Below are 280,667 nucleotides of genomic sequence, written 5' to 3' on the forward strand. Positions count from 1 at the left end.
TCTCACTTAGTAGATCTTGGGACTTGTCTCTGAAGCGTTCACATGGGTCTACTTTATCCTAACAACCACACGGCATTTCAGTGTCTTGGATGTGCTGTTATTCACTGGTCCCATTTATAGACATTTAGGTTTTTAATGTTTACAGAAAATTCTGTGATGACTATCTGTGTGTACTTAGATCTGTGTTTGTTTGGATGAATTCCAGAGAGAAATGTCTGTGTCAGAAGGTGGAGGCATTCCAGAAAAGACTTCACAATTTCAATCCCCACCAACAGTGTATTCCTTAACCCCCTCCTTGCCTGTCTGCAGTCTCTTCCATCTTAATCTGAAAGGTGAAAAGCCTATGGATTTTTGATTTGGTCTGAGTGAATTTATGTGAGATCAATCATGTGTTTCTTTCTGGGACAGGGCTGTAGTTCTGAGTCTTGGGTTAGGGACTTACGCCAAGGAGATCAAACCAGTCAATCCTAAAAGAAAGCAACCCTGAATATTCATTGAAAGGATTGATGCTGAAGCTGAAGCTCCAACAATTGGCCGCCTGATTGGAAGAGTCAGCTCATTAGAAAAGACCCTGATGCTGGGAAAGATTGAAGGCAGGAGGAAAAGGGGACAACAGAGGATGAGATGGTTGGATGGCATCACCAACTCAATGAACATAAGTTTGAGTAAACTCTGGGAGATGGTGAAGGACAGGGAAGCCTGTTATGCTGCAGTCCATGGCGTTGCAAAGAGTTGGACATGACTTAGATACTGAACATCAACATCAGATGAAAAATAAGGGGTGAGTTTTCTGGGAAATGTCCACCTTATACCACCCCTTAACCCCCTAAGTGTCCCATGGATTTAGCATTAAAAACCCCACATTGATACCATGTTACTAGAAGACAAGGGTTTGACATTGTTTACCAAAGGAAGGCAATGGATTAACAACAGGATGAGAGAAACTTTTGTTTCTCCTGCATGTGTCTGAGTGATACTGCCTTCTGGCTCCTCTTGTTGGGTCCAGGTCCCCTTGAAGACATGACTGTCTTTAAGACCTGTGGTTCAAGCAGTGTTGGGCAAGAGTTCATGGCTCTGTAGACCAACAAGTGTGAGACAGATAAAGTTCAAACTTCTGTGCCTTTTACATAGAACACAGGTTTGGCCTGAGTGGGTGGTGCCTCCACTGGCTACTCATCCCCAGTGAAAGGCTGTCCTGCAGGTGGACCAGACTGTAAGGGACCCGTTGGCAGCTGCCAAGATACCTAAAACATCTTCAGAATTCCACTAGAGAGTTCTGCCCTTTTTTTGCAGATGGAACCTCTGAGGCTTCCTTCGGAAGGGCCATATTGCTCTTGGTTCCCTAAGAAAGTGGACAGGCAGCTTGGCCATGGGAGGCAGAGCTACAGAAGAATATGCCTTCTCTGCTGCCACACTTCAGGGCTCTGACTGTCCTCAACACTGCTGGAGGCACCCTCTCCATAGTGAGCAAGACAGACTGGACAGAGAGAGTTTGGTGAGGGACCTCCCACTCAGCAGTGAGCCAGAATGTTGCAAGCCTGTGTTTCAGCCTGGCAGTTTTCATCTAGTAACTTGGAATGTGCCAGCCCCAACTAGGACTCCTGGTGGATCCTGCAGAAACCTTTCAGTTCACAAGGTGTCAGACAAATCACTGCCCATTCTGGGTTCCCCTTTCTTCTCCAAAAAGAGTTGGATGACAGTATGTTTTCTGACTTACCAAGCTGAATTCACCAGAAATTTATCCAGAGGCCCACAGAGGTGGCAAATAACTGGTCTCATAGCAAGGAGAGACAAGAAAGCCTCAAGTGAGAGGAAAACAACAGACTGGGAAAGACTATGGAGATCTCTTTTAAGAAAATTAGAGCTACCAAGGGAACATTTCATGCAAAGATGGGCACAATAAAGGACAGAAATGTCAAGGACCTAACAAAAGCAGAAGAAATTAAGAGGTGGCAAGAAATACACAGAACTGTACACAAAACATCTTAAGGACCCAGATAACCTAGAGCCAGACATCCTGGAGTGTGAAGTCAAGTGGGTCTTAGGAAGCATTACTACAAACAAAGCTGGAGGTGATGGAATTCCAGCTGAGCTATTTCAAATTCTAAAAGATGATGCTGTGAAAATGCTGCACTCAATATGACAGCAAATTTGGAAAACTCAGCAGTGGCCACAGTTTTCATTCCAATCCCAAAGAAGGGCAATGCCAAAGAACGTTCAAATTTCTGTACAATTGCACATTTCGTATGTTAGCAAGATTATGCTCAAAATCCTTCAAGCTAGGCTTCAGCAGTACGGTGAACCTAGAAATTCCAGACGTACAGCTGGATTTAGAAAACACAGTGGAACCAGAGATCAAATTGCCAACATCCACTGGGTCATTGAAAAAGCAAGGGAATTCCAAGAAAACATCTACTACTTCATTGACTAAGCTAAAACCTTTGACTGTGTTCATCACAACAAACTGGAAAATTCTTCAAGAGATGGGAATACCACACCACCTTAACTGTCTCCTGAGAAACCTGTATGCAGGACAAGAAGCAACAGTTAGAACCAGACATGGAACAACAGACTGGTTCAAAATTGGGAAAGGAGTACATCAAGACTATAATATTGTCACCCTGCTTATTTAACTTATATGCAGAGTACATCATCAGAAATGCTGGGCTGGAAGAATCACAAGCTGGAAGGAATCAAGACTGCCAGGAGAAGTATCAACAACCTCAGATATGCAGATGATACTATTTAATGGCAGAACACGAAGAGGAACTAAAGAGCCTCTTGATGAAAGTGAAAGAGGAGAGTGAAAAAGCTGGTTTAATATTCACTATTCAAAAAATGAAGGTCATGGCATCCAGTCCCATCACTTCATGGCAATTAGAAGGGGAAATAGTGGAAACAATGACAGATTTTATTTTCATGGGGTCCAGAATCACTGCAGACAGTGACTGCAGCCATGAAATTAAGACGCTTGTTCTTTGGAATAAAAGCTATGACAAACCTAGACAGCATATTAAAAGCAGAGACACCGCTGTGCTGACAAGGTTCATCTAGTCAAAGCAAATGGTTTTTTCCAGTAGTCACATAAGGATGTGGCAGTCAGACCATAAAAAAGACTAAACACCGAAGAATCGATGCTTTTGAATTGTGGTGCTGGAGAAGATTCTTCAGAGTCCGTTGGACAACAAGATCAAACCAGTCAATCCTAAAGGAAATCAACCCTGAATATTCATTGAAAGGACTGATGCTAAAGCTGAAGCTCCAATACTCTGGCCACCTGGTGTGAAGAGCGGACTCATAGGAAAAGACCCTGATGCTGGGAAAGATTGAGGGCAAGAGGAGAAGGGGACGACAGAGGATGAGATGGATGGCATCACCGACTCAATGGACAGTTTGAGCAAACTCAGGGAGATAGTCAAGGAGTTTCTCACGCAAAATCATCAACTACCACAACACAGCATGAGCCCTAGTACTGGCTGCAACTCACCCGGTCCCGGCCCTCGGCCATCACTCTCCAGTGGCTTTCGGGGTGTCCAACGCTCACACCCATCCTGGAGCCTGCCTTCTTCGAGGCCACCAACGGTTGCGGGAGAAGCCACCCCCAGCCCCCAACGGTACCCTCTCCCAGTCTCGAGGCAGATGCGCAACTGTCCGTGCGTGGCGCTGACGCCTGGCGCGTGCGTGGTGCTGACGTCAGCGATTGCTCCACGCCATGCGCCTGCGCCTTAGAAACATCAAGAGGCGCGGCCTTCCCCCCCCCCGCCCCCCACCCCCGCCGACTTGCCCAAGTCAGATGTGCTGGTGTCAGTGGCGAGGCGGTCAAACCCGGCTATGTGAGGCCCGCCCTGGGCCCACCCTGGGGACTGAGGCCTCGAGGGTCTCACACCCTAGGGCCCGTGGAAGGCATTGGGAATCCAAGCAGAGAAGCAGAGATTTTTTTTTTTTTTCCCCACCGGAGTCCGCATATTCAGCCTGGAGACAGGTGAAACTTTTCCCCTGGTTGTTTTCCAACTCTTGAGGCTTACAGAAAGCTTTTTTGTATGAATGTCCCTAATGGTGCGGTGCTTTTACATCTGCAAGACGGACGACCCACAAGGGAAGCTGCATGTTTTACGTATCTTCTCCAGATAGTTTCCCCGGAAGGCCCAGCCCTCTGTAGGCCTCTTAAAACTTGAGGCCTAAGCCTCTCACAACCTGAGGCCTCTTGTCTTTCACAGCTTCAGCTCGCAACTTCTATTTTTTCTGCTGGTTTATCTGTGCTCGCGGTTTAATCGTTCAGTCGTGTCCAAACCAACTCTTGAGACCCCCATGGACTGTAGCCTGCCAGGCTACCCTGTCCATGGGATTTATCTGTGCTAGGGTTGGTTGGTGTTTCTTGAAAGGTTTTGGGGTTTCCTCTCACGTTTAAGAGATCTCTTCCCCCTCTACCCAATTCTCTTGTATTTTGTCACACTGTTTTAAAGTTCTTTTCTGTGTCTCCCCTCCGTGTGGGAAATATTTTAGTATCAGCAGTAAGGCAGGAGTCAAATTTTGGTTTTGGTTTTTCCAGATGGAAATTCACTTATGCCAGCCCCATTTTTTTTTTTTTTTTTTGGCTGCTCTGAATCTTTGTTGAGGCCTCTTGGTTGGTGCATGCAAGCTTTCTTTAGTTCTGAGAGAGGGGACTACTCTGTATGGTAGCGGTGCGCCAGCCTCTCATTGTGGTGGCTTCTCTTGTTGCGCAGAATGGGTGCTGGGGCTTCGGTCGTTGCCCGCTGGTGGGCTCAGTGGTCGTGGTGCACTGGGCTTAGTTGCCCCGAGGCATGTGGAATCTTAGGTCCTGGACCAGGATTCGAACCTGTGTGCCCTACATTGTCAGGCAGATTCTTAAATTGCTGGATCACCAGGGAAGTCCCAGTCCCATTTATTAATGACCCATGTTGGCCCTTATTTATATTTCATTCTATTTAGTTTTCAACTTGTTAGGCTTGAGGTGATGCTTACATGTATCAGTGGAGACATTGTGTTACCTGCTGGACAGGTGATTCTGATGCGAAGGGTGAGGTTCTTGGTGAAACGAACATTGGAGGCAGTATCATCAGCATATAGATGGATCAATCTTCCTTGCTGTTTTTCTTATTAAAATATTTTTCCAGACTATTCTTAGAATTTCTTCTCACATGAAATTTAAAATCACGGTTGTCCAATTTTCTCCCATTCCTGCGCACCCCCAACCAAGTTCCCTTGGGATTTACATTACAAATTGTGCTAAATTTAGATGTAAGTTAAGGGGAGGGTTGATATTTTTATGATTTCAAATTTCCCTAGATGATATGAAATGGTTTTCCATTTGTTTGAATCCTTTACATGTTCTAATAAGATTTTACTATTTCTTCATACGGGTTCTGCAACTTTCTCATTTTATTCCTATGTAGTCACTATTGTGAATGCAATTTTCTTCCCCATTTCTATTCCTGGTTATTAATATGTAAAAATCAAATTGTTTAACATAATTTATTTTCTATCTTATGAACTCTGGTAGTTTTAAAAATAAAACCCGTATTTTATAAATCAAATGTGCAGATTTGCCGGTGTGCCGTTTCAATTGCTGAATCTCTGAAACAGTGTTCCATAACTAATTATTCAAATCTTTTTGTTGATGAGGATGGAAATTCATGTTGGATTTGAGCAGAATATTGTCTGTTGGTGACTGGTGTTTTAAAGTGTGGAGTTTCTGTTTTTGTTAAAAACCTTGGGATGAAGGTTTTTAAACTGGGCAGAAACCGGGGTTGCCAGTCTTGTCTGAGTTGAGCACCAGGGGGCGCCAGTTACACAGACTGAAATGTGGGCTGTGCGGCCTCCATCAGTGTCCCCAGTTGTCAGATGGCTTTTCAGCATCTTGATAAAATCGTGTGGAGTTTTTCACCTTTAATCTACTGTCTTAGAGATTATTTTTGTTAGACATTGAACACCTGGGTCAGGAAGATCCCCTGGAGGAGGAAATGGTAATCTGCTCCAGTATTCTTGCCTGGAAAATTCCACGGACAGGAGAGCTCGGCAGGCCACAGTTCATTAGGTCACAAAGAATTGGACACGACTGAGCACGCACACACACATATACCCACAAAAGGAAACTGTTTATAAAATATTTACAAGATAGGAAGAGTATGCAGTGTGTGTCCATCACCTGGTTTAAGAAAACACTTTATTATTACTTTATAATCCCTGTGTGTTCCTCCTTTCCTCTTTCCTCCTTGCTCAGCGGTAGCTGAGAGAGGAACTGGCAGAAGGCTAGGGGTCTCCAAACTGAGGAAATCGGTCGCAAGTGTCAGACGTTTTTTATCCCTGTCTTAAGCAGCAGGAGGAAACAAACTACAAATGTCAGATTTTTTCCCTTCTCTATACAAAATTAAAAGGAGGTTTCTTTTGAAATTCTGTGTTGCCATGATGACACCTGGTTCCACCTGAACTTAACTTTTCTCAAACCTTGAGCTAACCAACGCGGTTTTTCTTACGGAAATGTTTTTCTTAAGCTGTGTTAATGAACTATGTATTTACCTTAAACTCTTTCTTCAGGTCAGTTCTGCCTAAGACTCAGAACCGATAATGGCTCAACAAACCAGTATGTTTTACTCATAAAATTGTTCTCCTAACCTCTTTAATGAAGCTATGTATATTTTTTTAATTAATTGATCTTTTATTGAAGGATAATTGCTTTACAGAAATTGGCTTGTTTTCTGTCAGACCTCAACATGAATCAGCCATAGGTATATATGTGTCCCCCACCTTTTGAAACTCCCTCCCATCTCCCTCCCCACCCCACCCCTCTGACACAGAGGCCCTGTTTGAGTTTCCTGAGCCGTACAGCAAGTTCCCATTGGCTGTCTATTTTACATATGGTAATGCAAGTTTCCATGTTATCTTTCTGTACATCTCACCCTCTCCTCCCCTCTCCTCATGTTCATAAGTCTATTCTATGTTTCTCCATTGTTGCCCTGTAAATAAATTCTTCAGTACCATTTTTCTAGATTCCATATATATGCGTTAGAATACGGTATTTACTTTTCTCTTTCTGACTCACGTCACTCTGTATGATAGGTTCTAGGTTCATCCACCTCATTAGAACTGACTCAGATGCATTCCTTTTTATGGCTGAGTAATATTCCATTGTGTATATGTACCACCACTTCTTTATCCATTCATCTGTCGATGGACAACTAGGTTGCTTCCATGTTCTAGCTGTTGTAAATAGTGCTATATATATTTGCTTGGAAACCTGCCTTTCTTGAAGATTCATGTCAGTTGTTTTATGGCCCAGGATGACTACCTTGTGCCAATGTTATCTCAAAATGTATGTTGTGAGTGAGGGGCCTGGTGGCACTCTGAGTTTTGAGACATTTCCTTTCTCTAATTAGCAGCCTGCTGATAGGTATATAACATACTGCAGAAGACTAGCAGGGGGCACTCCGTCTGCCCGCTTCTGATGTCTGTGTCAGAAGCTTTCTCTGTCTTTTCAGTTCAGTCCAGTCTTGTCCGACTCTTTGCAACCCCTTGGACTGCAGCACACCAGGCTTCTCTGTCCATCACCAACTCCTGGAGCTTACTCAGACTCATCTCAGTGAGGCCATACAACCATCTCATCCTCTGTCGTCCCTTTCTCCTCCCACATTCAATCTTTGCCAGCATCAGGGTCTTTTCCAAGGAGTCAGCTCTTCACATCAGATGGCCAAAATATTGGAGTTTCAGCTTCAGCATCAGTCCTTCCAATGAACACTCAGGACTGATTTCCTTTAGGATGGACTGGTTGGATCTCCTTGCTGGCCAAGAGTCTTCTCCAACACCACAGTTCAAAACCATCAGTTCTTTGGCACTCAGCTTTCTTTATAGTCCAGATCTCACATCCATACATGACTACTGGAAAAACCAAAGCTCTGACTGGATGGATCTTTGTTGGCAAAGTAATGTCTCTGCTTTTTAATATGCTGTCTAGGTTGGTCATAACTTTTCTTCCAAGGAGCAAGTGTCTTTTAATTTCATGGCTGTGGTCACCATCTTCAGTGATTTTTGAGCCCCCCAAAATAAAGTCTGTCACTGTTTCCATTGTTTCCCCATCTATTTGCCATGAAGTGATGAGACCAGATGCATGATCTTTGTTTTCTGAATGTTGAGCTTTAAGCCAACTTTTTCAGTCTCCTCTTTCACTTTCATCAAGAGGCTCTTTAGTTTTTCTTCGCTTTCTACCTTAAGGGTGGTGTCATCTGCATATCTGAGGTTATTGATATTTCCCCCAGCAATCTTGATTCCAGCTTGTGCTTCATCCAGCTGGACATTTTGCATGATGTACTCTGCATATAAGTTAAATAAGCAGGGTGACAATATACAGCCTTGACGTACTCCTTTTCTTATTTGGAACCAGCCTGTTGTTCCATGTCCAGTTCTAACTGTTGCTTCCTGACCTGCATACAGATTCTCCTGAGGCAGGTCAGGTGGTCTGGTATTCCCATCTCTTGAAGAATTTTCCATAGTTTGTTGTGATCCACACAGTCAGAGGCTTTGGCATAGTCAATAAAGCAGAAGTAGGTATTTTTCTGGAACTCTCTTGCTTTTTCAGTGATCCAACGGATGTTGGCAATTTGATCTGTAGTTCCTCTGCCTTTTCTAAATACAGCTTGAACATCTGGAAGTTCACAGTTCATGTACTGTTGAAGCCTTGGAGAATCCAAGCCTTGGCTTGGAGAATTTTGAGCATTACTTTGCTAGCGTGTAAGATGAGTGCAGTTGTGTGGTAGTTTGAACATTCTTTGGCATTGCCCTTCTTTGTGATTGGAATGAAAACTGACCTTTTCCAGTCCTGTGGCCACTGCTGAGTTTTCCAGATTTGCTGGCATATTGAGTGCAGCACTTTCACAGCATCATCCTTTAGGATTTGAAATAGCTCCACTGGAATTACATCACCTTCACTAGCTTTGTTCATAGTGATGCTCCCTAAGGCCCACTTGATTTTGTATTCCAGGATGTCTGGCTCTAGGTGAGTGATCACACCATCATGGTTATCTGGGTCATGAAGATCTTTTTTATATAGTTTTTCTGTGTATTCTTGCCACCTCTTCTTAATATCTTCTGCTTCTGTTAGGTCCAAACCATTTCTGCCCTTTATTGTGCCCATCTTTGCATGAAATGTTCCTTTGGTATTATTGTGGAATCTGGAGTTGCAAAACACACCTCAAAGGACACTCAAAACAGTAGACTACAGTTTATTACGCCAGCGGGTCCAAGGGGTATCAGTTCCCAACAAGGACCCTGATGTTTTTGAGAGGTCCAGTTTTATACCCCCCCACTACATGATTGGTTACATGTTAATAATCTTTTTGTTGTTATGACTGAGTTTTACAACAAGTAGGTGCTAGGAGAACAAACAATTAAGTTTAAAGAGGGGGGGACAATGATTATACATCAAGGGGGGATGTTTCCATGGTTAATCTAACAGGGGCAGCCTGACCTCAACTACAGTCTCCATTTGCCAGCTGTAGGGAGGGAGGTCTCCAGGAGACCTGGTTTTCACTAGCAGCGGTTTCCTCACTCTTGGGCAGGGTTCAGGCCCAGTTCACATCCTGTCTTTAAGATGGATAAGAGGCTTCAGGATAGAGTATCGCCTGCTTTCCTCACACTGGCCCCAACAGTATCTCTGATTTTCTTGAAGAGAGCTCTAGTCTTTCCCATTCTGTTGTTTGCATTGATCTGTTTCTTTGCATTGATCACTGAGGAAGGCTTTCTTATCTCTCCTTGCTATTCTTTGGAACTCTGCATTCAAATAAATGGGTATGTCTTTCCTTTTCTCCTTTGCCTTTAGCTTCTTTTCTCTTCTCAGCTATTTGTAAGGGCTCTTTAGACAACCATTTTGCCTTTTTGCATTTCTTTTTCTTGGGATGGTCTTGATCACTGCCTCCTGTACAGTGTCACGAATCTCCATCCATAGTTCTTCAGGCACTCTGTCTCTTTTATACTTTAATAAACTTTATCACACAAAAGCTCTGAGCGATCAAGCCTTGTTAATGGCGCCCGATTGAATTCCGCTTCTCCGGAGGCCAAGAATCCCGGCATCTTTCACAGCTCAGCAACAACCTTTGGTAACCACAGTCCAAAAGTCTATGCTTTTCTTTGCTCTTTTTATACTTCCACCACATTGGTTTGTATTTCTAAATACTTGTTTTGTTTTGCCTGTTTTTGAACTTAAATGGATATAGTGTTCTATTTACTGTTCTGCAGTTTGCTTTCTTTTCAATACTATGTTCCAGAAATTCATCTATGTTGTTGAGTGTAGCTATAATTTATTAATCTTCACTACTATGTAGTAGTGCTGAACATAGCAATGAAAACAAATGACATCTCCCATGAAACATGAAAGTGCTAGTTGCTCAGTTGTGTCCGACCCTTTGCCACCCTCTGGACTGTAGTGCACCAGGCTCCTCTGTCCGGGAAATTGTCCAAGCAAGAATACTGGAGTGGATAGTCATTCCCTTCTCCAGGGGCTCTTCCCGACCCAGGGATGGAACCTGAGTATCCTGCATTGCAGGCGTACCACAGTTTTAAAAATCCATGTCTCTATGATTGACATTTGGGTTGTTTCTAGCTTTTTGCTATTACAGTACATTTGTGGACATTCGTGTTTATGTCTCCTGTTGCATGGATAATCCTTGGAGTACACTTGCTCCATCATGGGCCATGCCCAGATCAAATTTACTAGGTAATGCTGATTTTTTTCAAGAAGCGATTGTATCAATTTACATGCCCATTGGCACCAAGTGCTTCATTCCTGTACTTCCTCACCTACCGTTGATATTGCTTCACCTACCCTTGATATTGCTAAACTTGACTTGTTTTTTTGCAGTTTGATGGGTGTGTAGTGTTATCTCATTATGGCTTAACTTGCATTTACCTGATTTCTAATGTGGTTAAGCATCTTTTCGTGTCTGTTGACCATTTGGATTTCTTCTTTGGTAAACTGCTTAAGACTTTTGCTTATTTTTCTATTCTTTTGTCTTTTTATTGATTTATATTTTTGCATATTTTACATACAGGTTATTTATGTTATATGTGTTGCAGAAATCTTCCATTACTTAGCATACTTTTTTTCCTTTTTATAGTCTTTTGATGAAAACTCTTAAATTTAACATAGACTAATTTATCCATCTTTTCTCTTTTATTGTTTGCATTTCTCGTAACTTGTTTAAGAAATCCTTTTCTATCCTGAGGTCATGAAGATATTGTTTTGTATTGTCTTCTACAATGTTTATAATTTTGTCTTTCACATGTTTAATTCATCTGAAATTGACTTTTGTATATGGTGTAAGGTAGAGCTCCAGTTCTTTCCTTCTTCCTGATTGTCCTTACACTCCTTATTGAAAAGTCTTAGCTTTCTCTGTTAATTGACAGCACAGTCTCTCTTGTATATCAGATGTTCATGTATGAGTCTGTTTCTGGGTTTTTATTCACTTACATTTGTTTTATCTCTAGGCCAGTACCTCTTTGCCAGTATCTCCAGGCCAGTGACTTTATCATTATAGTAATAAGTTTTGATATCTAGTAGAGCTAGTTGTGCCGCTTTTTCTGCTTCAAGAGTGTCTTGACTCTTCTTAGTCTTTTATAGTTCTATATAAGTTTTAGAATCATTTTATCAAGGTTCATGAAAAAAGCTTATGGGGGTTTCATTGGAATTGATTGTATGTCATCAGTTTGAGAAAATTGATATCTTTGTAACTCTTTCAAACCAAGAAGATGGTATAACTCTCCATTAATTTAGATCTTTCTTTAGTGTCTTTCAAGAAAGTTTTGTAATTTTCCCTTTAAAAGTCTTATGTGTCTTTTGTTATTGTGTATGTACCTGTGTATCCTAGGCATCTGATGATTTTTGATGCTATTGTAAATACTTTAAAAACTTCATTTCCTGGTAGTTTGTTGCTAGTGAATAAAAATGTAATTGATATTTATATATTGATTATTCTAATTTATCTTTAGATTCTTGTGGGTTTTCTATGATACATTATTTGGGAGCAATGATAATTTTGCCAGTTCTCCTATGTTTTTATTTTTCTTGTCTTACTGTATTGACTAGGACTCCCAATACAGTGTTGAATGTAAAGGATAAAAATGGCTATCTTTTGTTTCCTGTCTCACAAAGAAAGCCTCTTCTCTTTTGGTAGTTTTGTCATTAATCAGATTAAGGAAGTTTCTTTTTATAACTATTTTTAAGTGTTTTTTTCCCCTTTTAAGGATCATGGATGCATGTTGAATTTTATCTCAAGTGTTCTCTGCATCTGTGGAGATGACCATTCAGTGTTCTTTAATTTGTTACTGTGGTTAATTTTTCACAGGTTAAACTAACTTTGCACTTCTGGAGTGATTGTAGGTTTTTTATATTGCTCAGTTCATTCAGTCACTCGGTCATGTACAACTCTTTGTAACCCCATGCTAGATTTGTTAATATGTTGCTTTGAATTGTACCAGCCTGTGAATGACACTAGTTTGTAATTTTCCTTTCCTAGTTGGGCTTTGGTGACCAGATTTTACTAGTCTCAAGAAATGAGTTGGGGAACATCTGTGTGGGGATAGTTTCTGTAAGGTTGGTTATTCCTTGGTCAGCTGTGTCTGGAGTTTTGTGTGTTTAATGTGTAAGGCAGTTTTTTTTAACAGATTGAATTTTTTTTTAATGGTTATACTACTATTCAGGTTTTTCTAATTTTTGAGTCAGTTTTTATTTTTCTAGAATTTTATCTCAATTTTCAAAGATACTGTTACAGAATTGTTCATAACACCCTTAAAATATCTGTAGCATCTCTCTGTCTTCTTTTCACTCCAAATGTTCTTTTTTGGGTTCATCCGTTACTGTCCTTGTCAGTAAACTTTGTCAGTTTTAGTTTTTCTAGGAATCAACTTCAACTTTCTTGGTCCTTTCTATTATGTTTCTTTTCTCTTTCATTAAGTTCTGATCTTTATTTCCTAACTTGCCCTTTGGATTTATCCGAATGTTCATTTTCCTACTCAAATTGGATGTTTAGTTCATTATATTTTAGCCTTTGTTCTTTTATAACCTGAGCTCTTAGGCTACAAATTTCCCTCTAAATACAGCTTTATCTGTGTCCTTTAAGTTTAGATATATAATATTTTATAATTTCTAATTGTATTTTCTGATTTTTGTTTTCTTCTTTGACCCATGAGTTATTTAAAAGTATATTACTTAATGTTCAAACATGGTTCTTTTTTCAAATTATCTTTTTGTTATTTATTTGAACTGTTTTCATTGTGATCTGAGAATGTGGTCTGTGTACCAGTCCTTTGAAACTTGCTGAGGCTTTACAACTGGTCCACGTGTGTGGCTAGTATTCATAAATGTTCTGTGTGCATTTCAGAAATAAGTATTTTACATTTATGTGTGATTCCCTGTATGTGCCCATTATACCAAGCTGTTAATTGTGTGTTTTGAACCAGTGCTGACATCTTTGTCTGAGACCTCATTACTGGGTGAGATGTGTTGAAGTCTTTGTGATTTGTCTAGTTCTCCTTTTTGATTGTGTCCATTTTACTTTATTTTGAGATAATTAGATGCCTATGAATTTTAGAACTTTGAATTTTACTTTTTATTATTATAAAGTGGGCATTTTGTTTTCTAAAAGTTTACATCTATTAATATTTTTTGCCTTAAGGTCTACCTTGTCATTATATTTTAGGTGTTTACTTGTAAATAGCATACAACTGAATTTTGTTTTTATTTTGATATTTTTTGTTCTTACCAGAGCACTTAAGTTACTTACATTTTGTGTAATTATTATGCATTTGTTATTCACTTATTTCCATCTTCTTATTTGTAATTATTTTTAAAATTTATTTTAATTGGAGGATAATTACAATATTGTGATGGTTTTTGCCATACATCAACATGAATCAGCCACAGGTATACATGTTTCCCCCCATACTGAATCCCCCCCACCAGCTTCCTCCCCACCCTATCCCCCCCAGACCGACCCAGAGCACTGGCTTTGGGTGCACTGCCTCATGCATCCAACTTGTATTGGTCATCTGTTTTACATATGGTAGTATAAATGTTTCAGTGCTATTCTCTCAAATTATCCCACCCTCACCTTCTCCCACTGTGTCCAAAAGTCTGTTCTTTATATCTGCGTCTCCTTTGCTGCCATGCATGTAGGATCATTGTTAGTCTTTCTAAAAATTCCATATATATGTGTTAATATACAGTGTTTGTCTTTCTCTTTCTGACTTACTTCACTCTGTATAATAGGCTCCAGTTTTATCCACCTCATTAGGACTGACTCAAGTGCATTCCTTTTTATAGCTGAGTAATATTCCGTTGTGTATATGTACCACAACTTCATTATCCATTCATCTTCTGACAGACATGTAGGTTGCTTCCACGTCCTAGGGCTGCAGTGAACATTGTAAATAGTGCTGCAGTGAACATTGAGGTACATGTGTATCTTTCATTTCTGGTTTCCTCGGGTAGGAAATACAGTGGGTTGTATGGCAGTTCTATTTCCAGGTTTTTAGGAATCTCCACACTGTTCTCCGTAATGGCCGTGCCAGTTTGCATGCCCACCAGTAGTGTAAGAGAGTTCCCTTTTCTCCACCCCCTCTCCAGCATTTATTGTTGGTAGACTTTTTGATGATGGGCATTCTAACCAGCATAAGATGGTATCTCATTGTGGTTTTGATTTGCATTTCTGTAATAATGAGTGATGTTGAGCATCTTTCCATGTGTTTATTAGCCATCTGAATGTCTTCTTTAGAGAAATGTCTGTCCACTTTTTGGTTGGGTTGTTTGTTTTTCTGGTATTGAGCTGCTTGTATATTTTGGAGATATTATTTTCTCCCATCCTGAAGGCTGTCTTTTTTTACCTTATAGTTTCCTTCATTGTACAAAAGCTTTTAAGTTTAATTAGGTCTCATTTGTTTATTTTTGTTTTTATTTCCACTACTTTGAGAAGTGGGTCATAGATGCTCTTGCTATGATTTATGTCGGAGAGTGTTCTATGTTTTCCTTTAAGAGCTTTATAGTTTCTGGGGTCTTGTATTTAGGTCTTTAATCCATTTTGAGTTTATTTTTGTGTATGGTGTTAAAAAGTATTCTAATTTCATTCTTTTGAGTGTAGTTGACCAGTTTTTCCAGCACCACTTGTTGAGGAGACTGTTTTCGCCATTGTATATTTTTGCCTCCTTTGTCAAAGATAAGGTGTCCATAGATGCATGGATTTATCTCTAGACGTTCTATTTTGTTCCATTGATCTATATTTCTGTCTTTATGCCAGTACCATACTGTCCTGGTGACTGTAGCTTTGTAGTATAGTCTGAAGTCAGGAAGGTTGATTCCTCCAGTTCCATTCTTCAAGATTACTTTGGCTATTTGAGATCTTTTGTGTTTCCATACAAATTGTGAAATTATTTCTTCTAGTTCTGTGAAAAATGCCATTGGTAGTTAGATAGGGATGCATTGAATGTATAGATTGCTTTAGCTAGTATACTCATTTTCACTATATTGATTCTTCCAATCCACAAACATGGTATATTTCTCCATATATTTGTGTCATCTTTGATTTCTTCCATCAGTGTTTTATAGTTTTCTACATACAGGTCTTTTGTTTCTTTAGGTAAATTTATCCCTGAGTATTTTTTTCTTTCCATTGCAATGGTGAATTGGATTGTTTCCTTAATTTCTCTTTCTTATTTTTCATTGTTCATGTATAGGAATGCAAGGAATTTCTGTGTATTAATTTTATATCCTGCAACTTTACCATATTCATGGTTTTTCCACCTTATCTACATTTCTTTTTCCTCTTCTTTCCTTTCGATTAACTGAAAATTTCTTCCCCACATACAGTGTTCTTCCTGTATTTTAGAAATGTAATATTCCTATTTTTCTATATGTTTTACATAGTACTTAACTCATCAAAGTCTAACTCTATAAGCCATTTTATATTGCTTTAATAAGACATTTTGTTAATGTCTTTATTTTGCTTTGGTTCCTGAAATATATTTTCACTGGGAATACTAACATTTTCTCCTCTACTTTGGAGCAGTCACTTCACTGTTTTCTGGCTTTCTTTGGTGGTCAGAAGAAGTAAACTCTCTGATCAGTGCTCGTTGAGAGTATCCCCCACCCAGATTTGGGTCCTTTTAAAATCTTGTTTTAAACATCTTGCAATTTCACTATATTTTATTTAGCTGTGGATGTCTTTTTATTTATTCTGACTGGGATTTGCTGGAATTGACTCTCTGTATTGTATATTGGTGTTTCTTGTTAAAAAGTTGATCTTTTTAGTCGTTAACAGAGTGCTTCTGTTCCATTTTGATTAGACATACATGGGACGTTTTCTCTTTATCCTCCATGTCTCATGTTTTTCACCTCTTTGTGCATCTGTGCTGTTTTCTGGATAGTTTCCACAGATTGCACTTCCATGTCATTAATATTCTCTTTGTGTGTAGTCTCCTATAAATTTATTTTCTTTAGTAATTTTAAAAAATTTTTGTAAGTTCTCTGTAAGTATTTTTGAATGCTTTTAACTTCATTTTCAAGCCACCTGTTACTAGAAATACATTAAACATGTTTATTTTATATTGTGTCTTGTTAATTTCACTATACTGAGGAGTTTTGTTATGTCTGATTCTGCTGTTATTTTTGTAGGCCACTGCTTATGCCTATTTGTGGTTGTATTTCCCTGTGTGTTTGGAGATGTTAATACTGTGAGCTGCTCATTTTCCTTGCAGTTTTACGTCTGGGGTTCCATAAGGCCTGTAATGAAGGAGAGAGCCTCTAGAGAGGATTTGCTTCTCTTGTGTGACTGAGGACATTGCCAGTTTGGGACCATGCTGTATTCTCTACTAGAAGTCTTCTTGGACCATCCTGATAACATTTGGGCTGTGAAGCCAAGTGAGAGTCTACTCCTGATTATACATCCTTAGATTCTTTTTCCTGCTTTGCTTATGACTGACCTTTAAGACAAGCAATTTTCCTTGCTTTCGTTGATCAGAAATTATTGATTCCCCATCATATTGAAAGTGTAGCCCTGTGGGGGCCCAGCTTGAGGAAGAGTATTCCCTACTGGATGCTCTATATCAGGCAGGTCCTTTGAGGCAGTGAAAACAGGCTCAGTGGCATCAGTAGCTGGCTGAGAAGCAGGCTTCAGAGCTCTGATCTCCCGATTTCCACACCCGCTTAATTCTTGGCCGGAGGATTCCTTATACTTCTTCCAGCTCATGGATGCATTTAAGATGTTTTAAAGTTTTACCTAGCATGTCTAGTTTTCCACAAAGGATTATCCAGGCACCTAGTCTACCATCCAGAAGGAGAAGTCCTTCTTGAACTGGTTGGTATAATGAATGACTTACAACTAAAAACTTTAACGATTTTGCCCCATTCCTGCCTTTCTGTGTAAAACCAGCTTGGGCATGTGCTTACGAATTTGGAGTATCAGTTTTTTGTATGTAGCTAGCTTTTACGTATGTTGGAGAAGGAGATGGCAGCCCATCCAGTATTCTTGCCTGGAGAATCCCGTGGACAGAGGAGCCTGGTGGGCTCCAGTCCATGGGGTCTCAAGAATCAGACACGACTGAGTGACTAAACCACCACCACCAGCTTTTATGTGCTGTTGACATTTGGACACATGAAGACCCTGTTCTTAAAGTCCATTCCCTCCCCTAGCAGATCCTCCTCCCCTGCCTCCTGGTCAGGCTATCCTGGGGTTGCCTCATCCCTGCCCTTCTCTCCAGTGAGAGCTGCCCCTCCAGCAGCTTGGCCAGGACTCACTGGTGCCTGCCTCCCCACAGATGGAAAGGAAGGTGCTGTGTGTGGTTGCCAGTCTTGGATCCCACAGCACTGGGGTGTTGTGACAGATGACTGGCACCTGGTTCTACCCTCGTGGCGCCCTGCCTGACTCCCTCCTCTCACCTGGAAATGCCAGCAGTGGGAGCACCACCCACTGGGCCAGACCAGCCACTCTTTGTTGGGTCCCAAGAGCTAGTGATCCAAGTTGCTTGGCAACCTGGGGCAACAAAGTGTCCCAGGTAATGGTTGTTGAGCAGCCCTAGAACTCACCAGGGCCAGCGTTCCTGTGGAGAGTGGTGAGGGCCTTGCCTTGGCCCTAGGCCAAACAGCGACTGTCTGCTGGGTGCCGCGTCAGTCCTCTGCAGCCTTCCTCCCCAGACCTTGTCCCACCAGGGCTTCTGCCCCCTTGCCCCGTCCAGGCCAACGCTCCTCCCCTGGGCCACCTGTGGGCTGTCCCCTGCTCTCCTGTGTCGGCCTTGTTTCACCCAGTCGTGGACAGATGCAGGGACAGGGCCATGGAAAACTCCAAATCCAAGGTTATTTTTATTACTGGTCAGAAGGTGCTCACTCACAAACAGTTCTGCAAAGAGGAACATTGAACAACTCTGCCACAGTCTGTGTGGGGCCACCTGCCCACCCTCCAGTGGGCACCCTAAGGCATTTCATATGTTGGTGTTCTCACTTTTGTATTTTTATAAAAACAGAACCAGTGCTGGAGTAGAAAGTAAAACCCTGTGATGAATTTTCAGGATCAAACCAAAGTGTGAAAGGTTGGAATAGGAGTTCTGAGGGGCTGGGACAGTGGCCACAGGGGTCCAGTCCCATCACCCCCCCTCGGTTGGCAGAAGCCACTTGGAGGGGGTTTGAGGAGAGGGTGGGGCATCGCTGAGAGGAAGGCCAAACTCAGACAGGAGCAGCCTGTCTTCATCATTTTTTCACTTCTATATACCATAGAAATTTAAGCAAAATAGCTATTTTATATATATTTATATCTCATATATATAAACCAGGCAAATAAAGAGTTCAGGGGTGCTGACATGGGGTACCCCAGAGGCGGGACGCTGGGTTCTCGGGTGCCCAGGCCACCAGCCCAGGCTGGGCCGAGGCTTGGTTCTTATTGCTGACTTGGGCGTGGTTCTGTGGCGGGAGCACCTGCAGGTCCGCCAGGCCCCTCGGGGCTGGGGAGCAGCCCAGGTGGCCGGGGTCCACAGGGGCGGTTGTCCTCAGACCCACATGGCGGCCCCTCAGGGCCCCTTCCCAACCGTGGGTGGGGCTGCAGCTCCAGAGACTTGTGCTCTCCTGGTTCCCTTCTCTGGGGGTCCTGGGCTTCTGGGGGGCCGGCAGCTCGGAGACAAAGGGCCTTGCTGTTTGAGCTGCACGGTGCTCCTGACTCTAAAGGGTCTGGCTTCCTGATGTCTTAGAGAGAAGGGGCTCTTGCCAGGACACTCGTGTGGCAAGAAAGCACACTTAACAAGTTGCCCACCAAGTGCTGTACTGAAAGTGTTCACTAAACATCTCGGCTGAAAAGAAATGGGAGGGAACTTTTTCTAAAAAACTCGGAAGTGGCTCCCTGGGAGGGGCCGGTTCCTCCCTGGGGGGCTGGTGACTGAGGCAGCCCAGGGCCTGGACCAGCCTGCCTGAGTTGTGGAAACGAGCTGGGGGCCCCAGGGGGGCCCCAGTCAGTGATGAAGGGGGGTGGGCGACCCGGGGCACCTGGGGGCTTGAGAGAACCCGGGTCAGCACTTCCTCCTTCCAAGGTGAGAGCCCCAAAAAAGTGTTATTAAAAAACAGAAGGGAAAGGTGGGGTGGGCGGGCCACTGAGTGCTGAATTGAGTGCATTAGACGGGAGGTGGAGCAGGCTCTGCAGGCGCCTGTATTTGCAGGAGGGCGTGGTGCTCAGAAGATGTTGGGGCACATGTGCCAGTCCTGCTTTTCCTTGGCCTCCCAGTAGCCTCCCTTGTACACGCAGGCCATCTCCCCGGTCAGCGGGTCCAGCTTCTTCTCGAACCACAGTGGCACATACACTTCGGCCTCCTTCTCTGCTGGGCGGCACGGCGGGGGGAGCGGGGGTGGGCGACGCGTGCACCCGGGAAAGCCACTCCCTGTCCCCCTCCCCGCTGCTGGGATGCCCCCGCCTCTCCCACACCCCTTCCTGCCCCCAGCTCCTCCCAGCCCCTGGGAGACCCCGTGGCCTCTCCCGCCGGCCGCTCTCCCCGCGGCTCACCTTCGTCCACCCCGCAGCCGCGGGAGCAGGCCTCCAGCCGCCGGCGCCGGTTGACGCGCTGCTTCTCCTCCAGCCGCTGCTTCTCCGTGTTGGCCTCGTCCCAGTGGCCCTTCTCCATGAGCCGCTGGTCCGGCCGCAGGCGGCTGTCTGTGGGCGCCACCCCCTCTTCGTGCTCGTTGAGAGTCAGGGCCAGTTCGGAGAAGTAGTACATGTTCTCCGCGTTGTCCCTGCGGGGTCCCGTGGGAGGAGCAGTCAGGACATACTCGGTCACCTCTGCTTCCCCTCCTGTGTGTCCACCCGCTGAACCCCCAGACGCAGCCTGGCGGCCACCTCACCCCTTCCTTCCTGCATCTTGCAGGCTCCACCGACCTGCATCTGTTCTGCTACCGTACACTTCTCTGGGAACTTGCCCCTTTCATCTAATTTTTCATGTTATCTGCCTGAAGTGTTTTATAATGTCACACCTCCTTTAATGTGTGTGTGAAAGCATGTCCTGTGCTGCTTTTTTGAAGCCTTAAAAGAAGCAGCACGTACTGCTGCGTTTTTGGACCTCAGGCGTTTTGGATTAGTCCTGATACTTGGCACATTGGTCCTTACATGGCCTGCTTGTATTAATGCAACCTTCCCACCTAACCAAAAAGTAGGATCCTACAAGATCTACATGTATCCGTAGGGAAGACTCACCAGTCCACTCCCTTCTCTGGTAGCCAGTGGCAGGTCTCCTGGGTTTATCAGTCCTTTGCTTTCCTTTTAGTACAATTTTATTGCATCTTTGTGTAGCCTTAAGTGTGTATGTATGTCTCTGTATGTATTTTAGTTACTTGTTTTTAAGTATAAAAAGAATGTCATGATATATATAACCTTCTGGGACTTGCTTTTTTAGACTTAATATTACTAAGATTTAACTATATCGTATGTTGCTGTTCATTTGTTTCATCTACTGTAAATACTGCACTATGTGAATATACTGGTTACTCATCCTGTAAATTTGGGTTGTTTCCAAGTTTTTGCTTTGGAGTAATCTTACGCATGTTTCTTGTTATACACTTACAGGAATTCTCTTGAGTACCTAAAAGTGGGATTTCTGGGCTGCAGAGTTTGTGATGTCCTTCTTTAGGAGGTAAGGTCACACTGCTTTCCATCATGGTCCTACCAGCTCACACTCCCACCAGTGATGTATAAGAGATACTGTGGATCCACATCTTCAACACTTGATATCACCAGACTTTTCATTTTTTTCAAATCAAACGATGGTAAAACTGCATATCTCATATGGTTTTGATTTGCATTTCCCTGATTACTAATGATGTTGCTAATATTCATATGATGACTGGCCATGTTTCTTTTTCTGCGAAATTCTTGTTAATGACCCTTGCACTTGCCTTGCACATTTTTTTGCTTTATTAGTTAGAAGTTTTTAAGCTTTTTATTATTTATTTTTGGCTGTGCTGGGTCTTGGTCGCTCTAGGTGCGGTAAGCAGGGGCCGCTCTCCAGGTGCGGGGCTTCTCACTGCCTTGGTTTCTCTGGCTGTGGAGCACAGCTGCTGGGCGCCGGAGCACAGGCTCAGGAGCTGTTGTGCACGGGCTTAGCTGCATGTCCGGCATCTTCCCAGACCAGGGATTGAACCCATGTCTCCTGCATTGGTGGGAGGATTCTTTACCACTGACTCACCAGGGAAGCCCTAGGTAGATCATCTTTATGTATTCTTTTTTAAATTATTAATTGGAGTAGAATACGTACATATTCTTAATACTAATTGTCAGGTGTATATACTGTGATTACTTTCTCCAAGTTTATTGTCTTTTCACTTTCTTTAAATCGTCTTTTAATGAGCAAATTTCTTTTAATGAACAAAAGTTTAATTGAATACATCAGTGTTATTGTCTTACTTAATATGTAGTTCCTTAAGTTTTAGAAGATATTCATCTATATTTTCTGAGAGTTTAACTGACTGTTAACAGTTAAATCAGACTTAATACTTATTCTAAGTCCTTTATTTGGAGCTGACTTTTGTTACAATGTGAGGGAGAGAGTCACTTAATCTTTTTCTGTACGGATAACCATTTTCTGTAGATCCTTTTAGTGGATGGTGCCATCTTCCCACGGACAGGATAATGCCACCTTTGTTATGGAGCCAAGATATATACATATCCAGGGTGCTGTTTCCAGGCTCACTATTCTGTTAAACTACAGCTTCAAAATAAGTCCTGGGGTCTAGTAGGGCAAGTCCTCTTTTTTCTGTTCTTCTTTAGAAATATCCTGGCCCTTTATTCTTTAATATAAATTTGAAAATCATAATATCAAGTTCCGTGAATAGTTCAGTATTGGGATTTCGCTTATTTGCTGACTCTGTGTGTGCTAAGTCACTTAAGTTGTATCCGACTCTGTGCTGGCGTGGACTGTAGCCCGCTAGGCCTCTCTGTCCGTGGGATTCTCCAGGCAAGGGTAGTGAGGTTGCCATGCCCTCCTCCAGGGTATCTTCCCAAGTCAGGGATTGAACCCATGTCTCTCATGTCTCCTGCATTGGCATGTGGGTTCTTTAGCGCTGAGCCACCGGGAAAATCACTATTGGGATTTTGTTTGATTTACTGACTCTTTAGATCATGATATTTTTATAAATATTAAGTCTTTCTACCCGTGAACATGGTATCTTTCTCCATTCATTAAACTCTTTCTTGATATCTCAGCAGAGTTTTATGCTTTTCTCTATAGAGGTCTTACAAATATTGTAAAATTTACCACAAGGTCCTTGATATTCTCTGATATGATAATTGGTGTCTTCTCTTAAATCATACTTCCAGGTTGTTTTCTTTTTAGTGTGTAGAAATGCAACTGACTTTTGCATGTTAATCTTATGTTGAGGCACAAAAGATGCTTTTTCTGTATCTGTTTAGATCAGTTAATGTAACAAATTTATTTATGGGTTTTCTAGTATAAAATCATCCTTGTGTACCCAGGATAAACTCAAAATATGATTGCAGAATGTTTTTGTTTTGTTTTTAATACTGTTGGATTTTCTGATGTGTCATTTTGGGATTATGCTTATCCACGAGTGAAAAAGGGTTTATTATTGTGTTCCTACTGCTCTTTTATCCTAATTTGGTACTTGCTATCTTATATTTGCCTCACAGTATAATAAAATATTTCTTCTTTTTTCTATGGTCTGGAAGATTTTGTGTAAAATTGGGATATTTATTTATTTCTTGAAAACTTGTGGTAGAATTCCCCAAGTGACTCGGGCTTTGTGTTTGTCCTGTAGGAATTTTTTAACCACAGCTTCAGTATCTTTAATTGTAGGACTGTTCATGCTTTTTTATTTCTAGACTCAGTTCTACAAGAAAAATTGTATTTAGAAAAAATATTTTCTAAAAATTTGTCTTTCCAGTCTGAATTTTAATGATCTCTCTATACTTTAAATATAATAAACATAATGAAACATTAATAATACATATTTCTATATTCTCTTGATCAGTCTTGCCAGTAGTTTTCTGTTTATTTTTTCCCTCAAAGATCTACTTTTTAAACTTTATTTTACTTCTACGATATTTTCTTTTTTCTTCCAGTGTGTATGTTGAACTTTCCCTAATTTCTTAGAATGAGAGAGACTTTATAAGCTTATATACCTATTTAAGGCAAAAATTTCCTTTGAAGCACTGCCTTTGGTACATCCAGCCAGTTTTGTTTTTTTTCTCAGACGCATTTAAAACTTCCCATTCTAATTTATTATTTTCCCCATGAGTTACTTAGCAACTTAAATTTTTTTCCCAAATATGTGGGGACTTTTTGACGTATTGTGTGTAGCTTTTTATTTGTCTTACCATAGACTGTGGTCTGTGTGCCACCCTCTGTACATTTGTTGAGGCTTTCTTTTTAGTGCACAATTGATTTTTGTGTAAATTCTGTGTATGTTTGAGAAAAAGCATGTTGTCTCTTGTAGCCATAACTATATCCTGTGGCTTTTTGCTCTCCATTTTGCTGGGTTTTGTTTCCCCACTTAACTCTCAACAAGTGAGAGGAGTGTATTGAAATCTCTGTCTCCACTGTGGTTTGATCCAAATGGATTGATCCATTTCCCCCTTTCCTGTCAGTATGTACTTTGTGTATTTTTGAGGCCCTTTCACTACATGCATACTGTCTGTATCATGCATACTGTTTATATCTTCTCAAAGAACTCAATCTTTTATCATGTAGCGACTCTTCCATTCCTGATAATGCTCTTGCCTGTTCTTACCTGATAATAACACAGCTGTTATAGTTTTTTTGGTTAGTGTTTATCTTTTACTTTCAGTCTTTGCCCATCTTCATACTTTGGACCTTTCTTAGAAGGTGCACGCATCTGGATTTTTAAAAATTCAGCCAGTATTTTGCTTTGTAACTAGTATTTCATCTATATATTATGCTTTCTGTGTTAACTGTTTTTATTTGCCTTTCTTTTTAAAAAAATATTTTAAGTGATTTAAAAATCTTCTGTCGGTCTCTGCCTTCACATCCCTTGGTGTCCTTTGTCTCCCCAAAGCCCATCGTGTTAACATCATCTACACTCTTTAATTCTGGATTATTGTAGGAATACTTTCTCTTTTTTTCTTTGGTCTTAGTAATTACTTCCACACACACAATCTTTTATTTCATGTAATGTACTATAGCACCTTCTGGATTTTTCCCTCCCCCTTTTAAAGTTAATGTCCAATACGGTTTTCTTTGTGGGTTTTTGTGTGCCAGAACTTTTGGGGCTGTTCACCTGAGAATTTTTTTTTTTTAATCACAGCCTCATATTTGAATGATAGCTCGACTGGACAAAAACTTTTACCTTCTAATTTCATTCCCATCATTACTTTGAAAATATTACTCCAGCATTGGCTGTTAAAAAAATCTGATGTCAATTTGATTTTTCATTCTCTACTGAAATCTTCTCTATTGGGAAGCTATTGGAATTTTCTCCTTGGTATTCTTAGTTTTCAGTATAGTGTGATCTAGGCAGAAGTTTTTCTTTATTTTTTGTTTCTGGAATGCTAATGGGCCCTTTAAACCCAAGGTCTTTCATGTCTTCATTTTTATATGGGGAAATTTATCTCCATTATTTCTTTCAACTATTTCTCTGTCCTTTCTACTTTTCTTTTTCTTCCTTTCCTTCTGGGATTCCAAGTAAGTATTAATTTCGTGGTTAATCTAGTTGACATAGTCAGAAGTTAGTGTGCATCTTGAACCTCTTCTTGGGTAGCAGAAGGGCCTTTGAAAATTTTCCTTCCCGTTAATCCTTTCCTGGGCTTCCCCGGTGGCTCAGAGGGTAAAGAATTTGCCTGCAATGAGAAAGACCTGGGTTTGATCGCTGGGTTGGGAAGATTCCACTGCAGAAGGGAACAGCTACCCACTCCAGTATTCTGACCTGGAGAATTTCATGGACTGAGGAGTGCAGTTGTATTTAATGTTTAGATTTTGAATTTCATAAGAGGTTCTTATTTCTTCACTGTTCACGTAGGTTTTGTTCCTCATTTCACACATCTTGGTTTTTCCATCTGGGAGTTCTGTCCTTTAGTACAGGTCTGCTGGTGGCAAAAGGAGTTGTTTGAAAATGCCTGTTTTGACTTCAGTCTGTAAAGATATTCTTGCCATGTGTGCAACTAATTCTAATCTGGCAGTGAGTCTTTCTGCACATGGAAGATTTCATTTGACTTTTTTCAAGTTTCTGTGACATTGCCAATGAGGAGATGTCTGTCTGTCTACTGTTCCTTGGAAAGTAAAGTCTTTCAAAAATCCAGCTACTTAATATTTTCTCTGATCTGGTTTCAACATTTCATTGTATAGATTTAGATGTGGAAGATTCTCTGCTGCTTTCTCCTCTGCTGGTCTCTTTCTTCTGGACTCTGACCTGCCTGCTGGACCCTGCTCTCAAACTCGACGTGCACTGCAGACTCCAGGCCCCAGGGGTGTCCGTGGGGCTGCTCCCGGGACTCACTCTGGGTCCCCAGGTGGCCAGCCTTCTCACTCTAGCTTCTTGTCTTTTTCAGGGTTTCTCTCTTTATCTGAAGATTTTGATTATTTCTTCTGACCTGTAGCCAGTCAGTGGGTTCACTCTATTAAACCTTTCTGTGGAGTTCTCAATTTCAGTTACTTTAATTTTCTTTTGTAGAATTTGTTTGCTCCTCTTTGGAATCAGCTGTGCCAGTTTTTATAGTTTCCTGCACTTCCTTTCATGTTTGTGCTCGTGCCTTGGACTGTGGGGACCTGTTGGATCAGACTGTTCAGAGTCTCCGTGTAGGACCGGCTGCTGCCTGTCACAGACTGTGTCACGCCTGACTCCAGTGGGGTGTCTGCCCCTCACACGGGGACAGAGCCCTCCCCCACGCTGCTGCTTGCTTCCAGTCCGGCCGGGCGGGTCGCCCCCCCACTGTCCGCGGCCCGCTCACCTCCTCGTGCTCCCCCCTCTCCTGCCCACTCTTCGCCCCACAGCCCCACTCACGGCAGCGGGTACTTCTTCCACAGCAGCTTGGCCGGCAGCGTCTGGTACACGGTTTTCTGCTTCCCGTCTGAGCTGGGGCTGCTGGGGCTGCTCTGCACGATCTTAGCGCACTCCATCTGTTCGTCCCAGGAGCCTGACAGCACATAGTGGGCCTTGCCCTGGCTGTCACTCACCACTCCTGTCACCTGTGGGCATTGGCAGGGCTGGTGTGGGCACGTGCCCCGCTCTGGGGTCCCCCCAGACTCGGAGAGGTGGCCGTGCTTACCTTCCGGGCCACCTCTTTGGAGAAATAGCTGTAGGGCAGAAACTTCAGCTGACACCGGTCTTTTGTCTTGTGGTTCACAATCTCAATGTCCCCTGTCTGGAGACGGAGGGCGTGGTCAGTGGCTGATACCTGCCTGGGCCAATGGTCCTCCCCTGGGGCACCCCCTGACCTGGTCAATCCAGAGCTTGCCCACGATGATGTTATGCACAGTCGAGGTGCTTTTCCTCCACACGTAGTGATTCCCACTGGCCTGAAATTCTAAGTGGATAGCACCTGGAACCCAGACACAGGGTCAGAGGTCATAGCCTGCCATGCTGGGTCCCAGCCAACCTGCCCCACCCACCCATGATCCTGGGGTCCTGAGGACCAGAAGCAGTATTTGTACAGGCTGGGGACAGGGCGCAGGCCAGGGGGGGATCCAGGAGGCCTGTGGGGGGGCTCGCGTTACCCTCAGAGGCCCCAGGCTCTGCCCACCCTCCCCCTCCCCCAGCACGTCTTCTGCCCCTGCTCACCTAGCGGCATGATGGAGAGGTATTTCCCCCGGAACTTGCTGGCGATGGTGATCTCCTGCCAGAGGCTCCAGCCGTGCCTGGAGAAGACGTAGTGCGCGGCGGACGGCGGGTGGTGGCTCACCTGAGACCAGGCCCACGGGTCGTGAGCGTCTGTGGACCCGGCCCAGGCCTCCCCAGCCAGCTGGGGGCAGTGCCCTGTGCCCAGTGTGAAGGGCCGTGTGGCCGTGGGAGTCACAGATGCACGGGGGGCCCTGGACCCCCAGAAAGGAGAGCCGCACAGCAAGAGTGGGGCAGCCTGGGTGGGTGGAGGCAGGGCGGGCGCCCCACCCCCATGGGCCTGAGCCAGGGGCCTGGGGGTCTCCACACCTTAACCTGACTTGGGCTGTGGGGCGGGGTGGCAACGGGGTGAATAAAGTGAGCGTGACGGGCTCTAGGGGGCCTGCGGGCCACTCTCTAGTCACGCTGCACCTTGCCTGCAGAGGCCTCGTCTGCTGCACCGCGCCGAGGCCGCCCCTAGCCAGCCCGGCTCCTGCCCAGCCCGATGGTGGTGCCACCTGCTCGGCCCGCCGGGCACCTCCGCCCCGTCCTCTCCCGCACTGGGCTGTCTTGCTGAGGACACCACATCCACCGCATCAGCGTTCCCGCACCCGGTCCGTCTCATCTCTGTGGCTCCTGGTCTCAGGGTTGGGGTGAAGCCCCTCCTTGCAGCCACCCGGAGTGGCAGCTGTGGGCTCAGCCCTCCCCCAGAAGCTCCTGACACTCCCCACAGCGGCACCCCCTTCCCTCCACAGCCCGGACCTGCCAGCCGCCCCTGGGTGATGAGTGAGCTGCCAGGGCCCCCTCTGGAGCCCACCCCCACAAACTCAGGACGTGACCCCGCGCCCTGGAGCTCTGCTCAGCCTCCTCCTCGGACAGACGGCCCCGTCCGTCCGGCGCTCACACCAAATGCCGGACCCCTCTTCTCACGCTCCTCCTCTGGTCCTTAGCAAATCCTGGCTGTTCTTTAAAACAGCATCCAGAGCCCCCCTGCCTCCAGCCCCCTGCTCCAGCCCACCCTGCCTCCAGCCCCCTGCTCCAGCCCGCCTGCCTCCAGCCCCCTGCTCCACTCTTACTGCTGCACTGTCGCCATGGCAGTGCAGGGGGGGGTTCCCCATAAAATGGCCTCCTCTTCCTCCAGTGATGCCTCCACAGAGAAAAGCCAGAGGCCTCCTGCCGCCCCGCTCCCCTCTCTCTGCCCTCAGCGGCTGTCTCTCCCCCAGTCTGTCAGCCAAGCTCCTCCCAGACCACCCCCTTCCTAAAAGAGCCAGAACCATCCACTCACAGAGTACCTATCCCCGCCCCGGCCCCTGAGACCCCTCAGCGTGAGCACCTCTTGGTTCATCGTGGGTTTGGATCAGCTCCGTTCAGCTCAGGAACCCTGGTCATCGCCGCCGCCTTCCCCAGCCCCCTCCTCACTCCACCCCTCCGGAAGGCGCGTCTGCCCGACCTCTGACCTCCCCTGGTCAGGCTTTCCACAGGCCGAGCTCGCCTTGGAAACCAGCCACCGGACTGCAGTGTCGGCGTCCTGAGCTCATTCCTGGGCCCGCGGCAGTGGCCCACACAGAGGAGACCTCAGCGGCAGCCCGACCCGGTCTGTTCTGACTGCCTTGTCCCCCGAGCATGCGGTGCGGCACCGCTGGAACCACCCTTCTGCAGACGAGGGTGCCAGGGTGTGGCCTGGGGCTCCTCACCCCCAGCCTCCGCCATCGCTGACCCCAGCCCACGGGGCGCAGGCCTGCAGCTCCGCGGAGACCCCAGCAGCTCTAGGCCCCCTGGCTCCCTGACGGCACCCTGCAGAGGCCCCTGCCCACTGCTCCTGGCCGCAAGGGGCATCCTCCCCCCAGCGCTCCTCCCACGCGGTCCCCCGTCCCTGGAAGCCTGCTCCATGGGTACCCCGGACCTGCCCCCGATGGGAGACCCAGCTGCCTGACCTGACCTCAGCCTGATGGCCCCCGGGGTCAGTCCGTGTCCCGTTGGTCTGACCCTGACCCCCCCGCCCAGCTGGAGCGGCGTGGGCCTCACCTGCTCGCAGAGGGAGCGCAGGCCCATGTCCTCGAGCCGGTCCAGCTCGAAGGTCTCGCCCAGCATGGGGTTGAAGGGCTTGGCGATGCGGTGCACGGTGGTGGAGTAGGAGGACACGGAGAAGGCGGCCACGAGGCACATCTGCTCCGCCGCGCTGCCGCAGCGCGCCGCCTTATCCAGCAGCTGGTGGTACTCCAGGTCCTCCGTCAGCCGCTGCAGCATGGACAGGGGCTCGTTGAAGTTCACCTGTGGCGGGCGCGGGGTCAGTCCGGGTCTGCACGGGCCATCCACTGCTCCCAGCACAGACCTGGGGTCGTCCCCGCAGCCTTACTCCGCTCCGGTCCAGGGACGTCACTGGGAGGCCCCCTGCCGCCCTGCCTCCCCACGCCCCGCCTCCGTTTTCTCCAAGTCCTCACCACGGTCCACCCTGCGGCCCTGGCAGACCTGTCAGGTTACCTTCAGTCTCCCCTCCCAGGATGGAGGCGCCGCGGCAGTGACTCCTAGGAGTCAGGGACCGAGCGAGTGAGTGGACGACGTGGGTCCACCTTGTGTTCTGAGCTGTCGTGCAGCTTTCTGCCCTGGGTCACAGAGCGATGCCAAGTCTGACCTGGAGCCCCGGCTCCCCTCTGTGGAGAGGCCGCTGGGGTTGGCAGCGCGGGGACCTCGCTGTGGTGGGGACCCGGAGCAGCTTGGCTCGGAGCGGGCAGGCCTACTCAGCGCACACCCAGCCCAGCCCTGCCGTTCCCCTCCCGCCGGGGCAGGCGGGGGCCTGTGAGCCCCACGTTTGATCAGCAGAGCCCTCCCAGGCTCCTTCCCGGAGTCTGAGACCTCTGCCCTGGGGGAACATCAGGAGTGCGGGTGGACACGACTCAATACTGCCTTACGTGCTCAAATGTGCCATTAAGAAAATGACCCCAGGGCTGCGTGCACTTCCCACGGGCCATCGCTTCCCCTCCAGGCGCAAGCACAGCCCCCCGGGGCCCCTGCCTGGCCCCTACCGGCATGGGGATCTTGGAGAGCTCCCGGCCAATGCAGTTCTTCATGATGCTCCAGAGATTAAGGCTGTAGTTGGGCTTGTCGGGGATGCGGACACGCCTCTTGACTTTGGGAGGCCCCTGGGGCACAAGTGAGGCATCATCTAGCATCTGCCAGAGAAGCAGAGTTTGCCTGTCAGCAGAGGCCAGCGCCAGCCCGTTGCTGGCAGAAGGGGCAGGCTCTGCCTGCCCTCAGATGAAGGCACCCAGGGTGCAGGACCCCCCCAGGGGCCTGAGGTCAAAGTGCTGCCTCCCCACTGCCCCCTGCCCAGGATCCCCTCACTCACATTGTCTGCAGTCCATTCCACGGAGCCTGTAGTCCCTGCCTCAGCTTTTCTGTGGGAAACACAACAGAGAAGGCAAGTTGTTTACAAATCCCAAGGCCTCCTGGGGACCCGACCCCCTTCTATCCAGCCCCCTGGGCAGTCAGAATTTTAAAAACTCTGTTTCAAATATTATTGGGAAACAGAAGATGAGTTGGAAATACACTGTTGAGCCACCAGAGATTCCCTCAGGGGTAAGAGGACGCCAAACCAGGCCTCTCCCTGGAAGAACCCAGGGCAGGGAGGCGGTGAGCCGCGCTGGTCCACGAAGGCAGAGGAGGAGCAGCCACAGGATTTCACCCCTCCTGGCCTTGCTGGGTTTTGAGGGGCCAGGGACGGCCGCCTGGGGTGGGGGCAGTGGCACAGGCGTGGGTCTGGGGCTGCCCGGACGCCTGATGCGCCTGGGGACAGGCAGGGAGCACGTGGTGGGCAGGGGGCCGCATGGCTGCTGCGGGCAGTTCTGTCGGCCTCCCTGGCAGTTGGAGAGGCAGCTCCTCCCCAGGTCGAGGTCGGGGCCCCCATGCCAGCCAACACAGCCCCCCGGCCCTCTGACCCCTTCGGTATCAGGACCTAAGGCACCCTGGGAGGCCTGCGCCCTAACCCTGTGGAGCCCGTGCTCCCGCCCCGCCGTGCTCCCTGCCCACAGCCCCGCCTCACTCTGCTCCCTCCACGCACGTCCTGCCAGCTCGGGCCGCACGCCTGGGCGCGTCCTGAGGGCCCCAGGGACTGGCAGCCTGGCCGTCAGCTGTCCCGGCTACTACTAACGTGTATTCAGAAAGATCCCGAAAGAGCTAGCTTTTACAAGAAATGAAACAAAAGCTTCGAGATGGAGAATGAGAGGCTTCCTGTCTCTGGTCTGCTCTGGAATGCTGACAGGGAGCCCGGGACCCTGCAGCTCTGCGGCAGGGCAGCGCCCTGCTCTCCGTTTAAAGTGAAATCCCCGTACAGACGTCGTCTGGGTATTTTTTATTTAAGGAGGCACAGAACCTAGCCTAAGCGAGACCAGCACCTGGAGCAAGACTGAAAAGAAACCCCGGGTGCAGAGAGCCGAAGCGCCCCGAGAAGGAGGCGCCGGCGGGGCGTGGCCCCGGCGCCGCGGCCCCGCCCACCTGCCCTCGCTGGGCTCGGTGATCACGGTGATGAAGGACGTGGAGTCTTCCATGGCGTCGAAGTACTCGGTGTCCTCATCCTCCTCGCTGTCCTCGCCTTTGCTGGCTAAGAGGCTTCCTAGGGACACACACCGTCGCCACCTCAGTCGGCAGTCTCGCCATCCCCCCCGGCCCCGGGGCAGCCCAGAGCCCCCATCACCCACCCGAGCTGCCCTGCTCCCTTCCCCGGAACGCGCTCTCCTCTCAGCCTTCTGCTCTGGGAGCCTCCCTCCTTCCGGAAGCTTCCCCCGCGCTCCGAATACTCTGGTCAGTGGCCCAGCTTCCCTTTCCCGGGGCGCCTGTGGCCTCCGAGCCCCAGGTTAGGTGAGCGGCACCTGGCACCCGGGAGGTGCAGCCACGGGGCTCATCTGGAGCCTGTGCCTGTCACGGGGGTGCCGGGGCACACGGGCGGGCAGCAGGGGTGCGTGTCCGCGGGGGCCGCGGAAGCTGAGCCAGCTGGCGGAGGGGACGCCGCGGGTGCTGGGCGGGTGGACGGGCGCCCGCTCACCCTCGCTGAAGCTCTTGCTGGGGTTGGCGGCCCGGCCCGGGGCGCTGCGGAAGGCGCGCTCGAGGCTGTTGTGCTGCTTGGCCAGCTGCTCGATGGTCTCCTCCAGGTGGGCGCGCTGCTCCTGCTCATATTGCAGCGCGCGCTGCCATTTCCGGCTGTGCGTCTCCGCTAGCTCCAGGAAGTCCCTGCAGGCCTGGGGGCGAGGGGGCGGCCGTGAGCAGAGAGGGGGGCCCCAGGGGAGCCATCCCCAGAGGGCCCAGAAACACCCGCGCTGCCCCCTGAGCCTGCCGTGGGGTCAGGAGACCCCGGCTTTCTCAGAGCCAGCCTGGCGTCCGCCCTGGTTGGCAGCCCACCCTCGAGACGCCCTTCGAGAGCAGCAAGCCCGGTGCTGCCAGCCGAAGCCAGCACACTGGGTGTTTCTCAGGGCGGGGCCCCAGCTTCGCTGTGTGCGGGGCCGAGGTTTGTCAAAGCCCGTCCCCGCTGGAAGCGGCGCACTCCAGGCAGCCCGGGCGGGACCCTGACTTGGGTGCAGAAGGAAGAAAGACTCCCAGAGCTAAAGGGTCTTGTCCAGCAAAGGAGACGTGAAGTTGCTCAGTCGTGTCCAAGTCTTTGCGACCCCATGGACTGTAGCCCGCCAGGCTCCTCTCTCTGTCCATGGGGTTTTCCAGGCAAGAATACTGGAGTGGGTTGCCATTTCCTTCTCCAGGGGATCTTCCCCACCCAGGGATCGAACCCGGGTCTCCTGTATGCAGGCAGACTCTTTTTTACTGTCTGAGCCTCCAGGGAAGCCCCCAGTTCCAGCAAAGGAACTAGGACTCAGAACTTTCTACCGAGTTACCACACAGTCTGTCACTCATCAGCTCTCCTGCGGTTCCCTTCAGACTTGTGGCCCACTATGACATCCAGATTCTGTTTAGCCTCCTAGGTCCACAGGTGGGGTGGTTCCAGCACCCGCTGAGGAAGCAGGGGCTGGTCATTCTGCCCCCATCACCACAGTGGAGAGGAGGGCCTGGGTCTCTGTTGTCCCTGGAGGGCAGAGAGCTCCGAGCCGGACACCTCTGGACTTGCCCTTTCTGGACCCCGCTAACGTGCTCAGAAGGGACACTGGCTCTCAGCCCAAGCGGCATGGGTGGTCTCAGGCCACCACCCCCACCAGCCACTGGGCTCCATTAACATCGCACGTGGCCCCTCCCCAAGGGTTAGAGATGAGCCTGCAGGGAGAAAGGCACGGGGCCCCTCACCGGCCACAGGGATCACGCAGCACGACCTGAAGGGCCGCTGGGGGGAGCCAGTGGGTGATGTGGAGCTCCGGGCTGGGGAGCACTTGACGGACACCCTCTTCATCAAGGCTGGCCCCGAGCACGTGCCTGCACCCTGCCTGGGCTCAGCTGGCTCTCCCGCCCCACAGGGAGCCGCGCCCCCAGCGGGGGCGGCCTGGCTGGTGGAACGGGCCCTGGCCTGGGGCTCCAGGGGGCCGGCTGCTCAGCTGGCTCTGCACGTCGCCCCTTAACAAGCCCTTCCCAGGCACCTTCCCTCCGTCACCCCATCTCTTCTCACCCCACCCCCCGCAGCATGCAGCGGGCAGGGCCCCCTTCAAGGAAGCCAGAAAAGGGTGAGCGATCAGAGTGGGGATGGCAGACTCCTGCCTGGGCCACTCAGCTGCTCTGGGTGCACGTCCTGTCCATGAACCACAACAGGAACGCCTGGCAGACCCTGCACTCGTGAGCCCCTGTCCCCACTCACCCCGCCGAGTCCTCAAGGTGGGAGGAGAGGGACCGTCCCTGTCTGACAAAAGAGCAAACAGGCTCAGTCCCCAGCAGCTGCCCTGCAAGGCTCTGGGGATGGGGTGTGTTCAGGGGCCCCTGCCCTCCCTGGCAGGTTGGATCCCTGCCCGGCCACACCTAAGCCACTGTAACACGCTTCTCAAGCGGGGCAGGGATTTGTGACAGGTGTCCCGACACGGGCTGGGGGAGGGAGAGACTCGTGGGGAAGGGAGGAAAGCTCCTTATGGGCTCAGCAGGCTCGAGGTGAGAGGCTGCATCCGGCCCTTGCAGGCCTGGGGCTAAGTGGGCTCTGTAAGTCTCACCACCCCCCTAGAGTGGAGCTGCCACCACAGACTGCCACACGACCCGGGGACACCGAGGTGGGTCTGGGGAGGCCCCGCTGCAGGCCCAGCTCTTCTGCTCCCGGGTTTGTGACCTGGAGCCCAGCCTTCCCACCCTGGGTCCCACAGGCCCCCAGCTCCACCCCTGCCCCGCCCCTCCTCACAGTAAACCTCAGGGCAGGGGCCCTGACAGCTGTCGCTGACAAACCCCTGCAGGGGCCAGAGCGGAAGGCACCTCGCTCCTGGGACTGCCCTGGCAGGTTAAGAGGTAGCAGAGGGGCGGGAGGGCCAAACACCCCTCAGGAACGTCCCACACGCTTACAGGAGCCCCAGGACCCCAGGTCCGTAACCCAGAGCTCAGCCCACCCCGGCTGAGCTGCCAGCCTTCCCCTGCTGACCCCAAGCGCAGCCCAGCACCCCGTCAGGTTCGTCTGGACTCCGGCCACCTGTTTGCCACCCGACGAGGAGCCCTGACCGCAGCGGTGCCGGTCCCCTCGGCTGCTGGTCTGGTCAGCTCTCGGGCCGCAGAGCTGGGTGTGTTGTGGTGTCAGAAACTCACCCCAGAGGCCTGGCATTGGCGGGAGGGGTGTGCCTTCGTCTCCTTGGGCCCACCGCTTTAGGGAGGACCCTTGCTGGGGGCTCCTGTGCCCCCGAAACTGAGGCCCAGGGGGAGGCGCTGCCTAGGCCAACAAGGGGCAAGCAGGGCAGGATGCCAGGGCCCCGGCCGACCCGTCTTGGGTGGGGCATGTAGGGACCAGGGCTGTGCCGAACGTGGGGCCCTGTCACGGGTGATACATGTGGTGGGTGATCACGGTTTTCTGGTTCCTGGGGTCTGGGGGGGCCCTGCCCGCTGGCACTTCGTCTGCCCCGTCGGACTGGTTTGGCAGCTCTACAAGGGCCTCTGGCCTCGCCTCCGCCTAATAAGCACTGCTCCAGGGGACCTGCTGCCGGCACTCCCCACCAACTCCGCACAGTTCCCGCAGGCACCCCTCGAGTTTTAACATAGGTGGATGCTTTGCTTTTATATAACTCAGAGCATTTAAAACAATCCTTGTGAAAGAGCCACAGACAACAGTATTAAACAGCCAAAGGTCAAACAATGTAGTTCACACAGGCTCAGAGAACTCCACATGGCCTCAGCTCCCTACCAGCAAAGGCAAAGAGGGGAAAATGGAAGGATGACTATACCGCACGGGGAACGCTCGTCAGTATCTTGTGATAACTTGTCAGGGAAAAGAATCGAAGAAAAATGAATAACTGAATCATTTTCCTATACACCTCAAGTTAACACAACAATGTAAATCAATTTTAAAAAAAGGGACTTCGCTGGTGGTCCAGGGGCTAAAATTTCATACTCCCAATGCAGGGGGCCCCAAGTTTGATCTCTGTTCAGGGAAACAGCCCCTTGCATGCTGCAACTAAAGATCCTTCGTGCTGCAGCTAAGACCCAGCACAGTCAAAATACTTTTTTAAAAAAGTGACAAAGCCAAGGAGGGAAAGATGATTGTGGTGTGAAAATGAATTAGGCTCCCTTCCATAGAAACGACCCCTTTCTTGCCCAGCTTCTCTCAGACCTGATCCCAGACCCCCTCCACACTCATCTCCGGGGCCCCGTCCTTCCCCACACACCGCCTCCCATGTGGCCCCCGTGTCTTCCTCCCCTTCTCCAGCCCCACCACCCTCTGATCCCCACCACAGGTTGGGGATAAGGGGTGTCGGGGGCATCCTCGCAAGCACTGAGGAACCATTACAAGTGTGGTGAGGAGGATGTGCAGCTCAGGGAGGCCAAGGGACCCGCTCAAGACCGCAGGCTGCGCTTGTAGGGCCAGGGTCTGAGTCTCCCTTGTCAAGCTGGATCCTTATGCCTGTCTGGGCGCCCCTTGGGCTGGTGTGGCCTCCAGGGCCTCCCTGCCATGGAGCCAGGTGGCTCGGGATGCTGCCCTGCCTGGGCCCTGCAGCTGCGGCTGTTGCCGACACAGCCAGGGCTGCCTGCTAAAAACCCGGGGGCCCCCACCTCACCGCCTCTGAAGGACAGACCAACATGGAGCCGCAGAGGGAGGGTGTCCAGGGCTGCCTCTGGACCGCATGTGGCCGGGCTGGGCCGTTCCCACCGACGCCAGGGCTCAGGGGTGGGGGTCGTCTACAGGCGATGGGAGCCCGCGCCTCCGCTGCCCCGAGCTGCCTACCTGTGTCTGTCCCCCGAGGCAGCGGTTTCCCCTGAGGCTGCCGCCCTTCCCCGGGCCCCATCCCGGCAGGCGCAGAGGAAGGCAGGGGCTGGCCTGGCCCCACCGCCCAGAATGCTGAGCTGCGCTCGCTAAGCTGGATTAGGCCTGGGGCCCAGTGATAGGCAGGCAGCCGGGGGTGGCTCCCAGCAGCCCCAGGAGGGCCTGGCTGACCCTGGCTGAGAGCACGGTCACATCTCATCTCCCTGAGGCCCTGTCCTGTCCTTCAGACCCCGTGCCCCGCCCTGTATAGAAGCAGCACTCCGGGCCGCCGCAGAGCCCCCGACACTGCACTGGGACCCCTCACAGCATTGCCGCCCACCCAGGGGCAGGCCTGTGAAGGCAGCTGAGGGCTGCCCACCTGGGGAGCCTGTTGGGACCCAAGGGAAGCAGCTGCCGATAACCCCAGCAGGTGTCCTGTGGGGCAGACGCCGAGGGTCTGGGCTGTGTCCCTGGCCCAGCTCCACCCAGGGGAAGGACGATGCGCATTAATTGCTTTTGTCCCCCCTAATCCTAATCCTCATTGCAGCCACAGCCTCCCTGCTCCCCACGTGTCGGCAGGCGAGCAGGGCATTGGGCCTCCGCCTGGGTCTCTGCGCCCTGTCTCCGTGTGGCCCAGGGAGCCTCCCAAAGTCTAGGAGGGTCTGCAGAGCTGGGAGCCCTGCTCGGGTCCGGCCTTCCCAGCGGCCGCTCAGAAACCATCGGTCTGCTGCCTGGTCACGGCCGCCCTGGCTGGGCCACGAGGAGGGTGCCAGGGAGTCTGTGGGTGTCGACTGGGTGGCCCTCGGAGCCACAGAGGAGGTGGGGCCAAGGGCCTGATGCCCAGGGCCGGGTGGGGCAGGGGCCCTGGGCCACAGGAACAGCTCAGAAATGGTCCAGCCCTCGACACCCAGCAGTTTCCGCTCGCCCGGCTCGCAAGGAGGATGCGGGGAAGGGCCATGCCTCCCCCTGCAGCAGCCAGGCCCTGCCTGGGGTGGATGGCCCTGTGGCTGGCTCACAGCCTTTGGGCTCCCAGGTTGGCGGGTGGCCGGGGCTGCTCCACCGGCTAACTTGCCACATCGACCCTCCCGTGGGCAGCATCGCTGTGGACCTGCCCCCACTGCTCTGTGGTACTAAAGGCGGCGAATAGGGGGAAATTCTGTGGAGTCAGGTTCCGTGGGCCCCTCTGCGTCGCCAGCAGCTCATGCCAGGTCCAGGGAGCCACCTTCCTCTCCCACCCAGAAGTGGCAGGCTGGCCTCCGCGCTTGCCTCCTGACGGTGGGAAGGTACTGTCCAGGTCATAGGTGGCCACCTGGGGAGAAGCATAGCCATCCTGGGCTCTGAGATGGAGAACAAGGGCCTCCCAGGAGCCACAGCGGTGCCGGGCTCTCCAGGGGGCCCCTGTGGCTCAGGACCAGCCACGTGGCCACACTGCGCGTCCACCAGCCTCGCTGCCCCTCCGGGCCGAGCCACTCCTGGGGCCAGGCCCCCTGCTCCTGTGGGCTTGGCTCAGCCTGGCCAGCCCTCCCTGGATATGCAGGGTACTTGCTCACGGCCCTGCGAGGGCGGCTTCTCACTTCCGTCCACACTTTAAAGTAGCTCCTTCCAGGCTCAAAATAGTTCACCCTGGTGGGCAGGAGCTGGCCCCATCTGGATGCCAGTTTGCCGACTGATTTTAGACCGTCCTGGAATCTATTTTTACTCCTCTCCCCAGGCCCCAAGCAAGCAAGCTGCTGGGAGCCAAGCAGTGGTGGGTCAAACGGGAGCCTGCCCATGGGCCCTGGAAGGACCCGGAGGGGGGCCCCCATGCTCTCCAGATGGGGCTCAGAGCAGCCCCAGAGGGTCTCCAGCAGAAAGGGGCCCCTTCTGACCCGGTCCACTCCTCTGATGCCCCGCATGTGAGGCCCCGGCCCCAGTACCCAGACTTGCTGCCTCTGCTCCCACCTACCTGTCCTCACCTGTGCCCACCTGCCTGTCCTGCCGCGGCAGTTTCCCACTCTTGCTGTCCGCCTCCCCCGCCCCCAGCACATCTGCTCACCCCGCCTTTGTTCTCACAGCACCCCCGGCTGGAGCTGGGCCCCCCTCAGCTCCAGCTCTGCTGGGTTCTAGCGCCCTGTGCCCCTGCCGTCAGGGTCTGCAACCCACCCTGTGGGCCAGCTCTGCTGCAGGCAGCAGGATGTGTCCCTTATGGGCTGCTCCCTCCCCTGGTAAATGAGGGACCCAGTGTGCAGGTTCCGTCCCTGTCAGGGGCCTTGGTGGCCAGCACCTGGCCCCCACCCCCCAGCTTCTTGCATCTCAACTATCTGGTCTTTTGTGGGGCGCACCCACCCCCCAGCTCTGCTCACCTGCCAGGTGCCCTCACCCTGTTCCTGCCCAGCTCGGAGGGGCCACATCAGGAGGGGCCCCGGGCTGTCAGCCCACCAGGGGGCCCAGCACCTCCACACTGAGGCTCCCCTCGCTCTGGGCCTCGGGATAGCGCCTGAGTGATACACGTGACAGTGACAAGGACGCTGTAAGGACACCAACCTCGTGTGGCCGTTGTGGGGAGCAAACAAGATGCCAGGAAGGAGCCAGGGCGTCCCGGGCGCCTGCTGTCACCGCCAGCCCCCAGAGGCCAGCCCCAAACCAGGGCATCTGCTCCACCACAAAGACATGCTCGGGGGAGGAGGAAAACGGGAGTGCGTTCTTTCACCCCGTGGAAACTGACACCCAAAGTATGCACTGGTGATGTGTTAATTCTGCCCTTTGCCTCCTCTGACGCTGTGATGCAGCCACTGCTGTAACATGGGGCGTGTCCTGGCTCTCCGGTGCGGCTTGCGGCCTCCACACCCAGGCCAGGGTTGGGGGTGCCCTGCACACTTTGAGGCTCAGCCTAGGAACCCCGGTCGCTCACGGCGCTGTGAGGCTCCTCCTAAATGGCAGCGATGCACAGTTACCCAGTCGGCGATGCCAGCATGGGCCCGCTGGGCTGCCTTTGATCAGTCTCACGGACTCGCTCGCTGGGGAGTTCTGCCAGACACTGAGCGGTTCACTCAGTCGCTCCTGCATTCTCTCCCAACCCTCTGCCCCACCCCGCTGTCTTTCTCTCGTTCACTGACGCTCCCACATGCCAGACTCTGTGCCACGCCTGGAAGTTACAGGGCTCCCAGAGCACGAGGGAGAACACGTCCAGTCCCTGCAGGCGCCCAGCTCAGCGGGGACGATGGGCACTATGCTGGGGTAGAAAAGCCCGTGAAACAACAAGGTCCTACTGCGTCAGCACCCTGGATAAGCCGCAGTGGAAGAGGACAAAGAAGGAACGTGAACATGTGCCTAACTACGGCACTGTGCTATAAGGGAGATATTAGTGCAACATCCTAAATCAACTGTACTTCAATTAAATGAACTTTAAAAAGCCCCGGAGATGCATGGACCTGCCAACAGGGCAGTGGGATAGGCGGGGATGTGGGGCTGGAGGTGGGGTGAGGGTGGGCAGACGAGGGCTTCCTGACCCTCCTGCCCCCTAGGAAGCCACGGGCTGGAGGGGCTCTGGAGCCGCAAGACCTGGGCTCTTATCCTTAGCAGCTGCCTCAGTCTCCCCACCATACGCTGCTGAGTGGGCCAGGGGAGGGGGTGCGTGCGGAATGCCTTGTCAGCAGTGTGACCCTGGGAAGTTGGTTCTCTTTCTCTCTGGCTCCCTGTGGGTCAGTGGTCCATCGCTGCCCCTGGCACCAGGGCTGAGCCAGCCAGGTGAACCATGAGACAGGCCTGTGGGTGGGCTCCGGGTGACCTCCCTGTGAGAAAAAAGCGTTTACGATCTGGCATAAAGCCCTGTTCCTATTTCACCGCAACCGGGCCGGGTCGCGTCTGCAAGGCCAGGTGACCAGGGGGACGGTGCTGCACTTTGCTCTGGGCCTGGCCTGGGGGCAGGGCCCACACTTTCTTCCTGACATGGCAGCTGAGGAAGTGGGCCTAGGATGACTTTGTAGTGGGTTAGTGAGATGTGGGCCACTTGGACCTTCTTTCCTGAGACATGAGGCCCAGTGCGGTCACCACATGGTGTCTCGGGCAGCCCCACTGGGCCACTGTTAGGGCCACAGGTAAGACCTGCGCTCGACCTGAGGGGTACGGCGTCTGGTGGGGGATCGGACGTGGAAATAGCGGGCTAAAGACTGGTCGGCGGGCTCAGTGGTGCCCCTGGGCCCTGCGGGATCTAAGAGGACCACCTCCTGGCCGTGGTGACGTCCGGGGGCCTCGGAAAGATGAGCAGGGATCGGCCCAGCATCGGTGGGCAGGGGCGTTCTAGGAGGTGCAGCAGAGCAGGGGCAACGCTGCAGTATCCACGATGCCGGACCCCCCGCGCCCCTGCCCTCGAACATGCACCAGAGGGGCCACCCTCCGGCTGAGGGCCGGGCGCCCTCGGGGAGCAGGGTGCCCTCGGGGAGCAGGGCCACGGGGGGGCCTGCCTCAGTCGCCACAGTCCCTGGGGCCTTGGAAACTGTCCAGCGCGCCTCCCTCCCTGTCCTGCTGGGAGCTTGGGATCTAAAGGCTGAGAACAGCGCTGCCTCCTCGCAGATCTGAAGGAGGTCCAGCAGCCTCCCCCTGCTTCTCTCCTGAAGGCTGCTCAGCCCCGGACTCCCGGGTAAAGTGAAGGTGCAGCAATCGCCTCCCCCGGGGGCGAGTGCCGCCTGCCTGGGGCCCTCCCGAGGAGGTGACCGCCTGACCAGCCGGCCCGTTCCCTGCTCCCCTGCCATGACCCAAGCTCAACTGGAGCCTGTGCGGTGGAGACCCCACAGCCGTTCACCATCCATGGGAGGTGGGAGGAGAGGTCCCCAGGTTCCCATGGAGGAGTCCCCCCCATTGGGGCAGGGTGGGAGCCAGGGGTGGGTAGGAGGAGAGGTCCCCCAGGTTCCTGTGGAGGGCTCCCCTCGGTCAGGGCAGGGAGCTGGGAGGGGGTGGTGGAGAGGCAGGGGCGCCCAGCAGTGGGAGGTCCGGCTTCCTCCTCCTCCCGTGAGACCTGGGGGACAGCTGGGGCAGCTCCCAGCTGGGGACCATGCTGGGTCCCCACCGCTGCAGGAAAGACCCCGTGCAGCTGCTGCCCAAAGGTAAGAGGCGCATCAGGGTCTCGGCGTCTGACACGGGGCTTGGCCTGGGCAGAGGCACCTTCCCTGTGTTGACCTCAGAGTAGCAGGGGCCTCTGTGGCCCTCAGGGGTCTCACCCCGATCATCACGAGGACTGTCACTCCCCCCACACGCTGCACAGACCTGGGCTTGTGTCCAGCTTAGACAAGCTGGACTTAGCGGCTGGAGGCCCCGGGCAGCTCTCCACATGGGTATCAACAGTGAGGCCGTGAGGAGGGTAAGGGGTCCCGGGCGGGACGGGCCTCGGTTACAACTCCTTGGTCCAACCCCTCCTAAAAGCCGGGGTGGAGGCCGAGGCCTGGCCGGGGGTGGGGCTGCTCCGCCTGTGCGGCCCGTCTGCACACGGTGGGGGTCTGGGCGCTTGCTGTCTGTCAGCCACGCAGACTGCCCGCCCAGAGCCACGCCAACTCCTGCCGGGCGAGGAGCAGCTGAAGGGAAGGGTCCCCGGAAGGAATGGGGCCTCTGCTCGAGCCTGGCCACCCAGCACCTCACTTCTCTGCCCCTCATGGGAGCCAGACATGGAGGGGCCCTCCTCGGGGTCACATTCGTGGCGGGCAGAGTGCAGGTTGCACCACGCGGCCCGCGTCTCCTGGTGCCAGCGCTGCCCACAGGCTTCCTGACCAACCCCGGGGCTTCAGCTTCCTTCCCGCCACACAATTCATTAGGCGCTCAGGTGGCAAGCCGTCTTTACGGCTTCGTAAACACAGACGAGCCTCTGATGCCTGATAAATTCTTTAGGCTAGAGATGCTAACCAAGCAGCTCATTATCTGGGAAAAACCAGAACGGCCTGTGAAGAAAACGTGGCTCTAGGCTTGGCAGGCGGGGAGGCTGGGTGCATTCTCAGCCCTCTGGCTTGTCACCGGGAGATGTGCGCTGACTCAGGCCCCTGGAGTCCGGGGACGGGGTGCAGGGGCTGGGCGTGCGGTGGGCTCCAGCCCCCGCCGTCCCACTGCCCTTGGCTCCCCTGCTGCTGGACGGATGGCCCAGCCTCCGCTCAGGCCTCTCGCTGCAGGGCCCGAGTCCCCAGCCGGGAACGGCCAGCTGCCGCTGTGGCCGGCCTGACACCTGCCTGGGCCTCGTCCTCTGGACCCGCCTCCACTCCCCACTCCTGGCCCCGGCTCCCAGCACCACCAGCCCGGCCGGGGTGTGCCCTCCTGGGGGCCTCCCCTGGAAGGGGGGCTGTGGCCGGCAGGCCTATGTCCAGAGGGGGCACTCATCAGGCCGAGAGAGGGTGGGCCCTACGGCCCGGCTCAGCCTTGTCCTCCGCCACCACAGAGAGGCCTTCCGGGTTCCCGGTGACATTCGCATGTGGCTCCCGGGACCCGTGCAGAGGGTGACCCCTGGGGCTGAACCCTCAGTCCACACACATGGCCCCTCGTTCAGCCCCTTACCCTCAGGTGGGCAAGACTGCAGCGGCCTCGGCTGGGAAGCTCTGCTGGCCCAGGGATCCCCCCAGTGCCTGCCCCCCACCCCACATGCATGAGCCCCCCTGGTCACGGGTCCTGGACACGCCGCGTCTGGGCTGGGCCCTCGAGAACGGGGAGGCGGGGGGCAGCAGCTGTGGCAGGGCAGTGTGGCAGCCGCGTCCCCGCTGTGGGCACGGAGCTCGCTGCCCCGCTTGCACGGCCTCCCATGCCCAGGAAGCCCCCGCCGGGCCCCACGCCCAGTGACAGTGAGGGCCAGCGACCTGGCCCAGCCCCAGGGGCGTGGATGGGGTGACGTGGGGGAGGTGGGGAGGGGGAGCCCTGACCACCCAGCAGGGAGTGAGCGGCCCCTCCCTGCGGGCCGGGCACTCACGTTGATCATAGCATTGGACGTGATGCGGAAGAGGGTGGCCCGCTCGTTGACCGCCTTCAGCTTCTCGCCGCTCTCGGCCGGGACGCGGAGGCCGTCCAGCTCGTTCAGGGAGCGCTGCAGCGCCACCCCGTGCTTGGCCACGAGCTCATTGCACGTGCCGAGGTCGTCCAGCTTCAGCGAGAGGCTCCTGATGGTGCCGTGGAGCTCACTCTTGTCGGCTGGGGAGGGAGTCCCGTCCTCGTCGTCCCCAGAGTCATCTGTGGAGAGACGCGGCATGGTTCTCAGGGCCCGGCGGGGGGGAGACCGGGACGGAGGGGCAGGTAGAGCTGCCGGGAGAGAGAGCTGCCTGGGTGAGGGCGGGGTGTCCGCCAGCCCCCCAGCAGGTGGGACGGAGAGGGGACCAGCTTGAATGACAGGGCCTGGCTAAGCTCTGCAGGGTGCAGGCAGGGGTGGGCAGCACCCATCCCAGACCCGCAGAGGCCGCCGGAAGAAGCAGAGTCCCCGAATCACAGGCTGGGCCCCACGGACCCCGCTTCCCCCCACTGTCCGCACCTCACCTCGCTATCTGCTCTCCGCCCACCCCCGGCGGCACCAGGCTGCCCACTCCCTGCAGAGAGTGCTACTGCTGCTTCGGGGCTTCCCCTGTGTCCCTGGCCCAACGCCGGCCCACCTTCCGCGCCCCCCAGAGACACCCAGGCCACCGTCACAGCCCCTCCCTGCTGCTGCAGGGCTCCCCCGAGGAGCAAGGCCACGCTCGGCTGTGGGGTCTTGCGCGTGGAGACACCGGCCGTGGCCCCTCAGCGGCCTTATCAGGCAGGGACTGTGCCTTCCCCGGGGGACAGACAGGTGATGGGGCTCGGGGAGGTGAAGTCCAGCCCCATGCTCCCCCCGCCCCCCCACCGCGGGCTAGTCTGTCTGCCTACAGAGCAGCCCCCTCACACCGGGCTGCGGGGGCCCGCGGCTCACTCCCCTCCCACCACCCCCTCTCCTGGGGCCCCAGGTGCCCTCGGCACCCCGTCCTACAGTCTGGGGTACCTTGGAGCCTGGCCCCTGGCCAGCCCAGCCTGTGTTCGAGCGGGGTTCCGTGGAGAGTGCAGCGGGGTAGACGGCTGGCCTGGGCTCTGCAGCCGCTTCAGTGCCAGCCTGTGAGGGCCAGAGCCTGTGAGTGTCCAGGGTTTCTAAGATGCCTTGTTTCAGAAATAATCAGCAGGAAACTTTTATATATATATATTTTTTGGTGACGAAAATCCGTAACGCAAGATACAAATTTTTGAGAAAAGTACACAGTGTGAGGGAACAGACTTCCTCCCATGGCAGGCAGGGTGTGTGGGGGCGGCGTGGCTGAGTCACTGCTGCGCACGCCCTGAGCTGGGGGCAGCACCTGGCCAGCCGCGGAGGGCCTGCCCCCCCCAGCAAGAAGGCGGTGGGGGGCAGCCGGGCCGGGGACAGGGCTCGCCCCACCCATCCAGCCCCACTGCAGCCCTGAAACAACCCGGCGTCCTGACCCCTTGCCTGACCAACGAGAACACTGAGCCGCAAGGTGGCCAGCAAACAGCGACTGTTCCCACTTGGCAGGCGTGAAAACTCAGCTCCTGACACCGAATCACAGGTTTAGGGCCCTGCCGGTACAGGGCCAGGTGGTCTGCATGGAGACGGTTCCTCCTCCTGGATCACCTACGGAAGGCTCACATGGCTGGGTGCCGGGCCCTGGGCAAGGCGCTGCCTTGGTGAGTGCATGCTGATGACCCGATAAGGTAGGTCTGGGGGCCAGGAGGTGCTCTGAGATCGCCCAGGGCCACGGTTGTGGGAATTCTGCAGCCTCCAGGCCTGTCCGGGGCTCTGAGTTACAATGGAACGTCCTCTCGCTTCCCGGGTTCAACATGTCTAACAACCAGAATAGCCACTGACTGGTCAGTGTGGCTGCTGCTGGGCACCGGGAAGGGCGTGGGGGGCATGCTGGCTGTGGTCAGCCTGAACGTGAGCCCCTGTACTCTGAGCAAGAACTGACCGCCCAAACTCTGAGCACCTTCCTGCGGGAGGGCCGGGAGTTGGGGTGTCGGGGGGAGGTCATTGCACCTCAGCAAGCGGCTCTGGGGTCCAGGTCAGGTCCAGCTGCCCGGGACACGGGGAACTGCTTCTCTGCTCCCAGGGCACTGGCTGGGTGTTTGGGGGTTGGGATGGGAAGGCACTGGGTCAGCAACTGCTGAGCAGCAGAGTCTGTCCCGTGGGAAGGGGCCGCCAGTGCCTCCCAGAGACACGGTGAGGTGACGAGGAGGGAGAGGGAGGGCAGTGAATGGACGACTAATCTTGGGTGCATCCCGGGAGGCCTGCACAGAGGCGGCAGTCACACACGAGGGCAGGGTGGGGAGAAGGGGCGCAGAGCCGCAAGCTGGAGTGGGGAAAGGGGCACAGCTGAGGAGCCTGGGCCTCCGTCCCATGGCCAAACGGACTGTGTGGGCATTTGAGCAGAGGTCCAGGTTAAAGAGGAGGCTCTGGGGGCGGAGTGCAGGGAGGGGATGAACAAGGGAGGGGACCTGGGGCCCCGATGGTGCACTCTGGCTGTGCCGAGCCCCAGGCCTCCGTTCAGGGGCCTCTGCAAGGAGCAGATCCATGTTGGACACACAGATAAAGCTAAAGCTCAACATCAGAGATGCAAACCAAACCACTCGATGTGGCAGTGCTCAAGCTGGCAGAAAGGATGGATGGCATTAACTCCACTTGTGCTTTCTGAAAGACCAGCAGATTCCCTCACGTGCATGAACAGGGTGTCCTGCTTCCCCCCACCACCCCAACTTAGAAGGGAGCTCCTCTGCTGGCGGGCATGTCGTATGAGGAAGGAAGACTCTCATGCGTGCAAAGTGGCTTAGGCTGCGGTTCTCGAGCGGGTGGCCTTGGAGGTTCTCAGGCTTTTCTGACCTCACATGTCCTCTGTGTCCCCACTTCCACTGGGACTGAAACTCAGGGACAGTGAGCTTGTGAGAGGAACAAAGTAACCGCCCACATCTCAACAACACGGCAGACAAGGAACTACCCATAGACTCAAAACCCTACAGAAATGCTGCAACTGCAAGGGCAGCAGCCCCCAAATCCCAGGGCCACGCCAAAGCCACGCTCCCGGCCACGAGGGCGCCCAGGCCGCTGGCAGAGCCCACGTGATGGCCAGGACTCGGCACAGCGCAGCCATGGGGAGGGCCTGCCAGGCTGCCCCGGGGCGGGAACATGATGGGGAGAGCAGAGGCTTGACCCGAGGGGGCTGAATGGAGTGTCTGTGGCGGGGGAAGGACAGGAGAGCTGGGGGCAGGGTGGGGGGCAAGGAGGAGGCCAGGGCAGGGGGAAGCAGCTCTGCCCGCCCATCCTCCTGCCTCCTTCCCCCGCTGGCCCGGCCGCCTCGGTGCCGAACCCCTGCTGCCTGCTTGCCTGCATGCTGCTGCTCCTGGAGCCGCTGACGTTCAGATCAAACCTGCACACAGGACTTCCCTGGTGGTCCAGTGGTTAAGAATCCACCTACCGATGCAGGGGACACGGGTTCGATCCCTGGTCCAGGAAGATTCCCCGTGCTGCGGGGCAGCTAAGCCCATGAGCCTGGGTGCCTGGAGCCCGTGATGCACAACAAGAGAAGCCACCACCACGAGACGGCTGAGTGTCGCAACCGGAGAGTAGCCCCCTCTCGCTGCAACTAGAGAAAGCCTGTGTGTAGCAACAAAGACCCAGCACGGCTAAAAATAAATTACAAATAAGTAAACAAGAGTGTTTTGTTGTTTCTTTTTTAAAAATAAAAAAACTTCACAGAAAAACAGCTAAGCAGGAGCCCAGCGAGCTGCTCCACCAGCCGCAAAGGCCACGACTCCTGAGAGCCGACGCTGCCTGCAGGTCGGGACACGGGTTCTGCCCTTCCTCCCCGGGGAACTCCGGGCCAACGCGCTGGCGCCTTCTCAGAACGATGTTCCTCAGCCAGGGGTGCCCGGAGCCTCCCGGCTCAAGTGACCACAGCAAACAGCAGCTCCAGGCTGAGGAGCGTGGGAAGAACCCCCGGTCTGGCCCACAAGCCGGGGAGTGGAGCGCGGTCAGGGTACAATGCTGGGGGCTCTGGGACGGTGGGACCACGTGCCGCAACAGCCCGTGGAACCAAGGGCCCCAGCCTGTTCTCCTGACACCACCGTTTCTAGAAAAGCACTGACTCCCAAAACACCCATTGGATTTCACTGGCTCTAAAGGCGAGAACAAATCCTTTTTTGCTAGAAGAGAATAAATCCATGACGTTCAGGTTACTGATGCATTCCCAAGGCAGCAGTCGCAACTTCTCCATCCACCCCGACCGGGCCAGCAAACGACAGCAGTCCACGGCCAGTGCAGGAGTTTCCAACCCTTGGGGGCTACCCTGGGTTGGCTGGTGTGTCCCTCCCTGCAAATTCGTCTCCTTCCTGGAACTTCAGAATGTGACCACAGGACGTCCCTGGTGGCACAGTTGATAGGAGTCCATCTGCCAATGCAGGGTACACAGGTTTGGTCCCTGGTCCGGGCAGGTGCAGGCAGACCCCTTATGCCGCAGAGCAACTAAGCCTGTGGGCCATAACCCACTGAGCCGAGAGCCTGTGCTTCTAACACGGGGAGCCACCGCGATGAGGAGCTGCAGCTGGAGAGCGGCCCGGCGCACCCCAACTAGAAGAAGCCTGCAGTGAAGACCCAGCACAGTCAAAAGTAAGTAAAAATTTAAAAAGAATGTGACCTTATTTGGGCTGCTGCAGGTGCCATTAGTTAGGATAATACTGGAGGAGGGCCGGTCCTTGATCTGCTATGACGGATCTTACAAGAAGAGAAGCAAAGACACAGCCTCCGGGCTGACAGAGACTGGAGCGAAGCATTTACAAGCCAAGGGTTGCCAGCAACACCAGCCGCGGAGACAGGCCTGGGACACGTTCTCCCTGGGCCGTCAGAGAGAAGAGTGCCCCCCGACACCTTAATTTTGGGCTTGTGGGCTCCGGAGCCGTGAGAAAGTAAAAATCACGTGGTGTGAAGCCATGGGCTTGTGGAGACTTGTTACCACAGCCCTGGGAAACGGTTCCTGCAGCTCCAAGTGGCACAGACTTAATTTCCTGCCGCCGTGGAGGGCAGAGGCCCTCGGCACGGGCATGTGGCGAGGCTGCGCCCCGCTGAAGGCTCCTGGGGAGAGCGTGGCCTCCTTTTTTCTGGCTTGTGGCCTCCATCCTCAGAGTCAGCAGACCGGCATCTTCCAATCAGCTGCCTCCGTCTCATAAGGACTCTGTGATTACCCCAGGTTATCCAGGTGGGCCCTGCATAACCTCCCGGCTCAAGGTCCTCAACTTAACCCCGTGGGCACAATCCCTCTGCCACGGAAGGTAACACGTTCGCAGGTTCTGGGAATTAGGACGCAGACACCTTGGGAGCCATCACCGAGGGGCGGTGGCTAAGCGGGACCCGAGGCTATGTTCTCATTTGTCATGGGTCAGTTCTTCCGACTTACTGCCTGAGGAAAGGGGGATGCTCTCCACTTAAGCGCTGAGACCCCCTATCCGGGCACAGAGACCTCACAGGTCCCTCTGAGCTCCCCGCCAGCCTGGCACACACGCCTCCCTGACCACGTGGGGGGGTCTCCTAAAGCCTCCACTGGCCGGCTGTGACCGAGCCCCTGGGCACTGCCCGGACCCAGGCCGCTGGGACGGACCCTCCTCCACCTGGAACTCCTGGGAAGGAGAGGGTTGCCACGGAAACAGCCAGCAGAGCAGAGCCAGGTGGGCTATTTTTAGAAGCAGAACTCTTCCCCCCCCCTCCTCCATCTTTGAGGAGAATGGATCAAGTTTCTGGGTGGGCAAGCCCTGTCAGGGGGCAGTGCAGACTGGCCTGGAAGGTGCGGGAGGTGAGATGGTGGGGACCTGGGGGTCGGGCGCCCCCGGGGCTGCCCCGATTTGCACTTGCTCGCTTGTTTCTCTGGGGAACCTGGCTTTGCCCTCACCTGCCCGCGAGCTCCTCCAAGTCCAGCACTAGGTGAAGAGGACCCTCTCCCCTCAGCCACTGTGGCTGGATATGAGTGAGAGTTACCCCGAACCCACCAGCTCCCTCCCCAGTGCTTGGCCGGGACCTGCCTCCACGATGGGAGGAACACCCGAAAATATGAAAAGAAGGTGGGGGCTTCTCGGAGGTCAAGGCTCAACACTTGCTAGGCAGGAACGAGGTCACAGACCAGGCAGGGGCCCAGAGCGGGCAGGGCCATAAGAGAAGCCATGTCCCGCTCCCCAAGGGGGTGACCACGCACGGCGACCCACAGCCACTCGGGGTGAGTGGCACAAGGCGGAAGGCAGCCAGCAGACAGTCAAGGAGAGCCGCTGGCTGGCGGGGGAAGGCCGGGGGACAGGACCCGGGCTGGGTGCACACCCCCGGCCAGCCCCCTGCCACTCCACAGGAGAGAGGGCGCGGAAGGGCCCCTGCTCCCCACTGCACCGCGGCAGGGAGAGCCTGCGGCCCAAGATCCAGCTCAGAGCAGCAGCTGTGGGTGCTACATCACAGCCTGGCCCAGAGGTGCTCCCGGACCCAGCAGCTCTTGTCGGCGGGTCAGTGCGGGCAGGCACCCTTCCCTCTCCACCCCCCAACCACAGGACGCGGAGAGGCCAGACCCCCAGCCCTGCAGCCTTCCAGCCGTGGCCTCAGTCCCTGAGTGGCCGCTCGTCCCCAGACCCCTCCTGGGCACCAAGAACTTGAAGCAGGGAGGGCCCCCTGCAGTCTGGCTGTGCAGAGACCCCCCCCGAAGGGCCTCTGAGGAGACAAACAGCGTCACAGGGCCCTGCAGTCTTGGCGGAAAACAGCCACTTCCAATCTGCAACGGGTAACACCTCAAAAATTCCATTACAGCAGGTTTGGCAATGGTTGTTTAGATTTCTGGAGCTGTGTTAAGCTGCCCAGATTCGATCACAGAATCAAATCAGCCAGATGCTGACAACAGAGGCCTTGAGGCGGGCCCACGATGTCACGTGACCTCGTGGCTCTGAGACCCCAGGGCCCTGCGCTTGCCCGCGCTGTGTCATCGCCTCGTGTGACACCGTTGGCTACAAGAGTCACGCGCACGAGACAGGAAAGGGCAGCGTGGAGAGCTAAGGATCGTGCCAAGACCCCAGGGCTCCTGGGTGGTGGGGCTGGAGCCGGCAGAGCCGTCTTTGCAGAGCCTGGTGGCTCCTGCCTCCCCCATGGCCCCGAGGCTGAGATATTGAAGCCGCTGGCCGGCACCAGCCAGGGCCCTCCACCTGGGGAGGAGGCGGAGAGCCCTGCTCAGGGGCAGCGCTGGCCCTCGGGGCCCCCACCCTGGAGGAGGCCCCTACCCGGGCACCAGGGAGAGGGAGGGTGGGGGTCTCCTGGTCTGCACAGAGAAGGGCTCAGACAGGAGCCCCAGGGTGGGGCCCCGAGAGGCCTTGGGAGGACGGGGCTGCCTCACAGGTGCGCCCTGTGGAGGAGGGGCCGCCCCAGGGAGGGGCAGCAGGCGTGCTGGGCCGCAGGTGGACGACCAGAGCCCGGAGGACGAGTGCCCCTGAGGTGCAGCCCCCGAGGCAGGTCAGGGGCCTCGGTGCTAGACAGTGAGGCTGGGGGACCAGGCCAGACGTGACCGGGAGCCACTGAGGGCCCCTGGGAACGGGACTGCCCCTCCACCAGGACACTGTCAGTCCTTCCTGACGGGAACCCAGAGGGAAAGCAGGGCTGTCTTCCCAAGGTAGAGTCTGTGGGTCACTAGTCCTGCAGGGGGCTCTGTAGAAAAAGGAACCAATGATCAAAGAAAAACCACTTTCAAAAACAGGATGAATGACGTCCCTTCCCCTGAAGCAGGGAGGTGACAGAAAGTTTCGAGAACCTTGAAGACCTTGGAGGGCATGTCGGGATCTGGTGGAAACATCAGATAACAATTAATAATAAATCGCCAAGCCCTGGCAGGCAGATGGAGGACAAGCCAGAGCGTCGGTATCGGGTAGACCCATCTCCCCTCCTCCCTCTGGTGGTTGGCACGGGGTGTGCGGAGGGCGGCTCCCTCTGCAGCAGGGTGCAGGGGTGGCCCCCAACCAGGACCGCTGTCAACGAGGCTGAGTGGGCCGCCAAGGATGGGCGCCCCGGGCTTCACTCCGCTTCCACCAGAGACATGGGGGCACAAACCGCACCCCACAAACATGAGTCTGGAGGCCGTTACCCGCCTGACTCTGCTCTTCTCATGGAAAAACACCCCTCGGGGAACCTGCGCCAGGTGGAGAGGCCAGCGAAAGGCTGGGCGGAAAGCTCAAGAAAGCAAAGAAACCCGCTCCCTTTCCTCTCCTTGGAGGGGCTGGGGTCAGAGTCACGAGGACGAGTGAAAGACGCCAGAGACGCCCACTGACCCAGCGCCTCCCTCCTCGGCAGAGCCTGGGACCTGGGACCACGCAGCATCCTCGGGGTGACGGATGGCTCTGGCCACAGGACCCCCCTCCAGGGAAGCGAACACTGGTGCAGAGATGGAGCATAAAAATAGAGGCGCAGTTCCAATTGTGGCATCTGCTGCGACGCTGAAGGCAACCTGCCACCCACAGCCCCTGCCTGCAGGCAGAGCGCCCCGCCCAGCCAGCGCTTCCACCCTAGCCAGGAGTCCACGGGTCTCCTGAAGGAACGGGGGGTCCACTGCCGGGGGCTGCTGTTCCATGCCCCCCCGCCCCCGCCTCTGGACTCACTCGTCTGCCTTATCCTGGTCCGCGGCTTGCCCAGGGTCCCAAGGGGCAGAGGTGGGCTGCCCCTCAGCCAAGCTGAGGCAGGGGCGTGAGGGCACGACCCCACGCTGCTGGGCGTGGGCGGAGACACTGCAGCCCGCCCCCAGCGTGTGAGCCCTTGTTAAGGAGCATGGATGCACCCCGCCCTCTGATCTGGTGATGTCCAGCTGCGAGCCCACCTGGTCTCGGCAGGTGGACCCTCCCCGCGGCGCCTGCCCCACCCAGGCAACAGTGAGCCTTCTGACAGGGGTGGGGGGAGCTGCCATGCTCCCCCGGCCTCCACCGCAGGCCCCCAGACTCCACCCCGCCGACCGCTGGCCCCTGGCTCACAGAAAGCCCTGCAGGCCCACCCTCCTTGGGAAGGGCCTCAGTATTGTTGGAAAAGTGTCTCCAGGAGGTTTTACACTGCGGCCGGGTGAGGACTGCGCGGCCTCCCCAGCTGTGTTGCCTCGATGCCCTCTGTCTGTCCCCTGCACCCCAGCTCGGGTGTTGGGCACCCCCCATCAGCTCTGCAGACAGCCAGCAGGGCTAAGGGTCTCCCGCAGACCCCAGGCGTCTGGCTCCGGGGGCTCCCTATCTCTGGGGTCCTATGCTGCCTTCTGAGTAGCCAGAGAAGATGAAAGAAAGTTCTATCGTCTTGGCAGCTCAGGAGGTCACACAGAATTTCCACCATACAACCTGAAGGCAGCTTGGGTGTTGGTGTCTCACCTCTGCTCCAGAGGCCTTTTCTCCACGGCGTCATCACCAGTTAGCAGCCGCCTGGGCCCCATCGCGCTGTGAGCTGCGGCCCCCATGGACCAGGGCTGTGGTGGGGACGCCAGGAGGGCTTCTTTCTGCCCCCATCGGCCCAACCTGCCTCGCGCTCCTCCCCGTCAGGCAAGGGCGCCCACCCCTCTGCTGCCTGCTGTGAGACCAGCGGCCTGGGAACAGTCAGAGCGTCCGGGGACGGATAACAAGGAGCCCCACCAGTGGGAGTGTTTGGTTTTAGCTCAGCACCCACACCGGTCTCGAGTTCCGAGGTCTGCAGCCTGCATGAGAAACCGCTGAGCCGGCAGTAGCAGCATGGCTGAGCCCATCACGGGAGCCTGCCGGCTTTCGTTTCCCTGGCCTGACGACAGCAACGGCTGCTTATCCTCGGAAAAAGTCAGACGGCCACAAGGCCACACGAAGAGAACTTTGCACGCAGGGCTGTCTCCAGGCCTCAGTGACAGAGGGTGACTGAGGCGGGGAGCCCCGGGCGGGCAGAGGCAGAGGCAGCCGCTGTCTCTGATGCCAATCCAGGGAGAGCAGACCTGGTAGAATGTGTTCAAAGTGGCGTGGCTCAGAGTGAGGCCGAGAGGCAGGGGTGGGGGTGTTTTTGGAGGCTGTTCAGCTCCTCCAAAGGCCCTTTTATTTCTCTCCTTGTTCTGGGTCCCCGTCCACGCAGCTGGGAGCCTGGCCAGGCCGTGTGTTCGCAGGCCTCTGAACATCTCTCCCAGAGGACACAAAGGACAGTGGACAGTCCTCATCGTGACCCATCGTCCTTGGGAGCCCCGACCCAAGGACCCAACTGACCGGGGAGGCTGGGGATGGGGGGGTCGGCGCGGCTGGGGAGGGCATTCCTGCGCCTGGACGACACCGAGACTTCCCAGCGCCCAGTCCAACTTCTGCTGTCTGTCTCCTATGTTCCCCGGTCACTAGGGGGACTGCCGGGCCGGCGGGGCTCAGCTCAGCTGTTGGTTTGGCCACTGGTAGGCTGTGTGACTTTGAGGAGGTCTCTCCCTTCTCTGGGCCCCAGAGTTTGCTCCTCAAAGGAGGGGTCTGCCGGGCAGACCCACACTGCTCCGGGGAAAGGTTCAGCAGCCAGGGTTGATACAGAAGCTCCCACAGACGTGCACTCGATCCTGGGGGGACCTCTGCTCCTCGTGCTCTGGGAGGGGGAAGGGAAGGCGGAGGGAACGACCCTGTGACCAAGCAAGCAACCCCGCCCCACCCCGGTTCGCTGGTTCAGCAGAACTGGTCGTTTCTGCAGAAGCCCTGGGAGCCGGGCCACTGTGAGACGGGGCAGAACGCCAACTGTGAGAGTAACCGCGCGTCCCAGCAAAGCAGGCAGAGCCCAGATCTGCCACCTGGGAGTCGGAACTGGGGGTCAGACCCAGAGCCGGGGGAAGGAGACGGGGCTGGGGGAGGGCCTGCCGGGGGAGAGGCTCAAGGGAACCGGCTGCCAGCCCCCGCCCTCTGCGCGGTTCCTTCCCAGCCCGTCTCCCCTGTACCCGCACCTGCTGGACTAGGGGGGCGGGCAGCCACCCCACAGCTCAGAGGGCCCTACCAGCAGGACCCCTGCAGACACCACCGCGGGCAGGGGCTTCCAAGGCTTGGCTGGGGAAAAAGCCACTCGAGCCGTGACGGCTAAGGAGGAAAATCAATCTGAAGACAGTGAGACCCCAGAGAAGTCCACATTCAGGAAGGAAGTTGCTTTCGAGGAGCTTGGCCAAAGATGAACGAGGCGGGACTTTGCTGGCCATTCGCTCCCGAGAACGGGGGATGAAGGCGTGTGACCCCAGAGGCCTGATGGCCCCTGCCTTCTGCCCTCCTGCTCGCCCAGCCTCGGTCAGAAAACTGTTCCTACAGGGCCAGGGAGCATCATTCTCAGGCTCTTGGCTGTTACACTTCTCACTGTAAATCAAGAGGCTGGTTTTCTGCTTTCTAGAAGAAATGGAAATTGGAAATTCCAACGTGTGATGGTATTGTGAAGACACTGAAAGTGACTGTCCTTTAAAACCGAAGAGGGTGGTTTGCAACTGCCAAGTCTTGGAGACCAGGAGCTGGTGCCCAGGGGGAGATATGGCCACAGGGAACCATGGGGAGGGGAACGTGGTGGAAGTGACAGCCTCCGTGAGGCCAGGGGAGGGGAAAGCAGCAGGGGAGGCCAGCAGAGAGAAGGGAAGAGGGGGCGGGAGCGGGGAGGGAAGAACCCCGTCTCGTAGAGGAGGGCCACCTGCCTGCCTGGGGCCGTGCCGGTGGGTTCCCTACCCCAGTCCTGGGGACCCCTCCTCAGAAGCTGCTCCCCGAGCCCCCAGAGAGGCGCCTCAGCCCGAGCTGAGGTCCTCTGAGCCTGTCTGGGAGCTTCCCCTCAACTGCAGAGGCCAGGGGTTGCTTAGTGAGGCGGCGGGGCTGAGGGAGAAACCTTGACGTACGGAAAGAAAGATACACACAGCACGTGCAGGCGTCAGAGGACAGGCCGGCACGGTCTGAAACCCCACGGCCAGGCGGGCTTGAATTACAACCCCTAGGTCTGCAGAGACCCAACATCTTTGGGCCAAGTTTCCACCCAAGACCCGTCTCCGATTGGCTCCACAGTGGCCCGGGGGGGGGGGTGGGGGGCTCCCCTTAAATAGGTCAACTTTCTGCGGTCCTGGTCCCAGGCCCACCCGGGCGGGAAGGGGAGGGACTGATGGAACAGGTGGTGGGGGGCCTCTGCAGGGCTGTGCTGATTTTTCAAGGCCATTTAGGACTGGATGGTCTCGGGGCCATGGGGTGGCTGTGTGCTACAAAAGGCCCCTTTCCTGGAGCTGGTGAGACCCAGGCAGCAATAGAGGGTCCCTGCCTGCTGACAGCACACAAGTCAGTCCGCAGTCCTCGAAGCACTCTGCCGCGCAGCCTCCCGGCCGGGTCTCACCACACCCCGGGGCTGTGGGCTCCACTTCCGGCCCCCTTCAGTGCTGGGGGTGCTGCAGAGGTCCTGCCCCGTCACCTGGTGGGCAGCTTAACTCCAGGATCTGGACGCTGGAGCCCTGAAAGCGGATGTGCCTGGGCGACGGGCATGTGAGCTAGAAGACAGGGAAGGGCCAGCGTCCTTACAGAGCGGGGAGAAAGGACCCTAGCACTTCATAATTCATAAAAATGTCCTTCAAAAGTAAAGGTGGAAGAAAGATATGTTCGGATAAATAAACCCTGAGAGAATCTGTGGCTCGCTGACCTGCAGTAAATGTGAAAGTGAGTTCGTCAAGCCGAGAGGAAGTGATACCAAATGGCAACTCAGATCCAGACAGAGGCGCCAAGAGGGATGGAAATGACGGCGGGCAGGACTCTGCAGGATCTCTCGGGTACAAACGCCCCTGAGTCTGGTTTGTAAGAAGGCTTTAGTCCCCCCTGGGTTCCAAAGAGCAGGCGCAAGCAGTTACTAGTCAGGGAGGAGGGGGAATGCAGGAACGAAGGGAAAGCGGTCAAGGGAGAAAAGCGATGACACGACTCAGCATAAAGCAGAGTCCCGGTTCCTCCGCAGGGCATTCACACGACAATCGGACACGTGTCTCTGGGCTCTGCAGGATGGTGACCCTCACCCAGGTCGGGGATGCAGACTGTACGCTGAGCACAGGCACAGAGACCCCAGACTGGTCGGAACCAGAAGGCTGACGATTCCGACTCCAGAAACGTCACCTGTTACCGCCCACCACTCAGAAGAAGGCCATGCACCCTGCAGACCTCACCCCAAATGTCGCCTTTACACTCAAACCTTCCCTGAAAGCCATCGGAGTTTGGGTCCTTTGAGCAGGAGACTTCTTCTTGCTTGGCGCCCTGCAAATAAGCACTGAACTTCCCTTCGCCACAGACTGGCGTCAGCAGGTCGGCTTTACTGAGAGGGCTGAGGGGACCCAAGTCCGGTTCGGTAACAGAAAAGATAAATGTGTGAGTGAACACAGAAGAGGCTGGTTTTTCTCCCTTTTAAATTTTGTTTAAAGATAACTTATAGAGCAAGTTTAAAAAGTGTGTTGTATCTTCAAAAGCAAAGCAGGACACCGCAGAAAGAGGGGGAGGGACCGTGGAAGTCTACTGCTGTTAAGGCGCTTGTAGCTGAACTGGTATATGATTTGAAGGAAGACTGTGATAAGTCAAAGATGCCTAATGGAGACCCTACAGCAACCACTGAGAAGAGAGATATATAGTAATGAGCCAATAAAGGGAAAAAAATGAATACTAAAAATATCACAGATGGCAGGAAAAGAGAAAAAATAGCAAAGAACAAAATAGTAGATAGAAACCCAAACAGATCAATCATTGTTGTTGTTTAGTTGCTAGGTCGTATCTGACTTTTGCGACTCCATGGACTGTAGCCTGTCAGACTCCTCTGTCCGTGGAATTCTCCAGACAAGAATACTGGAGCGGGTTGCCATTTCCTCCTCCATGGGATCGTCCCGACCCAGGGATGGAACCCGAGTCTCCTGCATCACAGGCAGATTCTTTGCCAAGGAGACACCTGGGCTTCCCATATCAATAACTACATTAAATTAAAATGCTCTCAACATTCTAAAAGTGAGAGCCTTTATCAGACTGGATTAAAAAGCAAGACCCATTATAGGCTATCTTCAATAAAACCCCTTTCAATATTAGTGCATAGTCAAAATAACTAACCATATGCTTTCTACAAGAAACACACTTTAAATATAGAGACATTGATGGGTTTTACTTTTAAGTAAAATACTAGGAAAGGAAACACCAGGCATATGGCAATTACAAGAAAGCTGAATGACCTTAATAACATCTCAAAAGAGGCTTTAGGACTGAGATAAAGAAGGAAGTTCATTAAAAAGACAAACTCCTGGTTGGGCATGCACTTCCTAAGAGAGTCTGAAAGTAGATGAAGCAAAACCAGAAGTGAAATCTACGGTTACAGTTAGAGATTTCAATACCACTCTCTCAGCAATTGCTAGAAGGTATTGACAGAAGAGAGATTTAGAAGACGTGAATCTTCAAGTATCCTCTATCCATTAACTTGAGTTAAGTGACGTTTATAGCACACCACACCCTGCAGTGGTAGAATACCCATTTTTTCCAACAATATGTGAGGTATTCACCAAGACACAGCAGTGCTAGCCCATATATCAAATCTCAAATTTAACGTGATAAGACGTATGTTCTGTGGCTACTACAGAATTAAATTAGAAAGCAATAACAAAAATAAACCTGGAAAATACCCTAATATATGAAAATTAAATTACACTCTTCTAAATGACTAATGGGTCAAATAAAAACCACAAGGAAAATTAGATAATATTTGTGATTAAATGATATAGAAAGTACAACATATCAAAATTTATGGGATGCAGCCAAAGCCGTGCTTGGATGAAAATGCATAGCTTGAATAGCTTCCTACCAAAAAGAAGAGAGGTTTAAAATGAGTGATCTAAGCTTCCACGTTAAGAAAACTAAAGAGCCTTCCCTGGTGGTCCAGCGGCTAAGACTCCATGCTCCCAATGCAGGGGGCCAGGGTTCGATCCCTGTTCAGAGAACTAGATCCCACACGCCACAGCTAAGAGTTGGCATGCCACGAGAACAATCCTGCATGCCGCAACAAAGACCGAAGATCCCCAGTGCTGCAATTAAGGCCCGGCCCAGTCAAATAAATAAACGTTTCTTAAAAATAAAATATGATACAAATGAACTTACTCACAAAGCAGAAATCGCCTCACAGACTCAGAAAATAAACTTAGGATTACCAAAACGGGAAGGGGGCGGGGAGGATACATCAGGAGTCTGAGGCAAGCAGATCCACAGTGCTATAGGTGAAACAAACAGCGAGGCCCTACTGTGTAGCACAGGGGACTGTATTCAATCTCCTGCAATAATCTTTGATGGAAAAGAATATTTATGTGCGTGTGCATGTGTATAACTGAATCCCCGTGCTGCACATGAGAACCTAACATAACGCTGTATTGATAAACGTACTTCAGTTTTCTTGTTTTTAAAAAGAAGCTCGGCTGACAGATTCGACCAAACATTTAAGGAAAAAACAATACAGGTTCTACACAAACTCTGTAAGAAAATTAGATGAGGGAACGCTTCCCAATTCACTTTATGATGCCAGTATTGCTTGATAACAGAACCAGACAAGGACATTACAAAAAAACAAACAAACAACAACAAAAACTACAGTCCAATGATATCCCTCATGAACAGAAACAAAAATCCTCAGAAAGATATTAACAAATGTAATCCACCAATACATAATAAGGGCAAATCATCTTGATTAAGTGAAGCTTGTCCCAGAAATGCAAGGTTGGTTCAACATTTAAATACCAATCAATGAAACACAACCCAATTAACAACGGAATTTGAATAAACATTCCTCCAAAGAGGATATACAGATGGTCCATACACACATGAAAAAATACGACACAGCTACTTTGGAAGACAGGCAGTAATAACCCAGCAATCCCATCCTGGGTATCCACCTAAGAAAAATGAAAACCATGTCCACATGAAAACTTACACATGAATATTCACAGCACAGCAGATGATTCCTAGTGGCCCCGACGTGAAAACAACCCAAATGTCCATCTGCTGATGAATGGGTAAAAGTGGTATATCCATGCAGTGGAATACTTATTTGACAACTTTTAAGGAATAAGGTGTCAATCCTAAAGGAAATCAACCCTGAATATTCATTGGAAGGACGGATGCTCAAGCTGAAGCTCACTACTATGGCCACCTGATGTGAAGAGCCGATTCATCGGAAAAGATCCTGATGCTGGGAAAGGTTGAAGGCAAAAGAAGAAGGGAGTGGCAGAGGATGAGATGGTCAGACAGCATCACCAACTCAATGGACATGAGTTTTAAGCAAACTCTGGGAGATAGTGAAGGACAGAGAAGTCTGGCGTGCTGCAGTCCGTGGGGTCACAAAGAGTCAGAACAATTGAACACACACACGTGCACACACACACACACATATGCTAAAAAATCGGAGAACTTGTTAGAAATGCAAATCTTCAGGCCCTATCCCGGACCTTCCAAATCAGAAGAATCTGGGGGTTGGGGGAAAGGCCAAAAAAGAAGAAGCCAATATAACTCATCATTTTTACAGACTGAAAAAAAAAATCCAAGAAAAGTATTCAACAAAATCCAACATCCATTCATTATAAAATCTCTCAGCAAACTAGGACTGAAAGGGAATTTCTGCAACATGATAAGAGATGGGCAGGGACTTCCCTGGTGGCCCAGCGGCTAAGACTCTGCACTCCCAAGGCAGGGGGCCCAGGTTTGACCCCTGGCCAGGGAACTAGATTGCACATGCCCCAACCAAAAGGAGAAAAAAAGATTTCGCACACCACAATGAAGACCAAACATCCCATGTGCCACAACTAAGACCCAGTGCAGCCAAATAAGTAAATAAATACATAAATATTAAATAATCTTTTAAAAGATCTGCAAAAAAACCTTATACTTAATGTACATCAAAATATTGGTATGTCTGTGGCTTTGTGCATTTTTATTTCATGTTTTGCTGTATTTTTCAGTTACTCTATAGATGTGAGTCAGGCCTGATTCTTACCCTTTACATGATCACACTCCCCGGGGAGCTCTAACACTGGGGCACACGTGGGAAGTGAGGCATGTTTCACCTCTCAGACTCCTTGTGCCTCAACCGTGGGCTGCGCTGAGTGCTTCGGTTCCACATGAGGCTGTTCCGGGGACCGTCTCAACTGGACGGCTTGGTGCCACGAGGGATGGTGATGACCTCCGGATTTACGGGGTGGGCTGTACCAGTCACTCCAACATGGCCCGGGAGGTCACCTCTCCAGTTTCAGCGTTCTCATGTGTAAAATGGGAATAACTCAACAGCACTCTGAGATAAGCTGGAGGACTTGAACTGCAAGATGTCAAAATGTCTTTATAAAGTACTTAAGGCAGGGTGATACTGGCATATGAGGGAAAAAAAAACAAAAACTGATCTGTGAAATATTCATGGCAGTTCAAGGTTATTATTCGTAATCGCCGACAAAGGAGAACCAACTCTGCTACAATAGCAAGTGTTGCAGAGGATGATAAAGGGAATTCATCTACTGCCAATGGAGGGTAAAAAAATACTGGGCTGGACAAAAAGTTTGTTTGTGTTTTTCATAAGATGATACAGAAAAACCCAAATGAATTTTGGGGGCCATCCCAATACAACCACTTTGGAAAATGACGTGGCATTATTTTTCTAAGCTCATCATTCACATATTACACAACCAGAAATGGCCCTTGTAGGTATACCCTTGACAAACTTCCGTACACATGTGCCTGGAGATGTGTACAATAATGTTGTCAGCTGCAGTGTTCATTTTGCTAAGCATCAGAAACATATCCCATGTCCATCAACAGAAGTAGCGTAAATGAACTGTGATGGAGTCAGCATTTCCCCTCCTGGGTATTTATCCAAGAGAAATGAAAGCAATTGTCAGCAAAAAGGCTTGCATGAAAGTGTCCATAGCAGCTTTGTCTGTTACAGCCTGAAAACTGAAAAGAGGGCAAGTGGCCATCAACAGGAGAATGGATCAACTATGCTACATTCATACAGTAAAATAAGCACTAAGCAATGAAAAAGCAAACTTATGATCGCGTGACAGCATGGATGAAGCTCAGAAACATTAAACTGAGGACCTGCCAGGTGGTCCAGTGGCTAAGACTGAGTTCCCCAAGCAGGGGGCATGGGTTCAATTCCTGGTTGGGGAACTAAGATCCCATATCCCACATGCCCCATGGCATGGCCAAGAGAAAGAATAATACATTTTAATTTTTTTTAAAAAGAATGAGATGCCATTCCTAACTCTCAGCAGGCTGTGTGTGTGTGTGTGTGTGTGTGTGTGTGTGTGTTGTGCTCAGTCCTGTCCAATTCTATCTGACCCCCTGGACTGTAGCCCGCCAGGCTCCTCTGTCCATGGCGTTCTCCAGGCAAGAAAACTGGAGTGGATCACCATTTCCTCCTCCAGGGAATCTCCCCAACCCAGGGATCGAACCCGCATCTCTTACATCTCCTGCACCGGCAGGTGGATTCTTTACCACCGGCGCCACCTGAGAAGCCCCAGCAGGTTTCAAAATGCTATTGATAGTGGATTCAAGTCAATGTATGGCAAAACCAATACAATATTGTAAAGTAAAATAAATAAATAAAAAATTTAAAAATGCTCTTGAATGCTGATGTGGGTGTGTGGTAAGATTAGCTCTGGGTTTGAGTATTTACCAAGGCTGCTGTTGTTCAATAATTGAGTCGTGTCCAGGTCTTTGCCACCCCATGGACTGTAGCATGCCAGGCTTCCCTGTCCTTCCCTATCTCCCAGACTTTGGTCAATTCATGTCCTGAGTCGGTGATGCTATCCAGCCATCTCATCCTCCGCTGCCCTCTTCTCCTTTTGCCGTCAATCTTTCCCAGCATCAGTGTCTTCTCCAATCAGTGGGCTCTCTGCGTCAGGTGGCCAGCGTATTGGGAACTTCAGCTTCAGCTACAGTCCTTCCAATGAATACTCAGGGTTGATTTCCTTTAGGATTGACTGATTTGATCTCCTTGCTGTCCAAGGGACTCTCAAGTGTCTTCTCCAGCACCACAGTTCAAAAGCATCAATTCTTTGGTGCTCAGCCTCCATTGTGGTCCAACTCTCACATCCATACATGACTTCTGGGAAAGCCATAGCTTTGATTAAGTGGACCTTTGTAGGCAAAGTGATGTCTCTGCTTTTTAACACACTATCTAGGCTTGTCATAACTTTCCTTCCAAGGAACAGGCGTCTTTTAATTTCATAGCTGCAGTTACCATCCACGGTGATTTTGGAGCCCAAGAAAATAAAACCTGTGACTGTTTCCACTTTCTCCCCTTCTGTTTGCCATGAAGTGATGGACCAGATGCCATGATCCTAAGTTTTTTGAATGCTGAACTTAGTTTTTTGAATGTTTAAACCAGCCTTTTCACTCTCCTCTTTCACCCTCATCAAGAGGCTCTTTAGCTCCTCTTCACTTTCTGCCATTAGAGTGGTATCATCTGCATATCTGAGGTTGTTGATATTTCTCCCTGTAATCTTGATTCCAGCTTGTGATTCATCCAGGCCAGCATTTCACATGATGTACTTCATATAGAAGTTAAATATGCAGGGTGAAAATATACAGCCTTGACATATTCCTTTCCCAATTTCGAACCAGTCTGTTGTTCCAGACTCCATGTCTGGTTCTAATTGCTGCTTCTTGACCTGCATACAGGTTTCTCAGGAGACAGGTAAGGTAGTCTGATATTCCCATCTCTAAGAATTTTCCATAGTTTTCTGTGATCCACACGAAGGCTTTTGTGTAGTCAATGAAGCAGATATTTTTCTGGAATTCTCCTGCTTTCTCTATGATCCAATGAGTGTTGACAATTTGATCTCTAGTTCCTCTGCCTTTTCTAAATCCAGCTTGAACATCTGGAAGTTCTCAGTTCATGTACTGTTGAAGCCTGGCTTGAAGGATTTTGAGCATTACCTTGCTAGGATGTGAAATGAGCACAACTGTACAGTAGTTTGAACATTCTCTGGCATTGCCAATTCTTTGAGACTAGAATGAAAACTGACCTTTTCCAGTCCTGTGGCCACTGCTGAGTTTTCCAAATTTGCTGGCATATTGAGTGCAGCACTTTAATAGCAACATCTTTTAGGATTTGAAATAGCTCAGCTGGAATTCCATCACCTCCACTAGCTTTGTTCATAGAAATGTTGTTGTGAAAGTGAAAGTTCCTCAGTCGTGTCCGACTCTTTATGACCCCATGGACTATACAGTCCATGGAATTCTCCAGGCCAGAATACTGGAGTGGGTAGCCTTTCCTTCCTCCGGGATCTTCCCAACACAGGGATCGAACCCAGGTCTCCCACATTGCAGGTGGATTCTTTACCAACTGAACCACCAGGGAAGCCCAAGAATATTGGAGTGGGCAGCCTATCCCTTCTCCAGGGGATCTTCCTGACCCAGGAATTGAACCGGGGTCTCCTGCATTGCAGGCAGATTCTTTGCCAACTGAGCTATCAGGGAAGCCCATTCAGGAAGTAATGCTGTTATTGGGGGGTTATTTCTGTGCAATGGAATTATAGGCACTTTAAATTTTCTTCTAAATTTCCTACAATGAAACTGAATTATCTTTGCAATCTGGAAAAAAATGTCAAAAATTATTTTAACCACCAAATGGCAATCATCCCACTCCACTCTGACAGTCAAGGATTCCGTGGCCACATGGTTTTCCTTTGTGTGGATAACTGAACACTTCTCAGCTCAGTGTGAGAACTCTCACATTGACACCTTCCTGATTCAATCTTTGAAAAATGTGGAAAACCCCCCACAAGTATGCGGTTGAATTTCCCATGAGAGTAAGAGCTAAACCAAGCCAGAGGCCATTTAAGAAAGCGTCAAACTCTATGCAGTTCATGGGGAGAAACTCCTGGAGTGGTGCTCTGGCTGCTGCAGTCAGCCTAGGTCCCGTCCCCCAAGGAATGCCACTTCCCAGATGACACACAGGGTCATTGCCCCACTTCTATGGAGGCCCAGAGTCCCCTGCAGAGTTAACACCTGCCGAGGAGGGAGCATGGGAACTGAGATCTGGGGGAGAGTCTGGCATCTCTGATTAACAGCAAGTGCGGCCAGACTCCCCAAGGATCCGCAGCCACTGGGATTACCAACTTCACACTATGTAAGTAGCAGCTCCTCCTAGCCCCGGGCTGGCAAGGAGAAGGCTCGGGAGGGGAGGGAAGGGAGAAGTGGGTGAGGCAAAAGTGAAAGCTCCAGCTGGAGAAACAGCACGACATGTTCAAATATCCCGGATGGTGAGCTGGCCAAAGCAGGCAAAGATGAGCCAAGGGCCAGCTCTCCACCAGAAAGCGCCGCCGGGGGTCAGGGTGAGGTGAAAGTGGGCACAGAATTGGCCACAGAGAAAAGGACAACTACCTCCAGGGCTGAGGAGATGGGGACGGGGGGTGGGGTGGGGGGTGCGTGGCTAGTGTCGCTCAGGAGCAGGGGCTGCAGGTGGCCACAAGTGGCCCCACGTCAGAAGCCCATCCGTGCCTGGATCTGTGTCTGAAGAGACCCTTGGGAAATCAGATGGCCTCGGCCCAGTCAAGCAAGCCACTTCCAGAGTCTGTCCACTTCCAACTACGTGACGCCACAGCACAGGGCAGGGTGGCCGTCACAGGCGTGTGACCTGTGCAGTCACAATAAGGCCCCCAACCAGAAGGCTCCCTCCCTCTGTTTAATGCTTAGATGCCTCTGTCTTGAAACAATGCTTCTTGAACAAGGGGCTCCATAGGTTACACAGCAGAGCCTGCTAGAGGAAGACGAGGTCCAGGGGCCACTCCTCTGAATCCCACCCACTGAACAGTCGAGCAGTGCCAGGGTCTCGAGAAGTCCTGCCTGGCTTGTCCGACGTAAACCAACAAGACTTTTGATGCTTCCCTGTGGGTTTCTACACAAGGCCAGGAAAAGATTCGGCTAAGGAGCCACACGAGGCAAACACAAGTCATAACCAAACTTGGGCGGGGGCGCTGAAATTCACCTTTCTTTGTTTAGTCAGTTGCAAGTTAAAAGCCTAACAGCACAATTTTACGCCTGGTCAAAACACACTCTCAGAAAATGATGAATGCAGGAGGAGAAGCAGACCGTCGCCACTCACAGCCCTGAGAGCCTCACGGACCAGAACCCTCTGGCCGAGGGCAACGGGGTGCCAGACGGAAGCTGTCACAGCCCTTGACTCAGTGACTGTACCCTTGGGAGTGTGTCCCAGGACGAGACAGCAGAGAGAAATTTCACATGCCGCAAAGACGCTCAGGTGGCAGTCTGGCTCTGGAGACGATCAGGGAAGAAGGGAAATGCCTAACAGAAGGCAAAGGCATTCCGCAGCCATTCAGTGGATGCATGTTATGCCTGTGACAACTTATGATGTACAGCCCTGTGACAATGGTGACGTTTTTGTATCTCAGAGATATAAACAGGACATTCACAGAAAAGAAAAACACTAATACAAAGACCTGAAAACAGTGGCATGAGGGGTAATGAAGATATGGAAATACCATGATCTTGAACGTCGGGAATTGCTGCCTTCACGGTAAATAACCCTTAGTGAGTGAGTGACAGTCGCTCAGTCGTGTCCGACTCTTTGCGACCCCATGGACTATACAGTCCATGGAATTCTCCAGGCCAGAATACTGGAGTGGGTAGCCTTTCCCTTCTCCAGGGGATCTTCCCAACCCAGGGATTGAACCCAGGTCTCCCGCATTGCAGGTGGATTCTTTACCAGCCGAGCCATCAAGGATGCCCACTAATCCTTAAAAATACTGAATGTACAGGGTGCAGAGGACTGGACCAGATGAAACTCAGAGTCTGACCATGAACAAAGCGTGTGTGTGGGGGGGGCGGACAGGGTTGGGGCGGGGATTTCATCACGTAGGTTAATAAGTTGCCAAATGGTTAATGAGCTGGTAAGAGTCAAGCTCCAGGGGCCCCATCCTGTACAAACTGCAACTGCACTGCTTCTAATGTAAAAATATCCCAGGCGGAGGGATGTACCCGTAGGCTTGGCCAGCTGTCATTTCTAGCCTCTCCGGAAAAACATGTTCTTTGACCAGCTCCCACAAGGACCACAAGGACGCGGCGCACGCCAGGCCAGCACGCGGAGAGCTGCCGGGGGTGGGGGTGGGTCCATCTCCAGCCTCGCCACACCACCCAGGCGGAGCAGCTACTATTCCTGAAGATGTGCGTCAGGCGTAACCACACACACGTCAGAGGGAAACGGGACATAAAAGGAAATTTATCTTTGGCAGCTCGAGGCCCCTAACTTCATCTTTATTCATATTGCTCATCTATTTGATCAGATGCTGCTGCCGGCCAGTCTGAGCTAACTGGTGTTTTACAGGAAGAATGGGTGTTGGGGTGGGGGGCACTGACTCATGTCTTCAGGGGTGAGTGCTGGGAGCTGTAGGACGCCCCGGATGAGGTCAGGGGGATGAACCCAGAGCTGACCTCTCAGTCCTAGGTGGGAGGGGCCTTGGGGCTCAAGCCTGACCGCGCGCAGCCAGTCTCAGGCTGCCCCTCTCTCCACAGTGGCTTGGAGGCCCCTCCCCACCCAGCTTCCCGTGACCACTCCAAGTCTGGCTCCCACTTTGACCTCCTCCAGATCCCATGCAGGGTCACCTGGCTTGGCCTGGCTCTTAGGGAGTCCACTCTCTCCTTGCCTGGAGGTGACAGAGGGCACTGTGTTATCCTCAGGACCAGCCAAACGCAGCTCCTCATCCACGTTTATACAAACAGAGCGGTTGCGAACGGTCGAGCAGGTTGTGCACTGCACAACTGCCTGAGGCACCGTTCACCACAGACGCTGGGAACTTGTTTCTATCATAACACACATCCAGCAAATGAGAAAAAGGGTGTTGCTCTGACAAACCAGAATATGACAACAGTCTCAGGACACGTGGAAGCAAGGAATCTCGAGGAAGGGGCGCCTTTTCCTAGAGATGGGCACCAAGTGGGTCACCGCAGCCCGGCACGTCCACCCGTGGACGTGAAATGAACCAGCTCCCCGGAAAGAGCGCATCACCCCCGTTTCCGTGAGGTCACTGATGACAACAGAACCGCAGCCGGGGCAGCCCGGGACCTGTCACGGTCTTGTCACCTCACACTGCCAGTCCCCTCCTCGCTGTCAGCCTGCTACCCGAGGGGACGGCCTGAGTGCCTGACCGGGTTCTGTTCTCTGCTGCCCCAGAGGCAGAGATCGTGACCCTCTTCCCTCCAGAGCCCTCACAATCCGGCACACCCTTGCCCACCCTTCCTCTCCTCCCCTCCCCCTGCCCTTAGCGCCCTGTCAGCCTGCCCCCCAACAAAGCGCCACCCGCAGGCTGTTCCCCAACCCGGGACAAGCCTGCACACAGCCCGCCCTTAGCTACCTGCCCACGGAGGGCCCTCCATGCTGGTGCCCTGCCCACCTCTCTGCCCCTTGGAGCCCAAGGACCCCTGTGCCCTCAGGCTGTGTGAACACGCACAGACCTCCTTTCCACGGCATCCGGGCACCTCCCGTGCCCTGAGTTTGGCCAGCCAGAGCTGTTCCCCATCACCTGTCTCTTCCCAGCGGGGACCCGGGTGTGGAGGGGAGAAGGACGCTGGCTGGCCCGGCACGCCCGGCCCCTCGGGGCTCAGCTCTGGTCACCCGGCTGTGGGTACCGCGGGTCCCACACAGCCGCCAGGCCACGTTCTCACACAGCGTGCAAGACTGACCAGATTTTCTGCTAAATGGAGAAGACAGGCTCTTCTGTTTTCTCCTACCATTCACTGCTCTTCGCTCGGACTCAAAAACAGCCACACATTTTGAGACTTCTCCTGGCATTCAGCCTCAAGTCACCGCATTCTACAATCGGCAGGTTCTGCCCCAGAAACTGGACCCCTGGCCCCTCTCATCGAGGCCCTGCTCAGGCCAGGCTCCCCTGGAGTCCAGCAGATTCTCGGTCTGTAGCTCCTGGCACTTAGCCCTGTCGCCTCTTGCTTCCCTGACACACCACCCAGTCTTTGCCAAGTCCAGTTCAACCCGCTGCAAAAAGTGCGGCCAGTCAGAAGGGGGAGGCTGGCTGGTGGGCACCTAGGGGGCCCTTTGAGGCCCCAGATGAGAAGGCGGCCCCCTCAGCAGTGGCACGCGCAGGGCCGCCCGGTCCTGACCCCGGGTAGGTCTGCCTCGCCAGGCTGAGGAGAATCTATATTGTGCATTGTCATGGCTTTCGTTCTGACCAGAAAAGATGCAGAAATCCTCCACACGCCTGTGCGCACACACAGAAAGCAAAGGCGTGAGCTGCCTGGGGCTGGATTCAGAGGTTACCAATGACCCTGAAAGGGCATTTCCCGCCTTTGAGGCACCTGTCTCTGAAGCACAGAGAAAGAGAGACACAGATAGACAGACTAACTGATTAGTAGGTATGGACACGGATTATCTCATTTCAACCTCCCGGCCACCTTGTTAGGAAGGTCGGTGCCATCCGACTTAAAGTCATCCTTTGGACGAGGAAATTAAAAACCAAAATGGCTCAGGGGGCTTCCTTGGCGGTCCAGGGGTTAAGAATTTGCCCTCCAATGCAGGAGGCAGGGCAAATGGATGCAGGGGACACAGGTTGGGTCCCTGATTAGGGACTCACAAAGAGTCGGACACGGCTGAGCGACTGAAATGCAACTGAAGGGAACTAGGATCCCATATGCGTCAGATTAACTAAGCCAGCACGCCACAACTGCTGAACGCACACGCCACAACTAGAGAAAGTCTGTGCACCACAGCGAAGACCCAGCACAGCGAAAATTAAAAAAAAAAAAAATCTTAAAAAATAAAAAGGCTCAGAAGCTAGTTGAAGGTCAGGCAAGTGGTGGGGTTTGAACACACCACTGCCCGCTGGTGAGCTGCCTCCTGTGCCCAGGTCCTTGCCAACCCACTCCTGCCCTCGCTGACAGGGGCCCACGAGGAGGCCCACCGAGGAGCAGACCCTGGCCCGCGGTCACAGAGCCCAGCAGAGTCAGGACGATGACCCAGGGCCCCTGGCCCCCCTGCCTACCCTGCAGGGACCCTAGAGCCCCAGCCCCTGTGAAGAGCCTCCACCAGCCCAGACGCTGTCCCGCCACTGAATCAGTCACGCTGGGAACTCAAGGCCTAGTCCCCCGGGGCAGGCGGCAAGCCCAGGTCCCCTCCAGCCTGCACAAAGCTGGGCAATTTCACTGGGACCCTGTTCTAAGGGGCAATTTGTCTGGAGCGACCTCTCCAGCCTGAAGGGAGACGTGAGACCAGTCTCACCCCGTCTGCAAGCTGTGTCTGGCACGCCCAGGGGTGAGGGGCCAGGAAGCACCCACCCCGCCCCCTCCCGGAGCTGACAGCTATCCAGGCCTCCCACAGCCCCCAGATCTGTCCCTCTCACGCCTCTCTCTTTCCAGCAATGTTCATCAGGCATTATCCTGCCCTCAGACATACTGTTTGACCTTGAAGAGGGTTGTCAAAATGTTTTTTTGGCCAACCTTTAAAAACAGAGATCTCCAGTTTCTCCTGAAAACTCCTCCGTTCTGGCCTTCCTAGGCCCACTTGACACCAGGTGCCCGAGGGAGACACTCTGCAGGCTGCCCCTGGGCCGTGGGGGCTCCCGGGCCGCCTCTGCCCAGCACGGCCAGCCCTGCTCCAAGCACCGTGCCAGACACACCCGTCCTGAGTGCCTCGTTCCCAGACCCACCGTGCACAGTGGATCCATGAGGGGCAGGAAGGAAGGCCTGGCCTGCAGGGCTCTGCCAACCAAAGGGGCTACCCTGTTACCACTCTCCAAGGACAGTGGCCCTGGTCACCTGAGCTTCAGACAAAGGTGAGCATCCCTCCCACAAAAGCACAACGCAAGCGCACACCAGGCCCAGCGCACCCGTTAGCAGTGAATCTTCTGGAGAATGGCAACCGAGAAAATCATCAGCCAGGCTGGTAGATGAAAAAGAATTTTAACACTTAACTGATATGAACTTTACCTTTTTTTTTTTCCAGGCTTTAAAATTCACCCTCAGAATAAATCCATCCAAATTGATAACAGGAACATCATTTAAACTTTGCAAAAAGAACAAAGCTGCATTAGAAATGACACTACATCCAGAATAAAAACTAGAAATTAAGACCAATCTTCTAAAAGCAGAAGGCAATATTTTGGACAAAAATCACTTGCAACTTTCTCTAAAGGATTCTCAAGACGGAGTTGTGGTTATTAATTCTCCGTGAAATAAATTTAAAATGCATACAATTACAAACATCCTAAGTCTTTAGATGGTGTTTTCAGATGAGTTTGCAAGATTAAATGTGGCTCCGGGAATGAGGCTTGGGAACTGGCTCCTGGAATGAGCTCTATGCTACGCCTGGGCCTTCGGAAGCCATGAGTGTGATCAGTCAAGCAGGCGAAGTTAATGAAAGGTCTATTACAGATCAGAGGGTGTTAATTCCTAAAAGGAGCCAGTTTCTAATAAATTGGTGTTAAGTGAAATTAACTCCCTCTGTCTTTCAGGTCTACATGGTCAAAAAAAAATCCCAATTTTCCCCCAGTTTCAAATGATAACATAAACATTAAGGAAACATTCATGAAAGAAAACAAAGCAAGTTTCACTCATGCAAAATCTCCAATAATGAAGGCTTCGAGCATCAGAAATGGCACTAAGGAACTTAAGAAGTTTGCAAGGCTTTAACCTTAAGACAACTGAGAAATTTTTACCCCCACTGCTGACAAAGTGCTCTCTGGCCACTATGCCTGCACTGTCATTCAGGACCACCGTGCCTGGGGGTTAGGGTTAGCATCCTCAGGGCTCACTCAATCCCAGGCGGCCACTTACAGTGACTCTCCTGGTCTGTAGCAGCTTGCACAGAGGGCAAACGTGGAGGGAGGGGGTCATGCACTGAGCAGAGCCAATGCAAGGTGGCCCTGGGAAGCCAAGAAGCCCTTCCGGGCAGAGTAGGAATTCTGCCCAGGCGCCACAGCACGCGGGGCCCCCCCAAGCAGACTCTGGAGCAGGAGAGCTAAGTGGGTGGATTGAACAAGGCCGCCACTTCCCCCTCTTTCCAGAAATCTCTGGACTGTATTTCAGTTCCTTTTTGCAGAGGTTAATCATGGACACATCTCTAGCCGCAGCCCCCTCTCCAAAATACCCGGTGAGGAAAGCGAGTTCGGAGCTCCCGCTGGCAGGGAACCGGGGCAGAGGTTCCCCGAGTCTCCCCGCGCTCCCCACGCCGCGAGGGAGTGACATCAGAGGCTCGCCGGGGACTGGTCATGCAGCAAGCCGGGCGACCCGGCGGGCGTGCGCGGGGAGCCGGGCCTCCGGGTGGAAGCCCGGCAGCACTGACCCTTCTTAAATTTATTCAGGCAGCCGGAGCTGCAGAAGGAGCGCACGGAGGCAGTCTCCCAGCAGCCGCGTCCCTTCATCCCCGCGGCGGGGCGGCCTCCGAGCGGCCGGGCGCTACATGGCGCCGCGCCCCGGGGGGCTCGCAGGGACGCGCGCGCAGCTCGGCGGGCCGCCCGGCGGAGGCGGCGGGCACTCGCGGGTCCCGGCGCCGCGTGACCACAATGCACCACTGCCGCCCGCCGGCCGCCCGCCGCCCGGTGCACGAGCCCGCTGAGCCCGTTAACCCCGTCGGCGCCGCGGGGGCCGGGCGCAGCGCGAGCAGTGCGGCTCCCCCCACCCCGGGAGCGCGGTCTTGGCCGGCACGCCGCCTGCCCGTGCGGCCGTCCCAGGGCAGCTGAGACCTAGGCGACCGGCAGGCCCCCCCATTTAAACGTCATATTCTAATATGAAAACCCGAGCGAAGGTGCTTCTCCCTGCAGCAGCCGCTAGGCGTTGCTTTATTTCAAAAGTAAAGATGCCCTTGAGAGACATGGGGCACGTGGGAAATGGGGATTTCCCCTCCCACCCCCACCTCCTGGCGGCGGCGGGGCGGGGGGGGGGGGGGGGGGCGGTGATGGTAATTCCAGGAAATTGGGGTCACTTCTGAGACTTGCTGGTGGCTCAGACAGTAAAGAATCTACTTGCAATTCAAGAGACCTGGGTTCGATCCCTGGGTGGGGAAGATCCCCTGGAGAAGGAAATGGCAACCCAGTCCAGTATTCTTGCCTGGAGAATGCCACGGACAGAGGAGCCTGGTGGGCTACAGTGCGTGGGGTCTGCAAAGAGTCCCACACGACTGAGAAACTAGCTAACACTCTGAGACTTGCTAGGGAGGCTGGTGCACCTGTGTCCCGCTGCCTGCAGCCACCTGGCTACTGTCCGGGAGGAAGGCACCAGGCGGGACCCCAGGGAGCCCGCCTGCCTTGGCGCTGCCACCACAGGGCTGCGGGCACTCAGACCCCTCTGGACACAACGCTCCCGTCCGGCTGCTGCAGGACCTCTCCGTGGGATGTCTGACCAGGCATCATAAACCCGCTATCCACATCTGAGCTCCCCATGGCACCCCTAGACCAGTGCCCCCACCCTTCCCAGGTCCCCACCTCAGCTACTGGTGGCGCCACCCTCCTAGCTGCTCACGCGTGGACGGATACCATGGAGTCGTCCTTGACCCTTCTGTCTCTTAGACCCACCTCCCCGTGGTCAGTGCATCCCCACAGCTGTGCCCTTGGCAGGCAGCTAGGATCCCGGCCCCTGGTCACCACCGCCGCTGCTGCCGCCTGGGCTGAAGTGCCCCTCGTCTTGCCTTTGGACTCTACCAGAGCCACCCAGCGTGTCTCCAGCTTCACAACACCCCAAGAGCACCTGTTCTGATATACTCCAGACTCCATCACTCTCCCCGCTCAGAGGTCTCCAAGTCTCTGAGCAGGCTCCTCCTGTCCCCACAGTGCCATCCCGGCGGGAATGCAGTCGTCCCAAAGCAGTCCGAGCTGGGGCCAGCCCCACTCGCCGGCCACAGCCCCCACCTCACCCCGCCCCACGTCTTATCGCTCCCACCGTCGAGCCCTGGGACTGAGTCCTGGCCTTTGCGCCCTCCGCAAACAAGCCCTCCTCAACACCATCACCTCAGGGGAGCTCTGTCCAATGCAATTTATTGAAGCTGAATCAATTTTCACCAATTTAAAGGTTTTCAAATAATTCCTGTTGCAACATGTAATAGACTCATGGAAGGTGATGCTGGGTCAACACTTCCCTTCTGGGCCTTTGAAGCAACTGCTCCTTCTCCTACCTAAAGAATGAATCCTTAGTTATCATGTCAGATTCACTGGTCTGGGGGGATAAGGCATTTAACCACGGTGGGCCTTGGTGTTGGGGTTAGAAAATGAAGAGCATAACAGTGATGCAAATGGCCACCAGGGATGGAGTGCTGACCCAGTGCTGAATGCTGGGCTGTGAGCTTTGCCTGCATTCCCTGAGTTTCTGCACTTAATCCCCAAGGATGGGTTCCTCAACACCTTCTTTACAGATGGGGGAACTAAGGCTCTGACGTATGGGATCAGCGTGCTTGGAGCTGGTCTGCTCTGGCTGACCTCGGAGTCCACACCCTGAACCGTGCTCTGCGGGGTCCTTTAAGCAGACTGCTGCTCCCTGGGCCCCCAGGCGCCTCACGAGGAAAGATGAGGTGAGACGGGAGCAGGGTGCTGGATGCCCTGGGACACGTTCATGAACATACAAGAGACTTTCACAGGATGTATGTACGCAGTGAACCCAGGGTATTGAACCAGACACTCCGAGGGTCATGGACTTGGAGCTGGAAGAATCTTCTGAATGCAGAGCCGTGCCCTCCGGCTCACAGCTGAGAAAGGGGAGGCAGAGGGGCTGAGGGCCTGGCGCTGTCGTCACAGCTGGTGAGCACTGGGGTCGCTGGCCGGTCCGTCCCCACCTGAAGTCACGTCTGGCCGACAGAAGACAGGGGACAGAGCGCAGCTGGGGAGGAAACTAAAATAATAAAGGTGAATACTGAAGACACTCATGCCGTCCTACTGAAGCAAACGCAGGCGCTGTTCTTCTATTAGTACATAGTTCTTCTGGGATTCCCTGGTGGCACAGCAGTAAAGAACCTGCCTGCCAATGCAGGAGACGTGGGTTCAGTCCCTGGGTAGGGAAGATCCCCCTGGAGGAGGAAATGGCAGCCCACTCCAGTATTCTTGCCTGGGAAATTCCATGGACAGAGGAGGCTGGTGGGCTACAGTCTAGGGGGTTGCAAAGAGTCGAGCATGACCGAGCATGCACACACACACACTTCTTTTACATTATAAATCATATCAACAATGATCAGATTCTGTTCATGTAAAATACTTAAAAATCTACGACCTAGCTTCTCCAGTACTCAGAAGAGTGCCAATTTGGCCTCAAAGTAGGAAATACAGGGATTTCCCTGGTGGTCCAGTGGCTAAGATTGTGTGCTAACAATGCAGGGGGCCCCAAGTTCCACCCCTGGTCAGGGAACTAGATCCTGCATGTCTTGACCAAGACCCAGCACAGCCAAATAAATAAATTTCTTCTTTAAAGAAAGAAGGAAATACATTAGCTAAAAAGTCTTAGTTGGCCCAACAGTGAGAAGGCCAAGAGACCAAGCAAATGATGACAGGTGGCTAATGCCATCCATTCTGCCGGCCACCCATCCAAGTTTGCCTCCTAACGTCGTGTGGGTGAGGCTGAACCCCAGCCCTGCTCCCGCCCCCGTCTGCATTCCCACATCAAGGGCATCTCCTGAACAGCTCCATGGAATGGCCCCCAACGCTCTAAATGTGACTTTCTAAGAACAAGGCACTAGCTCCATGCCCTTCCCGAGGGCCACTCACCCCCAAACATTCCGTGCTGGCAACCCTGGAGGCAGCTGCAACCTCCCCTCTAAGCTCTCTCCATTCTCTCCGACCTCCCATCAAGACCGGTTGACTTGCTCACCTCAGCATCTTTGGTTTGCTCTCACCTTGACGGTGACTGATCACCTTGTCGCGTCCCACTAGTATGGCAGTGGCTGCAAGTCTCCCTAGAGGCAGGCCTCCCCGCTTCCACTTGCTACCAGAACACTGTTCATCCGAGTCTAGTTCTGACATCTTCCCTGAAATTGCTCAATAATATGGCGCACACACCCACTCAACTAAAATCCTAACACACGTATCCGTGTGTCGGTGGGTGGGTGGATCTGTTGTTCATCCCAGTACCAGAGGCAACAGAGAAACAGGTGCCCAGAAACTGGTGTGAGGCGTTGCGGGGGCGGGCATGTGGTCGTGCTGTATAAAAACCATAACCGTGTCCACACCCTCCCACCCAGGGGAAAGGAGCGCGAGGCTCTGCAGCCAATGCCAAGTGTTGCAAAACCCTAGAAGCAGCCAAGGAGCCTGACAGCAGGTGAATGCTTACTTCATCAACTTCACGGAATATCATGGCACCATTCAGAAGTGTGTGTGTGTGTGTGATGACTCTGTAGAAATAAGAAGCTGCGCTGAAACACAAACGGCTGAGAGGAAAAAGGCAAATCGTGCAACATAGCTGTGACCATGTGAAAGCCATGTGTACAAGGAGATGTTAAAGATAACATGACCACAGGGAGTTTTCTCAAGTCTGGGCTCCCAGAACGCCCGGGGGCTTCTTTCCTTCCTGGGAGCTGGCGTGCCCTGCTGTGGGTTCCCGTTTGCTTGTCTGTCTCCCACACCAGACTGTGAGCTCCGGAGGGCAGAGACTCTGGTCTTTTCTCTTTGCGCTCAGCCTCCAGCCGGGCTCAGCACATGGCAGGTGTGCACCGGATAAGTGAGCCCGGGAACAAACACATCAGTCAGGCGATCAATGAGTCCATGGATCTCACGGGAGCCCTACTGGGCTCAGTCTCCACACCCACACCGCCTTCTGGCCTTGCCAAGTCTTCCACCGCTGACCCCATCGCTGATCCCGCTCCCCGACCCTGCACATGGCATTTCTAACGCACAGCACCATGCAGGCCCTGCCCCTCTGCCCTTGTCTGGACCTAGACTGGACCTCGCAGAGGGAAGTGCAGGCTTGGGAGTCCCACAGGGGCAAGATCTGACTCAAGTGGACCCAGCTTTCAACCACCATGGGGCTCAGGGACCACTGGATCCCCCTGGGGCCCCAGGCTCACCACTGCTGAGGGGCTCAGCCTGCAGAAGAGAAGTGCTGACCTTCTCTGTGTTGTCCGGAGGACCAAGTTCTCTGAGGGTCTGTCTAGCACACACACTCCTTGTGGGGATGTCGTAAGAATGGAGCCCTTTAAAACAGCAGTGTTCTTAGCAAATGAAGCAGCAGACAAACGATTAATCTCAAAAATATACAAGCAACTCCTGCAGCTCAATTCCAGAAAAATAAATGACCCAATCAAAAAATGGGCCAAAGAACTAAACAGACATTTCTCCAAAGAAGACATAGATGGCTAACAAACACATGAAAAGATGCTCAACATCACTCATTATCAGAGAAATGCAAATCAAAACCACAATGAGGTACCATTACACGCCAGTCAGGATGGCTGCTATCCAAAAGTCTACAAGCAATAAATGCTGGAGAGGGCGTGGAGAAAAGGGAACCCTCTTACACTGTTGGTGGGAATGCAAACTAGTACAGCCACTATGGAGAACAGTGTGGAGATTCCTTTAAAAACTGGAAATAGAACTGCCATATGACCCAGCAATCCCACTCCTGGGCATACACACCGAGGAAACCAGATCTGAAAGAGACATGTGCACCCCAATGTTCATCGCAGCACTGTTTATAATAGCCAGGACATGGAAGCAACCTAGATGCCCATCAGCAGACGAATGGATAAGAAAGCTGTGGTACATACACACAATGGGATATTACTCAGCCATTAAAAAGAATTCATTTGAATCAGTTCTAATGAGATGGATAAAACTGGAGTCCATTATACAGAGTGAAGTAAGCCAGAAAGATAAACACCAATACAGTATACTAATGCATATATATGGAATTTAAAAAGATGGTAATGTTAACCCTATATGCAAAACAGAAAAAGAGACACAGATGTACAGAACAGACTTTTAGACTCTGTGGGAGAAGGCGAGGGTGGGATGTTCTGAGAGAACAGCATTGAAACAAGTATACTATCAAGGGTGAAACAGATCACCAGCCCAGGTTGGATGCATGAGACAAGTGCTCGGGGCTGGTGCACTGGGAAGACCCAGAGGGATGGGATGGGGAGGGAGGCGGGAGAGGGGATCAGGATGGGGAACACATGTAAATCCATGGCTGATTCAAGTCAATGTATAGCAAAAACCACTACAATATTGTAAAGTAATTAGCCTCCAACTAATAAAAATAAATGAAAAAAAAAAAAAAAACACAGCAGTGTTCTAACAATAGCTGTGCATAGGTGCTGACTGCCACCATCATTAATAAAGGATTCCACACTGAAGCCAGAGAATTAATTTGAGAGCAATTTATGGCAATGTGTTGCTAGGCAATTAAAATAAACTTCCAAGGGGGAAAATTTTTTTCAATTTATCGTTGATTATTTTAGATCAGAAAAATGGAATGGGGGAAGAGCGCACCATTCATTTTTTTCTTTTTTTGTTTGACTTCTTTCTTTCTTTCTTTTTTTTTTTTTTGTTTGTTTGTTTGACAGAGCGCACCATTCAAATCAGTTTGAAAGAAGAGAGAATTGAGACAGATTCCACCAGGGACAGATTCCACCTGGGCCTGACTCCAATCTGCTTGGAGAGGCGGCCAAAGAGGTGGAGGCCAGAGGTAGGGAGCTGAGCCTGCCGGGTTTTGCCCTGGGGTGAGCAGGGGCTACGGGAAGGGGTGGGTGGCTTAAGGACGGGCTGGAGAATTAGGATCAGGTCCCACCAGGTCACTCTGAGGACGTGGCCTCTTCTCAGCCCCTTTTGCTCCCTGGAATGACCTGGCCCCTGTGTTCCTGGTCCACTGCCTGTGTTCGTTATTGACCAAGAGGCCTTTTCTCTCAAAATCAAAGTAATACTTTAGCAACAAATTCCTCAAGACAACCAAAGAAGAGCTAGGATTCCCAAGGGATTAATATCCATCTGTCTAGTCTCCAATTCTTTTTCTTTTTTTTTAAGAAAGTGACAACAGGAACTTCCCTGGTGATCCAGGGGCTAATACTCCACGCTTCCAATGCAGGGAGACCAGGTTCGATCCCTGGTCAGGGAACCAGATCCCACACGCTGCAGCTAAGAGTCTGCATGGCTCAAATAAAGATGCTGTGAGCTTCAACCAAGACCTGGCACAGCCAAATAAATAAATATAAATAAATATTTTAAAAAAGAAAGTGACAACAAAAAGAGTTGAAAATACGAATCTATCACAGAATGTTCCTTCTTCTTTGTTGCTTATTTAAGGGAATACAAATTAAAGCCACCTTGAGGCAGGTCCCCTTTTAAGTGTATTAAAATGGTCAGACACGTATTCAATTAACGCCTGATGCCAATGGGAGTACAGTGAAACGGGCGTGCTCACTCATCGCTGGTGGCGCAGAGCAGTGCAGGCTCCTTCCATAAAGAGACATCCTAGCTCATCAAGGCCTGTGATGATGCCGCTGTCCTTAATTCAGTAATCCGACTCCTGGGAATTTTCCCTCGGGAAATAATTCAAGAGAAGCAAAAAGCTTTCAGTACAAAGACATTCATTACGTGGCTGTCTATAAAAGCGCAAGTGGGAAACTCAAACGCTCAACAACTGGAAGAAGATTCAAACCATTAGAGTACACCCACTCAGTGGAATATTACACAGCCACTAAAGTCATCGCTATAAAGGGAAACTGATAGTGATCGTGTGGCGTGAGAAGGGCAGAGCATGACGGGCCCTGTTTAAGGTGATGCTGAAGCTGTGAAACACGACTGTCTGTGCTGAGGGGCGGCGGGAAGGGGATGTGCAAACATCAGGAACAGTTTTGTGAGGGTGTGAGGTCACCGGGGAGTTTCCTGTATTCCAGACGCTCTTTGTCTTACTGTGCCATCTTTCCCACAAGAACAAAAGTTGAACAAGATACGGTCAAAAAAGTGAATTCTTATATGAAATCCTTTCTTGCAGGGACAAAGGCAATGCAGAGTCAGCTGGGAGCAGCTATCCTGCTCAGGGAGTGTGAGTTATGAGGCTGCAGGATGGCAGACACAGAGGCCGGGGACCAGTGGGCAGGACGTCAGGGCAGAGGAGCCAAGACAGGCTCCACGGCAGTCAGGCTCCCCCAGGGAGGCGCGGGCCGCGGGGGTCAGATGCATGGTCTGAGTTGGGATCTGCAGCCCGCTCCCTGGGTGATGGAGCACCCCGGCTCCCCGATGCTCATCCAGACACAGGGCTGTCTTCCTGTGCCCCCAAGTTCACATGTTGAAATTCAAATCTGCCAGACCTCAGAATGTGAGTCTGTTTGGAGATGGGGCCTTTAAAGAGGTGATTAAGGTACAACAAGGTCATATACTGGGCCCTGATCCAACGTGACCAGTGTCCTTATAAAAAGAAGAGATTGGGACACAGATCAAGGGATGACGGTGTGAGGAAACAAGGAGAAGGCGGCCACCGACAAGCCAAGGAGAGAGGCCCGAGGATGAAGCCAGTCCTTGCCGACACCCTGACCTTGGACGCTGGCTTCCCGAATGGTGAGAAAATTCATCTCTGTGGTTTAAGGCCCCCGGTCTGCGGTATCTGGTTATGGCAGCCTGAGCAAACGAACACACTTCCTTTGCAGAGCCATGAGGTGACATCACCAGTGTCGGGCAGGCACTCAAGAAACACCTGGTAACGGACTTCCCTGCTGGCCCGGTGGCTAAGACTCTGTGTTCCCAGGGCACGGGGCTCAGGTTCCAGCCCTGGTCCGGGAGCTAGATCCCACGTGCCCCAGCTAAGATTCTACACGTTGCAGCTGAAAGATCCCGCATGCCACAACGAAGACCCAGTGCATCTAAATAAATAATAAGTATTGAACAACAACACCCCCACCACCTGGGAAAAGTCAGAGGCAGGGTCCTGGCACCCTGAAAACCACTGACGCAGATGAGGCCTGTATCAGAAGACTGGCTGTCAATGCCCATTGACGCATCGTTTTAACCAAAGTTCAGAATGGCCGCGAAGCCCGGGAGACAGCTTCTCCCGTGACCCTCATGGCAGGGGGCAGGGCGGGGGAGGCCGGGAAGGATAGACAGCTCTGTGACACAGCCGGCAGAATGGAAGTTTAGTGATGTTGGGGGTTTTGTTCAAAGTTGAAGAGCAAGCACAGGCCAGAGAAGGGTGGAGAATGCGACATTTTAAACCTCCAAACTCCTTTTTTGCCCCATCCGGTACTAAAAACAAGACTCTGATTGATAGATCGTACAATATAAACGTTTAGAAATTCCATAGCATCACAGCTGCCATAAATAGATAAGCAAGGAAAAGAAAACACTTGCAGAAATATATATCCAACAAAGGAGAAATAACCATGACTTAAAACAAGCTCCTAGATTTCAGCATCAAAAAAAAAAAAAAAACGCATCGAAATAGTAAAATGGCAATGAACATGAATATACAAGTCACAAAATGCATATGATTGGTCAATAAACAGAAAAAAAAGGTGACGTCAGTCTCATTGGTAATAACAGAAATGCAAAACAGAGCAAGGAAATGCCTTTTCATTTGCCCACTAGAGTAACAAAGAGTAAAAAGAACGGTGGGGTAGATTTTGTGGACAACTCACACTGTTGGGAGATATAAATCTATGCATTTTGGGGGGGGCTGACGATTTAATAGTGTCTATTGGTATTTATCATGGCCATGCCCTTGCAACCTAGCGATTCCACTCCTAGGAATCTATGCTTCGGAAAAACTGGCACGCATGCACAAAGATGATGGACAAGCAGAAGGCTCTCTAGAGGACTCCCTGCAATAGTAGCAAAAGATAAAGAAAACAACTGTCTGAGAGGAGGAAAATGACCGAACACATTATGATACATGACAGAGGATGAGATGGTTGGGTGGTATCACCGACTCAACGGATGTGAATTTGAGCAAACTCCAAGAGATATGATGAAGGACAGGGAAGCCTGGCGTGCTGCAGTTCACGGGGTCACAAAGGGTTGGGTGTGACTTAGTGACTGAACAACAACAACAACAACAGAATCCCATGCTGTTACTGTTTTATTTTTTAGCTAGAAATTATAGTTACATTTTTTTTATTTTTAAAGATAACAAAAGCAAAAATAAAACAAAAAACAACCACATATATCAATACTTGTGACATATGTGACATAAAAAGTATATACACATATATATACACTCATATGTGTATTATGAAATTTCATGAAGAAAAAGCTTAGTAAGATGTTTGAAACCAAGGATGATGATGCTGTTTAGTTGTTCGGTCATGTCCGACTCTTTGCGACCCTGTGGACTGTAGCCCGCCAGGCTCCTCTGTCCATGGGATTTCCCAGACAAGAATACTGGAGTGGGTTGCCATCTCCTCCTCCCGTGCTGTTATTTTAAAAATGAGATACACCTGGTACTTCCCTGGTGGTCTAACGGTTAAGACTTCACCAGGGGTGCAGGTCTGATCCTTGGTTGGGGAGCTACGATCCCATGCTCCTCAGAGCCAAAAAAAACAGAACATAAAAACAGAAAGTACTGTAACAAATTCAATAAAGATTTCAAAAATGGTCCACCAAAAAAAAAAAATCTTTAAAAAAAGTGAGATATGCCTATTTGTATTGACATGTAAAGATCTTCAAAACATACTGGTAAGGTAAAAAGCAAGCTACTTGTCAATATGCAGATATGACCTCACATATGTACATGCAAGCATGTGTGCGTGGGTGCCTGTGGACTCATGGCTTTGTGAATGCATGGGGACAGCTGAGAAAGGACCACTGCTTAAAAAAAAAAGTGGGTGTGTGTATCACTTTAGCAGGTCGTGAGGCGTAGGGAGGTAATGATGGATGCCTAAATTTTGTTAAGTTGGGTTAGCCAAAAAGTTCATTCAGGTTTGCCATACGGGGAAAACCCGAACAAACTTTTTGGCCAAGACAATATATTCTGGAATCATTTAAATATTTTACAGTCTTGCATTTCCTAACCTAAAGCAATCTCTCAGCCAGGCATCGCTGCAAAGAGTGCACCAGAACCGACTCCTGCTCTTGTTGAAACTGGAGCCTCTCTCATGGTGGAAGGGCAAGCCCAGGAGGAGTGAGCGGGTTCGGGAGCAGGAGGGCCCGGGAGTCGCATCAGCAAAGGCACCACACCAGCGCACACGGACCAACCTGGCAGGCAGCAGTCAGAGAGGGGCTGGAGCATCTGCCGCACCCGTGGCACAATCCCCATGAGGCGGAGCGGCAGAGCCGCCCATGGCGAGGGGCCCTGCAAAGAACGGACACGGCTGCAGCCGGGCGTGGGGGGCAGTGGGCTCAGGCACCTGTCAGCCGGGCAGGCGGCAGGCCTCGCCCCCAGCACCGGCTCAGGGAAGAGGTGCCAGAGGAGGAGGGAGGGTGTGGTCGGCAGTGCAGACAGAGATGCAGGGAAGGGAAGGAGTGACGGACACACTGCTGCTCAGAAGAGCCGCCCCCGGGGCACAGCCCTCCTGATGCCCACTGTGATGCCCTCCTGGGGCTCTTCCCGTGGCCAGCCCAGGTCACACCAGCCACCCCCTGCTTCCTGGCCCATTGCCACGCACCCGTTGTCCTCCAGCCTCCTCTGCCCCAGCTCCCAGGCAGGAGTCGGTCCCCGCCCTGTCCTCTTCCTGCTCCAGGCTGGGCCCAAGGGGTGGTGTCCATGGCCAGGGCGCCAAGTCCCATCTCCCTGTTCACGCTTCCCCATCTGGACCTTCAGAAGAGTCCTCCCCTCCAAGTTCCAGGCCTCCACAGCCACTCGAGTGTCCCCCAGCTGAGCCCAGCACCTCTCCTCCGTTCCTTCAATGCAAGCTTTCCCTCTCCAGACAATTCTCTCTCTGTCCTCGGGCACCAAGCTGGAAACCTGAGAGTCAGCTCCCGGGGTCTCTCCCTCTCCCTGAACCCCACCATTTGAAGGGCTGCCGGGTCCTGACAGTATTAAATCCAGAGCAGTTTGCAAATCTATACGCCCTTTCTCCAGCCCCTGGCTAACCTCCAAGGTCTCAGCTTCTTTTACCCCTTCTGATCCATCCTTCCTGCCGCCACGAAATCATTTACTGAAAATACCATCTGCTCCCCATCACCTCCTTTCCGTGGTTCCCTGACACCCACAGCAGCAAGTTTTAAGTTCCAACCCCTTAGCCAACCACAGCCCACCAGGATCGAAGCCCTGTGGGCCTCAGCGGCCCCCAGCTCCCCACTCCCCGGCTCGCCCGGCTGCCCTTCCCTCTCAAGCCTCTGCCTGCCTGGCCTGGGATGCCCTCCCTTTCCCCTGCTTGGCTGGCTCCTGTCACCTCTGGACACTGGGGTGTGGGCCTCCCTGAGGGAGCCTTACTGACCGCTCTCCACCCGGAGAGGGGATGGGACGCTGCTCAGAGGAGGGCCCTTCCTCAGGGTTCCCATCACAACAGCGTCTCTCTGCGCGCCCATCACACGGACTCAAAAGGATGCTTCTGTCCCCCTGCAAACAGTCAGCACCTCTCGGGCCAGGAAGGGCTGGGACTCACTGTATTTGTTTTCTACTGGGTGGCTTCAAAGAATGGAAATGTATTCTCCCACAATTCTGGAGTCTAGAAGCCCACAGCCATGCTGTTGGTAGGGCCCCACCCCGCCGAGGGCTGCAGGGAAGGTTCCCCCCCTTGGCTCTTCCGGCCTCTGGGAGCCCCTGCCCTGCCGCAGCATAACTCCAGTCTCTGCCTCCATCTTCACATGGCATTCCCCTGTGTGTGTGTGTGAGTCCAAATTTCCCTTTCTGTAAGGACACCAGTCATATTGCATTAGGGACCACCCTCTTGACCTCATGTTGATTATATCTGCTAAGATCCAATTTCCAAATAAAGCCACATCCACAGGTACTGGGGGTCAGGACTTCAACATATCTTTTGGTCATGGGGGGAGGGGTGTGGTGCACAATATAACCCACGGCCCACTCGCTTTGGCAACCCTGGTGCCCAGCACTGAATCTGACCCGAAGCGAAGTGAAGCTGATCCCTGTGATTGAATGGATGACAGAGCCGGTGTGCTCTGGGTCCAGGCAGGGGAGGGAATCTCAGAGAGGGAGGGCAGCTGAGAGCAGGAAGCTCTGAGGCTGGGCCTGGAGGCAGCGGGGGCGAGAAGGGACCACTGCCCGGGAGAGGAGGAGGGCCGGGCTGCACGAGAGGCCTGGGCTCTGCCCTGGGCAGTGCAGGGAGCTGGGCTGGCTGGAGGTATCGGCCCTCATGCTGGAGGCAGGACGGGGCCAGGGAACGTCTGTCGGGAGAGCGGTGACAAAAGCAGAACCGGTGTTCCTGAAAGATGAGTCTGCCGGAAGCACACTGGGGCGCGTCTACGGAGGGGGCGGGGCGGGGGGGGGTGGGGAGCTGCCCGAGGCGGGGAGGCAGCTGGTCAAAGGCTCCGGCAGAAAGTCAGCGGATAATGAGGAGCTGAATCAGAGCAGCGGCAGCGTGGCTGGAGGGGATGGACTGAAGCCAGAGGAAGTGCGGTAGGAAAGTGGATAGAGCCTGGCCCGGGGAGGTAAGAGAGGAGGAGTCGAGGCTCACGGGGGCTGAGGTTCAAGGTGGGAGACTTAAGAGGTCAGGAGCCAGCGACTGCCAATAATGACAGGCCAGGAAGAGCAGTGGGCTCGCACGAGCAGCCATGAGTTTAGCCTCATTAAATGCCATTCGATTAAAAAAGCAACCTCATGAGTACACTCATTAAGGCACTGTTGAGACGGGGCATGTATGCAAAGCAGCTCTGAGAGACCCACACACTTCGTCAATAATTTGAGTTTATGGGCAACAAGGATGTCTTTCTATATCAACGCCTGGTGCCCAGGATGTTAGGAGCAGGTGTTTTCAGAGGAAGGCCTCAAGCCAGGGGAACTAACTCAACTGAATAACCTTTAAATTACCTCATCACCCAGAAAACGGAAATCAGTGCAGTCTGCAAATGCACCCACGTGCCAGCAGAGGCCAGATGGAGCGGCTTCCCAGGACGGGCAGCCAGGCCCGAGGGAGTTGCCCACTCGGGTCATCTCTGGGATCGTAGAGGCCCCTGGGCCTTAGGGAGCCCTTTCTGACAGAGCCACCAGCAAGCCCCAGGCTCCCCAGAGAGGTCAGTTAAGAGGGGCTTTTACCCTGGGAAATGGAATAAAGACCCTCCTCCCAAGGATGAGTCATTCCCTCTCAGCGCCTCAGGCTCTTTGTATCCGGGGAGGTCAGTGTTGCTGATTTCCAAGGACCCTTCCTGGCCCAACTCTGCTCATGGCTTTGGCCACTGCTGTCCCGGCCCCGCCCCAGCATGAGGATGAGCCGATCCGGTGGGCTGGGAAGGGAAGGTCTCAGACGCTGACCCCTCCCCTGCTGGGATTCTATCCGGCCCACCCTGACCCCTGCTCATCCCTCCTCCTCCTGCCAGCACAGTGCTGCCAGCACAGCGTGAGGAGGGGGCACTGGACTGTGAGCCTGGTGATGACGGCCCCCTCCCACGCCATCAGCTTGCTGGGGGCCCTCTCCTTGTGCCGGAGAGGCGGGGACCGCGGTCAGACCTCGGGCGCCTGTGATGGAACCTCTCTGGGCCTCAGTTTCCTCACTTGTATCCCAGGTGTGGTAATGGTTCTCATCTCACGGGGCTGTCATGAGGGTGGAGGGCGGGCAGGAAAGCCTGGCCTGCAGTGAGCTCCTACCCAGGGTCGGCTGCTGTGACCACGGGGCGCGTGGGACAGACGTGGGAGGAGAAGACACACCCTTGTTGGAAGAAAACCCTGTCTCAGAGAGAGGAGAACCTCTGGGAACAGCTACACACCTTCTCCTAGAAAGGGTTTCTCTGAACAGAGAGCCCCTCGTGGCCTTTGCCATTTGGGGAGAACAGTCCTTTTATCTGAGCTCCACCACTGGCCAGCCAGTGTCCCCAGACCTAGGGACAGTCCTCACCTTGAACACCACCTCCAGGGTGGGACCAGGTTACCCGAAGGCAGACTGCTGAGTCCAGTCATGGCCTGCATGGTCAGAGACTGAACACCGCCGCGTGGAGATTTTTGTCTCAACACACTCACATTCTCCTATTAACCGGTGGCAGGGACTTCTCTGGCAGCCCAGTGGTTAAGACTCCCTGCTTCCAAAGCAGAGTGCGTGGGTTCGATCCCTGGTCGGGGGACTAAGGTCCTATGTGGCGTGTGGCGCAGTCAAGACATAAAAACAAACAAACAAACAAAAACGGTGGTGGTAGACTATGGCAAGAAATATTCAGGATAACACGGAGCACATACAGTCCTAGGCTAAGTTTACATACCAGGCAGCTGTAACTTTCTCTATTTGACAGATGGTGAAACTGGGGCTGAGAGAAGCTACGCCACGGCATACCGTAAATAAGAGGTACAAATGGGAACTTGAACCCTGGTCTCTCAATCTACAAAGCTGGGCCTGTTTTCATTACCTTATATGACACAGCTGTTATGCCATCCCTGACGCCATTCCACCAGGAAACCAAGGTCAACTGTTTGCGTCAAAATAAAATTTCATCATCGTATCTTTACTTCCTGCCTTGGCCTTGAGAAATCCACTCAGAAAGGTTCCTTTCCTACTTTTCATACCTGTTTGACAAATGTGCATAGATGCAGGCTTGCACCTGATACAACCAAGTGCAGGGCTTCTGAGCGGAGACTGAGAGCTGGGTCTAAGACTGAGCACCATCCAGTCAACCCTCAAGTGGGATCTTCTTCAGTTACAGGGAACTCAAGCCCACCTTAATTATGGAGGAGGTTTTAAATTGCTCAGCCTGTGAATAAAAATAGGTAGCCTGATTGCATTACAGGTGTGGAGCACGCTAAAAATATACACATACCTCAATTTGATCTAGATATGGAAAACTTTGGGGCTATAAATGTTCTTTCAAAACAAACAACACGTGAAGCTCAAATAACCCTGTTTCCCCAAAGCAGAAGCAATGGCCTGCTGCTTAGCTGACCTGCCATTATATACTTTCAACTTCGTATTTTAGTGAAACAAGGATGTCAACGAGGATGTCAAAGTACAGTTATGTGTCAGTCATCCTTCCAGACAATTATGCTAGATCTAAAGAGGTTTATTCATCTGGACAAAATACAAAGTGTTTACGTGATAGGAAAAAAACCTTACCTACCCAAAACAAAAATGCTTTGGGGTGGAAAAAAACAATGAAGAATAATGTAAACTGAGTATATGCCAGAGGTGCAGTTACCACACTTTCCCCCGGTGACCTGTCCCCTTACAGAACGTTGATCAGAGATAAGTGGTACCTGGCTACCAGTGGTCTGCTTTATGCAAGTAATGCGAGCACATCCTTGGCATGAATTTCTGTCCACACCGCAGCTCTACTGCAGCTCACACTGACCCTAAAATCAGCGCATCACTTCACACACCTTCTCCACCTCTCTTTCATCAGCACTGTCACACACCCCATGATCCAAGAAAGCTGCCCACCAGAGTAATTTCTGGTGTCCACAGCCTAGGCTAGACAGACGGAATGAAACACAGACCTCAGTCCTCCAGCGCGAGCCTGTTCAGATTACATCCATCAGGGTAGGACGAGCACCTCACACAGCTTGGAATCCTGCATAACCAGACTTCTCCCCATGGTCCCTTCCCTTCCAGCCCCTCACCTCCCCAGTACACCCAAGTCCTCTCTTGAGGCAGGAAAGCACCCCCCCCCCCACCACCACCACAACAGCCCGCCCAGCAGGAATAAAGAGGTCTGTCTGTCTGACCTTGCCAGGTGATGGAGATGGGAACCGAATGCTGGTGGGATCGAAGGCAGAGGTGACCCATCAAGTTTAAACACATCTCCCCCTCCAGCGGGTGGCGAAGGCAGGAGGGGGGCAGCTTTAGGAACGGAGGAAACCCAGGGCTCCTCTGACTGGGTAGCTGACCAGCGTGACCTCACACTGCTTACTCAGAGGCACAGGCTGGCTGGAGAAGGGCTTTCCCTGTGACAGGCACCACCGGAGTTTAAAATCCCCTTTGCGTGCTGGGAAAACAGACACACACACACACACTAGCAGGGAGTGCCTGCCCAGTGTCCACTCCAGAGCTCCTCTGCCTGAGTCCAGCCCACTGGCAACAGCCAGGTGCACTGTGACCCTTGGCCCCGAAGCCCTGGTCATAGCAGCTCAGGTGTCTGAGAAGACTGGGGGGAGGCAGGGCCAGGTCTTGACCTCTCGCTTGCAGCCCCAGTGAAGGCTCAAGCCTGTTTACCCTGCTAAAAGATGGCTGGCCTCTGTCTGGGCTGAATTCCAGTGGCCAGGCTGCCCAGAGCCGTCCCCCCGGGGACAGAGAGGGGAAGATGCTGCCCTTCTGACAACAGCCTGGACAAACAGTCCTTCCCAGTGCCGTGCAGTGAGCTGCCCCCAGGGTTGGGAGGAGGACATGCCTTGTGACCATCCTTAGACTTCTGGCTGAACCCTTTGTCCCCTGCTTGTGAGGGCAGAGGGGCCTGCCCTCTACCCCAGAGCTAGGGAAGTACCAGGGCAGAGATCTGCGCCCTTAGCCCTGTAGGCTACTCAAGATCAGGGCTGGAAGAAATTTACAATGGGGAAGCGAAATTTTAAAGCCCCAGAGAGCCCCCACGCTCCAGTACTCGTCCGCCCCAACCCGGCTGCGCCTGCCCCTTACTCACCCCAGGGAGGGTCTCCTGGGTGTGGAAGCGGGTCTGGCCCCGAGGCTGCGGGGGCTCCTGCAGCTGCCGCCGCCGCCTTTCCGTCGCCGCGCGCTCAGTCCATCTCGGTGCAGTGCCGGCTTCCACCGCCGCGCCGAGCACGGGAGAAGGAGGGCGGTCCCTGGATTGGGTGTGTGCTGCCCGGCGGCCCCGCGCCAGCCTCTCCGCCGCGGCCGCCCCTTCAGCACCGCGGACAGCGGCGCGCTCCGAGCGCCACCGAGCCGAGAGGAGCGGCGCGCCCCGCTCCGCCCGCCGGTCGGTCAGCCTGAGCGCGGCAGGGGCCCGGCGCGGCGCGTCCTCATTCCTCCTGCCTCCTCCCCAGCAGCCTTATGAGGCCACCTCTGCCCCCCAGGGTCCCGCTCTCCAAGAGCGAAGGGCTCCCCGCGAGGCCACTCGCCAGTCCCCGGAGGACTGGACACGCCGCTTCCAGCCCGGTCCCAAGCAGGGACTAGCTCTCCCCCAGCCCAGCAGGCTAGACAAAAGCTAGCTCTCTTCGTGGAGGAACGAGGACGGCGGCGGACAGCGCAGCTCAGCCTCTTAAAATGCGCGAGCATGGCCCGGAACCTGACCCGGCATAAGGGTGCTACCCAGCCCCATGGAGGCCAAAGAAGGCTGGCCCTTCACCAGAAACCCAGAGAGGGAGGGGCCCCTGGGTGGCCCTTGGCTCAAGCCCTCGTTTTCCCCACTGTCATACACCCTGGGGATGCGAGGAGTTAATCAATTAAGAGTCCCTTTCAGAACCCAGGGAGGGAGGGCCCCCTCCTCACCTGGAATCCAATTCCCTCCCTCATATCCTTGGAGCCAGCGTATCAATCAACCAACAGATGGGGCTGCTCGGGGCCTGGTGACGTCACACGGAACTGCTTCCACATTTCTTCATTTCTGCTCAAATCCCTCCCACTGCTCACTGCTCCTCACCCCTGGCCAGGAAAATCCCAGACTTCGATGGGGGAGCCCTGGCTCTGCCACAGACCAGAAACACGGCCACCATTGGCCACCCTCACGTCCGTGCTCAGCGAGGCTCAGCTTCCCTATGGGACATGCAGACGGTGGGCAGGGTGTGGGGGGCTCCCTCTGGTTGCAAGTCTGAGAAAACCGAGCCTGTCTGGCCAAGCAGAGGGGACTCCACAGACTGGACAGTCACCCAGACCCCGCCTGCTTCATGACCTCCCTCAAGCCTTTCTGGAGTCCAGAGGAGGAGACCCTTCCCTTCACTGGCCTAAACTGGCCACTCCTGCCTTAACTCTCTTTAGAACAACTTTTATGCCTCATTAATTCAGGTCCAAAGAAAACTTCATTTTTACCATTTGGTAGAGGCTCCAGTTTGAAGGGGGAAAACCAAATGGAATGAGTTCAAGTCAAGGTTAATAAATGCTGTCCAAGCAGACATGAGGGACTCTGCTCAAGCATTCATGGACTGTGGCAGCTACGCCAAGAGCACAGAGCTGACCACTCACAAACGGCGCAGGAGTGGGCATGGGCCATGCGGGAAAGAGGCAGGAAGAAAAGGGTAGGGGGAGAGGGGCTCCTTCCATTTTCACACCACGCAAGAAGAATCACAAGCCACACGTGGTACCTTAAAGATAAGCAAAACCACGACCTCAACAATCTTTTAACTTATCTTCTTTTTCTCCTTTGAAAACTACTTCCAAGAGCATTTTTCCCCTTTAAGGTAGCATAGCATCAAAATCCAAAGATAAGAAACAAGTCAGGGGACTCTCCTGGTGGTCAAGGGGTTAAGAATCCACCTCCCAACACTGGGGATGCGGGTATGATCCCTGGTGGGGGAACCAAGATCCCACAGTGCCTCAGAGACCCTGCATGCCACAACGAAGACCCAGTCAAATAAATAAATAAGTATTAATAAATAAATAAATGCACTGTCTTACAGAAAAAGACACAAGTCAGGCTCCAGGAGCACGGCGTTGTGTGGGCTTCCTGCTTCAGTGGTCACAGGCATCAGATGAGGGGGGTGGGGTACCTCCCAGCTGCCTTCCAAACACCCAACAACTGCCAAGTGGACATATTGACACTTCTGAGGAGAGTCTCAAATCTTGGTGCATTTCCTCACTTGGAATGGACTTTCCTGAGCATTTTGTAACAAATGATTCCTTCAGTTTAATTCCTTTGTCTAATGTATGGCATATCCAGCAATCACCAGCATGTCTGCATCCTCACCATACCAGAAGCCAATGAGAGACCGAGGGAAGTCCATTTACACACACACACACACACACACACACACCCCGCTAGCACAAAGCCCAGAATTTCTACTGACATGACAGGCCACATTTATACTGAAGACCCCCAAATATTCACAATTTGGAACTAATAGAAACAATTCAAGTCATACAGCAAGATTTTAAATTTCTATTCAGTTATTTTCTAGGTTCTGGAAAAGCCTAAAAAACTGGGACACAGGCCACGGATTCTCGTCCACAAAAGCAGGAAGACACTTCTGCCCCCAGGATGTCTTCCCCGCTCTGCCCCGAGGCTCAGGCCTCGCGTGGTGACCTTCTCACTACACACTCTCGTCCTGGTGGGGACACTGACTGCCACTGCTGCTGACGACCAGTAACCCCCTCCTGACCCGCCGGGAAGGCCACCCTTAGCGCTGCTGTGGCTGTTAAACCCCAGCCAGGCCCGCCCTCTGCCCTCCCAGCCAGCGGTGCCCTGCTGGGCCCTGAGAGCCCAAGCACTGGCATGGGGCAGCCCCTCCTCCCCGCCCAGCAGCAGCCTGCCTCGGCTCCTCCAGCCCTCGGCCGGTCCTTTCCTCCTGACCCTGCGGGGGGCCTGGACCTGGCCCTCCTCCTCTCTGCTGGCCCGCCACGGCAGCCTGCCGCCTGCGCTCTGCCTCCCCTCTGGACACTTGACTCTTCCTAAGACATTGGCAAAGACTCTCACTGCCCCCGTTATGAGCCTGAAATGCCATCACCCTGCTTCCGACCAAGTAGGGTTCAACTTCCCAGCCAAGGGGTTCTCAGTTCGATGGCTCTGAACCAAGAGATCTGAAGCAGATACGCTCCATAACTCTGTAGGCGCATATCCCCACAACTCCTCGGAAGTCCTCAGAAAGTTAGTGTTCTCCCTGCACGGGGCGCCTGGGCAGTTAGGGAAACCAAAGATGAGACATGTAGACTTTCAGAAATACAGATGGCTGAAATGTCAGGAGCCAGTGAGAAGAGCCACTTGGCTCGTCGAGTGTGTCCTAAGCAGCTTGACTGGCAAGAAGTTAACTTCAAAATAACGATGATTAATAAGTCAAATAAAAAAGAGGAAAGGACAAGATGAGTACATAGATGGAGCATTTCAGTGGAACTGGAAGTCTATAAGAATAATCAAGTGGATATTCTAGGATTTAAAAATACAATATCTGAAATGAAGAGTTCATTAACATGAGCTTCCTGGTGGCTCAGCTGGTAAAGAATCTAGATGTCTGCAATGCAAGAAACCCGGGTTCGATCCTTGGGTTGGGACGATCTCCTAGAGTAGGAAATGGGAACCCAGTATTCTTGTTTGGAGAATCCCAGGGACAGAGGAGCCTGGTGGGCTACAGTCCATGGGGTCGCAAAAGGTTGGACATAACTAAGCAACTAACACTTTCACTTCTTCAACTTCAAAATAACAACGGTTAGTAAGTCAAATAAAAAAGGAAAAGACAAGATGGGAACATAGATGGAGCATTTCAATAGAACTGGAAATTTATAAAAATAGTCAAATGGATATTCTGGGATTTAAAAATACAGTATCTGAAATTAAGAGCTCACGGACTGAGCTCCATAGCAGAAGGGGTAAGCAGAAATTAAGATGAATGAACTCAAAGCTTGGCTAATCAAACACATCCAGAGAATAAAGAGGGAAAAGACAGAACAGAGCACAAAAGACATGCAGCAGATGGTCAAAGGGTCTAAAATGTGTGTATCTTGCGTCCCACAAAAGGAAGAGGTGGGAGGACAGGTCAGAAGCAGTCAGAGAAGAAATAATGGCCATGAATTTTCCCAAATTGGGTGAAAGATTTTTAATCACTTTTTCCACATCGTCGTTTTAGTTGAAATGCAACCTCAATCACTCTCACCTTTGGCTTTCAGGTAACGTGGTACACTGAATGGAGCCGAGAACTTGCCGACAGCCAGACCTGGGTCCAAAGGCCAGGCTCGGCCACTTACTAGCTTGGTGACTGTGGGCAGGGCACTTGAAGGATGATGCATAGAGCATGTAGAAATGCCAGGCATGTGGCAGTGATCATTAACGTTACTCTCACGAGCTCCAGGCACCTCTCTGATGTCAGGTGGGCTGGGGAGTGTTAGAGACTCTGGGTTCTCAACGTGCCATGAGGAACATAATTGAGAGGACTTCCCTGGCAGTCCAGGAGCTAAGACTTCTTGTTCCCAATGCCGGGGGCCTGGGTTCAATCCCTGGTCAGGAAACTAGATCCCACGTGTGGCAACAGAGATCGAAGATCCCGAGTGCCACAATGAAGACCCAGTGCAGCCAAAATCAACAAACTTTTGTAAAAAGAAAAACAAGATACTTGAGGCTTGTGTGTTGTTTTTCTCCCCGACAGACAAGAACCCAAACCAAAACTTGTAACAGCTGCCAATAATCAACTTTTATCTCTATAAGACATGTTGTCAACCAATGATAATTGGCCAAAGAGCATTTTACATTCTGCTGGAAAATACTGTTTCTATTCATCTGAGTTTAACTGCCATGCACTAGTGGCAAACCCAGATTATGAATGATTCATGCATAGCCACAATGACTAATTAAACCCTGGAGAGACGATTCATTAAAAAATACAAATGCAAACTTTTGTCCGTGGGCTTGCAAGTGGATGTCTGCAGGAAGCAACTGCAGGAAGGTTTATAATCTCAGTTTCTTCAGTAAACGAGACTGCAGATGGTGGATGAAAAAATACTTGTATTCATAAATGATTTCTTATCATGCAAACCCTGGTGATTGAAGCTTCTGTACATGGTTCTTAAATACTGAGTTTCTTGCTGCTCTGATAAATGCTTACAGATTTTTAAAAAAAAATCATCAGCCCTCTGACTCTATTGCTGACTTTGGTGATATATACCCACTAGGGACAGAGAGGGAGGCTAGCTGGGTTCTGAACCAAGCCATTCACTGCAAAGGCTTCTATAACCCCCACTGGCCTGTGCCCAGCCCTCGGAGACGATCGTGACCATCTCTGTCTTGCCAATCCAAGCTAGCTAAGGCACTCTGCCGTTCCATACACTTTTCTCTATCCACAAAGTAGAATTAAGATCGACAAATATTTCACAGGACAGGACTGTGGCACAGATATCATAAAGAGGCAGGATTGACTGTATCTAGGATCCCACAGTATGTGTAAGGTCTGTCAACCGGATAAGGGCAGTGTTTGGATCAGGGATCATATTGGCCCTGACTGTCAAAGTCCTTCCAAGCAATGGCCTTTAAAAACCAATTATCAGGCACTTCCCTGTGGTCCCTTGGCTGAGGCTCCACACTCCCACTAAAGGGAGCCCAGGCTGGATCCCTGGTCAGGGAACTAAATCCCACATGCCGCAACTAAGACTCGGCACAGCCAAATCAATTAATTTAAAATATATATATTTGCATAATAGGAAAATGATTGAAGAGGGCTATTTCTCTGATATGAGCTGAGTCTCTCAAGCATGTGTAGAGAAAAGAAAACAATCAATTTTAATGAACAGTTCATTTACCAGCAAAGATCAAAGTCCTGCGTGCCACACTAGGGCCTGCCGCAGCCAAATAATTAATTTTAAAACTCCGATTACCAGCTCTCAGTTCCCTTAGTTTCAGGGCAGCCATTTTGTGCAGCGGGGCAAGCCCAGAGATAGCAGAAGAAAAACCCATTAACTGATTTTTAAATGGCTTATTCCAAAGCTTGCTGGTCTTGAAAAGACCCTTGACCTCATTTGCCAGTGGAGTCTCAGAAAGTTACATCTCAAACCGAAAAACAAGCAAATAACCAATAACCTATCAAGTCTTCCCCCAATTCTCTCCCTCTCTCTTTAGTAAAATGCACTTAGCCGCATTCCTGTAGGGTTGGGTTTTGCGTTTTGCTGACAGTCTTGCTATTTCATATGACCTGAAAGCTACCAGCACCCAAGCCATAAGAGCAAGCAGCTGTGGAAATGGGAGGGAACACACACACACAAACACACACGCTCCAAATCCAGCTCCCACAGGCAGACCCCAAAGCCTCGGGACTAACAAGGGCACTCTGGCTTTGCTCCTTCCTGCCTCCCCCCGGGTCCACCAGAGAGCACGTATGTGTACAAGTTAGACAGGCAGCTAAAACTTCTACAGAACGGGTGATGCCATTTCAGGCTGTCCAGTCTTTGGCCATCCTTTCTTTCTCTCTCTCCCTAAAAACCGGGGCTCAAAAGCAGCGTCATGTGGGGCTCCATATCCAGAGTCTTTCCTGCCCTGGGAATGCCTGCAGGCTGAGGCTCAAACCTGACAATAAGCCCTGCATGTCATCCAGCCAGCTCCGCCTCCAGCCCACAGAGCCAACCACCCATGGACACCTACAACGGAACGTTTTGCGTCTGCCAACCCTAGGAGCCCACATCGTCTTCCCACAGCCCAACTGCCTTGGACCAGCAGGGACGGAGTCACCCCCACCACCTCTGTTTCTTTTGGACAACTCCCAGTGTTGCGTGTATGGAGAAGGGCACAAGATTCACATCCCTCCCACCCTCAAACAACATGCACAAAATCAAATTAAACTACACTCTAAAACGGGAACAGAGTTTCCACTTGGAGGAGGAGGCAAAGCTGTTACAGAGAAAGAATCTCAAGGAAAGGAAATCTTGCTGTGTGCTGTGTTCTCGGGGTTAGTCCTGAGGTCTGTCCATCAGAATTCCAGTCTGTGGGGCTGCCTTCCGGAAGGGCTGCACCCAAACCACCTCCAGTCAAACATTTCTCTCCCCTTAGGGCTCTCCGGGGGACTGGGGAGCCCAATCAAATGCCTGTTCTACGTGTTGAACCCCTCAGAGCAGCACCAGGCTGTCCCAGGGGCTCTTCTATGCTCTGTGTTTTTTTCCTGATATTTGTGTGCTCTGTAGGTTGATCTTTTCTCTCGGCATCACCTGCCCTGAGCTGGTGGGGTCAGTGGAAAGGAAACCTCGCCCATGTGTGTTGGCTACCGGCCCCTGGAAAGAGCGGAAGACGTGCAGTCTGGAAAGAAGATGGGCTAGATCATTTCTAAGAAAGGGCTGATCTCACAGCCCAGAAATCCTGGCTTTTGCATGTGCTGAGGACACGGTCCCCACGTGCTTGCCAGGCTCAGGGCCTCTCCTCTGGTCAGCGCTGGGTTTCCTTTCAGAACCTCTCCCTGAGGCCTCCAGGGTGCACCTCAGAGATGGTGCAGTGAACCCTCCAGGAGCCTCCCTTCAGGCTGTGGCTCGCTTGAGAGGCTTCTGCAGTCCGAAGCTGATGCATCAGCCCCAGGAGCACACCTTCACGTTCACTCTTCCGGCATGGTGCGGACTCTGAGGCGACCAGCAGAGTTCAATACCCATCAACGAGCTGATGTCGAGGCTTTTTTTTTTTTTCCCACCCTTTTATATTTCATGTAAATTTGTTCAAAGCTATTAAAATTAATTACTCACCCCCCTCCCCAAGAAGCCTTGAATCAAAAGTCAACGTTTACAACGCGTTAATTACCACGGTCCCCGGCATTAGAGACTCATTATGCTGGAGTCACGGGGCTAATCTAATTTTACATGAAAGGGAACGTGTCATTGCGGGAGCTCTGCAAGCCTGAGCTTGCAGACTCATTTTATGCTCCTCTTGGAGTCTGTCAGAGTCAATCACACCAAAGGCCTTGGCTGGTCTGTCAGCCACCCGAGAGCGCATTCGGCCTTTGGAAAGAGGACGCTGAGCGCCCACAGCCCGGGGCCCGCTCTGAGCGCACCGGCCACCACTTGCTCGCCACGCGACAGAGGCCCGGGGGCTCCCTGCTGAAGGTTATCCTTGCAGGACGAGGCTCCCTGGGAACCTGGTGGGACTCTGCACCCTGTGCCCCGGTAGTGGTTCCAGAGGGACTGATGGGACACCAGGGAAACGGGAGACCCCAGGGGCCGGCAGGACGCCTTCCCCTCCCCTTTCCTAACCCACAGGGCACTCTGCAGACGATCAAACTGTCCCCACCCTCACCACCATCACCACTGCCGCCTGGACTGGTGCCACATGGCCAAGCAGTGCTGACACTTCACACTCCTCACAGGAGCCCGATTCTTCTAAATAAAGGCAGAGGCTGAGCGGGGACGGAGTTCTGCTGCGCAGCCTCTCCGTCGTGTCCGCCTCTCTGTGGCCTCACAGACTACAGCCTGCCAGGTCCTCTGTCCCTGCAATTTTCCAAGCAGGAATGCTGCAGTGGGCTGCCATCTCCTACTCTGGGAGGGGGTTGGGTTATGACACAGCCAGGATCCCAGTTCAGTTGGGTTCTGGCACTTGAGACGCCACGAGGAGCAGACAGGACCCAGAGCCCGGCTCTGCCCCGAGGCCCACTCAGATCCCGGCACTCTTCTCCTTCCCCACGGCTGCCACCCCCGGCTGGCATCACCTGCCGCCTGGACCCACCGGCCCCCACCTGGACCCACCGTCCAGCCGCACTCTGACACATTCTCCACCTCCCGCCAGAGGAGCAGAGCTGAGCGCACCAGGCTCCCGCCGGCAGCCCTTGGGGTCCAGAGGGGAATCTGGCTGGGGAGGCCTTTCACAGCCCAGGATCTGGCCCGGGCTGGTCTCTCCAGCATCATCTTGGGACATCCTCACCTCCCCACTCCTCCCTGCTCCTGTCCCCACCCCGCCACCGAGAACTGTCTTCAGCTGAGGACGGCCATGCTCTCTGCCACCTCTGAGTCTCACTCTCCCTGCACTCTACTCACCATCAGCCCTCTGGGTCTTGGCTTATGCATCACCTCCTCCAGGGAGCCTTCCCTGACTATCCAGACTGGGTTAGGTGCCTTTCCCTGTGCTTGCTTTGCCCGGGTCAACTTGTTAGACACAATCCACCGTGACTGTGGCTCTGTCTGCCTTCTCCCAGCAGGCAATGAGGTCCCTGGCTGCACAGACTGGTTTTGTTTTCTACTCAATCTTTATCTCCTAACACTGTCTGGCACAGAGAGATGTGCGGTACGCATTTGTTGTGTAATAACTTAAAATATACTGATCTCCATAAAATTTAGCAAGAAAGCAAGTTTTCTAACTCAGAAGGCACCGCCTGCTCCAGATCTATGATTAAAACTCGTCAAAGGACAAACATGGTCTGCAAAAACTGCTGTTTCTGAGGCCTCTTCGTGGGAGGAAGCAGTCATTCTGCAGGTCTCACGTCCTGGGGATCACTTTCCCTTAGTGCAGTCCTGAGTGACCAGGCTCATTTCTCAGACAGGGCGGTCCACTCCAGCACTGCCTGGCTGACCTAAGTCGCAGAGCTCTGGGAAGCTTCTGGGTCCCAGGGTCAGGGTTGGCAAGGAACACCAGGTTGAGAAAAGGCATGTTTTCCATCAAGGTGTCATGGTTTATCTATTTCCAAAAAATAATGAATCTCCATGAATTGCATTCTTGCTCAAACATTCCCTAAGGCAAAGATTTTACATGATCGGTCATATTTTGGGAGCGACAGTATTAGCGGTATTGCAGAGCCATTTGTTTACTTTAAGATGTGGTGTTTCAGGCCCCAGGGGAAAGGAAAGAGGCACAGTCTGTATCTACAGTGACCCTCCTGATCCCCCTCCACACCAGGGGTCCTGATGAATGTGACCTGTGCACAGGCCCCTTGTTCTTTGAAGCAAAGAGGACATCTAAAATGCTGTAATGCCTGAGAGAAATGTCCAGTCATTTTTAAAAAGCAAAATGAAGGCTTCCCTGGTGGTCCAATGGTTAAGAATCCACCTACCAATGAAGGGGACGTGGGTTTGATCCCTGATGCAGGAAGAGTCCACCACTTGCCGCAGAGCAGCTAAGCTCTTGGGCCACAATTACTGAGCCCGAACACCTAGATCTCCTGCTCCACAACCAGAGAAGCCTCCGCAATGAGAAGCCCCTGCACTGCAGTGAAGAGTTGCCCCCATTCACTACACTAGAGAGAGACTGTGCGTAGCAACGAAGACCCAGTGCAGCCAAAAATAAATACGTAAATAAATACAGTGAAATGAGTGTGTTTATCAAGAAAACCTGACTTCACCACCTCCTCAGGTTTTCCTGGGTAGGCTGACTCGGTCTCCCCGAGCCTGGACTCCCCCAAAAGGCTGGTGCAGGTATAAAATCGTAGAACCACTTTGGAAGACAATTTGGCAACTGCTTAGAGAGTTAAACATCTATCTACCCTCTGACCCAGGCATGCCACCCCTGGGTATTTACCCAAGAGAAAGGAAGGCACCTGTCCACACAAATGCTTGGACATGAATGTTCATAGTGGCTCTACCTGCAACAGCCAAAACCTGGCAACACCCTGAGGCAGGAGGCAGTGGATAAGCCGCGGCACATCCCCAGCAGAATCCACGATAAGGAAAACCAGTGATGTGTGCACAGCCTGAGTGGATTTCAAACAGTTGCGCTGGGTGAAAGAGGCCAAACGGAAAGGAAGAGGAGACTCACTGTAAAGTCCACTTGTGCACCATCCAGAAAACGTAAATGCTGCTGAGCCTGGAAGCAGGTCAGTGTGGCCTGGGGAGGTGGAGGGGGGCTGGACACAGGGCGATTTGGGGTGGCGGATATGTCCCTAATCTTGACTGTGGTGGTGGTTTCATAGATATGTACATACATCAAACTTAGCAAATTGTGTAGTTTAAATACAGGGAGTTGTGCTCAGACCCTCAGCTATGTCTGACTCTCTTCGACCCTGTGGACTGTGGCCTGCCAGGCTCCTCTGTCCATGGAATTTTCCAGGCAAGAATACTGGAGTGGGTTGCCATTTTCCTTCATCAGGGGACCAGGAATTGAACCTGGATCTCTTATGTTTCCTGCATTGAGAGGCAGATTCTTTACCACTAGCGTGACCTGGGAAACCCAAAGGCAATTATGGCATGCCTATTTTTCCAGTAGTCATATACGGATGTGAGAGTTGAACTATAAAGAAAGCTGAGTGCCGAAGAATTGATGCTTTTGAACTGTGGTGTTGGAGAAGACTCTTTGAGAGTCCCTTGGACTGCAAGGAGATCCAACCAGTCAATTGTAACGGAAATCAGTCCTGAATATTCATTGGAAGGACTGATGCTGAAGCTGAAACTCTAATACTTTGGCCACCTGATGAGAAGAACTGACTCGTTTGCAAAGACACTGATGCTGGGAAAGATTGAAGGCAAGAGGAGAAGGGGACGACAGAGGATGAGATGGTTGGATGGCATCACTGACTCAGTGGACATGAGTTTGAGCAAGCTCCAGGAGTTGGTGATGGACAGGGAAGGCTGGCGTGCTGAGTCCATGGGGTTGCAAAGAGTCTGACACGAATGAGCAACTGAACTGAACTGAACTGATTACGCTCAGTAACAGCATTAAAACAAACACGTATTGAAGACCAAAGAGAATGGTTGCCCATCAAATCGCGATGCTGTACGCCTTAAATTTACACAGTGCTCTATGTCCAAGAGATCAATAAAACTGGAAGAAGAAAATAAAATACATAAGTGTGTCAAATCAACACACTCTACAGCTTAAACTTGACATTGTACATCAATTATACCTCAATTCTGAGGACTTCCCTGGTGCTCCAGCGGTTGAGAATTGGCGGGACTTGGGTTCAATCCCTGGTTGGAGAACTGGGATCCCACATGCTGGCCCATGCGCCCAACCCATCGAGCCTGCACGCCACAACTAGAGTCCGTGCGCCTCAACAAAGGATCCTGCGTGCGGCAACTGAGAGCAGACCCAGCCACACGAAAATAAACAAATGTTTCTGAAAAAATGATACCTCAGTTTTTTAAAAAGGAAAGCTAACTTTAAAAAGAGAGAGAGAGACAGAGAAAGGCTGTCTACCGAGAAACCCTGTGCTCCACACCCCGCAGCTGGGGCAGCCGCTGCAAGCCACAGAAGCCACGAGGCCCAGCACCTTTGTGGGGTCAGACCTCCCACCTCCTACGTGCCCCTGCTGAAGGCCCAGCTGTCCCCTGCGAAGGCCCCACTTTCCTTCACTGAGAAGACCCTACCCGTCCCCCCACCCCATCAGCCCACATGAGGCCACTGTACCGGCCATGACGCTCGGGACCACCATTCAGGTTCCCCGGGGCATCGCCACCCTAACCGGCCAGGACTGACTGCAGCGTGAGGCAGAGGTGTTCTCCAGACAGAATTCAATTTGTGATTGCAGATTATCTTTTTTAGCTGCTTTTAGGCAAAAGGACACGAGCACGATGGCCAATGAAAATCCCACTCACATGGCCCGTTTCCCTTTCCACAAGGCTCAATGCAATAGAACAGAGGCGATCCCAAGAAGGCGGGAGCGTGACTGGGCTCTGGTGAAGCCGCAGCGACTCTTTCAAGCATTAGGGCCAGCGTCTAAGCAGATCTCCCTGTTCCTGGGTTCCCCCACCAGGTAGCAAGCAAAACGACGCTTTCTGCTCCTGCTCTTCCCTGGGTCCTCATCCAGGGAATGCAGCAAAGCACAGCTCTGAGGCTGCAAAACTCTACATCGGGACTTCAGCACCACTGCTCACATGGTCATTCAAATCCTGGGCACCGACCATGTGGCAGGCCCTGCACTCTGCACGCTCCTGGGAGCCAGCAGTCTAGCTGACAGGACAGATGTTGATCAAAGCACCCCCACTTCCTAACAGAGATCTTGGGCAAGGCGCTGAGGTCGCCTCTGTGAACGGGATGAAGCACCTTCCTCTCAGCAGACCGTTCATGACTCACTGAGCCGCCGCCCTAGCCGTGCCTGCAGCAGACCCAGCACCGCCGGGGGTCAGCCTCGGCGGCGGGGTGCTGGGAGAAGAAACGGGTGTGCTCCTTAACGGGTCTCTCTCCCTCCGATCGGCCCCAGGGCAGGACGCTCCGGCCCACCTGCAGTCACCTTACACAGAGACACCAAGAGGCACCGTGTGTCTGAGGAGCGCAGGCTCCAGTGGAGAGGTGGACAGTGTGTACCTTGGCCAGGAGACCCCCAAGAACGGCCTCTCCACGCCCACAGCCCAGGCTGGGGTCTGAGCCCAAGGACAAATGATTCGGTGTGTCGCGGGGACCACAACGCAGGAAGGATGGAAGGCTGGGGGCAAGGGCCGCTGCTTTCCACTGTGAGCACGGCTTTCACTACTCCCTTCCCGTGGTGTGTATTAGTGGGACAGGAAAAATCCATTAATATTACAATAAAATTGGCACACGGCATTTACTTTTGGGTTGCTCGAAACGCAGTGGTGTGACAGAAGTCAGATCCACAAATGCCAAGGGGATTAAATCAAAAGGGTTTAACGGCGTTTCAGTGGCCTGAGCGCACTGCGGCGGGCTGTGGGGAACGGCGGGGTCTCAGCCTTGTGGCGTTTGTCCCCATCTCACAAGTGACGAGTCGTCTCACAAGTTCGTCTCACAAGTGACGAGTCGCGACTCTGTAGGCACTGAGCCAAGGCCAACACACCGCTCAGAGTTTTAGCAGCCCCGCCACTCACTGGTGACCAAATGTGCCCCACTCTGGACAATCGCCTGGCCATTTTCCAAGAGGAGACGGATCACTGTGCCCACTTACTGCAAAAAGCCTGGCGCTGGAAACGCCACTGGATGACACTGGACGACGCGCAGTTTTTAAAATAACACTGGTGACCATGCCTTTCCGCTGGCTGGGGCCTGTAAGCCCCATGAGGCCTGAGCGCCCAGCCTGAGCGATCGTGCAGTTCCGGCACCTTCAGTTGGTTTTAAATAGACTACGGACAGATTAAGGGTTTTCGCTTCCTATTAAATGAGAATCTGACGGGCACGCATGAAATACATGTGTAAGAGGGAAGATAATAAGCCGAGGAACACTGAAGAGCCAGAAGTGCGTCTGAAGCAAGGGCAACGGGCTGGTTTCTGGGTAACAGGAGCTGGACGGGGCGTGAGGGGAGGAGAAGCAAAGGGCGGGGCTGGGCAGGGGGCATCGGGCAGGGCACCTGTCACCAAAGGCGCCCCATCACCCGAGCTCGAGGCTGACCCTGCTCTGTCCCTTTGGCGCTATTGCTACCTCATTCTGGAAAGAAACTGGACATGCTTTTTTTAAAAAAAAGAAAAAGTGCTTCCTGGGACTTCGGAGGTGATCCAGTGGTTAAGACTTCGCCTTCCAATGCAGGGATTACAGGTTTGATCATGGATCAAGGAGGTAAGATCCTACATGCCTCACGGCCAAGAAGCCAAAAAACAAAAAGTATTGTAACAAATTCAACAAAGACTTTTAAAATGGTCCATCTTAAAAAAAAAAAAAAAAGTTTAAAAAGTGCATCCCTGGTGGTCCAGTGGATAAGAATCTGTCTGCCAATACATGGGACACGGATTCAAACCCTGGTCCAGGAAGATTCCACATGCCTTGGGGCAACTAAGCCTGTGCAACACAACGATTGAGCCTGTGTGCTTTAGAGCCTGGAAGCCACAGGAGAAGCCACTGCAGTGAGAAGCCCGAGCACCGCAGAGACAGAAAGGCCACTCGCAGTAACAAAGGCCCAGCGCAGCCAAAGATAATTAACTGATTATATTATTTTTCAAAGTGCTTCCTGTGTTTTCTGGAGCTCCTTCAGGGAGGGCAGGTGTGGATCCCTGTTACTCAGAGTCTCGTCTGTGCAGCTCCCGCAGCCGCAAGCACAGCCCTGGAGGTGCAGGCAGGCCCGGACGGCAGAGGCTGGAAGGGGGCAGGGCTGCCTGGGGCCACCTTCAGAAGCACCTGTGAAACGTCTGTGGGATGTGCTGACCGCAGGCACAGACAGGGGTAGGAGGCCGTGTGTGCCCCGTCCCTTCAGCCGTGTCCGACTCTTTGCCACCCCAAGAACTGTAGCCCGCCAGGCTCCTCTGTCCATGGGACTCTCCAGGCAAGAATACTGGAGTGGGTAGCCATTCCCTCCTCCAGGGGACCTTCCTGACCCAGGAAGTGAGCCACATCTCCTGCGTCTCCTGCATTGCAGGCAGGTTGTTTACCCGCCGAGCCACCTGGGAAGCCCCGCAGAAGGTCATACTGGTCCTCAAAGAACCCACAGGCCACACCACCAAGGGTGGGGGGGGGAGCTGGGAGGGAGTAGCGATGGCCAGATCATGGCAGTGTTTTCATTGCTTCTTGCAAACTGCCTCTCCTGTCGTATTTTAATGGCACAGAGAGTCAAGTTGAAGCAAGAGCGGAGGATGATTTTTCCTGCCGGATCCCCCTTCCTTCCTCTTCTCCACAGGAGAGTGTGGATTTTCTCTCCCACGGTGCCCCAGGCTTCCAGACTGACAGGTGTGTTTGCGAACCAGCCTGTCTCTGCCCTCGGGGCCTCCTGAACTCGTCCCTCTCGGGGACAGCTCCAGCCTCCCTCCGAGGACGGGCTGCCTGGGCCATCGCTGCAGGCGCGCTGTGGCCTTTTCCCCCTGAGTGTGGTTGTCAGTCGATGGCCCTGAGCTGTGATCGCATCTGGGAGGCCCTGAGCCCGGCGCAGAGGGGGCGTTTCCATGCAAATGGATGAGCATGGGCACTTCTGGATAAGCTATGATGGCCAAGGCTCACTGGAGGGTGTATGTGGGTTTACCTTCCCTTAGTCATGCCGCGCACTTTCTGCTGAGGCAGTGTTCGCTGGAACAACCTTTATAACTCACCAAGTATCAAAGTGGAAAGTGTGCACTCAACCCAGTAATCCTTTCTCTAAAAATTTACCCTTAGGAAATAATCACACCAGAGCCAAAGGAAAGAGAAAGTGAGCACAGAAATGCTTTTTTGGATAATAAGGAAACACAGCAAGCAACCTGAATGGCTAAGGAAATGTTTGATTAAACTGTGCTATATCCACCCAGTGGATAACATGCACTGCTAAAAATGACATTACAGGGGCTTCCCTGGTGGTCCAGTGGTTACGACTCCACCTTCCAATGCAGGGGGTGCAGGTTTGATCCCTGATCAGGGAACTAAGATCCCACATGTCACAGGGTGCAGCCAAAGAAAGAAAAAAGACATTATAATTAGATACCCAAACAAGTGATAAGATTAAAGAATTGTTGTTTCAGGTGTGACAGTGGTCTCGAATGGATGCTTTTAAGAGTCCTTGTATTTTTATTATTCATTTACTTGTTGGCCACACTGTGAAGCATGTGGGATCTTGGTTCCCTGACCAGGGATTGAAACTTCATCCCCTGCAGTGGAAGTTCGGAGTCTTAACCACTGGATAGCCAGGGAAGCCCTGAGTCCTTGGATTTTAGAGATACATGTGAAATATTTGCAGATGGGGTTTGGTTTAAAATAACAGTGGGAAAGCAGATTAGTGGTTCCCAGGAGCAGAGGGAGGCGGGGAACAGGAAGTAAATGCTAATGGGCATGGGGCTTCCTCTTGGGGATGATGAAAGTGTTCTGGAATTAGAGGTGACGGCTGCACGATCCTGTGAGTGTGCTAAATGTCACTAATGGTGAATTTTATGTCATGTGTATCTATCACAATAAAAAATAATAATAATGGAGGGTGACCAGAAGATGGGATGAACTGATCATTGTTCGAAGGTGCGTGATAAGAACACGGGACTGTGTATGGTATAAGTGTTAGATATACTGCATGGAACATACTGGAAAGCTTCCATAATAAAAAGTGATGCATATTTTTTTTGGCCCAGAACGTCTGCAACATGTTGAATTTAATGAGCCAGTTACAATATTGAATATTGTGAATTTTCCCAGTGGTGTGAAATTATATATAAAAAAAGCATCTGTATGCATAAATTAATGTTTGCAATGCTATTCAGTAAAGATTTTACTGTGATCATTTCTAGGTTAGTAGATTCGAGATTTTTCTCCCTTTTGTTCATTTCCCAGTATGGTTTGCACTTTTCTTTTTTCCATTCAATCTTTTTACAAAACAATAAAGGTTTTTATCTTAAAAAGCAGAAATGTTTAGGAACACCCTTTTTAACCTCAGGCAGTCTCACAGAATGGTCCTGGGAAGATGGCAGATTCCCAACAAGAGCCACCTGGCGAGCTCGACACCTGGGCGCTTGGCAGCACCGCCCTCCACAGTGGCCATTCCCGCTGCTGGACGCCCTGCCAATGATCACTACTTACCCTCACAACCACCTGATGACACAGGCAATGGTCCTGCCTTTGAGGAGCAAAGAAATGAAGGTTAAGGGCCTCGTCAAAAGTGACACATCGGAAGGGACTTCCCCGGTGGTCCACTGGTTTAGAATTAGCCTTGCAGTGCAAGGGACACAGGTTCAAACCCTGGTCAGGGAACTGAAATCCCATAGGCCGCAGAGCCCGAGGGCCACAACTTGGAAGTCTGTGCACCTCAACAAAAGATAGCTTGAGAGTCTATGCACCTCAATAAAAGATCACACAAAGTGGGAGTCTGTGCGCCTCAACAAAAGATCATACATGATGCAGTGAAGATCCCATGGGCGGCAACTAAGACCCTGTACAGTCAAGTAAATTTTTAAAAAATGTTACACAATGGAAAAGACGAAAACTCTAATTCACAAAGGTATGCACACCCCAATGTTCACAGCAGCACAAGTCACAACAGCCAAGACAGAGAAGCAACCTAAGTGTCCGCCGACAGAGGAAAGGGTAAAGAAGATAAGGAATATGTATATGTACACAATGGAGTATTACTCAGCCACACGAAAGAGTGGATGAAGCCATGTGCAACACATGCGCGGACCTAGAGATTATCATACTAAGTAAAGTAAGACAGAGAAAGACAAATAAAAAGTGACATCACTTATTTGCAGAATCTTAAAAAAATGAACTTATTTACAAAACAGAAACAGACTCACAACCAATATAGAAAATAGTATTATGGTTACCAAAGGGGAGAGTGTGTGTGGGGGCAACAGGGATGAATTAGGAGTCTAGGATTAGCAAATACACACTATTATTACTAGATAAGTAATAAGTTCCCTGTGCAGGACAGGGAACTACATTCAATATCTTGTAATATCTATAATGCAAAGGAATCTGAAAAAGAAAATACATACATGCTGCTGCTGCTAAGACGCTTCAGTCATGTCCAACTCTGTGTGACCCCACAGACGGCAGCCCACCAGGCTCCCCCGACCCTGGGATTCTCCAGGCAAGAACACTGGAGTGGGTTGCCATTTCCTTCTCCAATGCATCAAAGTGAAAAATGAAAGTGAAGTCGCTCAGTTGTATCCAACTCTTAGCGACCCCATGGACTGCAGCCTACCAGGCTCCTCCATCCATGGGATTTTCCAGGCAAGAGTACTGGAGTGGGGTAAATACATACATACATATACATATATATATATATACATATATAACTAAATTACTTTGCTGTTCTCCTGAAACTAACATAATTCAAAATTTATTTTTAAGTCACTCAATGACTCAAGGCCAAACCAGGATCCCAAATCTTGTGCCCCCTTTACTAAGCCACACCCCTGCACACCATTATGCAAGTGAGACTCAGCTATGCCCCCTGGCGGGGTGAGGAAGACCCCCGCCTGCTGGTTCCACAGCCCCGAATACCTAGCGTTGAACTTTGTAAGTTTCTCTCCAAATCAAAGCTCAAGCTGGCAAAGTTGAGTGCAGAAGGAACCCAGGAAGATGTCCCATCCCAGCTCGCCTTGGGTTCAGGTCACGTATTTTTGCCACTAGCGATGAAATGAGCTGCTAACCCCACCCACGTCAGAGACTGCAGCTCATGCCCACAGATCCACCAGCAGGTTAACATCTAAACGGCAACAAAGCACAAGCCTTCTCAATCTGATAATTACAAAGGTAAGCGCTATTATACCCTTTAGTTACAAAGGAAGCAATTAGTATCAGGATAATTGCCCTGGTGGGAAAATGACACTTAAAGCATCTTAATGGTAAGAATAGACCCAATGCAGACAAGCGACTCTTTAGTTTACCTTTCTGGTCAAACGACTCTGACCTACTAATCCTCTTATGAAGTCCACCTCCAATACAAACATTTCAGAATGCTTATTTTTTCTACTGGAATAAGGGGGCCACCTCTGGGCCATGGGCTCTGCCAGCTGGCAGAGGGTCTGTGGGAAGAGTCGGAACAAACACCGCCCTCGCTTTGAAAACCCAGCTCAGCCTCCCTGAGAACTGAGCTGTCAAGCTGCTTGCATTCAGCCTGTACATTCCAGCTCGCTGGTGAGTGACCCAGTTACCCTGAGCCTCTTCCGCCAGCACCGACTTACATGAGTCCCTCGGGGGGTAAGCCGCTGCCATCTGTATGGGCACAGGGTCACATCCGAACCCAAACTGTCAACACCTCTTACACAACAGAACGCTGTCGCTCTGCTAAGTTCCCTTCTGGTGGCGCTCGCCTTTGCTGATGAGGATACTTGAGAACTGACCCCAACTCACGTCCCTTCCCCACCCTGCAGGGCCCCTGGCGAGGCTGAGCCCTCAGAGGTCTCTGTCCTTCCAGGAAGCCCTGCCCTGTGCCAAGTCCTGTTTCTTCCGGAAAAGCCAGAATTCTCTCCCAGAGACACTAACTTTCCCCTTGGTTTCTTCAGACTCTGAAGAAAGCCCAGCCTTCTCTGCTGGAAGCACATGTGTGTCCCCCTTTCTCAGGCCCTGACCCCCTTTTCTGGTTCCCCTTTATCCTCTGAATCACCAGGGAGAGTGCAAGTTCCTTTGAAAAAAGCCTCAGTGCACTGCTTTGTTAATTTTTCAGATATGACAACGGTACCTTGAATATATTAAACTTTTTAAAAAGGCATCCTTATCTTTTAGAGACACACCCTGAAGTATTGACAAATGTTCAGAATGATGCAGGATTAAGGAAGAAGGCAGAGGCACAGGAACCAGATTGAGTTGATAACTGGTGACAAGTATGGGCTGGTTCCTGAGACTTCTGTCTGCTTCTGTTTTGTCGTAAGTTTTCCATAACAACAACAAGATTTTTGAGAAGTCCCAGTGCCCGGGTTCTGCAGCATCCTTGAGTCCACCTGCGCCCTCCTGAGGCTTTTATGCCTCTTTCGGCTGAGATGTTTCCTGAGCAACAACTCCATGCAAGATGCTGCTGCAGCTGCAACGTGAGAGTGACTGGCCCGCCTGCAACGAGCCCTCAGGATGAGGAGGCTGGTCCTCGATCTTGACAACCCCCCTACACACAGGGCCTCATTTCTCAAACTGGGCACAGACTTTTCTCTCCCCAGACACCAGGGGTGGGCCCGTGAAGTACAGTGGAGTGAGCTCGGCTTCCTGTCCTGGCATCGCTGAGGGGAAATCTTAACTGCCTCCCTTGGTCTTACTGGATGAAGTGGCCCAGATGTGAGTCAGGGCAGAGAAGAATTTGAGGGAGACAGAGTCTGACTCATCCACGTTTCAGAGGCTTTGGGTGAGCTCAGCCCCTCTGTCCTGCAACCTGTGAGCCAAGGACTACAGGCCAGAACACGGCCTGCCTCTCACCTGGGCTGGAAGCTTGGAGGGAAGTGCTGAGACCACAAGGGGCTTCGAGGCCTGAACACCTAAACGCTGGACACCTCCTGATCCAAAGGGCTAGAAACCCGAAACAGACTTCACCCTCCCCAAACTAGGCACAGATCTGTTTATCTGTACAGAGGGCCATGTGGCATTCTGGGGGCCCCGGACCCACAGCCAAAGCAAGCAGAGAATTCCCACCTCGAGCTGCCCACCGCCCTGACCCCGGTACCACTGAAAGTTCATCCTGGGGCCACCAGGGAAACAGAAGCCAAACCCTCTGGTCAGCAACACCTTTTTTGCTGCTGTCAGCTTCAGTGACCAACAGTTCACACCCACAGTCCCACTCTCTCAGTCCAGGTGGGGGGCCGAGAGTCTTCGTGGCGAAGGGTGCGGCATTCCCAGTACAGACACAGTCCCTCTTCTCAGGTGGAGAGAAGGCTGCACCTACATCTGGAAGACAGCGGCCAAGGATACAAATACAAGCGCACCGGGTGGACTCCCCACAGCACCCCTGTCGTCTCTCTGGATCCCGTTCATTTAAAAAAAAAAAAAAAAAAAACACATGTAGTAAAACAGAATTCAACCCTCGTTCCACGGAAAACGTGCAATTTGGAAATGGGAGAAGCAAGACGGCTGCAGCAAGCCATCCAGGAAGTCTGAGTAGACCGTGTTTCTCAAAAGGAGATCCATGGGGAGCTGACAGGAGCACTGCCTGGAATGTATATTAAAAATGGGGGTTTCTGGGGCTTCTCTGATGGTCCAGAGGTTAAGACTTCAAATTCCCAGTGTGGGGGACTGCGGTTCAATTCCCTGGTTGGGGAACTAGATCCCACATGCCACAACTAAGAGTTCATACGCTGCAGACGTCCCCAACAGTAGAGTGGATAAGAATCCACCCGCCAATGCAGGGTTCAATTCCCAGTCCAGGAAGATTCTACGTGTGGCGTAACTGCTGAGCCCGTGCGCTGCATGTCCACGTGTCACAGCTGCTGAAGCCCCTGTGACTGGAGCCCGTGCTCCCTGAGAGTGCTAAGCCGCCTCAGTCGTGTCCGACTCTTATCGACCCTGTAGATTGTAGCCCACCAGGCTCCTTTGTCCATGGGATTTTCCAGGCAAGAATACTGGAGTGGGTTGCCATTTCCTCCTCAACGGGGTCCTGACCCAGGGATCGAACCTGAGTCTCTTACATCTCCCGCTTTGGCAGGCGGGCCTTTTACCACTAGCTCCACCTGGGAAGCCATTGCAATGAGGAGCCCGAGTGCGGCAATGAAAATGACGACTCAGGGCAACCAAAAATTTAGGGGCGGAAAAAAAAAAAAAAGAAGAGTTCACATGTTGAAACTAAAGACCCCATATGCCCCCAACGAAGCTTGAAGACCCCGGGCACCAAAACTAAGGCCTGGAGCAGCCGAGATAAACACAAAAATATTTTTAAAAAACAGAAATATATACATTTAAAATGGGAGCTCCTGGGCACCACCTTATCAGCTCGTCAGAATCTCGGTGGTCCTCCGCTAAGAACTGTCACATGTTTGCCCCAGTGGCCTTTGCGCCTACCTAAGTTACAGAGAAGTTTTTCAGGGTGTGTGCATGTGTGTTGGTGTGTGTTGTTGCTATTGTTTAATCCATGTCAGTCAATATTTTACTACCTTAATGAGCTCGTGAAAGACTTCACTAAACCTTCTGCCCACCTCAGCGGGTGAGGCTTCTCTTTCTCGGGACCAAGGAATCTGAGGGTGAACAGCTTGAATGTGGCCGTGTTTTCCGTTTGTCCTGAGACAAACGCACCCCATCCCCACTCAGCCTCTGGGGAATGGGCACGGTTGAAGCCATGGCTCGTTACTTGCAGGCATTCTCCGAGCTCCTCTCCCCCACCCAACAAGTCAGAAACCCCGCATTTCAGGAAGCCACTCCTCCTCCTAATGGGAAGAGTGCCCAGGGGACCAAGGCGAGACCACCATCTCTCCAGGCCGCGTGTGAGCCGAGGCACAAAGGCAGCAGGCTTTCCAGGGGCTCTTTCCAGAGCCTGAACAGCCCCCTCCCCACTCCCCAGGGATTTATTTTCACCTCGAGGGATCATGGCCAACAGGGACAGCAGGAAAGCCTTCCAGGTCCTACCTGTTTTTTTGTTTTTTGTTTTTTTCAGGTCCTACCTTTACAAGATTTTCATCTTGAAGCTCTAGGATGGAAGGCTGCCCAGATGTTCTTTAGGCTCAGCCCCCCGGGCCACCGGCCAGCCCCTGCAGCCCCTGCTCAAACGCCCACCTTGGTTGCTCTAAGGGCAGAATCTGGGCTGCCCGGGGTAATTCCAAGTGCTGGGCTGTGATATCAGAATAGGGCTATGACATCAATGTGGGGGCAGGTCAGCCTGGGGGAGCAGGGCAGGAGAGAGGGATCCCCCAAGGGGCTGGATTAGCCACCCCCTGCCCCGTGGTGGGAGCAAGGTGAGAGAGAGGTGTCCGGGTGGTGGCATCACTGCTCACAGCCTCCTGGGGCACGCGCTGGGAGGGCGGGCCTGAAGATCTGAAAATGATTCACAAGTCCTGAAAGGTAGGTGGCAAGCCAGCCAACCGGCTGGCGCTTCTGGAACTAATTCAGGTACTGATTCAGGGACAAGGAAAGCTAATGAACCGTCTTCTAGCGCCCCCCTGTGTCAAGTGAAAGGACACGCTCTGGTTTCTGACAGAAGCTCCCAGGTGGGCTGAGCGTCACGGTCCCCCCAAGATGCAGCTAAATGCAGGCAGATGAAAGGTGAAAGACACTTTACATCTGAATGACAATAAACAAACTGTAATATAAGTATGTCCCAACCATTGCATGGGACACATTTACACTAAAACATTATTTCGGTGGCCTGTATTTGTATTTACGAAAATCTGCCAATCTTATCCAGGGAGATTTTTTTTCAGTGCAGGTGCCCTCCGCCCACCCCATTCCCAACACTGCTCCCATCCATTCAGATTTATCACTGCCCAGTGACCTGGGAATCTGTGTTATTTTAAAGCCGCCAAGGTGGCTATTATCAGCAACTACAGCTGACTTCCCTTGAGGATTTGCCAAGCCAGGTGCCAGGTTCATTTCACGCACTATGTCACCGCACCTCCAAGGGGTGGTTCTGTGATTAAGCCCACTTCACAGAGGAGGGAATGAGGCGACAGAAGGCAGCACCTTGACCAAGGCCACACAGCCACGAAGGGAGCCCCGGTTTGAACCCAGGCGGACTGGATCCCTTTGGCTTAGAAATCTTTGAACTGGAAGGACGCTGGGAGGCACACAGTCGGCTGATGGGGGATCCCCTTGCCAAGTTCCGCATCACCGCTGACGCACTCAAACACCAGAGTGTGGACTCCAAGGAAGAGTCATCATGGGGGCGGGGGCCCCACGTTCCAACTAGTGGAGACTAAAACAGAAGGTCAGACTAATAGTCAGTGACCTTCCACACGCACTGAGGCGAGTGCTGGGGAGACCCCAGTGCAGGGAGACCGCACTGCTCTAAAAACAAGCAGGAAGCTTTTTCTATGTACTCACAGGAAAAGATTCCAAGATCTACTGTCGCTAAATAGAAAAAAACAGCAAAGTGGGGACTGCACTTTTTTAAAATAAGTACTTATTTGCAGGACTTCCCCTGTAGTCCAGTGGTTAAGACTGCCTTCCAGTGCAGGAGGTGCGGGTTCAATCTCTACTCAGAGAATTAAGATGCCCCAGGTTGCACAGTATGGCCAAAAAAAAAAAAAAAATGTACTTATTTGAATATACACATGTAAAGACATAAGATCCCGGAAGCTCAGTGGCCCCTGCGTGGGAGAACAGGGTGGGCAGCCTGGCAGAAGAGTCAAGGGCAGACTTCATGGCATGCAACTTTGAAACCGTCGGTTTATGAATCTTATAAAGACGTTACATGTTTAAAAAAATATAAATGCATGAAAGTAAAAAATAAAATGTCTTGCTTAGGACTTCTGAGCCGACCTTCCACCTTGGCGAAGGCAGCAGCTCTGGCTAAATGGTTTTCAGTCTCCGAAGCGGACCTCGGAGAAAGTCTGGCCTGAGGCACAAACCCATCATCCTGGTCTCCCGCCCTGCCTTCTGCCTCCGGAGCTGACCCAGCGCGGCATCCCAGGGTTCTGCCGAAGCCCAGGGACCAGGCACACCGAGCCCCGCCCACCACGAACATCCCGACCCCGAGAACTGCGGGCTGCCCCTGCCACCTAACGTCCAGCTGCTGAGGACGCGGGGAGCTGAGCCGGCAGGGCGAGGTGGGTCTGCCGGTCACCACCGCCCCCCAAACGCTCTCAGCTCCCTCGGTCTCCAGACCCGCCACACTGCACGCGCTCCCGCCGCGCCGAGCGCTGGCTACCTGACTGGTTGCTCATCATGCGGACAGCCTTGGCCTTGGCCAGCTCCAGGGCGGTGATCCACTGCTGCCGCTCCACCTCCGAGCCGGCCTTGAGGTGGTAGGTCCTGCCCCCACTGGTCAGCACGATACCGCAAGAGTCCTCCGTGTCGAAGTGCGCGGTGAACAGGTTGATGGTGCCACGGCAGGTGTGGGCCATTTCCCCCTGATTTCTGTGGGATGCAAGAGGAGGGATGGGGTGAGGCTCCCAGACTCCGTGGTTCTAGACCAAGGGTCCCCAACCTCCGGGATCTAATGCCTGATGATCCGAGGTGGAGGGGATGTAATAATAATACCAATAAAGTGCACATAAATGTAATGCAGTTGAATCATTCCAAAAACATCCCCCACCTCCAGGTCTATGGAAAAGCTGTCTTCCACGAAACCGGTCCCTGGTGCTGAAGAGGTTGGGGACTGCTGTTCTAGACTGACAGAGAGACCTTAAGGCCCATCCCTGGAATCTCAGACCCTTGGAGCTGGCAGAGGCCCTGATGTCAGTGCTAGGAGATAACGGCTCTCAGGACTGGCAGAGGCTCGGCCTTGCAGGGGTTGGGGGGGCTCTCAGTGGGGACAGGGGCCAAGGGAGGAGGGCCCACAGCAGGGCCACGTGCAGGGCATGTTAGCTGGGCTCTGAGCCCTTGCAGACACCAGAAAATGGAGAGGGGAGACGGCCAGGACCCTGCCAGGCAGCATAGACTTCTGACTCCACCCCAGGCTCTTCCCACCGAGTCTCAGAACCACAGAGTTGGAGCAGGGTGGGAACCCGCTGCTAAAACTGCGATTAGGGACCCAGAACCCCAGGGGGTGGACTTGGAGGCCCCCCCTTGCCAGGAATGACCTGGGAACTGAGATCTGAAGAGCAAGGAAACCACCGTTCTCTTCTAGCCCCAGGAGATGAGGGTGATGGCTGGGCTGACCCAGTACCCCTGGCAACAAGGGGCTGACTCTGTGCTGGTTACAAGATCATAGAGCTGACGGTACCAAAGTAAGGGGAACATGTATATGTATGACTGAGTCCCTTTGCTGTCCACCTGAACTATCACAGCATTGTTAATTGGCTACCCTCCAATATAAAATAAAAAGCTTAAAAAAAAAAAAAAAGGAGAAGCAGAGGTAACTAAAGCCTGGGCCACTTCCAACTGTGACCAATGTCTGAAAACAGATCCGACGACCATGACTGGATCTACTTAACTCACTCCTTCAGACACTCACTGGAAATTCAGACACCCGTCCTCCTCCCCAAGACAAACCAAAGCTCTGTCCACAGAGGCGATGGGGAAAAGGAAGAGCAATTGGTCAGCCCGTAGCCCTGCGGGTGCCGGAGTCCCTGTGGCCATTCCGCTGCTCTTCAGCGCTCACTCACTTTCCTTGGCTGTTCACCGCCTGTTACTTTCTCGACTCTTCTACGAGTTCTAGAGTCAAACGACAACGAGACGTTCATCTTTCACTGGAACAGCTGCTGCCGTTTCTGATTCTCTCCTGCTTCGGTTACATTCCTTAGAGAGGATGATGTGTGGTTGACCTTGAATGACACTGGGCTGAGAAGCACGCAACCCCCTGCGCAGCTGAAATCCGCCGGGTGCTGGCGGAGGGCGCAGAGGACCCAGAATGGCTGGCGGGGGAGGGAGATGACCACCAACAACAGCCTCGGGACCGGCCACAGCAGCACCAGAGGAGCCTGCTCCACAGCCTTCTCGCGTCAGTCTCCCAGGCGACCCCAGCAGGCCACCGGGATGAGGACCCTGTCACCGCTATGTCCCCTCCCGGGGAACGGGTCGAGGTGTCTTTGGAGGATGGTGGACCCTCCATCGAAGTGGGAGGGCTCACACCGTTGGAGGCACAACTGGACCAGAGTAGCAAAAGGTGTGGAGCGTCCTGGACACAAACCTTGTGCATTTTCTCCAGTTCCCCCGACTGCCTCCCCCTCTGTCTCTGGGTCAGCGCTTCCTCCTTGTCCAGCTGTCCCTCTGCTTATGGACTTTCGTAAAATGACAACAGGAACCGGGAAATGGGGGCGAACGGGGCAGATACAGCCTCCCTCCCCTTGTGCCTCTGCCGACTGCTTGGCAGCACGTTTTCTCCTCACATATACTCTGGAGGAGTCCGTGCACCAGGCCCACTGTGTCTCTGACGCTCAAGGTGAGGCGACATCCAGCAAAGGAAGCGCACTGCATCATGGCCTCTGTCCTTCCACTGCCCGATTCCGCCTCACGGCCCTGTGATCGCACCTCTCAAAGTGTTCACTCTTCACTCTTTCTTTCTCGGACTATGCTTTCTGGGGGATTTTCACAAAAAATGTCCACGGGCAAGAAAAAAAAAAGGACAGGCAGCAAGTTTCAAGCCAGACATATACAAAGACAAAAGCTGGGACGGCTCTGGTGGTCCGGTGGTGAAGAATCCACCGTGCAATGCATGGGACATGGGTTCCATGTCTGGTCAGGAAACTAAGATCCCACGAGTCTCAGAGCAACTAAGCCTGGGTGCCACAACTATTGGGCCCACGTGCCACAGCTAGAGATCCGAGTGCCACTAGGAAAGACCCCCCACGAAGCAATAAAGATTCCCAGGTGCTGTAACTAAGACCCAATGCAGCCAAATAAATAAGTACATATTTTTAAAAGTAAATAAATAAAAAATAGGTAAGATAAAAAGATTCCTCTTACCCAAAGCCAGGACAACTTGAGCATCAAAATAAATGATAATGATAGATATTAACCCACTGGATAAGCTAGAAATCCATGAGTTCACTCTGATGTAAATAAGTGAATAGGTAAATGTTCTTTTTAAAGAGCAACCATCAAAGTTATAACTGATTCAAGCAAGAATCGCCAAAGGGTATTAAACACCAGTGGGGAGGCTGGGTGAGGGACAGTTTTACAGAGCCTCAAGGTGTATCCCCCCAAAATATTTTCTAATTAGTCATTAATTAATATTATAAAAGTAACGTTACAGTGGGAAAAACCTGGCAAATACCATCTTAACGAAAAGATGGAAGCCACGTTTGTTAGCAGCAGGACAAATCAACATGCTGTGCCTCCTGGGACTTCCCTGGTGATTCAATGGTTAAGATTCTGAGCTTCCCATGCAGGGGGTCTGGGTTTGATTCCTTGTTGAGGAACCAAGATCCCACATGCCAGAAACAAACCAAAAAAAACATCGTGTGCCTCCTGGTACGGAGCACTGTGAAGGACACAGTATGCATCCTATGGTGTTCCTGCCACAAATACAGGACCTGCATCGAAACATAAGGGAATTCCAAGCAATCCTATACTGAGGCATGTTCTACAAAGCAACTGGCCTGAATTTATCAAAAACACTCAGGCCACGAAAGACGAGGAAAAATGGAAAACTGTTCCAGACTGAAACTAAAGTGACAAGACAGGACAACCAAATGCAATCTATGGTCCTGGAGTGGATCGTCTTCCCTGAAAGGACATGACTGGAACGACTGGCAAAATACAAAGGTGGTCCACGGGTTGGATGGTAGCACTGTATCAGTGTTTACACTGGGCAAACGTCAGAGAATGTTCTGGTTAAGGAATGCACACTGATGTATTATGTGATCACAGGCATCGTGTCTGATACTTGTTCTTAAAGAGTTAAAAAAAATACAATTATATTGTCGTGCTGAGTTGCTTCAGTTCAGTTCAGTTCAGCTGCTCACTTGTGTCCGACTCTTTGCAACCCCATGAATCACAGCATGCCAGGCCTCCCTGTCCATCACCAACTCCCGGAGTCCACCCAAACCCATGTTCATCGAGTCGGTGATACCATCCAACCATCTCATCCTCTGTCGTCCCCTTCTCCTCCCACCTTCAATCTTTCCCAGCATCAGGGTCTTTTCCAAGGAGTCAGTTCTTCGCATCAGGTGGCCAAAGTATTGGAGTTTCAGCTTCAACATCAGTCCTTCCAATGAGCACCCAGGGCTTGATCTCCTTTAGGATGGACTGGTTGGATCTCCTTGCAGTCCAAGGGACTCTCAAGAGTCTTCTCCAACACCACAGTTCAAAACCATCCATTCTTCGGTGTTCAGCTTTCTTTATAATCCAACTCTCACATCCATACATGACCACTGGAAAAACCATAGCCTTGACTAGACGGACCTTTGATGGCAAAGTAATGTCTCTGCTTTTTAACATGCTATCTAGGTTGGTCATAACTTTCCTTCCAAGGAGCAAGTGTCTTTTAATTTCATGACTGCAATCACCATCTGCAGTGATTTTGGAGCCCCCAAAACTAAAGTCAGCCACCGTTTCCACTGTTTCCCCATCTATTTCCCATGAAGTGATGGGACCAGATGCCATGATCTTAGTTTTCTGAATGTTGAGCTTTAAGCCAACTTTTTCACTATCCTCTTTAACTGCTTCAGTCATGTCCAATTCTGTGACCCTATGGATTATATAGCCCACCAGGCTCCTCTGTCCATGGGCATTTCCAGGCAAGAACACTGGTGTGGGTTGCCATTTCCTTCTAGAGAGTGATAAAGTAAATGTAGTATATTAACAATTTGGGGAGGGACTTCCCTGATTGTCCAGTGGCTTGGATGCTGTGCTCCCAATGCAGGGGGCCCGGGTGTGATCCCTGGTCAGGGAACTGGAGCCTTCATGCCGTAACTAAGATCAAAGATCCTGTGTGCTGCCACTGGGACTGAAAGTGAAAGTGTTAGCTGCTCCATCATGCCCGACTCTGCGACCCCATGGACTGTAGCCCACCAGGCTCCTCTGTCCATGGGACTCTCCAGGCAAGAATACTGCAGTGGGTTGCCATTCCTTTCTCCAGGGGATCTTCCCAACCCAGGGACCCAACCTGAGTCTCCCACGGTGCAGGCGAATTCTTTACCATCCGAGGCATGTTTGCTGCTGGGCCTAGAAGCAGCCAAATAAATGAATACAAATATTAAGAAAAATAACTGAGGAATCTGAGGGGTGGGTACTATTTTTGTAATTTTAAGTTTGAAATTATTTCAAAACAAAAAGTTTATTTTAAAAAATCTGAGAAGTAGCAACAATTATATTGAATGGACTCTATTTGGATCCTGAATTCTGAAAACTGTTAAAAAAAAATTTTGTAATCAATGGGGGAAATTTATTATAGGATTATATGAAATAATGTGTGTGAACCTTGTGAAAATTGTAAAGAACCACAGAATTTAAAGAAACTTTCATTCAATAAATATCCATTGAGTGCCTACAACATTTTTAATTTTTAAAAAATCAAAGGGGAAATTTTAATATTTACTGGATATCTGATAATATTAAGGAGTTATTGTTAAATTTTTAGGCATTTTAGTGCCATTTAGATGAATTTTTAAGAAACCTTCACCTCTAAAGAGATACACAATATTTATAAATATTCACTATTATTAAAATTATTTTTTAACTTAATTCTTGGAGTTAAGTAAAAGATGTCTTGGACTTACTTCAAATTAAAAAAAATTTTTTTTTATGTGGACCATTTTTAAAAGTCTTTATCGGATTTGTTACAATACTGCTTCTGTTCTTTATGTTCTGGTTTTGGGACAGTGAGGCAAGGGAGGTCTTAGCTCCCCCACCAGGGACCAAACCTGCAGTCCCTGTGCTGGAAGGTGAAGCCCCACCCACTGGACTCCCAGGGAAGTCTCCATGGGACTTCACTTCAAATGAAGTGAGCGTGGGGAGGCCTTATGGTAAGACTCGCTGACACTAGGTGATGGGGTATCATCTCCTTTTATGTGTTTGAAAATTTCCATCGTAAATAAAATCCATTTAAAATCTATCAAATTTTAAGTTCGTCCCTCCTGGGTATGCTGATGGCTAACAGCAGCGCTGAAGGACTTTGCGGACGGGTCCCTGTGGGCCAGCCCAGGAACGGGGCTGCGTGCGCGAGTGTCTCCGGAGCGAGATGATGGGCCCCTAGAGCGCAGGACAGGATCTATTTTAAGCTCAGTCATGAGCCTACACAGAACAATTCAGGGTACTTGAACAGATTTAATTTTTTAAATCATCACGTAATCCAAGTAGCTGCAGTCACGATCTACAGGATGTCCCAGCAACCTAGATTCTTCCTTTAACAAGCTATCTCTGAGCTTAAAAATTCAGCACCCCTCCCCCCAAACACCACATCAAGCAAGTGAAAGTCAAAGTCGTGTCCAACTCTTTGCAACCCCAGGGACTATACAGTCCAGGGAATTCTCCAGGCCAGAATACTGGAGTGGGTAGCCGTTCCCTTCTCCAGGGGTTCTTCCCAACCCAGGGGTCAAACCCAGGTCTCCAACATTGCAGGCAGATTCTTTACCAATTGAGCCACAAGGAAAGCCCACATCAAGCAAAGGAAGCTCTAAAAAAGAAAATCAGTTACCAAGACAAGAGGAAGACGAAAATGTCACATAAGAAGAAATTGGAATTTAACACACTATGACAAATCTTGACAGCGTATTAAAAAGCAGAGCTACCATTTTGCCAACAAAGGTCCATATAGTCAAAGCTATGACTTTTCCAGGAGTCATGTACGGATATGAGAGTTGGACCTTAAAGAGGGCTAAGCGCCGAAGAATTGATGCTTTTGAATGTGATGTTGAAGAAGATTCTTGAGAATCTCGGACAGCACAGAGATCAAACCAGTCCATCCTAAAGGAAATCAGTCCTAAATATTCACTGGAAGGACAGAAGATGAAGCTGAAGCACCAATCTTTGGCCACCTTATGCAAAGAGTGGACTCACTGGAAATGACCCTGGTGCTGGGAAAGATTGAGGGCAGGAGAAGGGGGTGAAAGCATGAGTTGGTTGAATGGCATCACCGACTCAATGGTCATAAGTCTGCGCAAACTCCAGGAGATAGTGAAGGACAGGGAAGCCTGGCACGCTGCAGTCTGTGGGGTCACAAGTCGGACGTGACTTCGCAACTGAACAACAACAAAGGACAATTACAAATTTAAATGTAGGTTATGAGTTTACTGATGGTGAGACATGTAATTTATTCAAGAATTCTACTTCTTCCCTTCATGGCCTCTGGTATTATAGGCGCTGACATTAATATTACATGAAATAATCTTACATAAAAGTTGACTCCCACCCAGCTTCAATGGAGGCAGAAACAGCAGCTCAATTCCTGTCAAACCATGACAGCAGCCTGCAAAATCAAAGTTCCCACACCATCGTCATGGACTCCCAGAGGCTGAGTTCAAAACAACCATCACCCCTGTGCACGTTCATTCTTTCCTTCAGTCAACATAGCAGGCCAGGCCTCGGGGTCCGGTCGGTGAGTAAGACAGATGCAGTTAGGGTCTCTATGGGACAGTCTCTCTCTCTCCCGGACCCCCTCAGCATCCAGCAAGAGTGTGTGGCCTTCTGGGACTTCCTGGGTGGTCCAGTAGCTAAGACCTCACACTCCCAATGCAGAGGGCCTGGGTTTGATCCTTGGTCAGGGAACTAGATCCTTCCCATAGGCCACAACTAAGAGTTCAAATGTCGCAGCTAAAGACCCCACATGCCGCAATGAAGATAAAAGATCCCATGTGCCACAACTAAGACCCGGAATGGCTAAATCAATAGATTCAAAGAAAAAAAAAGAAAAGAGCACGTGGCCTTCTGTCTCTCCCCCAGCATCTGGACTGAGCGAGGGAAGGGTCCTGTCAGCAGAGAGGGTTGTCCACACAACACAGTCCTTCGGCTCCAGAAGGACAGTCCACAGCGTGGCTACCCCCAAGAGAGACCTCTGGTGTCTTCTCCATCCTCTGGCAAATCCAGCCCGCTCTCCTTGACCGGACCAGTTAAACAGGAGTGTGGGGTTACACAGGAGGCTCTCACTCCTTAAGCATTCACTGCCCGCAAAACTCTTCCATTCAGAACGTCCCCGTCACTTATGAAAGAGCTTACCAGGTACTTCTTCCCGCGTGCTCACTCCGGGATCGCTCCCCCTGGGGAAAGCCAGCAGCCATACTGAGGACACTCTGGACGGGCCCACGGAGCTGGGAGCGGAGGCCTCCCGTCCACAGCCAGCACCACTTGGCCTGGGCGGGAGGAGGGAGTGGCCTTGGAAGTGCATCCTCCTGCCCTGGTCAAGCCTTCAGGTAAGCGTCGCCCTCATGAGACCATCCCCGGCCAGAGCTCCTCCAGTTAGCCACCTGCTTATGAACTCCTGACCCACGGACACACCGAGGTGCTTACCACTGTTTTACGCCACTGAATGTTGTGCAACTGTCATGGAACCATAGAGAGGACACAGGATGCTAAGTCAGTCTCTCTGAAGATGAACAGTGGGGCCACGTGGACGGGGGACGTCCAGCCATTTGCAGGGCAGAGAAACACTCCCAGCGAGGAGAGGTGCTGTCTGGAAACCCATCTCAGATCAGTGGAGGAAGGATGCTCCAACAGAGTTATCTAAGGAAGCCCAGCTTATCTTGGGAGGTGAAGGTTTATTCTCTGCCACCTGAGAGATTTGCTCAAGGCTGGTGCTGAGGGGGCAGAAACGATACCGGAAGAAATCAGTGTATACACGCTACCAAGTGTAAAACAGACAGCTAGCGGGAAGTCCTGTATAGCACAGGGACCTCAACTCGGTGCTGGGTGATGCCCGAGGGTGGGACAGGGGCTGGAGTCCAGGAGGGAGGCGATATATGCCTACTGGAGAGCTGATTCACTTCGTCATACAGCGGAAACTAACACAACGTTGGAAAGCAACTATACGCCAACAAAAATGATAAATGAAAAATAAAGAAGTCAACGAACAGACAGATGGTTGGACGAGATGACCTTTACCTTCCTTTTCTACCTGGACACTCCCCCCACACCAGCTTCCCAGGCCCCGATGGCAGGTCTGTGCAGTGCATGGCCAGCTAAGTTACTGAACGCTGATCTAATGGGTGATGGGCCTTCTGGGAGGAAAGAGATGAAATATGATCTACAGTCCTGGCCTCGAGCAGCTGCACATACACACAGATGACACGTCACCATCACGTACAAACGAGGACTGAAGTGCGAGGGGGAGCGGGTGGGCTGCAGGCTTGCTGGGCTAGAAGGCCCCCACAGCAGGTCGTGAAGCTGACTCAGGCGGGAGAGGAGGCACCACGGGAGTCTGCTCAGAGGCCGAGAATGTTGTAATCCCACGTCCAGGAGGCACGGACTCGGTGAACTGACAGGCAAAATAAAGTCAAGTTTAGGACAACTGTGGGACTCAGATGAGGAAAATCACTCTGTTCCTGCATCTGGCAAAATAATTTAATTTTCTAAAAGTGGAAAATTCAGGGGCAGTGCCTTCCTTGTCCCCACCCAGCCTGCTCACTAGTCTCCCCAGACTGGGACCTGGAAACGCCATTAGCCCTATTCCCACGCTCCCCTGGGCTCAGGGCAGGGCCTCTGCAACCCTAGACCAAATCCAGTATCAACAGTAGGAATAAAGCAAGACGAGCACCTGGATGCCGCTGCTGCAGCCCCAGAGAGCTCCCACGGGTCTGTGCAGGAGCAGGGAGGCCAGAGAACCCGGGACGCCCAGCAGAAGCATCCCTCGGCTCCTCTGCCAGCTCAGCCACCAGCTCCCGGCTGCCTGGACTCTGACCTCCAAGCCACTGAGTCGACAGACCTGCGCCCCTCGATGTGCCAAGCTCAGTTCCAGGCATACATCATTTCTGATAGCTCATCTCCCTTTCTTCCAGTTGGTCGACCCATCAAATTATCAGGAGGCTGGGGCTGGAAGGACCCTGGAGTTCACCTTACAAATGAAGAGTGTGATAGCTGAAAGGGAGGTTGGAGGTTGGGATAAACGGAAGCTTCCCCCCCCCCCCCCCAATTCTTAAAGTCCTCCTTGAATTACACTTACATGCCCACGTCCTTTGCCATGGGGCTTTGCAAGATCACCCACTGGAGTGGGAAATGGGCGAGTTCCCACCCCACCGACACTGAGTGGGGTTACGTGCTTGGACGCAGCCAGTGAAGTGTGGACAGGAATGAGGGTGCATGGCTCCCTCAGCCCACAGGGCAGAGGAGGGAGCAGGGTGTCATTGGCTGAGGCACAGCTGGAGCAGATACACAAACAAAAATAACTGCCCCCCTTGCTTTATTTTTTTTAATATTTTTAAAAATAATTTTTATTTATTTGGCTGCACCAGGTCTTAGTTGTAGCATGTGGGAGCTAGTTCCCTGACCAGGGATGGAACCCAGGCCCCTTGTATTGGGAGTGCCGAGTCTTAGCCACTGGACCACCAGGGAAGCCCCGACCCCCTGCTTGCTTTAAACCTCTGGGTTTGGGGGTGGTCTGCTCTGGGGCTGCCTGATCCAGGAGGAAAGTGAAGTGAGGACCCAGCTCTAACTCCCTCTCCTGACAGGATGGTCAGACCCGGTTGTTACTAGCGTGTGACCATGGAAGACGAGGTCAGAGGACCCTGGAGAGACACAGCTGAGGCTGGTCCTGCAGGTGAATGGACTACACGGGTACGGGAGGAGGGGAAGGTGGAGAAGGAGACTCCAGTGTGGAGAAGCAGGCGCCTGTCAGCAGCCCCTGCGGGCAACCTCAGGGTCCGCTCCTGATCTCCGCCCGCCTCCTCTTCGGCTACCGCAAACACTGTGTGAGAGGAAGGCTCTGCAGCTCGTCACAGCGGTCTTGAGAAGAGAGACGCGACCGCAGAGGTCCATCTTCTTGGACTTCACTTCCCACGGGCCCTGGGGACAGAGCCGCAGCCGGACCTTGAGGATGACAGGTTGTCCTGTTCAGTGAGTGTCTGCGTTTTCCAAAAGGGTTTGGTTTCCACCTTCACATATGTGGTCAAATGATCTTTGACAGGGGTGCCGAGACCACTCAATGGGAAAAGGACAGTTCTCGTCAACAAATTTGTTGTTGTTGTGTGCATGCTTAGTCATGTCCAACTCTTTGTGTGACCCTGTGGACTGTAGCCCACCAGCCTCCTCTGTCCGTGGGATTCTCCAGGCTAGAATACTATAGTGGGTTGCCATTTCCTCCTCTAGGAGATCTTCCCAACCTAGGGATCGAACCTGCATCTCCTGTGTCTCCTGCCTTGCAGGGTGTATTCAATACCACTGCGCCACCTGGGAAGCCCGCTTCAACTAATGGTGCTGGAAAAAAACTGGATACTGTATCCACATGCAAATAAATGAAATTGGACCCTTAACTTACACCATATACAAAAATGAACTCAAACTGGATTAAGGACTGAAGACAACTCTGGGTCCTGTTATCAAAGCAGTACTGCTGAAAATGTAGTCTCCGCATCAGGCCTGGTCTGTGCCTGTCTGCCCTGCTCTCTTGGGATGCTCCCTCTGAGGGGAGGCAGCCCTGAGGGAAGTAGCCTGTCTGCCCTGAAGCCGCTGTGCAGTAAGGACGTCCAAACCAGCCGTGTGGACAGAGCCAAGGAGAAGCTCTGAGACCCTGTGGATTGAGAAAGATGCCCAGCCAGCCTCCAGATGCTCCGGAATCTGCCATCCCAACCCCAGCCACCAGCTGACTGCAGCCCCACTTGAGGGCCTGTGCCAGAACTGTCCAACCAAGCCCTTTCTGGATTCCCACCCAACAGAAAACTGTGGGCAATAATAAAACCATTGTTGTTCTTTTAAGCCTCAGAGTTCTGTGGCAGTGGATAATGGGTAAGCCCAATGCATGTAGCATGTAGGCAGCTGACCTTGCCAATGGTTTCAATGTTTAGCAAAGACCTGATGACAAAAGGTCCTGCTAAAAAAAAAAAAGTGAGGGGGCCCTGCTGTGGGGTCTCATGCAGGGACTGACCCTGAAGACGGGCAAGCCAGGGTATCTTCTGAATGAAGGGAACTGGTGGGAACTGAGAGGAGACAAACAACCCCGACCATCTCTTCATGGGGGAGGCTGCCCACTTGCAGGTCTCCCAAGTGGGACCCGGAAGTATCCACACCAGGGAGATCTGGAGGGACGGCTTGTTTGGGTGGGAAGACAGAACTTCTAACACTAAGAGGACAGGCTCCAGTGGTGGAATTCCAGAAAGTGCTGGGTTCAGATCTTAGCTCTGCCACCCACTAAGCAACACCAATGCAGTGGGACAAACCCTGGCTTTCTCAGTTGTTACCAGGACATAATGACAACCTTTCTCCCTGGGTTTGTCATCAGATGGGATGACATATGGATAAACACCTTATACACCACTAGTGACAGTTGCTCAGGTGTGTCCGACTCTTTGAGACCCCATGGACTATATAGTCCAGGGACTTCTCCAGGCCAGAATACTGGAGTGGGTAGCCATTTCCTTCTCCAGGGGATCTTCCCAATACAGGGATCAAACCCAGGTCTCACGCGTTGCAGGCAGATTCTTTACCAGCTGAGCCACCATGGAAGCCCTATACACCACTAATCACTGTTCAAACACAGTCATTAGTGGAATCTAAGATAGAACAGGGTAAAAATACAGGGTACTGTCTCCATCACAATTTTTGTGCCATGCGTTGAAGTTTTCTCTGATGACTCAAAAACCTTAAGTACAGCTAGAACAGCCTCTGCCCAGCTCATGAAGACATCAGGCAAACAGAACACTGAGGTTTGTACCTCCGCTTCCCTTCCTTTTAAAGATTCCTGCAAGTCAAAGCAGGCTGGTGTCAAGGCCGTTTCCTGTTTTCACATGACTCATCCTGGCACCTGCCAGCCTCCCAGCTGGAGTACAGTCAGAAACGGCTGACGCCAGGGCTGGGCCAAGACAAGTACAAAGAGAGCCTGGAACATCTTTTCAAGCCGGACATGGGATGCTATCAACAGCATCAGGGTCCTTTCCAGAGGACTCCAGAAACAACCGAAGAGGCTGCACTAGGCAAAGAGAAGGCCGGATGACGTGAGTATCAGTAAGGACTATGCAGCAGTGGGTTGACACAGCATTTATTCTGCCTTTCCTGGGTGAACCGTATCCTTGAGTAACCCAAGCAGATGAGGGTAAATTTCTCTTTATAGAAGTATTCCTGCTAATAAGTGAGGAAGAATGATAGAATTAGGTTAATCTAAGACTGACTGCTACCACCTGCTAACGTCAAACACCGAGGAGTCACCGGACATCATGAGCTCCTGAGGGAAGAACACGTCACCACCTGATAAGTTTCTAGCTCCATCTACCAAGTTAGGGAACTACAGAGGACACGGGAATGTGTTAACCTACACAAAGAGGAAGCAACCAGCAAAACTAGAGGGACATTGTTTTAACTTTTAAGAAATTAATTAATATATTTGGCTGTGTCGAGTCTTAGTTACAGCACTCTGGATAGTCACTGCAGCATGCAGGCTTCTCTCTAGTTGTGGTGAGTGGGCTTTAGAGCACACAGACTCAGTTTCCCTGTGGCGTGTGGGATCTTAGTTCCCTGAACAGGGATCAAACTCACATCCCCTGCATTGGAAGGAAGATTCTTAACCACTGGACCACAGGGGAAGTCCCACAGACTGTGGGACATTCTATAGGCAGACCTTATTTAGGTCCTGATACAAACAAATGTATCAAAAAACCATTTATGAAAAAAAAATTTATGGCACTTGAGCCGACTGAAACTTTGAACACTGACTTGATATTTGATGATAATAAGGAATTATTATTGCTAATTTTAGTTGTAACAATGGTGCTGTGGATATGTTTTTTAACAGCCCTTACCCTTTAAAGAGACTTACTGAAGTATTTACAGATGATGTATGATAGTTGAAATTCACTTCAAAATGGTGTGGGGTTAAGGGTGCTGAGATGAAATGAGATTGGCCGGGAAGTTAGTAATTGTTGAAACTGGAGAAATGGGTGAACACGGGTCCATTATCCTACTCTCTACTCTTATAGATGTTTTAAACTCTTTATAACAAAGAGTTTTAAATGTAAATGAATACAGTGAGCTCTCAATATCATTACATATCCTTGTCTTAGGCTAAGCCTTCAAACTGAGAAGCTGGGCCATGTGCAGCTTCTGTGGAAAAAAAAAAAATTCACTGGCATTTGGGAATCTACAAGTACAAGGCACTATGCCCAGCACCCCAGGGGACACCACAGAAAGAAGACAGCCCCATGCTCTGCGGGGAGGAGACGGACCGACAGCCAGCTAACAGGAGTACACGGCCAGTGACACAACCCACAAGGGCCATCAGAGGAAGGATGGCTCTGCCAGCCCAACTCATTTCAGGGGGACCAGGCAGGTTCAGACTGAGATGACCTGGAATTCGACTGCCTGGCTAGGCTGCCTGCAGCAGTGGGGAGGGACGTGCTTGCTGGGAGGTGGTAGGTGCAGAGATCTGAAGGGAAGGTGAAAGGCATGTGGCTGGCATAAGGATAATAAGGTGAGCTGGGCAGAAGCAGAGTTGATGACAGAGGAAGGCGGCTGGAGGGAACTGACTGGGAAGGGCAGTGAGAGGTGAGTCCAGGGAAGCCACAAACTCTGAGTTATATTTAGGAAGACAGCGCGTACTGCCGCTTCAGAGGACAACACAGTCTGGTTCCCAGCAAGCTCAGCGAGGCCATCTGCCCTCTTCTTGGTTTAGGCAATGGCCCAGCAACGCAGATCAAAAGGTGTGAGTCAAGATCGTTAAACCAGCATTGGAGGCATAGAGCTGTGGCTGAGCATGTGACGAGGGGCCAAGAGGAGTGAAGCTAAGTGATCAGAACTCTGAGAACCTTTAAAAGCGGGAACACGCAGGATAGAGCCGCTCGTAAAAGAAGAAAAGCACACGGTACCCAACGTGACCCTAAAACTCGCTGACAGTTTGCTTCATGTGTGCAATTACAAAGGGAACCTCTTCAAGCCACATCTGTGTGGTGACACCTGGCATGTGACTCAACACACATTAAGCTGCCAATATCAATTTAATTTAGGGGCATCTCTCATTATCTCCTCTCCGCATGTCAGCATCCAGAATAGTTGTCCAGGAAACAGGCCCATTTCCTCCATATTTTGTTCCCTCCTGGGATAAACAGACATTGATCTTGGTTTAAGGAACCTCACGTCCTTTTCACAAGCCTGTCTTTCTTTATTGACATCTTTTGCCAACTGCATCCCAGAAGACTACAGGAGGTGTGAAAGCCATAGGCTTGAATATCCAGCCCCCTGGGAAGCCCCACAGCCCTTTGCCTGAAGCCGCTGGCCTCTTACTGACTGGCCAGGATGGATGCGGAGACTGGCCAGGAAGTGAATTACTGCTGAAACTGGAGAGTGGGTCCCTCCTCCTCCACCCTGTGGTTTCACGATGTACACGTGCCTGTCTCCCGCGCTGCCTTGTACACTGTTGGCCCTCAATAAGTGACACAACCAAAGCTGCTGTGTGTTCGCCGTCACCAAGCTGCAGACTGTGTGCTGGCTCTGATCCTGGATTAACAGACCCTCCCCGAAGAAGGTACAGGGGTGTGCAGCAGCGGAAGAACTCACACCAGACATCTCACCACAGGTGCAAAAGGGAAGGTCCTGTGGAGGAAGGAGGTCCATGTGGCGAGTATACCCTCGTCCTGGGTAAACCCAAGTCACCGAAGGGACTCGGGGAAGGTCTAGGTCAGAAAAGTGCCTGAGATGAGATATCCCTGGTGGTCCACTGGCTAGGACTCTGCACTCTCAACGCAGGGAGCCCGGGTTCGATCCCTGGTTGGGGAACTAAGATCCCACAAGACACATGCACCCTCCCTGCCACCAAAATTTTTTTAATTAAAAAAAACAAGGAAGATGCCAAACTTGACCACAGTGTCCCTTTGGCACAAAGCTGTCTGCAGAGGTGCCCACACAGCAACCCTATAAACTCCCAAAGGAGAAAGATGTGGTCCTTAGGTCGGTCTGGGGCCATTATGGATATTTCAAATGCGAGAAACCCACAGTAGGCAGCTGCTAACACAGGGGATGGAACTGTTGAAAGAGATTCCTGGTGAGGACAGGAAAATATAAGGCCCTTGGGGTGGGCAGGTGGCACCACACCAGGGCCCCCGTCCAGGGCAGAAGCTGGGGCTGGGACACCAGGTCAGCAGAAGGCAGACCTGAGCCATGATGTGGCACCAGCAGTGGGGAGGAGGGGTGGACGAGGGGAAGAAGACAGGCAGGGCTTGGCAGTTCCATCTGATGTAGGGTGAGGGCGGCAGGAGGCAGCAAGTGTGACTCAGGTTTTCAGCTATTCATAGAAAGAGGGTCAGGAAAAGGAGCGGGTTATGTGGGGGAATTATAATTTGTGTCACTACACTTCGCTAAAAGATGCATTCTCCTTGGAAGGAAAGCTATGACAAACCTAGACAACATATTAAAAAGCAGAGACATCACTTTGCCCACAAAGGTCTGTACGGTCAAAGCTACGGTTTTTGCAGTAGTCATGTATGGATATGAGTGTCAGACCATGAAGAAGGCTGAGTGCCGAAGAACTGATGCTTTCAAATTGTGATGCTGGAGAAGACTCTTGAGAGTCCCACGGACTGCAAGGAGATCAAACCAGTCAATCCTAAAGGAAATCAACCCTGAATATTCATTGGAAGTACTGTAACTGAAGCTGAAAATCCAATACTTTACCTGATGTGAAGATCTGACTCGCTAGAAAAGATCCTGGTGCTGGGAAAGGTTGAAGGCAACAGGGAAAGGGAGCAGGAGAGAATGAGATGGTTAGATAGCATCACCAACTCAATGGACGTGAATTTGAGCAAACTCCAGGAGCCAGTGGAGGACAGAGGAGCCTGGTGTGCTGAAGTCCATGGGGTCCCGAAGTGTAGGACATGACTTAGCAACTGAACAACAAGAAGACCTTGCTAAGAACACTGACATGCACTGTCTCCTCCAAAACATACTGCCAGTCCTCTTATAGGCTCTTTGCAACACCTTTTTGCTAAACATTAAAGAAATGTGTACACATTTTCAACCTGTGCATTCCTTCCCAGCTTCTTTATGGTCTCATAATATAAAACACTGGATGATATTTCAAATTAAAGCCGAATCCAATATAATAAGGCCACCTTCAGAGGTGGATAACCTAGTGGCTTAACCTGAAGACTTGCACTTCCAACTTCATGTTTTCAGGGACATTTTGCAACTAGATGGTCTTTTCTAGCTCCATCCTTTAAGCATCACCTAAACAGACATCATGGAACAGGAAATGGCAACCCACTCCAGTATTCTTGCCTGGAGAATCCCATGGACAGAGGAGCCTAGCAGGCTACAGTCCATGGGGTCGTCAAGAATTGGACACGACTTGGGTGACTAAACCACCACCAAACTGACATAAAAAAGACTGTCTCAGGGGATTAAGATAAGACTGCGCTTTCACTGTGCAGTCACATATAAGACTCTGCTTTCACTGATGAGGACAAGAGTTCAATCCCTGGTCGGGGAACTAAGAGCCTACAAAACCTGCAGTGCTGCAAAAAAAAAAAAAAAAAACCAAAGTAGCCATAACCAAAATGAATGGGCACGACTGTGTCCCAGTAAAACTTTATTTAAAAAAATACTAGGCTTCCCTGATGGCTCAGTGGTAAAGATTCTCCCTGCCAAATCAAGAGACTCGGGTTAGATCCCTGATGCCAGAAGATCCCACACATTGATGAGCAACTAAGCCCGTGCACCACAACTATATAAAAAATACTGTCTCCAGGAGAGTTTGAGACTTGGCCTCACTGGAGTAGCACTCAATCCAACCTACAGGCAAAAATGTCTTGGCCACCACCCTAAAGTGGGCCCGGTTCACCATGTGTTCAGTGGGCTTCCTCGGCTGGAGGACTTTCAAAACTTGCTTTCAATTGACTGGAGCCTTCTTTCTTATAGATTCAGACTAACTTCCTTGGTCCTTTAATCAATAACTGGCTTCACCATTCCTACCCACAGATTAGTCTGAACAATAATAAATTAAAACACTTTGTGGGGGACTTCCCTTGTGGTCCAGTGGTTAAGAACTGGCCTTGCAATGAAGGGAATGTGGGTTCAATCCCTGGTTGAGCAACTAAGCCCACTCGCCACAGCGACTGAGTCCATGCGCTCTGGAGACCATGTGCTACAACTCGGAAGTCTGTGCACCAGCGAAAAATCCTACACGATGTGACAAAGATCCTGAGTGCCACAACCAAGACCCAATGCAGCCAAACAAATATTTCAAAAAAGTTTTTGTTTCATGATTTGCTTGAAATCATTTCCCGGGAAGCAAATGTCATTTCTAATGTTGCCGAGCAGGCAACTTGTACAGAACAAAACAGACTTTTGTTTAATAAAATCAACTGTGTCATTAATGTGGATAAAGATTATGTTTGAAACACCCTCACCATAAGGACTTGTTGGAGCTAATACCTTTGAAGAGTCAAAGTCGCTCAGTCATGTCCAACTCTTTACAACTCAACTCTATGCAGTCCAAGGAATTCTCCAGACCAGAATACTGGAGTGGAGAGCAGTTCCCTTCTCCAAGGGATCTTCCCAACCCAGGGATCGAACCCAGGTCTCCCGCATTGCATGCAGATTCTTTACCAGCTGAGCCACCAGGGAAGCCTATACCTTTGAAAATTCTGCATTATTTATGAATTCTTCCCTAATTTCAGGTAGTTACACGTTCCCTGTGAGATGAGAACTGGGGATGAAATTGTTTAAATGGGAACTAACAACCAAAAAAAGAGCACAAAACCACATTTCCTTTATTGGTATTCAAATATTCAAACAGATACATGATTAAGTGTGTCGGGCAATAGAATAACCTTGCCTCCTGTATTTATATTCCTAGCACATTGTTGGAAAGAAGTAAAAACCTGCCAACAATTACCCAGACCTCCCAGAAATGTTTTCAGTATGTGACAATATTTACAAAGAGCGTCTTGTTAGTCCTGATAATATGAATGTTACTAAGCCCAGTTGTTGGCACTGTGTACTTTCTCCCTTGGAACAAACTTGACACTGAATGAGCTTTTCCAGCAAAATCTAGGACAGTAGCACTCGAGGAAGCCAGACTTAATGGAGAAATTCTAATCCAAACCCCCACTGATTTTCTATCAAAGTGAAAATAACGGGGACTGAAATGCAGGTCAAGATGACGATGCAATACTAATTTAATTGGCAAAATCAGCACTGACAATACCAAGAGCTGCAAAAGACAGAGATCCACAAAAAGCTCTTATTTGTTCCCAGTGGGACTATAAACCGGCATAACTGCTCTGTAAAAGAGCTTGGCGTTCACATTCTCCACAACCCAGTGATTTCACCTGCGAGGACTCCCGCACGCATTCAAGTGTTTCTGTAGTCACCCATCAAGAGGAGAGGGCTTCCCAGGTGACTCAGTGGTAAAGAATCCACCTGCAATGCAGGAGACACAAGAGACGCAGGAACCCACTCAGTATTCTTGCCTGGGAAATTTCACAGACAGAGGAGCCTGGCAGGCTGCAGTCCATGGGGTTGCAGAGAGTCAGATACTACTAACTGACTACTACTAACTAACTGACTACTAACTAACTACTAACGTACGCACTAACAAGAGGGGCACACACAGGTAAAAGGTGCACTTTCAACCCGGCTGTCACAACGCACCCAAAATCAGTCCCCCCAAATCATATGTCGGACAAGATCCCTTTTCACAAAGTTAAAGATGGTTGAGGGACTTCCCCGCTGGTCCAGTGGCTAAGACTCCATGCTCCCAATTGCAGTGGTCCTGGATTCGATCCCTGGTCAAGGAGCTAGATCCCACATGTCAAAATTAATAGCTGGTGCAACCAAATAAATATTTTAAAATGAAATAAAACAAGATTTTTAAAAATAAAATAAAAATGGTTGAAATGAAAAACTTTTTTTTTTAATTGTATATAGATGTGCGAGTCCTTAGTCGCTCAGTCGTGTCCGACTCTTTGTGACCCCACGGACTGCAGCCCACCAGGCTCCTCTGGGATTTTCCGAGGCAAGAATACTGGAGTGGGTTGCCATTTCCTTCTCCAGCATACAGATGAGATAAAACTAAATTTAAAAAAAGAAAGTGGATGTTGATCAGGATTTGGAATGATAGTTATCCTGGAGAGAGGCAGGCTGGAGCACAGGATCAGGCAAGGAACACAGGAAATGTCCAAACCAGGTTTTGCTCAGTTTCAAAACAAACAAACAAAATTTACAGTTTTTCCAAAAGGGAAACTACCAAGAGAAGTGGCTCTGGTTCCTTCCTCAGCAGCCACATCACCCAGCTGACTCTACCAGGCCCCTAAGGAAAGATCATGAAAGAAATGGTAACTTTGGGGATTTCCCTGGTGGTCCAGTGTCTAAGACTCCATGCTCCCAAGGCAGGGGGCCTGGGTTCAAACCCTGGTCAGGGAACTTAGATCCCACACGCTGCAACTAAGAGTTTGCATGCTGCAACTAAAGATTCTGCATGCCACAACTAAAAAGAAAGAAAGGAGATCATGAAAAAGGAGTTCTCTCAATCTGTTTGCAACTCACAAGCACCAGAATTTGCCTCTATTCCAGCCACACACACTTAGAGAGCCAAGGACCTAGGTGCAGATGGAGGCCCAGATAACCCACCCTGAGCTGTCAAGACTGAGCGGCAGGCCTGGAGGGTGCTCAGCCTTGAGCCCAGCAGGCAGAACGGCCAGGCCTGGTCTGGAAGGCAGGATTCAGACCACAAGCAGGGACAGCAGAGTGCTGTCAAAACCTGAGGCACTGGGAGGCCTGAGGAGAAGCAAAGTGTCTTCCAGAAGGCAGAACTGGAGCGCAGGGGAGAAGTGAGGCGTGATTCCACTGCAGAAGGGCCTTTTCTGCACTTGGAGACTAACTCGGCTTCTATGGCACTGGAGACACTGCCTTCAGGCTGGGCACCTCGGGATACACCACCCCTGAAGCTCACTATTCAGCCTCAATTTCCCTTCCTATAAAATGGGACTGAGAACATCTGCATGGCGGGCTCATATGGGGCTAAAGGAGGGAGAAAGCTGTATAAACATCAAGGATCGTTCATCCCACCCAAGCAACTGGAGCAACAACTTGGCCCACCTTGAAATCTAGAAACATCCACGAATCAAACTACAGAGCTGGACTGTGCAAACACACACACAAGGAAACTTGTTCCCGCCCCTTCCTCTCCCCTAAACCAGTATTTGTCCCCTCAACCTAATCAGCAAACAAGAAGAATTTTTCTTCACTACCCAGAGAATCTAGACATTTCAAGTTACCTTGAAAGGCCAACTGTCTATACAGAGTTATTAATATCCTAAAAGAAAGGGGGGGGGGGAACATTTTTGTTCTACTGATTAAAACAAAACAAAAACACATGAGGTCAGGTTTTCCACTACAACTAGGCCTTCCTGCCATGGTGGGACCCTAGACTCATAAACATTACCTTGACCCCGACTATTGACCCTCAGTAGTACCTGGGAAGACACAGATAACTCAGAAATGCTGAACTCAAGTTTGAACTGGCGTCAGTCCTCACATCTGGGACAGGCACAGACTTTGGAGCGCAAAGGGCCCAGGTCAGACTCTCTCTCCACTGCCTACCTGGTCCAGTGGCTCTGGACAAGACACGGCCCTCTGGTAAACCTCAGGACTCCTCATTTGACAAGAAGACAATCCCAGAACCCACCTCACAGTGTGATTTCGGGGATGAAATAAATGAACATAAGACAGAGTGTGGTCCACAGTCGACATGCCCTATGTGTTACATCCTTTACCTGTAAGAAGACAGGGTGACACTTCTTTATAGCAAATCATCGATGATCTCTATCACTGCGTGAATGCATACCCTACACACCAGACAGGGTAGGGAAGTGGGATAAAAACATCATTTGGAAAAGGATCTCGTTTTGCCCAGTGGCCTAACTCTGAGAACACTCTGTCTTGTGATGTGTATGGTGCAGCGAGTGGGCCGAGGGGCACCACACCACGACAGGAGACGGTCCCGTGAGGAACACAAGTCAGCTTTCCCCCCTGCCAGGAATTAAAGACAGCGATCCCCACTTTGAGCGGGAACCACCGCTTAAGGTCAGCGGAGGTCCCAAATAATCTAGGGCATTACAGATTCAACTATCCTCTAGAAGCCGTGTTCCAAAAAGGCTAGGAAGGGCCACATGAATGCTCCAGTGGGTAACTGGAAGAGACTGCCCAGCTGAGTAAAGTGAGCAAAGTGACCTGAGTTTCAGAAAGGCAGGGCCCTCCTGTTTGCAGTGACAATGAAACCGTGCTTCTCAGACTGTGGTCCTGAGCAACATCACCTGGGAACTTGTTAGAAAAGCGACTCTCAGGCCCTCCTAGACCCCCTGCCGCAGAACCTCAGCAGGATGGCTGAGCAATGTTTCAACAAGCCCTTCAGCAACTTCCAATGCGTGCTCAGCTTGGAGAATCTATTACGGTAGAGAGTGACCTAAGATCTCAAAGTTTAAACCATCCGTCCCCAGGAAACATACCAAGGCAGCCTTCAGGATATTTCCCCCTTTCAATCCGTTTCAGTGGAATACAGTGTTAGCTATCTCACCACTAGACTTCAATTTTGAACCCCATGCTGCTTCAAGAATAAGAAGGCCACAGTGGGACAGCTTCCTTTTTCTCTGTTGAATGTCAAGATGGGCTCCTGAAGGGTCTGACTACACTGAGTCTGCTGTGCCCCCAGGCCAAGGCCAGCAAACAGCAGACACTAGTGAAAGTGGGCAACAGTCTGACTCACTGAGGAGGGAGCAGGAGCTTTTCCCACATGTGAATCCTAAGGGCTGAACAAGGTTACTGTCCCCCTCAGCCCCTAATACAGTGATTTTAGCTCCTCAACTAAAAAGCTCTTGTTTCAAGGATGTTGCGGTTTCCGACTCTGGATAGCTGCCCCAGGTCCCACAACCACCAGGGCCAGAGGGGTCCCCAGGCCCCAAATCACTCCCTCACTCCAACCTTCCTGCTCATTCCCCAGACCCAAGCTTGCCAGAGATCCTGTCCACAGGGGACTCCCCCGCCAGAGTTGAAGGTTGGCCAGAGGCATTATTTCTCCTGCTGGAGTGCCTGTTCCCAAACATCCTGGGCCAGTGGTCACACCCTCCAACCCTGGATGCTCTCTGTCACCACGACGGCAGCATCACCACCCTTCAAACTCAGCCCTCACCCTGACACCTCCATACCTGTAGTAAGACAGGAGGCCATTGCTGAGCACGAACCAGCGGCGCTGGTAGCCCTTCAGGTAGTTGGTCCACTTGAGAAGCCAGCCCTTGAAGCTGTCCAGAGGAAGTGAGACCACGGGGACAACGCACGGAGAGCTGCTCCCGGGCACTACCATCCCCAGGTGTGTCTTCACCTGCCCCGGGCGCGGGGTCTTTGATGCCGGCAACAACCCTGACTCCGGTTTGATCAGGGGCACGCTCCCCACTGCTGGCCCCAGCGCCGGCACCTGCTCAAAGGGGGCCTTGGTGGGGGGCCCAGGCCCCGGGTTTGAGCCCCACTCTTCCCGGGGCCCCAACCCGGTCCCCAGCGCCGGCAGCAGTTCCAGTTCCTGTCTGAACCCTGGCCTGGGCTCAGACATCTTCTTGAGCTCAGGCTCCGATCCTGGCGCCCGCTCAGAAACTGGCTCCGACACCTGTTCTGACACCAACTCCCGATGAGGCTGGGGCACCGGCTGCGGCTGAGGCTTGGGCTCCGGTCCGGAGCCGGGCGTGGGAGCGTTCATGCTCGGCGCCGCCGCGTGGCAGGACAGGCAGGGGACAACCGTGAAGAGCGACGACAGCCCGCGGGAGCGGCCGCCGCAGCCGCCTCCTCGGCACAGAGCGGCCGCTTTCCCCATGGAGCCGGCCGACCCGAGCGCGGCCGAGCCGGGGGGAGGGGGGACGCGGGAGGCGGAGGCCCGGGGCGGGGCCGGGGGCGCCGTCACGAGCGCGCGGCGGGGGCGCGCGCGGGTCCCTCCGCGGCCCGTGCGGCCCGTGCGCCCCGCGCCGCCCGCACCGGCTCTCCGTGGTCCTCGCGGCGCGCCGCCGGCTGGACTTGAACCCCCGTCCTTTCCTTGAGTCGCCAGCTCCCGGCTCCCGAACTGGCCCTCGGAAGGCGCTCAGGAAATACTTGTGGGGCGAGAGCTCGGCGAACCGGCGACACAGAAGGGCCGGCGCGCTTCGGTCACCAACCCTGCTTGCGCCCCAACCCGTGCCAGGCGCTAGGGGAACAATGATGAATGCGGAGCCCGCGGGCTCCCAGCGCAGCTCTGGCCGCGGCCCCGCGCCGGCTCTCCCCGCCTACGACCCGGGGTGGGGTCGGGGGCGGGGCGGGGGTTCGCTCCACAAAACCCAGAAAATGCGCCCACAGCACAGGGGCCCAGCCGGATGACGCTAAAAGCTGAGGAGGACGCCCACCGCGCCCCCCGCCACCCCATGGCAGCTGTTACCTGTCTAGGGGTCCCTCTCCCTGCAACCAGGCTTGGAGCCAGAGCCACCGCGCACCCACCTACTGGGCCAGCTAGCGTCTACTTCATCCAGGGCAGTTCGCTGCAAATGGCAACAAAGTTCAGACTCTCTAAAGGAACAGAGAGAGTTTAATGAGCCGAGCGGTGTAGTACAACAAAGACCACCTCCAAAAGATAAGTTCCGGACTCGGAGCTCCTGGACACCCCTGGGGAATCTTGGCTGGCCTCTGTGAAGCTTAGCCTGTGGAATTTAACGTGTCTGTGCATTTTTCTAGAGAAAAGGTCCCTAGTTTTCATGGGCTTCCCAAAGGAGTCTGTGATCCCAGAAAGGTTAAGCACAACTGATTTTAAAGAATCTGTCCCAAAGGGAAGGTCATGGTTGCCACAAACAAGCGGAAATACAGCTTGATAGGTTGGGTATTGGGCTTCCGCCCATACTCCTCCAGACCAGACCTCTGTGCAGGCTCCCTTCTGCTGGTCCTTACACGCCCCTCACTCACTGTCCATTTCTGATCTTCTGACAAAACCACCTGTGCAGGGACCAGCCCCCTACTCAAAGTGATGGCGGAGGCTGAGCAGACTGGAAGGTCCTAGAAACAGAGGATGAAGACATGCACCCGAGCGTAAGTCCTACCATCTGTGCTGGTGACTCTGAGAGCCCTTCCTGGGGCACCTGCCCCTGAAGGACTGATGGCCTTGCTGCAGGTTTTTGTGAGCTCTAGGGTGCAGAAGCCTACCCATCTTGGTATATCCCACAAACACTAAGATGGGCCTCAAACTTCAATGTGCTGAGTCAAAGAAAAGTGATTGCCTCTTGGGGACCGTGGGTAGAGGAGTGTGCAGGCAGGGAAGGCAGTGGGGGGCTCTCTGCATTTACACCATTTTTTTTTTCATTTATACCATTTTGAATATTGAATATTTCAAATAATTCAAGATATATGAATATTTTAACCAAGTGTCTGTTTCACCTGTTCAAAAATGATGTTGCAAATCTCTCCAGGGAAGCTTACTATAAATCCGATTTTCCATCCCCATCTCCCTGGGACTCTGAGTCGGTAGGTCTGAGGTAGAATCAGAAGCCTAAATTTAATTTTTAGTTATTTATTTTTGAACTCACCATGCAGTATGCAGGATCTTAGGACCCCAACCAGGGATTGAACGCATGCCCCTGGCAGTGGACGTGGGAGTCTCAACCACTGGGCCACCAGGGAAGTGCCAGGGAGCACACATTTTAATGAGTTCCCCAGGGGTTTCTGAGTGGGTGAATCTTGGACCACATTTGTTTTAAACGTTTTGGTTTTTTTTTTAATGTGGCCTATTTTTAAAGTCTTTATTGAATTTGTTACAATATTGCTTCTGTTTCATGTTTTGTTTTTTTTGACCACCAGGCATGTGGGCTCTTAGCTGCCAGACCAGGAACCAAATCCACAGCTCCTGCATTAGAAGGTGAACGCTTAACCACTGGGCCACCAGGGAAGCTCCCATCATGGACCACATCTTGATGGGCAGTGATGTGGAGGGAAAATCTTGAGTTTTGGGAGTCAGAGCCACTGAAGAAATCCCAGCCCAACCACTCTCATAGCTGTGGGACCTTCAACCACTTCACCGAGCTTCCTCTTACTCATCGGTGAAATGAAAATGAGGAAAATAATCCCTGCCTCACAGGTTGACAGTAATAGAACCATGTATGTAAAGCTCATTTAACACAGTAGTTCAGTTCAGTCGCTCAGTCATGTCCAACTCTTTTCGTCCCCATGGACTGCAGCACGCCAGGCCTCCCTGTCTATCACCAGCTCCCAGAGTTTACTCACACTCATGTCCATTGAGTTGGTGATGCCATCCAACCAACTCATCCTCTGTCATCCCCTTCTCCTCCCACCTTCAATCTTTCCCAGCATCAGGGTCTTTTCAAATGAGTCAGCTCTTTGCATCAGGTGGCCAAAGTATTGGAGTTTCAGCTTCAGCATCAGTCCTTCCAATGAATATTCAGGACTGATTTCCTTCAGGATGGACTGGTTGGATATCCTTGCTGTCCAAGGGACTCTCAAGGATTTTCCCCAACACCACATGCTCAGTAAATATTCTCTATTTAACTAAAGAGGGTTCTGTGAAATGTTTGGCCGGTGAAGTTTGATGAACACCATGCTTTTCGAGCCACAAAATTGAAGCATCTTGGGGTGGGGTGTGCAAGCTCCGTGTCTCCACAGTTTCCACCACTGCCTGTGGTCCTAAAGCCATGTGCACTGACCGCCCTGGCCCCTAAGGATGTGCGAGTTTGTGATCGCCCCAAGGGATTAGAGCATGCGTTCCTGTAAAATACTTAACTAATTTCTTCAACTTTGAGATCATCATGCTTACACTGTACAGAACTGAAGTAAACACATTATACTGTGAAAGAACTCCCCTCTTCCTCTCCTCTGGGGCTACCATATTGATAGTTTCTTTTTTTAAAATATTTATGTTTAGTCATCTGCACTTTTATTTGTTTGGCTACATCCTTCACCTAGTCTTTGATTGAGGTGTTTCTCTTTTTCTTTTTTCGGCTGTGCCACATGGCCTGTGGGATCTTTAGTTCCCAGACCAGGGATAGAACTCATACCCCCTGCAGTGGAAGTGTGGAGTCTTAACCCCTGAACCTCAGGAAGTTCCAAGTGTTGATAGTTCCTACATCTCTCTCCAGAAGAGAACAGGTTCTTAAAATGAAATGTATAGTTTTCATAAATTACATGTAAATTTTAAATGTAAGTTCCAATTTGTGGTAGGTTTCATTATAATCTTAAAGGGTCCATGATCCCTTCACATGGAGAACCACTGATGCTGAGACTTTTAGCTCAGGGTATTTAGTAAGAACCCATGTTTGCCTCCCGTCTTTATCGAGACCCAGAGACCCCACTGAAACAAAAGTGGGAAAGACTGCCAAAGTACTAAGTGTTTACCAACAAACAGAACTAGAAAGAAGACTTTATTTAACAAACATTCATTGAATTCATATCATACGCCAAGTCTTCTAGGCCCTGATGATGGAGCATTGCAAGAAACTTGACAGGGACTTCCCTGGTGGTCTAGTGGTTAAGAGTCTGACCTTCCAATGCAGGGGCACTGGTTCGATCCCTGGTCAGGGAACCAAGACCCTACATGCATGCGGGAGGGCCAAAAAACAAAAATAAATAAAATAAGAGTAATAAGATATATTTTAAAAAAAGAACTCTGACAAAACTCTTGTCATTCTGGAGCTTACATTCTAATAAAAGGAGACAGAAATATGCCAATTAGATCATTTAGAAGGTGACAAATGCCATGTGGCAAAAGAGAACAGTTAAGAAGGCTTGGTAAGGCCATGTTACAATTTTAAAGATGGATCACTAAGGAAATGCCCTGGGGGTCCAGTAGTTAGAACTCAGCGTTTCCACTGCAGGGGGCCATGAGTTCGATTCCTGGTCAGGGAATGAAGATCTCATGTTGCATGACCAGAAAGAAAGAAATGTCACTGATGAATGAGAGATTTCAACAAATGCTTGGAACATGGAAAGAGGATTCGAGCTCTTATGAGGGCAACAGGTGGAAGCAGCAGCTGAGAGCTTTCTCTCAGCCAGCTAAAAGGGAGGTGGGAGCCAGCTGACTTGAGAGAACCCAGGGAGGCTTCGGGCTCAAAGTCAACAGGTTATGGTGGAGGGTAGGAGCGCGATCAGTGAAGTGAAATGGGGGATTTTATTCCCGACTCAGTGAATATGAGTTTGAGCAAACTCCGGGAGACAGTGAAGAACAGGGAAGCCTGGCATGCTACAGACCATGGGGTCACAAAGAGCTGGACACAACTGAGTGACTGAACAACAAATTCCTCAAACTAGTTTGTGAGCTCACAGGCGTTTTGTGTTGATATTATTTGTATGCCGTACACATATTTTCCAGTATCCTTTTGTATCTGCTCAGTTTATAATAAACATAGACTCACATACGACCTTGAGCAGGGGTTGGGGAATAACTGCTCCAACCCACTGCCCTACCCCACTCTACAGTGAAGATTGCAAAGTGAAGGCAATACTTCTCCCAGGCAGAAAACAATGTCTCTTCTCTAAAGAAACTGAATGAAACATCAGAGGTCAGCAAGGGCTGGAGGAGTGGATGTCGGCATCACAGAACAGAGCCCTCCTGACTCTGCTATTTCTGATTCTGCCCCATGCAAAGCTACCAGTCAGATATTCTCATTCGGCAAAGCGACCGGAGGTAAGCTAGACCTAACTGCATAATGGCAGAGGAAACATACACTGGCTTGATTATACAGGGCACTTGCTAAGGGACATAAAGCTGGGAAAGCAGCTGACTTGGGATTTGAACTGAGGCCTTCCTTCCAAATCTGTGCTCTTAGCTACATGCTGTCCTGCCTCCCTCTTAGCTTGTACATCTCTTTTCCTGGGTAAATGGGACACAAACCAGCATATATACCTTTGTGTCTGTAGCCATAAGCTGACCTGGATTTTTCTGGCTCTGCTCAGGGCAGGAGTTGCTTAGCAGATATTTATGGAGCATCATGTGTGCAAAGCTCTGTGCCACATCTCGGGCTTGAGAACGGACGTGAAGAGATCAGCCACCTGCACCACCCCCCTCGGAACAGCTGCAGGCGAGAGAGCCGAAGCCCAGATAAAGGTTACTGGTGACACAGGGGGTCCCAGCCAAGGCCCGCTCCGGGCTTGGCCCCTCAGCCCTCAGAGCCCTGCAGAGTCAGCAGCTGGGCCAGGCTCTGAATTGTAATACCCAAGTAATACTTCCCGCTTCAACAGTGGGCTGGGCTGGATGCGTCCATCTTCTTGCTTGTGCTAGGGGTCCCCAGGAATGAAATGACCCAGACCCTGGCTCACAGGTTAAGTGCCTTCCAGCAGATCCCAGCTGAGTGCACAAGCGTCTGCTGACCCCTTGTGGTCACCATGGGATCTGCACTGGCCCGGCAGCAGGGTCCTTGGTTGCACCTCTGGGACTTTCTGCCCTGGTGTCCTCATTTCTCACATCACTTTCCTACCACTTATCTCATGGGGTCCTCCCAACAATCCCAGGAGGTGAGGGGAGCCAGAATTCCCATTCCCACTTTATAAACAAGTGGCAGCCCCTTGGGATCTAGTCCCAGATCCACCAGTAATTCCTTATCTGACCTTGGCAAGTCAATTCCCCACTCTGCCTCAGTTACCTGTTGATGAAATAAGAGAAGCGGCCTGTTTGAGGCAGCTCTGAGGTTCTTCCAGTTCCCCAGACTCTCGGCACAGAGAAGTGACTTGCTTGAGGTCAGAGTGAAGCAGGGCAGAGGCACTCCCAGCGTCGGGTCACCCCCAATTCCCCCACAGCAGTGGGGAGCAGTGAGGGTGTCACGGCAAACAAGAAAATCAGCTTCTCCACATTTGTGTTCTGACTGTGGGCTGAAGCGCCACATGGACAGATGGATAAGTGAGTGATGGGTGGATGGATGGGAGGATAGACGGATATGTAAGAACTGTGGGATTACTCTTAGCTGGGACTGCCTCCCCTGCTCCCCAACTAGCTGCCCCTACAGTTATCTGCTGAGGCCCTGGCAGGCTGCCCCACACCCACTTGCTGGGATCTGATGCCACTGCTGTTGCCTGACACCTTGGAGCTGGGACCTGCCATGACGTCCCAGCATCCTCACCCAAGACCTCCTCCCTGCCGTGTCCCTGACCATATGGTCAACGGTGGTAGCCTAGGAGGAAAGTCTAGGGCCAGAGCTATGTACGGGCATCCATCACAGAGCAGTTCCTGCACCAACAATGGCTGAAATTGAGGGTGGTGCTGGAAATGAAGCTGAGCATCACTGGGGCAGCTGGATGGCAAGGGAAGAGCACGCCTTATGCATCTCACAGCCTAGTTCAAACAGAGATTCTGAGCAAGTTTCTTAGCTTCTCTGTGCCTCAGTTTCCTCATCTTAAAAGTGGACTTGGGTCTTCCCAGGTGGTCTGGTGGTTAAGAATCCACTTTGTAATGTACGGGGGACCAGTCTGATCCCTCATCTGGGAGTATCCTACATGTCTTGGGACAGCTAAAGCTCACGTGCCCACAACTACTGAAGCCTGTGTGCCCTAGAGCCCATGCTCCACAGCAGAAGCCACCACAAGAAGCCCGTGCACTGCAACTAGAGAGGAGCCCCCACTCTCTGCAACTAGAGAAAGCCCGTGCCCAGCAATGAAGACCCAGAGCAGCCAAAAGTGAATTTTTTTTTTGAAGTGGGCATGATATCTGAAGAGTACTCTTGTGAATACTGAGTGAGGTAGGATATAAGATGTCTTGCGTGTAACAGGTGCTTGGTAAACAGAAGTTCCCTCCTTTTGTCACAGGTCATGGAGAAAATCTAAAGGAACCCACTGTGCACCCAGCAAGATTTTTGAACTGGGAAGGTTTTTCCAAGTGCCCTAAAGGAGTGACGTGTATCTGGTGAAAGGGGAGGAGGGAAGGAAATGCCCTCAGCGAGAATTACAGAGTACACCCAAAACACTCGATCCCACTAAAAGAGTATCATTCATCTGTCCCCTGCCATCAGCGTGGTTCTTCAGACACAAAGGATGTTCCACAAAGGTTTCCTGAGGACCAAACTGAAGACATCTTTTCATAGCTAATGGGCAACGGTCAGGACTCCTGTGTCCTGTTCTTCCACTTCCTGGGTGAGCATGTGCCTCATCCATGTCTCCATAACTCTCCCTCACAGCCTGTCCAGCCCAGAATGGGTGACCAGTTCCCCTTAGCCACCTGGTAGAAGGCAGACCTAGAGTTCAGTCCAGTTCTGTGTGAAACAGCTGGTCTCAGGTAACTGACGTCACAGCTGAGGTTCCACATCATCTGTGAACTCACGCTCCTGAAGGGCCCCGCCTCCATTTCTGACTACAGTATGAAGACTGGGGGCTTATCACATGCCATTTAGGTCTTCACATCAAACAGGCTGAAGGCAGACTTTGTCACTTACTAGCTGCCCAACCTTAGGCAGGATTCTGGCTCTCTGAGCCTCAACATCTCATCTATAAAGCGGGCTAATAAAATTACCTCCTTTGTTGTTGGGAGGATTCAATGACTCATCTTTGAAAAGAGCTGAGCTCTATGCCTGAAATATGAATGCTCAATAAACGTGAATATGTCAATGATTTTAGTTACTGGAATGGGATGTCAAGGGAGACTTCATTTAACCTAGGAGTTCCACTTGTGTGTGTGTGTATGTTTGTGTGTCCACTGGACTAAAGAATCCCTAAGGCCCTCCTTAGCTTCCGGATTCTATTTCTCAAATATCTTCCTATCCAATACTCCTTCATTTCCCTCATTGATTTTCCTTCCCTTTTCTCTTTTCCTCTCTCTACAACTAGGCTGCCTCATACCCACTGGTTCGGCTGGTTTTCTGGGTGACCCCACCGACCCTCTGCACCCACCAGGCTTGGGGATGCCATCTTGTTCTTGCTTTAAGTCAGGAGTCACAAATGACACTTTTTAATTAAGGGGGAAAAAAAAAAAACCACAGCCCCACCCTCACACCCACCAGGAGCATCTGCATTGCTGTTCCCTTCTCTCCTTCACTGCTGCTAATGACAATATGATGACTTTCTCTACTACTTGAAAACTATTTTTATGTAATTAATGCATGCTTGCTTGCTTATAAATGCCTAATTTAAAAAGAAAAAAGATCTTGGCATATTTCTCTCATTAAAAAAAAAATTAGGGGCCTCTGCAGAATTTCATTACTTCTTGTTCCTTACTTAAATGCAAACTCCTCTGGTTTTTAATGCAAATATGGGAAGACTAAGTCCACCCATGAGTTAGTGGTTTATGAAGTGACTTACTAGGTAGACATCCCAACTCTCCCAGCCATCCCACTGCCAGGGTTCCCCCAGTCTGCTGGGCCACAGCATAAGACTGCAAAGACCCCCTGCCCAGACCAGCCATCCAGAGAGAACGGTGGGTGTGGCTGAAGGCTAGACAGGGGTGAGGCTTAGAGAGGCTGTGTTAGGGAAGATTTAGGGGGGGCAGGGTTCTCTGGAGAAAAGAGGAGCTTGGGTGGCTTGGTGGGCACCCTGAAGACACCAGGATCCCCGAAGCCTTTCTTTCCCCTTTCTAGGTACAGTGCCAGGGAAAAGGACTGTTCCTGAAATGAAACGAATACTCAAAATATAAGAAACACATCAAAATGCTAGCAGTGGTTGATCTAATGGAAGAGTTTTTGTTTTTGGCAGATGTGGTCATATTGCTTGTATAATAAAACTTAAGGTTTTAAAGTCAATTATTCCAATCAGTTGTGCTTAGCCAAGAAAACAGACAAAAACCTAGAAAAATAAGGTTTTGGCTCCCACTGAAAAGCAGCATATTCTCAAAGGAAGACCATTAAAGGGAAAACAGAAGCATCGTGGACATCTGGCTCTCCATCCCTGGATGAGGACACATGAAGAGGACTTCCGAAAGGCTCCATGAGGACTGAGGTCCTTACCTAGCAGCTGCGGTGATGCAGGACGACCACTCCCTGGCAGTCAGGAAACCTGCTTCTAGTTCTCTGCCACTAACTTGCTGTGTGACCTTGGGCAAGTCAAGCCACCTCTCTGGGCCTGTTTCCTCATCTGTAAAGTGAGGGAATCTGGTTAACTTTAAAAAATATGTACCGTGACCTTACTCTGGGCACTGTGCTGAAGCTGTAATTAAACAAAGGAATAATCACTTAGAAAACAGACTGACTGCTCAGTGTTATTGGGCATTGTGGTTACAGAGATGAACGAGTGAGTAACCCAGCCATCGACATATTCACATGGTCAGCAAGACAGAGTGAACAAGAGACGGCCAACCGCATGCTCAGTGCAGACAGACAAGTCAGCACACAAAGGTGAGGCCTTTTCTGGTGGGGTGGAGTAGCACAGAAGACGCCTGAACTGAATCTTGGGGATCCCTGGCTCCTACTCTCAAAGGCTGTATAGTCTGATCTAAGGCTGGGACAAATATCCAAACATCTACCACGAAAGCCAGAGTGAAACCACCACAGCTAAGCCAAGTTCAGAGAGGGGAACCCACGTGGCTTGGGCTGGGTTGTAGAGGAGCAGGCAGGAGGCAGAAGACCAGAGAAGCTTGTGAGGGGTCAGTGGGGAAATGGCATTGAGATAAGCTTTGGAGGGTGAACAGCCCTGAAGAATCATTCTAGACGAAGAGCCTGCAGGTGTGGTTGGGGCAGCGGGCAGGCCAGGGCAGCAGAACTGGCAAGGCTGGAAGCTAACTGAATGCACTGTGGTGAGAGCCCATGCAAATGATGGGCCCTGGGCCAAGTGTTCCACATCCTCATGCCAGTTCTTGGAGGTAGGTTCCCTCACTGCTACCTCCTTTTTTCACCAAAGGAAACAGGCTCAGAGAGGTTAGAGAGTCTCACAGCTGAGGGATGGCAGAAACAGCCCTTAACCCAGGTCTGCCTGATGCCCCACCTTGACTCACCACTGGAATGCCAGGCAGTGGCATTACCAAGCCCTTCCCATGCAAGGTACCACTGTCCCAGCACACCTGGCCTGGCATTGCACCAGACACGTGGGTACCAGAGGTAAATCTCTGCCTTAACCTTGGAAGCCGGCTTGATTCAGTCCTTTCCACTTGGGCAGCTACAGGACTATCAGGATTGCCTTCACCAGAAAAGGGGGGATGGGACTGGGCAAGAAACAGTACCAAGGGGCTTTGTGCTCCACCGTCCACGAGTCTCATTTATTGCTGTTCTACAATGGTGTAGACTGGCTCACTTCCAGCTTGTCTCCAGTCAGCCTAGTGTCATCACGGCCCCAGGGTGGACCACTCTGCCTTGACTAGGGTGGCCGATCTTTCCTGTGAGGCTGAGCTTTTAATGGGACCTTGCTCCCTCGGATGCTATCCAGGTACTCCCGGATGTTCGTGGATCCCCGTCGCCAGCGCCCCAACTTTCTGAGCTGGTCTGTCATGAATTTCTTTTTCAGGTGGTCATACAAGTGGCTCATCTTTTTCTTGGTCTTGTCTGCAGCTCTTATCTTACAAAAAAAGCAGAGGTGAGGTTACTTCACAGTAAGAGAGGCATCTGTGCTGCTGCTACGAGGTGGAAAAGGAGCCAGATGAACTCAATATTCCATCAGTAACCTGGCTCACAGGGAGCTCCATTTCCCTGTTTGTAAAGTGAGGGCATTGAGCTAGGTCACTCCTGTGGAACCTTCTGACAGTCTGCAGCCTCAGAGCCTAACATCTCTGTTTGGAGAGTGGTCAGGAGGAAGGAGGGAAAGGGTGCATCTCGTAACCCCCCGTCCTTACCTCTTATCACTCAGTCCCGATTACTCACTTGGTGCCCCCCGCATATTGTCAGTGACACCCCCTATGTCACTGAACTGGACTTCTTTTTGGCCACACCACACAGCTTGTGGCATTCTGGATATGCATTGAACATGCACCCTCAACAGTGAAAGCACAGAGACCTAACCACTGGACCACCAGGGAATTCCCTACTTATTTCTTCTATTACGATATATCGCCAAAGTCCCCACAGGGAATAGCCATCCCAGTTGAGAACCACAGCCACACATGCAGGGATACCAGCCATTATCCACTGTTCTCAGAGCATTGTTCAGAGAGTTCCCAACTAGATATTCGCTGCCCTCCTGGAGGCCCTGAGAAATCAATGGCTGGCCAAAGCCGTCTCCTCCCCTAATGGGAGAACTTTGTGGGGGAGAAACACTGCTCTAATTCCACTACACCATGCCACTGGAAGTTTAGCAGAGAGAGAAACACTCACACCTCTACTCTTCTTTTGGTCTCAGTGACACTTAAGATCTCCCACCATTTCTTAAACCTTTCCCACTGTTTTCAATGTCAGAATCTCATGGGTCCTTCCAGATTTGGTCCGAGAACATGGAGAGCAGCTCAAAAAAGTCAAGAAGGGTACAGCAGCTTAACTCTGGCCTGCCTGCTCTAGTGGAAGAAACGAGCACGTTCTGAGAGTCCATCGTGTTCACTAGTCTCTTCCTCATGCCCAAAACACTGCCTGTCCCAAGTGAGCCCAGAAGATGCATTTAATGAATTAATCAGTCAGGGTTTGTGGGATGATGACACTGTGGTTTCCCTCTTCTAATCTGAGGGTTTTTGGGTAAGCAGGTCAAACCTTTCTTGTCCATAAGCAAAAAGTAGAAAAGTCTCAGTTCTCCTGTGGAAAAACGGGAGATAATCCCTGAAGTGAAAAAAAATGACCAAATGGTGTCAATTCCACTTCAAGCTCTAGAAGCAAGACTTATTTTTACAGGAGACTGTAGGAATCCACTCAGGGGCTCCCTAAATAGAAAGGTAATGTGTTTTGAGGGGAAAAAATGCCACAGGAACCAAGAGATGTGGAATTTTCTTTGGTTCCTTCAAACAAGGAATAGCTATGACACTCTGGGTGAATCAGTAACCCAGAGTCTCAACTGTCTCCTCTGTAAAAGAGGCTTGTATTAGAGCACCTTGACAGCCTCCTACCACCTCTAAGATCTCCAAGGTTTCCCCGAAACCCCAAGGTTTCCCCAAGTGGAATGAACATCGATCAAGCCACTAACGCCCTCTAATGGAAAGGCTTGTGATGACTTTACCTCCATCTCATAGATTCGCTGCGCACTGAGGTTGTCACGTATTATCACCCGAGATAAGTGGCTCTTGGGTAAAAATTTTTTCACTGCTGTTTCACTGGAATTCATTAAGCTGGAGAGGGAGAAGGTGGTACAGGCTTGATGGCTGGGGTCAGGACTAGAACACAACCTGATCTGATGGGATCCTGCAGTAGTGGCTAGGCCTTCCTGAAGTTTCTTGGGAGAGGCACTGCCCTGTCATAACTGTCAGAGGAACAAGGGAGTAGGCTTAGGTTTCTTTCTGTGGAATATGTGTGCCTAAGGGGTGTTTCTTGGATGTTGAGAGGAAAAAAAAAATCCTGAGAAGGATGTAGAAAGATCAGAGTAATCCACAAGAGAAGTGTCCAAAGGAGCAGTCATCTGAAGAAAATGCAGGATGAAATAGGAGGCGAAGGTCTTAGAGGAAAGAAGCAAAGTCAGAGGGATAAATTTGAGGGGGGTTGAGGGGGGGGCATTGCTCGAGCCTAGGTCTAAGGGAGATCTGGGTGGGGAAGGTCAAAGGAATCAGGAAAAAAGAGAAAAAAATGCTTATACACAGGTTATGTTTGCTAATTGGGAAATTTTAAGGGAAAAGGGTTTGGGAAAAGTCTAGAAAGGTAAAGAAAGTCTGAAGTGGACAAACACTTGAGGAGACTCTGCAGGGTGAGAAGCAGAAGTTGGGATGGGATGGGGTGTGGTAGAACAAAGCCAGGTGCTCCAGGCCAAACTAGAGATTAACAATTTGGTTAAAATGAGGAATTGGTCAAAAATGGATAATACCAGGCATTGAGTTTTCACTTTTGATAATTTGGTGACACCATGAAGTGGTTTTGCAACTATTATATATATATATATATATATATATATATATATATATATATATATATATTTATAAAAATATATATATATATATTTATAAAAATATATATATATATAGCCTACTTAAAAATAATTATTCGTAATATTTTCTAAAATTTGGAAACTAAATATACAATAAGGAAGCAACTGAATAAATTGTGATTAGGCCATACAATAAAATAGTAAGCAGCTATGGATAAAACAGACATCCACAGTGTATGGGGGGGCAAGTTTACAAAATAGTAAAATTTTTTGTGACATATTCCCTCCTTACCACTAAAAAAAAAAAATGCATAGGCATTTTGCAGTACATATTTATGAATAGATCTGAAACAATATACACCAAAATGGTAACAGTGTTTGTCTCTAGCCATTCATTATGCTTGTCTGATTTTTCTATAAGTGTATATATTATTTTAATAGGACAATAGGACAAACTTTGAAGGACTAAAAAACTTTTTATCGTAATTCATTGTCAGCCTGTTTGGAACAGTGATTGTCTCCAGACATTCATCCTGCTTGTCCATCTTATTTTTCTATGAGTGCATACTATTTTGACAGGACAAAAAAAAAATAGGGCAAATTTTAAAGGATAAAACATTTTGAAGGATTAAAAAAATTTTCCCCTAATTCATTTTCAGCCAGTTCGGAACTGTGCTTTTCTGAATGTTTTTACATCTACAAACAAGTAGAAACAAACACCCTTTATCTCCCATTTACAATTTTTTTCTGACAGAAAAGACATGAGGGGATAGAAAAGACTCCTTTAGAGATCAAGATGCTCACAATCAAAAGTCCCCCGAATTCTGCTGGGGGGAAAAAAAGCGTAAAATACCTAGATACACTAAACAGTTAACCCACTCAGTGGTGCACCAAATTACCAATACTTTCTGGGAAGGGCGGGGTGGGGGGGAGGCCATGACTGGAAATACTCCCTTTCAAGTAATAATGATCATTTTGAACCATAATGCTGCCAGAACAAGGCAGGGGTGGAGGGTGCGGGGAGGGGGGTACTCTGAGGGAGTGTGAAATGGAGGAGGTGAGGCGAAGCTGAGGTCTGTGGGGACGGAGCCACGGATGAGGGAACTAAGGGCTTTCCCTGGCTCGCTGCGGAAAGCAAACTGAGGGAAGCGTCAGGCCTGAGGGAACCTGGGCCTCACCCAGGTAAGGAAGTTCGACTCGGCCCAGGGGGCGCCAGGAACCTTCTGGACAGATGACGTCAAGCCTGGGAGACTAGAGGCCCGGCCCGGGCGTTCGGAGGATATATGGGTTGAGGTGGGACTCTCAGCCTCCTTCAGAGTCCGCGCTGAGGGTGTTCGGGCTCCGGAGAGGGTGAAGACCTAGACTGGGGCATTTAGACTCTCCTGGGGTCTAAAAAAAGTCCGGGCTCTGAGGCGCCCAAGGTTCTGGAGAGCCAGGACCAAGATCCCCGCAGCTGCCTGAGGGAGCATAAGTCTGAGGGAGTTCGGCTTCCCCGGGGGTCCGGGCTCTGAAGAATGCTCTGGGTACTCGGGCCGCACCTGAAGAGAACCAGCGGCTGCGCGGTCCGCGGCCGCAGGAAGCAAATCTTCGGCTGGCTCCTTACGTGACCGTCCCGGCGGTTACTGAGCCTACTGTGCCGGAAGAAGGCCGACGCCGGGTAGGTGCCAGAACTGGTGGTCGCCTGAGGGGCGACCCTACCGGCAGTGGGCGAACACACTAGGTTCCACGTGACCGAGGGCCGAAGCTGCTGGCCAACCGCTGAGTTCTCGTCTTCCGCTTTAGCGAGCAACTCCGGAATGGGAGCCGGCTTGGGATCCATGCTCTTATGAGCGCGCGCAGACGCGGAGTGAGCGCCTGCGCAGACGCGGTGAGCGGAGCTCGGCGCGTTGCCCGGGAGACGCGCAAGGAAGGCGGGACCAGGGGGTGGGGCGGGCCTTGTGGGCGAAGCCCGGAAGCCTGCGGATGCAGCGGGATTGTCCCTTGGCGACTGCCGTGGCGCTGCCCTCCGCGTTGCCATGGAGACGGGCTGGGCGAGAACTAGGCTGCGGCGCGCAGAGCCCGGACCCTACTTCTCGACTAGGACCGTTGGGGTTCCCGCGTGATCGCAGGGCGGTGGCCGGTGAGTCCGGGCCCGACAGCTCCAGGACGGGGAAAACGAGGCCGGGGTTTCTCCGGAGACCCGGCACGGCCCATCCTTTTCCGCAACAAGGGACCATTGCTATGGAAACCGGAGCCCCGGGCCGGCGGGGACGGTGGCTCCTGGGTCGTGACCGATCTTCTCTCACCGGGAGACGCTCGCCCAAGGTTGCTTCGTGAATGCACTTGCCCTCCCGCCCGCGAGAGAGAGGTAAGACCCCAAGGTCTTGACACAGCGGGTGAATAAGCCCATTCCAACGCCAACTCCCCGGGAAATCTACCTGACTCACCGCTGGAAGTGGCGCCTTTCTCCCGTCAACCCTTGGACTGTGTTCCAAGTTTTATAACCCAATATTAACGAAAGCCTCATGGTGATTGCCCACTTTTCCCTCTAGAAAGATCGGCTGTTTTGAGCCTTGCTTTGTGACCCTAGACAGGTCCTTTTCCCCACTCTGCCTCACTTTCTCCGTGTGTAAAATGGAGATACTAACTCCAGACACCGGCTTGCTATGCTGTTTTGGAGATCGAACCAGAGGCTTTGTAGGCAGTAAAATGGTGACACTGAAATGCCGCCGAGTCGCTCTTTCTCCCGCTCTCTCCCCTCAAGTTAAAAGTTCTTCAGATCTTCGGTTCATTTCTTCAGGCGATCTTTGCAACTCTGTAGCCCCAGCCTGAAGTAACTCCGTTTACTCTTCATTCTCATAATGCCCCAGATTTTAACTTCCCTAACAACGGCAACAGTAGTTAACTATGTGCTAGGCCCTGTGTTAAACACTTTACATGGATTACCTCATTTAATCCTCACACGATTCTCTTTTTTTTTTTTCTTTTTGAAAGGTCACATTTAATGTTTTCACCACTGTACTTCAGATCTACATTGTACAAAGTGACCAGTATGCCACAGTAATTGACCAACCTCTGAGACTGTACTTTCACACTAGTGTCTTGGGCTCTTTTGATACTAAACACGTTTCTCATTCAGCTGAATTGAGATGCTGCCGTTGGGTTCTCAGGAGCCTTGTGAAAAAAAACAAAACAAGCATACCACACCATCTTTGTTTAGTAAGTCAGTATTTGTTTCTTCCAAAACAACCATTCACTTCATTGAAGTTAAACTTCCAAACATAACTTATTAATAGTCCTCAGGTTCAGCTCAGATCACTCAAGATGCAAATTCTCTGCTAAGTCCAGATAACTTAACAATAATTTTAGCGCTTAATTGTCCATAACACACACCAAGGTTTTTCCTAGACCAGTTTTAGGTATTCCTTGTACAGGTGAAAAATGATCTTCAATTTTCTTCTCTTTTTAATCTAAAAGTTGGAAGGTAAAAGATTTTTCAGCGTAGGCACTATTATCCCTATTTCTCAACTTGGTTGCACCCTTAATTGCCTATTTAATGTCTGTCTTTCCCGTGAGACTTTGAGTTCTGTGAGAGAGGGGGCCATGGCTGTCTTGTACTTTTCAGTATCCCCAGCACCTACCACAGTGCCTGATAAGTATTTCTTGATTAGCATGAAAATGACTTTCCTCTCATCACTACCCTCACCTTCCAGAGCAGTGTCTTCTCACCACACTTTCTGACCCTGTAATGAATGACAGTCTCCCCTCATTCCTATTGCCCACTGGGCACTAGTTTTGGGGACCCTCTGTCCACTTCTCTCTGGGTTTTCAGGTGATGAGGATCCAGAACATCCCTTAGCATTTGGGCTTCCAGCTGGTTGAGGGCGGGGCTTTTTCCCTGCCCCTGGTAGTTCAGACAGTAAAGAATCTGCTTTTAATGCAGGAGATCCAGTTCGATCCCAGGGCAGATCCCCTGGAGAAGGGAATGGCTACCCACTCCAGTAATCTTGCCTGAAAAACATAAACAGAGGAACCTGGTGGGCTACAGTCCATGGGGTCTCAAAGACTGAGTGACTTTCACTTTCACTTCACATAAGACTTTTAGAACAAACCAGTCCCATCTGCCCTACCTACCTGGGGTGAGCCTATTGCACTGGACTCTGGGGGTACTGGTAGGTAGGATTTGTCTAGGCAGCCTTTGACCTTCCTCTCCAGCCGCCTAAGAACCACCCTCACCTCCAGCCAGCTCCTCCCCCAAATTCTAGAGAAACATGGCCAGAGATCCCATCTTTTCCAGAAAACCTCTTGGGAGGCAGAGTCCTGGTTGTTGGGGTCATTTCTTCATTCAGCAAATTTTTTAAAGCACCTGCTTATGGGAACATGCAGCTTGGCACTGGCAGTATAGTAGGAACAAAGGCAGAAACAGTGATAAACCATGAGAACTCACAGACAGGGAGTGGCAAAAGCACATCTTCAGGAAATGTTAGGAAGGAGGGCACCCGGGACCTGCCTGGAGCTGGTACTCAATCACGTGTAGGGTAGGGGTATAGTCCCAGAAAGTTTCCCTCAGGAAGTCGCTCTTGGCCAAGATCCCAATGCTCAACAGTTCTCTGCTGAATGGGACAGACTAGGACTTGACAGGCTTGTAAGGAAAGGGGGTTCTGGACTGAGAGCAGGAAGGGCCCTGGGCCAGAGAGGACCAGTGTCCACGCGGAACAGAACATGACTTAGCCCAGCCGAGGCCCTTCAGGACCTGAGAAAGGTTAAAAGTGGGGAGGAGAGATGGGCAGGGGGCCAGGCCACAAGTGACCTTGACAGCCAAGCTGAGGGGCCCCACTGAGTCATATGAAGCAGGGGGCCCTGAACTGGGGCTCCTCACCTGTCTCCTCTGCCTCCTTGCAGTCTTCCATGGACACAGCCTAGCAGGAAGAGGCCGCCTATATGTCTCACAGGCTGCTGACCCACCGGCCCGATGACAGCGACCCCGGGTGCCTTCCCGGTTCAGTTCCGGCAGCCCTCGGTCAGCGGCCTCTCGCAGATCACCAGCAGCCTGTATATCAGCGGCGGGGCGGCCGCCAACAACAGGCTCATGCTCTCGAGCAACCGCATCAGCACGGTCATCAACGTCTCGGTGGAGGTGGTGAACACCTTGTACGAGGACATCCACTACGTGCAGGTGCCCGTGGCCGACACGCCCACCTCGCGGCTCTGTGACTTCTTCGACCCCATCGCAGACCACATCCACGGCGTGGACATGAAGCAGGGCCGCACGCTGCTGCACTGCGCCGCCGGCGTGAGCCGCTCAGCCGCCCTCTGCCTCGCCTATCTCATGAAGTACCACGCCATGTCGCTGCTGGACGCCCACACGTGGACCAAGTCCTGCCGGCCCATCATCCGGCCCAACAACGGCTTTTGGGAGCAGCTCATCCACTATGAGTTCCAGCTATTTGGCAGGAACACTGTGCGCATGGTCACCTCCCCCTTGGGCATGATCCCTGACATCTACGAGAAGGAGGTCCATCTAATGATTCCACTCTGAGCCATTCCGCCAGCACGTGCCCCAGGGTCACTGGTCTTCCACCAAGATCTGTGCTCAGACACCCTTCTTTCGTCAATACAGTAAAACCAGGTGACGCCTTTTGTAAGGGCAAGGAAAAAGGAAGGGTGCTGTAAGCTCTTAATCTTATCATTCATATCTTTAAAGAGTCAGCTTACTACATGTAAGATGGTGAAGATAAATTTTCTCCCCAGTGAGTGACAAGTCATGGCTGCTGACCAGAGGGGCGGGTGAACCAGGTGGTGCCCGGGTCAAGTGGACCAGCGCCCAATGCACGTGGCAAGGCTGGAATCCGGCAGTCTTCCCCATGACCGACTAACCCAGGAATGAGTCTTTCACAATCCCACCTCATTCTTTCAAACCCAAAGCCAGCCTTAAGCATCAGGCACCTCCTGTGCTTCTCACAGTTTAAGTGCCAACCTATGGGATGAGTAGCCTTCAAGCAGTGTTCCAGAAACTCTGGGAGCCCCAAGGCAACCCTGCTTTCACCTTTAGCCACCATTGCCCAACTCTGGTTTTCTGGATTGATTGGACTTACATATAAGATAGTTTTCAAACGAAGCATTCTGTTGTGTAAAATTTTTTTTAAACATTTTTTTTTGAGCACTGCTCTAATGGCAAGCTCTTCTCCAGCTTTTGATGAAAGGTGGCATTGGTCTCTATCTTGGAGCACGTATGGAGAGCTGGCCTGACATCGGGCCTCAGCCCAGAAGGCTGGAGCTGTGAACAGAAATACAGCCCTGTCACCTCCTGTTCATGTGGCCTGTGGCCTCTTGGAGCCTGAGTTTCCTCTCCCAGTGATGACAGCCCTTTCCTCCTAGGGGCATCGTGAGGATCCGTGCTGCTTTAGCGCAGTGCCCCAGCGCGTGGTAGATGCTTGGTGTGACCAGCCGCTGTCCGCATGAATGATGCCCTGGCCCCGCTGGCCCGGGTCTGAGAGTCATCCTCACAACAGCGGCTCCCCGCCTCTGTGCACAGCCCCTTATTACTCAGAAAGTGCTCTTCCCAAAAGTCGTCCTGCACGGGGCGGGGAAGAAACGGTTTCAGTCTTCACGCACTCCTGCCTTGCAGGAGGCCTAGATCTCAGAGTCTTTTCAGGCTTCCCACTGTGTTTAACCCGTGTCACCTGGGAGTCCTAGAACAAGGAGCACACATCCAGCTTCCCCCAAAGGGCCTTGTTTAGATCACTGACCATGAGAGCCAGCCCTGGCCTAGCTGGCCGCTGGGGTCCACGGGGCGTGTGCCAAAGGGATGAATGAGCAAGCTCCACTGAAGGTCCTGAAATCCAGGGTGGTTCCAAGGTATGCAAGGATCTGGGTCAAGACCAGCTATTCTAACCCAGAGGTTCTCAGACCAAAGGAGATCTGCTCCATGTGGGTCCAGAGCCCGGTGGAGGCCAAACACGCCTTCTCCCCACACCCACCCCTCCCCTGCTTTCACAGAGAGCCTGTCCACAGGTATCATTGTAGGATCAGGGGAGACTGGTCTCATTTTCTTGATGAATAAACAGACCCACAAATGCCAGGGCTAGTGTGGCAAGGCCCCCCGCCCCCCCGCCCCAAGCAGAAGAAACCCATCTGAAAGAAACCCAGGTGGAAAATTTCTTTGAAAGCATTTTTTTTTTTCTTTTTTAAGAGAAGTTTATTTGGGTATATTTTGTTTCAGGTTCTAAAATGTTTGAATTCACATGTAACTGTCTCCTATGTAAGGTTCTATGTGTCTTAACACATCTGTGTCACTACCTCCACAGTCAGGACACAGAGCAGCTCCATCACCTCAGAATTCCCTTATGCTGCCCCTTTGCCCCACCCCAGCCTCTGGCAAACACGTCTCTGTTCTCCACCTGTATAGATTTGCCTTTTCCAGAAGGTCCCATTCATAGGTCATAGCGGGTGTAGCCTCTGGAGACTGGCTGCTTTCAGTATGCCTGAGGTTCACACGTGTTGCTGTTCATGGCTGTGTGCTATTCCGTTGTATGGATGTGCAGTTTGTTTTACTTTCTCCCACTGAAGGATATTTGGGTTGTTTCCAGGTTTTGGCAATTTTGAATAAAACTGCTACAAATATTTGTGTTTAGGTTTCTATATGAACAGAAAATTATCTAAGGTGTGTACCTAGGAGTGAGATTGCTCAGTCATGTAGTAAAGGTTTAACTTTAAAAAAAAAAACAACACCAAATTTCCAGAGTATCTCTACTTGTTTGCCTTCCACTATGAGAGATCTGGTTTTCCTCCAGTATTTGGAACTGCCAAGATTTTTTATTTTAGCCGTTCTGATAGGTGTGTGGTGTTAACTCCTCGTGACTTTGATTTGCACTTCCCATGTGGTTAATGATATTAAGCCTGTTTTTGTGTGTTTAATTGCCTTCCATGTTCCCTCTTTGGTGAAGTGTCTGTTCAATGCTTTTACCCATTTTTAAATTGAGTTGTTTTCTCACCATTGAATGTTGAGAAATTCTTTGTATATTCTGGATTGTTGTTGTTCAGTCACTAAGTCGAGTCTGACTCTTTATGACCCCATGGACTGCAGCACACCAGGCTTCTCTCCTGAAGTTTGCTCAAATACATGTCCATTGAGTTGGTAGTGCCATCCAGCCATCTCATCCTCTGTCACCCGCTTCTCCTCCTGCCCTCAATCTTTCCCAGCATCGGGGTCTTTTCCAAGAGAGTCGTCTCTTCACATCAGGTGGCCAAAGTATTGAAGCTTCAGCTTCGCATCAGCCCCTCCAACGAATATTCAGAGTTGATTTCCTTTAGGATTGACTGGTTTGATCTTGCAGTCCAAAGGACTCTCAAGAGTCTTCTGGATACAAGCCCTTTCTCAGACATGGATCTGTGAGTATTTCCCCCCCCCCCCCCCCCCCATCTAGCGTCTTTTCATGCTCTTTAAAGTGTCTCCTGCAGAGCAGAAGTGTTATATTTGGATGACGTGCTACTTTGCAGATTTTCCTTTTATGGATTGTTGTTTTGGTGCCACATCTAAGAACTCTGCCTAACCTCCTATCACAAAGATTCTCTCTGGTGTTGGAGAGTTTAAATTTTCTCCTTATCTCTGTGATCCTTTTGTATAAGGTGTGAGGTTTAGTTTGAGGTTCATATTTTTTCATATGGGTGTTTGATGGTTTCAGCTCTGTTTGTTGAAGGCTGTCCTTTCTCCACTGAGCTGCCTTTACGCCTTTGCACGGGTCTGTTTTTATGCTCTTCATTCAGTCTGATATATGTCTCACTCTCTCTCTTTACCGATACCACATTATCTTGATGATTGTAACTTTTAGAGTAAGTCCTATGGTATTCCTACTCTTAAGAGAAGTGTTCATTCTTTTACCATTAACTATGATGTTAGCTATAGGCATTTTTGTAGATGCCCTTTATTAGATTAGGGAAGAATTGGAAAGTATTCTCTTCTGTTTTCTGGAAGGGATATATGGATTGGTGTTTCTTCTTTAAATGTTTGATGGGCTTCTGCAGTGAAACTGTTTGGGCCTGTAGATTTTTTTTTTCAAAAGGATTAACAGTGAAATAAATTCCATTAATAGTTAAAGGATTAATCAAATTGTCTGTTTCATCTTTGGTGCGTTTTGGTAGTTTGTGATTTTCAAGGAATAGATCCATTTCATCTAATGGATCCAGTTTATGCACATGGAGTTGTTTATAGTATTCTCTTAATATCCTTAGTGTCTGCAGGGTGACATCACATTTTCATTCTCCAAACTGATAATTTGTCTTCTCTATTTCTTTGTTAGTCTAGCTAGATGTTTATCAATTTAAAGAATCTTTTTAAAGAATAACCTACCTTGTGTCTTTAATTTTCTCTGTTCTTCCCTTTTCTATTTGACTGATTTCTGTTGTTATTTTTATAGTTCTTTCTAACGTTGAATTTATTTTTCTCTTTTTTTTCTAATTTCCTAAGGTGGAAACTTAGATTATGGATTTGAGAGCTGCATCCCACAAAGTTTTATATGCTGCATTTTCATTTTTGTTCATTTCAAAACATTTTTTAGTTTTCCTTGCAATGTCCTCCTTAACCCAGGTATTATTTAGAAGTGTGTAGTTTAACTTGTAAGTATTTGGAAATTTTAGCACCATCTCTTTGTTGTTGGTTTCTAATTTTAAATCCCATCTAGGTCAGAGAACATAATATTGTATGATTTCATTCCTTCTAAATTTGTTAATGTTTACTTAACAATGTAGGATATGGTCTGTCTTGGTAAATATTTCTTATGCACTTGGAGAGGGGGAGATGGTTATTTGGGATAGAGTGTTCAGTAAGTGTCAGTTAGGACCAGTTGATGGATGGTGGTTTTCTGTTTACTTGTTGTATTGATTACTGAGAAAGGAATGTTGAAGTATCCAACTAAGATTGTGGATTTGTGTACATCTTTCAATTCTATTAATTTTTGTTTCATGTATTTGAAGTTTTGTTGTCAGGTGCCAACATACTTAGGTTTGTTACATCTTCATGGTGAACTGACCCTTGTATCAACATGCATTGTCTCTTTTCCTTCTTAATTTTCTGAAGTCTATTGTCTGACATTAATATAACCACTCCAGCTTTAAGTGGTATTTGCATTACATACCTTTTTACGTCATTTTACTTTTAACCAGAAGTATGTTTCCTGTAGACAGCCTTTGGTTGGGTCTTTTTTAAAATTTATATCTTCAATTTGTTTCTTAATTGGTGTGTTTAGGCCCAAATTATTGATATTTAGGTTTAGGTCTACCATTTTATTGTTTTCTGTTTATCCTTTCTGTTTTTTTATTCCTCTATTTCCCTTTTCATGCCTTCTTTTGGATTACTAGTATTTTTAAATTATTCCACTTTGATTTTGTATAGTTTTTTCAAGAGATTGCACTAGAGATTTTAACATACATACTTAAGTTTTTGTAATCTCCTTAAATTAGTATTTTACTGCTTCTCACTGGTATTCATATTGGATAGTGTATTAGTTTTCTCTTGCCACCATAACAAATCACCACAAACTTAGTGGCTAAAAACAATACCTATTTATTACTTCACAATCTATGTGGGTCACGAGTCTGGTTGGGCCTAACCGAGTCTTCTGCCTGCCTGTGTGGTCAGTCGTGCCAACTCTTTGCCACCCCATGGTCTGTGGCCCTCCAGGCTCCTCTGTCCATGGGACTTCGAAGGCAAGAATACTGAAAGGTTGTTGCTAAAACACAAAACATGCTGGGATTCTTGACCTCTGGGGGAGAAGAATTCAATCTGGGGCCAGAGACGAGGCTTGACCGCTCAGAGCTTTTGTGTAATGAAGTTTTATTAAAGTATAAAAGAGATAGAGAAAGCTTCTGACATAGACATCAGAAGGGGACAGAAAGAGTACCCCCCTGCTAGTCGTTAGCTGGATGTTATATAGCTACTAGCAGTCTGCTAATTAAAAAAAAAAAAAAAAAAGGAAATGTCTCAAAACCCAGAGAGTGGCACCAGGCCCCTCCTGCACAAGATGCAGTCTGAGATAATCTTGGCACCAGGTGAGTCATCCCGGGCCATAAAATGATTGACATGATTCTCGAAGAAAGGCAGATTCCCATACAAATATATACTTTCATTAACAAATTAGGAGAACAGTGTATGGGTATAACATACTGGTTTGTCAACATACTGGTTCTGAGCCTTTAGGTTTGAGAAAAATTAAGTTCAGGTGGAGACATAATCTCATTATGACAACACAGAATTTTAATTGAAACCTCTTTTTAAATTTGTATAGAGAAGGGGGGAAATATAACACTAGTTTGTTTCCTCCTGCCTCTTGAAAGATATATGTCTGACACTTGCAGCCTGTTTCCTCCTTTGGAGACTCCTGGCCTTCCTGCCTGTTACCCTCTCAACACCAGAGTGGGTTGCCGTTTCCTCCTCCAGATCTTCCCGACCCAGGGATTGAGTCTGCGCCTCTGGCGCTCCAGGTCGGCTCTTTACCCTGCGCCACCGGGGAAGCCTGCTTCGGGACTCACAAGGCCAAAATCAAAGGGTTTTGTCAGGCTGAAACCACAGGTGTTTCGTGTGTTTTTTTAACTGGAGGCTCTAGGGAAAGATTCGGCTTCCAAGCTTATTAAGATTGTTGCCTGAATTCAGTTCCTTGAAGTTGAAAACGACCCCATTTCCTTCCTTTCAGCTGGGGGCTGCCCTGTGCTCCTAGAAGCTGCCCGCATTCCTGTCTGTGCTTTCCACGCGGCCTCCTCCAACAGGAGGAGGTTTGAATCCCCCTCAGGCTTTGAACACCTCTGACTTTTCCTCCTGCCGCATCTCCGAATCCAGTCAGACAAAAATCTCTGCCTTTAAGGATTCATGTGATTAGACTAGGCCAGCTCAATAACCCAGACAGTCCGGATTTTAAAGTCTATAACCTCAATTACATCTGAAGAATGTCTCCTGTCATGTTCACATTTCCCAGGCAACTGGGCATTTGGTAGAGGTGGATATCCTGCTGATTGTAGCTAATTTTCTACTGATCTATCTTCAAGTTCACAGATTTTGCTCTGTTCTGCTACTAGGACCATCCAGTATATTTTCAAATTTTGATTGATAGTCTTAGTTGAAAACTTTTTAATTGGTGATTTTCTGTAGCTCCTTTTTCTCTGCTGAGACTGTCTGTCTTTTTATTTCTAAGGTCCTTTTCTGATAAGTCCAACAATGGGGTCATCTCAGTGTTTAGACTCTCTTGGTTCTTTGTATGTAGAGTAGCTTTGGATTGTGTCCTGGGCATTTTGAATATTACGGATTTTGAGACTCTAGGTCTTGGTTAAATCCTACGGAAAATGTTGAGTCTTTGTTTTAGGAGGCAGTTGATCCATTTAGGATTAGTTCCAGTATGCCTCGTGTGGGCCATTAAAAACAAGAGAACAGCATTAAGTGGAGTCACTTAATGCTAAAACCCACGTCACCAAACCGAGACTTAGCTACAGTTTCAGCTCTTCCAGAAATGGAATATTAAACCAGTCAATCAGGAATCACCTGATCAGCACGAGTTAGGTAATCAGCCTGATAGACTCTGGCCATCCCCTAAGGAAAGTAGACTTGCAATAACCAAAGCCATTTTCTGCCTGGAATAGCTTCCTTGTGCCTACTCCCTCCTGCTACTAAAAGTCCCTCAGAAGGGGCCTGGGGCCCCTTCTGTTTGCTAGATGGATGCTTCTCAATTCATGAATCACTGAACAAAGCCAACAAGATTTTAAAAACTTACTCAGCTGAATTTTTTTTTTTTAAACAGTGCCAGAGTTCGATGGTTTTCTGAACTTTTGCAATGTTAGGTCAAGTCTGCCCTAAGCTAGTGCCACCCAGGGGCCAGTCTGAAATCTGAGTGGTCTTCCCAGTAGTGTCGAAGTCACTGGAATACTGTTTGGGGTCAGATCCACACACGTGAGCCTGTGGGATCCGTTTCTCAAGCCTCCCGCTCTGTGTGATTTCTCCCATGCTCTCCAGTGTCCAAGGCCGCCCTTTCCCTGGTCCTCCAGCTGGAAACTGGTGCTCTTGGTCTCCCTGCCCTGCCGCATGCACCCTGCGACCGAGTCTGCTCTGGGGCCAGGCGACGGTGAAGAGAGGAAAAAGGCAAGCGGACTCCTCCCCACCGCACGTGCCTTTCAAACCACAGTTCTCTGGGTCAGGAGTTCCTCTGAGCTTTAAGTGTTTTCCTGGCTTCCACTGCTACTGCTGCCGCTGGGTTTCCACTTCATACGAGGCCTGACCAGGGACAAGACTATATAAGGGAAAAAAAAAAGGACAAAAAAGGGATTTCTGTCCTGAAGAGTCCTTCCTCCCTACTCCTCAGACCAAGAAGACAAGGCTGCTTTTGGAGGCCTTTCTTTCCATGTCCACTGCACAGCCCCAGGATTCACGCCGCCTCGGAGACCAGGCCAGCAGATACCAGGGCAAAAAGCAAAACAGGAGGCTTGTCATCAGATTTTTATATCCCAAATTCTGGTTTCCTCTCCCAGTCCACCTGCTACCACTTCTTTTTGAGAGTCCTCAGAGAGCTGCTTCCTGCATTCCATCCTGGGTTGTTAGTTGCATTCAGGGGAAGGACAGACTATACTTACTCAGTCTTAGAACTGGAATCCTCAGAAATGGTGTTTTTAAAAATAAAGGCTCATTTGTGGAGAACGGAAAATAAATATAGTGCATCTACAAGACGATCCTCAAGTCAGCACTTGGGTACTGTGGCGTCTTTCCTTCTTTCCAAATAATTTTTGTTCATCATTGAGAAGATACGATTTTGGAACCTCCTTTTTAAGTTATTTTAATATTCTGGATGGGATATGGCAAGACCAGGATTTCACATCCCAAGTGGGAGACGTTGGAGTTGAGAGGTCCCGAGAGGGTCCAAGCCCACAAATCTTTCTAGACCCTTTGGCAAAATATCGGTAATGCCTTTTCCCTGAAGAAAAATATGTCTTGCTGACGGAGTTGGGGAACACCCAGCAGACACCCTGTGTGAATCGGGCAGACCCCACGCACCCCTATAACCTCACACCCTGGCTCTGTGGTTCACAGCAGAGTGGGGAGCCAGGAGTGGCAGAACCCCAAGAATTAGGAGGTGAGAACTTGTCCTGCTGTCCCATCTTTGTGCAAGATGTTTGCTGTAACCTGAATGTGTCTTCCTAAAATTCATGTGTTGACGATGGGAGGTGGGGCCTTTGGGGGGTAATTAGGCAATGAGGTCACGAGAGTGGAGCCCTCGTGAATGGGATAATTCCATTTATAAATGAAGCCTGTGACCCAGAAGCAGGCCCTCACCCAATCATGCTGACACCCTGGCCTCAGACTTCCAGCCTCCAGAACTGGGAGCAATACCTTTCTGTGGTTCATAAGCCACCTGTCTGTGGCCTTTCATTACAGCAGCTGGCCAGCTACGGCCATCTCTTTGGGCTCCCGTTTTCTGTATGTATGAGGGTTGCACTAGATCACCTGGGAGACTTGGCAGAGGTGTGAAGGGTTCCTGGTTCATCTACTGGCAAGGTTGCTTCGGCTGATTTGATGTTGGGCTACAGCGTAAGAAGCATGGGCAAGGGTCCTTCTGCCAAAGAAAGTTTCAAGATGTAAAGAGAAGTGCCCAGCCCAGGCAACAAAAACTCCCTGGTGGTGTTCAGAGGAGGCAGGAGGCACATGGTGGCCATGGCAGTCAGGAGGACGCAGATGGAAGCTGAGATACCGGGAGGCCATTATCAGAAGTGTTTACTGTACCGTCGTGGTCCTTGCCCGACCTAAACCTGCCATGGTGTGCCACGGTGTTCTGTGTCATTTCCCGCAAGTATTTACCACTGAAGAGGAACAGTGTGATGATGGTCGGTTCCTGGCATCCCTGAGCTGATTCGGGAGCAACAGTCCTCGTTTGCCCTGGCCCCCCTGGAATGAGAATCCAAGGCCCCCCTGGGGAGGGTGGGCGGGGGCCCCCTGGCAGCTGGGGCTGAGACAAGGCAGCCGCTTTGTTCTGAATCCACAATGGCAGGATGCCCAGCAAAGGGCCAGCTTCCTCCGAGGCAGGGCAAGGGGGTGGGAGCCGGGCCGAGGGCATGCCCTGGGGCCCTGGGTTAGCAGGGGAAGCCTGCAGGGCGGGAGCGCACAGCACGAGAAGCCTTGGGAGAGGAACTGGGAGGCACCTGGAGTGAGCCAGTCTGCTCACATGGCTCAAGGACCTAGTAGGTTTGTGAAATAAAATTCATGCCTTATGGCAAGACAGGACCAAGCTAAACATGGTAAACTCTTCTCTGCCTTTCTGACCCCTCTCCCCGAACTGTGCATTCTGCATCTGCACGTACGCATCGACCAGAACACTCCATCGGCAGGAATACCTTCTCAACCACAAAGAGCAGCATTTCTCCCAGCATCAAGACAACTCCTCAAAAGATAACGCTCCTTCTTGAAACTTATAAGGGGTCACATGATCCACCACGGCGACGCTTAGACCCAGATTACGTGAACTGTCAATAATATGTCATTTGATGTACAGCCCTCTGTCTCAAAAATACTTACATAACTGTTCCCTGACGCCTAACAGGCAGAACAATTCTCAGAGCTTTCTGAGATGCTCTTCCCGGGTTACAGTCTTCAAACTCAGTGCAAATAAAAATTTTCATTTCTTTCTTAGATCGATTGGTTCATTTTTCTTCCAGTCTCAGGCACTGTTGCTAAGCACTTGCCCCATATTAGCCGCTGCAGCCTCCCAGAGCTAGACAGGCTGGTGAGACTCTGCCCCCGCCCGCCCCTTAACACACAAGAGGCACAGGAGGGGAAAACCCCTGCCCAGGATGCCACAGCTCAGACATGCCAGGGCTGGGGTTCGAACCCAGGTCCGACCCCTGCTTTTGACTGGCGTTATCTCCCGCCCACTCCATCCACACCAGGTTCTGCGCTGGTGCGGGGGAGATGGTGCTGAGCAGACAGCTCAGTGACAAACCAGTTCTGAGAGCGGGCCGTGCCGGCGGCCCTGCCTGGAGAGGTGCAGGGAGCTGGGGTGAGCTTCGACTGTGGCTGTCAACCCAGACGGGTGTGGGGTGGGGAAGGGTGGGGTAGGGAACCGCCCCCAAGGAAGGTCACATCTGTCATCCCGAGAAGGCCTCCCAGTCGGGACTCCCTCCCCAGAGGGAGGCTGGGGAGGCCAAGTGACTCCCCAGGAGGCAACAGGACAAGTTGGAAGCAGAGCCCAGAGGGCTGTCCATGGGAATCACCTCCTAGGCCCCTCACTGTGAGGTTCTCTGTGAAGCCAGGGGAAACCAGACAGGCCAGACGGCGAGAAAGGGGATCAGGACACCCCCAGGCTTTCTGACCCCCAGGCCAGTGTCCTCCGCGCCCACTGCAGCAGGCAGTGATTAGGAGGGGGGTACCTCCGACTCTGAGGGAAACACCTCAGTGTTGGGCAGTCCCCAGTTCAAGCACTGCTCCAACTCACCCTGCCCCCCCACCCCCACCAGGGACGGGCTTTGATCAGACAGGAGGCTCACTCTGAAGCCAAGCATTCCCCGGGGCCCAGGGCGCTGCAGGAGGCGCCTTGAAAGGGGAAGAGTCCTGAGGACCAGGGGAGCACCGCCCGCCGGAAACCATCGGTCCTCTGTCCCGTCTGGCGGAGCCTCAGGGTGGAGCCCGGGGGTATCCAGGCTGCCCCAGGACAGGGCTGGGCTGGTGGCTTCTCTGACTCACACGGAGGGTGGGTGTCCAGTGACTCAGCCAAGGCCCACTTCCCCTCCGCTAGACCCGCCTGCACAGAGGCCAGGGCAGGCAACCCCGCACCAGTCCTGCCTGTGCCTGGTACTCCCCAGGCCCTCGCTGCCCCTGCCCCATCCTGGGGCCGACCCTCCGTGTAGCCCTGACCACGAATTCCGGCTACATGAAGGAATGAATGAGTCTTCATTGAGTCCCGGCCTGGCCAAACTCCCATCCTCCCATTTTGCAGATGGGCCTAGAGCCTCAGAGAGAGTGGGTGACTAGCTCACGCTAGGGACCAAGCCCACTGGCTCCATCGTCCCCTCTCCACCCCTGGCCCTGCCCACCAGGTCCTCACTGGAAATCCTCTCCCCGGGGATCATCAGCCCATTTTGCAGATCTGGAAACCGAGGCTCAGAGAGGGGAGGTACCTGCACCAGGCACAGTGAGGCGGGCAGAGCGGGATTAGGTCCCCAGTCTCTCTAACCCAGGCAAAAAAAAAAAACCTTGCGGTTTTTAACAGGTGGCCTGCCGTACAGACAGGTGGGTGGCTGGAGTTAAATGCCTACAGCCAAGGGAAGGATGGCAAGTGAGGCGGCTGGGCCAGGCCAGCTCCCCGACGCTCCACCCCACCCGCCCCCCAGGGCTCCTCCTTCCATGGAACCACCCCATTCCTTGCCCTCTGTCCCTGGGCACAGCCTCTCACCCAGGCCTTTCCTTCCTCAGGCTTCTTTTCTGGTTTTTATTTTAGAAGAAAGTTGTGCAGTTTGGGTTTTCACCCCCAGGCAAAGGTTTAGCCATGAGAAGGGAGAAGCTGATGTAGCAGGAGGACCACAGACTGGGGACCAGCATGTGCGGAGACTCCAGTGGGCGGCCGGGGGGGGGGGGGGGGCCAAGGGGGACCTGATGGAAGCAGGTGTGGATTGAAGGAGGCGCTGGTGCTGGGAAAGACTGAGGGCAGGAGGAGAAGGGGTCGACAGAGAATGAGATGGTTGGATGGCATCACCGACACAATGGGCATTAAGTTTGAGCCAGCTCCGGGAGAGAGTGGAGGACAGAGGAGCCTGGCTTGCTGCAGTCCATGGCGGGGTTGCAAAGAGTCGGACACGACTTAGCAACTGAACAATGACAGTGAAGGAGGGGAGAGGGGAGAGGCCACGGGGCTAGGCCTGACCTTGTCCCACGAGCAGCGTGGAGCCACAGAGACCATGTGTTTTAAGAGATTCCCCTCGAGGCTGTGGGAAGATGGTGGGAGGAGTCAGAGCAGCGGGCTGGGGGGATGGCGGGGCTGGCCAGGCCCCAGTGAGGAGGGAGGAGGTCCTTGTTTCTGGGTGGGCGGCTGCTGTGCCTGTTTCCTTGGCCGCTACCCCGCGGGATGACACAGATGTACAAGCAAAAATAGTTTATTTGAGGACGGAAGACCCAATGTTGGGGGCCCCAGGGCTGAGGCCACAGCAGCTGCCTGGAGTTGGCACAGACAACCCTAGCTCCCTAGGGAAGCCCAGTAGCAAAGATGCCCTTCCCTGGGCCCCCTAGCTGCCTCCCCCACTTCCTGGAGGAAGGATTGTGCGACTGCCAAGAATCATCGCCATCATCACCACCATCACCGTCAAAACGTTGGTGAGGTTTTCCGAGCTTAGCCAGCAATTTTCAGCGCAGTACTTGACCCTAATCGTCCTAAGTTACTCTGACAACCACAGCGACTGTGCCTGGACCCACCATCCAGTGGTGAGTGGGGTCTGTGATGAGGCGAGGCAGGCGGGGAGAGGAGCCGGGGCTCTCTAGGAGACCCCATCGCAGCCTCCACAGCGACCCCGCAGGAAGACCCGTCTCCCCCGACGGCCCCAGCGGCTGCCCGCTCTGCCGTGGCCACGGGCCAAGGCTGGATTCGGGCAGGGGCGGTCCCGGGTGGCCCCTGTGTTCCATCAGGTCTCAGAGACCCTTGCCAGGCTGTTCCCTCCGCCGGAAGCCCCGGCGGGTAGCCCAGGAGGCCACGAACTCGCAGTTGTGGTAAAGGAACATTCCAGAAAGCGTGAGCGCCACGCCCAGGTAGCTGAGGGCGCTGAGGCGGCTGCCGAAGAGCAGCCGGGACAGGACGAGGTTGCCCACGACGGTGAGGTTGCCCAGGACGTGGACCGTGAGGGCCGAGGTGAGGGCCAGCAGGGAGAAGCTGGCCAGGTTGTAGAGCACGGACAGGAGGCAGCTGAGCAGGACGCAGGCCCAGAGGCGGGAGTCGGCGGGCGCGGGCGGCGGCGCCACGCCGGCCTCCAGCACCAGGGCGGCGCCGGCCAGCAGGCAGAAGCTGGGCAGCGAGGTGGCGTAGAGCAGGGTCACCGCGTCCAGCCGCTCTTCCTGCAGCAGGGCACCTGCAACCAGGGCAACAGGCGTCAGCACCCGGCGCCAGACGACCCCCCGCGAGGCCGGCCTGCCAGACCGCCAGGGAGCCTGCCCCCGCCCCGCCGGCAGAACCGGGGCCCCCGCTCTGTAAGGGGAAGCTCAGGCCGCCGGGGTGGTGACCCGGTCCGCTCCTGGCCCGCTGTGACCTGGTCCTTAACCTCTGGAGGCCTAGGATTCCTCACCTGCAGAGTCAGAGGATAAGAAAACCTCGTGCATGCTATGTCGCTTCAGTCGTGTCCGACTCTTTGCGACCCCATGGACTGTAGCCCGCCAGGCTCTTCTGTCCCTGGGATTCTCCAGGCAAGAAGACTGGAGTGGGTCGCCATGCCCTTCTCCAGGGGATCTTCCCAACCCAGGGATCGAACCCAAGTCTCCCGTGTCCCCTGTATTGGCAGTCGGGTTCTTTACCGCCAGCGCAAACCTAGGAAGCCCCCACAAAACCTTAAATATGCAGATTAAAATAATGTACATAAAGCCCTTATCAGGTAAGCTGCAGTCAGTAAATGTAAAAAGAGGAGAGAAATAAGCCTGTTACCACTGACTCCTCCCACAAGCTGAAACAATAATCTGTGATATCAATAAACGTGAAAAAAAAAAAATCTTAAGGGGCTCCCCAGGCCCTGGAGAAAAACATCCTGGACTCGTAACCAGCTTTAAAGGTGTTGAGCCAAGGGGCCCCAAGTCTGCTTTCTTGGCTTCGGCCGTTCTGGCACCCCCAGCCCCACAGTGTGGCTCCCACCTTGCTCCCTCCAGCACTCCCAGCTCTGCTGCGTACTAGCTATGTGGGCCTTTACGTTACAAGAGAAAGAGTTTGAAAATACTCAGAACCATCTGAGTCACGTGTTGAATCACTTGTGACGCCCGGGATGACAGACACAACAACGAGGTCATTGTTGTGCCCAGCTGTCACTCACTGTGTGTGTGTTTTGTGAAGATTTTTTTTTTTAATGTGGACCATTTTTAAAGTCCTTATTGAATTTGTTACAATATTGCTTCTGTTTTATGTTTTGATCTCTTGGCCAAGAGAAACCTGGGATCTTAGTTCCCCGACAAGGGATTGAACCTGCACTCCCTGCCTTGGGAGGTGAAGTCTTAACCAGTGGACCACCCGGGAAAGTCCCTGTCAGTCACGGTTTACCGCAGATAGTGAGCACCTTGAGCTAAGGACGCTGGAGCTTGTCAAGACAAATCCAGGACACAGAGGAAACCGTGGGCTTTGCAAGGAAAGAGGGCATCCTAGCATCTTGCACATGTGCGCCTGTGTGTGTGTGTGTGTGTGCACAGGCTACCACCCAGCTGGTTCACAAGGAAGCAGGGCCCATCATAAAATCTCACATGGCTGAACTGAAATGACAGTACTTGCAAAGAGGCAACGGCGGTTTTGTGCCTTCTCCAAGTTTTCGGGGAGAGAGATGAGTAAGGTCTCCCCACCCCCCTCCCAGGGCTCTCTCGGCCTCTGTGTTTTCTGACACACACTTTCCAGAGAACCACAGAGGCGCTTACTCATAGGCTATGCTTAGAATAGGAAATCTTATTTCTCTCTCGATTTCATTTTGATGTTTTGGCTTTGTTCTCTAGGCAACAGTCCTTCTGTCAAGCATTTCTAGAAATGAACAGATAACTGGAATGCCTCCTGTTTGGCTACTCCAAATTTAGCACCATTACGAGCTGCCTGTGGCCCACGTGTTCACAGTGCAATCACTGGAAGGTGGTTAGGATTGCAGGTGAACTTCACCTTTGGCGAATTTCACTCTCTGAGAGGCAGGCAGGCAGGTCCTAACTTCCCTGCTCGGCCCCATGCACCTGTTCTGTAATCCGTCCAGCCCTCCGCCTCCCCCTGTCCCCGACACTGTCCCCTCCAGCCCAGGAAAAGAGCCAGTTACCCCACCAGCCTGTCATCCGGCCTCCTCAGCGATCCCTCCCCTGACTGCTTACCCCAAACCTTGAATTTCAACCTCTCCTCCTCCAAAGGTATTTCCGTTTCATCATCTGAACACGCCACACTTCAGCCACATGCAGACTAACACCCTCTGGACACCATTCTGCTGGCTTCAGGCTTATCCCACCTCTGCTCCATCACGAGCTGTGTGATATCACACAGGTCACCCTCTCTCTACGCCTATCCCCTCGCGGGAGCATGGGCAAAGTGACAACATGCCCTCGCCGGGGCGTGTGAGGTGCTGAGCACAGGACCTGTGCCCAGGGGCAACTGCTGCCCATGACGGCTGTCATGACCCGCTACGTGCAACCCCGCTGGCTGACACCCGCACCCTGGCAGGGCTTGCGTCCCGCTCCCAGAATGCCCTTTCCTGCTCTGGCCGTGTGAAGAACTGGGCACAGCATGGGCCTATACTCAGGGCTCGGCTGTCACCATCACTGCCTGCCTCCTCCCCCAGGCAGCCTTCTCTGGTCTCCCCAAGAAGTAGCCATCCCAATCACAGCTGTGCCCACCTTGGCTCTAGCACTTTCTTCCCTGCTTTGTGATCGCTCCTTCTGAGGGTGTCTCCCCACCAGCCTGAGAGCTCAGCAAATGGGAATGGGGTCAACCTGATGCAGGTGGGTGTAGCTGAGGACAAGTCTCAGCACGCTGGCACCCCATCTCCCAGCCTTTCTATGAGTGGAGAGGTAGATTACTCCTCTCCACGTGTGGTCCCCCCAGGCCTGCAACTGGCCCAGGCAGGAGGGAAGCTGCTGGGCACTCCTCTTCCTGGACTGTCATCCTCTGCTCCCTTGGAGTCTGCCACCAGGAAAGGAGCTGGTGTCAGTCACTCACATTCTAGTCTAAATTTGGCCCTGGTGACTTTCCTGGAAAGTCTGAGAGTAGTAAGCTTCTCTTGTCCAAAACCCATCTCATCCCTTGACTCCAGTCTGTTCTGACCCACCTCTGCGCTGGGCTCCCATCTCTGTTAGTGGGGCCTCCAGCCTCCTAAGCTCTCCCCTGAGCATCCTGAGTCAAGTAGCTTAAGTAGCCTACCAATTCTTCATCAGACCATTAATAAATTCACCACTTACATGGTACCTTACCTGCGCCAGGCCCCAAGTCAAGTGCTGGGGACGTGGAGCTGCCCCAAAGCTAGGCCATGCCCCCTCGGAGCTCCTGCCTGGTGGGAGGCAGACAGGTAACCAAGTGGCTATAATATCAATACAAGGCACGTGGAGACCTGATGGGGGATGCAGAGGGCCCTGTGGGAGCCCGGAGCAAGCATCCAATCTGCCTCAGGTGCAGGCAGGTGACAAGGAGGGAGCTGGCAGAGCCGAGGAGCAGCCTGGTGCCAGGCACTTGCCAGCCCCTGTCCGTGTGCCTGAGGCCTGGCTGGCCACAGCCTGTCCTGCTGGCTGGGGTTCCTCTGGGGTGAGGAGGCTGGGCCTCAGCGGGTGCAGTGTGGGCCTTAGGTTGAGGCCTTCCCAGCCTTCTGGCCCTGCTCAGGGTGGGGCACAAGGTCAAGTTTCCCACTGACTCATGCCCAGAGCTCAGGCCCCAGCTCTCAAGTAACCTGAAGGCAAAAATAGAACTGGGCTCTGGCCCTGCCTCAGGGCCCTGGAAGATGGGGACAGGGCCTCTGGGTCCTGATTCCAGGGCAGGTCTGAGCTCTGACTTCAACCTTTCCTGGCTGCAGGCTGCCCTAACCCCAGCCCAATGACCTTGGAGCAACCCTTTCCCTCTTCCAGGCCTGGATCATAGGATCTCAGAGCCGAAAGGGAGGGAGAGCAAGAAAGCCCTTTGACTCTATCAACTCTGACCTCTTCTACCAAACAGATAGGGAGATTGAGGCCCAGACAAGATCCAGATCTGCTCCAGGTCGCCCAGGAAGTATGAGCCCACACGTGGCTGGAACGCAGGCCTCCCTACTGAGTGGGCGCAGAGACAGGGTAGGGGCTGTGACTCAAAGAACCCTCAGTAGGACAGGCAGGAAAGTGATCTCCACCCTCCAGCAGGGTGATTTCGCAGGGTCTGGGTTTGGAGTCTCTGCCCTACCCTCTGCCCAGAGCCCCCAACCCCCTTCCATCAGACCTGAGGTCCAGAGTCACATGGACCAGGATTCCAGTCCTTTGGAGCTGTGTGACTCTGGACAAATCATGAATTTCTCTGGGTCTCAGTTCCATCATCTGTAAAATGGGGATGAAAGTAGTGGTTGCCGTGACAACTCAAAGTCAACACCTAGCATAGGGCCTGTTACACTGCAGCTCCCAGAAGACACCACCCCTTCCCAGATTTAGCAAGCCCCACTTCCAAATCCTGGTTTACCATCTTGCTCTCTTTCTCTCCCACCAGTTCCCACTGTCAAGCTTCCCTCTGGGTCCACAGTCCTAGGCCACATCTCTAGGACAGCATGGACTCTGCCTGAGTGAAGTGAAAGTCTCTCAGTTGAGCCTGACTCTTTGGAACCCCCATGGACTGTAGCCCGCCAGGCTCTTCCGTCCATGGGATTCCCCAAGCAAGAATACTGGAGTGGGTTGCCATGCCCTTCTCCAGGGGATCTTCCCCACCCAGGGATTGGACATGGGTCTCTTGCATTGGAGGCAGATTCTTTACAGTCTGACTGGGTTCAAATCTTGCCTCCGCTGCCCCTCTACGTGTCAAATGGGGACAAAGCTGGTTGGGCCTCTAAAGCCCAAGTTTGGGGCCTGGAAATCACTGAGCTGTTGGACCTTTCTGAGCCTCAGTTCCTGGCTCTTCCAAAGCCACGTGCCTCAGTTTGGGCATCTGTAAAATGGGATAGCAGCCATACCCCCTCACAGGGTTCCCCAGGCCACATTCCCACACTCCCACCCGGGTCCCCACCGCCTCAACCAGTGACTTAGGTTACTCACTCTGCTGAATGGACTTGAGGCCACGGAGGCAGGTGGCCGCCAGCAGGAAACCGCAGCCAGCCGGGGGCGTCCGGAGTTCTCCGGCCAGGCTGCAGGCGGCCCCCAGGCAGAGCGGGCCCATGGCCGCAAACTGCAGCGGGTGGTGGCGCCGGCCGAGCAGCAGCGCGGACAGGGCCAGCGTGATGAGCGGCGTGGTGGTGGTGGCCAGCTGTGCCAGGTCCAGGGGCACGGCGCTCAGGCCCACGTTGCCGCAAGCCATTGAGACTCCGAAGGTGAGGCTGAGCAGCAACACCTGGCGGCGGGTCTGCCCGGGCAAGGGGCGCCGCGCCCCCCGGTGGCAGGCCAGTGCGGCCGCCAGCATGTGCAGTGCCGACAGCAGCAGGGGCCGCCCGAAGCCGTGCACCGTGAAAATCCACTTGTTGAGGCTCGACATGCTGGCTCCCGCCAGCAGCCACACCAACGCAGCCACGGCCACCCGGGCCCGGCCAGGCCGCCGAAGGGCCTGCGGGGTGTCAGGGGGCCACTCGGCGGACCCGGCCCACCGAGCGCCGCCAGCCACCACCACTGCCTCGGCAGAGGTCATCCTGCCGTCATGGTGCTCCGGCGGGCAGCGGCACATGGGTACCAGTGGGGCCGCGGCAGGAGGCCGGCTCCCCAGTGACCAGCTCTGGGCCACCAGAAAGCCCCACCTTGGACCCGCCCCGTTTCAGGCAGGTGCGGGCACAGCCTCTGGCGCCCAGGCTGCGGTAGCGGAGGTCCAGTAGCTATGCGGTGTCCTCGGCTCAGGGAGGCCAGAGCCCAGGTCGCTTCAGCTGGGATGCCAGGCTCTCTGGTGCTCGAGCCTGGCCTAGTAAGCGCTGGGCACGTCTGCCCGTGCCAGGCGAAGTCTCCACTCTCCTCCCGCCCGAGTGACCACGCTACGCTTAGACGGAATCCTCCATCCCGTTTCTCTTCGGTCCAGTCCCTGCCTGGGTCCTCCGGCTTGTTCACGTCAGGCCTGGTGGGGGGCGACCCGGGCTCCCGCGCCGGGTTGGTGCCCGTGGGTCCGGCTCGCTGCGTCCGACACTGCCCAGGCCCAGCAGCGGGCAGATGCGCCGGCCCCGGGTTCCGGCCGGTGTCAGGCGGCGAGTTCGGCTCAGCTCGGCTCCGGCAGGGCCTCCGCTGTGGCTCCGGCTCCCGGCGGCTCCGGCAGCGGCGGCAGCTCCCGCCAGGCTCGGGCGGAGAGCGAGGCTCCGCACTCTAGGCCCCGCCTCCGCGGCCGCCCCACGCGCCCCACCCGGAAAACTGGGCCGAGCCCGGGGGCGCCACCTCGGGTCAGGCCCCGCCCCCGGAGCCGGGAGGGCCGTCTCGCCCCGCCCCCACGCCGCCAGCTCGGGGCTCTTCCTCTGTCCGCAGACCACCCCCCTCTACCCCCAGCCGGAGTGGTCAGCCTGTCCGTCCTCTTCCCCGCATCAGTGGGAGATCAGGCCCCGCCCCACCCAGCGCCAAGGCAAGCCCCCCATAGAGAAGAACACAGAGCGCGAAGACCCTGGGGTATCTTTCTGATGAAAAACTCCTAACCTCTCAGGAGATTCCATCTTCAAGGACATCCCCCTCCCCAGGAGACTTCAGCCTAGGGCCAGTCTCGGGACCACCTAATCTCTGGCCACAGTTATCCCGTGGGACCTCAGCATCCAGAAGAATTGGCCCACCGGGCCCTTAATGCCCCTCCCTCGCCCCTCCCTAACCCCAACCCCTCCTCCGTCTCCCAGCCCAGGGCGGGCCCCGCTCCAGACAGGCAGAGGGGAGCTGAATCACCGCGGCCACCCGCAGCTGCGGAAGCAGGGTCCCGCCGTCCGCTCTATCCCTGGCCAGCAGCCCCTGACCCATCCCCTGGGTACTCAGAGCTGACTCATAGCTGAACTTTCCTGGGGTCCACCCTCTGCCCCTGCTGGCAGGACAGAGAGCTCTAGGTGGGCCAGGAGCCAGAGCAGCTGCCACTAAGCTTTTGCCCCTGCCTGGGTCTTGGCTTTCCCATCGGAACAGACGGGCTGCTCTCTGAGCTCAGGGCTGGGTAAACAGCACACCCCAGAAGCAGGACAGACTGATCGGAATTCCAAGCTGGGAACGCCTCTCAGAGCTCTGGAGTCCCAGTGTGCAAGGATCACAGGTGCCCACGGCCCGCTGTGAGTGAGCCCCTTTGCTGACAGCTTCCTCCTCTGTGGAAGCTCCTGTCCCCGGGGCACGGTTCACCCTCCCCGCCGCCCCCCCCCCCCCCCCCCCGCCCCCAGCCTTGTTGTCTGACCGGCAAGCCCTTGAGGACAGCAACCTGTCTGGAGGAACGAAACCGCAAAGTGGGAGCGCTTAGCTCGGTCCATGGCGCCCTCTGGTGGTCAGAGTGCAGAATGGCTGCAGATGTCCCCTAATCCCCATCCCATCGCAATCCTTGGACTGAAATGAAAAACCCCCAGCCCGGCTGTTGATTCATACCAGCTGAATCAGATACCCTCTGGTGTGTTCAGGACTGTGTTTTTTTCATTTGCCTTTGGTGATTCTGAGACCCGCAAGAGCCTGCAAATAGTCCAAATTGTAGGTCAGGAGATTTCCAGATAAAGGACCAAAATATGCAGAAATTAATATTTAGACAGGGTTTCTCCAGGAGGGGTTATGGGAGGGAAACTGAGCCAGCCAAGGGGCAGCTCCCCTCCCCCGACATTTTCTGAATAGGAGGAATCAGGGCCCCTATGAGTTAGATTATTTTTGAGATTTTTGTCAGTTTTCCATTAAGCTTCCTTTAATTTAAAAACAAACAAAACAGCAATGAATTAAATGCAGGAGACACGGTTTTGGTCCCTGGGTCGGGAAGATCCCTTGGAGAAGGACATGACTGAGCAACTTTCACTTTGAAGTGAAGTGAAGTCGCTCAGTCGTGTCTGATTCTTTGCGACCCCGTGGACTGTAACCTATCAGGCTCCTCCATCTGTGGGATTCTCCAGGCAAGAATACTGGAGTGGGTTGCCATTTCCTTCTCCACGGGATCTTCCCAACTCAGGGATCGAACCGAGGTCTCCCACATTGCGGGCAGATGCTTAACCCTCTGAGCCACCAGTGAAGCTTTCACTTCAGTACTTTTTAATTCATTCCATCCATTCATCCAATTGCTCAGTTGTGTCTGACTCTTTGCGACCCCATGGACTGTAGCCCGCCAGGCTCCTCTGTCCATGGGGATTCTCCAGGAAAGAATACTGGAGTGGGTAGCCTTTCCCTTCTCCAGGGGATCTTCCCAACCCAGGGATGGAACCCAGATCTCCCGCATTGCAGGTGGATTCTTTACCAGCTGAGCCACAAGGGAAGCCCAAGAATGCTGGAGTGGGGAGCCTATCCCTTCTCCAGCAGATCTTCCTGACCCAGGAATCAAACTGGGGCCTCCCGAATTGCAGGTGGATTCTTTACCAACTGAGCTATCAGGGAAGCCCTTGAAAATAATTACCCCCACCCCCCATCTTCTCAGAGCTGAGGCAGTGGGGAGTGGTAGGCAGTGTCAACACTCTCCAAGACTTCCACAAAGCCTTTGACCTGCCCTGCCTGGTGAGAGGTGAGCTATGAGGAAAGAGGATTGGCCAAGACGAGGCCTGGGTAGGCCTTGGTGGGAGGGAGAGAGCGGTACACCCCGGGGTGGGAGTGGGGGCAAGGGGGAGGGGCTCGTGCTGCTGGGGTGGTGGGGGGTGGGTTCAGACCAGGTCTGTCCAGCTCCTGAGCCCTAGTTTTCAACCTGCCTTGACCTTCAGGCAGCAAGGCTCTCTGCAGGATATTCCTCTTGTGGAAGAATAAGGGGGTGCGCCTAGCTTCACAGAGCGCAGCAGGGGCTCCTTCACACTCCTTGGCCCCCCCAAAACCCAGACCAGCCTTGAGGAGCCTGCCCCGCCCACAGGCTCCCAGATCCCTCAGGTCTGAGTACTACCCTTAGGGCACCCACCCCCTAACCCCTCACCCCCTACCCCTCACCCCCTAGCCCCCCACCCCCTAACCCCCCACCCCAGCTGCTGCAGAAAGCAGGTGATTTGGCGAGGGACCGTGGGGGCACAGGAGGGAAGAAGCACCCATTTCCAGCAACTGGGCTGCAGAGGCTGTGGGACAGGTCTCTGCACGTCCCCAGCCCAGCCATTCGCTGCGGGGCCTCAGCCTTCCTGTCTGTGATCTGCCGTGGGCTCACAGGCTTGACCCGAGGCGCCTGCCCACAGCTGTGGCCTGGGGAACAGGTGGCTCGAGGGGACGTGGCTTGTCTGCAGTCTCTAAACGTGGGGCAGACACAAACCTGGGCCCCATTCCCAGGGAGGGCACCTGCTTACGACAGTTCTTTTCCTTTTTTTCACTTTTTGGCCTCGACCAGGGATCCGAACCCACGCCCCACACAGTGCAAGTGCAGAGTCTGAACCACTGGACGGCCAGGGAAGTCCCCATCGGATCCTTACTGTGGACGTGACTGTCCTCATCCACCCCCTCTCAGGGTCCCTGCGGATGGAGCCAGACTGGACACCTGACCCAGTGCCCAGGGGTTGGCTGTGTCGGTCGGACCCTTCCCCAAGCTTTGGGACACAGGCTGAGAAAATAAAAGGGGGCTGGCAAACTGACCACACTCAGAGGAAGCTGACTGAGGGGGCGGCCGAGGAGACGGCCTGAGTGGGTGTGGGGCAAGGACCGAGCTTCCCAACGTCCACTGCCCTGCCCCCACCTCTGTGGCCCTTACTTGGTGGGCTGAGCCTTTTCAGCAAACGTCCTTTGATTGGAGCGGGATTCAGGAGCTTCCTGCTTCTTAGAGCCAAACACACCCCACTAAGACAGTCCCTCGGTAGGGAGGACCACACCCAGACCGTGGACCACCGAGGGTCCTTTACATCAACCCCCCAGCCCATAGCCTGGCCTGGGACCCGCCCCAGCCAGCACCCCCCCATGGGAGGGGCCTGGCTTCCTGGGGGTTGGGGGGGCAGCAAGGCGGTGCAGGGGCAAAGGCTGGGGTCAGTGGGTGAGGGTCTTGGCACTGACACCCCTGTGTGACCTGAAGCAAGCCGCAGACGTCTCTGAGCCTTCACCTTTCTGTGAAGGGGTCACAGGGCTGGTCCCGAATCCCGCTCTGGAGCACCCTTGGCCTCGATCAAGGCGGGACAGGGGAGCCAGCACTCTGCGGGGCTGGGCGTGGACACTTCACCTTAAACACGGACGTCCTGTTTTCATTTGGCTTTCAAATCCTTCGATGTTTGTCTCAATATCAAGGCAGTTTCTATTTTTAAAGGCTTTTTTCTGATATGGAATACTTTAAAGTCTTTATTGCATCTGTTAAAATGTTGCTTCTGTTTTATGATTTGGTTTTTTGACTACAAGGCACATGGGATCAAACCTGCACCCCCTGCATTGGAAGGCGAAGTCCTAACCGTTGGACCACCAGGGAAGTCCCTTCAAAGCATTTCTTAAATTGCCTGCTTCCCTCACCTGCCCAGACCCTAAATACTGGAGGAAGAAGCACGTGTTTAATCTATGGTGTTGCCAACTCCATGAGAGTCACGGTAAAACCTGACGTGCTGTCAGAGGGCCCCTCCCAGGGCAGCCCTCTTCCTAACCTTGGTGAGAGGGGGCTGACGGGGTGCCTCCCTGGCCTGAACCCCACTTTCCAGAGGGGAACCTAGAACCCAGCCCTTCCCGCTGACAGGCAGAGTCACCACCCCACTGGCAGCTGAGGCCCTGACCGTCCTCTGAGGAAAAGCTCGGGGGTCCCCGGCCTCCGGTTGAATTTGGACTCTGCCATGTAATCCCTGCCATTGCCAACTGAAAAGTGTCACTTGCCTTCTGCCTCTACAGGGATTAAGTCACTAGCCACTGCAGGCGCTGACCTTCAACACACCCTGAAAGGACTTCAAGGCGGAGATCGAGAATGAGGTACTCTGTGCTCTGGGAAAAACTGGAAGAACAGGCCACCAGGTAGATACTTTCAGGAGATTTTACGAGCCTCATTCTTGCATCTTCTCGTATCTAGAAAAGCACTAAGATCATTAATGGAGCCATCTGCTCCTCGTGGCTAGCGGTAACCTTCACGAGATGAGCAGGAAGCTTCTCCTAAAGTGTGTTCTTGACTGCACATACCTCCTTCACTAAAATCATATATATATAGGGGCGGTTTTTCAGAGCTATCTAAAATTCTGCCTCCCAGGCCATAGTCTTCATTTTGCCCCAAATAAAATTTAACTCCCTACTCTCATGTTACACCTTTTTTTTTTTTAAGTCAACACAATCTTTGAGGACCCTGGTTTTTGGTGTTTGTGTGGAAGAGCCTGGAGGCCTCCCCAGGTCTGTCTGTCTCCTAAATGGACACCCCACACCCTAACTCCAGGCCACTTTGGGCAAGTCACTCTCCCTCTCTGAGCACCGATTTCCTCATCTGAAAGCAGAGAGGAAAAGAGAAACATCCAACCTCAGAGCTGTGCAAGAAAGCATCTAGCAGGTCCACACCCATAAACAGTCATTGGCATCACCACCGCCAGCCTCAGTCCCCCAGGACCCAGAAGGACGCTCACTCACCCTCCTCTGCTCCCGGCACCTGCACTGATTCCGAGCTCAAGGCATCAGGACGCTGGGCCACGTGCACAATCAGCTCTTTAATCATTTTGGAGGTGGGCTGAGAGCTCTGCAGAGACCCTCACCAGCCGCTACAAGGCAGCCGGCTCTGGGGCGCAGCCTCAATGACAGAGTGGAGAGCTGGGGTCAGGGCTGCAAGGCTGTCCTCGAGGCACCCCCATTCCAGAGCGAGCGGTACTCACCAGGCCAACGGCCAGGGAGGAGTCCAAGACGTTTACGCCCTCCAGCCTGTGAGTAACCTTCACGGGACCCCCGCGGGGCCAGGTGGGACCAGACCCAGGCAGACAGACCTCCTGGGGGAGGTGCCGAGCTCGCTGCTCCAGATAGGCGGTGGTTTAGGACCCCCGCGGGGCTGGTGGCTGTGGGATCCAGGGACGAGTGTGCAAGAGAAGGCAGCAGGAGCAGGCGTGTGCCCATCACCGCGGTGTCTGGAGGGAGGGCGGGGGACCAGGAAGTGTGGGGGGCAGCGGGGTGGGTGAGTCCGGGGGGCTACCAGCCAACCAGCCTCAGCTCAATGGTCTCTCCATCCTTGGGTCTGTAGTCAGCAATACCTGCAGAGATAGGTTGGGGGAGGTGGTGGTTAACAGGGCAGAGTGTACCCCGTCCCGACCTCACCTTCTAGACCCCTGCCCTGTAAAATGGGCTCAGGGCTCAGTGGTGGGAAACCCAGGTTCTGAGCAGAGCCAGTCTGGAGACTCCGAACTCAGTGTGACCTCAGGGTCGCTGAGACCCACAGGCTCACTCTGCAATGGGGAACCCCCAGGGGGGTGAGGGCATGGGATGGCACCCTAATAACCACCATGGGCCCAAAGGAACCAGAGACCCTGACAATGATGGGCAGGGTCACTGCCTTCACGGTCCCCCCAAGGGGCCATCCGGAAGAGGCACCTGCTTGGGGAGGTCTGGGGAGAAGCAGGGCCACGAGTGAAGTCAGCCTTCACTCACGAGGCACCGTCCAGGCTCCAGCACGACTCCTGGATTCAAGCCCCAGCTCTGCACTCACAACGGTGTGATTCTGGGCAGGTTATGTAACCTCTCAGAGGACTGGTGCTCCCATTTCTAAAACGAGGGTAGTAATGATATCAACAACCCGGCCCTCCTTTTTTCCCCAGGGGAGTGGGCTTCTTGCTGGATGGGGGGGGGGGGGGGGGCGGGGTGGGGGAGGTAGAGGACACCACCACCCACGTCTGCCTCGTGGCTGAGTCCATCAGGCTCTCCCCCTCGGCTACCTCCTTCGTCCAGCCTTTATCGGTGATAGAGGCCAGATCTGGTCTCTCCATCTGTAGCCTCTTGGTTTTATTTCTCAATTTGTCCAGAAGCCAGGCAGGGAGAAAGATGGTTTTTTACTGGGCTCCCTCAGGAAGTCCCACCTTCTGTAAAGCACTTGGTCCAATCCCCTGGCACATGGCAAGTGCCCACTGGAAGTCCCAGATAGCAGGAGCGGGGACAGATGATCCTTAACAGTTTGTCCAATGACGGGGCTGATGCTCAGGAATGCTATGACAGTGTCGGGCATAAGAGTTAAAACTGGAGACCCGCTAAAGGCCCAGTGGGAGTTGATGAGCTGCGGTCCACCCATCCCACTCCAAACTGGGGCTGGGCCCTGACTGGCCGAAGCCAGGCTTGCGATGGTCCCTTCTCTCTAGCCAGTGATGGGCGCAGAGGGGCGTCTCCTAGCAACAGGGGTGGGTCCAGGAACGCGCCTGTATCCCAAGTTCGCCTTCAAGATGCCAGGAGACGTGTGCTGGGCAATTCACAGACCAGTTTCCGACTCATTAAAGGGAGCAGCCCCGGAAGACACAGAGCAGCTTCTCTGAGGAGGAAGCCAGCAGAGAGGAGGAAGGTCATGGGGAGGTGGGGCTGGGGCTGAAATCCTTACTCCCACTGCAATCTGGTCACAGGAGCCAAGGGACGAGCCAGTGAAAGTTGCATCGTGGAAGCTAGTTTGTGTTACATTAGTGTTACTTACAGCCCAAACCACCCTGCTGGATGATATATTCTATGTGACTATTACAAAGAAAGGCGAAGATCTACTTATACCCACGTAGAAAGATGGCTACCATATGTTAAGGATGAAAAAGATAAACTGCAGAACCGTACATAGAGTTGTGCCATCCAATATGCCAGCCATTAGCCACATGTATCTGTTGAACACTTGAAAGGTACCAAAAAAAGATGCAAAATATGTCATCAATAATTTTGCATTGATTACATCTTGGAATGGTATTTTGGATGTATTGGATTAAACGTTAGTTTCATCAACTGCAGAATTTAGGATTACACGTGACGAGGCTCACATTTTATTTCTATGGGACAGCACTGCTATAGAGTATGGCTTCATTTTTACGAAAAAACAAATGTACATATTTTTTAAATTACCTGAAAGAAAATACACCAGAAGTTGAAAAAAAAGTTAATCTCTGGGTAGTGGATGGTGGGAAATTTTAAGTTTCTTCTTTTTTGCCTGTCTGCTTTCCCAGAATTGCCACAGTGACATACACAAAAATTCTTAAGAATATAGTTAAATGTATTATATGCAAACTTGAGTGACAGTGGTGACCTGAGGCTGAGCCCCAGGAAGGTTCTGGGGGAAAGCTGGGGTGAGCTGACGAAGCCTGGGTTCTGGGACAGGGCTGGGCTGGGGGACACGTCTGCAGGGGGCTGGCCACCAGACTCACCTTGCTGCAAGGGGGTGTCAGGAGCTTGGAGAACCTGCCAGAACTCACGTTCCCCAGCCTTTTTCCCCAGCACGGAGGTCAGGAAGGGGCCTGACAGGGAGGCCTGTGTTCTATACCTACCAAAGGGACAGACGAAGAGGAAGAAAAGGTGACTTTTGCTCCCGTCGACCCAAGGGCAGAAGTAGAACCACTCACACAAAGCGAACCCTGCCCTCACTTTCGGGGCAACGCTAGCCAAGCCCTTCCTGGGCAGCCTCACCAGGGGTCCTTCCTCCATGCCGCCTCTCCAGCCCCCCAGACGCCTCCCACTCTCGGGGCTGACCTTGCAGCGGGGGAGAATCAGAAGCTGCCAACGCCCAGAGTGAGGCCGGCGGGAGGAAGAAGAACAGGTGAGACAGAGGCAGGGACACTAGTGGCACTTTCTGTGGCTCAGTTGTTAGGTCGCTAAGTCGTGTCCGGCTCTTTTGGGATTCCACGGACTGTAACTGAAAAGGCTCCTCTGTCCATGGCATTTCCCAGGCAAGAATACCGAAGTGGGTTGCCATTTCCTCCTCCAGGGGATCTTCCCAACCCAGAGATCAAACGCGAGTCTCCTGCACTGGCAGGTGGGTTCTTTACCCCTGAGCCACCAGAGAAGCCCCTCTGTGGCTCGGGGACACCCCCACTCTCTCGGCTGGGCTGCTCAGTCTTCGCTCCGAGTCTACACACCCCCACGCTGCCCGCCACCAGAGAGGCTTGGATTAGATTCCTGGCCTTTGCAACCGAGACTCTCCACACCATGTGTCTCTGAGCGCTGGACACGGCGGCCGAAATGACTCTTAAAATGCCGTGGCCGTCCTCTCTGCTTATCAGTGGCACTGGTCTTGGAGAGGGAGGGTTTTCATAGTTTTAAGAAACAGAGATGCCCTCAGGGCGACCTGGTCAAAGGGAAGGTTTGAGGGAGCAGCCTGTCCCCAGTTCTCGGGGGCCACGTGGCTGCCCGGAGCATTGTGGGCCTGTCTCTCTCCATTGCTCTCTCCCCTCTTTCTGTCTCTTTCTCGCCGTCTGTCTCTCTTCCTCTCTCTCCCTCCAGAGTCCAGCTTTCTCCGCCGTGCACGCACGTGCCTCAGACATGCCTTCCTCCTGGCCCCTGAACCCAGCTCAGGCAACTCGTCCACCACCAAGAGAATCATTTCTCAGATTGGTATCCCTGACATTTTCTCAGAGGTCCTGGAGTTCTGAATAAAATGACCAAGTTGGGATTTCCCTGGTGGTCCGTGGTTGAGACTCTGCGCTTACACTGCAAGGGAGTGTGGGTTCGACTCTGCTATGGAAACTAAGATCCCACATGCCGTGGTGTGGCCAAAAAAAAAAGTTCAATTTTTTTTTCCATTTTGATGACAATGTCCAAACACAACCTTGGTAACCCCAGATGGCTCAGTGATAAGGAATCTGCCTGCCTGCAGGAGATGTAAGAGATGCGGGTTTGATCTCTGCATTAGGACGATCCCCTGGAGAAGGAAATGGCAACCCACTCCAGTATTCTTGCCTGAGAAATCCCACGGACAGAGGAGTCTGGCGGGCTACCGTCCATGGGGTTGCAAAAGAGTCGGACACAACTGAGCAACTGAGTATGCACGTCTGCTAGGTGATCCCAGTGCCTGCCAAGGGCACCCAGTGTGTGGGGGCCCAGCGGTGCTGTCATCGGCACACTGCAGGCCGTGGGGTCCGCTGGGAGGACTCGTCCTCTGGGCCGGATCCCCGCCAGGGACCCCTCCCAGCTTATTCAGGTGCGGACATGGTGGGGCCCAGAGCAGTGCTCTGGAAATGCTCATCCTCAGATCCATCCCATCTCAGGGTGAGAAGAAAGCGGAAGGTCATTGTCCCACCGCGCCCTGCAGAAGGCTTGGCCAGGTGACTCCTTCATCAAAGGGATCAGACCAGGATCATTAGAGACTAGAAATTCTCATTCTTCTGAAAGCTAACCTGTATTGAGCGCTTACTAAGTGCGTGACCCTGTGCACAAAAAGCACGTATTAATACCACATTCTGTCTGTGCCCTCACGCCCTAGCTCCTGACGGGGCCCTGGCGGGTGGGGATGGTGAGAGGCACAAGGCCGTCCTCAGGAGCTGCAGGGAAGGCATCTGGCCTGGTCCCCAGCTGGAGAGCGTGGAGCTGGGATTCCAGGGTCTGCCTTGGGAGCCTGCTCTCCCAACCCTGATGCCTGTTTCCATCACACCATGGGGGAGTCGGGAGCGGAGCAGGTGGAAGAAAGCCTGGGCCTCTCCTGAGGGAGCCCTCTCTCCATCCCCTGCCTGTTTCGGGGGATGCCGGTTTGGGTCAGGTGAGGGCTGGGAGGTGGGGAGGTCTCACCTGAATCTTCCATGCTCCTGGGCGTTCTTCAGGACGTCTTCCAGGGAGGAGCCGGCAGGGACAGAGACAGAGTGTCTGTAAGAAGGGGTGATGCCAGAGACCTCCAGCGTGACGTCAATGAACTCCGGGACGTGGGTCTGTGGCAGGATCTCTGTAGCCGGTTCCAACAGGGCTATACCGGGGAGAGGGGAAGGCGCAGCCGCTCTGAGGATACGGGGCCAGGCCCTAGTCCTCCTTTCTTCCCAGGAAGACTGCGGCCCATTGGGACCTCCTCCTTCCGCTGGGTCCCCTCCCGCTCAATACCACCACCACCCAGCTGCTTTCCTGGCCCCCCCAGCCCCTCAGCTCCCACATCCCCCAACACCAAAGCTCAGGCCCCTCACTGGTTTCTCTGCTCCAGTGTCCCCCTCCCACCTACCTGCTCCCCCAGTAGCCCAGGGGCTTCTTAACTAGAACATACATCTGTTCACGTCGTCCTCCGTTACCTCTGAGGGATCCCCTCCTTTTAATCCTCCTGCCTTCCTGCCACTCCAGCTCATCCTACCAGACCCCACGCTGCAGTGAGACCCTCCCCACAGTTCCAGACTGTACGCCTCTGAGCCTTTGCCCTTGACTCCCCCTCCCCACTCTGCCTTGCCCTTCTCTTCTCCACTGGCAAAACCCACCTACTGACCCCAGTCCCACCCCCAGATGAAGCCCTGATTCAGGCCCCTAACTTCCTAATTCAGGGAGTCATTATGAGGTATGGAAGCTAACCAAAAAGTGTCTCTCCCCATCCATCCATCCATCCATCTATTCATCCATCCATCCATTCTTCCATCCATCCATTCATTCAAACATTTCTGTACTGGGGATCACACAAGGGGCTGGAGAGTCACAGCAGGCCCAGAGCTCACCATTTGGGGTCTCCCTCCCCATACTGAGCTTCTAGAATCTGTGACTACATCTTAGCTGCTGGTGTGTCCCACACACGCCTGCAAACCCTCACTGACTCAGCAAATCATGATGGAGCAAGTCCCTCCCACCACCACTGGGACAGGGCAACTTCATTGCAGATTGAAAAGAGCAGGGCTTCTGTGAAAAGCCTAGCTACCTCTTGGAGCCTGGCAGTCTGGGGAGATGAGATCCACATAGCTCTTCTGGTTCAGGACGGGCAGCAGCTGAGAGATCATGAGAGGGTTCTGGAAGGTCTTGTGCTGTAGGCTGGCCTGCAGGGCCGCCTTGGCCTTGAGGCAGGCCGTGCCCAGCTCCACCGTGGGCCTGAGGGAGCCCATCAGCAACTGGGGACGGAATGGGGAAGAGGAGGAGGAGGCAGGTCAGCCAGCAGGGAGGGGGCGGGTCTTCCAGCCCCTGGCTGGTCCACTTCCCTCCAGCCACTAGGGTAGGGCATGGCCCCAGAGGCTCTTCCCCACCTGCAAAGCCAGAGGGGTGCTGTAGACATTCCCGAAGTAGCCCTCTGGGGTCTGGGCCTTCAGGATCTTCTCTTGCACTCTCCTGAGGGCCAGGTTGATCCGGTTTCTCTGATTGGGGTTGAGGTTGGACAGTTCCAGACAGGAGAAGGCCATGCCTGCCATGGCCATGGTGTCTACAGGAGACAAAGTAATGTCTTTGCTTTTTCATACACTGCCTAGGTTAGTCATAGCTTTTCTTCCAAGGAGCAAGCATCTTTTAATTTTGTGGTTGGGGGAACTAAGATTCCAAAAGCTGTGCGGTATGGCTCCCCCCCACCCCCAAAAAACAAAAAACCCACAAATGAACAAATAAAAAAAACTCCCCTGGTGATTCTAAAGTGCAGGCAGGTTTGCAAACGAGTGGGGTACAATAAAGTCCTCTTGACCCTCCCTCCAATCTCTCTCATTAACCTCTGTCCGGTGACTGACCATCCCAGTTTGCCATCCTGCAGACTGGGCAGACTGGGCTGAGTTGCCCCCCCCTAGCTGGCGGAAGCTTTCTAAGATGCTGCTCGGACCTGATGGCTCCCCTTGCCCCAGCCCTCCAGCCGCCCCGAGGTCCTTCCCCGGGCTGACCCTGCTTAGCTCTGTTGCCTGTTAGCGGGAGAGGCACCTGGACAAGAGAGGGCCCTGGAGACCCAGGTCACACAGGAAGGAAGCAGATCCAGAATCCAGGTCTCAGGCCTCCTGGTTCATTTTTGGGTTTGCTTGTTGTTGTTTTTTTTTTTGGCCCCAGCCTCAGGGCATGTGGGAGCTTACTTGCCTGGCCAGGGATCAAAGCTCTGCATTGGAAGCACTGAGTCTTAACCACTGGACGGCCAGGGAAGTCCCCGCCCAGCTTATTCGATGAGAACATCACAGCTGTGTGTCCAGCACTTGCTCCAAGCCGGGCGCCATGCTGTGTCCTTTACTTATAAGACATCTTGCATGAGACGGGGCGCTCGGGGCTGGTGCACTGGGACAACCCTGAGGGATGGGATGGGGGGAGGTGGGAGGGGGGTTCAGGACGGGGGACACATGAACACCTGTGGCTGATTCACGTCAATGTGTGACAAAACCCACTACAATATTGTAAAGGAATTAGCCTCCAATTAAAATAAATAAATTAATTTTTAAAAAACAGACATCTCTTACTGAGATGTTGCTGGGGGCGGTTATTTTAGCAGAGACGCTGAGCTAGAAAGGCCAGCGGACCTGTCCGGGGTGACCTACGGTAAGAGCGTGGAGGAGGACGGGGGGAGGAACTCTGACTCACAGCCCCTGCACCAGGATGAGCCCTCACCGTTCCGCCTCCTAGTGGACCCGAGAGGAGGGGTCCCAAGGAGAGGCGAGCCTGGGGCCGGGGGCTGCAGGGCCGCCAGCCTGGCCTTCAGGGTGCGGCCCACTCACCCACGGAGACGCGGTCCTGCAGCAGATGCCGCTCGTGTTCCACGGCGTACAGGAGCTTGCCCACCACGCTGTCATGGACTCGCTTCTGGTGGACACACAGGGCCAGGATGCCCAGGCCGTATTGGTAGTAGCTGGTGCGGGGGTGGCCCTGGTGGTTGTGCCCTGGGAGGGAGAAAACCACGGGGTGGGAGCGTCACGCTTGCCCCCTCCCAGCAACCAAACCCCCGCCAGCACCAGACCCATTGCCTGCCCTTCCCGACACCCTCCTTTGGGTGGTGAAAGTGAAAGTCACTCAGTCGTGTCTGACTCTTTGCGACCCCATAGACTATACTGCCCATGGAATTCTCCAGGTCAGAATACTACAGTGGGTAGCCTTTCCCTCCTCCAACGGATCTTCCCACCCCAGGAATCAAACTGGGGTCTCCTGCATTGCAAGCGGATTCTTTATCAACTGAGCTATCAGGGACCCTTCTTTTCTCCACCCCCTTGACTCATACTTGCTGAGACCCCGCCGAGTGTCAGGCGCTGCGCCCGGAGGTATGAACAGCAATGACAGGCCACGCACAGCGCAGCCAGAGATAGCTGAGGACTCGCTCAAACCCAGCCCGGGCAGCGACATGTTGGTATGTGGCTGGCTGTTCTTGTTTTCTGAACAAAAGTTTGCCTTCTCCCTGGGCCCCCAGAGGCACGGGAATAACAAGTCTGGGTGAGATCGACTGCTGCTTCTTTAGGGAAGAAACCAGTCTGTGTTTATCAAGCCACTTTAGCCTTTTTGAGTGTCCAAGTAGAAATCTGGTGTGGCAGTTTTTCTTAGGAGCCATAAGAAAGCAGATTTCCCTGGGGGTTGTGGTGGTGTCTATCAAGAAAGCTGAGCGCTGAAGAATTAATGCTTTTGAACTGTGGTGTTGGCGAAGACCTTTGGACTGCAAGGAGATCCAACCCGTCCATCCTAAAGGAAATCCATCCTGAATATTCATTGGAAGGACCGATGCTGAAGCTGAAACTCCAATACTTTGGCCACCTGACCCGAAGAACTGACATTTGAAGACCCTGATGCTGGGAAAGATTGAAGGCAGGAGGAGAAGGGGAGGACAGAGGATGAGATGGTTGGATGGCATCATCGACTCAATGGACATGAGTTTGAGTAAACTCCGGGAGTTGGCGATGGACAGGGAGGCCTGGAGTGCTGCAGTCCATGGGGTCGCAGAGAGTCGGAACGGACTGAGCAACTGGACTGGACTGGACTGAACGGCGGTGGGGTGGGGTCTGCGGGGGAGGGGGAAAATGCTGAGTGCTGCCCTCTGCTGGTGGCGTGTGGGCACAACCTCGCCTCTGCCTCAGGGCCGGGTAGTTGCTCTCCCACCTGAATTCTGTGAATTCTGAGCTGCTGAGAGGGTTGGCTGCCACGCTCACGAGACCACGATCATAACTGAATTGTGGACCGAGGTCCAAGGGGCCAAGTAACAGAGGTCTCTGAATAGCTGGGGAGTTGGGGCAGGATTCTCTGAGGCAGTGACCCAGGGGAGGGAGAGAGGGAGGCGGAGACATATAGGAATAAGCTAGAAGCGGAAGGAAATCTTCCAGATAGGGGGTTTCCTGGATCTGTCAAGACCCTGGTTTGTGAGGTGAGCTGAGAGATATGCCAGGGGTAACCGGAGCCCACAGAGGGGCGGACGAGTGGGTGGGCAGGGTCTGCAGAGAAGAAACGGGCAGACAGATTGGGCCTGAGGGCTGTGAGCACAGCAGTGAGCAGCCCCTGCAGGGTTTACACAGCGCTAACAGGATCAAATGTATATTTATTTTATTAAAAAAAATTTTTTTTTTTTTTTGGCTGCACCTCGTGGTATGTGAGACCTTAGTTCCTCATCCAGGGATCAAATCCGCGCCTCCTCTATTGGAAAGTGGAGTTTTAACCGTCGGGCTGCTGGGGCAGTCCCTAGGTTTATACTTTAAATGCTCACTCTGTGTGGGCCAGGTTGAGTCAGGAGGCAGGAGAGGAAGCAGAGGGAGGCCAAGGAGTAAGGAGGCTGGGCAGTTGTCCAGAGGAGGATAGTCAGACCAAACTTGGTGGCTGAGCAGCAGGACTTGCAAACAGAATGCATGAGGGATGCAAGAAAGGCTTGATTCAGGATGCCTCCTGGAGCAGGCCCAAGCCCTCTTGATGAATATCAAGACAGGCAGAGTGGAGGGCAGGAAAGAGGCCTGAGGAGAAAACCCAAAGCTCTGATGTGGACGTTCCAGGATGCTGTCCGATGTGCCCTCCCCGCCCCGGGCAGCCCGCGCCTCCTCACCGATGGCCCCCTTCTCGTCCTCCAGGAACCGCTTCAGCTGGGAGACCAGCCTGTCCCCCTTGTGGCCTCCGACGAACTCGCAGTTGGCCCGGAGAGCCAGCAGGTAGAGGGCCAGCTGGCCCATGGAGGGCTTGGCCTCAGAGTCACTGCCGTCCTTGCTGGAGGCGGGCCTAGGACAAAGCCAGGTAGCAATACTTTCGTGAGAAAGGGCCTTCCTGGTAAGCCTGCCTTGGGGTACTCTCCCTGCCAATATGACAAACTGGAAAAAAATATCCTAGCGGTTGGAAAGTTTCTGAGACCTGCCAGGAGCAGATGTAGTCAGCGATGTAAGTTGTGAGGTGTACGTCACACAGATTTCATAAAGATGACAAGTTGAACTCAAGGACAAACTCTGAGAGTTCTTGAGCCCAAGTGACCTGTTTGCCCCACCCTTCTGGTCACGCTTCACCCCTACATCCTCCCCCTTTCCTTCCTCTCCCCGCCCTGCATCCACTTCCCAAGAGGGAGTCCAAGCAGGAGATGGTCTCTGACGGTCCTGACCCTTCGCCCCTCATTCAGACCCCCATGCTGGACCTAGGACAAGCCCCCCGACTCAATAACCTCTGGAAGGGGAGCACAGGTAGTCCGATGCTGCCGCAGTGCACAGTGTGAGTGTGGCCATGGATTAGTGATGTCTGCCTTAGTCAGGCAGAGGGCGGTACAGAGGCCGCAAAAGGGCCCTGGATTAGCATCTCCAATCTTGTCAGAACAACCCCACTCCACAGATGGAGACAGGCCCGGAGGAGGTGAAACTTGCCCTAAGGTCTACCCAACAAAGCAGCGACAGGCCCAAACCGGAGCACGGATCTCCTGCCTCCTAGGATGAGGGATAGCCCCGGAGAAAGGAGGAGAGAGCATGCCCGGACCTCAGGAGGCTCTGCTGGTAGCTAAGCTTGAGGCTGTGCAGGTAGTGGGCCTCCTTGGCCCCAGCCTGCAGGCTCGAGAGGCGCAGGCCCACGTAGATACTGGGGTTCAGCTGCTCCGGGGAGAGCCGGTCCATCCAGGGCAAGAGGCGCTGGCCCAGCCTCTCCACCAGCGTGCTGTCCACCTCGGTTATCTCTTAGGGAAGAGAAAAGGCCAAGTGAGGGGGCAGAGACAAGCCACCAGCGGCATCTTATCAAGGTCTTTTCCAGGCAATAAACATCCCCACCCTTATGGCCACCAGCCACACACCCGACTCGTATGGGGGAATCTGGTTGTGACGAGAGGCAGCCGGTATCCCGAAAGAGTGGCTGGAGTGGGCCAGGGAAGAGGTGGTGGGCCCAGGGCAGACGAAGCGGGTACCAGGCAGCCACTCTGCCCATCAGAGGCTGGCCAAGCAACGGGTGGTTCCCCAGGCACCGAGCCCCACCCGCCTTGGTCCTCACGCCAGCCCTGCCTGCGATGTAGGTGCTGGGAACATGGCTTTGCACAAAAGAGGAAACAGAAGTTCAAAGCTGTGGGCGTGTTCCACCCATTTACAAAAACTTCAGCCCACATGGGAACAGGTTACAGATCCAGTTTTAAAACATAAATAGACTCACGGATGTAGAAAACACAACTACGGTTACCGTGGGGAAAGGGGAGAGGGATAAACTGGGAGATCGGGACTGACATGTACACACTGAAAAAGTGAAAATGTTAGTCGCTCAGTCGTGTCCGACTCTCTGCGACCCCATGGACTGCAGCCCGCCAGGCTCCTCTGTCCCTGGGATTCTCCAGGCAAGAGGACTGCAGTGGGTCGCCGTTCCCTTCTCTAGGGGATCTTCCCGACCCAGGGATCTCACTCAGGTCTTGTGCCTTGCAGGCAGATTCTTCACCATCTAAGCCACCAGGGAAGTCCATGCACATTCTACTCTCTCTACATATATAAAGTGAAAAGAAAGTGAAGTCGCTCAGTCGTGTCCGACTCTTTGCAACCCCATGGGCTGTAGCCTACCACCCTCCTCCATCCATGGGATTTTCCAGGCAAAAGTACTGGAGTGGGTTGCCATTTCCTTCTCCGGAGCATCTTTCCGACCCAAGGATCAAACCTGGGTCCCCTGCCTTGTAGGAAGACGCCTTCCCGTCTGAGCCACCAGGGAAATTATAAAACAGATAACTAAATGAGGACTTACTGTATAGCACAGGGAACTTTACTCAACACTCTGTAATAAAAAAAAAAAAATACTCTGTAATGATCTATATGGGGAAAAAATCTTTTAAAAAAGTGGACATAGGTAAACGTATAACGGATTAACTTTTCTGTACAGCAGAAATTAACACAACATTGTACATCAGCTATATTCCAATTATAAAAATCAAAAAAACAACAACACTGCAGGCTGCCCACTGGCTAGCTAGGGCTGTCTGGTGAACTTCCTTGGGGGCAGATCTCAGAATAACGCTTTTCCTGCCACCTGAGTTTAGGTGAGAAGGACCTGAGATTGTGAGCCAAACTGCTGAAAAGCCATTGTCTTGTCTGCAGCCATTTATCTGTGTGGATAAATCTCTCTCTGGATCTTCAGAATTCACTGGGGGAAGCAGAAACCTCAGGGTATTTCCCAGCTCCAGCAGACAGGAGCCGGCCCCCCTCAGGGAGGGGACCTGGGCTGAGCAGGTGGCCTTGGACTTTTCCCAGCTACTTCCTCCTAATTGGCTCATGGTGGCTCAGACGGTGAAGTGTCTGCCTGCAACGTGGGAGACCCAGGTTCCATCCCTGGGTCAGGAAGATCCCCTGGAGAAGGACATGGCAACCCACTCCAGTATTCTCGCCTGGAGAATCCCAGGGACAGAGGGGCCTGGCGGGCTACAGTCCATGGGGTTGCAAAGAGTCAGACTCGACTGAGCGACTTCACTTTCACTTTCTTTCCTCCTAATTGCAGTGGGGATTCCAGCGGCTGGGCAGCTACCCCGCCACCCACCCCAACCCCCCGGGGAATGGGGCAAAGGAGCTTGAGGGGAGGCTGCGTCTCTTTTCCTTTCTCTTTCTCTGTGGCTTTCTGTGTGTCCACCTCCATTTCTATAGGAATTTCTCTCTCTCTCTCTCTCTGGATCTATCTCATTCTTTCCATTTCTCAGCCAGTCTCTCTGCTTATCCGTCCTTCCACAGTTCTCTCTTCCTCTCGCTCTTCTTCAAACTGGAGAGGGAGCCCCTGCTCCCACCCAGGGCTCTGACCTCCATAGAGTGAGTCCGCTCCAGGATTAGAGAGACAGGAAGAGGAGCTGGTGCTCTAAAGAGCGGCAGGTCAACCCGATTCAGTCTCAGCAGGAAGGAGCCAGGCAGATTCCCCCAGGGTAATAAAAGTGAGCCTGGGCGAGCGCGCTGCCCTCTGGGCCTGGGGTTCACAGGGACGCCCAGCTTTGCCAGCCAGGACTGGCTCTGAAATGGGAATTCCATGCAGGAGCTGGTGCGGGCATCCTTGTCATATTCACAACCACACGGGGCTTGAAGCTGGCAGAGCAGAAATGCTTGCGTCACACCAGGGGGAAAGCTGGGGAGCATTCTCAACTCTTTCAGAAGTGAGGGAATGAGACTGGGGGTGACTAAATGGCCTGGCAGCAGCAGGCTGTACCCCCAAACCCAGCTCAGCACTCAAGGGGTCAAGCCTATAGATGAATTGTTGAAAGACTCACACCCAACGGAGGGTCCTGGGTCGCCCCTGGAGACTGTCTGGACAGGAACCAAGAGCCAAGAGCGTGAGGGGTCAGAGACTCCTGGTGCCCGGGGAAGACCCTGACCTGGAGTTCTGAGAACCGAGTTCCAGCAAAGTCCTGGAAAGCCACGGTGCCTTGGGCAGGCAGGTCACCTGGTCCCTTTGAGTCTTGACCGCTTCATCTGTCACCTGGACACGATTGAGCCTGCCTCTTGGTTTCTCCAAGGGTCACCAGAGATCCTGCTGGTGGGCGCCTCCCTTCCTGCCTCTGTTTCCTGCGGGGCTCCAGGGCGTCAGCAGCCCTGAGCCTGTGTGCTTAGGCAGGCCCCTGGATGTGGAGTGCAAAGCTAATGCCTTGCCGTACTCACACCCCGGGTCTCCACCTGCTCACTTTCCCTCTGTCTGGGGTGCCCACCCCCCACCCCCCACCCCACACACTCCTCTCCTCGCCGCCACCAGCGTCTTTTCCTCCTTTGGGTCTCAGTTCCTGCATTGCCTCCTGGTCCTCGGAAATCCCACCCTTTCTCCCTGAAAGAGAGCCTCCCTCCAGGCTGGGGGGCTTCCTTTGGCCACAGCCCCCAAGCCCAGCACTGACTCGCCTCTTGACCACTGTCCCTTTCACGAGAACGGAAGCTCTATCTAGCTGGGGCAGGGCTGGAACCTGTTTCTTGCTCCCTGTTTTTTCCCCAAAGCCTAGTCCCACACCTGGCATGGCGAAGGCTTGGTCAACATGTACTGAATGAATAAATCAACAAATGACTGATGTCATGGGAGCAATCTTGTCTGGTAGCAAGTTAGACACGGTTCATCTCAACACAGCGTGCTAAATGTGTGAAGCTTCAGGGAAGTCCAAACCACCGTGGGAGCCCCGAGGGGCGGCTAAGTCACCCCCCGACACACATCTGAGCCTCGGTTTCCCCCATTGTATAATGAGGGGCTGGGACAAGATGGTCCTCTCTCCAGGTTAGATCCAGTTACTCACCGCAGATGTGGGCGAGCGCTCCCAGGCCTCCCAGCAGGAAGAGGAGGGCCCTGAGGTGCCCCATGGCAGGAGCAGGGGGTGGACAGCAGGCAGGGAGTGGGACAGGCTCCTAGGGCTGGCCGGGTAGAGGCTCTCCTGACCACAGCGGTCACTGCTCCAAAAGAGGCAGCTTCCTGTCACTGATTAATCCCTCCACGCCCGGCGGCACACTGCTAAGTCAGCGGAGGGAAAAGGGAAAAGGTCTGTAGCTGAGGGGAAAGGGAGGCCAAAGAACAGGGGGAAGGAAGGGCAGAGCAGCGCAGGCCTTCCTGGAGGCGGGGGAAGGGAAGAGTGCGGCTAGCCACACTTTCCCCGCTGCCCCTGGACGTGGGTGCGGGACGTCTGACTGCTGATCTGCTCTTGTCTGTCCAGCCACGCCTGTCTGTACGCCCTCGGCCGTTCCCGAGGTAGACAGGCATGACTGGGATGCCTACCTGGTACCCCTCCCAGCAGGAGCCCCTGATACTCCCACCCCGGCCTAGGACAGGGGAACGGGACTGGGAGCTGGGACAGTCACGTGAGCAGTCAGCTGTTCTCTGCCCGCCTGCTCAGAAGGGGCGCGGCTGCTGGAGCCGGACCAGACCGCCCAGTTTTCTCAACCAACCGGAAAGATGGGAGCCTCCTGGGAGACAAAACAAAGCAATTTAAGGAGCCAGATTTAATCATTAGATATACGAAGCCATGGTTAGCAGGGCCACTTGCAAGGACTAGGAAAGTCACCTGGAAACAGTCCCTGCAAGGAGAAGAGAGAAGAAAGGCTTTTTCCCCATCCACCAAGCCCCACAGAAGAATTTGTGTCCACGAGTTAGCTCTGGAGGTGCTGTGTTACCTTGGCCTCTCGAGTCTGAAATAGTTTCTCTTGTGTGAGCCAAAAGGGTTGGAGATCATTCTAATTAAGCTCCCTTCCAGCTCAACTTGTGGATATTTAGACCTTAAAACCTTTAATCACTTGCAAATACGATTTTTTCTGCAATCATTTTATGGGTAATTGCTACGGTTCATTCTTTCAAAATAATCTGGTTTTGTGCCTGACTTCTCACAAGCTAATAAATACAGACATAAGTAAATACAGAGATGTGCATCTGTTTAAGGAAGTACTTTACAAATATAGAATGAGATTGTCTAGTGCAAGGAGGCTGGGTGTGGCCCATCAGGGTGGAGTTCTCCTGCAGATCCTCGGGCTCAGACTTCCAGGGGGACCTTGGAACTCTGGGCAATGGAACGCTCATGGTCTGGGACAGGGCTGCCCGGCTCCCCAGTCTTTGGCAATGATCCTGTTTCCTGCCGTCTCCAGGACAGCGGCCTCTGTGAGAAGCAGCTTCCTTGGGAGAGTCACCACCTCCGATCCCTGGGGACTTGAAGGTGCCGCGGTGACTAGTGGGGGAGGAGGTGCATTTCCATAGATATTAGAAATAGGCTGACTGACTGGGGGTGGAATGTTTTAGGTAATGCGGGCAGGGGAAGTGAAAAAGAAAATGATAATCATTTGGTTCGGGACTTCTGTTTGGGGGTCTGGAGCTGGGAAAGTGCCTTCCCAGGTGGCTCAGGGGTAAATAATCCACCTGTCAATGCAGGAGACATGGGTTCAATCCCTGGGTAGGGAAGATCCCCTGGAGAAGGGAATGGCAACCCACTCCAGTAGTCTTGCCTGGAGAATCCCATGGACAAAAGGATCCTGGCGGGATACATTCCATGGGGTTGCAAAAGAGTTGGACACAACTGAGCGATGAAACAACAGCAAAAAGCCGAGAAAGTAAACACTGGCTTGGAATGGGCAGGTAAAAGTCGGCATGTCTGTGCACAAGGGCAGGCACAGACACAGCCAGCTGCGATGTAAACAGGAAACATTATTTCTCCCAAGGTCACGTTACAGCTGTAAAGTGTCCCAATAACCATGCTGTTTGAGTGACTGCTACTTTTCTTACTGGGATTTCTTTTTCCCCCTAAAATCACAAACCATCAGTAATTTGCTGTTTGAAATTGTTAGTAAGAAAGAAACAGTCTTGGAGGCGCCAAGTCACTTTGACAAGGGAAGCTGCTCCAGTATTTATTTTCCGGACTCAACAGTCCCTGCCTGTCTCGACTTCGTAGTTTTCAGGTAAACAGGATACTTTGCTGTCCAGACCTCAAGCTGACCCTTCTCATGCAGCCCTGCGCTGTGTTAAACCCACCAAAATACTGCCTGGTTGGGACTTCCCTGGCAGTCCAGTAGTTAAGACTCCTAGCTTGGGGGTGCGGGTGCCCATCCCTGGTTAGGCAACTAAGATCCCTCATGCGGTGTGGCCAAAACAACTGAAAATAAAAATACTGTTTGGTTTACATTTTACCTAACCCAATCCTTCACCCAAATCCTATAGTAACCTTTCTCTTTGTGTGGCCAGACCCCCACAGTTCCTCCCCCTCATTTCAGTGGATCAACTGAGCTGATTCTGTTAGGCTTAAAGGTTTGTTCTTAGTGGTCTCAGAACGAATGGGCTAGGACACAGCCTAAGAAGGAATCCAATAGGGAAAGAAAATTAAATTGTATATATAAACCAGGATATATTGCACAGCGCAGGGAATATAGCCAATATTTTATCAGAACTAAACACGAAGTATAACCTTTAAAATTTTTGAATCACTATGTTGTACACCTGAAACTAACACAACATTGTACATCAACTGTACTTCAATTTCTTTAAAAAATGGTGAAAAAATGTATGCATGAAGGGGGCATGAGGAGAATGAATATAACAAATGCATGACTGGTGTGGTCACATACTGGATATCCATTCTCTTCATTAAAAATGGGTGGGGAAAAAAAAATGGGTGGGGAAGATCCCCTGGAGAAGGGAATGGCTGCCCACTCCAGTACTCTTGCCTGTTGAATCTATGGACAGAGGAGCCTGGTGGGCTACAGTCCATGGGGTGGCAGAATCGGACACGACTGAGCAACTAACACTCTCACCTTCACATTAAAACCTTAGAGCCCATTTAATGTAGAAAGAAGTTCATAATTAATCTTAAATTATAAAAATGATGTAAGTAACACAAGTGGGTTGCACAAAAATTAGAAAACATGTTAAGGGAGAAGAAGGAGCTAGAGGAGCTAGTCTAGTGGCTGAGACCCTGCTCCCAACGCAGGAGGCACAGGTCCCATCCCTGGTCAGGGAACTAGATCCCACATGTCACAACTAGGAGTTTGCATGCTGCAACTGAAGATCCTGCACTGCCGCAATGAAGATCAAAGATGCCCTGTGCCACAACTAAGACCTGGTACAGCCAAATAAATAAGTAAATATGTAAAAAAGAGTGGGGGAAAGGGTGCTAACTTCAGAAACTTCTATAATGAGTGAGGTCTGTAAGAATAAAGGTAAAAGGACGGGCACATAAGCACTACATCATGAGGGTAAGAATTGATCGTTCTGATGCTAGTCAACACTGCTGTTGTTCAGTCGCTCAGCCGTGTCCGACTCTTTGCGATCCCACGGACTGCAGCACGCCAGGCTTCCCTGTCCTTCACCATCTCCCAGAGCTTGCTCAAACTCATGTCCATTGAGTCGGTGATGCCATCCAACCATCTCATCCTCTGTCGTCTGTAAGGTACAGTTCCGGCGAGGCAGAAAAGGAAAGACGACCTCAACAGAAGTAGGTTACCTTTATTAAGGCAAGGAGGGGCAACAGTCGGCCTAACGACCAGGCTGAGCGCCGAAAGGGATCAGGGAGGCTTCATATTTATAAGGAGGTTTGTGGAAGCGATAAGGGAAATGGCAATCAAGTGGGATATTTTGAGTATTCTTTTGTTGAGATGACACTTGTAGTTGGGCAGGGGGTGATAAGTCTTCTGGGTGGGTGTAGGGGGTGGTAGGTTTCCGGACAGGGGGTGATAAGTTCCAGATAGATGCAGCTGGCCTGGAGCATCAGGATGGAACTAAAGTTATGCTTTGTTTTCTCCGAAGTTAGATGATTCAGCAAGGGGCCTTTGAGACTGTTGTTCTCTTTTCTAGGCCCAAAAGACTCCTTCATTGTCCCCTTCTCCTCCTGCCTTCCATCTTTCCCAGCATCAGGGTCTTTTCCAATGAGTCAGTTCTTCGAGTCAGGTGGCCAGAGCTTTAGCATTAGTCCTTCCAATGAACACCCAGGACTGATCTCCTTTAGGATGGACTGGTTTGATCTCCTTGCAGTCCAAGGGACTCTCAAGAGTCTTCTTCAACATCACAGTTCAAAAGCACAGTTCTTTGGCACTCAGATTTCTTTATGGTCCAAATCTCACATTCATACATGACTGCTGGAAAAACCATAGCTTTGACTAGACAGACCTTTGTTGGCAAAGTAATGTCTCTGCTTTTTAATATGCTGTATGGTTTGGTCATAGCTTTTCTTCCATGTAGCAAGTGTCTGCATCACCATCTGCAGTGATTTTGGAGCCCAAGAAAATAAAGTCTCTCACAGTTTCCACTGTTTCCCCATCTATTTGCCATGAAGTGACGGGACCAGATGCCATGATCTTTGTTTTTTTTGTTTTTTTTTTTTTATGATCTTTGTTTTTTGAATGTTGAGTTTTAAGCCAGCTTTTTCATTCTTTCACTTTCATTAAGAGACTCTTTAGCTCCTCTTCACTTTCTGCCATAAGGGTGGTGTCATCTGCATATCTGAGGTTATTGATGTTTCTCCTAGTAATCTTGATTCCAGCTTGTGCTTCATCCACCCTGGCATTTCACATGATGTGCTCTGCATGTAAGTTAAATAAGCAGGGTGACAGTATACAGCCTTGACACACTTCTTTCCCAATTTGGAACCAGTCTGTTGTTCCATGTTCAGTTTGAACTGTTGCTTCTTGACCTGCATACAGGTTTCTCAGGAGGCTAGTAGACATATGCACTAGAATCGAACAATTAAATGGATGGCAGACTGTAGGCAGAGGGCAAGTTTCTTGCTGTTGGAGAGGGCTTTACAAATAAGCATGGGGAGGAGGCTGGAATGATCCATGTGGTGATGGTGGATACATCAGTATGAGTTCAGGGTTAGCTTAATACAGACATAGATGGTTGCATCCAGAACCAGTGACAAGTATGTGCGTACACAGCAGAATAGTACTCACAAACATACCTTTTGCTCTGTCAGCTGAGAGGGTCTAGAAGCAAAAATACCACAATAGCAATAAGATTACCAAGTGCCTAGATTTTGGTTTATAATAACCATTCTCCAATTAAAGAAACCATGTTCCCCTGGTATATAAAAGGAACCAGGCTGATTCCCTGATAGCCCAGTTGGTAAAGAATCCGCCTGCAATGCAGGAGACCCTGGTTCGATTCCTGGGTCGGGAAGATCCCCTGGAGAAGGGATAGGCTACCCACTCCAGTATTCTTGGGCTTCCCTTTGATTCAGCTGGTAAAGAATCCGACCACAATGTGGGAGACTTGGGTTCAATCCCTGGGTTGGGAAGATCCCCTGGAGAAGGGAAAGGCGACTTACTCCAGTATTCTGGCCTGGAGAATTCCATGGACTGTATAGCCCATGGGGTCGCAAAAAGTCAGACACAACTGAGAGACTTTCACTCACTTTCGCTTTCACTTCCCCTAGTATGGCTGACACCAGGACTAGGACAAGAAATATGCAAGATGAGTCTGGTGCATTTTATAAGGCCGGAATGTAAGGAAGTGCGCGCGCACAGACACACAGGGTATGTCAGAAAGATACAAAAGCAAACTGAAACGGCCCTCTAGTGGCAAAAGCTGGAATATTTTGAGCAATAAAATAACGTGATGTTAGACTATAACCTTGGAGAAGAAAATGGCAACCCACTCCAGTATTCTTGCGTGGAGAATCCCAGGGATGGCGGAGCCTGGTGGGCTGCCATCTGTGAGGTCACACAGAGTCGGACACGACTGAAATGACTTAGCAGCAGCAGCAGCAGACTATAACTAGGTCTTCCCTCATAGCTCAGTTGGTAAAGAATCCGCCTGCAGTGTGGGAGCCCTGGGTTCAATCCCTGGGTTGGGAAGATCCCCTGGAGAAGGGAAAGGCTACCCACTCCAGTATTCTGGCCTGGAGAATGCCATGGACTGTATAATCCATTGGGTCGCGAAGAGTTGGACACGACTTTCACTTTCACTTTCAGATTATAACTTCGCAGGTGGCACCAGTAGTAAAGTGCCAATGTAGAAGACATAAAGAGACTAGGGTTCAATCCCTGAGTGGGGAAGATCCCCTGGAGGAGGAAATGGCAACCCACTCCAGTATTCTTGCCTGGAGAAGCCCAGGGACAGAGGAGACTTGCGGGCTACAGTCCATAGGGTTGCAAAGAGTCAGACACAACTGAAGCAACTTAGCAGACACGCATGCAGACTATAACCCAAAGTAAAAATAAATAGCCATGAGTACATACTGATATAAATACTGACATACACTGAATGTTTGTGTTTCCCCCCCCCCCCCCACCCCCTGCAATTCACGTGTTGAAAATTAATCCCTAATGCCATGGGTTTTGGAGGTGGGGCCTTTGGGAGGTAATCAAGAGCCATCATGAAAGGGATTAGACCCCTTATAAAAGAGATCCCAGTAGGTAGACAATAAGGACCCATTGTATAGCAGAGGGAACTATACTCAATATCTTATAATAACCTGTAACGGAAGAGGATGTTAAAAATAATATATTAAAAAAGAATACATATACATTATAACTATATATATATTTTACATATATATGTAAAATAACTGGGGTCTTCCCCCAGGTGGCTCAGTGGGAAAGAATCTGCCTGCAAATGCAAGAGACGCAGGAGACAAGGGTTTGATCTCTCCGTCAGGAAGAGCCCCAGGAGGAGGAAACAGCAACCCACTCCAGTATTCTTGCCTGAAGAATCCCATGGACAAAGCAGCCTGGTGGGCTACAGTCTACGTGGTCGCAAAGTGTCGGACACTACTCAGCACATGTGCAAGATACAACTGAATCACTTTGTTATACACCTGAAACTAATACATGGTAAAATAACTACATTTTGATTAAAAAAAATTTTTTAAAGAGACCCCAGAGACAGCTCTCACTCCTTCAGCCCTGTGAGGATGCAGTGAAAAGGTGGCTGTCTATAAACCAGAAACCTGGCCTTCTCCAGACACCAAATATGTTGACCCCTTGGTCATGGACTTCCTAGCCTCCAGAACTGTGAAAAGTAAATTTTTGTTGTTTATAAGCTACTTATGGGATTTTGTTATACCCATTGGACAGACTAAGACAAATGGATGAGAGACAAATCTCTCTCACAGAACAATTTCCAGTAATGAACATAGATACACTGCCTTCAAGAAGCGGAAGCGTAACTCTGCAGTTTTTAAGTGTAGGCTGTTCCAAGTGACTGCCTTCCAAAAATTACAGTATGAAAAAGGGGTGGGACGAAGAGCATCTTTACAGAGGAGAAACTTGACAAGCACTGCCTTGACCAAATGACCAAAGCCAACATGAACAGCGATAAATCATGTTGACAGCGTACACCCTTGACAGGATGTAATGAAAATAGCACTTCGCCTCTGTGGTCGTCCTCCAACCCACAGTTTAACTATGAGTTTAAAAAAAAGGAAATAAGACAAATTCCAAAGAAGACACATTCTACAAAATACCTGACGGGGACTCCTCAAAGCTGTCAAAGTCATCACAAACAAAGAAGGTCTTAGAAACTGTCACAGCCAAGAGGAGCCTAAGGAGACACGACAACTAAATGTAACATGACATCTTGAAACAGAAGGGGAAAAGGGGTAATAGCTTAAAAATTAAGGAAATCTGAATAACGTATGTTAATAATAAAGTATTGATATTGGCTCATTAATTGTAACAAATATACCATACTGTTAGATGTTAATATTAAGAGATTCTATGCTCTTTGCTGCTGCTGCCATCAAGGGTCCAGGTTCAGTCCCTGGTCAGGGAATTAACATCCCACAAGTTTTAAAAAATAATAATAACAATAAGAGAGACTGACTGCGGGGTACATGGGAACTCTTTGAACTATCTACTCAATTTTTAGGTAAAGCTAAAGCTGTTCTAGGGCTTCGCTGGTGGTTCAGTGGTAAAGAATCCACCTGCCAATGCAGGAGACGCAGTTTCGATCCCTGGGTCTGGAATATCCCCTGGAGAATAAAATGGCAATTCACTCCAGTATTCTTGCCTGGGAAATCCCATGGACAGAGGAGCCTGGCAGGCTACAGTCCAAGGGATTGCAAAAGAGTCAGACACGACTTAGCCACTAAACAACAACAAAGTTGTTCTAAAAAAATAAAGTCTATTTTTTTAAAGGAGGAATTTCTTTAAAATGATCATCTCATCACTTTTGTGGACTTTGCAGGTACTTTTGCTGGTGCTCTTAAATAAGTCATTCCATGTTGTGGAGGGTCTACTGATTTTAAGCCATTTTGGGGGTCTTCCAGGAGACTAGGTTAAAGGTGAAGCTATTTTACCAGTTGCTCAAAGACTCACTCACATCTTAATTTTAATTGTTCTTAGTAGAAACCAAAATATTTGTATCATCTTTTTGAAAGTTTGTCAAATATCATAGCTGATTGATTTCAATTTTGTCTCAACCAGCCCTTTCAGAATAACTTTATGCTTCATTTTGCAAGTTTAAATGGACTGCTGCCGGATCCATTTAGTTTTATTCCTTGGTCCAAAATAACCCAACTCATGTTTGGCAGTTCTGCACTTGGTTCCCAAAGCCCAGCTGTTTTTGACCAGGGCTCAGTGACAAGCCAGGAGGGCTTTCTTCAATGGTGTACACTTCTCTGCAGTAGATGGCATGATCTGCAGAGAATTCCAGAGTTCTGCCTTGTGATTCACGCACTGGGGCTTGCCATAAGCTTCATACTGCATCCTTCCCTCCACTGGCTCCACCAACACCACAGTGTCGGCTGGATCAGATGGTCCAAGCAGGGCACTGTTTGCTCTGCAGGCAGGAGCTGCTTCAGAGCCCTGTCTTCACTTACCCTGCCTGATCAGCATGATATCAATATAACAGATCAGTGTAACATCTGTGGGCTGTCCCCATGATCCAGATCTCCTCAGACTAATATTATGATGGAAAGCAGGAGAGTAAACATAGCCCCAACGTAAAGCTAGACGAATATTACTGTCAGTTCCATGAGAATGAGAACAGTTTCTGATTCTCTTTTTTTTTTGGCCTCAAGGTATGCAGGATCTTAGTTCCCCAACCTGGGATCGAACCTACCTCCTGCAATGGAAGCATGGAGTCTTAACCACTGGACTGCCAGGGAAGTCTCTGATCCTCTTTTCTAAGTGGATGGAAAAGAATGCACTTGCTTAATCAATTTCAGGAAACCATATACCTAGGGCTTCCTGCTGGCTCAGTCAGTAAAGAATCCACCTGCCAATGCAGGAGACCCAGGTTTGATCCCTGTGTGGGGAAGATCCCCTGGAGAAGGGAATGACAACCCGCTCCAGTATTCTTGCTAATTTGCTTTAGCAATGAAACAATTTCAAGCACAGCAATTGTGATCAGGGCTATTACTTGGTTGAGTACATAGTAATCTACAGTCATTCTCCATAATCAATCCAGTTTCTGCAATTATCAGACTGATTAAACAGAGATGTGATAGAGACTGGGCTTCCCTGATGGCTCAGCAGGTAAAGAATCCGCTTGCAATGCAGGAGACACAGGAGATGGGTTTAATTCCTGGGTGGGGAAGATCCCTTGGAGGAGGGCATGGCAATCCACTCCAACAGTCTTGCCTGGAGAATCCCATGGACAGAGGAGTCTGGTGGGCTATAATCCAAAGGGTCGAAAAGAGCTGGATAGAACTGAGCAACTAACACACACTTGTGACAGAGACCGCCACCTCAGCACCCTTTAGAGCCTTCATGGTGGTGCCAATCTCTGCCATCCTTCCCTCTCTCCTACGCTGTTTCTGGAACACTCCTCAGTCTTCTGCTGTGAGCACCACATGACTCTGGTTTTCCTCACACCCGTCTGGCAAGTTCCTGCAAAGTCTTTGAGTCACCTTCTCCTATCCAGTTTTCGTTCATTTTTGGCTGTTTGTAGAATAACTAGGTTTTTACTTTGTGTGTGTGTGTTAGTTGCTTAGTTGTGTCTGACTCTTTGCAACCCCATAGACTGCAGCCCACCAGGCCCCTCTGCCCATGGGATTCTCCAGGCAAGAACACTGGAGTGGGTTGCCATTTCCTTCACCAAAAGGAACTATAGAAAGAAAGTGAAGTCGCTCAGTCGTGTCCAACTGTTTGCGACCCCATGGACTGTAGCCTACCAGGCTCCTCCATCCATGGAATTTTCCAGGAGTACTGGAGTGGGTTGCCATTTCCTTCTCCATTACTTTATTTTAGCTTTAATTAAAAGTATTTATTAGGGTTTCCCTGGGGGCCCAGTGGTAAGGAACCGCCTGCCAATGCAGGAGACACGGGTTCTATCCCTGATCCTGGGAGATCCCACATGCTGCGAAACAACTAAGCCCATACACCACGACTACCGAGCCCGTGGCATACGGGATCTTAGCTCCTCGACCAGGGATCGAACCCGCGCCCGGTGAGGAATTGTGGCGTCTTAACAAGCGGACCACCAGGGAGGGCCCTAAATGGTCATTTAAAATATACAGAACACGAGTTTTGTAACTCTGCTTGGCATTTCGTCATTTTTCAACCCTCTGCTAAGGCTCAGAAAGTTTAAGCGGCCTCTCGAATCTCTCCACTTCTGTGAGGAAAAAAGTCGTCTTGTGCTCTACGTACCCCCGGTAACAGCCAATGGACACCAGGCAAAGCCAATGGCCAATAGCGAAGAGAGAGCAGCCTCATTTACCGCCCAGAAGGCCTCTCAGACAACCTAGACTAATTCCGACGGCGCCCAGCAACCGTTACCATAACAACGTAACCCGCTCCCTCACCAAAGAACGCGGTTCCCCTCTGCATCCCAGAAGGCGCTGCGCCGCCTTTAAGGCTTCCGCCCCCTTCCATCCCAACATGCAACGGGGCTCTATACGTCATGCGCCTGTCATCAGGATGATTATAAAAATGCCCGAATATCCGCCTTTGCCTAAACATTAAAAATGTCTGTAAGAGGCTCATAGATGGGAAAGAGCCCGAAAGATCAGTCTCAGAGATTTTCCTCAGACGGTTTAGTTATAAATCTCGAGGAGAAATGGCCCATCTTTCCCTAGATTCTCTCAGGCACCTCATTGGGCAGCTCGCGCAGGCCGGCGGCGTGGGGGCCTCGGGGCCCTACTCGGGGCACATGTGGAAGGAAGCGGCGGCGTCTGTCCGCGCAGCGCCTGCAGGCCATCCAGCGTGGAGCCATGGGAGGCCTGGAGAAGAAGAAGGTGATGGGCGAGAGGTCGGGGCAGGGGGCTTGGGCTGCCCCAGGAGGTGGGAGACGGGAGCGATGGAGCCTGGGGATTCCCCGGCCTTGGACCCTCGTGGGTGCAGAAGCGGCTGGGATCAACACGACAGGAGACAACAGCCAGAAGGGATCAAATGATGGGCCGGGACGGCAGTACTCGCTGTGAAATATGAAAAAGAAACCTGGGGTAGAGCTGTGAAAGAGAGTTGAGGTTACCAGGCAAAGCTCCACCCCAAAACAGGCCGAGCTGGAGGACAACTCATTACTGAAAGTGATGAGCCTAATGTAGAGCTCACCATTTTGTCGAGTTCATCGTCTCTAAGACTAGTGGCTCCCTTTTCTGTTGAATCAGGCCTTGTTCTAGACATTGGGGATGGAGACATAAACAACCAGATGTGGTCTCTGCATTCCCAGAGCTCAGTTTCTTGTGGGGAAGTTGGACACTAAAGTAAACAACCAAATAAAATGGTCACAAACAAGCCTGGCAGGGGGAAATCTAAGTGCCAAGGTCCTTAGGTGGAAAGGGCTTATTGTGTGCAAGAAATCAAATGATATCAGGATGGCCGGAGAATAAGTTAAACCAAGGGAAGAGTGGCATCTAGTGAAGTTGGGGTTGGACAGGGACTGGGTCATGCAAGGCTGTCAGACACAAGAAACTGGATTTTATTCAAATTGCAGTAAGAATCAACTAAAGAGAGAGAACGTGATTCATCTTTCAAGGAGTTGTTCTTTTCGCTGTAGGGAGAATTGTCTTGGTGGTAGGAAGAGATTAGAGGGGATGAGGAAGATATAGTTGCCTCAATTGTTACTTTCAACTCGAAAGTTTTTACTGCTGATTTGTTGTTTGTTTGACCTGGTCTCAGTTGCAGCTTGAGGAATCATCTTTATAGGATGTGGTATCTTTAGTTGCAGCATGTGAACTCTTAGTTGCATGTGGGATCTAGTCCCCTGACCAGGGATCGAACCTGGGCCCCCTGCGTTGGGAGTGTGGAGCCTTAACCACTGGACCACCCAGGCAGGTCCTGACTGCCAATTTTTTTTTAAACCCAGCTGGCTATTGAGTACCCAGAAAGTGCTCACAATTGGAGTTATAAAGATACAGGATAGCAAACCTGAGCTTGAGACACAGATACAGACATGTCAGTGGATCGTGACAGTTTTAAAGCTGAGTTTCACAACTGTTTTGACATTTTGAGCCAGATAACTATTGTGGGGAGGGTTATGCTGTGTGTTTCTAGGATGTTTAGCAGCGTTCCTGACCTCTTACCTGCTAGGTGCCAGTAACACCTAACAGCCCCAAGTGCAGAATCCATCCCCTTGTACACCCGGGGAGAAAAGTCATCCCAGTTATCTTTGATTAATCTCCTTAAGATTTGAAAGGATAAGAATGGTGACAGAGTGGCATAGGGCAGTGGAAAACAGTTTTAACAAAAGCAGAAAGTCATCTTTGTGTCCCCGGGATTTGGCATGGGCCTGATCCCCAGTAGATGGGTAATAAACGTCTGAAAGGTACGAATGAAGGCGGGGCATGTTTTGTGACTGTGGGGTTGTTCATAACATACCCTCAGGAGGGTACGGGTTTATCCCTTTGGAGCTGGACCTGCCCATGGAGGCCTGTGCTGTCTTATTCCAGCGGGTGACCTAGCTGGGGAAGGATGTGCTTGGTTACTTTGCAGGGAGCTGGTTCAGTGTGCTGCTGCCCGATCGGGATTCAGAGCCGTGACTGTGAGGCAGCATCCAGCGCTGCACACATCCAGGTGGTTGCACAAGACCGTGTGGTCTTCAGGGGCAGGTAGAGACCAGGTCTTTTGTCTTTTATTACCCTCCTAGCATCTAGCCAAATGAACACTTGGAACATCGTAGAGGTTTTGTGATTGTTTGCTGAGTGAATGAATGAGGGGAAGGAGAGAGGCTGTGTGGCTTAGAGTGTGCATTTTCAACCAGACAGTGTCATCTCCAACGGAACAGGAGTTGGTTGGGGGACATGGTAGATATTACAATGATGTGTGTCCCTCTGAAGGACCACATTACACAAAGAGAGCTGTAGTATATCTATGGTGTTAACATTTTGGGAGGCTGTGAGAGAGGGTGATGAAACGGGAGAAGAGGCCTAACAAGGCCTCCAGTGGTGGAAAGGGTGGTTATAATGAAAAAGAAGTTGAGAACCCTGGCTTAGTGGATGAGGCACTCAGGCTTTGGGCTTGGACCTAGGTCTGAATGCAGCCTCAGCTCTTAGAAAGCTGTGTGACCCTGGCGGGTTATTTTTCTGAGCCTGTTTTCCCCCCTTGTGAAATGAGAATTTTAATGGCACCCACCTCACAGTGTTGTGGGGATTAAATGAAGTAACGTGTGCAAGTCAGTAGTCATCATGGTCGATACTTAGAGCTACTGCTAGGGCTTGGCATAGCACCTGATCCACAGCAACCTCACAATGCCCACATCACACAGATGTGTGTGTCCTCCGTGTTGACTGCTGTGAAGACGGTGCAGGCACACTTCCTCCCCATGGCCTCTTGGCCATGAATCGACAGCAATGGTCACCAATGCATGAGGAATGTCCAGAAGTGGCTGTCCATCACTGCAGCCATTGCTAATGGAGAATTGATTTTCCTCCCCAAGTATGAACGGGGTTCTGCCACCAACTACATCACCCGAAACAAAGCCCGGAAGAAGCTGCAGCTGAGCCTGGCCGACTTCAGGTGAGCAGTAAGATCGTTTTGCCTTCTTATCATTTAAGTGTTCACTGGAGTAGCTCTTCGAATTTCCCTCAAGGGCTTTTCTTTTGCATTCACAACTTGAGTGACTACGGTGTAAGAAGCCTAGCTTTTGACCTGTCTCAGGTTTCAACACCCCTTTCTCCCTTAGCTTAATCGTTTCTAGCTTTTGATTTAAAGTGAGAGACCTGGGATTCTTCCTTCCACTGAAACACTTAGAGGCCATTGTAGGGTTATTTATTGACCTAATATCAATGCTGTGTCCCAGGGAGTAAGGAGATCTGGGGAGAGGGAGAGAGACTGGGCAGTAGCCAGTCGGGTGGAACAGTCAGAATACACAGCATTTATTGATTAAGTTAATCATCTTAGACCAGTGTGATGTGTGGTACCCTAAAGTTGATTGTAACAGCATCGTCATAGATCACTAATCACAGATCACCGTAGCAAATATAATAATGAGGAAAAGGTTTGAAATATTGTGAGAATTAGCGGAATGTTTCATAGGCATGAAGTGAGCAGATGTTGGCTCTGACAGACTTGCTGAATGCAGGGTTGCTCAAACCTCCAGTTTGTTAAAAAAAAAAAAAAGCTAAGCTATATATGTGAAGTGCAGTGAATGAAATGCAATAAAACAAGGTATACCTGTATGTGGCTGAAACACTGATTTCTCAGCAAGGCCTTTCCTGACTCCCCTTGCTGAAAGAGGTACCTGGAGTTGGCCTCTGTCCATATTCCTGCTAGTCTCCTTTCTGGTGCTTGGGACATCTTGCATGTGTTTTTCAGGAACATGTGACGGTCAGGCTGCTACCTGAGGATGTGAGCTTTCCCGAGGGCAGGGCTCCTGTGGTCTCGGTTCTCTGTGGTTTTCCAGGCCCAGCATGGCCAGTGCTCAGCATGTTTGCTGATAGAAGGAATGGCATTTGTCTTCCAGGCGGCTGTGCATCCTGAAAGGCATTTATCCCCATGAACCCAAACACAAGAAGAAGGTTAACAAGGGCTCCACGGCGGCCCGCACCTTTTACCTCATCAAAGATATCAAGTTCCTCCTCCACGAACCCATCGTCAACAAGTTCCGGGAGTACAAGGTGAGGCCCGGCTCCGGGGCCTGCAGGGGGCCCTACCCAGCTCTATGGAGACCGGCTAACACTGATCTCAGGCAGGTTGTTTGATCTCTGGGAGCGAGTCTCTACAAAGGGTAAGGTAATTCTGCCTCCAAATTGTGTTGGGGGAATTCACTGAGCTCTTTCTGTGTGGAAATCATTTACACAGAACCTGGCCAGTGATTAACACTTCACTTGTCATACCTTTCCCCTAGTTCTTTGGGGGAAAAGTAAATTAATTGCCTGTGAAGCAAAGATTGTAGTCTTTCGGGGTCTCTCTGGTGTATTTTCTGCCCAAAGAAACCCATCTGATTCCGGTTCTTTCTGAAATCGCTCCCAGGAGATCAGGCTTTTCATTCCGCAAATAGAAACCATTAAAGTGCTTAAATACCACAGGGAAAGTAGAGATCTAATTACCCCAAATGCAAATAATTGGAAGTAGACTGCTGGTACTGTAGCCTTTGCCGAGTGACAGGGCCAGGCCGAGGGGTGCAGCTGCTGGTGGCCCTCTCCCCAGAGCCCACCGAGGTGCAGCTGGGGTTTGCGGCCTCCTTAGTTCACAACACTGCGCCCCTCGTGGGACTGGTCACTGCTCACGACCACAGCGGAGGGGGCCTCCGAGCATCTGGGGAGCACAGAGGACAGGCCCGCCCTGACGTGCTTGGAGGGCGTCAGCTGGTCAGTTAAGAGGATTCCCGGGGCCACCATTGACCTCAACCGTGTTTTCTCCTGTGGCCCAGCCCCACACGTGGGCCCATGGTTCATTTTTACGGACACACAGGCTGGTGTTTCTGGCCTAACCTCCTGGCCCCGACCTGCCTCACTTCTCAGTTGGAGAATAGGCCTGAAAATGTTAAACTTCCATGTCAGCATGTCTGAGTGCTGATCGCCGTTCACCTGTCCACAGTGTGGTGTGCTGGGTTGGGTTCACTGCTCCCTGGAGGTGGCCGAGGGGGCAGATGGTGCCGTCAGACAGCCGTGGTCGGCTTCTGGAGGCCTCGGGAGTCCCCCCAAAGCCAAGCATCCCTCCCACACAGAAGGGGTGCCCAGGATCCCCTGGCCCCACATCAGCGGTCTCCTCCTCATCCCCCAGGTATTCGTCCGGAAGCTGCGGAAGGCCTATGGGAAGAGTGAGTGGAACACGGTGGAGCGTCTGAAGGACAACAAGCCCAACTATAAGCTCGACCACATTGTCAAGGAGCGGTGAGCTATGGGCTGTGATCTGGCACTGGGGGTACAGTGGGGAACACGGCCAAGACCCCACCCACAGAGCTGGCCTCCTCTTGAAGGAAGCAGACCAGGAAACAACTCCATGTTGTTCTAATGGTTACAAGTCCACACAAATGCCATGAGGGATGCTCTCCACAAAGGGAACTGGAGGACACACGTGAGTTACAGGCTGGTCAGAGGAGGTGTCTGAGGGCAGACCTTTGAGACAGCCAGGGGGAGTGTAGTTCAGGAAGAGCGAACAGTGCAAAGGCCCTGTGGTGAGAGAGAGCCAGTCTGGGGGTGCACGGGCTTGCACGGTCAGCCCTGGAAGTGTGGCTGGCACCTGCCGTCAGCTATTTCTTGCCCATCCTTCTCCATGGTCCCCCTCCGTCACTGACTCAATCGGAGGACGCTTGGTAGTGTCTGGAGACACTTCTGGTTCTCGTGACTAGGATGGCAGAGGGGTCTCGTAGTATTTAGGGGCCACAGATGCTGCCCAGCCCCCTATGGCACACAGCACAGCCCCCACCGCCCAGAACAGCCTGGCCCAAAGTGGCGGCAGTGGTGAGATTCAGAAACTCGGGGCTGCCTGCATGCCTGTCTTTCTCTTGGGGACTGTTTGCCCAGGAGCGCTCAGCTCCGGCCTGGATGGACTTGGTCTAATTAGCCGGACCAGCCCCGGGCCAGCCAGCTGAGCAACAGCCCCGGCCTGGGAGCTCCACGGCAGGCGTTCTCACCCCCAGCCCTGCAGCCGCAAGCTGGGCGGCCCAAGAAGAGGGCCTGCTCCGAGCAGGTCCTCCGCTAACACAGAGCTGGCGAGTGTGACACGGCTGTCCTGTGGAAGAAATGAAAAAAAAAAAAAGGTGCACAAGAAAAAAGCAAGTGTCTGGATTCACGCACACACCATGTGGCAGTGTGATGGCGCTCCTGTTCTGCGTCGCCCACTCCTCGGCCGTTGCTCAAGAATGAATGGCCGCTGGTGCTTCTAGGAAGGGCTCGGTGGTTGGGGTGGTCTGTGAGGTGGAGAGGAGGAGACTTGGAAACATCCGAGGGGCTGACCGAGGCTCGGGGGGCCTCTGAACCCAGAAGCCGAGCGTCTCTCCTGTTGTCTCGCGAGAGGCCCCCGCAGGCCTTTCTTCTGTCTCGCGCCGTGTCTGAGGACCTGGCCTTCCCTCCCGACCCTTGGAGCTAAGCGGGCTCGTCCTAGTTCCGCAGAGCCTCCCAAGGCCACGGGGAAGCCGGTGCTGCCCAGGCCCCCAGGGCGTGGCCCGGCTCCCTGTCCAGGAGATGGTGGTGGCCTGGCTGGGCCTGGCACGGGAACGGGGCCTCTGGGGTGGCTGACGGGTGGGAGCAGCGGGGTCGGAGGCCCCCGGGAGACCAGGCGGAGCGGCCTCGTGAGCGCTGCGCCCCCTGGCTGCGCAGGTACCCCACGTTCATCGACGCGCTGCGGGACCTGGACGACGCCCTGTCCATGTGCTTCCTCTTCTCCACCTTCCCGCGGACTGGCAAGTGCCACGTGCACACGATCCAGCTCTGCCGCCGGCTGGCCGTGGAGTTCATGCACTACGTCATCGCCGCCCGCGCCCTGCGCAAGGTGAGCCCTGGGCCTCCGGTGGGGCCCCGCCCCCCGGCCCCCTGCCGCGGGCCTCACACGCCGCCGTCCGCTCCTCCTCCGCAGGTCTTCCTGTCCATCAAAGGCATCTACTACCAGGCCGAAGTGCTGGGCCAGCCGATCGTGTGGATCACTCCCTATACCTTCTCCCACGATGTGAGTGTTTCCCCCGGGAGGGGTTTGTGCGGGGCCGTGGCTTCCTCTCCGGTTCCTAGCCGGAGATGAGAGGGTGGGCGGAGAGGGGATCGTCCTGTCCTGCAGAACCAGCTGGGGTCCTGAGTGCCGGCCGGGTGTGGCGAGGGTCGGGGGAGTGTGTGGTAACAGGAGCCTGAGCCAGCCTGGCTGGCGTACCTGCTGGCTGGTTGGCCTTGGACGGGTTCTCCTACCTCGCACGTTTAATAAGGCGCCTGCACTTCTGAACCTCTGTCCTGAGAGTTTGAGGGAGAAGAGCTTTCCCAGTGCCCAGTCCTCAGGGGTCGAGGAAGGAAGAGTGAGCAGCGGCCGGGAGGAGCGTGCCTGTGTGCACGCAGAGCCCAGCCTGCCTCCATCCCGCTGGGTCCTCACCCAGCTTTCTCTGTCTTTTAGACTGTGGGGGGGTTTGGGGCAGGATCCATGAAGAGAAATGCTGACTTGACCTCCAGATGGGGGTTGTCAGCCCCACAGGGTCACAGCTGATTTCTCCTGTGGTGGGCCTACGTCAGCTCCGCTTCATGCTCATGCCCTGAGTGGAAACTGCTGCCTTCAGCAGAGACCTGGCTAGGTGGCGGCTTCGCTGCCCGGGGAGTGGGTGCTCCAGCGGGAGTGAGTGCATAGTCGGGCTCCGCTGGGCCCCTCCCTACTCCTTACGCTGGGCTGGGCTGGGGAGCCACGGGCCGGAAGCCCTCTGAGGCCCCGCAGTGGGGATTGGTGGCAGCCTCCGTGGGTGAGAGGTGCTTGGCCCCCAGCAGCCCCTGTGTCTGCTCTGGGGGCCGGCATGTGTGAGTCCATGCTCTTTGTTTATTCCCTGCCCCGTCCCTCCTTGCCCCATCCCTCCTCTCCCCGTCCTTCCTGCCCGCCTGCCCTCCTTCTCCAGCCCTCCCTCTCCTTCCTGCTCTCTGATGTCCCACCCCCGCACTGCTCAGACTGGCCTTTGTCTGTCCCGCTGGGGTGAATAGGGCCCTATGGTGGCTGGCCTCCACACAGCTGGCCCTGGAGGCGCGGGGGAGGGCACGGGCCGCCCCTTTCTCCTTCCTCTGACCAGCGCACTCCCGCTGCCTCCTCCCAGCAGGAGGATGGGGGACCCGGGCTGGGTCAGAGCTGAGGCCCTCATGTGCCCCCTCCTCCTCCCGCTCTGCCCCTGCACAGCCAGTGCTGGGCTCCCAGCAGCAGGACCCAGGCAGGTAGTGGGGTTCAGGGCGCTGCTGGGTCGTGGGGGAGTCACTGCTCACATGCCCCCAGGCCTCTGGAAGAACCGAGGTATCAACGTGGGGGACAGGTGGGACTGTGCTCTGTTTTTGCCCAGGCAGGCAGCATTTCTCAAGAGCACCCTGAGGCTGGGCCAGGCGGCTGCCCAGCCCGTCCTGGGCCCTCAGGCTGTGCCTTTGTCTCTGGTTTGGGCCTGAGGCAGGGTTAGATTCTGAGTGTTGGCCCCAAAGGTCCCGCCAGGGCTTGTAGGTGCAGTGTGCCCTCTGCCCACTGCCCCAGCTGTCCCCATCCAGGCAGGTGGGCTGTTCCAGGGCCACCTCGCCCATCCGGGCCCCCAGGTGCTCGTGGGCTAGCCCCAGGGGAGACAGTAAATGAAAATTGTGAGCTGAGCGGTGGAGCAGGCGTGAGCAGCCTCTGCAGGGATGGAAGTCTGACCTGCAGAGTGAGGAGGGGGCAGTGGGCATCAGCAGTCCTGGGCACCTCAAGGCAAAGGTTTTCCTTTCTCACCACTAGCGGGGATCTGGCTCTGGTCTCCAGGACAGCCCTTGGGACCCTTGTCCAGAGCCTGACTGGTGCCCAGGATGCTCCTGGGTGGGGACCCCCTGGACTCTGCCCAAGGGGCCGAGCTCTGAAGGCAGGGCGGCCCCAAGGGCCCTCCTGGTCCTCGGGCAGCCAGCGCCCCCGCCCGGGTGGCTGTCCATGTGCTCCCTGCACTGACGCTGCCTCCACGCCCGCTGTATCCACAGCACCCGACAGACGTGGACTACAGGGTCATGGCCACGTTTACCGAGTTCTACACCACCCTGCTGGGCTTCGTCAACTTCCGCCTCTACCAGTCTCTCAACCTGCACTACCCGCCCAAGGTAGGCCCTGCCCTCGCCTTCTCCCCACCGGGCGGGGGCACAGCCTCTGCCTGCAGGGAGGTGGGGGCTGGGGCCTCCCCTTCCTCTGACCGACCCCTCCTCGCCTCCCAGCTCGAGAGTCAGGTCCACACAGAAGCGAAGACCAGCGAGGACACCTACGCCCTGGACTCGGAGAGCTCTCTGGAGGTGAGAGGGGCTTCCAGCGCCGGCCCTGCATCCCCCAGAACCCAAACCCACTGAGAGCCGTCCCAGAGTGGCCAGTGCTCCCCCTCCCCCGCCTGCAAGCAGTGTCTCTACAGCCCTGCTTCTTTCCGCAGAAACTGGCCGCCCTCAGTGCCAGTCTGGCCCGCGTGGTGGTGCCCACGGCGGAGGAGGAAGCTGAGGTGGACGAGTTTCCTGCTGATGGGGTGAGCACTGCACGGCCTTCTGGAGGCGGGTCGGGGGTCCTGAGGGGCGTAGGAGGAAGCTGGGGAGGGGCTCGTCTCCAGCCTCTGCCTCCCGTGGGGGTGCGGGCGGGCCCGACAGGGTGAGCAGCCCCTCCTCCCGACAGGAGATGGCGGCGCAGGAGGAGGACCGCAGGAAGGAGCTGGAGGCACAGGAAAAGCACAAGAAGCTCTTTGAGGGCCTGAAGTTCTTCCTGAACCGCGAGGTGCCCCGCGAGGCCCTGGCCTTCGTCATCAGGTGGGGGCCTGACTGCACCGGCCAGGTCCCGCCCTGGACCAGGGACCCTGGGGGAGGGAACAGGTGTGTCCTGGGAGGGTGAGCTTGTGCCTGAGGACCCTCGTGGGCTCCCCCTGTGCCTGTAGGAGTTTCGGGGGGATTGTGTCCTGGGACAAATCTCTGTGCATCGGGGCCACCTATGACGTCACAGACCCTGGCATCACCCACCAGATTGTTGACCGGCCTGGGCAGCAGACCCCGGTCATCGGCAGGTAGGCCCCCGAGACCCTCTTCTTCCTCTGCATGTTTGGGTTTCTGGGGGCGGAGGTCTGTGTCCAGGGCCCTGCAGATGCAGCCAGGTCCTCGGGGGGCCCCGTGACACTCTCTGCTCCTGCCCTGCGCCAGGTACTACGTGCAGCCCCAGTGGGTGTTTGACTCGGTGAACGCCCGGCTCCTCCTCCCCGTGGCAGACTACTTCCCTGGGGTGCAGCTGCCCCCGCACCTCTCACCCTTCGTGACGGAGAAGGAAGGCGACTATGTGCCCCCGGAGAAACTGAAGCTCCTGGCCCTGCAGCGGGGCGAGCACCCAGGTGCGTGGAGGAGGCTGGACTGGGCGGGCTGGGCACACTCCTCCAGGCCGGCCTCGGCTACCGGGTCTCAGCTGGCTGCTTCCCTGATTGGCTACGGGGCACGTTCCAGAGAACTGGGCAGTCAGTGGGGACACAAAGCCCTGTACATCCTCCTTGGAGTAACACGGCTTAGGAGGAGGAAATGTTTGTGTCCTGGACTCTCGTGTCACTTGATGTCCAGGATAACTGAGCAGAATGGTCTGGAAGTTTCCGTGGGAGGCAGCAGAACTGAGGGGTGGGGAGCCTGGAGTTTGTGCTGAAGGCAGCTGGGCCCAGGGGGAGGTGCTGGGGGGCCGTGGCTGAGCCAGCCCTGCTCTGCCCCTAGAATGTCCACTGCCAGTTCTCACACCACAGGGGGAAGGGCAGACCCCCAGGGTGCAGAATTCTTGGTTCTTTGTAGGAAACTTGAATGAATCTGAGGAGGAGGACGAGGAGGAAGACGACGAAGGTGATGGCGAGGAAGAGGGAGAAAAAGAGGAGGAGGAAGAGGAGGAGGACATGGAGGCTGATTCGGAGAAGGAGGAAGAGGCTCGGCTGACCGCCCTGGAGGAGCAGAGGCTGGAGGGGAAGACGGAGGCCCGACTGACCGCCCCGGAGGAGCCGAGGCTGGAGGGGAAGGTAGTGGGGAGTGGACCAAGGTCTCATCCTGGGAAGCAGCCCCCCACAGCCATCTTGGTGCCAGACAGGCGGGAGCCAGAGGGGGCTGGAGGTGGAGGGTGGGGTCAGCCTGTCCCCATGTGCATCCTCCCTGTGTCCCCAGAAGCCCAGGGTGATGGCTGGCACCGTGAAGCTGGAGGACAAGCAGCGGCTGGCCCAGGAGGAGGAGAGCGAGGCCAAGCGCCTGGCCATCATGATGATGAAGAAGCGGGAGAAGTACCTCTACAACAAGATCATGTTCGGCAAGAGGCGCAAAATCCGCGAGGTGAGTCTCCCTGCCCGATGCTCCCCACCCCCTCCACCTGAGGCTCAGATGGGGCCTCACAGCTGAGCTTCCAGGCCTGTCAGCTCTCCTGGGCAGACTCTGGGCCAAAAAAGAGTTTAAGACAGTACTGTGTACACCAGAACTTGAATGGATGGGAAGGTGGCTCGCCCCTCATTGCCCTTGAGGTGGTCTGGAGTAACAGCCCCCCAGTTTTCTTTTGTGCATGTAATAACATGGGTGTTATTGGGGGTGTGTCATGCTATACAACCTGGAGGAGGGCATGGCAACCCACTCCAGTAATCTTGCCTGGAGAATCCCATGGACAGAGGAGCCTAGTGGGCTACAGCCCATGGGGTCACTAAGAGTTGGACACGACTGAAGTGACTCAGCGCACACGCACGTGCTATACATACAGCACTTCGCTTTATTGCGCTTCACAGATGCAGTGTTTGTTAAAAACGGAAGGTTTGTGGCAGCTCTATGTGGAGCAAGTCTGTTTAGCACCGTTTCCCCAGTATTTTCCCATTCCATGTGTCTGTCACCAGTGACATTGGTAATTCTCACAGTATTCCGGACTTTTTCATTAGTATTATTTGTTGTAGTAATGTAGTGATCAGTGTTCTTTGATGTTACCATCACTAAAAAAAACCATCACTAAAAAAGACTACCGTTCACTGAAGGCTCAGGTGGGGGTTAGTATTTTATTAGCAGTGAAGTCTTTTATAATGAATGTGTATGGATGGTGTCTGTAGACATGATGCTACTACACACTATTTAATAGACAACAGCATAGCATAAACAGAACTTTTTTGTGCACTGGGAAACCAAAAAGTTCTTGGGACTCTCTTTATTGTAATGCTTGCTTTTTTTGGGGTGGTGGGTGGACTCAAACCTACAATATCTCCAGGGTCTGCCTAAAAATCATTCTGCTGTGTTTGTCATTAGCGTGAGCTGTCCATGGCCTCGTACAGTGCCTGCTGTATGTCATACAGCCCCTGCTGACAGGATTAGACTGTCGCCCTTTTCTAGTCATTCTCAGAAAACACTCTCGGACCCCTCTCTGCCTTACTTCCAAGTATCTCTTTGCAGGGTAAATTCTTAGGCGTGTAATTGCCAGGTGGAAAGGCCTGCCTGTTTTGGAAATAGATCATGCCAAATGGCCTAGGCGAAAGACTGCCCCAGGCCGACCCCTCCAGCAGCTCCTGGTGAAGGTTTGAAAGGCCCCAGCTTTCCCAGGCGAAGCGGGTCAGTGGGGCAGTGGCCTGCAGCCCTGGGAGCCTGCGGTCCTCCTGACTTGCTGGTGGCCCGTGAAGTGACAGAGTCATAAGGCAGAGTGAAGACCCGGTTCCTCACCCGAGGCTCTTTGGATCGATTTACTTTTTCCCCATGGCAATTTGCCAGTTAGCTTTTCTGGAAGCTCTGCTTTTAAGGGGTGGCCTTGAGTAGGAGAAGGGGGAGTCCCCTTCCCTCCCTCCTCCCGCCCATCACAGCTTAATCCTCCTCGCAGGCCAACAAACTGGCGGAGAAGCGGAAAGCCCACGACGAGGCTGTGAGATCGGAGAAGAAGGCCAAGAAGGTGCGGGCGCTGTGAGTGACAGCAGCTTCTCATCAGGCGAGGCCAGCTCACAGCAGCAGGACTGGGCAGGCACCGGAGGGCCTGGGCGTGGTGACGGACCTGGACCTTTTGTTGTCAGTCCTTCTCCCCCCTCTGCTGGCCCTGGCCTCCGCTCACACTCGCTGGCTGGGCCCAAGGGTAGCCCTGGCCTCCCTTGGATGGCGCTCCCTGCGGGTGGCTGCACAGAGGAGAGGCTTCTGCCTGGCCAGACGTCAGTCTCCCAGGAGCCAAGTGACATGGGATGGGGGGGGGGGGGTGCAACCTGCCCCTCCCTGACTGTCCCATTCACCCTGGCTTTCCACACCCCCTCCCCCACACTCGGTTGGCCCCGTGTGTGATGGGCAGAGGGTGGGGAAGCGTTTGTTAATAAACAGCTGGAGTTTTGCAGCCAACTGAATCCTGTGTTCACAAGCTTCCCTGGGGTTGGAGAGGGGCCACCTTGTACCCTGTGCTCCAGCCCTTGGTTCTCACAGAGGGGCCGGACACTGCCCAGACCCCTCTGGATGTCTGTGGACCCCACATTCCAGCGTGGAGACCTTTCCTCTGTGAACATGCTTCCTCACGTGTGAGCTGAGAGTAGAAATTCTGATGCCTTTGTCCCAGGCATGGGTGGTGGGTTCAGTGACAACATTTTAGAGACTCACTAGTATCAGGTGTCTGGTAGGCAAAGCGCTCAGCGAACACCCAGCGTGACTGTCATTTCCTGCTGCAGTCTGCCCAGGAGGTGAAAGCCAGTGTCTTAAGCATCTGTGGGGCCTGAGTGGAGGGACCACGGCTTTACCTGGTGGGCTTGTGGGCAGAGCTGCCGGGGACCCCCAGTGTGGCTCTGCCAGCAGCCTGGCTTATAACCTGGGCCAGGCCATCCTTACAACTTCCCCTTGACTCTGGCAGTGCCCCATCTGGACTGCCCGTGCCTCATGGCAGAGCCAGGGCCAAAATCAGGGGCATGGGATGGTCACTCAATCCCTCCCAGGTCAGGCAGGGAGATTCTGAACCACCGCCTGCCCCAGCCCCGCTCTGTCTACTGTGGGCTCAGTGCTGTCAGGAGCAGGGCCAGGGTGGGGAAGTATGAGTTTGGAACTGGGCTTCTCCTTGCCCAAATCCAGGTGCCTGAGGGCCTTGTCCTTCCGCCCTTCACTCTGTAGAAGCACCCGGACTCTACAGAAGTCTTCAGGGCAGTGTCTTCACACCCAGCCTGTGCAGGGGGAGGCAGGAGCTTGGGGAGACTCTCTGGCTGAGGCTGTGGAGAAACCTGGGCTCCTGGGCCTCACTGTGGGTGTCCACTGACATGCTACATGGGGAGGGGGGGGTCTTCTACGGTCAGGGCCTCTGGAACCAAAGTCTGCAGCCCGAGGGAATACCTTGCGTGTGCTTGGGTGCGTGTGCACCCCAGCGCTGTGGAGGCTGGAGAGCGGCGAGCCCATCAGATATGGAAAAGTTCCCTGGCAGTTATGCTGATGTGGAATTTTCCCCATTCCAGAGTCGCCCAATAATGGCGGGGGCAGTGGGGCTCTGACACGGCTTATGCCTCACTGGGTGACCGGCTGGTTTCACACTGCCCACAGCTGGAGCTGAGCATTCCCAGTTCTAGGCAGGCATTAGTCCCCTTCCTTGGGCCTGATCCTCTGGGGTGAAGGAGGGAAGCCTAGGACTGGGAAAAGTCAGGTCCTGAATGGGGTGCCCGCATCCTGACGCACTGTGCCCTGCCCCGTACCTTGGAGAGGTGGGGTCAGCCCCTACTCCTCTGATCCACGTTTCAGATGCCAAAAAAAAAGCGTCCCAGTTTGCACCGACTCTTGAGCCAGAGGCCATACCTTCCATTGAAGTTAAGCAAGTAGAGTAGCCGCCGCCTCCTCCCCAGAGCTGGGCTGCCCTCACCATCACCACGCCACCCCGTTCCCCAGGCACCCTCGAATCCCCTCCGGGGCCGGGAGCTCGGCCGAGCCTCAGGGTCCGGCGGCGGGACAATGGCCCCGTTGGCGCATCCGAGACAAACGCGCCTTGTTGGGCCCGCGGCGGGGGCGCGACGCTGCGACCCGGCTCGCTGAATGCGGCTTCTGTGCGCCCGGGGCGGGCGCGGAGGGCCGGGGAGGGGGCTGGGGCCCGGGGCACCCATTGGCCGCGGCGCCGGGGGGAGGGGGGGGCCGGGCCAGGCTGGCGGCCGCACCTGGCCGGAACGGGTGCGGCGGCGGCGGCGGCGGCGGCGGCGGCGGGGGCGGGAGCATGGTCCAAGCCCGGCCGAGCGGGGGGACCCGGCGGGTACGCCCCGCCGCCTTAGTAAGCGCCCGGGCGGCGCGGCCCGTGGCCGAACCTGCACGCCAAGCCCGAGAAGGACCGGGACAAGGTATGTCCTGGGGGCCCGGCACCCACCACCAGCTTGCGCCCTGCCTCAGTCTACCCCCTGGGGGCCCGGCCCGCGCTGCTCCACGCCCCGGGACTGGGACTGCGCGCGCCAGACTCTAGACCCGAGAGGTACTCGACCGCTCCAGGGTCCGTGCGCCCATCCGTGCTGACAGAGGGTGGGAAGACTGGAGCCTGATGGGGAGCAGGTTGGTGCTCACCCGGCCCTTGTTTCTCCCCCGGCTCCTGTTTCCAGGGTTTACCCAGTTCCTGACTTGGGGTGGGTGGGGCGGGAGCTGGGCTGGAGCTGGGTGTTCATTAATCATTAATCCTGGACACGGTGCCAGAGCCCTGGGGGAGGAGGGGCGGGGATGTTCCCTCTTCCCACCAGCCCTCCCCAGAAGAGGGGCGGTCAGAGAGGGGCTGGGCGTCAAGATAAAGGCTGGATCCCCCCTGCCTGGGGAAGGCCTGTCCTCTACCACTTAGCGGGCAAGGCCACCCAGGAAAGACTTGGGGGAGTGGGACAATCTCTGGGGTCCGGGAAGTGTCCCCTAGCTAACCCAGCAATTCCCGTGTTTCCTGGACCAGTGCTCAGAAAGGGGTCCAGCTTGGTCTGCCCGCCTTGGTACCAAGCCAGTGCTTTGGTAACAGCACAGAAAAAGGCTGTGGTCCCTTCCCGATGGGGGCCCCCCTCCCACCTACACAGACCAGGAGAGGTGATGGGCACACATCTGGCGGCAGTAACCCAGAGCAGTGGGAGGGAAGGCGAGAGGGCAGCAGCCCCGACACCTGATCACCTGGGTTGCCCAGGTGACAGGCGCCATGGAAATCCTCAGGAGGACGGTCCAGATGGGGGAACCCAACCTCTTCCTTTACGAAGAGGGTGACTGACCTAAGGCCCAGAGAGGACAAGGCCATGGGCAGGCCTGAGCCCAACCAGCCGCAGTGCGGCTGCACTGTACCTTACCCCTCGGAGGAGCCATCATTACTAACCCTGTGATCCCAGCGGGGACACTGAACTTCAGGGAGATTCTGGGGACTTGCCCAGGGTCACATAGTTCAGATATGGCTAAACAGACTCCAAATTCAGAGACGTGCCCGAGCGCCCGTTTCAGGACCGCAGGCTTGCTCAAGATCTCTCTCTTCTCTGCCCTTTTTTGGGGTCCTAGCCTCTTCGAGCTGCCATGGCTGCCCCCGGCCCCCAGCTCAGGACCCCTCCCCTGCGTGCCCCCCTAGCTCCCAGCTCTGCCTGACACTCAGGGGGTGGGCCGGCTGCTACCCTGGGAACAGACAACAGAGCCCTGTTCCCAGCTGCCTCCTCGGGCCGCTTCATCCCCGCTTCTCACGGTGGCAGAGCCCTGCCTGAAGGAAGTGCCCTGCGGACAAAGAAGCGTGCCCGCCTCTGGTGCACCCCTCGTCTGATGGGCGGGGGTCTGATATTGGACGGCGTGGGTCCAATCCAGCAAAGGGAGGAGTGTGTCCTTCCCTCTGGGCTCTAAGACACTTGATCATGTCACCCCGGTGAAAGCGGCAATGATTAACCTGGGAGGAGGATACACAGATGTCGGAATTCCAGGCACGGCAGCAGGCTTGTGAAGGGTTTTTTGCGCCCCTCGGACTGAGCGAGGAATATGGACCATCCCGGTTTAGGAGCCATACCCCACTCCAGACAGGGGAGGGCGCAAGGGAGCAGACAGGGGTCAGCAGTCTGGGGTCGGAGGATCGCCCGGTGAGGGGTGATGGTTCAGAGGAAGTGGGGGTCCAGTGGAAACTTCTCTCCTGCCCGCCAGCCCCAGGGCAGCGATGAGGCGTGGCTTGGGCACCCCCAGTAATACTGATCCCAGTAATGGCCAGACTTGCCATGGGACCCCAGCCAAGTCCTTCCCTCTCTGGGACTTGGGGACCTTGGGTCTGGAGCATGGGAGGTATTGTGGGTGCTGGGGTGGGGAGGGTGGCCCCAGGAGACTGCACTGGCGGGTGCTGCCTCTCCTGCTTGGTGGGTCTAGAAGGGTCAGGATAATAATCCGAGGTGTGTGCAAAGGGCTCCGCATGCCCCATCCCATTTGATCCTCACGGAAGGTCGTGGTATCCCCATTTGGTAGAAAGCCTAGGTTCAGAGAGGGGAGGTCACCTGCCCAAGGTCACCCAGCTGGGGAGTGGTGGAGCCGGATTTCTAGCCAAACCTCTCCAGGATTAGCGAGGCGGGCGGGCAAATCCAGGGCATTGTGCCTAGCAACTGCTCAGCTCCTTTTGAAAAATCTTTATATTTTACATATTGTTATGCAAATAAGTGCATGACATCCCTTTTTTAAAAAAACGTTTCAGTCACGCTAGAAGATACAGAGGATGGTACTCCCAATGCCTACATATTCACCTCCAGAGTTCTCAGGAGCTCTGAAGCTGAAACAGAAGGGACTGACCACTGGGTTCACCTGTGTTTTACCATTCTTCAGTTAGGGCTGTTTTGGGGCAACTCAAATCTGTCATCAGGAGGGCTGGTGATCTTGTCTGGACAAAGCAATGTAGGAAGACCTGTGGGTGGAGCTCGTGCCCGCCGTCACAAAGCTAGCAGGTGGCCCCAAAGGTTATCTGTTAAGGTTGCAGGTGTAGTTGCGATTAGGAGTCATGAAAACAGGTGACTGACTCTGCAAGATCAGAAAATCTTCTGAGTCATCAAAGTACACTGACTTCTTAATCAGCTGCCAGACCCCATACCTAGCTGCAGCCATCCCCCCAGCCAGGCGGGGGCGGCACGAGCAAGCCGTCAGGGCTCCTTGACACGTTTGGAGGTGGTTCTGCAAGTTGAAATTCTCGGGCTATCCTCCCCTTCTCTACTCCAGCACCCCACCGCAGAGGGTCTCAGGGAGGAAGCTTCCAGATTCTCGCAAGTCAGTCCCCCAGCGCTCCTGGATGGAGAGCCAACCTCTCCATCTGCCTCTTCAACTGTGTGGCTTACACATTCCAGCTTCTTCTCTGTCCCAGACCCTTGCTGCCTCTCCCCCGCTCTTGGACACTGCGGTTCAGAGAGGGCGGCATGCCTACCGAGGTCACACAGCGAGGTGGGGCATGGTTCAGACTAGCCACGGTTCCCTCCTCCTCCAGCCAGACGGCAGTTTTTCAAAATGGAAATATCGTTATTTTTAATTTCTTCCCAGAGTAATACAGACTCTTTGTAAAAACAAAATTATATGTGTGTGAATATGTGTGTGGGGGTGTGTACATATACATGTGTAGATATGTATTTTTTTCCACATCACTATATGTTACAGACATCATTTCCATGAATACACATGGGATCACTGGATGCATGTCACATGATATATTCTGTACAATACTTATTCGTTTAGGTGGTGGCGAGCAGGATCTTTGCTGCAGTGCGTGGGCTCCTCTGGACTAGGGGCTCAGAGCCTGTGTACTTAGTTTCCCTGCTCCCGGGCTTGGTTCCCTGGCCAGGGATCAGACCTGCATCCCCTCTATTGTAAGGCAGATTCTCAGCCGCTGGACCACCAGGGAAGTCCCTGTCACATGGGATTTTCAGCCGTCCCCTCCTGTTGGACGCTTAGGTCGTTTCTGTTTTGCTCCTTCGCTAAATACTCCTACAATGGCCATCTTTGTGCTCTGTCTCAGACCTCTTGTTTGTCCTCATTGAGCAAATTCCCATAGGTAGAGGTGCTGGGTCTGAGGCTGGGCACTTTTAGAGCTATAATATTTGCTGTCAAATACACACTCTGAGTGGGGCTTCCCAGGTGGCGCTCGTGGTAAAGAATCCGCCTGCCTGTGCAGGAGACGTAAGAGACCGGGGTTCGATCCCTGGGTCTGGAAGATCCCCTGGAGGAGGACATGGCAACCCACTCCAGTGTTCTTGCCGGGAGAATCCCATGGACAGAGGAGCCTGGCGGCTACATCCGTAGGGTCACAGAGTTGGACGTGACTGAAGCGACTTAGCACACATGTACATACTGTAGGGAGAGCACTGTAGGGAGAGTCTTCCTGCTCTCCTCTTAGAATCTCCTCCCATCTCCCTATGAGATTCCCTTCCAACCACAGGAAACAGCTCTAGGACACCACCCCTCTGCCCGATCCCTGTTCCTATATGTACCCAGTGAACAAACAGTGATGCCCATCGGTGAGGGAATGGGTGCAGAGAGCAGTGGTTCTACAAGATGTTCTGTAGACAATGGCTTTGGAGGCCCTTTATCTCCCTGGGGGCAGGGGACTCGTCCCCTCCCTGTTCCCGTGAGTGCAGAGGTCCTCTCCTTCCTCACCTCACCTTTTCCTTGGTGACTCCGTCTCCTCTTCCGGCCTCAGTTCCCACCTCCGTGCCCATGGCCCCCAGCCTCTCTCCCCCGAGATCTCTCTCTTGCACTTCAGGCAGAGGTGCCTCCTGCTCTTTGCACATTCTCCAGGCACCCAGTACATCCCCCAGACTCAATGTGTCCTAAACTGAAACTGACGTTGTCCCCCTAACCCCAATACTAAACCCGCCCCTCTCTTAGCCTCCCCTTCTCAGGGACTAGCTCCGCCCCCAGCCAGCCAGTCACCCCCAGCAGGAATTCTTTCCCCCCACCTCCTCCACACCCCGTCACCCACCGAACGCTGTCCATGCTGTGATCTGAAGGTGGGTCCAGTCCGTCCCCAGACTTCTCCCTGGTCCAGGTCCGTTCACACCTGCAGAACCGTGACCACCACCGTCTAGGTGTGCCTGCTTCTCCCACTCCTTCCCACCCCTACAGCTCATTCTTCATCCAGCAGCCTGATGGGAACCCCATCTCCTCGGTCCCAGGGCTCCCCCTGCCCACAGGATCCAAGCCAAATTCCTCGGCATCCTTCCCGAGGCCCTGCGTGCCCTGCCTGCCCCTGCCCCCATTCTGGCTATGCTGCTAGCCTCCTTGGCCATGCGCCCAACCTCTGACATGCGCATGTACTGGACACTCCCAGCCAGGCTGGCCGTTTGTTAGCTTTTCGATTGCCCGGGGCCTTTGCACATGCTTTTCTCTCTGCCTGGCTTATTCTGCATTAGTTAGTGCTAGCTGCTGGAACAGATAAGCCCCAAGTCGGGTTTGTTTTTGTTTTGGCTGCACCAGCTGCTTGCAGGATCTTCGACCTTCTTGTGGCATATGGGAGTCTTTAGTTGCGGCATATGAAGTCTTAGATGAAGCCTGTGGGATCTAGTTCCCTGACCAGGAATCGAGCCTAGGTCCCCAGCGCTGGGAGCGCAGAGTCTTAACCACTGGTCTGCCAGGAGAGTCCCAAGCCCCGAGTTTTAAAAGGCTTAACACAGTGGCAGTTTTGTTGTCATTTTCCTGAATTTAATCAGATGTTTGATGATCAGAAATGCAGAGATCTGGGTTCCTCCCGCCTCCTGGCCTTGCCCATCTCCAGACCCACTCACCTAGCAGGTGGGAAAGGAGATCGGCCCACTTAACCTCACCAGCTGCCATTTTGCTCATATTCCATTGGCCAGAATTCAGTCACATGAGAACACTGAACTGGAAGGGAGGATGGGAAAGGCAGTCTAGCCACCTACCCAGGGAGAAAGGAAACTAGCTGCCTTTGGAAATAGTAAACGCACAGCAGCTTCTGCCCACAGAGTCCCCAACCCCGGGAAGTCTCCCTGCCTGTGTGTCCGCCATCGGGGCACCCGCAGCTGTCTGCCTGCTCCTCCCACCCCCAGCCCTGAAAGCCTGGGCTCTGTGCATGGGCAGCATGCACCCCAGTGCTGGGCGCTGCACCGGGGCTCAGCCAATGCCTGCACAACACCTGTACTGCTGGCTCAGTGGTAGAGAATCCACCTGCCGATGCAGAAGACACGGGTTCGCTCCCTGGCCCGGAAGGATCCCACATGCCATGCAGCAGCTAAGCTCGTGGGCCACAGCTGCTGAGCCTGTGCTCTCAAGTCTGGGAGCTGCGGCTACTGAACCCACGTGCTTCAACGACTGAAGCCCGCCTGCCCTAGAGCCCATGCTCCGCCTCAAAGAGAAGCCCGTGGGCCAACTAGAGAGGGCCAACTAGAGAGCGGCCCCGCTCGCCGCACCTAGAGAAAAGCCCGTGCAGCCACAAAGACCCAGCACGGCCAACAATAAACAAAACTATAACAACAAAAAAATTTCCCATGGGGGCAGAACCAGCTAGAGCTGGTGTCACTGACCCTCGGGGAAGAGACCCCTCTGGCAAGGCTGCAGGCCCAGCTCCTGCGATCAACACTCTGGAAGCAATCTGGAAGACTTGGCTCCATGCAACTCTTTTTAAAATTTATTTTATTGAAGTATAGTTGATTTATAATGTGTTAGTTCCTGGTGTACAGTAAGGTGATTCAGTTATACACACACACATATTCTTTTTCCATTATGGTTTATTACAGAATACGGAATATAGTTCCCTGTCCTATACAGCAGGACCTTGATGTTCATCATTCTATATATAATAGCTCACATCTTCTAATCCCAAGCATCTCTCACTTTAGAAAATCTTATATTCATGTCTTTTCTTCATACTTCCCCAAACTGCTTACCAGTTCAGTTCAGTTCAGTTCAGTCGCTCAGTCATGTCCGACTCTTTGTGACCCCATGGACTGCAGCACGCCAGGCCTCCCTGTCCATCACCAACTCCTGGAGTTCACTCAAACTCTTGTCAATTGAGTCCGTGATGCCATCCAACCATCTCATCCTCTGTCGTCCCCTTCTCCTCTAGTCTTTCCCAGCATCAGGGTCTTTTCAAATGAGTCAGTTCTTCACATCAGGTGGCCAAAGTATTGGAGTTTCAGCTTCAGCATCAGTCCTTCCAATGAATATTCAGGACTGATTTCCTTTAGGATGGACTGGTTGGAACTCCTTGCAGTCCAAGGGACTCTCATCAGTCTTCTCCAACACCACAGTTCAAAAGCATCAATTCATCGGCGCTCAGCTTTCTCTATAGTCCAACTTTCACATCCATACATGACTACTGGAAAAACCATAGTCTTGACTAGATGGGCCTTTGCTAGCAAAGTAATGTCTCTGCTTTTTAATATGCTATCTAGCATATCTGCTTATCTAGCATATCTAGTATATCTGCTTTTTAATATGCTAACTGCTGGACCAAGTATATCACTAATCAGAGTAGTGTTTTGTATCGTAGTTTTTGATAAAAGCAATAGAAAGATCCAAAGTGCTTGAGATATCTTTTAAACCACAGCCATGGAGTCATATTTCTTAATTACTACATCAAGATGCTATTGTTTTATTGATTTGCCCTTGTCTCAGATATTAAACTCTCTTGACCTGTTACTGTGTTGTAGTTAAAAGAGGAATTTGTTTTGAATCAGCACTCATTGGTTTTTGTATATCCTTATCATGGCTCAGAGGGTAAAGAATCCAGCTGCAATGCAGCAGAAACAAAAGATGTGGGTTTGATCCCTGGGTCGGGAAGAGCCCCTGGAGAAGAAAATGGCAACCCGCTCCAGTATTCTTGCCTGAAAAGTCCCATGGACAGAGGAGCCTGGCAGGCTACAGCCCGAAGGGTCGCAAAGAGTGGGACACAACAGAGTGACCAAACACGTGCACACATACCATTTACATTTTACGAAGCCTTAATAAAACTGGTAGCATACAGGAAGCTGTTCAGACTGTTATGTCTCTGTTGTAGTGAGTTTTAAGTTATGGGTCACTTATCATAACTGAAAAACTGGTTACTTGTAACTTGTTTTCATGTCCAGCCTCTAGACTAATTTTATGGGAGAGGAAAATGTACATTTCTGGAACCAAATTTACATACAAAATGAACTGGTGTTGACAACAGGATTAGAGTATTAGCATCTATTTGCATCTTTAGAATTTCATATTTGTTTTTCTGGATATAAATGAATATATAATAAAAAAGTAGAAGTCTAGGTTATACTACACTGAAATTTCCTTCTATCTTTCCCAATTTATTTTATAGTCTGTTGCCAGGGTCCGGCCCCAGCAGGATCCAGGGGAACCCTCAGGATGAACGGCATCGGCGAATGAGAGAGAGAGAGAAAGAAAGAGAGAGAGAGAGAGAAAGAGACCAGACCGGAGTGTGCAGCAGAGTCTAGCAGTTACTTTATTTTTCCCCGTAGCCTTTATACCCTAAGTTGGTACATTTCTAAGGGGGAGATAAGCACACAGACTTAGTTTAACATTACATCAGCTTGTCCTTCATGAAACCAGGTGTGCTCTGTATATTTTTTGTTTATGAGAGTCTTTTCCATTGGTTTTTTGTACATTATCTTTTGGCCTTGAGCTTAGCAGAAAACAGAAAAGTGCAGTCTCATGGTACAGCAGGTTGTAACATAATAGAAATACAATCCTGTTAACACAAAAGTCAGTCTTTTTGCAGAAGTTCTCAGCTAAATTTATCTAAAAAGTTTAGCACACAAAGACTGTGGCTCTGGTGAGGCAGCCTCTGTTTTAGCACTCTTGGTTAAAATTAACAATTATCTTATTGTTTTTACACTAGGGCTAAACTCTTATTTTTCTAGATCTTTACCTATGTTAACAATAGTTTCCACTGCACAACCTCAGCCCATTAACAGCAATCAAACGTTGATCCAATAGCCACTTTTAAAACAATATTTTTTGTGTTCTCTAATAGGGCTTCCTCACCCCCCAAAGGGCTCTGTGCCTATTAGGGCCTTTTTATGGTTAATCTCTATGTATAATATCTTTTGGCTTTCAGGCCTGTTGACAATTTATGGCTTGCACCTGGTGTAACTTTAAGCAACTTCAGTAGCCAACCCTGTCTTTTTTGTGGTTAATCTATTTTCTTTCTATTAGGCGTCATCTCCATGGGAACTAGATAGGATTACATTTTTACAGAACAGAAATGCAAAGGATTGCAAAAACAGCAGATATAGCACAAAATAGGCTCTTAGTCTAAAAGTTAACTACCTGCAAGAAGTCACCATCTAATCTCTTGCAATGGGAGCACACATTTATCAAACAAGCCAGAATGCCAGCAAAAGGGTTTGAATTGAAGCATTTCTTTCATCCCTGGCCCCTTCATAGGGTACCAGTGTCTAGGAGATTTATTAATTAGGGTTTTAAGTTGGTCTTTATTCAATGAAAGAGGAGCAGGAGAGCTCTTGGCAGGCAACACAAGAATCTGCAGCAGGGCAAACAAGAACAACAGCAGAAAAGGGGGGAGGATACAGGGTGGGGTAGAGGCCGGGGCCAACCTGGAGGGTCCCTTGTGTCCTGAATGGCCTTGCATGTCAGGTCTTTTCCTCATGACTTCGTCATGGGTAGGATCTCCCACAACGGCTCCCGGCAGTCTGTTCCTTTGAGCATCACTGGATCAGAAGTTTCCTTAGGCATCTTCTATCATTCCTCAAATAATTTTCCTAACAAAAGTCTTATTGGGTGATCTCATTCACCATTCTAAAATGAAGTTTTTGTTTGGTAAGTGTTTGTGGACGCCGAACCCCAGCTAAAGGTCGGCTGATAAAGAACAGTATGAAAATTATTTGAATCAAATTAATTGAATAAAGTTATACAATGCACTGTATACATTGGTTAATAGAGCAGGGTTGTTGAAAATGAACAGAAAATGAGCAGAAAATTAAGTGATCAAATTCCAAGTAGAAATATTAAGAGCAGAAACAATAAATCGATTTTCCCTCGTGGTTGGCCTCAATCCACTATGACAAGAACAATATTTAGAAATATGAAAATTTCAGGTTTAAAAAAAAACAGTTTATTTGGCTGCACCAGGTCTTACTTGTGGCATGTGGGACCTTCAGTTGCGGCATGTGGGATCTAGTTCCCTGACCAGGGGTCGAACCTGGGCCCCCTGCACTGGGAGTGTCACCGCTTTGCTGCTGGACCACCAGCGGAAGTTCCCAAACTTTCAGTGTTTAATTTTTCCAAAACTCTTATGTTACTGATACGTATGTGTGTAAATAAAATATTTACGTGGCTCTTCTTACTAGGTTCCCACTCCTCTCACAATTTCACTTCTTGCTCAAAAACGTGCGCTCCACTCCCCACTGGACGAGGATCTTACATGTCCCCTCCCCACCCCCCCACCCCCGACTCTGGGCTTGTCACTTCCTTTCCTTGCACCTCGGCTTTCCCGTCTACAGTAAAGTGGGGGATAAAGAGGGCTCCCTGCAAAGGTTATGAGGGTGCGTGATGCATGGCACGTCCCGAGCACAGGACCAGACTCTGCTCCAGAGTCCACACTCATAAATCTCCGTGTCTGCTGTTTGATGCCAGCCCTGGACCGGGCTCAGCCCCCAGGGAGAGGAGGACTCTGGGCTTCCCCGGTATTCCGTGGATGCTGGGTGGGGCTCTGGGGGAAAGAACGTCGAGAGCACAGGGTCAGAGGCCTGCTGCTCCTCTGGAGGCAGTGGCAGCTGCTCGGTTTATGAAAGTGCTCGCTATGGCATCACTGACTGTCACAGTAGTGATTTTTATCAACTGATGGCGATACTTGGGTCCCTAGAGCCCCGTGCATGGGCCATGGTGGGGACTCTGGGCATCAGTGTTGAAGGAAGAGATCTGGCGGGGTGGTGGGGGGAGGCTTTTTCTGGGCACCCTCTGTCCATTAGCAACGCTGAGCAAGGATGAGAGATTCCAGTGCCTGGGCTGAGCCTGAGGACCCCTAGACCTACCTCTTCCTACAGAGACTTTGGGAAGGATCCGTATCTCTGATCAGCCCAAATCCCTGGAGGCTGATCCAGGGGTGTCCTGCGCCACCACCTCACCCGGGGTGGAGGCAGCATTTCTGTACCTTTTTGATGAAGAACCTGGAGCTCAGAGAGGTGAAGTCTCATCAGACTCCCAGCTCTGCTCCCAGCCTCCAGGGGACTGTCCAGGTTGAGGTCCTGGCTCTCTGGGCTCTCCCAGCTTTTAGACAAACCTTGGTCTCAGGTTGTGCCTTGGGCATCTTTAAGCCCTAGAGTTTGGTAAGTCTGTGTCTTTACCCTGGTTCTGTCTGCTCATGGCTAATTGTGAGACTTTGGGCAGGTGAATTCACCTCTCTGAGCCTGGGTGTCTTTACCTGGGGAGTGGCTGAAGGTTGTATCTGACTCAGAGGGTAGCTGTGAGACTTACATGAGATATGATTGGAGAAGCAATTAGCTTCCCCCGCTCACCTGCCTTCGTGTCCCTCCCATGGCCTTCAAGCCAGTCCCAGGCTCTCTGCAGGCTCTGCGGCTGCCTGTGTCCTTGGGCCAAGGACGCCGGGGACCTTGCTGAGCCCTTGGATGGAGGAGCTGCCAGGCTGCCGAGGCCCAGTGAGGGTCGGGGGGACCACCCAGGGGGCAGAGGGCTGCACCCGCAGTGTGCAGGGACACGCCACCTGCTCTCCCCCGGGAGGGGACTCATGAATATTCACGGCCGCTGGAGCAAGGGGGAGCCAGCCAGCACACTCCTGGGTGTCACTGGAGCGTTCCCGTTTCCCAGTGACCGCAGAGGCAGCCTGGGAGTCAGACGTGGCTCAGGCAGGCAGAGGGAAGGGGCGGCCAGACCTGGCCCCAGGTGAGTCTCCCTCTGCCCTGCGCACGGCCCCTGGGGGAGCAGGACGCCCTGGGACGGAGGCCTGCCTGGTGGTGACACCCTAGGCTGGAAGGCTCACCATCCTGGGCTTGGGGTCCCTGTGGGGACGCTGCGGAGGATGAGCCCCGTTTCCCCTTCGTTCCCTGGAGTCTGCTGGTCCAGCTGAACGGGAGGACTGCTGGGTCTGGCCGGGAGCCAGCCGTCGGCACAGATGGAGGGCGATCTGGCTGGGGTAACCCAGAAGGACAGGAATAGAGGGGGTGGGGTGGGGAGGGAGTAAGGTCTGCCCCGAGTGCCTGGGACTGTCCCACCGTAGCCGAGGAGGGAGACTCGGGCTCTAGTCCGGTCTTTGCTACTGCCGTGCTCTGTGACCTTGATGGGGGCTCTGCCCTCTCTGAGCCTCAGCCTTCTGGAGGCACCGTTTTCCAGGGTAGAGGCCGGGAGGCTTGGGCCGTGCTGCGATTGTCCTTGGTACCCCAAGGTCTGAGGCTTCCCTGATGGTTCAGTGGTAAAGAATCTGCCTGCCAGGAGACACGGGTTCAATCCCTGGGTGGGGAAGATGCCCTGGAGGAGGAAATGGCAACCCACTCCAGTATTCTTGCCTGGAAAATGCCACGGACAGAGGAACCTCCAGTCCACGGGGTCGCAAAGAGCCGGACACAACTTAGCGACTAAACCACCACCACCACCTCCTGGCCTCAGACCTGGGACCGTCGGCTGCCTGCAAGCCTCGGTCTTCTGTGATGTCCAGCTGTGCACACCCTCTCCCCACGGGCTGGGGCCGGGCCTGCGGCACGCCGGGCAGCGGCTGCCACGGACAGTCGGGAAGATGCACATTGCAAGCCAACAGATCAGAGCTCGAATTCCAGTTCTGCCCCCTGCTTTGCAACCCAGAGCCTCAGTTTCCCCATCTGCAAAATAGGGGTGACAGTGGGGTCTGCCTCCAAGGATAGCTGGGTGGAGTCAGTAAGACGCTCTGGAGAAGCCTCCGTCCCAGAGTCTGGCTCCTAGAGGGGCTCAGAAGTGAAACCTGAGGGTGGCAAGGGCCCAGGGCCCGGCTGGTTTTGAGGAAGCGAGTGGGAAATGAAGGAATGAATGAGGGAAGCTCTGATGGGGGTCAGGGGGCGGGCCTGGGCGGGGCCAGGCAGAGCCTGATTGGTGGTCCTGGGAGGCTGGTCTGCCCCCTGCTGCCTGACCTCACCCAGAGCCTCACCAGCAGCCTCCCTGAGTTCCGGAAGGTGCCCTGGTGAGTGGGCTCCTGAGACAGGGGTGGGCCTTGGGGGGAGTGGGTCAGAGGGCAGCAGTCCGAACCCCTCCACATTTTAAAGTCAGAAACCGAGGCCCAGGGCCCCCCACTCAGGGCTTGGGCTCGAGTCTGAGGTTCTGGCCCAGCCCAGCACTGCCCTGTGGGACCCTGAGGAACAGGAGGCCGGTGGGGGCACTTGAGGTGGGGAACAGACTTGCGCTTGTTTGGCAGGGGGTAGCCTTTGTCCAGGAGGACCCCCCCCCCCCCCCCCCGAGGATGACAAGGACAGGACTTCGAAGCAGGTTCCCACACTCTTTGAGTGATAACTATGTGCTAGTCACTTTGCCTGCTCCATCTCTGGGGGGGCGGGGGTAGGAGAGAGCTAGCACTACCAGCTTCCCCATTTTACAGATGAGAAACTGAGGTTCCAAGGGGTTCCTGTGATTGAAACCCGGGCCTGGGGCTTCCGGGTCAGCACCTCCCTCTCCTGAGGCCTCTCTGTGACCAGACCATCTGACTTTCCCACCTCGCAAGATTTATCTATTCTTTAAATATAGTAAATACATGTTATTGCCTTTTTCTGATTAAAAAGTAATATATTCTCTTTAATAAAGAAATCCAACCCTTACAGAAATGCAAAATATAGAAGGGCATTTCCTCATATACCCCTTCCCTAGCTATGCAGAGGATACCACTGTTAAAACCTAGAATACGCCGCTCCAGGGGTTTCTTTCTGGGTCTGCGTATACTTACCATCACCTATATGGATTTGGTGGCATGGTGTCCCAGAACTTTCTTTTTTCGTGTTAGTAGGTCATGGTGTGTTTTTGAGCCAGTCCATTCAGGTCTACCTTGTTTTCCTTTTTTTTTTTTTCTGTTAAAGCAGGTGAAGATGCCTCCATCTGGGGATGGGCCTTGGTTTGTGCAGTGAATCCGCTGCTGACACTGAGGTGGTTTTTTTTCTGACCAAACTGCTGTGAACACCCTTACTTGGCTGACTTTGCCCAAGACTTTCTGAAGAAGAGTTAGAACTGGGAGGGTTTCTACAGTCTTCCTTTGAAAGGAAAACCCTCCGCAAAGACTCTCCTTCCCTCCCGGCCCTGTCCACCTGGCCCCCCTAAGAGTGGACAGAGATATGTCCTTGTCACCAGGGAAGCCAGGTTCCCTCTGGCTAGTTTTTTTCCTCTGCAAATTGCTTCTTCACGTCCTTTCCTGTGAGAGGACTTTCTAGATGATCAGAGGGGGACTCAGGGACTGGTCACGTGGGCCTGGAGTGCCCCTTCTCTGGGAAAGGTTGGTGGGTGCCTCTGGGCACTCTCCCAGAGGTTCTCCCCCAGGCTGTCTGGCTGGCCTCTGGCCCCAGGGTCAGTGGTGACGTGCCGTGTGTGTGATCGCGGGTGGCATGGGTGACCTCTCATGGCCTCCAGCGCCCGGGGCCCAGGGCAGCACGGAATGGAAAGTTTGGGACCTTGGCTTTGCAGCTAAGGGGCCGTGAAAAGGTCCCTGAGTCCCAGCTCTGTCCTGGACCCCCACAGCTTGGCCTGAACAGCCCCCATTTCAGCTCAGGCCTCAGCCCCCTGCTGACGGGGTCAGACACAGTCAGACCTAAACCCTAGCCCTCAAACAAAAAACCAGGAAAGTGAAAAGTGAAGTGAAGTCGCTCAGTCATGTCCAACTCTTTGCGACCCCATGGACTGTAGCCTACCAGGCTCCTCCGTCCATGGGATTTTCCAGGCAAGGGTACCGAAGTGGGTTGCCATTTCCTTCTCCAGGGGAATCTTCCTGACCCAGGGATGGAACCCTGGTCTCTCACATTTCAGGCAGATGCTTTACTGTTTTGAGCCACCAAGGACTGAAAAGTACGACCAGGCTGCTGCTGAAAAAGGCTGTGATGAGGGAGACTTTCAGGGTGAATGGACTGCTCCAGCCCTGGGCTGATGGCTACTCAGCCTGAGGTCCCAGACTGGTCTCAAGGCACACAGGTGCCCCCTGTAGACACAGTCCAGCGGTTCCCTGCTGAGGACTGGAGCTCTCATCCAGCCACTGGACATCTAGTTAAATCTGATATTCAGAAAAATACTGAATAATTTTTAGTATAAGTATATCCTAGGCCTTATTTGGGACACACAGATAACTAAAAAAAATTGTATTTGTTCATCTGCAATTCAGACTTATCCTGGTTGACCCAGCCTGCCAGCAGCTGGAGAAGAGGCAGAAATGTGGGCAGAGGCCTGTGTGATCTGAGTCCTCTCTTTCCTCACTCTGAGCCTCAGTTTCTCCATCTGGCTCCCCTACAGACCCCATGGGCATGGGGGCCAGTGTGGAGAGACGAGGAGCTCAGCCGCTCACTGGACGGCTGGGAAGGGTGGCCGGGGCTGGCTGAGCCTTCAGAAAGGTGAGAGACCCAGGCCCCAGGCCCCTCTCTGTAGACACCCCTGGCCCAGACCTGGGGGTACAGGGCACTAGGAAGGGTCTTCTTTTCCTTGCTTTATTTAGATGATTTCATTATGAAGCCCAGAAAGGTCTACAAAAAAAAAAATAAAATAACACCCATATACCCACCACTCAGCTCACAAATGAAAACTGACCCAGGCAGCAGAACCTTGCCCCTGTCACTCGCCCCAGCCTTTCTTGGTGTTGGCTTTGTCCACCGTGTCCATCTGCAGCCCAGATGCTGTCCTTATCTGGACTGCTGGGGGGCGCCACAGAGCTGGCAAAGGCAGGTCCCGATGTTGAAAGCTGCCTCTCAAGCCAGCTAGGCCTGGGATCGTGGTGAGGGCTCCCTGGGGCTGGCCTCCTAACACGTGCCCTTTTCTGCAACCCCCCACCCACCCCCCTGCAGGTGTCTGAGATGCCGCTGCCGCAGAAGAAGCGCTGGGAGTCCATGGCCAAGGGGCTGGTGCTGGGCGCACTCTTCACCAGCTTCCTGCTGCTGCTGTACTCCTATGCCGTCCCCCCTCTGTACACTGGCCTGGCTTCCACGTGAGTGGCCCTGCTGGGCGGCCGAGGGCTGGGGGTGGCAGAGGGCTGGCTCCCACACAGGTTACCAGGGCTATCTCCTGGGTGGCCATCCTGTGCCCTGCATCATGCTGTGTGGGGCAGAAGTCCCCCTGAGGGCAGGGGAGCTCACTGTGGAACCCTGAGCCTCAGTGTCCTCATCTGTGAAGTGGGTGTGCTGACAGAGCCGGACATGGAGCAGGAGAATCAAACATCACCATCTGCTCGGTGGGCTCCAGCGGGGCCGGGAGGTGGGGATGACCAGTCCGAGAGCACTCGGCTGGCACAGGCCTAGATTTAAACTGGGGTCTGCCTGCCTCCAAGCCTGGCTCCTAACCATGAGGTCATCCTGCCTCCCCATTGGGCTGATCACCTACCCAAGCCTAGCATAGCCTGTGCCCTTAGTTGGAGGTATTAAGTCGAACTAGAGGAACCCTGCATGCAGGGTTTCATGTGGTCCAGCCTAATACAAATTCATGATAAATGTACATCACAGTGGCCACGAATGAGACTTGTTCTTGTCCTCACAGCAACACCACAAAGAGGGTTACTGTCCCCATTTCACAGAAGAGGAAAGTAAGGCCAGACAGGCCAAACCACTGACCTAAGCCTTGCAGCCTGGAACACAGGCCCATCTGGTCCCCGGGGTCCCCGACCATGGGGAGTCCCCGGGGTATCCACCCCCCCACCCTCAGTCCCTGGGGTACCCCCCCACCCTCTACTGCTCTGTAGACCCGGGGTGGAGGGGCCGGCAGGCCGAATCCTGAGGCTCTGCCACCCCTCCATCCCCAGCAGGACCCCCGAGGGCGCGGCCCCCTGCTCCCCGGCCCCGAGTGAGCCAGAGGCGCCCACCCCGGCCAACGGCTCGGCGGGAGGCTGCCAGCCGCGGCGGGACATCGTGTTCATGAAGACGCACAAGACGGCCAGCAGCACGCTGCTCAACATCCTGTTCCGCTTCGGCCAGAAGCACGGGCTCAAGTTCGCCTTCCCCAACGGCCGCAACGACTTCGACTACCCCGCCTTCTTCGCGCGCAGCCTGGTGCAGGATTACCGGCCCGGGGCCTGCTTCAACATCATCTGCAACCACATGCGCTTCCACTACGACGAGGTGCGGGGCCTGGTGGCGCCCAACGCCACCTTCATCACCGTGCTCCGCGACCCCGCCCGCCTCTTCGAGTCCTCCTTCCACTACTTCGGCTCCGTGGTGCCCTTCACGTGGAAGCTCTCGGGCCGCGACAAGCTGGCCGAGTTCCTGCAGGACCCCGACCGCTACTACGACCCCCGCGGCTACAACGCCCACTACCTCCGCAACCTGCTCTTCTTCGACCTGGGCTACGACAGCGACCTGGACCCCGGCAGCCCGCAGGTGCAGGATCACATCCTGGAGGTGGAGCGCCGCTTCCACCTCGTGCTGCTGCAGGAGTACTTCGACGAGTCGCTGGTGCTGCTCAAGGACCTGCTGTGCTGGGAGCTGGAGGACGTGCTCTACTTCAAGCTCAACGCCCGCCGCGCCTCGGCCGTGCCGCGCCTCTCGGGCGAGCTGTACCGGCGCGCCACGGCCTGGAACGTGCTGGACGCGCGCCTCTACCGCCACTTCAACGCCAGCTTCTGGCGCAGGGTGGAGGCCTTCGGGCGCGAGCGCATGGCCCGCGAGGTGGCCGCCCTGCGGCGCGCCAACGAGCGCATGCGCCGCATCTGCATCGACGGCGGCCACGCGGTGGACGCCGCGGCCATCCAGGACTCGGCCATGCAGCCCTGGCAGCCGCTGGGCGCCAAGTCCATCCTGGGCTACAACCTCAAGAAGAGCATCGGGCAGCGGCACGCGCAGCTCTGCCGGCGCATGCTCACGCCCGAGATCCAGTACCTGATGGACCTGGGCGTCAACCTGTGGATCACCAAGCTCTGGAAGTTCATTCGGGACTTCCTGCGGTGGTGACGCCGGGGCCCCCGCCGAGGAGGGCCCGGCGGGGGTCCCGCCGGCCATCCCCCTGCGGCCCCTCCTGGTGCCACCCCAGTCCCTGGGGTGAGGTGGGGCTGTTCGCAGGGGTGTGACCAGCTAAGGACTGGGCCCACCGCACACAGGGCCTAACTGAGATCAGTATTTGACTAATTAGAGTTTTTCTTTCTTTTTTTTTTTTTTTAATTAAATCCCCCTACCCTCCCCCCAAAACGAATGTTCTATTTTCTGGCTCCCCTTAAAGGGGAGACCTCAGAAGTAAAAGAATTTGATGCGTTTTTGTTAATCAGCCTCAGTGGTGCTGACTGGCGCGGCCCTGGTGTGTGTGTGTGGGGGGGGTGACTGGTGGGGATTGGGGGACCCCAAGGGAGCACAGTGGGCACCTGTGGACAGAGCCCAGGGTTGGGGCGGGGTTTGGTGTGTATCCGTCACATGCTGAAGCCCTTTGTGGTTGAAGGACTCCCATGAAGTCCCAAAACCTAGAAGATCGTGTGTGTGTATGTGTGTGTGCATGAGAGTGACAGGGAGGTGGGGAGCACTTCGCAGGCCCTGGATCCAGGCTGAGGGCTCCTCGTGCAATCTCATTAGTCCTCACAGTAACCCTTGGAGATAGGCACAGTCGCCATCCCATATATACATGTGGGACTGACTTTCTGAGAGCAGAAGGGAATTGCTTGAGATTTCCGTTGCAGGATGAATCAGACCCAGTACTAAACCATCTCCCCAGGACCCCGACCCTTTCCACAGCCCATGTCTGTTCACCCTGTCCCTGCCTGCCCCTTCTCCCCCACTGACCTCTCCAGGCCGCCTCATCCTCATCTTCTGCTCCAAGCCTCCGTCAGTCCTGGATTTACCCCTCCCATCCTAGGGTTCAGTTTAATTATCCAAAAAAAATGGCATTTATTAGCTGTTGGTTGTGCATCCCAGCCTTGAGCTCGTCCTGAGCAGACAGCAGTCAGCAAGATGGCCCAGGCCCTGCTGGAGCTCACGTCCAGAGAGCAGCCATGCACGTCAAGTATGGGGATGTGGTGGGGATGTGTCAGCTCCAACCACCTGCCTCCCTCAGCCTCCCCAGGGGGACAAAGGCCCTTCCTTAGGTCTCTAACCAGGAGCCAGCGGCCAGATGTGGAAGGCAGAAATTGCAGCCAGGAGACTCATGGAGACCTGTTTGTGCCAGGCTCCAAACCAAGTGCTTATATATCTTATCTGAATATGTACAGCATCCTAGCTTTAGAGACCAAAGTTCAGTGACCTACCCTAGGTCACACAGCTAATGAGTGCCAGGGTCAGAATTCAAAGCCAGATAAGTCACCCCGATCGATCACTCAACCTCCCTGGGCTTGAGTCAATCTTCCTCCTGGAGTGAGCTTCTGGTCCAAGCAGGGTAGGAAGGAGTGAGGGTGACCGACTCAGTTTCCTGGAGTTGACCTGGTTTTAGCCCTGAAAGTTCCCACACTGCAGGAAACGCCTCAATCCTGGACAACCAGGACTTCTGGTCAGTATGGGCCTGATTTGACCCCACCAACCCCCTGGGGCTACTGCCTGCACCCTCATAGTCTTCCATTAGCAAGAAATTAGCACACCCTCAGAGTCTTTATTTTATTCATAGGGAGAGAAATAATCGAAAATAAATAAAGCTGACAATAGCTAAGTCTATTTGCAAGAAATGCTGTAACTGACCCCACACTTAGAGAATTTTCCCTCCTTTTATTAATCAGAGAGCGATGTGACTTAGTGCAATATTATAACTTTCTGGTTCATGGAACCCCATAATTCTATTTCCCCTGAACCCGAAGGGCCTAGAAATACCAATAATAATCTGATATATTATTTCATTATTTATTATTATGAATATTGGCACTTTTAGGCCCTTTAGGGAATCCAAGGAGAACAAATCTGGCTGTTTGTAGATGCTAAGGACACAGATGACTTTATTAGCACTTATCATCTGCCTGGTTTGTTTTAAAATCAGTATAGTTATTAACTCACATATTAACCTAATTAACACTTTGATAGTGAGTAGGTGCCAGATACTGAGCCACCACTCTGCCCAGCCCTGTGCCATGTGGGAACACGCACAGTACCCTTTGCTGTGATGAAGGTGATGGAGACACAGACCTGAGCCACCAGCCCAGGGTCACCCAGTCAGCCAACCACGGAGGCAGGACGCAACCCAGGTCAGTCAGCTGCCACGCTGGTGCTCACAGCCTCCAGACCTTCAGCGCCATTCCAGTTGGCCACCTCAGCCTCAGGACTGAGGGCTCTTCCATGGTGGAAAAAGTAGGAGGGCTCCAAGAGGCTCTGCGGGGGGAGGGGGCGGGGGGGCGCCTTCAGGAACCGGACTGCTCTTGCTACACCTGGACAGCAGAGGGCGCCATGGTACCAAGTTTAGTCTTGGCGGGTTCTGCCATCTGGCCAGTGGGGGCTGGGATCGCCCAGGGTGACCAGGCCTCTGTAGGCCAGACACGTGAAAGCCAGGGCAAGGATCGAGGCTGCCCCCAGGGGGAAATTCAGTGAAACTACTTGTTCCTCTCTGTTACGGGTTGAACTGTATCCCCTGAAAAGATATGCTGAAGTCCTACCTCTCAGTTCCCTATGACTGGCATTTGGAAATAGGGTCTTTGTACATATAATCAAGCGAAGACGAGGTCCTCGGTGTGGACCCTAATCCGATATGGCTGGTGTCCTGATGAGACGTGGAGGTGTCATGTGAACACACACGGACGCACACGGACAGCGCCACGCGAAGACAGGCAGAGGTTGGCGTGATGCAGCTAACCAACCTAGGAACGCCAAGGGTGACGGCCACCTCCAGAAGCTAAGAGGCAATGAAGGATTCTCCCAGAGTTTCAGAGGGAACGTGGCACCTCGATTTCAGACTTCTAGCCTCCAGATCTGTGAAAGAATAAACTCCTGTTGTTTGAAGCCACCCAGTCTGTTGGGACTTTGTTAAGGCAGCCCAAGGACACTAACACACTCTCCTGGGTCAGGACTCTGCCCCTCACCTGGGCCCCTCCTTCCTCAGGCTCACCCCTAAGAGCCACCCTCCACCTGTAGCCAGAGACCGTCCTCTGCTCCGAGTCCCTCCCCTTACCATGGTCCCTGCATCCCCTTCAAGAGAAATCAGGCAGCCGCATGCCTCTGGGGCTTCGCACATGCTGTTCCTATGGTGTAAAGCCCCCTTCCCTTTGCAGGCCTCACACTGTTAGGTGTTTTCAAAGCACGCTCTGCCTTCTCTCTCTGGGCACCCTTCTCTGACAACCCAGCCCCAAGGCTGGTTCAGGGCCTCCAGGCTGCACATCTCAACTCTGCTAGCCCAGGGTCAGAGCCGTGGATCTGCTTGTCTGCGAGGCCCCTCCAGGCCAGGGCCTGGGTGTTATGGACACAGTCAGCCTCCGGTGGCCAGGCCAGTGCCTGGCACACAGTCAGCTCTTAATAAATGTTGAAAGAGAGGAAAGGGTCCAGTGGCTAGGATTCCACGCTTCCATGGCAGGGATGTGGGTGCAAATCTTAGGGGGACTAAGATCCTGCAGGCTGCATGGTCGAGAAAAAGGAAAATAGGGAGAAAAATGGGAAGGAAGAGAAGAAAGAAAAAAGGAGGGAGAGAGGGAGAAGGTGAAAAAGAGGGAGTGAAAATAGGGCAGCAGGAAGAGAGGGAGCTATTTCCCCCTTGAGGGCGTACTTCACACCTGTCCTAACTGACCTGGTCCCTTATCCCCGCGGAGGGTAACACATTAGCCAAGACACACGAGTGCAGGGGGGGTTTCATTAGCAGAGAACTCACATGACCCTGGGGCGGGGCCCAGTCAGGGGGCAAGTTGAGGCAGGGAGTCTGAAGAGGAGGTGTCCCTCGGCACCTACAGGCACCACAGACCCATACAAGAACCGGAAAAGGAGAGGCGGCCCCTTCCAGCTTCCCTTGCCATCACTTCTTTGACAAGCTCTTATTGAGCACCTACTGTGTACACTGTACCTACTGCGTGCAGGTCCCATGCACACACGAGCCCCTGTGTCCTGGTTTTGGGCTCTGGCTTTCTTCTTGTCCAGAGCTGGGGCAGCTGACTAGCCAGGAATCCCCTGTCACCCCTCACCCGAGGCCAGGTGTGACCCAGCTCCAGGTGACACATCCACCTGCTGGATCTGGGCCTGGGAAGTTCTCTCCTCACCCCTGAAGCCCTCAAGGTGTGATGAATCGAGAGCAGTTGCTCCCGACAACTGGGACACACAGTGAGGTTCCAGACCTCTGTCGGGGGTGAGTGGTGGGCCTTCGTGGCCCAAGGAGGCTCCTGCTGGGAACACAGGAGCCGGGGGTGGGGGCCAGGAGGCAGGGAGGAGAGCAGCCCCTGTGTGTAACGACAGGCGACCTTCAACATGCTGTGGGGCAAGCTTCGCCGTCCTTGTTTCACAGAGGAGGATGTGAATCCAGGCCGATCAGGTCAAGGGTCAGCGCCCTAAGGCACCCAGCAAGGAATGACCTCAGCCAGGAAGAGAGGACAGGCCTGGCTGGACGGGGCGGGGCTTCTGGGCAGGGGTAGGCATGGGTGGGGCTCCCAGCGGGCGGAAGACGGGAGGGCCCGAGGGAGACACACAGTGGGGCCTGCACCCAGGACCAGGGAGCCCGACCCCACACCGCTGTGGGCAGCATGAGCGGGCAAGTAGGTGACCTGAGCCCCTCGCAGGAGAGGGCGCTGGCCCAGGTGAGTGTGGCAGGGGGTGGGGGAGGGGAGAGTCCTACATGGGCCTCAGTTTCTCGTTCTGCCCCAGGAGAGGGGGCCCCCAAGGCCTCTGAGGTCCCTCTGAGCTCTGTAGCCCCAGGTCTCTTCCTAACTCTGAGGGTCTTGGAGACCAGTGTCTACACTAGCGCTGTCCAATAGAAACGTAACGTGAACCACAAATGCAGGCCACCCGTGTCACTTCAAAGTTTCTAACAGCCACATTAAAAAAGGGAGAAGAAACAAGTGAAATCAATTTTGATAATATATGTTGCTTATTTACTTTTGGCCGGATTGCCGAATCTTAGTTGCTGGACCAGGAACTGGGCCTGGGTCTCGGCAGTGAAAGCCGTGTCCCAACCACTGGACTGCCGGGGAATTCCCTACAGTAGATTTAACCCGATAGAGCCAAGTTGTTATCGTTGCAACATGTAATCAACATAAAAAGGATCGCTGAGATTTTTTTTGGTACTACGTCTTCAGAATCCTGTGTATATCTCATACTCACAGCAGATCTTGATTTAGACTGGCCACGTTTCAAACATTAGTGGTCACTCTGTTGGGCCCCACAGGTGAGCGCTGCTGGGGTGGCAGGTCCCAGCCTTAGCTATGACCTGGGGGATGCAGGAGCCGGCATGCGTTCTCCCTTCTAGCTCACTGGGGTCTTTCCCTCGTGGTTGAACATGGCAAGTGAGGGCTCCAGGCACAGTCGCTGACCTCAGTAGCATGGAGGGAGGTCCTGAATCCTGCCTTCGAGAAATTCTGCACCTGAAAGAGGGCAGATTCCACTTAGGCTGGGAGTATAAGTCCTCTTACAAGACAACTGGGGTCAAGAATTAGGTCCAGGGACCTCTCTGGCCGTCCTGTGGTTGGGACTCTGCTTTCACCACCAAGGGCCAGAGTTAGATCCCTGGTCCAGGAACTAGGACTCCACAAATCCCGTGGCTCGGCCGAAACAAACAAACCAAACAGAATTAGGTCCAGATCTTGGCAGAACAGGTCGAGTGAGCCTCAGATTCCTCCCTTGGTGTGGAAACAGATGTACTAGCCGCGTCACGCCAGGATGAATCACGTGATCAGCTCAGGGCCAAACACTCCCTTGTGCTTCTTTCTTTCTTTAAATATGTGTTAAAAAAAAAAAAAAACCCAAAAACCTTTGTTTATTTGGCTGCATTGGTTCTTAGTTGTGGCATGCTCTGTCTTGTTGCGGCATGTGGGATCTCGTTCTCTGACCAGGGATCAAACCCAGGTCCCCTGCATTGGAGCTTGGAGTCTTATCCACTGGACCATGAGGGAAATCCCTTCCTTGTGTTTCTGAGGACAAAGATAATCAGCTCATTTGAGGCTGTAGGGCCCAGAGCTGGTTCTTTGACCCTCCTATTTGGGGTCAAAGAAGACTGAAATGCAGGAAGAGGGGAATGACTCAGGCTGACGGCACTACTGAGTCCTGGTCCAGATGCATGAGTCCTGAAAGCTGGCTGCATCTCACAGTCAGCGACATTCACACAGAAGTGGCACCCTCAGCCCTCAGCCCCTGGAGAGGGCTGGGGCCCAGGGAAACTGCCCCAAGCCCTCCTGGGGCCTGTCTGCAGAGGGTCTTCTCAGGCTGGGTGGAGTCACCCCTTGTTCAGGACTGGATGATGGGCCCTGGACCAGATACATGATTTGCCTCTTGCTCTGTGACACTGGGCAAATTACTCAACCTCTCTGAGCCTAGACTCCGTGTCACTTACCCTCCCTCCTGAATTGACCTGGGGGCTCCCTGAAGGTGGAGAGCTAGGCCCTGAAGAGGATCCACCCTTCCCGCATGGGTGTAAGGGAAGAGTGAGGTCTATAAATCTCATTTATTCCACATTTCAGGGAATTCCCTGGCAGTCCAGAGGTTAGGACTCTGCAGTCTCACTACTGAGGGCCTGGGTTCAATCCCTGGTTGGGAACTATGATCCCACGAGCCACATGGGGCAGCCAAAATAAAAAACAAAAACAAAAAACATCTACACTTCATCCTCTTTGGGCAACTGGTTCATCATTATTGTCCCATTTCCCAAAGGGAGGAAAGGAACTGTTGTGACTTGACCCAGGCCTCGGCTGCCCCAGCACGGGTGGGCCCCCCTGTTTCCTGAGGGCAGGCGGGCTCCGCAGGCCTGCAGGAACCAGCCCGTCCCCTGCGGCCGTGGGGCACTGCGGAGCCTGGCCCACCCGCGTCTCTCCCCGCTCTGCCCTCAGTTCCGGGAGAACATGCAGGATGTCCTGGCCGTCCTGCCCAGCACCGATGACTACTTCCTCCTCCGCTGGCTCCGAGGTGAGGATGGACGGTAACATGGGATGAAGGTCAAGGGCATACGAGGTCTCTCTTATGTCACAAGTTGCTCCAAATCACAGGCGTTGGAAGCAACCGCAAAGTATGTGTTATCTGTGTACACAGTTTCTGTGTACAATTTTAATTTCTAATCAAGTAAGTATATAACAGATATAACCTAAATGAACAAAAATTCATTGGCATCCTCAATGACGTTTGAGAGGGGAAGTGGCTCTTGATTTACATAATTCCTGGCTCTGTGATTCCACCAGATATGGAGGGTCTGATCTCTTCATGTTTTTGGAGCATTAGGAAAAGAACCCTGGGCATCACAGGGTCTCCAAGGCCCTGGCAGTGGCCATGGGCATGGCAGGGACTCCACATGCTGTTTCTCTGGACACCTTCTCTTCCTAGCTACCTCCTGGGCCGTGCCTTCCTTCTCTCCCTGTCACCACCAAGGCCCGCCCCGGGGCACACCCGCTGCCATCAGCCCAGGGAATCAGGGAGGCAGGAGGTGAGGGGGCCGGAGGGCCCTCTCAGCCCCCTGGGTAGCCACAGCCCAACCCTTCCAAGGCAGCCCCCAGCACTGGGCACCCAGAACCTTCTTCCCTGAGCTCCTCGACTCCTCCCAGCACCTCCGAGTGGACAGTAACCCAGAGGCCCATAACCCACCGAGGGGCCCAAGCTGGGACTCTCTGCCCCCAGGAGTCCACAACCACCACCCTATCTCCTCCTCGCAGCTCGGAGCTTTGACCTGAAGAAATCAGAGGACATGCTGCGGAAGGTGAGGGCCACACCTCCCCCGGCCCTGTTTCCTGTCCTTTGTGGCATCTTAGCTCCCGGACCAGGGGTTGAACCTGGGCCTTCGGCCATGAAAGCCCAGACTCCTAACCACTGGACTGCCAGGGAATTCCCTGTCTTTTCTTCTTTCCATTCTTCTTCCTTCCTTCTTTCGTTTCCTCTTTACTTTCTTCCTTCCTTTCTTGCAACGACCATTTATTGCACCTCAAAGTTGAGCCTCGCTGGTTCTCGTACTGGGGAGAGTGCAGTGGTGGAAAGAGAGTGAAAAGAAACCCAATAAATAAACAAGGCAATTCCTGAGAGTGGAGACTGCAACCATGACAGTGGGTGGAAGGAAGTGAGGGAGGGCAGGAAGGCCTTCCTTGCCAAAGGGTGATGTGATGGCTCCGGCATGAATGCCCCAAAGGAGGCAGCCATGTGACGACTGGAGACAGAGGGCAGAGCCGAGCAAAGGCCCTGCGGTGCGGGCGAGCTGGAGTAACCCGGGCGCACGGGAGGCCACGCCCTAGAGAGAAAGGCGAGAGATGCAGCTGAGTGGGTGGCCCAGGCCCATGCCTGGGGACCCAGCAGGCCACCTGGGGAGTCTAGGTTTTTGACTAAGGGTGACTGGAAGCTGGGGTTAGGGTTAGGGTTAGTCTGACCCAGCTTGTGGGGCTCCCTGGGAAGCCGTGTGGGGACTGGGGCCTGGGGACCAGGAGGGAGGGCTCGGGGAGAGGCAGCCACGGACGCGGGCTTCACGTGCTCCTTTCTGAGTCTTTCCTTCCTCATCCGTGTCAGACCCCATCTCCTCCGTCCCCCTGGCATCCCCACCCTCAGTTCTGGGTCCATGGAGCCCGGGATGCCCTGGCAGGCCCTCAGTGGTTGCGGGCAGCGGGGCCTGGCCTGGCGTCCCTGGGTCCCTGCAGACCCTTTGGCTCAGGAGGGGTCTTCAGCTGCCCCCTCCACCCCGTGTCTCTAGCACGTGAAGTTCCGGAAGCAACAAGATCTGGACAACATCCTCGCGTGGCAGCCCTCAGAGGTGAGCCCCCGGCGCCCTGCCCGCCCCAGACCCCGGCTCTCCGTCAAGCCCGCCCCCCACCACCCAGCCCCGCTCTCTCGTGCATCCAGGTGGTCAGGCTGTATGAGCCCAGTGGCTTCTGCGGCCACGACAGGGAGGGCAGCCCCGTCTGGTACCGCATCATCAGAGGCCTGGATCTCAAGGGCCTCCTACTCTCCGTCTCCAAACAAGAGATACTCAGATTCAACTTCCGGAACCTGGAGCTGCTCCTGCGAGACTGTGAGCAGCAGAGCCAGGAGGTGGGGGTCCCAGGGCCCCTCCCAGCCCCCTGGGCCGCCGAAATCCGGCCTCCTCCAAGGCAGCCCCCAGCACTGGGCACCCACCACTGCCTCCCCCAGCTCCTCGGCTCCTCCCAGCACCTCTGAGTGGACACGGTTCGGGCGACCTGCCTTTCCAGGGGCAGACGAGGGGAGGGCGCCCCTCGGGATGGTCCTGTCTCCCTGCACCTGGCTTCCTGGCATGAAACCTCCCCGCCAGGTGGAACCAGGATAAGCTGGGCCCAGCCCCACCTCCTGTGGGCTGTGGAGGGCACCGACCCTCCTGGGGGTCTCACCTCTCAGCATTCCCTTGCAGTTGGGGAAGAAAGTGGAGAAAATCTCGACTGTTTTTGATTTCGAGGGGCTGAGCCTGAGGCATCTGTGGAAGCCAGGAGTGGAGCTTATCCAGGAGGTGAGGGAGCCCCACCCAGGGCGGTGTCCCCTCGCCGGGGACTCTGCCCCTCGTTTGCTGGTGTGGGCTGTATGTGGGGAGGTTCTCTAACTCTAACCATAGTTTTGAGGCTCCTTTTTTTCTTTAATATTTACATATTTATTTATTTTGGCTGTCAGATCTTCTTTGTGGCACACAGACTTCTCTCTAGTTGAGGCTGTGACCTTAGTTGCTCTGCAGCAGATGGGATCTTAGTTCCCTGACCAGGGATCCAACCCACGCTCCCTCCAGTGGAAGGTAGATTCTTGACCACTGGACCACCAGGGAAGACCCTGCAGGGATCCTTTCAAACCCAAAGTCTTTTAGGGCTGTGCCAAGTCACAGTCATCACCCCAGTATCACCACCTCACGTCCAGGGGGTCACAGCAACAGGGCCTGGTCTCCAGGCCGGTCAGGGTCCCCATGGGTGTCCCTTCCTCTCTTATACTCCCTCCCCGCTCACCCCTCTCTTAACTGGGAGGGGGCTGGGAGCAAGTCATCTTCCAGGGCCCTGAGGAGAGAAGGGAGACCCTGATAAGACCTGCTTCCCCCCCACCCCCCGCCCCCTGCCCCCCGCCGGGGCAGCCAGCCTGCCTTTTCTTTCTGCTCAATACAGGATAGCAGAGAACCTAAAAATTTTAACATTTCAAGAACCACCATGAGGGACTTGCCCAGCGGTCCAGTGGTTAAGATTCCATGCTTCCAGTGCAAGGAGCGTAGGTTCAATCCCTGGTCAGGAAACTAATCCCATAAGCTGTGTGACAAGGTCAAAAAAAAGAAAAAGAACCACCATGAAAACGTACTAAATTGAGAACCCCAGACACGAAAGGCCACATATATTCCATTGATATGAAATATCCAGATTAGGTAAATCCATGAGACAGAAAGCACGCTGGTAGTTAACTAGGGCTGCAGGGAGTGGGGAATGGGGTGACTGCTGACTGGTATGGGGTTTCTTCTGGCGTGGTGAGAATATTCTGGAACTAGACAGCGGTGATGGTTGCACAACTTGGTGAATACACTGAAGCCGCTGAACTCTACACTTTTAAAGGGTGAAATTTATGGTATGTAAATTATATTCCAATTAAGAAAAAAGAAAGAAAAAGCCATGCCTTGCCACTTTGAATGTTTCTTATATGCTGGAAGCGTTTTGTGCCCGAAGCCACATGGAGAGGAGCCTTCCAGAGACCTGACTGAGGGGGACCTTTTTGGTCTGCAGTGGGTGGGGTCATCCCCTGGAAATCTGTCAAGAATTTGCACTAGTGGCTTCAGGGTGGGAGGGGGCGGTCTGTGATGGGGACCCAACAAACCAGACAGTGGGAATTCCTCTTGTCTGGGTGGCTTTTGGGGTGTCTGGAGAGGCCTCAGGGGCCTTAAGGGGGGGCAGCATTTAGGCACCTGCATTTTCTGCATTGATCTGAGTTTGACCCTACAGTTTCTCTCGGCACTTGAGGCAAACTACCCTGAGATTCTGAAGAATTTAATTGTTGTGAAAGGTGAGTGAACCAGTTCCGCATATGCATAAGTGGGGGTGGGGGCGGTGCAGGGGACTTGGAGGCCACCCGGCAGGGAAAGGAGACCCCAGAAAACCCTGAAACAGTGCCTGTCTCAGCCCCCAGGCTCTTCCCGGTGGCCTTCAACCTGATGAAGCCGTACATCACTGAGGAGACACGCAGGAAGGTGGTGATCCTTGGAGGTAAGTGGGTAGCTCCTCTGCATCTCAGAGCCTGAGCTGAGAGCGGCCCCTCCACAGACCTGAGGGTTCCCGAACACGAGGGCACCAGGCCCGGGGACGCAGCTGCTCTGGGGGACCCACTCCCATAGGCAGCAACTGTTGAGGCCAATGTGTCCACCTGCCAGAGGGCTGAGGGGCCAGGAGGGCTCTGCGAGACCCCCGGAGGCAGCATATGTGAGGGCCCCCAGTTCTGGATTGGGAGATGTGAATTTGAGGGGTGACTTTGTCTGTTATGAGCTGCAAGTGAGTCACCAGCTCTGTCTGGGTCTCAGGTTCCTCAGGCTTCCCCTGTAAAATGGGAAGAATAAGAGGCAGGCTTTTCAAATTACATGTGTGCTCAGCCGCTCAGTCATGTCCAACTCTTTGCAACTCCCTCCACTGTAACCTGTCAGGCTCCTCTGTCCGTGGGACTCTCCAGGCAAGAATACGGGAGTGGGGTACCATGCCCTTCTCCAGGGGTTCTTCCCGACCCGGGGACTGAACCCCCATCTCCTGCATTGGCAGGCAGATTCTTTACAACTAGCTCCACCTGTGAGCTGAAAGTGGGCTGAGTCACCGGCTCTGTCTGGGTCTCAGATTCCTCAGTTCCTGCCCCCAACCCACCCCGCCCCATAAAATGGGGAGAATAAGATGCAGGTTTTCCAAATTACATAACTGATAAAATTTGGAAATTTAGAAAAATATAGAAATATATAAAGGAGAGAGTGAATCCTGTCACTCAAGGAACTATTATTAACATGCACTGTCTTTTCAAAGAAATTCACTTTTAAAAATGGGTTCACACCATGTTATACTCTTTTACAACCTACCTTTTTCACATACCATGTGATAAACTTTATTCTGTTTTGGTAAAGTCCAAAATTTAGGTTGTCGGTATTTTTTTTTTTTTTAACCATTAGGGAAGAGTTAGGAGTAAAGATGCTTATAGATGAATCTTTGTATGCATCCCTAATTTTTTTCATAAAATAATGCCCTAGAAATGAAGAGTCCTTTTCCCTTAAAGGAGAATACTCGGGGAGTCCCTTTTATTCTCTGTCCACACTGACCCCAGGGTATGTTGGGCGTTCACGTCTGCTTCCTCCTACTTCGTTCCCATAATGCTCTCATTCCTTTGTGGACCAGCCTTGACTTCTCAGAGCAGCATTGGGAGAGGGGGGCTGATACACTTCGCCCCCCCAGTTCTAAGGGTGCTGGAGCTGCAGGAGCTGAGGGCAGGGGCTGATTGGAAGGCTGAGTTCAGTCTCCGAGGGAAAGGGAAGCTCAGGGTAGACACCTGTGCTCAGCCTCACGCTCCAGGAGATACTGATCTGAGTCCCTGCAAAGATGGTGGTCCAATGGTTAGACTCAGTGCTTTTATTGCAGAGGTCCCGGGTTTGATCCCTGGTCAGGGAACTAAGATCCCACAAACTACGTGGTGTGGTCAAAAAAAAACCAAAAAGATGCCTCATGGGCTAACACCTGGACAGATAGGGGTGGGTACCAGGGCTGAAGGGGCAGGAACTGGTCACACAGACACTGTGGACCTAGATCTTCTTGGCTTCTGTCCTGGAGGCACTGAGAGTATGTGGGAGGTAGGGGGAGGCTGTCAGATGGCACAGGACGGCCCTGGGCTTGGCCCCATTGCCCTCTGTTGAGCCCCTGACCCCCCCCACAGAGTCCCACTTTTTGTCCCCACAGGCAACTGGAAGCAAGAGCTGCTGAAATTCATCAGCCCCGACCAGCTGCCTATGGAGTTCGGGGGGACCATGACCGACCCCGATGGCAACCCCAAGTGCCTGACCAAGGTCCGGTGCCCAGAGGATGGGGAGGGAGGGGGGATGGCCGTGGGGCGGTGCCCGCTCACCACTCTCGCCCACAGATCAACTACGGGGGCGACGTGCCCCAGCATTACTACCTGCGCAACCACGTGAGGGTGCAGTACGACCACCAGGCGACCGTGGGCCGAGGCTCCTCCCTGCAGGTGGACAACGAGATCCTGTTCCCGGGCTGCGTGCTCAGGTAGGCACGGCGCCCCCCCTACACACACACCTGGGCGCGGTCGGGAGGGGCCCGGAGCCCAGGCAGGGGGCGGTCAGTGGGGCCCTGTCCCCTGCAGGTGGCAGTTCGCGTCGGACGGAGGGGACATCGGCTTCGGGGTTTTCCTGAAGACCAAGATGGGGGAGCGGCAGCGGGCCGGGGAGATGACGGAGGTGCTGGCCAGCCAGCGCTACAACGCCCACATGGTGCCCGAGGACGGGAGCCTCACCTGCACGGAAGCCGGCGTCTGTGAGTGTTGGCAGGGAATGGCTCCTCCTGGACCTGGGGTGGGGGGCAGGTGCATTGCCGTGCATCAGGTCCCACCAGGTAGGGAGCCCTGGCTCCGGGCTCTCAGGTATGGCAGTGGCACCCAGGTCTAGTACCTGCACAGGAGGGTGAGGTCCCAGGCGGGCATCCTCTCTGAATGTCGGTCCCATCAACACAGACGTCCTGAGGTTTGACAACACCTACAGCCTGATCTACCCCAAGCACGTCAGCTACACCGTGGAGGTGCTGCTCCCGGACCAAACCTCCCTGGAGAAGATAGAGAGATTCTAGACAAGCCTCGCGGTTCCCATACCGCCCTCTGTGGCCTCTGGGTCTGCAGTGAGCTCACAGCCTTCCCTGGCTAGACCCCCTCCAAGCTCCCCAGGGAAGGCGATCCTACAGAGCTGGTCCCAGCCCATCTGTCACAGTGGGTCTGCATCTTCAGAACTGCTGGGATCGTGGCGGCCAGCAAAGCAACAGAAAAACTCTCCAGCCCCTGTGACTCAAGCTCAGAGAAAACTCCCAGCCCCTTTTCTACCAACCGATACTGAGTCGTGAGTTCCCATTCTGAAATATATTGTGTTTAAAAAAAATAAATAAATAAAAGCGTGGGGCTTCCCTGATGGCTCAGTGGTAAAGAATCCGCTTGCCAAAGCGGGAGACACGGGTTTGATTCCTGATCCTGGAAGCTCCCACGTGCCGCAGAGCAGCTGAACCCGGGCACCGCAACTGCTGAGCCTGTGCTCTGGAGGTCAGGAGCCTCAGCTACTGAAGCCTGAGCGCCCGGGAGCCCGTGCTCCGAAGGAGAGACCACCGCAATGGGAAGCCTGAGCCCCGCACCTAGCGGCCTCCCGCTCGCTGCAACTGGAGAACAGCCCATGCACAGCAGGGAAGACCCAGCACAGCCAAAAGTAAATAAATAAATAGCTTAAAAAAGAAAGAAAATGTGAGATATAATACGACAGAACTGGAAACAGTTGCCATTGAAAAGATAATGCATTACTCATAGTTCCCAAGAGGAGAGGGCATGGATGCCACAGGGGATCACCCGGAGAAGCAGGGGGTGGGGGTGGGGGGCGGAAGGAGGGGGAGGACGTGCGGGCAAAAGCCTTTGTTCTGGTTTCCCCAGAAGGAATGGGTGAGGCAGGGTCAGCGGGCCTAGAATTGGCTCTTTTGAGTGATTTCCGCAGGCTCTGGGTACCAGTTGCCCTGAGTTTGAGCCTGATACAGGAGGAGGTTGGAGTGCGGGCTCGTATCTGAAAAGCACACTTGTGGGCAAGACTCCCTCTTGTTCAGTCGCTCAGTCGTGGCCCACTCCTTGTGACCCCATGGACTGCAGCACGTCAGGCTTCCCTGTCCTTCACTATCCCTCAGAGATTGCTTAGACTCATATCCATCAAGTTGATGATACCATCCAACCATCTCATCGTCTGTCGCCCCCTTCTCCTCCTGCCCTCAATCTTCCCCAGCATCAAGGTCTCTGACTCTCTCTAGGACCTGGCTATCCCTGGGAGGGGTGGTCCCTCCAGAGTCAGCAAGGCCCCAGGTGTCAAAGCATCAGAACACAGAAAATAGGAGACGTGATTAATACAGTTACTTGGCAAGCAGCTGTGCCACTGCCCCTCTGAGTACACATTCCTTCCCCATCAAGAAAGAACTCTTGGTTCACATGCTGTCCTTCCTAGTGTGAGGGTATCTAAGAGTTGGTTCACCTGCTCAGCCTCCATCCTCTCAGGGTCTCCCCTGGTGGTCCAGTGGCTAAGACTCTAACTCCAAATGCAGGGTGCCTGGGTTCAATCCCTGGTCAGGAAACTAGATCCCATATGCCACAGCTGAAGTCCCTGAATCACAACCAAGACCTGATGCAGTAAAAAAAAAAAAAAAAAATTGCATTTTGTTTCAACAAAGTTGAATTCAGTTTACGCCAGGCTCTCTTGCCTATTTCGATATCTAATGCGTAATAAAATCCATCTTTGCCTCTTTAACTAGTGTTTGACTTTGTTTTTTCTTGGACACTACCAAGTTAGACATGTTTGATACAGGAGGTGTCCATCCTTGTGGAAAGTTCTTCTGAGCGGTGACGTACGTCATGGGGTATACAAGGCAGCCTTCTGAGGAGAGGACCATCAGAGACACGCTGACCCTTCATCTCCTCAGAAGTAATGCCTCCAGAAAGCCCCACCAATTAGGCACACTAGAGAAAAATCAGACCAATGATTAATAAAAACAGGAAAGCATAGAAAGACATTTGAGAAGAAGGAAGGGGGCGTTCTAAGTTGTAAACAAAGAACCATGCATAAAAAGTGTGAACTTTCAAGGTATGATCAGGTAACAAGTGAAGTTGAAATATTAATAGTAAATTCAGCCTGATAACCATCAGTTCAGGCTTTAATCACCTTGGGAGAACCCCCCAGGTATAGACCACCCAATCCAGAGTGAGTTGGCCAATAACTCAAAGCGCTGATACCAAGAAATACCTAAAACATTTTTACTTTTTCATTTGGATCTATGGAGATTTAAAGTTCCAACAAAACAGTAAAAAACAAATACTGAAATTCAAAGATGTCAAAGAATACAGTTGTAACCCGAGGACTGCCGCAAGGGAAGGTACGGAAACAAATATATGGTTGTTGTTTCATCACTAAGTCGTGTCCAAGTCTTTTGCAACCCCATGAACTGTAGCCCATCAGGCTCCTCTGTCCATGGGATTTCCCAGGCATGAATACTGGAGTGGTTTGCCATTTCCTTCTCCAGGGGATCGTCCCGACTCAGGGCCTGAACCTGCATCTACTATACTGGCAGGTCCAAAACCTGCCAAAGGTATTCTCTGAGACACCAGAGAAGCCCAGGAAACAAGTATAGAAATAATCAATAAAGTAATTTCAAGTGGGATGTCTTTGGAACAAGCTTAAATAAAACTGTAGTAACAATTTTTGGATTCTCTGGGCTTCTGTATTTGCTATTCAGGTATTTGAAGTGCTCAAAACCATCAGCTGTAACGAATTTGTAGTTTACAGGTAGGGTATAATTCCCATGGATCAGACACCAAGTAGATCTTTGATAATTTCCCAAGCGAGGTTGTGACAGAGCTCTGGTTTGGTACAGAGTCAAGGCTCTGACCTGACCGTGCTCACTGCTCCTCCACGCTCCCCGCCCACCTCCACTACGGATTTGTGCAATAGCGTCCTGACCAGTATTGCTTCTCTGAACACCTGCCGTTGCCAGGTCACCCTTCACACCAGGCCCAGGGTTATCTTCCTGCTGCAGGAGGAATCACATCCGTGTCTTCTTCGAAAAGCTTCAAAGGCTATCGCCCACTCTGATGGCTGATAAGCATAGTCCCCAGCATGGCCTGACCTCAGTCCTTTGAGTCCCCTGCACCTGGAGTATCCCTCTTCCCTCTTGCCTCTGGAGGCTTCATTATGCAAACCCCTCCATCTAGAACATCTTCCTCCTATTCCCGTCTTAGAGGCCCAGCTCAAATACCACCTCCTCTGGGGAACATTCCAAGACCTTCAGGGCAGTGGTCTTGCTCAGACTTCTACATCTTCAGGCAGCCAGGACAGATATTGGTTAAGGATACAGGACTTGGGTGCAAATAAGGGTTCAAACCCTGGTTCTGGCTCTTAACAGCCTGTGAAGTTCAGTCAGGCACATGTGGAATGGGCACATGGGTCCAAAGATGAGCAGCAAATATGACCCATACCTTCATGGGGCTGACAGTTAAGGGGGTGAGTCAAATATCAGACCAAGCCACGTCTGATGAGAACAATTCTCTGCAAAAGAGCAGCAAAGGTCTGCTTGAGCATTTAGGAGATGGGAAGGCGATGAGGAGGCACCAATTGGCAGTATGGGAGGAGGAGGGAAGGGAAGAGAGCTCAAGTCAGAGGGAATGGCATGTGCAAAGGCTCTGTGGTAGGAGGTAGCAGCAAGGGGAGATGGATAGCTCCATACACACCCTATTTGGTCATTTGTGGTTTGGAAAGGCCAGGTCCCTCTTGTCTTTTGTAGAAGAAGAAAGATAGGCATCCAGTTATGGCCCGTAATCCACCTCTTTCCCTGGTCCCAGGTCTTTGGGGGTAGTTGGTCAGAATCCCCTTGGCCACCTTTCTCTCTCCGAGGCCCTTGTGGCCATCTCCGTTTCTAGGGTATAGATGATAGTGGGGGTATGGTCATGTAAGGTCCTGCCTTTCCTGGGGTCACCCTGAGTTGGTTGGGGGAGCCAAGGAGACACTCCCCCAGCTGCCCTAGAGCCTAATCTCCATTTCCCAGGCAGGGCCAGATGTGAGGCCGCTCTGCCCTGGGCATCCGAGTCAGGTGGACCTTCTCTCTCAACCCCTCCACCCAGGGTGACGCAAGCCAAGCCCTACATTCCTGGAGGAACATCCAGCGGCATTTGCTCAGCCTGGACATCCACAGAATGGGATCAGTTTAGCCGTGATGGGGGAAGAGTGGGCAGGAGCTCCTGGCAGAGCTGATCTCATCCCAACAACAGAGATGCCCTTCACTGCACAGGCTTCCCTTCCGTTAGCAGGATACAGATGTGAATGAGGACTGCAAGCAGGGCACCTGTGGCCACTGAGAGATGCCAGGAATTTTAGGAGCAGCTGGGAGGTGGGAGGGAGAGATTCCACCGTGAGTGGGCAGGGAGGTGAGGGATCGGGGTCACATACTGTGACACAGCCGTCATCACAGCCCTGCTTCTCGGCCCGTGGGTCAGGAGCATCAAGGAAATGAGCCACGTTTCAGAAAGTGGGAGGAGACGGGCACATTACATAAGAGGGGATCCGGCTGCCTGGCGCCCAGATGGGTAGAATGGAAGTCCTCCATGCCCAGCGATGGCTCAGGCTCAGGGCAGGACACCTGACCCGCATGGGAACAACAGGGACTTAACGTGTGACCTGGAACCATCCTCGGCAGACAGAGGCTTAGCATCTGGCCCTGCACCAACTGTCTAGATTCCAATCCTGGCTTTGCTGCTTGCCGACTGTGAGACCTGGGTCGGGGGTTGGCTTCAGTTTTCTCACCCATAGATGGGAATAATCATAGTGCCAACCTTAGAATGTGTCTGGAGAATTAAATGAGACCATGCTGGACTGTCTAGTCGGGCAACCACTGTATTAATTTGCTTGACTGCCTCAACAAAGCTCCCAAATCGAGTGGCTCCAGCAACGAGATTTATTGTCTCATAGATCTGGGGGCTAGAAGGCCGAGATCAAGGGGTCAGCAGGCTTGGTTCCCTTTGAGGACAAGGAGGAAGAATCTATTCTCTGCTTCTCCCCTAGCTTCTGGTGGTTTACCGGCTATCTTTGGTGTTCTACGGCTCGTATATAGAAGCATTGCCCCGATCCCCACCTTCATCTTCACGTGGCCTCCTCCCTGTCGGCATGCGTACATACAAATTTCCCCTTTTCATAAGGACATTAGTCATATTGGATTAGGGGCCCACCCCACTCCACTTTGACCTCATTTTAACTAATTACAAATGTAAGGACCCTGTTTCCAAATAGGCCACGTTCTTAGATGCTGGGAATTAGGATCTCAATGTATGAACTGGGGGGCAGACACAATACAGTCCATAACACCACCAGTGGGGAGTTCCCTGGCAGTCCAGTGCTTAGGACTTCTCGCTTTCACTGCCATGGGCCCGGGTTCAATCTCTGGCTGGGGGACAAAGACCCTGCAAACTGGGGGACGTGGCCAATAAAACCAAACCAAAACAGACAGGGGCTTGCTTCCCTGGTGGCTCAGTGGTAAAGAATCTGCCTGCCAATGCAGGAGACATGGGTTTGGTCCCCCGTCCAGGAAGATCCCATATGCCTCAGAGCAATGAGGCCTGTGTTCTAGAGCCTGGGAACAGCAACGACCGAGCCCACACGCCACAAGCACTGAAGCCTGCGCTGTAGAGTCTGCACTCAGCAACCAGAGAAGCCGTCGCAACGAGAAACCCACGCACTGCAACGAAGAGTAGCCCCACTCGCCGCAACTAGAGAAAAGCCCACGCAGCAAGGAAGACCTAGCACAGCCAAAAATTAAGAAATAAATAAAAATGTAAAAACAAGCAAACAGAAGAACCCCGAATGTGGCTGGTCCAGCATTTGAAATGAGGCTGGTTGGACTTGAAATGTGCTATCCAAAATGAATGCTGGATTTCAAAGACTTGATACAAAAAAAAGGAGAAAAGAATGCACACTCAGTTCAGCTCAGTTGCTCAGTCGTGTCTGACTCTTTGCGACCCCATGAACTGCAGCACACCAGCCTTCCCTGTCCATCACCAACTCCCAGAGTTTACTCAAACTCATGTCCATTGCGCCGGTGATGCCATCCAACCATCTCATCCTCTGTCGTCCCCTTCTCCTCCTGTCTTCCATCTTCCCCACCATCAGGGTCTTTTCCAATGAGTCAGTTCTGCACATCAGGTGACCAAAGTATTGGAGCTTCAGCATCAGCATCAGTCCTTCCAGCGAATAGTCAGGACTGATTTCCTTTAGGATGGACTGGGTGGACCTCCTTGCAGTCCAAGGGACTCTCAAGAGTCTTCTCCAACACCACCGTTCAAAACATCAATTCTTTGGCACTCAGCTTTCTTTATAGTCCAACTCTCACACCCATACATGACCACTGGAAAAACCATAACTTTGACTAGACGGACTTTTGTTGGTAAAGTAATGTCTCTGCCTTTTAATATGCTGTCTAGGTTGGTCATAGTTTTTCTTCCAAGGAGCAAGTGTCTTTTAATTTTGTGGCTGCAGTCACCATCTGCAGTGACTTTGGAGCCCCCAAAAATAAAGTCTCTCACTGTTTCCTTTGTTTCCCCATCTATTTGCCATGAAGTGAAGTGATGAGACCCAATGCCATGATCTTAGTTTTCTGAACGTTGAGCATTAAGTCAACTTTTTCACTCTCCTCTTTCACTTTCATCAAGAAGCTCTTTGGGTCTTTGATTTCTCTCACTATTGACTTATTGATGAAATAATAATTTCATTTATTAATCATATTGATTATACACCAAAATGATAATACTTCAGAGGCATTATGTTAAATAAACTATATTATTACAATTAAAATTTTCATGTGTCTAAATTTTAATTTAATGTGTTTAAAATTTAAGTCTTTAAATTTTAAAGAGTTTGAAATTACCAGTGTGGCTCCCATTACCCATTAAACAGCCTGAACTAATATTTACAAAGCCCTTAGAACAGGGCCTGGCCCATAGAAAACACTGGGAAAGTGTTAGTTAAATAAAGACTTCTCTTCAGAGGTGACTTGTTACCTGTGGCATTTAAAAAATATGACTTCCCAAGGAGTGAGAAAATCTGGGGACAAATCTCTTTTCTTGTCTGCCTTTTCTTTGATTTAGAGGATTTTGTTTTACATTCTGGAAGCGTAGGGCATAGGGCTTCCCAAGTGGCACAGTGGTAAAAGATCCGCTGCAATGGAGGAGACGCGGGTTCGATTCCTGGGCTGGGAAGATGCCCTGGGAGAGGAGATGGCAACCCACTCCAGTATTCTTGCCTGGAAAACCCCCGGGACAGAGGAGTCTTGTGGGCATCACGACCGAGCACCGAACACACACAGCACATGGCACATGTCATATGATCCTACCTTTTCCAAATGGTTTCATGGTATCTTCTCCATGTTGTTATAAAGTCTTCACCCATCATACTAAGCACAGCGGTTTTCTGAAAAGTTGTTTCCAACATTCCTATTAACCACAAACAACTTTAAGCTGGAAATATTTTGTTAGTTGGGATTATTATTGGGTAATATGGTAAACGATTGAAGGATTGTAATAATAGGTATTGTGAGTAGTTTTTAGAAGAGCTGAAATGGATTTGCAGTCCTGCCAGAAACATATGAATGTCTCCGTTTCACCAACTTTTAACGAAATTTATTATCGTTTTTAAAACGATTTTGTGTATGTGTATTTGTGTGTGTTTATTTTGTTTTCTTGCTGATTTATCGGAGGAAAAAGCATGTCTTTGCTTGTATACATATTCCTTTGGTGACCTGAAGGTTGAGTATTAACCACTTGATTATTGCCTCTGTACATTCTCTCTTCTGATAATTGGTGTCTTGCATCCTTTGACCATTCTTATCAATTTGCATGCCTTCTTTATAACGGCGTTTCCCAACCTTTTTTGGAACCAGGGACCAGTTTCGTGGAAGACAGTTTTTTCACGACCCCCAAGGGCGTGGGGGTTGATTTCAGGATGATTCAAGCACATTACATTTATTGTGCACTTGATTTCTACTATTATTACATCAGTTTTACCTCAGATCATCAGGCATTAGATCCCAGAGGTTGGGGACCCCTGCTTTATAAGGATATCAATTTCTGTCCCATTTTCTTTTTTCCCAAATTCACATTAGCCAATATTGACTTAATGCCTTAATTCCATTTCTTGTTTCATGGATTTTTGTATGTTTATATAGTCAAACCAATTGATTGCCCTTTGCGATTTCTGTCATTGCTTTTAAGTGCAGATCATCCCCTTCTAGAAACATGGTAAGCGTCACTTTTAGTTTCTTTTAGCCTTTGGTAATTTCTTTCATTCTTTTTCCCTTAAGATTTAAAATCCCTCCAGGACAGTACTGCCCAAATGAAATATAATGCAAGCCACAAATGTGAGCCACACATGTAATCTTAAATTTTCTGGTCATCACATTCTTAAAACGTAAAAACAGAAAAGGTAGAGAGCTCAGAGGACTTTTAGGGTAGTGAGCTTGTGAACTTACTCTCTATGATACGACAATGGTGACTATGTCATTATACATTTGACCAACCCATAGCATGTACAACACCAAGAGTGAACCCTAACATACACTATGGGTGATAACGTTGTAGATTCATTGATTGTAATAAATGTCCCATCTGGTGGGGGGTGTCCACAGTTGGGAGGCTGTGGGGCGAGGGGACAGCGGGTATATGAGAGCTCTCTACACTACTTTCTGCTCAATTTTGCTGTGAATCCAAAACTGCCCTTAAAAATGTTTATTAATTAAAAAATTATAGATTATTAAAAAGTGAAAAAAATGGTGCAATTAATGTTAACAATATATTAACCCAATATATCAAAAAATATCATTTCAACATGTAATCTGTACAACAATTAATGAATGAACTATTTCATTTCATTTTGGGGACTGCTGTCTTCAAAATCTGGTGTGCATTTCATAGTTACAGCTCATCTCCATTTGCACTAGTGACAAGCCACGTTCCCAATGCTGGACCACACACGGCTGGTGGCCACCAGGTTGGCTAGCGAAGGGCAGAACGTGGTTTGACCCCAAGTGAGGACAGAGGGTAAAGTTTCCAGTGACCAGACTAACCACCCTCTTCACCTTCACCTCCCACCTGCTCCTCTCCCTCGAAAATTCCTGCCCAGGCAACCTGGGTTTTCTCACCGTCCCTGGTGACCTCTGCCTGGCTCTCGGATGCTGCCCTGGACACCTGTGTCAGCTGCCCAGCACCTTGGGCTTCCCAACTCCTCCGCCACCCGCCGGGGACTGCCATCTGTCCACTGCCACCTCCCACTCCCAGCCTTTGGGCTGAGGAGCTCACTCTGGGGAGGGAGGGTGCATTTTTAGCTCTCTACCCCAGCAGGTCATTGCTCTGGTGACAGTCTCAACAGTAATAACTATGATTAGGAACACATCCTGGGTTGCCTTATGTAATCCCTCAGACTATCTTTTTTTTTTTTTTGGCCAAACCTCAGGGCATGTGGGATCCTAGTTCCCCAACCAGAAATGGAACCTTCAGCAGAGGGAAGTCTTAACCACTGGACCACCAGGAAAGTCCCTCCTCCAGGCTATCTTGAAGGCTGAAACCATTCTGTATCTGGGCTAGGGAGCACTGGCAAGTGCCCAGCCTGTGGTCGAGACCAGGGGAAGGTTGGCAGAAAGGCATGGGACCACCTGGAGGGGTGAACTAAATTTATTAAGTTTGTGAAGGAGATCTGGTGTGATCCCTGAAAGCTGCCCACGTGTCTTTGATGCCCCCCTGTCTTGCCTGTCCCTGGGACCCTGTGGGAGCCCCTGGGATGAGGTCGCCAGGAGGTGGGAGGAGCCTGGTGGCCCTCCCCATCCCCCGACCCCCGACCCCCGCCTGGAGTCTGTGCTCTGGGATCCCTCTGGGGCCGGTCACCTCCCTGCCCCGGGTAGGGTGTGCCTTAGCGACTGTGGGAAAAGTCCCTGAGCCGGGCGCAAAGCTGGCGGGACGGGGCGGGGAAGGAGGGGTGCTCTCCAGGGCGTGGGGGCGGGACCAACATCCGACGCGCCCGGCAAAAACAAGCCAGGCGGCGGGGCGGGCAGACTAGTCCTGGACACTGGCGCTCAGGGCACCATGAGCGGCCGAGTTGGGGACCTGAGCCCCCAGCAGCAGGAGGCTCTGACCCGGGTGAGGAGCTTCGAGGGCGTCGGGGAGGCTTGGGGAGGGGCCGAGCAGCCCCCGGGGCACAGCCGCGAAAGGGGACCCTGGAGAGCGCGCGTCCAGCCGGTGGCTTCAGCGCACAGGTTGTCCAGGGAGCTGGGCACCCACCTGGGCCAGGAGCCCCCATCTCTGGGCCTCTCTGCGACTCAGCCCAGCTCTGCCGGCGCCCGGCCACCAAGCCCTGTCCCTTGAGGAAGGTGGAGGAGGATGGCCCTGCCTTTTGCACTGAGGCAGCCTTGGGCAGACAGCCGCCCAGGTCTCCTGCCCAGATTGCAACCTTTGTTCGGTTTCTTTCTGTGGCTTTCTGAATCCGCAGGCCCCAAGCCTTCTCCCTATTGTTAATGTTTTCATTAAAGGGAAATGGTGAGGGGAGGGGATTGGTGCTATCAAGACAGACTCACCTGAAACTGAAAGTGAAGTCGCTCAGTCGCCTCCGACTCTTTGCGACCCCAGGGACTGACTATAGGCTCCCAGGCTCCTCAGTCCATGGGATTTTCTAGGCAAGAGTATTGGAGTGGGTTGCCATTTCCTTTTCCAAGACATCATCCCAACCCCGGTCTCCCACACTGTAGGCACTTTTACCGTCTGAGCCACCAGGGAAGTCTGGGACTCACCTCGTAGTGTCTTAACCATGAGGAGGTCTTAGGTGCTACAGCATTAATTGTTTGCCAGGAATTCCTTGGCAATCCAGTGGTAGGACCCATTGCTGTGGCCTGGGTTCAATCCCTGGTCAGGGAACTAAGATCCCACATCCCTGTGGCATGGCCAAAAAAAAAAAAAAAATCGGTTTGCAAATGGCCAGAGACTAGAAATTGTGAATTCGGGGTGACAAGGCAGGGGGCATAAGGGTATCACAACCATTGTTGTTCAGTCGATCAGTCATGTCTGACTCTTTGCGACCCTATGGACTGTAACCCACCAGGCTCCTCTGTCCATGGGATTCTCCAGGCAAGAATACTGGAGTGGGCTGCCATTTCCTTCTCCAATCACAACCATGGCTCCCACCTGAAGCCTGTGAAAAGGCAGTTTCAGACTCTGGAGAAGGGTTTCTTTTGAGGCTCCTAGTTTGTGATCCTCACATGTATCTGGCACCTGCCACAAGCCAGGCCTGAAGCTAAAGGCTTTACCTTCACAAACTCCTTTGACTGGCACATATGTATCATTATCCCCACTTCACAGATGAGGAAACTGAGGCCCAGAGAAGTTAAGCTACTTGCTTCCAAGTCCAGACCCTCATGATGCAATATCCAGGCAACATCTCCAGAATGTTCTGGTGGGCCTGCATCAGATTCACCGGGGATGTTTGTAAAAACAGAGATGGCACAACCCTCCCTCGAACCTACAGAACAAGGGTCTTGTGGGGCAAAGAACCCTTCGGGTTTGAGAAGGATCCAACTCTTCCTGCCATGGTGGGCTGAGGGCTGGCCCATTCCCAGGTTGCAACCTGGGCATGTGCTGCTAACTCTGCAGGGTCCCTCGGCAGGACTGACCAGCAGACTGAGGCTGGGAAGGTCTGGGACAGGGTTGGGATTGTGGGAGCAACTCTGACCATTATATCCCCTCCCTCAGTTCCGGGACAACCTTCAGGACTTGCTCCCCACACTGCCCAAGGCTGATGACCACTTCCTCCTGCGCTGGCTCCGAGGTGAGGCCAGCTGCGGTCAGTGGAGGCTGACGGGGGCGGGGGTGGGGTGGGAGTGGCTTCAGGAAAGCGGGTGGGAGACTTTGGGGGACAGCCCTGAAGAGTGAGCTGGAATCTCAGTTCCCATCCAAATCAGCACAGCACAAAAATCCTACGGAGCCTCAGTTTCTTCATCCATAAAGTGGGCATGAGGCTACCTCCCCAAGGGTTGTTATGAATTAAATGAGAGGGTGTAGTGCCTGGCATGGGTGGGCAACAGGGTGAGGTGAGGTTAGAGATAACACCTGGGAAGTTCTCAGGATGACAGGCCTGGCCAAGTCTTGAGTAAATACCACTGAACTGTCTTCAGGCCTTGCCCTTGGGTCTGTTTCCAGTTTCTTGAAGACAGGGCTTCAAGTGTCGTTCATTTAGGGATCTGACACCACGTGCCCAGTGAACATTCAGAGAGTGGGTGTAATCAAAGGCAGAGGAGGAATTTCCTCTAGGAATTGCTGCAGTAGTGCAGAATAGTTAGAATGACAGAAACCACCCTAGAACTTAGGGGGAAAAATTCACGTCATCTCAGCATACCCCATGGAATGGCTTTTGAGCTTGAGCCACGAGAGAAGTCAGAAGCCAGGCTGGAATCAGACAGAACAGTGATTGCTAGCAGGGTGCCCATACAAGTTGCCTCACTTTCCTGGTCTGTGTAATACTGGTCTCTACCTTCAAGATGCTGTGAGTCAGACCTGAGGTCATGGGCGTACACAGAGCCAGCACAGAGGAAGGCCTCCCTTCTGTTCTATTTCATTTGACTGTGCTTTTTCAAATTATTGTTTTTTTTACAAACTTTATTTTTAGAACCATTCTAAAAAGATTTACAGAAAAATTGTGAAGATAGTGCAGAAAGTTCCCATAGATGCTGCATATTAACACTTTACTTTCATATGATTGTTTGTGACGATTAATAGACCATTATTGCTATGTAATTAGTGATTGAAATCTGTGTTTTATTTAGATTTGCTTAGTTTTTTTCCATTCTGGGATCCCATCCAGGACACCACATTCCATTTTCTTGTCTTGTCTCTTTGGGCCCTCTTGGCTGAGGCAGTTTCTATTTCATTTTTAATGTCTTTTCCCCCACCCAAGCTAAAAAAGGACTTGGAACAGTAGATTTCTTTTCTTTTTTTTTTTTAACTTGGAGTACAATTGCTTTACAATGCTGTGTTAGTTTCTGCCGTACAACAAGTGAATCGTTTCTGTGTTACATGCATCCCCTCCCTCCTGACCTTCCCTCCCCCCACCCCCATCCCACCCCTCTAGGCCATCACAGGGCACTGAGCATCCCACCAGCTGTCTGTTTCACGGTGTCTATATGTCAGTGCTGCCCTCTCAGTTCGCCCCTCCCCTGTGTCCACACGTCCGTTCTCTACACCGCTATTCCTGCTCCGCCAATAGGTTCATCTGGACCATTCTGAGGACGGTAGATTTCTTAAAGCCACCTGATACAGCCTCAGACCTCTCTCCTCCTCCTTTGAATCCTTTTGGGTTTAAAAATCAGCTTTTCAGGTACCTCTTGGGTCTTAGATAAAAGAGTGAAATGTATGCACTGTAGGCGGCTGGGTCAGGGGAAGGAAAAGGACCTAAGATAGGAAGAGGGTGCCAGGTATCTGGCGCCTCCCCTTCACAACGCAGATCTGCTGATGCAGCTCTGCCCCCTTCAGCTCAGCTCTCCTCCCAGCATCACAGGCTCCAGACAGGACCAAAGGCCAGGGCTGAGCTCAGCTGGATGCAGAGGAGCCTTCCTGACCCTCTCAGGCCGATTCCTTTGTTTTCCTTTCTCCCCATCCCTCGTCTGGGTCCTTCTCTCCCTCTGGGATGCCAGCTCCTCGAGGGCAGGGAGTGTGCCTGCCCGTACTCCCAGCCTGACATATAGTAAAAAAGTTTTGAGGACCGAGCAGCAGTGTTCAAACCACTGTCTATAGGACCAGAAGCCATTCTCAGGTTCTCAGTAGAAAAATCTCCTAGAGACATCTCACAGAGATTTTTTTTAAGCCAATAAAAGAATATCAGGTATGATTATGCACTAACAAATTTGAAAATCTAAATGAAATGGATACATTCCTGGAAGAAGAAAAAGAAAGCCCTCAGTAGATCAGTAAACGTGAAAGACATTTAAATGTTAATAAAAACGTCCCCTCCCCTCCAAACTCAGACCACAAACGGCTTTGCAGGTGAATTTCTCCAGTTTTAAGACCAGCTAATTTCTCAGTATACAAATTGTTTGAGTTGTTTTCAAATATATGAAAGAGTGAGATTTATTTTATGAGGCTTGGGTACGTTTGATTCCCAAGCTAGCTAAGGACAATAAAAGGAAATTCTAGGCTCATTTCACTTACGAATGTAGATGTAAAGAAGTCTAAATAAAATATTACATAACAGAATCCAAGAAGGTATTAAAATTATCCAACAGTACCAAGGAGAGTTTATCTTGGGTATGCAAGAAGAGTTCAACATCAGAAAACCCAGAGAATTCCCTGGTGGTCCAGTGGTTAGACTTAGAGATTCCACTTCAAGGGGCACTGGTTTGATCCCTAGTCAGGACGATCCCACAAGTCACACAGCCAAAAAAAAGAAAAGAAAGGAGAACCTATCAGTGTCAACAAACACATTAATGGAGTTAAGGATAAGAAGTTGTATGGCTATCTCAGTGCAGAAAAGGGCATCAGAAAAGGTTCAAATTTTATTTATAAGACAAAAGTCCTTCATGACATCCTTTGAATAACTCTTGAAATGATAGTCCCAGATAAAATAAGGCTCAGAGAATGGAAGTGACTTGCTCATGGTTGCAGAGCACATAAAAGGACAAAACTGGAGTTTAAGCTCAAATCTGACTCCAAAGCCCATGCTCTTACTACTCCTAATACCAGGAGCATCTCTGCTCCCTGGGGGATGTTAAATATTGCAGGCTAGATCAGCTCTAGAGTGAACAAGTTTAAAAGGCCTGGAGGAATTTCTCTGGTGGTTCAGTGGCTAAGTCTCTGAGCTCTTTCTTAATGCAGGGGGCCCTGGTTCGATCCCTGATCAGGGAACTAGATCCTACATGCCGCAACTAAGAGTTCGCATGCCACAGCTAAATATCCCACATGCTGCAACAAAGACTGAAAAGCCTGTGTACTGCTACTAAGCCCCGGCACAGCCAAATAAATAAATAACTTAAAAATAAAGGCGTGAAAAAAATAAATAAATAAAGGCCTGGGTACTGTATAGCACAGGGAACTATATTCAGTATCCTGTAATAAACCATAATGGAAAAGAATATGAAAAAGAATATATATGTATGTATAACTGGATCACTTTGTATGTATAACTGGATCACTTTGCTGTAGAGCAGAAATTAATACAACATTACAAATCAACTATACTTCAATAAAGTTTTTTTTTTAAAGACCTGGAAAATGAAATCAGGAGCCTTCCTCAGTCTTCGAGAGGATTAAAGATCCTTGCTTTTTAAAAAAAAAACAAAAAAACTTTCCAGGCCCCCCAATGTATTCCTGGAGCATCAGGAAAGCGTACCCTCCTCGCCCCCGGAGCTTGTCTCTTTATGAGCTGTCAGAGAATGGCTTATGCTGCATTCTGCCTCCAGCCTCCTCTTACCACACCGCCTTCTTCTTGCAGCCCGGAACTTTGACCTGCAGAAATCAGAGGACATGCTCCGTAAGGTGAGACCCTGTGCTCACGAGCATCCTGTCTCCTACACGTTGCACCCCAGGGATTATCGACAGAGGCCGGGGCCTCTCGCCCAGTCCTGTTCTGTTTCTTCTTCCTTACCCCTCCATCCCTTTCTGCCTCAGACCTGGGTCCCCCGCAGCCCTCGTCCTGGCGCTCCCACCCCCAGTCCTGTGTTGGTGGCCCCTGGGGTGGCTCTGGCAGGATCCTGGTGCCCGTGGGCGGAGGGCCGTGGCCTGTGACCTCTGGGGCAGGCGGTCTTCAGGCCCGGCTGTGCCCCCGCAGCACGTGGAGTTCCGCAAGCTGCAGGACCTGGACAACATCCTTCAGTGGAAGCCCTCAGAGGTGAGCCCACGCGGGGCCCCCCAGGCCACTGCCGGCCCCTCAACTCACCCGCCACGTCCAGCTGCCCGAGGGAGCGGGGACCCGGCCTGGTGGGCTGCTTCGAGCCGGGCCCTCACCCCATGTCCAGGTGGTCCAGCGGTATGACGCCGGTGGCCTGTGCGGCTATGATTACGAGGGCTGTCCCGTGTGGTTCGACATCATCGGGACCATGGACCCCAGGGGCCTCCTGCTGTCAGCCTCCAAGCAGGAGCTGATCCGGAAGCGCATCAGAGTCTGCGAGTTGCTTTTGCACGAGTGTGAACAGCAGAGTCAGAAGGTATGCGAGCGGGTAGAGGGCACGTGGTGGGTCCAGTCTGTCTAAAGGATGGTACCAGGACCCACTAGAGAGGCACCCGCTCCTCCCTAGCCTTCAGCACCACTGGGCTCTGCTTCTCCTGCAGTCACCCTTGCACGAGCGTCTACCACGTGCGTGCCGTTCTCTGCTGCTGGGCACCAAGGCTGGCCAAAGCCCTTCCCCTCTGCCCTTGGGTGAGATGCTGACCTTGGTGCTACGAATCCTCTCGCACTGTTCCCCCGGATCCCTGGGAACAGTGGGTGGTCAGCTTTGCTTACAGAAAGGATGCCCCTTGATTGTGTAACTATGAAACCTGATGGGGGAGCCATTGCTTTGGACATCCCCAAAAGCTGGTGACCCTTGAATCTGGGCACATCCCTGGTGCCCCTAGGGAGTTACCACCAAAAAATGTGGGGCACGGGGCTTCTAAGCCAAGAAGGACCACACCCACCTTTGCAGGTCTTCTCCCGGCCCCTGACTCTGCGTTTCCTGGTCACTAGCCTTCAGAAGGAATCTAATGCCAAGTGTGGCCGGGTTAGTTTTGTGAGTCTTAAGTGTCTAAAGCTGTTATGGCACTGTGGGATATTATGGCTAATATATATATGTGTCCTCATGGGACTCCACACGAGGACAGGGCCTGCGTCCCCAGCGTCTGGCACAGAGCAGGACGCAAAATAGACCCCCCACCGAGATGTGTGGCAGGCAGGAGAGAATTACCTAATGCTGTGTGTCGTGCCTGGTTTGAACACATGTGTTCAAACACATGTGTGTTCTCTTGTAAGATGGCTCACTTATAGTCTCAAGGCAGTGTCTTCCACTTCACAGATGTTCCCAATCGGAGCCAGCAGTTAAAGTGATGACACTGGTATCTGTTAAGATTTAACAGGCACTGGCCAAGTGCCAGACACTGACTTTGTTGAATCCTCACAGCAGATCTCTCAGGGCCTGGAATTATCCCCATCTTACAGAGGAAAAAAGTAAGGCTCAGAGGGATTAAAAATCCACCCAAGGCCTGGTGACTCAGATGGTTAAGAATCTGCCTGCAATGCAGGGAGACCCAGGTTCGATCCCTGGGTTGGGAAGACCCCCTGGAGGAGGGAATGGCAACCCCCTCCAATATTCCTGACTGGAGAATCCCATGGACAGAGAAGACTGGTGGGCTGCAATCCTTGGACTCAAAGAGTCGGACACGACTGAGCGACTAACATTTTCAAAGCCACACAGCCCCCCAGCAGCAGTTCTGGCTTGGACTCACCTGTGGGGCTGCATCACTGGCTGACAGGTGTACTACTGTATGTGAAGATGACCAGTGAACAAATGACGTCTTTAATCACAGTTAACTCATTCCAGGCTACAATGTTGAACAGTGTGTGGGGGCCACCACACTAAGGCTCAGAGGTGGCACCTCCTTAGACCCTGGATGGGGTCTGTCTGTTTGGAAAATGCTGTGGGCAGCTGGGGGGAGGGGGCAGGACGGTGGAGGGAGGGTCCTCCTGGCTGGAGCCGTCATCTGATCCGAGTACCCGCTCTGTCCCGTGCAGCTGGGCAGGAGGGTCGACACGGCCGTGATGGTGTTTGACATGGAAGGGCTGAGCCTGAGACACCTGTGGAAGCCAGCGGTGGAGGTTTACCAGCAGGTGAGGTCGGAGCCACACTGCCCGCACCAGCTTCCAGCCCATGCACGAGGGGTCACTTCCCAGGGGCCCCAGACAGCAGCCAGTGAAGCTGACCTGGGCATCCACCCTCCAGGGAGGAAGAGTCTGAACAAGAGCTCCACTGAGGATGACGGCCATGCTCCCAGGGAAGACGGGATGGGCTGCTGGGGTGGGGGAGAGGGGCTCTGGGGGGCTTGTGTCTCAGCAGCGTCAGGGGCCGCAGAAAATGCAGGGGCTGGAGGTGTTGCAAGCTGGCCTCGCTCAGACTCATCTTGCCCCAACAGTTTTTTGCCATTCTGGAAGCAAATTATCCAGAGACGATGAAGAATTTAATTGTTGTTCGAGGTGAGCCCAGGATGGGGATGACCTCCTGGGGTGGGAAGGGTGAGGAATGGGGGAGGGGGACAGCGGGGAAGCCACCCAGACCACGGACTGTCAAACCGTCCTGGGTGGAGAATGGGTCTCTGTTTGTTCAGCTCAGTCCTCCCCTGATTCTTTTGGAATATGCAAATCACACTCTTGTGTGCTGCAGCAATGTCAAATACGCCATGTCTCTAAATGTTTACTGTTATTTTCTTTACCGACCTGGATGGGGACTGACATCAGAGAGTCCATGGACAGAGAATCCATGGAGTGGAAACAGTCCGTGCCTGCAACGGCTGTATGACAAAGGGCTCACTGCATGTTTCCTAGGGTCAGATGATCTGGCTTCCCATCAAGTCTGTGGAGCAAATCAAGGTCACCTCATTGAGCCTCAGTTTTCCCATTCTGTAAAATGGGGATACAATGGCACCTTCCCTATAAGATAGCTGTGAGGTTACATGAGATAGTCTCTGGGGAAAGTGCAGCACAGAGCCTGGTCCATAGAAAGCACCCAGTAAGCTTGAGTCATCCTGGTGGAACATGAGGTCGAATGCAGATGCCTCCTCCTTGCACCCAAGAGGGTGCCAAGGCAACGTGGGCAAACCGTGAGTGTGGAAAGGAAGAGGCACCCCTGGGGAATCAACACTGCTGATGCCTTACATCAAGGGAAGAAGAGGCAGCCATTTATTGTATCATTCGATCTCCACTTTTCAGTTAGGAGTGCTTAGCCTCAGAGAGGGTGAGTGGGTAGCTGAAGGTCTCACAGCAGGAAATGGCAGCATCTAGGTCTGTCCAACCTCTGTCCCACCCATGCCCTTGGCTGTGACCCTGTGTATCCAGGTCCTATCCCGTCCAGCTTCTCAAGGGAGTTTGTGTGTTCCAGCCCCCAAGCTGTTCCCCGTGGCCTTCAACTTGGTCAAGTCGTTCATGGGTGAGGAGACCCGAAGGAAGATAGTGATTATGGGAGGTGAGTGATGCGGCCTCCCAGCTGTGCCACCTTCCCATCTGCCTGGAAGCAGAGGCTGATGCCAGAGGCTCCATTCCTCCATAGCTCCTCCTCTTTACTCAGGCCCTGACCTTGGCCCCAACCCTCAGTGACCTTTGCACACTCATTCGAGACTCCGGGACCTAGACGATGGCCTGGGTGGCCATGCAGAGCGCCTGGGTGTTCTCAGGAGTTGGTGCCCAGGAGAGCCAGCATAGGACACATCAGGTCTCTCCTGGGCTTGGCCCCACTGCCCTCTCTTGAGTCCCTGACCCTCCATGGCGCCCCACTTTTTGTCCCCACAGGCAACTGGAAGCAAGAGCTGCCTAAGTTCATCAGCCCCGACCAGCTGCCTGTGGAGTTCGGGGGGACCATGACCGACCCCGATGGCAACCCCAAGTGCCTGACCAAGGTCCGGTGCCCAGAGGATGGGGAGGGAGGGGGGATGGCCGTGGGGCGGTGCCCGCTCACCACTCTCGCCCACAGATCAACTACGGGGGCGACGTGCCCCAGCATTACTACCTGCGCAACCACGTGAGGGTGCAGTACGACCACCAGGCGACCGTGGGCCGAGGCTCCTCCCTGCAGGTGGACAACGAGATCCTGTTCCCGGGCTGCGTGCTCAGGTAGGCACGGCGCCCCCCCCCCCCCCCCACACGCACCTGGGCGCGGTCGGGAGGGGCCCGGAGCCCAGGCAGGGGGCGGTCAGTGGGGCCCTGTCCCCTGCAGGTGGCAGTTCGCGTCGGACGGAGGGGACATCGGCTTCGGGGTTTTCCTGAAGACCAAGATGGGGGAGCGGCAGCGGGCCGGGGAGATGATGGAGGTGCTGGCTAGCCAGCGCTACAACGCCCACATGGTGCCCGAGGACGGGAGCCTCACCTGCACGGAAGCCGGCGTCTGTAAGAGCTACAGGGTTCACTGGGGTCGCTTTCCTCCTCATGGCGGAGTAAATGAGCTGACATCTCTTGCCCATCTGGCCCCTGTTTGCTCCTATTTCCAGCTCTTGGGGTGGGTGTGGGGGTCTGTGCAAGCTCCTAGATAGCCCCGAAGCCAGGGGCATCAGCTTCAGGTGTTGGATCTGAGGAGAGGCCCCCAGGCATGGGTGCAGGGACGGAGAGGCATGGTGGAGTGCAGGGTTCGCAGCCCTGTGGACTCAGCTCCTGGGAAGACCCCTCAGCGCACTCTACAGGCTAAAGGAGAGACAGCTGGAAAACAGCCATGAGCTCGGCATCAGGGCTCCCAGCCTGCCCACCTGCGTGGACCACCCGAGGAGGTGACCCTTCCCGGTGTTTGTCCCCCATTCCCAGGCCTCTCGGGCTGGTCTGTTTTGGCAGAAGCGGTGTTGCCCAGGGCCATCGCTGACCTCCCACCTCTGCAGGCAACAGCACTAGGGGAAGGGAGACCCAAGGTTGATGTTCCCTGGAGAAGAGGAATGAGTTCAACCAGGGCTTCCCAGGTGGCTCTAGTGGTAAAGAATCCGCCTGCCAATGTAGGAGGCATGAATGAGATGGATTTAATCCGTGGGTCAGGAAGATCCCTTGGAGGAGGAAATGGCAACCTACTCCAGTATTCTTGCCTGGAAGAGCCCATGGACAGAGGAGCCTGGCGGTCTACGGTCCATGGAGTCACAAAGAGTCGGACACGACTGAGCGTCTGAGCCGGTCACATCTAGTTCACTTTTGTGGCAAAGCAGGGATTAGAAGGGTGCATACAGAGAAACCTGATGACTCATCAGATCCAGATTCATGCTGGACCTTGGCAGTGAACAAACTGCCTCTAAAAGAGACGTAAGAGGGACTTCCTGGTGGCCCAGTGGTTAGGACTCTGCACACCCAATGCAGGGGTCACAGCCCACCACCTTCTGGGCTCTGGGCCCCTCCCGACGATGCCCAGGTATGGGAGGGCCACATGCCTATCTGAGCACACAGCCCGGGAATAGGATCTCATTGTCCACCTGGTTGGCAAACTAGGATCCCACACGCTCACAGCACAACCCAGAAGTTTATTTTTAAGATAATAAAAATTTTAGGGACCTCCCAGGTGGTCCAGTGGCTGAGACTCTGCGTTCCCAGTGCAGGAGACCTGGGTTCGATCCCTGGCCGGGGAACTAGATCCTGCATGCCACAGAAAAGTCTTCTCATGCCACTGCTAAGACTTGGTGCAGCCAAATAAGTAAAATAAAAATGTTTTTAAAAAATAATAAATTTTTTTAAAGACATGAAAAAGTGACTGATGGGGAAAGTAGGGATGCCCTCTGGGTTGGAACATCAGGATAAGGGAATCCCAGTCCCTCCCCTCACTTGCTCTGGAATCATCAGAAGGTCTTACCAACCTCCGTAAGCCTATATCCTTATCCATAACATGGGTATGATCGTACTTTCCCTGGGGCCACTTTGAGGATTCAGGGAGCTGTGAGCAACTGATGTGATGCCCATAGACGGGCTGATGCATGCTGGTGGTTACTATGACTCCTGTCGTGAGCACAAGCATCAGCTAAGGAGACCCCCTGCCCAAGGGCACCTGGGTGGGCAGGCATGCCGGGCTCGCTTTGCCTGCTTCCTCCTCTGTCTTTGCAGACGTCCTGCGCTTCGACAACACCTACAGCTTGATACACGCCAAGAAGATCAGCTACACCGTAGAGGTGCTGCTCCCCGACAAGGCCTCCGAGGAGAAGATCCAGGGTCTCGAGGACTCAAGACAGTCCCCAGCACAGTGAAGACCCCGCCGCCCCTGTGCCCGAGCTCTCTGACCCCTCAGCACCCTGCCCTGTCCCTGCCTTTCCAGGCAGAGCGGTGCTGGAGGGGACCACAGAGAGCCTCCCACCTCACCTTGCCTCGCCTCGCCTCGCCGCCTCAGCTCCTTGTGGGCCCACCTTGCTCGGTGGCCCAGCAGGAAGGGGACGCCCGGTGTGGGGCCCACGAGAAGATCCTGACAGACGCCCCATCCCCTGTTCACAGGGAGAACCCTGAGGACAAGCTGGCATCCAGGAGGAAAGGTCCTGCCTGCAGAAGCTGCCCTTATGTCCTTCCCGACAAGGTGCCCCCCATCCCAGGGCGCACCCCCGCCTGGCCCTGGTTTGGGGGGGGGGATGTGCCTGAGCCCCGGCTGCAGGGAGCACTGCTCAGGCCGGAAGAGCAGGGAAGCCCCATTCTCTGCATGTAGGGGCTCTGCAGGGATGTGCAGGGAGGCAGCTGGGGAGAGGGATGGGCAGCGCTGGCGGGGGGAGGGGGGAGGGGGTGGGTCTCTGTTCTGACAGAGCGTCAGCTCTCCAGGTTGGCTCTACCGCCTTTGGAGGGAAAATCAGAAATAGAGAGTGAGCCCTGGCAGGGACAGCCATCAGGGGGAAGAGCCACACTCAGGCTTCCGCAGAGCCGAGTCTCCCTGGAATTCCCAGTGTCCCCCACCCCACCCCCACCCGCTGTGATCCAGCTGACCTTCAGCCTGGTTTCTTTCTGGCTCTGAGTGGGGCCAGGACCCAAGCAGCGCTGGAGGGAGCTGCAATGGGCGTGCTGGGGTGCAGAGTGGAGCTGCCATCCCAGGGTGCCCATCCTGGACTCGGACTTGCTCCTTAGGAGAACCATCAGGCTTTTCCTCCATCTTTGCGTATCACCAGGGGGACAGCTGAAGGTTGGCTGCCAACCCTCCTTCTCCAGCGCCCCAAATGCGACTCGGCAGCGGGCCAGTGAAGGCTTTATTCCTCAATGGCTGGCTCTCCCGGGCCCACAGCCCACAGTCAGGACCTGCTCTGCTGGAAGGACCACACCCAGCAGGAAGCTGCCAAGCTGACTGTGGCTCTGAGGTTGACTCTAGTTGGCAATGAGGCCATCTACCGGGGCCTGGGTGTGCTGCCCCGCCACCCTGTACCCTGCCCCCTGCCCTCTGGCTGGGCCAGGCCAGCGGCCCCCAGTTCTTCTGAAGACCCAGCCCCAGGCTCTGGACCCCTGCTCCCATACTGCTATCCCACAGGGTGGGATGCCGGCCACTCGGGTGACATCCCCGGGTGTGAGTGGCCAGATGTCCCTGTGAAAGGGGTCCTTGCTGCCAAGCATTAGCATCCTGGCCGCCCAGGCCCTTCCCAGGGACCGGAAGCCTCCTTGAGCCCCACTCTCCAGGTGCTTTGCCATCAAGAAGCCCGCCTCTGGTCCCTTCCCCACTCTCAAACTCTGTGCTCTCATCTTCCCTGGTTAATAAGAGGTTTCTTGATTTCCCAGAGCCTGTTTTAGGCAAGGACATAATGAGGCTTGGGAAGGTGGGGGTCTTCCGGTGAGCCAGGTGAGGTCCTTTAGGCCCCAGCCCTCCTGCTGTGGACCCAGCCCTCCATCCACCATGAACAATGGAGCACAGAGTCTGAGCAGGGGCTCTGCTGCTACGCAAAGCAAACTGACTGAGTGAAACTGAATGAATGCCAGTACTTCCCTGGCGGTCCAGTGCTTAAGACTTCGCCCTCCAATGCAGGGGTTGTGAGTTCAATCCCTGACTGGGGAGTTAAAAATCCCACGTGCCTCAGGGCTAGAAAACCAAAACATAAAGCAGAAGCAATGTTATAACAAATTCAATAAAGACTCAAAAACATAGTCCACATCAAAAAATCTTTAAAAAAAGAAAGAACTTTGGTAAGAAAAAAATACTGCCTCACCATCACCAAGGGGACAGCCTGGGGCCGTCAGAAAAAAAATCACACAGCATCTCCTGTCCAAGAGCATTCCCACATCCCGGATGTGGTAGGCTTTCCCATCACCCCAGTTGCACAGGTCACCCTCTGTGCAGCCTCCCAGTTGAAGGGACATCGAGAGCCCTCAGGGTCCTGGCTTCCCAGGGCCGTGTTCCCACCACCCATGGCAGGCTGTGTGGAGGGCAAGGGGGCCCTATGCCAGGTTTCACTGGGCCCAGCTGTCATGATGGAGACTCCCAGGGCCCTCCTGCCACCTTCACGTCCCTCGCCGAAAAACAAGGGGTTTGTGGATATGAACACTGACCCTGGCCTTTCTAACCACCCAGTGCCAACGGCCTAACCCTCAGCACTGCCTCGCTTGGTTTGCTTGCAGGCAACAAAGACTGCTCCATCCCAAGCACAGAGGTTTTCCGAGGCTCTGACTGCGAAGAATTTACACAGACATGGCTGTGACATGCGGGTCAGATGCTGTCACGGCGACTCTGAATCCCAGAACTGGCCGAGAGCATCTTGTGTTCAGCCATGAGGGCAGCAGTCAATGCAGAAGTGAGAACAGAATCTCCTTACCTTGAGGGGGTGCTTCAGGAGCTAGAGAAGGAGCGTGTCTTCAGCAACCTCCATCCCTGTGTCTTAACACTTTAAAAATAAAAGGTGGGGGGCAGGATGGGGAGGAATTCCCAGTGGTTAAGACACCACGCTCTCAGCCAAAGGCCCAGGTTTAATCGCTGGTCGGGGAACTAAGGTCCTGCATGCTCTGCAGTGCAGCCAAAAAAAAAAAAAAAAAAAAATCTTTTTTTTAAATAACAAATTTTTTAAAAAGGAAGTAGCCCAGAGAGGGGCTGGTTTACCCGAAGCTTGTTTTCTTGTTCGTTCACTCATTCATCAATGTTTACTGAGCGCCCGGTGCCAGGCACTGCAGGTCATGGGGATCCTGGGGACACTGGACTGATTTGACTCCGCTAATGGGAAGCCCGCCTACAGTGAGGGAGGCAGAAGTGACTCCTATGATTATCAAGTGGGAGGGCGCCATCAAGTGGGCTTAGAGGGGCAGGAGCCAAATTCTAGGGGACCCTTGAAGGCACAACTGAGAGACGTGGCGGGGGTGGGGGGTGACCAGGTGCCTTCCAGACAGAGGAATGGGGTGAGGGCGGCTGTGGGGTGTTTGAGGCCAGAGGGAAGCCAGAAGAGCTCTTGGGCGACGCTGCTAATGGCTCTCTGATGTTTGTCATTTCTTTGTAAACAACTGTGTGTACACATCTGGTAGTTATTAACAAAGCAAAACGATTTTTTAAGTCAGGTTACAAAACAGCCCTGTTTTTTGTCAGGAAAGAATGGCAAAATCTTGGCAGGAGGCCACAGATCAGAACTCTTACTCAGAAGGAGGGGGTTGGAAATCCCCAGGCCTCACCTGTCCGGAGGAATGGAGCCGGGGCCTGCCCATCCCAGCTCTCCTGGCTGCAAAGCCGCATGACCTTCCAGGGGGCCAGGGGGAGGGATACAGGCGGGGGGCCTACAGGGTTTTTTTTTAACGTAGTTGGAAAGGCTCTCGTGCCCCTGAGATCTCCACTGCTGTCCAGCTCACCTTCCAAAAGCCCAGGCTGAAGGGGACACCTCTGTGAGACAGTCACAGCTTCATCAGGGCTCCATGGCACGGCACTCCACAGTCTGCACAGACCCTTTATATGTGACCCTGAAGCACCCAGGAACTGTAGCCCATTTTACGGGTCCAATAACCAAGACCCGATGAGGGGGCGGGCCTTGGCCAAGAGCTCCATGTCCAATGGCAGAGGTGGAGCCAGAACCCGGGTCAGCTCCCAGCAGTGGCCCTGCCCTGCCTGTCAGGGGAAGGGAGGGTCCATGTGGGCAGGTGGGACTCTGCCAGGGAGTGCCAGCCTGGGGCAGGGGGCACACAGCGGGACTGAGTGAACAGCTGGGTTCCTGGGGGTGGGGGTGGAGATGCCAGGGCCTGGACAAAGCTGCTCGGGCATTTGTGCCTCTCAGCGGGACGTGACTCCACTCCAGCTCCACTCCCACGACTGGGCGCCAGGCCTGGGCTGAAGCTTCACCTTCAGAAGCTGGGGAGAGTGAGGATCAGGGCGGGAAGGGACTTGTCAGGTCGACGAACAACATGAAGAGGAGGAGGGGACTTCCCTGGTGGCCCAGAGGTTAAGAACCCCACCTGCCAGTGAAAGGGACATGGGCTTGACCCCTGGTCCAGGAAGATCCCGCATGCTGTGGAGCAAACTCAGCCCCTGTGCCACAACTACTGAACCCGAGCTCTAGAGTCTGTAAGCTGCGACCACCGAAGCCCCCACGCCCTGGAGCCCTTGCTCTACAACAAGAGAAGTCACCACTCGCTGCAACTAGAGAGAAAGCCTGCACGCAGCACTGAAGGCCTGGTGCAGCCAAAAATAATATTTTTAAAACTTTAAATAATGTTTTTTTTTTTAAAAAAAAGAGGAGGAGATGAGATGTGAACCCAGGGCCATCTGTGCAGACAGCACGGAGCTTGCTGAGCACACTTAGTGGGTGGGCTTTGCATCAGGAGGCTTCAGAGAGCAGGCGGCTGCGACAGGCCTGGGCTGCGGGAGTGATGCGGTGACCATGGCGACCTCGCCTTCGGCCATCAGAGGGCGGTGTTGGGCCATCAGGGCCTCTGTCCCCGAGGAAGCAGGAACTGG

At 52.6% G+C, this 280,667-nt stretch overlaps 9 protein-coding genes across 19 annotated transcripts; 5 read left to right on the forward strand and 4 right to left on the reverse strand.

Annotated features, from left to right (window-relative positions):
- Positions 1-18,353: 18,353 nt before the first annotated feature.
- On the reverse strand, positions 18,354-137,802 carry OSBP2 (oxysterol binding protein 2). 2 transcript variants are annotated; one of them, XM_061141537.1, is made up of 14 exons: positions 137,147-137,802; positions 114,142-114,350; positions 43,567-43,823; positions 32,343-32,535; positions 31,796-31,913; positions 30,651-30,699; positions 30,328-30,474; positions 29,330-29,575; positions 27,269-27,389; positions 26,926-27,029; positions 26,757-26,852; positions 26,492-26,676; positions 20,034-20,260; positions 18,354-19,848 (listed from the first exon to the last, which is right to left on the reverse strand). In XM_061141537.1, the coding sequence occupies exons 1-14, from the start codon at positions 137,800-137,802 to the stop codon at positions 19,706-19,708; spliced, it is 2,751 nt and encodes a 916-aa protein (XP_060997520.1). In that variant the 3' UTR covers positions 18,354-19,705. The 2 variants fall into 2 exon arrangements, with proteins under 2 accessions (XP_060997520.1, XP_060997521.1); XM_061141538.1 differs by lacking the exons at positions 114,142-114,350; positions 137,147-137,802 and adding an exon at positions 53,004-53,401 and having other exon boundaries at positions 18,354-19,851.
- An 8,480-nt stretch (positions 137,803-146,282) lies between these two features.
- Positions 146,283-152,878, reverse strand: C5H5orf52 (chromosome 5 C5orf52 homolog). Of its 3 annotated transcripts, XM_061141539.1 has the most exons (3): positions 152,384-152,878; positions 149,991-150,099; positions 146,283-148,412 (listed from the first exon to the last, which is right to left on the reverse strand). In XM_061141539.1, the coding sequence occupies exons 1-3, from the start codon at positions 152,860-152,862 to the stop codon at positions 148,215-148,217; spliced, it is 786 nt and encodes a 261-aa protein (XP_060997522.1). In that variant the 5' UTR covers positions 152,863-152,878; the 3' UTR covers positions 146,283-148,214. The 3 variants fall into 3 exon arrangements, 2 of the variants coding, with proteins under 2 accessions (XP_060997522.1, XP_060997523.1); XM_061141540.1 differs by lacking the exon at positions 149,991-150,099 and having other exon boundaries at positions 146,283-148,407; XR_009692787.1 differs by lacking the exon at positions 146,283-148,412 and having other exon boundaries at positions 149,987-150,099; positions 152,024-152,878.
- An 18-nt stretch (positions 152,879-152,896) lies between these two features.
- DUSP18 (dual specificity phosphatase 18) lies at positions 152,897-166,479 on the forward strand. The gene is made up of 2 exons (XM_061141541.1): positions 152,897-153,192; positions 155,727-166,479. The coding sequence occupies exon 2, from the start codon at positions 155,797-155,799 to the stop codon at positions 156,361-156,363; it is 567 nt and encodes a 188-aa protein (XP_060997524.1). The 5' UTR covers positions 152,897-153,192; positions 155,727-155,796; the 3' UTR covers positions 156,364-166,479.
- Positions 166,480-168,919: 2,440 nt separating this feature from the next.
- SLC35E4 (solute carrier family 35 member E4) lies at positions 168,920-175,897 on the reverse strand. Its single transcript, XM_061141542.1, has 2 exons — positions 174,742-175,897; positions 168,920-169,898 (listed from the first exon to the last, which is right to left on the reverse strand). Exons 1-2 carry the CDS (start codon positions 175,358-175,360, stop codon positions 169,465-169,467), a joined length of 1,053 nt encoding a protein of 350 aa, XP_060997525.1. The 5' UTR covers positions 175,361-175,897; the 3' UTR covers positions 168,920-169,464.
- A 5,451-nt stretch (positions 175,898-181,348) lies between these two features.
- Positions 181,349-196,670, reverse strand: TCN2 (transcobalamin 2). 5 transcript variants are annotated; one of them, XR_009692789.1, is made up of 12 exons: positions 196,145-196,669; positions 193,645-193,674; positions 192,415-192,607; positions 191,510-191,679; positions 189,219-189,380; positions 187,791-187,963; positions 187,472-187,658; positions 186,379-186,550; positions 184,026-184,141; positions 182,718-182,844; positions 182,236-182,406; positions 181,349-181,898 (listed from the first exon to the last, which is right to left on the reverse strand). XR_009692789.1 is itself a non-coding variant. In XM_061141543.1 (10 exons), exons 1-10 carry the CDS (start codon positions 196,206-196,208, stop codon positions 181,889-181,891), a joined length of 1,374 nt encoding a protein of 457 aa, XP_060997526.1. In that variant the 5' UTR covers positions 196,209-196,667; the 3' UTR covers positions 181,349-181,888. The 5 variants fall into 5 exon arrangements, 3 of the variants coding, with proteins under 3 accessions (XP_060997526.1, XP_060997527.1, XP_060997528.1); XR_009692788.1 differs by lacking the exon at positions 193,645-193,674 and having other exon boundaries at positions 196,145-196,670; XM_061141543.1 differs by lacking the exons at positions 182,236-182,406; positions 193,645-193,674 and having other exon boundaries at positions 196,145-196,667.
- A 10,685-nt stretch (positions 196,671-207,355) lies between these two features.
- On the forward strand, positions 207,356-220,630 carry PES1 (pescadillo ribosomal biogenesis factor 1). Of its 2 annotated transcripts, none has more exons than XM_061141547.1 (15): positions 207,356-207,490; positions 210,130-210,209; positions 211,156-211,309; positions 212,418-212,527; positions 213,956-214,127; positions 214,212-214,301; positions 216,296-216,412; positions 216,524-216,598; positions 216,730-216,819; positions 216,963-217,093; positions 217,219-217,344; positions 217,478-217,662; positions 218,102-218,319; positions 218,462-218,623; positions 220,131-220,630. In XM_061141547.1, the coding sequence occupies exons 1-15, from the start codon at positions 207,467-207,469 to the stop codon at positions 220,212-220,214; spliced, it is 1,818 nt and encodes a 605-aa protein (XP_060997530.1). In that variant the 5' UTR covers positions 207,356-207,466; the 3' UTR covers positions 220,215-220,630. The 2 variants fall into 2 exon arrangements, with proteins under 2 accessions (XP_060997530.1, XP_060997529.1); XM_061141546.1 differs by having other exon boundaries at positions 207,425-207,504.
- A 1,822-nt stretch (positions 220,631-222,452) lies between these two features.
- GAL3ST1 (galactose-3-O-sulfotransferase 1) lies at positions 222,453-240,255 on the forward strand. Of its 2 annotated transcripts, none has more exons than XM_061140823.1 (3): positions 222,453-222,582; positions 238,165-238,304; positions 239,112-240,255. In XM_061140823.1, the coding sequence occupies exons 2-3, from the start codon at positions 238,174-238,176 to the stop codon at positions 240,253-240,255; spliced, it is 1,275 nt and encodes a 424-aa protein (XP_060996806.1). In that variant the 5' UTR covers positions 222,453-222,582; positions 238,165-238,173. The 2 variants fall into 2 exon arrangements, with proteins under 2 accessions (XP_060996806.1, XP_060996807.1); XM_061140824.1 differs by having other exon boundaries at positions 239,115-240,255.
- A 4,664-nt stretch (positions 240,256-244,919) lies between these two features.
- Positions 244,920-254,163, forward strand: LOC133055698 (putative SEC14-like protein 6). The gene is made up of 12 exons (XM_061140825.1): positions 244,920-244,973; positions 247,215-247,290; positions 248,028-248,071; positions 249,047-249,106; positions 249,196-249,384; positions 249,719-249,814; positions 251,268-251,328; positions 251,445-251,528; positions 253,245-253,351; positions 253,426-253,565; positions 253,663-253,832; positions 254,029-254,163. Exons 1-12 carry the CDS (start codon positions 244,920-244,922, stop codon positions 254,139-254,141), a joined length of 1,194 nt encoding a protein of 397 aa, XP_060996808.1. The 3' UTR covers positions 254,142-254,163.
- Positions 254,164-264,138: 9,975 nt separating this feature from the next.
- LOC133056337 (SEC14-like protein 4) lies at positions 264,139-277,928 on the forward strand. Of its 2 annotated transcripts, XM_061141548.1 has the most exons (13): positions 264,139-264,249; positions 265,852-265,927; positions 269,582-269,625; positions 269,918-269,977; positions 270,105-270,293; positions 270,771-270,845; positions 271,853-271,948; positions 272,251-272,311; positions 273,213-273,296; positions 273,620-273,726; positions 273,801-273,940; positions 274,044-274,213; positions 275,891-277,928. In XM_061141548.1, the coding sequence occupies exons 1-13, from the start codon at positions 264,196-264,198 to the stop codon at positions 276,028-276,030; spliced, it is 1,296 nt and encodes a 431-aa protein (XP_060997531.1). In that variant the 5' UTR covers positions 264,139-264,195; the 3' UTR covers positions 276,031-277,928. The 2 variants fall into 2 exon arrangements, with proteins under 2 accessions (XP_060997531.1, XP_060997532.1); XM_061141549.1 differs by lacking the exon at positions 270,771-270,845.
- Positions 277,929-280,667: the final 2,739 nt, after the last annotated feature.

Source organism: Dama dama, chromosome 5 (assembly GCF_033118175.1).
Source record: "Dama dama isolate Ldn47 chromosome 5, ASM3311817v1, whole genome shotgun sequence".
NCBI lineage: Eukaryota > Metazoa > Chordata > Mammalia > Artiodactyla > Cervidae > Dama > Dama dama.

Bases quoted from the DNA above. Each gene is read 5' to 3' on its own strand.
- TCN2 (XM_061141543.1), bottom strand. From the start codon at position 196,208: ATGGGGCACCTCAGGGCCCTCCTCTTCCTGCTGGGAGGCCTGGGAGCG. The intron at 191,680-192,414 runs GTCCGGGCATGC...GCTTTGTCCTAG, and splicing joins TACCAGCAGAGCCTCCTGAG to GCCCGCCTCCAGCAAGGACG. The intron at 187,659-187,790 runs GTGGGGAAGAGC...TTCCGTCCCCAG, and splicing joins GCACCCCTCTGGCTTTGCAG to TTGCTGATGGGCTCCCTCAG.
- DUSP18 (XM_061141541.1), top strand. From the start codon at position 155,797: ATGACAGCGACCCCGGGTGCCTTCCCGGTTCAGTTCCGGCAGCCCTCG.
- OSBP2 (XM_061141537.1), bottom strand. From the start codon at position 137,802: ATGGGGAAAGCGGCCGCTCTGTGCCGAGGAGGCGGCTGCGGCGGCCGC. The intron at 114,351-137,146 runs GTATGGAGGTGT...TGCATCCCACAG, and splicing joins GGCCTCCTGTCTTACTACAG to AAATCAGGGGGAAATGGCCC. The intron at 26,677-26,756 runs GTAAGCACGGCC...CAATGCCCACAG, and splicing joins CCAAAGAGGTGGCCCGGAAG to GTGACAGGAGTGGTGAGTGA.
- C5H5orf52 (XM_061141539.1), bottom strand. From the start codon at position 152,862: ATGGCAACGCGGAGGGCAGCGCCACGGCAGTCGCCAAGGGACAATCCC. The intron at 150,100-152,383 runs GTGCGGCCCGAG...CTCCCTCTCCAG, and splicing joins CAGCCGCTGGTTCTCTTCAG to CTTAATGAATTCCAGTGAAA. The intron at 148,413-149,990 runs GTAAAGTCATCA...TTTTTTTGTAAG, and splicing joins AGCGAATCTATGAGATGGAG to ATAAGAGCTGCAGACAAGAC.
- PES1 (XM_061141547.1), top strand. From the start codon at position 207,467: ATGGGAGGCCTGGAGAAGAAGAAG. The intron at 214,128-214,211 runs GTGAGCCCTGGG...CCTCCTCCGCAG, and splicing joins CCGCCCGCGCCCTGCGCAAG to GTCTTCCTGTCCATCAAAGG. The intron at 218,320-218,461 runs GTAGTGGGGAGT...CTGTGTCCCCAG, and splicing joins AGCCGAGGCTGGAGGGGAAG to AAGCCCAGGGTGATGGCTGG.
- LOC133055698 (XM_061140825.1), top strand. From the start codon at position 244,920: ATGAGCGGGCAAGTAGGTGACCTGAGCCCCTCGCAGGAGAGGGCGCTG. The intron at 248,072-249,046 runs GTGAGGGCCACA...CCGTGTCTCTAG, and splicing joins CAGAGGACATGCTGCGGAAG to CACGTGAAGTTCCGGAAGCA. The intron at 253,833-254,028 runs GTGAGTGTTGGC...CCATCAACACAG, and splicing joins CTGCACGGAAGCCGGCGTCT to ACGTCCTGAGGTTTGACAAC.
- LOC133056337 (XM_061141548.1), top strand. From the start codon at position 264,196: ATGAGCGGCCGAGTTGGGGACCTGAGCCCCCAGCAGCAGGAGGCTCTG. The intron at 269,626-269,917 runs GTGAGACCCTGT...GTGCCCCCGCAG, and splicing joins CAGAGGACATGCTCCGTAAG to CACGTGGAGTTCCGCAAGCT. The intron at 273,727-273,800 runs GTCCGGTGCCCA...TCTCGCCCACAG, and splicing joins ACCCCAAGTGCCTGACCAAG to ATCAACTACGGGGGCGACGT.
- SLC35E4 (XM_061141542.1), bottom strand. From the start codon at position 175,360: ATGTGCCGCTGCCCGCCGGAGCACCATGACGGCAGGATGACCTCTGCC. The intron at 169,899-174,741 runs GTGAGTAACCTA...CCCTGGTTGCAG, and splicing joins CCTCAAGTCCATTCAGCAGA to GTGCCCTGCTGCAGGAAGAG.
- GAL3ST1 (XM_061140823.1), top strand. From the start codon at position 238,174: ATGCCGCTGCCGCAGAAGAAGCGCTGGGAGTCCATGGCCAAGGGGCTG. The intron at 238,305-239,111 runs GTGAGTGGCCCT...CTCCATCCCCAG, and splicing joins TACACTGGCCTGGCTTCCAC to CAGGACCCCCGAGGGCGCGG.